This window comes from Rhopalosiphum maidis, chromosome 1 (assembly GCF_003676215.2).
Source record: "Rhopalosiphum maidis isolate BTI-1 chromosome 1, ASM367621v3, whole genome shotgun sequence".
In the NCBI taxonomy this organism is placed as follows: domain Eukaryota; kingdom Metazoa; phylum Arthropoda; class Insecta; order Hemiptera; family Aphididae; genus Rhopalosiphum; species Rhopalosiphum maidis.
Window position 1 is genome coordinate 54427250 of NC_040877.1, and position 288358 is coordinate 54715607.

A 288358-nucleotide genomic window follows, 5' to 3' on the forward strand; every position below is an offset into this window, starting at 1 on the left:
AAAACAAATTAGTTACAGAGACAACTCATGTTTTGAGCAAAATAATGTAATATTGATAATAAAGGTTAGAAAGAAGAAGTATATTATATTGTATACTACAGATCATAGATTAAAATATATATTTGTTCGTACTACACAATTTATATTAAACTTTGTATTAACTTTGTATTACCGTTAGCTTTGCTCCCTTAATGTATTTATACCATAAACATAAACACCAATGAGTCAAAGTTTCTATAATATAATATAGTATGTTACTAATCTATATAACATATATGCATAGTTAACAGTTACTATATATGTAATGGGCAAACCTCAGAAATAGCCGGATAAAACGCGAATTGTCCACGCGAATACTTGGGCAAAATGTCATATCTCGGCTTTTGCGCGATCAAATCTACTTGTGACCGATCTTATTTGGGTAAAACCGTAACATATTAAACAATATAATATTAAGTACAAATAATTATAAAACAAATATTATGATTCAAATACCTATAATAATTAAATTTGATTAAAAACGCACAAATAATAATACAAATTTAATGATATTAGGTAGTTGTAATCTTTTAATAAATTTAATAAGTAAGAAAATTTAGTAATAAAAAAAATACGACAAAAATATATTTTTGAAGCCCTTATATACTACATAAATACATGGTTAATTATTATATACTCCGCCTGTAATATTATACCAATTAGATAAGATATATTCTGTACTTATATATTATAAGGGATAGGTTATAAATGTAGGTTATAAATTGATTTTATGTGGTAATTAATAATCGCAATAAAATCTTATGTCAAAATTCACTACAGTTTTTCCCAAATAATACAACTATATATATCAGGACAAAAACTGAAAAATGAAATTTTGCACAGGTATCATAGGCAATTTGCGTTTTGAGGTCAGTCCTATTTTGACTTTAGTCTGTCACATATTTTTTTATTTTTATTTTTTTTTTTACATGTATTATATATTATGCAGACAAGATTTAATATATAATATATACATAAACAATTTTAGTCCCTGTTGCAATTTAATAATATTTCGGGTACGAATCCGTTCAAGTACAAACATACGTATATATTCGTGCTATTTTGTTGCAGTTTACCATACATAATTATGTAACGTTACGAATATTATTATTTTTACGTCATAATTGTTTATCATCGAATCTATTATTGCAGACGTCTGCGTCCATCGTCCGCAATGGCGAGACTTGCAATTAAAATTTTTATGAAGTACCTACATAATCATGTCTAAAAAAGATTTTTCTTACTAATATAGCAATTTGTGGAGGCTTAAAACAAACTTTTATAAATCTGACACCCATCATGTGTTTACTGTTTAGAAATGTATCGTGTTATTTCATATTTGTATCCATTCCCATCAACTATCAAGGTCACAAACACAGTTATACTTATACAATGAGGTCCTTGGAATCAATTATCATTAGGTTGTTAGGTTGTTACGATATTAATATACAGAACTATTGACTAATACGTAACATTTAACGATGTAGTTGATCGTACTTCGAACAGTAATATAACTGCTAACTTGTTAACTGTTCATAATCGTTCCATTTCCCGATTACTCTTATCGAAACATCTATTTGCAAATTCATCCATTAAACGATTTTTTTCCATCAACCGTTGTTTATATAACCGTAGCTCATAAGTACAAACAATAATATTATATTATATGTAAATATATTTATATATAATAGTATAATGCTATAATATTATAATTAAATAATTTACAATTATTGCTTTTTTTACTTAATCTTTTATACCATGAAACGTAAGCTTTAAAATGTTTATAGTTAACTATATAATACGTAATAAATAAACTTAATTGGTAATTACTTATAACATTGATGTTATTTTATTTCTATTGAGCATTTTAAACATTTTACTAGTTTAAAAATAATTTTGCAAGTATGACTTTTTAAGGAACATTTATGCAAACTAAGTTGCCTATCTTACATGCGTTACGGCTATTTTTTAACAAACATATTTTACTGAGAAACTTCCATAATATATGAATAATATTATTTTATTGTAAGCACTAAATCATATTATCGATATGATTAAATGTCGAAAAACAAATTTCGATTGGAAGAAATATGAGACAGAATATTATACGAATAAAAATGAGAGGAGTGGATTAAAACTTTAAGAACATATTTTCACACCACAGGTGTGATTACAGGATACAAATCATGTAAATGCAGGGAGGAGGTTAATTTAACAAAAGTCAGTTTTTGTTGGTTTCAAAAAGTTGAACAAAATAATGAAACGAATGCTTTGGAAAAAAACAAAGGTGAAACAATACCTATCGCCTATCGGTATACAATACGAATATGATGAACATAGCACAATACCTATAATGTTTATGTTAAAGATGAGTTTAAAAAGTATAGACTAGGATAAAAGAATGAAGACTTCAGATTATACTGGATCTATCGATTTTTAACCGCAGAAATTCAGACACGAAAAACATAATACTTTTGTTTTTGATTCATTTGACACACGAGGAAGTTTCACGTGTAACGAATGCACAACAATTTAAAACAATATACAATATACAATTATATTTTATTGACCTTTGTCAATTTGTATCCTTGTATCCTTTATTTAATTTTAGACAAAAGGTATAACGAAACCATAAAAAGTCTAACTTGATGTATTGTTATACTTATAGTCGATTCTTAATTTAATTTTTGTCCCACTATTTTATCAATTATCATTTGAATTTTTAATGTATACCGTTAACATAATAACACGTACCTATAGATAGTGATAGGTTACTTATGTGAACCTACTTGGCTACTTATTTATTTTATAGTCAAATTTCAAATAGAAAAAAAAATAGTGGCTAATATATTGTCATGAATCATGATTATGTCGTACGTCGACGTATGAACTATGATACATTTATGCATATTTCTCTAGAATTTGTATTATAAAAGTATTTATTCAAATTGTCTCTTAAATTATTCGTTAAGTTAACCCACTATAATATATTTATATATATATATGAATATGAATATATGTAATTAATGAATAATAACAGTTTATCTATTAATTGGAAACTAAATGAAACATCATAATTTTTAATAGTACTAAGATTAATTCTAGGAAAGAGTTTTTAAAAAATATTATTTTAATCGATATAAATATATTTATATTTTAATTATTATAAACATTTTTCAAACAAATTAACATCGAACAAACGGTATCTATATGCATTATTTAAGTTAAAATATTAAGTATTTAGATAGTAATGTAGGAATACAGTTTAAAACGATTTATGAAAATACGAATAAGGCTAGTAATAATTGAGCATTGACATAACCTTGAAATAAAACAGCTAATAATATTTTTAGTATAGATTATGATAATCCTTCATGATTTTGTATATAGTATCTACAGTCTACAGGAGGTAGGTAGTTGGTACTATATGTTTTAAATTAATATTATGTCGTAAGTACTAAGCAGGGTTAGCCCAAATATACTTTTAAAAGTACACATAAATACTTGATATATATACATTTAGGAACACTTCAATTTTCATCAAATAAATATATAAAATACAAAACATATTTGAATAAAAACAAATTTTACATGTATATGAGTAGAATTAATTATTAATATTAATGATACAATTAATTAAAACTTAATAAAATAAAGTTGACATTTTAAGTCTTTTGAATTGAAACTACGTCTGATGAACGGTTGTCTTTCAAAAAAACTAATTTTTCAAAATTATAGTCTGAAAATTTTTGTGGATCCAAGGGGGGTGGCCAAGGAGCTATGTTCCCACCCGTAGATTCTGCCACACAGGTAAATTTTAGGATTTCTACGATACGCACATGGTATTACCCCCCCTCCTCCCATAAATTTAGACTAGATGTGCGCCTGTTATCTGGTCAGAGCATGAATGAAGTCAATTGTTGAAAATATTCGTTCAACTGGAGCTATGAATTAAATAAACTTGTATAAAGTTGAAAAAACATTTCTTTTTTAATAATAATTTGGGTGAATATGAAAAGTATTTAATAAACTTAGATTATTTTTTCAATCAACAAATATATTAAATTCTAAATGCATCAAATATAAATAGTATTTAAAATTTAAAATTTAAAATTACATAATAGTATTATGGAAAACACGTCTTAGTAAATAATAAAAACAAGATATAATTATATTTGATACGAATGTATTTCTAATATACTGAGCTTATCGTAAATAAATTAAAATGGGTAGGACCCGTTTTGCTAAAAAGTAACCCTCACCATTTTGCCCAAATATTAGTATTAGTATTAGTATAATTATATTATAATTTTCGTTTCGCTCAGACTAGTCAAGATCGATTTAAAATTAAGTTGGCAATGGTTAGGTCAAAAATTGTTGTACTTTATTTTTATAATATTTTAACATCATTTGTTAGGTCCCCAAAAGGTAATTAAGATATGATATCGTTTGTGTAAAGAAGTGTCAAATTGTGTTAATAGAATTTAGTGGGCAACAGGTTTTATTATGTTTATACAACACAACAAATTTACGCAAAAAAGAATCAATTTTGTGTCGCTCGTTTTAATATTTCACTATAGTAAATTAACTAAATTTGAAGATAAAACGATTATCTGTGGCTTTTTTTTCGTACTTAATTGATGCTTTAATTTTAAAACAAGTTGAATACGAGTAATATATATTATAAAATATTAAGATATAAAAAAAGCTAATAATTTATATTATAGTATAATTTTAAAAAAAGTCAACGAGAGAATACTCAATATTCTTATTTTTAAATTTGGTAATTAGTAAATTTTCTGTAAATATTTAATAGCTAGGTGGTATTTATTAAAATTAGCATAAAAATTCTCCAATCTTCAACTTTGAGGGTGGCTTTTAGTAGAAAATTGGATATAGTCGAAAATTGTATAATACAAGTCAAAAAACATGAAATTAAGTAGATAAACACAATTTTTTTATAAGCGTTAGAAGTTCAAATTTTGACACAATTCGCTATAATACAATACTTCCAAATGATTTATTTAATTACTTTAAAGACAATATTTCAACTATAGTTTTTATACTTAAATGATCATTATTTTAATAAAATCGCTTAACAAAATAAATTATTACCTATTCAAGACTTATTTTTCTATAAAAAAAAAGTTAATTTTATTGTATTCAGGAACTTCAACGCAAGGCAATTAAATATAAAAAGTTTTAATTTAAAAGCATAAACATGATTGTATAAATTAACTATCTAGTTTCTTAAATAATTATTTTCTATGATACATTAAATTCGATAATACGATAATACTCAGAAATAGATGTGGTATAGTTATTTGTAGTTATTGCTCCAACGTTAAAAGTCATGATTATGTCAGTAGTGTTTAAATTTTATGTCATGGTATAAACAGTTGCAGATAAAAAAAAAGTAATTAGAAAGTTACAATAAATATATAAACATTTATGATTTACACATTAAATGTAATTATTAAATTATATTATAGGTATAAGATTTAAAATATGATAACTATAAATTGTTATTACGTGGAATCGAAAAAAAATATATTAATAAATTATGTATAAATTATATTCATATATATGAATACTGATGTTATAACTGCAGAACATAGGTTAAACAGGGAAAATTTGCTTAGCGAAAATTCAAATTTGGATATTTAATCGTGTAACTTAGAAACACTCACAAATCACAATTATATTATAGTATAGGTGTTGACCAATTATTGCCCTCGATACCACTGTTTTCGGCATTCTAAAAATGTACCAGTTGCCTTTAAATATTATTATATTCATATTCATGATTATAACACCAACCCGTAAAATAAGGAAAATAAATATGTAAGTAATAAATAATTAATATATAATATAAAAAAAAAATATAAAAATTGTATTAATAATAATAGATTACCTGATGCGAAACGAGAATTCATATTAATGATTAATTCATTAATTCATTATATTAATCATCAAATATCTTTATGTACCTATATAATTACAAATATCATAACTTTTTTTATAATTTTATACTATTTTTTTATGATTGATAAATTACATTGTGTACCGCTTATAATTCTTTTATTATTATTATTTATATATTTACCTCCCCTATTTTACGGACTGGTATTAATAATCATATATATATTAATATGTGAGGGTAACTGATAAATTTGGTTGAAGGTGACTGATGCTTTTTTCTCTAGATAGTTTGGGGGAGGGGATTGGTTTAAAAAAAGGTACTTTTAAGCAACTGGTACACGCCCTATGTGATGTACAGCTTCAAACTACAGTCAAGTTATTCAATATTATTTCGTGTGCATTAAGATAATAGTATTTTTATAATATGGGTATACTTTATAAAAGTGAATTTATTTTATGTATTCAATCAATGACGACGTTGTCTTTGAACGTCTTTATTTATCTTGACTGCAATTATGGATTTATTTTTAATTTTTTTCTTTTTTCAATGAATAAAAATACGTGTTGAAAATAAATTATTATCTTCCTTTTTGAATGCACAGTGGTTTAGTTAATTTCTCCTTATAATATAAGCGACCTCGACATCAACGCACGCGTTAAAAATGTCGTTTGATGTCTGTTTTGTGTTGGTTGAAATCTTCGCTTAGTGCATAATCGCTGCGCAGTGTACGCACAATGTAGGTAATCCGGTAATCCGCGTGTCTATACGTACGTATAGCTGGCAAGACCGTTACCTGTATACAGTGTACATGCAAAGAACAAAACGACTGAAAACTATATCACCAACGGGCAACGATCGTTCGATTAACGCAGAGGACTACAATATTTTATCGGATTCTCACATAATTTTGGCATCATGTACATTGTACATTAATATCACAAACTATCAATGTACGTATAATACGTTTATATACGATTATTACTTACTGGAAAAAAGAATTAGGCACGATATATATAAATACTATGAGTTTAGTACTGGTTTTGCCCCATGTCTCAGTAGTTACGGTAGGATATGATGAGACAACGATGATATATCATCAAGCAAAACCGCAAAAGACTACTAAAAAATGCTGAAATTTTTTAAAACTTTCCGACAGTCCTTATTAATTTGTCTTTATTTAATGTGTTTAAGGAAATTATACAAAATATAGTATTATATAGGTACTTAAAGGTATATATATATATTATTATAATATTTTCCTGAGATAACTTAAATTGTTATGTTAAAATTATCGACCACAATCGATAGATACCCATACTCCTATTATAGGCGACAGACATTTTTGAAAACTCGTTCAACCATCAACTACATGACAAAAAGACATTACTGTTTCACTTAAAATCATTATATATCATTACAAGCGAATAAAACTCTATGAGAAGACATAGAAGGTATACTTATATAATTTAGAGCTCATTACACACCGATGATTTTTGCTATGTAGGTTTTTAGTGAATTATCTATATTTATCTATATTATTCTATATTATCGTAACTCACAAAATTGTTAATAAACAAAGTCGATTACATAAAAATAAATAAAAAATCTTATTATATATCATATACAAACAATATACATTTAGACGTATACTATTATTATATATTTATAATAGTATAAACAGCGCGTTATAGTAGCAATATTATTACTTGTAGAATACCTCTCCTATATAATATACACATTCATAATATTCTGTATAATAATATACATTAAATATATATATACACCACGCGAACGCGTATAAATTATTCGCTTATCCTTGACTTACACTATTATATCGTCGTAATTCGTGTTTATAGTTATTCAATGCGTTATAAAATTCACGTACGCGACACAAATACCTTCAGTCGTTGTAACTCGCGTAAGTAAAAAACGTATTCACACGGTAATCGATAGATATATTAAAATACTATATTATCTCTGGGCCCCTGGCCCACAAATGACTGGGTAATAGACCTGTTGTGCAAAAAATAAAAATATCGGTAGATAACTATTTGTACTAGCACGTAAAAGTTTGTATTATATATGTTATATTATATATATTTGAATTTTTAGTTTTTAACGGTAAGTACAACAATTGCATTCATATTCTGTCAGTAACGTGAATAAACTTTTATCGAAATGGGTCGGGTAATCGGGCACGATATACTTTTAAAGTTTTTAATAAATATTTAAAAATAATATACAACTTAAGTAGAGGTATACAACGTTAATAGTTTATATATGTTTGTGAACTTGACTTTTTTCTGCGTTATAGACTACCGCAATATTCAAAATTTATTATATAAACTATTTTTCAAGCAGCTGAGATTCTGCCCAAACCTGCTGAATAGCTCTATCAGCAAATTGATTTCTGTGTTGGCAACCCGCTTGCGACAGATTGTGGATGTGGCATCGGTGCTTGTCCAATGTTTTAATTGTAAGTCAATAAGTGGAAAGTTTAATACTGTCAAAACTTTGAGTGTCTCTAATTATCAGTAAACTACAGCTATGAATACCGATTCTGATTTTTAATGGTTTTCATTTATAAGTAGGTATACTTAAACCGTAAAGACTATATTTAAAAAAAGTTAGATTTCCTATACCTTTTAACTATTTTTCAGGAACGCCCATTTGTATGTTGATACAAACTTGTTTTTCTTAAAAGAAAACTACAACTATTTTCTATAAATTATCAATCACATTTTTGAAAAAGTTGATACATTTAAAGTTTAAATCAAAATTTCTATAAGTAATTTTTGAATTATTAAACTTTATGTACTAAGAATATTAATCCTTATGGACTGACATATACAAATTTAAAATAGATTTACTTAAGATTCAAATAATTCTTAGAAGAATTAACTAAGAATTTCTTACTAACATAAAGTTTCATAATATTAACAATATTGTATTAATATTAATTATTAAAGTTTTCAACTCATCATAGTTCTTCAAAATTATTATTATAAATACTACTCCCTAGTAGGTTAGAGGTTAGATTATTATAAAAAAATGTAATTATTCAAAACTACTTGTTCGAAATTTGATTTATGAAATATATCAACAATTAAAAAATAATACTCTGCATTCTGCTTTACGGCTTAGTTCTAAAAAAGTTTGTACCTATACAGGACAATCCTTATAAATACTATGCTAGTATTTATTATATTTTATAATTATAAATACACGATAAGAAATCAATGATATGTAAGTAATGCACAAACCTATAGGCATACCGCAGGAGACGGTGTCCCGAGCACAATGTCCGACAGTTAAATCCATTCTGAGAACCTCTGATGTAGCAACGACATAACCGCCACTGACAGGACCATCGGTCAGTCGTATGGGTATAATATACGCATAGTCGTCGTCGCGTATTATTATAGTTGTTCGGTTTCAGTTTTGTTTGGTACCGGTCGTAGTAGTTGTAGTCGTCGTCGTCATCCTCCTACTCTACAACCACCGCAGCCACCGCCACCTCGTTGAACACCACCACCATCACCTCGTCATCGGGCAACGCCGAGCCCGTCCGTCCAGTTCGGTGCGCGCACCAGACGACCGCTCGCCGTGGTCGCAGAAACATTAGCTTCTCGCGTTGTATCAGTCATCCGCATCGTTCCGCTCCACCGTCGCCATATTTTGCTGTTTCGCGCCCATTTCCTCTCGATCCCTGTTGTACCCGCCGCCGCCCAATACCCATCAGTGACGACGTTTTCCGAGTTTTTTTACGCCTGACCGATTTATTAATATATAATTATAAATACGCACGTACGAGATTGTAGTGCCGCGTGTTCCGGTTTTTATTTTTGTTTTTCATTTCATTTTTCGTTTTTTGCTCCGACAAGTGCGCGAGAAAACCGTTTTATTGACAAGCACAGTGGTGCGCACCTACCTACCGGTATTCACGTCATTGTCTTGTATGACGTGATAACCGATTGCTGCGATGATGCAGGACGACGACGATGACGATCGCGGTCGACGTCGAAATCATCCCCGTCACTGAAGGACCCACATGAAGGTAAGAATACAATATAGGGCTTGGGGCTGGTCCGAGTGAACCCCCTTTCTTCATTGACTGCGAAGCACAAAAATAAATAAACTGTGTATAATATATATTAGTATATTACATTACACATATACAACTTACGTGTTATATACACGCGTTGTTGTGTTTTCGGTGAACACGCGTACAAACGAGCAGGACGAATTTAATTGACGGAATAACTACGTTTGTCACCGTACGTTTTCTGCATATCATAATATCGTTGTCATGATATTATATAAGTACCTGCGGCCTCAGGAAAACAGACGCGTATTGCGTTTCCAACCTCTTCTTCGAGACTTAAATAAATCTTGTTTTTCAAAAACCGTCTTTTGTACCCGACACTCGAGCGTGCTTATTGTAAGTGATTATTGTGTATGATACATGTATTAATGCGTGTGTTGTGTGTAAGCCTGCAACGAAAACGACGAGACGTACCTAATATAACAAACATACACGACGCCGTTGACATTATAATGGTATTTTTTTTTTCGGTACCTGCGGTATAGGAAACTGGATAGGGTCGATGTCAATGGAATATACACGTACGTCTTCCTATTTCTACGAACTCCGGAAAAATGTTTTGTGTCGTCGGGTATATTATATTGTTGTTAGAAGCAGCATAATAACATAATAATATGACGCTTTTACCGTAGGTAGTACCTATAGTGTTTATACATCATTAATGTTATAGCATTTTTAAAAACGTCGTCAGTCCGAACTAGTAGGCCCATTTGCGAACAAAATGTCAAAATCCATAAAAGAGATAAACTCGTTTCCATACACATACACACACACACACACATATATATATATATATATATAATATCAAACACACGTCGGAATCTCAATAACAAGGTGTCAACTCTCACTTTATATTATACGCACACAAATACAATATCCATTGGCGCCGCGCGTGAGTGTGTGTATAGTAGAAGTGTATATAATGTAGCGCGCGTGTACGAGAATATAAAAATGTGTGTGTGCACGCATGTGGTGTTATTAACAGATATATTTTCTAAAATATTATCATAATATTATTATTATAATATTATATACACGGGAAACGAGCTCGCGGGTTTGAAACTATTTTTGAGAGTATAAATTAATATTATATATTATTATATTGTATGTTTTCTCCGTGACAGTGTAAAGGGTTTGGAATTCAGCGGATAGCGATATCGATTGCCGATATAATACGCGGAGGTACCTCAAGGTATAAGACGTACCTATAACACACTTTAAACCGTATATGCGCCGTACAACTTAGCGAAATCAAAATGTTCATAATAATTATAATAATATTGTTATTATTATTATATATTGTTAATATTATTATACTTCTGCGGACCGACGGGCTTGTAGTGCGTGGCCCGCACCGTCACCCCGTCCGTGCACGCATTGTGTACCTGCATTGCTGCGTACGTCCTACACGCCGTATAAAATATTTTCGAAAGCCTGCAGTTAAAAACACAAGAAAATACCACCGGTAATAAATGGGTTTCGTTTTATAGTTGTTGTAATATAAGAAACGCGTTGGAGACTCCCAAATCCCAAAATTTAACGACCGTCGTCGCGCCTCTCAGAGGTCGTTTCTCGACGGATGCTTCGCGTGGTCCGACGACGGAAAAATAGTTATTCAACACGAATACCTGTTTTGGCAGTAAATTGTGGTAACTCGATCTGATGGAGATTTATGGTCTGCATCTCTCCTTATCGCGAGCTGGTTGTTGCACGCAGTTATGTATGAGCATGTTACCGCCTCCACCACCACCCATTATTGCTGCCCCGTACACCCTGTTGTAACCACGAAAAATGTATAATATACTCACATTTATACGATTCATAATAATTTACAATATATTGTGTATGAATGCGTTAATGGGGTAATGTAAAATCTGTTTTATAATAATAATTTTTTTTCATTCACATCATAATGATAGGTTTATACGATTAATTTAACGATTTGTTTTTCATTATGTATCAAAAAATGAAATCACATGATTCTATCACGAGCTTACAATACAATAATTCAAATGTTATCCTATTGTTTTTTTACGACGAATCTTCGTTCGCTTGAAGTATATCAACTCAAAAACGTAAATATACAAATATATACAGAATCATTGATAATGTAAAACTTGACGAGAGTGGTGGTGACAGGTCTATGTAGTATATAGTCATAATCAGCTACTATAACACTATACACTATACACATAGTACTTACACATTACACACACACTCACATTTCTACGTGTTTTTATATGCACTTAAGATGGATATAACATGTTATGTATATCATATATGATATAAATAAAAAAAAGGAAAACAACGCGTTGTTGTCATCGCGTAGTACGGTAGTCTCATAAATCCGTTTTTGCTCTTCCAGAATAGCTAATTAGCCACGTGCCCTATGGTTTGTTGGTTTTTATATAATGGTAGGTAGTATGTTACAATAGTATAACGCATGCAAACATAACATTATTTTGAGCCTTTTGGCTATACCGAAATTAGCGTCATATTCATATTATGTCACTTTTCGGATTTATTAACCGATTTAACATTGTTATAATGCCCCTCGTTGGATAGCATCGATTTTTCAAGGCCATTCGTACACGATATTTTATATATTATTAGCTATATAGTACATAAAGTAGTATATTATGTTGTTTAATATTATAATGTAAAAGACTGCAAAACCGTTTTTGTCGCTGTTGACAAAAAAAAAAAAAAAATGTGTAATAATTTACCGAGAACCGTATAATGTATACTGTGATTTTTTTCTTTTGCTCATTCGCATAGAAATACCATATTTAATATATATATATTATACATATAAGAGCGAGTGACCCATGGGACATACTGTCTCTAAAAATGGATAGCTGAAAAAAATTGTTTACTTAACATTAACGTCCACAGAATTCGACACACGATACGAGTAATACTTCTGGTGCATGCGCGATTAACAATAAATAAATAAAAAATAAAAAATGAATATAGCCGACGCTGAGTCGCCGCTACAGATTACATCGTCGTACTATAGTAATATTGATCAACTTTTGCGCCGTCGGGATTTTAAACATTTGTTCTGCGGTTCTGTCACCATAATTCATTTTATAAACGCTATTAATACCTATATAGTATTTTAAATTTCATTTACGAAACAATAAAAAATAACATCGGTAAGTGTTAACGACATTAGACAATTGATTGTTTGGCATTATTAGTCTAACGAGAGTTAGCATTTTTAAGATATAATAATGTAATTATATATACATAAATAGTATACTAAATACCTACAATAGTATTATATATATTATTAAAACTAATTAATGACCTATAACGGAACATATATATATAATATAAATTTACATTATACTGAGTACTTGATACCTATAGCGAATACAAATGCTTAAATATACTAGCTATGCTTTTTTTTGGTGGCGTATTTACAACTTATTTTTTTGGGGGGTGGAAGTGAAAAATATATTACATTAAATATTTATATGAATAAATATACTCAAATTATAAAATTAAATCAAGCTTTTTATTTTTATTTACTAAATAATCAATTCCTGAGGGAAAGCGGAAACCCCCAGCACCCCCTTCTCGCCGTAAATTTTTTTTTTGATATCACGATATACCATGTACATGCATATTTAGAATCCTATAGTTTAGACTTTTTAACCAAACCTTGTGTCCTAATGCGCTGGTGTAACGTGTCGCTCCATCAAGCGACTGTAAAAAACAACACTATTTTGAAGTACATATTTTTCTGCACTTAAATATAGCTCATTGAGAAAAAAATTCATCATATGAACTAAAAATTATTTAAGTTATACAACTTCACAAAACATATTTAATTGTAATAGTAATCAATTGGTATTTCAATTTTAAATGTTTATGTCTATATACAATAAGAGTTAAGGTTATTTTTCGTTAGGTAGGTTTAAATGTTTCTTAGTTTGTACCTACCTATGCACGAAATCAAGAATTCTGAGTTTTTAAATATTCTACATTTTTATTGCATTAGCTAACATTTTTCATACAAAATGTATGTTTATTAATAAATTATTAGGTATTTAGGTAACATATTTTGTTTGTATCCGTTCGACATTTTTTCTACGGCATCCACGATTAACGCGTAGACAAATACACAGTTTGTTAAGTTTGGTATATAAAGAATAGCTATTAATGCTTATAGTCATTTATCAGTAAATAATTTAATAAGAGATTCATTAGTAGCGACTATAATATTACGGGATACTTTCATTTAATGACGTTTAATAAAACAAAATAACTGAAAAGTTATCATTTTTTAAGCAGTTCACTTATTACAGTGGGTCATACGTGACAAGAGCAAACTTTTTATGTATTTCTAATGAGCCGAATCCTTTGTATTTTGTAGATTTTTTAAATGTTGAGATAACCTCGGCCAATTAGATGGTGTCCAAATTATTAACGACCGTCGTAATAATCATAGTTGAATATATTTGAGAATTTCAGGAATTTCATCGAGGTGTTTTTTCTTGGTCGAAATAATAAAATTGATATTATTATTATGGGATACTTAAAGTAAGTTTATAAGATTGGAATCCAGTGCATCCTAACAACTGGGTAAAATGGTACTGAAATTTTCAGTTAAAATAAAAACGTTTTTCGTGTTTCGGGAGCGGGAGGATTGTGTTTTCGTTAAGTAGTTATTGCTGTTTTTTTTCTATTTACTTCGGGCAGATAATAAGATACGAACATTATATTATTAAAGTAAACGTTGGAAGATTACTTGTCAAAATGTTGCAGATTTACACACGCGCGACTACGTGAGACAGTGAGACACGACTATAGGTGGTATCAAATGTATAATACTGTACTGCGGATAGATGACAATCTGTAGGTATAATAGCTGTGTACTATACTACGACGGCCTTTACTCGACAGACCGCGGACTTATCAACTTTTTTATATCGTATAATATGACCTGCGAGTATAATGGATCATATTGTAATGTTATTATCCACTATCGTGCACTTAAAATACACCTGTGCGTATAATGCCACCGGGTTGTACCCGCCGCCGTCTCCGAATCGATTTCGGTTTACGTCATCAACACGCGATGCGGCGAATTTTTTCTGCGCTGCGATTTAAACAATTTTTCATATAAAGATTATATTGTACACACACACACACACGCGCGCAGCTTTCGCGTACATCATACATCGCGTTTACGGTGCACACACATACATATTCGCGTTTGAGTGCGTGTATTTACGCGTGTCCGCGTGTGTATGTATAGGTATTGTATAGTCGGCACCTGGTCACGCACCTGGTCTCTGGGGATCCGGCGTGAGTGCAGGCGTGTGTGTGTGTGTATCTGTGTGCGTGTGTAGACGGGCGGGAAAAAGGTCGACCGCATTCCAGGGCCGGATCGCTCCCTCCAAAGCGGCGTAGGAATGTCGTCGGCTCGTGACCCCGCCCCCCTCTACACCCCCGCGACCGCAACCGCCAACCCCTCTCCCCCGCGACGGCCCCACCCGTTCCTCGCTCATACTAAGTCTCTCACTCTCGCACCGTGTGTTTATACACACACACATATTCTGATCAAACAACGCAATCGTCGTCGATCTGATATAAACATATAATAATAATACGCACACACACGCGCGCACGCACGCACGCACGCACGCACATATATATGATACCCGCTGCAGTGGAAGGTACCTACAACTATATAATATAATATATATATATACGTTTTTTTCTTCAGATTTTATTATTAATAATTTTTTTTTTTTGTTTTCCGAACGCGCTCATCTCCTCTCCCGAGGCGATCATTATTATTATTATACCACCGGTGGCTGTTATACGTGTAAGATAGTGTATGCGCTACTAACTATAACCCTCCCCCCACCCTATCCGCGACACACACACACACACACACAAGAGGTTTTTGTATTTTCTTCGGGACTTTACCGGCAGACGCGGCGAGACGAGGGGCAAGAACCGTGGAGACGTGTTTTTTAATTTTTTTTTTACCACAAAAATCACGGTCTATCTACACGCGCGTATACGACGACGAATATAATTGTACGCGTACACATCGTCTACGCACTAGGTTGTTAGGTGCGTAGGCGTAACAATAATATATGAAATCAAAAGACAAAAGTCAAAAAGTCGTGCCAATAATTAATCAAATACACACACACACACACACACACAATAACATTCCACGCGGGGTAGATAAATCGAAGAATGATCGTACACACAACAACAATAATATACGAAAACAACGGCGTTGAATTACATTTTAACCGCGATCGCGCGCGAAGAACCGGTTCGGTCCGGTACGGGGGGGAAATATATACGGGTACGTTCGAGTCGGCCGGAGACGCGTATATTACGCGCGCGCATACTTGGAAAGAACGAATAGGTAACAATAATTTTTATTCAACAGCGGTACGCGCGATGTATATTACTCGTGTATTTGTATATTTTCGTTGTGTATACTCGATAAATAGGTACATGGTACAAGTGCACACAGCGTCCGTTATCTGTACAATAATATAATTTAAAATATCGCGCAAGTATGTATAGTTGTGTTTACAGAAGTTAATGCGATGTAAAAGTATTTTGTAGGCATTTTATTATTGCAGCCGTAAACGAATTTGTCGGAGAAATTCGAAAAGTGTGAACGGTTCCTAAGAGATATTCGACCTACGCCATAGAACTACGATATCATCGTTATAGAAATATATTTTTTTTCGTCCGGTTTGCAAATTAAAACGAGCTTGTATGATGCAAACACCCATACCTTAAACCGGCGCTTGGACGCGTCTAATACGAACTCGCGGGTAAACGAACGGTCCTCCATCATAACATTGAGTTAACGAACGTTTAGTCACTGAAAATATAAAGAGGACGCCGCATATGTCGTCTCCGCCTTACTAAGTGCAGTGTGTTAGTGCAATTAGTACATGGTACAATTTATATTGAGTGAATTCATTTTATGTCGTTACTCGTTAGCTTGAATATTTCAGTTAATTTTCTTATTATCAAACTTAAAAGTAAGAATATCTTAGGACATCGTATAGGCTTTCATTTAAAAGTAAATTATAGCTATGTAACATATATCACTTTTAAATACTCATAATTCGCTTTAAAATTATATATATATATATATACAATCACATAATATACCCTAGTCAATTCTTACATTTAAGTTATTATGGTATAATAACTTTAATATTAAAGTTAACCGCTACAATAATTTAAAATGGATTTTGTTGAACGCGAATTTTCTATATTGTGCACTATTTAGATAGTGACTACACGTATGGGTGAGGCATTCTCAAGATATAGTACATATTTTAGCCTCTGCAGGGTGCCTAGCTATACAAAGTTTGATACTTCAGCAATTAAAATCATTTTAGTATTGGTTCATTTTTTAGTCAATGTCAATTTAGGAAATTATATTTCTAGTTATTAAATTTTTAAAAGAATTTTACGAAAACGACAATACCTAATACAAATAAGATTACAAATAATTAAAAATAAAATAACTCAAATTTTACAATTAACGTCGAATCTTATAATATTATATTAAGTAGTACATTTTTCAAACATTTTATTATTGATTATTTTTTAATAATATTATAAGTATATTTATATTAGGTGTTGTCATTTTTAATATAATAATAAATAATTAGATATTCACCTATAACTGAGAAAAAAACACTAATATTGATCTAATTTCTAAATTGTATATTATTATTTCCTTACTATTCAAATTTTACCGAAGGAATTAATTAGTAAAATAAATGGTTTAATACAACGATGGACCAAACGCGTCTCATGTATAATCAATGTACGTTTATAGTCTGCATTCGATTTACGATCCAAATCTTTTGATTAATAACAAGCCCCGAGGATCAAAATATATCCTATCACAATATTTACGTGGAAGAAACTTCCGTGTAAATTAATTGATTCGATGTGTCGAATCGTGGTCCTATCGATTCAAACACACTATACGGGCCATGGTTATAGATTTAATGTGTCAAATCGGAATGTCGTATGCGACGTGAATATACTAGAAAGTAAATGATATAGGTACATTATGCGTTATATACATCAATAATATTAGTTGGAAATATCCGTCGAGTCGATGGCGCCTTGGTCAAGTGGAAGATACATGCGCGTGTTTATTAAGTATAATATAAATAAATGGTGTAGTCCATACACATTATATATTATAAATTATATGTGAAGGTATATATAGGTATGTTTGAGCGTTTTGCCTTACGCGTAGCCATTAGGCGCAATGATCGCATAACACTTAACGGAGAATCATTATATTATGTATTATATAAGCTGATATTGAAGGCTAATTGCTAATATACATATTTGATTTTAATAATTGCTTTTCCGTTCGTTATACCGCGGATTTCGGTGACATAAAAAATACGATACGTAAGTACAATATCGAAAAGACGAAAAATATGCTTCTCAACACACCAAATAGTCTAAATGATATAGATTATATATATATATATATATTATATGCAGTTATATTACTTTTAAACTATTCAAATTTAAACTGATAAATAGTATAGTAATAATACTATAGTATGTATTAACAAATAATAACCTAATCTGTATATCGGATAGGAAAAAATACTGTGCATTTTGCAATAAGTGATGCATTTCGAATAAATTGGAAACGAGTTAAATCGTACATTAAAAAGTCACTATTTCCATAAAATACAAACGACGAGTTAATGAATAACATAATGAAAGTGTTAATGAATAGTAGCGATCCGAAGTCGTACAAATTTTTTATTAAAGTCAAAAAATTATTTTTCATTTTCGCGTTTACGGTAATGGTAAATATTCGTACAAGTTTGTTATGTATACTGTCTAAGTTTGTATTTTGTACTCGTTTAGAAAACGACACTTTAATAATATTATTATATTGCCACCCAAACGGTTTTTATACACCAATACCAAACAAAAAATATTTACGTTTGAGAGCGTGAGAATTTATTCGTATCACTGATTAAGAATTTGAAACCCGTGTACAGAATTCACATATTTACATTTGTTGTATAAACACAACAGTGTCATTCGTTTCAGCTGTTGAAATTTACAATAAAATATATTAAGGTTCGATTACGTGGCATCGGTGACGTGTCTTGGGACTCACCACGCGCTTTCGAGTTTTTGCAATATAATATACCTGCCCACTTATATCAATAATACTGCTCTGCTGGGAAAGTGGGAACGGTTTCCTTTTAACGATAACGAAACTTAACAGAGGATTGCGTTCGGCTTGGCGTGCTAGTACTTCCTTATAGACTACAATGTAAAATGTAAATATTTATGATAATTTCCTCACGTGTTTTTCGTAGAACTACCGAATCGATACACCCGTTCATGCATGCATGAGTAATGCCCCGTACCAGTGTAAGAGTACAACGAGTTTTTTTTTTGTCAAAACGGTTAATAAATATATTATTATCATTCGCGTAATATATATCATAGAAATACAGCTACTGCAAGTCTAAAGCAATATACAAACCAAATGCATTTATATCAAAAATCAATCGAGTAACTCGATACATTAAGAATAATCGGAAAACGCGAAGAACTGAATATAATAATAATTAATAATATTAAATACAACGTGTATAATGTATATTATATATTATGTTTATTCAAATTAAATGCGCACCACAACGCAATGCGGTTAAGTCTCTCGCATCGAATTACATTATTCCTATTAAAAGGGATCTGTATGAAACTAACAGCTATGCTTACAGCCAATGGATGCTTGCGGGATATTTATCAGCGAAGGGCATCATGATAAAATAAAATCAAAAAACGCATTGAAAAAAATGTTGATTCTTAGTAAGCTACAAAATCAATGCAACAATAAACATTAAAAAATAATTAAGAAGTCAAATATTGATGAAATATTTATTTTAAAAATAATAAATGTTAAAATTTTAAAAATTATACTTGAAGTCCGGGTAGGAGCAAATGTACCGTCTTGCCAACCCCCCAGACGCCCGTGTAATATGGCCTATTTATACATCATCATTTACAAGGGCCAGTGTAATTTATCATATGTGTTATACAGATCTTATAGGCATTAAACATTTCTCTAATAGTCTCCATTATTCGCGTTTAAAAGCTTAAAATACACAGTAAGTGTGTCTTACCGGGGTTGTTTTCGTATACAGTCTATCTATAGCTATGCCCGTCTCATGCCCAAGTTAAAAAAGTTACTGGAAATAGTAAAAATGAATTATTTTATTATCTTAAATTCTTACAATAATATGTATATAGTAAAGTGATAATTGTTTAAATCATACCAACCATGTTAATTATATTATTAAAAAAAATGTACGACAAAAAGCTTTTTTTTCAAAAAAAAAAAAAATCATCGTTTGCATATGATTACTTATGTTGTATTATTATGAATACTAGAATACTAATGATATGTCATCATTATATCCGATCATGGTTGCAAATATATTGTACCTATATAAAATATATGATATTATAATATTTATAATCGAGATTGCGTATGTGTGTGTCGGTTAAACGATGGAATTTGTGAAATGCCGGTGTTTTACTTTCTCCCGAAGTATGTATATAGTTAACTCCACGTGATTAGTATTCAGACACTTCCTGGACACAATAAAAATAATACAAAAAAAAAAAAAAAATAAATAAATAATACAAAATACGAAACAAAACAAAACGTGACAATGGGTTATTATTGATAAACCCGATATCGACGACGAGACGATCATTATTTTTTTTTTTTCTACTACACTCGATCGGCTGAGCGTATACTTATTACATCCATGATCCACCATCGTACTGTATCTATCGCTGCACCGCGGACGGCCACGAAACGCGCTTAAGGTCGGTCGCCAGCGATCGTATTATATTATTATTATAGTCGCGGTATTTTATATATATATATATATGTATATAGGTACTACGGATTCGCGTGTAAAGATGACATGCCCGGAATACTTAATGATAATTTATTGTTGTCGGTCAGCGGTTACAGTGTTTGTGTGTGTGTGTGTGCGTACATATAATATTATAACGTATACGTATAAACCTATCCGGTCGCCTTTTGACGTGTATATATTATAAGCGTGTGTACATATAATAATAATAATAATAATAATAATACGAGCGTTGCATCATCACCGGCCGCCGCGGATAAAAAAAATTAGTTCTAGAATAACGGAATTCCTCGGACCGCGGTGGTACATAAATACATAATATTGAGGTATCTGTGTGCGTTTATATATATATATATATATATATGTATACGTATATTGTATACATGCACAGTGCTCACCGGTTATAACCTATAGGTTATATTATGTAGAGTCGTAGAGACATTATCGATAATATATGTATGTATATACATATTATATTATCACGTTTGTCGTATATACACACGATAATATTATAATATATCGTAACAATGGCGTGCGTACATACATATATACACACATACCTGCAGTGTAATACCTCTTTCGAGTGGATCCTTTAGGGTACATACGCGGTCATTCCAGAGGCGATCGTTTTACATACGGGACAGTAGACGTGCCCCTAGTCAAATTGTTTTTATAGGCGGGAAGAGATGAGGGTTAGTTATTTAAAATCGAAGTAATGCACACACACACACACATACAGACACACATTTATATATTATTATATCCTAAAATGAAGTATTATCGTACTCTAAAAATCACACGTATATAATATAATATATACTACGTCATCGTATTCGTGTGCGCAGGGTGTGTGACGTGTATAATAATACTATAGTACAGTGTAGTGTGGATGAAGCGACGGAGTGAACCAGGAGTACCACGAAAAATATCGTTTGCTATATATTATACAATGAGATGCACGCAGTTCATGTAAACTTAAAAAACTTTTAACTTCCTTATGAACAATACTCGTTTGAAATTTAATTTTTATGTACAGAAATTGTCTACAAAAAAATTCTATCACGGTATATGAAATTATAAATGTATATATTTTAGCTCGAAAGAGTAAAGAACCTTAACAATGCATCATAACATTGATCATTATTAGAATTAGTAAAATATATGATTAAAAAAAATATTTTTTCTTGATGACTACAAATCATGTATTAAGCGTACTTCAAAAACTTTAATACTTCACGATATAATGAGTGTTCACTGCAGTCAAAAGAATCACCCAGACCTAGTATTATATAGTACCTAGTACGACTCGACCGGTTAAGCTCAACGATCTCGAGTGTTCAGCGGCTTAACATTGTGTTATTACACTAGTATCATCATATACGTAAATCATATTATATATATATATATACAGTAAACACCTACATGATACATTCCACAAGTAAACGAACAAAGATCTCGCAGCAATATATTATACGCACGCATTATAATATAATATATAGGTCTCCCGTCGTCCCGACCCTTCGTCCGCGGCGGTCGGTCGTCACATTAATAATAATAATTAGCCGAAAATAATAATAACCACGTTCCTTGACCGGATACGACAGCTAGTGCGTATTTTAACACTATATTATACGCACTATAAACCAAGTATAATAATATTATGTGTGTACCTACCTATAATATAATCTCTATATAATATACACACGTGGACCATTGTACGGACATAAAGACGTCCGTCACTGTGGCGACAACTCGGCGATGTTGTCTAGCTGTGATTTTTTTTTCATTGTCATAGTGTGTATTATACACCACGCATACTCTGAGATAGATAAAAATAAGAAATAAAAACGATTTCGGTTCGAGTAGGAAAAAATGTAACAATTTTTATGGTATTTTAATAACAGCTATTACGGAGCGCGCATTTCGATACTACATAATTGGTCGGCATGAATGCTGTAGCTCACAGTAGCTGCGGTAGCAGTTATACTACGTATAATAGTGGTCGATCACATAATAACATCAACATAATGTAGTCGTGTAAATTAGCCAGTCATATTAGTTTTTTAGTATTTTTTATTAGTTATTAATTATTATTTTATATATATATATATATATATCATATTATACGGGTTTACTTTCGTTTTTATTTAATCGTTTATCATGGGATATATAATTATTATATTAAAATATTTTATGGAAAAACAGTCATTCGCCTACTATATATATATATTATATATAATCGTAATAATCTTACGTAAAATTTCAATTTTTTTTGAAATTTTTAATTGCACGTTTATATATACATTGATGCGTGACACATAACATACTGTGTTTATGAGAAAAAAAAAATTGGTAATTATTGCTTACTATGCGTACGGCGGTGGTCTTGAGCATAGTTCTGATTTCGCATTGCAGGCAAATCACTGTACCTACCATCTGATGCATTCCAAAATGTATCCCGCCGAAGCAGAGTTGTAAAAACCTGCAGTAATGTAAATAAAAAGATAAAGATATTTTTTTTGTACATATCGCAGATAAATATTATGTTGTGTATATGCTGTTTCTAATGATGCATGTGTTTTGTTATAATGAACTGTAATATTGCTAAAATCAAAATAAATTGTCTTTTTCAACGCGATCGAAACGTACGTTATTCATTAATAATGTTACGTATTTAAAAAACAATTTAGGTACTATTATAATACATGTAATAAACGTCAGTTAGGAATTTCAAAAAAAAAGTGTTTGATATAGATGAGTACCTACTGTAGTCTGTAAGCTACGAGCTGTGCAGTATATTATTGCAGGGAATAAAATGTAGTACGTATAAATAATGTAATTAACATAATATTATTACACTGCACCGCAGCGCGGACGACGACGATTCGCCGTGTGGAGAAAAAGCACGGTACGTATGTATATATGTTGAAAATTCCAAGCGGTCATTCATCCAAGAATATTAGCATCGTTTAGCGTGGCTCGAATTCGTGTTAATATCTCTGCGATTAGCGCAAGATCGCTGTCGTGCCACACGTAAATCACCAAATATTCAGGCGGCCATTAACTTAAAGATTCCGCAACGAGTTAAAAAATAAAAAAAAATAAAATAAAAAAAAAAAAACCTGTAATAAATTAATAAAATAATAACATTGTAGGTACCTATAGGCTATTATATAGGTATGTATATTTGTAATGTTTGTAGTGTAGCTATATAATATATAATATAATGTAAAGTCGTTATAATTATATGGTAGTTGGTCAGCGCTGCGTATATATTATAATATTATTATTACTGGACGCCGAGTATTATTATAATACGGCCGTCGCTGTGTGTAATGAAATTTTTTCGGAGATTTGTTGACGACCAGTTTCATTACACACGCGGGTGTAGATATATAATAATGTGCCAGAGAAACGGACGGGTTAGGTGTATGATGCACGTCGTATACACATCGTATTACACAGGTACGTACACAACGCGCGGGTAAACAACGGTTTTTTTTTCCGAGGGAATTCGTAATTTTATTTTATTTTATTTTTTTTTTTTTGGATTTCGTCCGTTTCCAGCGAACACGGCTCGTGCGCTGCGGGTATGCCCGGTGGCTGGACCGCGTATATTATGTGCGTTAGATTATCATTGTGTATATTATGTACGTACAGCGAGTGTAATATCATATTATGTGGGTATGGCGGAGACGCTGCCGTTGTTTGGGGTCCGATGCGTTCATTATAAAAATATTATATTATTATATAGGTGTATCGTGTATTAGCGGGCGCGTTCGACAAGACTGCCGTGCAGCGCTGCCGAGAGCGCGCGCGTTCGGGGGTTTGGTCTCGTTTTCCTGGCAAGATACATCTCCCCGACCTTGAACCGACGAAAACTATACACACTGTGTGTAATTTATTCTATTACACACACACACACACACACATATACATCGAGTAAACTATATAATTAATAAACTAGAATTCATCATGTCGGAAAACATTCGGTTCCGACATATTTTCGTCCCGGGACCCCGTGTATTTGTAGTACATAATATTGTAGGTACCTATACACTTCGTGCACATACCACCGGGTACCGACTACACGTATAAATACCTACGTTTTATTTGATGGAAGCGGCAGTGCGCGTGGAAATAAAAACGCGCTGCCGTGGCAATGTCTGTCTGCCGCGCTTCGTACATCATACCGTTGTGTAATATGCGTACAAATATAATAATATACGATATACCTATCTATCATAACATTCATTTATTGTACACAATAATATGTGCGAATATTATAATAATATTATGTAGTTAACTCCTCATATCATCGTTTGACGCTTTCCAACGCACACACACACACACATATTGCATGATATATTATGTATATTGTGTAAAAGTATAATAACACTGAATAACGATAAAACGATTAATTTTATTTTCGTACACGTGCAGGTTGGTGTAGGTTATCTGCAATCACAAACGGAGTTACGGAGTAATGTACGTAAGCGTCCAAATATTTGTACGTTGCGCATATTATTATAATCTATAATATATATATATGTGTGTGTGTACATTAATGTTTCGCTGTTTGTCCTCTTACACTTAAAAACTACTGGACCGTTTTCAATCAGTTATAATATATTATATATTATATAATAGATTCTTTGAAAATCGTAGGGGGGTGTCATTAGTTTCTTTTCAACCCCTATAGGTTGCTATGCGGTGACATACATATAGGAATTACTATGTTTTGGATCATAAAAATCGAATACTCTTTGTTTATTTAACTGGCTGCATTTAATTGATCACAGATTATATTACAAGTATATAATTAAAAAAAAATAAATAATAAATCTTAAAATCAAATAAGTACTTTGAACGCAATAACAATGATTACTTTTATGATTTCTTTCTTGGTTATCGACATATTTTTGACATAAACACACGAGGACGTGTACCAATATCGGTTTACCGTAAGCATTTAATCATTATATGATGAATATGTTTCCAGTTTTTTGTTCGTATTTAGGTGGGTACATGACGCATAAGAATTAAGAAGTAGAAAATCATTGTAATTATATTTGTATAATATTTATGCATTTCAACTGAAATAAGACGGAAATCGATAGAGGTGGATTAATTATAACACGGCCGAAGTCGGGTAACGTAGCTAGTTTTTTATATAGGCACAGTATCCGCATATTAATATTATCATTTTATTACGCTATATAATGTAAGTACTTGAATATGCGCTACGTGAATGTCGTAGTTATGATGATGTCATACGGACCTTTGTACAAGAGATATTATGTAGTTTATTATTTTTGCTTAACTGTCTATATAATAAGCAATAACTGTTGATGTGTTTATATATTGTTCAAAGTACAACGAAAACTCATGCATTTTTCTTGCCCGCCATACCGACAGTACCGGAGTCGGCGGCGTGTCGATTACGCTCGTGTAATAATGTATGCATGTTAATCAGTTGCAGATATTATGTGGGCGCGCGAAATGTAGGCGTCGGACGAGCTAGCATGCGGAGCGCCAGCACAGTGAGCGGCCCTCTACTGTCTGTTTCAACGCCTGCCAGCCAACAAAACCGGTTCGCTGCCGTCCACCTGCTCACTGGCCAATTATTGTATTTCATTGTCGAGGTGAGTGTAAAATGACGACTACGATGGCAGTGGGGAAGAAGAAGAAGAAAAATAAGAAAAAAAGATTAAATACGAGAGAGAAAGAGAGACAACAGTGTACCGAGTGATATTGTGTGTGATAGAGAGGAGAAAATATTTTTATTTTTCTATACATTGTTTACTGGCCAAATATTATTAAGTCCGCGAATTTCGACTGTGATGATGGTACCTATATAAATATATCATATATGTTTCACACGATTTATGAGGCCGCCACAGTAGGTACATACCGTAAAATATAATATTATTTATACCTATACGCGCGTATAACACTAAAATATATAACAATATGCGTTTTTGTGGTAGACACGTTATAACTGGATCACTGGAAACCAGCATGGAATTCGGATACATCCACGATAGAATAAATAATATTATATTGTCAGAGTGCGTGAATATAAAACAATAAAAAAAACGAAAATATTTTTTTTTTGTAGTATACGACCGACCTACATAATATAAATACTAATGTATAAAAATATAATATTTGGTTGTGGCCGACGTTTGGATTGCTCAAAACATATTTTAACAAATCGATTATATCTTCGCGTGTATAATAAAAATGTGTTTGTGCGTGTATATGTAAGAGAGAGAGAGCGAGTGAGAGAGAAAGAAATTTATACCGAGTGATCCATTTAACGTAAGACACATTATTTTAAAAACTATTAAATTTTTGAAAATATTTTTTAAGTTTTTACCTTTTTCAATGACAACATGCATTTTGAAATCCTTGTTCTAAAGCAGAATAATATTTGGATTAGTTTAATGTGTAAAAAACGAATTTTGAACTTGTAGTTTATGAGATATTATAAAAGTTTAAATGAGCTAAGTGGAATGATATAATAAAATCGATAACCCATAAAAAGTTGGTTCATTCCTTCGCTTATATAAACATAGAACACTTATAACTATAATAAACTACTTGTCCGAAATTGGATTTTATTAGTTCAAAATAAAACTTAAAAATAGTAGAAAATATAACAACTAAAAAATTACATAAAAATAATTTCGTAAACATTAGTATTTCTTGAAATTATTAACTATGAGTGTCTTATATACCTACGTTAAATGGTTCACCTCGTATAAACACAGAGTAAGATAAATCATTTTTTTTTTTTGGTTATACAGTATTCGTTTCTAGTACTATATAATATAATATAAACTTTATATGTAGGTATGTGAACGTTTAATATATTTATAATGTTATTAGGGTAAATCTCGGGTGAAAGAAGTCTTCTCACAGCTGACGACTTACATGATTGCTCAAGGAATGCAGGACGTCGAATTGTTCGCACTGGCATTTATTCTAGGTAAGTCGAGTATTATACACTATATATAGATATTACGTCGATAGTTTAATAGTGCATTGGTACCTACTACCTATATGAAGATATAATATAATTATATTGCAATGTAATTAATGTTTGCATAATTATACTTAACATTTATTTACTACTTAATACAATGTATACTCTATAGTATATAAATTATATATATAAACTATAATATAGTAGTCTATTTAATATTATAAATTTTCTGTTTCTACGACAAGTATTTAATGATATATATATATAACTTACAACCTGCGACCAAATTAAACACTGTAAACACGATCACATTTTACTATACCACTATGAATGATGTATATATGTGTATAATACGCTATTCAAATAATTTTGTAAACATACTTACCATTTAAATAAATAATAATACAAAACTGAAAGGTATAGTAATGGTAATTACTAATTTAAATGCGTTTTTAATAAGATGAATGTAACACGATTTAACGCATGTATTATTATTTATTATTGTATAATTAGATTTCAAAATGTTTGTAATCAAATAAATGATTGATATTAAAATAAAATAAAATATTTTTTTTTTACCCCTATGTCCACAGAACATAATTATTTAATTCCTCTACAGTTGCGATAATATTTTAAATTAATTTTATTATTTCACAAATACCGTTTATGATATACTATATATTATGTACAAATCCGTTATGGATGCCAGTATACGGTAGTCTGTGTATTTTGATTGTATATAAGTGTTTGAATTAATTTATATACATTAATAATAATAATAATAATGTTATTTATCGTTTTAATTATTATACTTAAAAATAAATCTGATCTTATATTTTAATATCCAATAATTACCGGTTTATTAAAAAAAAAATTTAATTAAAGTTTATATGACGTGTTTCTTGTACAGAACTATAAACGTGACCAACGGATATAAATTTTCAAAATATTATGTTATAACGATAATAATATAGTATAGTAATGAAGATCGTTTTTGTTTTGTATATATTTAATATATTAAGCTAAAATAATACAATATGATAAGGCGCATCGTATAGACAATTCAAGCGCATAGTTATCATCGAAGTTGAATGATTATGATGTATTTTGGTTTTTATGTTTTAGACGAAGAATATTTTTTCATTGACCCCGAAAGTAAACTGTCTAAGTATTCGCCAAAAAGTTGGAAATCCTCTTCGACATTTGTAAGTATTTTTTTTTTTTGCTTAATAAAAAGCTATTAAAAACTAATTTATTCATTGCTACTTTACCTTGCGCTCTAGAGTTTACGAAGAAAACTGTAGACCGCCGTGTTAACCGACGTCTTGCGATACGATTGAAATTAATTAAAAACAATTTAATTTGAGATTGCTACAATATACCAAACATAATTAAAGTTGGGCAATGTTAATAATTATTTATAATTTTGTTATTCTATAACACGGATTCGTTAAGTTGGTTAACTTCTTTGTTACTCTTACAAGTGAACTGGACAGAGAGAGAATACTTAAAAGTGGGATTTTATTTTTTAAATATTAATTTGTTGTTCCGTTCAGGCTGCCGCGGCATGTCGGTTAGTATACGCACGTATAATTATGAGTACAACCCGTGCGAGAAGGGAAATTTATTATGTAACTGTCTCAATTTATTCCGGACGAATATATGTATATATATATATATATATGCGCGCATACACAATAATTGGTTTTTAAGTTGTCAAAATGATATGTTGTTTTGATACGTACAACAACAAATACGCATATACATATACAATACATATATATATAGTTTATCGTAATATCTGTAGATTTTCGTCTCAGTCCAAGGTCACGTTAGATTATTGTGTTCCTTCCAGCTAAAGACATAAGTATAGGTACCTGTGCAAGATTGCAAGAAAGTATTACATAATGCCAAATGAAAACGGGTTTAATCCCTTCTTTGTCTTCCTCGTTTATTATTTACATATTATATTTATAACATACACTCGTGTATTTGATTACAAGTCAACATCGGTATTTTAATTTTGTTTTTTTTTTGTTTTATCACGCCTTAGGGTCTCGATCAAAACGGCCAACCTCTACTCCAGTTGCATTTACGCGTCAAGTTCTACGTCGACACTACTAAATCTCTGCGGTAATTACAACGTATACACACATATATACACTCACAAATATATTATATAGAGCGATAGATATATTATATATAATTTTAATTCGTATTTTTTTTTTTTTTTAAATAGCCGCCGAGAATATATGATATGTTTGTGTGTGCACATATTTTATTACATTATACATTTATACTTATTCAAGTCGCCGGACAAAAATGTTTGAATAAATATTAAACGAGTCATTAAGTTATTTAAAAGTCATATTATTCGACTGGTAGCACGAAGCGTTTGCGTGCGTACAGTTTAATGCATTCGTGGAATTTATGTACATATAGTTAGTTATACGAGCGCTTATATACATTTTATATTTGTATACGCGTATATCGTATGTGTACCTATATACATTATTCGTGTACCCGTAGCATATACATAAATAAATACCATGTGATCGACAGTAAATTATGCATTAAAATAATTATAAAAATATTTACGACTTATTAGCTGTCACTGCGCGTAGAATTTTTTCCGACGTCAATTCGGTACGGCGGCGATGGGTGCGGAGAAGAGAATCTCGCGTATATAAGACAATGATAAAAATTCGAACAAATGCGTTCACGGTTCACTGCTATTGCTCGAGAAAAAAAAATTAATAATATTTTCGATAAACAGTAGTGCGTATAATAATGCAATACAGGCTAAAGGTTTTTAAATCGTTTGGAAATCTTCATATAATGCGTATATTATATAGGTTATTATAGAAGCTCGGAATTAATCCTTACCACGTTAACTATTTGTAGATATTGTAGACGATATTTCGCTACCTATGAATAATATAATACGCATGTCGTCGGGCGTGATTTTAACGAACGAGTTAATGTCGGATTGAAAACAAAATCTAAACATAAATACACGTAAATATAGGTATATAGGTACTTCATATTATATACGCTACCTAATTACTATATAAACACATGTACCACATGCCACGTGGGGCGTGGGCCATCAATAGAAAGTGTGATGGCAACGCTACATTTTGTGAAATGGAGATCACGCATACTATTTCATTTCTAACCTAATCAAACGATAATCGCGGCCATTCGGCAGGGTCCCGTGGCTTTTATTGGATCTCCGTAATTATAGATATATTATCGGTGCTACATGCGCCGGACGAGGTTGAACTGCGCACTTATTTTATTTCGACTGCTTTCGGTATTAATATTGAAGTACGTTTGAGTAGGTCCATACATACCTTGTGATAATACTCATTTTACCTCTCATTCATCTCGTATTCGCTAAAAACTCTACTACATTATAATATATTATAATGCACCTAAACGCGGTGTTCGTGTATTGCAACATAAACATTATATGATTAATAATAATCTCCATAAATACCTCAAAATTCAAACATTAAATGTTTAAATCCACGTGACCCAAGTCACTTCATCAAAGAGTTCAAAATAGCTAAGATCCACTAATTAAATATTTCTTTCCACTCACACTATTCCCCAAAATCCTAACAGACTGCTGGCTTATAGAGAATAAATAACTTCTCTAGTCTTGCCCAATTGACTTGTTTAGGGCACTGGGTGCGTACCCATCTAGTATTCTCCTGCTTATATAAATGCGTTATTATCAAAATTACTTATTGTACCTAAAAATGTATAGATCGGGATTATTTTTTAAATAAAAGAAAGGTATAGATTTAATTAATATATGTGAATGCGTAAATTTATCGAATTGTTGTCATATAATATATATTAAACTAGATACGTCTGCTTTGCAGAGATGACATCACCCGGCAACATTATTATCTTCAGCTGCGCAAAAATATTGCGGACAGGGGCGGCACCACGGAAGACGGCGACCAGAACGTACTGCCGCTGGTGGCACTTGGCCTACAGGCAGACCTCGGCGATCACACGGCCGACACAGACATATCGTCCGAGCTGCTCGAACAGTACCTCCCGTCGAAGGTATTGACTAGTAAAAATATGTATCACTCGCGAAACTCGCCGCATTGCCTATATGTTATATACTGCTACGCTGCTACAGTGTATTATAATTTTGTCGACCAATTTTCTCCACTGAATCGTTGAGCTTGAATGTGGGGAGTGTTGTGCCCCTATTTTACCTTTTACCCTTTGAAAACATTTTTTTTTTTTAATGGTTAGGTAATTAATTTTTTCTATGATTAATATAATTGTATAAACTTTGTACGTTTTTCAATGAACATACAACATTTTATCATGATTCGACTTAAATAAATTATAAATTAATACTTTAAACTTAATTTTAACAAGTAGTTTTCAAGTTATTTGACTTAGTGAACTAAGGGCGGGCAATACGTAGGTGTGGCGTAGATACACGGTAATAGGATTGAAACGTATGGGAGCTATGATGATTTAAAATTATAATAGTTATTAATTTTAGTCCATCAGGAAGTATACTTAAAAATTTTCAAGTTAGAATTTGATTAAATTAATTTCTAAAGGGAAAAATGGAGGTGAACGTGTATGACGAATCGCCATGTACATTTATAGCTTATCTTGAGAATTATTTTCAAAAATAATTAATAAAAACATTGAGATACATATGTATAGAATTTTCCCAGGCCTTATAATAATTATTAAAAACATCTATTATGGTTAATATAATCCGCAAAGGTACTTTTGGGTAAGATTTCGAGATCTATAATACTGTAATCATCTCGTCTAAACTATGTTTAATTCATCACTCATCATTGAATGTATACTAATATTATATCATGTACACTTCTTTGTTTCAGGTGTACAAAATTAACGAGCACAAGGTAAAACAGACGTTGTGCACTTTGCACAAAGGCCATAAAGGAATGTCCAAGACTTGCGCGCAGACAATGTTCGTCCAGGAGGCCGGACCGGTGCACAAGTCTCATCTGTACCGGTTGCGGTTGAACAAGTCGCAGCCGAAACAAACACATGGAAGCGCGCTGTCCATATGCAATAGCGTGTGGCTGGCTATTTGTACCAATGGCGTACAGTTGTTCCACGTGAGTTTCATTTAAAAATCTAACAGTAATGATATTTACCAATATATTGCATATTTTATTAATGCAATAATATCCATTACCCATTATAAAGGCAGAAATTAATTTTTATTGGGGAGCTATGAACTAAAAATACCTAAATATGTTGAAAATAAAATGTATTTTGTCTTCTGTTGTTACTGTCCAAGGTAAAATCTTGTTGAATCCGTCCCATTTCCTACGTCCGCTTTCACATAGTGTTCCCGTAGCGGTGGTCTTCTCAATAGCATCTTATCGACAGGGTTCTCCTCTATAATTATTGTTTCATCTATTAAACCTATATTTCACCTCGTATGACCTTCTCACATCAGTTTTCTATTTTTAATCTTTTTTTGTGATATCGGCCCTGTAATAAAATTATTTAAATTCATAGTTATGTCGTTTCTATACTATTTACCATTACGGTTAATTTTATAATAAACAATAATAATTTAATATTTCAAAAATTTTAAGTTTTTATCTGTTAATAGATACTCATATTAATCACAAAAATTTGAAAAATATTTTGTAATTAAAAATTCATAAAATATTAATTAATTTTAACACTTAGACGTTTATGTTTAGGTTCCTATTAATAATTCCTAAATTGAATAACCAAAATATTCAAAAGTTCAAACTTTCCGATAAGTAGTTTGCAACCTTTATGATGATTAGTAGTGATAAGGTTTCATATGTATTTCAATTTATTTTTAGAGTAGATTAGTTAGTGGTTGTGGTTCACACTGATTATTCGTAGAAAATAAGCATTTTTTCCCATTAAAATATTTATTTAATTAGTCAATATAGTTATATTATTTTTATTGTAATTCACTTATAAATACGCTTATTACCATTTTATATAGACAAGATTCGTAAATCTGAAGCACTCAAATTAATTCTAGCCGAACTAAAAAACTTATTTTTGACTAGGGATAACTTCCAATTTCCACCAATAACCTATATTGTGATATGTATTTTAATAATAATTGATCCAATGAATGTTTATAAACAGGAAAGCTTATCGCAAGCGCTCAGTTGTTTGTTCTTGTGGAACAACATCGTCAAGCTGTGTTTCGACGTGAGTATAATAATAATAGTAAATAACAATAATAATCATAATAATAAGCTATATAAATATGGTTTTTAGCCATTATTACGTATACTATGTAGAAAATAGTCAATAATAACGATATACTATATAATAGCATATAATTATGTGCAAATCATAATTGGTTTTTAACGAAATCGTATTGACATTGTAGCGTAAAAAATTCGAACTAAGACCGTCGAACGCTGATCGGCTGGTGTACTACACAAATTCGGACGAAAAGAGCAAGAGGCTGTTGGCACTGTGTCGAGACACGCATCAATTTTGTATGACAGTACACCCGAGGCTTTTGGACACGTTTTTGAACAACAACACATCTGGTGAGTGCGCGAGACGAATCGAGAAAATTAATAAAATTCTAAACTGTCGCCGTGTCTATACACGTTAATGATTACTTATTATTTTTTGATTTTTGTGCTATGCAGATAAGAACGCGTTCGATGGGCTGAAATGGACCAACGAGAAGAAATCAAAATCAATAAAAATAAACGACGATGACGCCATCGAAAAGAAAAAATGTGAGAATGGCGGTTGCTCCGATTCTAGTATTTCGACGGCCGACCCGAAGACCTCTATTTCCAAGGACAAGGTATTTATATTATATAATGGCCAATGGGTACATACGCGTTTTAAGCTTTATCATCATTTCGCAATCTTAAAATTCCTTTTGATATGATGATGTACACTAGTTTTCGAAAAATAAATTTATTCCACTCTTAAAATGTATATTATTTGCACATTTAGTTGTAAAATGTAAGTAGGGTACAATTTTAAATTGTTTTGTAACGGATATTTTACATTTTTATAACCTTTTTATACAACATATAATGCACTCTATTGCATTTCTTAAAATTTTTTTTAATTACCTTAGGTAGTTGTGTTCCATTCCAATCAAATTGGACAGCATTATACATATTATATATTATAAATATATATTTAATTATGAAAATTTAAAGTTAATAAAATGAATATGTTGACTTAATTCAATGAAAATGAATTTTACATTTTTTTTAATTATAACTAAACATTTTGTTTAAAACGCATTAAATTAAGTAATTAATTTAATTAGTTTATGGGTTTGAAATAATTGTTAACGTAGTAAATAAGCAAAAAATAAAAAAAAAGAATAATGATAACTATAATTTGTTTTAACTACTTCAAATATTACCTATAGACACGTATAAACATAAATTTAACTTCATATTATTTTTAAAATTATCTGAAAATAGTCAAATAGTGATTCAATAAATTCTATAATTAACAAGATGTGATACGAAGTAAATTATTAAATTAACCAACTGGTCAAGTTAAACGGTTTAGAGAAATTAACTTTTTAAACGTTCAAATCGATTTACTATAGCCTAGCCTTTGCTTATCATCATACATCACGAATGTGTCGCAGGTGCCGAACGGGAGCATATCGTCCAGCGTGGAACTTGGATACAGCCACACGGCGCAGAACTCGACCGTGTCCGAGTTGGACTACTCGGTGCAGTCGGCGCAGGACAGCAGCGACGCTTACCTGATGTACAGACACCCGAGAGCCAGGGCGGCGTACGTGGACAACAGCAACCAATCGGCGAACACCAGCAGCGGCGTGTACACGTGCGCCAGCTACAGCACAGCGTCTAAGGAAATGGCGTCCGCGTCGTACACCACCGACAACTGTAGCTGCAGCGTGGACTGCAATCACGGCGGCGGTGTCGGCGGTTACAAGACGACCTCTGCGGCCGTCATGCAGAAGTCGTCCATGATGGAGCAGCAACCGGACGCGGACTCGGCGTACAGCGCGTCGCTGCCGCCGGAAACGGTTGCGGCGTCCACGACGTCCGCGGACGAGGACATGACAAGCAGCCGCGGCGGTCAGCAGGTCGCCGCGGTCGACGACTGCGACGGCGGCTGCGGCGGTGGCACCGACGAGCTGTACGATCTGTCGGCCGCGGCCACCAGCGACAGTTCGTACTGCATCGGAGGCGCCACGACCGCGTCCGACGTAGTTCTGTCGTCGGCGTCGTCGTCCAAGTGCGGCGAAACGGGCTGCGGTAACAGATGCGCGCTGGACGGTTACGCGGACGCGAGTGGCGCGGCGACCGGCGGCGGCGGGCGCAGCCGCAGCGGTTCGGTGGTCAGCAACTCGGGCAGCTTCCGCGGCGACGGCAGCGACCCGTCCGAGGGCGGCCGCGGCGCGCTCCTATCCGCCGTCGAACTGTCCGACCTGATCGTCGGCCGCAAATCGCTGCAGACGCCGCGCAAGGGTTTCTACCCGTCCCGGCCGACCACCAGCTCGACACTGGACTCCGACTCGGATTACGTGACGCTACCGCCGCCGATGAACTTCGTTACCGGTGCCCCGTCACTGTCCAACCTGTCGCTGGCGAACTTCGACTGCGGCACCGGCACCGCGGCCGCCCACTGGGACGTCCGTCGGTCATTCGACCTGCTGTCCAACGTGGTCAAGTTCTGCGGCGGCCATCATCATCACCATCACCATCACCAGTGCGTGCAGGTCAACAGCAACAATTACCTGGACGTGCACAAGAGCGGCGCCGCGTTCTACCACCACATCTACCCGGCAGCCGCGGCTGTCGCCTCCGTGGCGCCGCCGATGCTGCACGCCCGACAGCCACCTCCACCCCCGCCGCCGCCGCGACCCAAGCGGTTCGACTTACAGCTGGAGCAATACAAACAGCAGCTCCGATCGGACGTTGACTTCGTCGTGTACCCACTCCAAGACCCCGCGGTCAGCCGCCAAGAGTACGTGGACGCCAAGCTGGCCCGCGGCCGTCGGCACCAGTATCACAGGTACTACGGCCGCGACCCGCCGTCGTACCAGGCCAACGCGCACTTGTACCGGAGCACGCCCAACGTGGCTGCCGCCGTGTCGCCGCCCCCGCCACCGCCGTCGTCGTCGTCCGCGTCTTCGTCGTCGCTGTCCCACCAGCAGTATCACCATCACCACCATCACCATCACCTACTCGGTCAGCAACAGCAACCGCCGCCGCCGTTGCCTCCATTACCACCGCACTTGAAATACGCGTCCAATCAAAACCTGTTGTTCCCGGCCACCGTGGCCGCGGCCGCCGACTACGCGGCGCAACACCATCATCACCGCCACCACCGGTTACAGCCGTTACCGCTGCCACTGCCGGTCCGGACATACTCGCACGACGACTTGCTGGCGGCCACCACTTCGGCGCCAGCCGTGCCACCCAAAGTGCAGATGTTTCGCCGACGACCGCCGCCGCCACCGCCGCCAGTAACGGGACTCCAGAAACCCGCGGCCGTCGTCCACCCTCGTCGTACAGCGGCCGTGGACGCTTCCACCACCACCACCACCAACACTACTGCCGCCGCCGCTGCCACCGCTCCGGCGTCGTCCACGACGGTGTTGGACATCGAGTCGTTGCGGGAAAAAAGTCGTAACTTGGACTTGCCACTCATATCGGCACTGTGCAACGACCAGACGCTGCTCAAACAGACCAACGCCCTCGTCACCGAAAACAAGGCCACGCAAACGGTGGGCACCGCGTCCTCTTCGCTCGCGGCAACCCCGTCGTCTTCGTACCAACCGCCACTGCCTCCGTACCAGCCATCGTCACTGCCCTCGTCCTCCGAACAGACACAGCCGTCGCAAGGCAGCGTCGCGTCTGCCAACAAACCGAATTGCACGAGGTGCACTAATGGTACGTCGTCGTATTCGTCGCCACCGCCACCGAGTTTCATGTCGGTCTCCGCGTCGCCGTCTGCTGTAGCCACCGCCGCCGCCGCGAAGACCGCCAAATCAAAAACCAACCATGTCAAAACCAACACAAACATTATTTAGTATTTATCTAATACAAAAATATCATTACGAAATGTTTTTCTGTTATAATTTATATTTATATATATATTATATACAAGCGGGAAGAAGGGTGCCAAGTATGACGGTTTTAGGGAAAAGAAAGTAACCTTTAATGTATTGCCATTCGTTACAAATAGGGGGGGAGGAAGGATTATTGCAGACATTGTTCTAAAATTATTTCGGTTGAGCTAACCGATTTCAAAAAATTTTTGTTCATATTAGAATTTGACGAAAACTACTTTTGTTTTGACCAACGTAAATATTTTGATACCTATAAATATCTTTGTAATAATTCGGAAATGAGGATTTCATCCAGGATTATATATATTATACGCCATATTTCATTGTCTCGATTCGCCAGTCTTTAAAATATAATATATAATAGTTACTACAGGCGGGGTCAAATGTTTTTACCCGATTTCTTAGATTTTTATTTGGACGCCTTCCGCGCACGTAATTTAGTATCGTTACCTTATAATATTTATTTATTTGTGCCAATTTTATTTTTATATATGTGTACTAAAAATGGTAACATGATTTTTTTTAACACTCGTTACACAACTCGCATTGATTTTGCTAATTTTAAGCATACAATATTTATATACATGTATAATATGAAAAACAATGTGTAATAGGATTTCAGTATCAATTCGGGGCATAAGGCACTTAATATTTTACAATTAGTTTCTCTGGTTATTATGCTCCGGTCAATATTTAATGTTACAGGTAGGTACCTACTCAAAATTAGGATTACCATAAAATATATTATAGTTCAGGCCGAGTTCACAGCCAAGTCGTCTGTAATGAACGATACCACGATTAAAACGGCCATGGAATACGACACGACAAACGATGTAGTTGTGAACCTGCAGGTTTACCTTTTTTTTTGTAATTGTCTTCTGTTTCGTTGTAATAAATGTACTGATTTAACAATATTATGCTGATAAGACATTTTGTAATATTATCATGGCCGATAGACTGTTATTTTAGCACCGCCATAAATATTAGGAACGTTCAATTGTTAGTTTTTAAGAATTTTGATTAACTTTAGACTTGATGTGCCAAAAAATGATTGGCCGTACATAATTGTATTATCCAGTTTTTCTAATGAATAGAAAACATAGTAAATGTACCTATGTCTACAGCCTCGATTGCCTATTATTTTGTTTTAGGGCCTATATTACATATTATTAATATTGTACACACACATTTGTGCTTACTTGTGTTAATTAGTTACCTAAAAAGTGCCTCATCATTTTTTACATTTTTGTATGTTATTATATTAAATACTATCAAAATAATACATTTTCTTTTTTGTACATTAAAGTTACTTTTAAAGTTTTAGTTATTTAAAAATCAGTACAAAATATTGCACAGTATTATTTTGTTTTTTTTTTTTTTTTTTTTTTTTTTTATAAAATGTTTAGATCTAAATGAAAATTGTATATCTGTATTTTTGATTTGAATAAATATTATCTATTGTAACATAATGTTTTTCTTTGTGAACGTGTACCTTCAATTCAAAAAATGTACTCATTTAACCTGAAACCGATTATCACAAATAATAATAACAAACCAAAATAAATCTTGATCATTTTTAAGGTAATACATCGGATGTATTTATCATAGTAGTGGGATAGGTATGTGGCGGATCTGGATATGTTTATTGTGGGTGCTTTTTAGTTAATATAATTCCTCAACCTTTATTCTCCTTTGTATTTATACAGTATACCCATGATGAAATTAGCAAAAAAGTTAATGCTACTTTTTTAACACATTTTAATTTTTATATTATATGATCGTATACTAAAACGAAAAGATATACAAATTAAACATTTTCTTCCTAATAAATATATTATTACAATAAAATGTTAGCATTGGGTTTTAGGAAAATATCTAAGCTTTTGTAATATGAAAACTACTTTTCATTTTGAATATTTTAAATTAGTAATAAAGACGTACCTATTGAAGAAATAGTCCGGACACTGGACAGCATACAATTTTTAATTACATTTATATCAAGTAACTAAAGATTTAACTTTTATCAGTTTTTCTCTTGAATAGTCCTTAAATCTAAACATGAAAGTAAATCCCGGGATTAAAACATTGAAGCATTTAATACGGCAATTGTATCACTATTAACTATACCTACAACCTACCACATCATATTAAGTGGTTTTTCTATAAATGTATAATATAATCTATGTCCTACATCAACATCCATAATGCGAAGAATTCTTTTGTTAAACATCTTAGTAAGTCAGTAGTATAATTAATAGTAAATAATTACATTTTTTCTAATTATGTTTGTGGTTTTCCAATAAATAAAGAATTTCTAAATAACTATTGGGATTTGATTAACACATTTAGGACCCTATACCTCTCTGGAAAATGGATATTGGCTATCCCAAAAAAGATGAGGATTAGACAGATTTTTGATAGCTCATTTCTTGGTGAAATGACTAGCTAAGTAACAAACTTGGAGAATAGAGATAAAGTCTATCAAGTTTGTGCTTTGTTGTCGATCTGAGTGAAGACTAAATAAAAAAATATTAATTTATATGCCCACTATTGGAATAACTGTTTAAATACCAATAAAATAAATCAATTAAAGCATCATCTTGTCATATTATTGATGTCATAAAAGTTCAATACGCGGATCAGTGGGTGCTTAAGTCTCCTAAATCCACTACTCAATGGGTTTATCAGTGATAAATTCCATTCACCAGTTTTTGTCAATAGTCTGTCAATCAGTAGTTTGTCCTTATCCTAAATATATTAAAGGAACATTTTTATTGGATACAAAATAACATATTGGTTTTATTTTCATTTTAATTGATTAAGTATAAAAATTTGTTATTTTCACAGTGACCACCTAGTAAAAAAAAGTGATGCAAATTTTCTTGATTTTTTTATGGGGAATTTAGGACCGTGGAAAAAAAAAAAATTTTTGTTTATAATGTATAAAATATGTTTCTATGCAATTTAATTCAAATAACACACATAATAATATGGTTATAGAACATAATATTATATAATATACAAATAAAGTTTGAAAATGTCAATACAAACAAATGGCATGACATTTTCAAACTCTATATTATAAATAACTGCATATTATATAATATTTATACATAATAAGATAGGTATGAAAAAAAAAATTAAAAATAATAATTCAGTAATAATTAAGCTAATGTTCCCATTGGATCCCAAATAGGAAGTACTTGAGGTTCTTGTTGGAACACAGATAATACCTCTTCAGATAAAAGACTCTTGTCTACAACCACTTCAAACACATATTCCTTAAACCAATCTGTGGTCATCATCAAGTAACCCTTGTCGCCACGTTCTTCACCCCAAGAGTTTTCAACACGCCACTTTGTTGCATTACCATTCTAAACAGATATAAAAAAATCATTGTGTCATATATTTTATTCATACAGTTAATACAATCACTCACTTCTACATTGACTCCAGTTAGTACCATCGCGTGAGTCATGGCAGATTCACCATATAACATACGCTGTGCTTTAGTCATTGGGATTGATACATCAGTTCCAAATACTAGCTGGTAATCATGACTAAAATCATATATACTCATAAATTATGTTTTCAAATATGAGTATATTATAGATTATTTTAAAAAACTTACATTTTCAAATCTTCCAATCCAAGTTTATCAGAAAATCGTTTGCTCACTTGACATCCATACCATACTGGTTCACCTTTATTTACAATGGATTCTTGAGCTGCTTTGATTAATACTTCAATTGGCTGGTTGTTATAGAGAACTTTGCGTCCACCAGCCATATTATTTAACATGTCTAATGTATACAATTTACCATAACGGTTATTTGGTCTTGGATCCGAAATCAAACACACCTAAATAATAACAAAATTGAATACATATACTATTATTAAAGTCTTAGACATGGAAACTGGCCCTTGAACATCAGAAACCTACTGGTCATTTCAACCATAATGGGATTAAATTTATAATTAGCGTTTTTTGAAAATATGTACAATGAATGGTATAGGTTAACAGCCTGTAGCTATCAGATGGGGTAAGCAGTGCGGGTCTCAGTACTCAGAGGGTAGTTTTCACATGACGCAGTTTATAGGTAATTCAAGCACATACTTTTTCTACGACATCAAACACAGGGCGGACATGTGTCAAATAGAAATCCAATGGTGTAATAGGTCCAACAGTGTTGAACACTTTAGATTTATCATAGTATTGCCATTCAAATGTGGTTGGTGGTATACCCATACAAATACCAACAATTCGATAAATGATCTCCATTTGCTCTTCAATTTTAGTTGTAATCTCATTGTCTGTAGCATGATCACTGACAAGTTTATGCAATATTATGGCAAATTCTCGAAGCTTAAAATGAAAAAAATGATCTTGTTATAAAAAAATATATATGTTGTTAATTACGACATATTACCTTGCTGTTCAGTATAACATTAATAGTATTACTAGTTTCACAACTGAACGACTCTGGGAAATTCTTCTTTGGCATCAACCCATACTTGGTTATGATGTTGACCAACATATCCCACTGACCTCCATCTTCAATAGGTTTCTTTATCCAATAAAAATAATTTTGAGTTTTTTTATTTAATAATATAATTATGTTAATTAATTACACTTACAGTGAGTAAACAAGCAGTGGTTCTATCATCAACAGTTTCACCACGCTTAGCGGTTTGTACAATTGCATTTAAAAAATAATTGCTTCTTTCAATCTAAAAATACAATATATCAATTAAAAACTATTTAAAAAAATTAATTTATGTAAACAAACTATTGTTAACTTTAATATAATGAATTTTTTTCTAAATATAAGTAAATTAAAGCTTAAAAATAATTATTACTAATCAGCCCAATTTAGTTATAAATATACTACATTACATTCTGATTCAAATTTTAAAAACGTTTTTTATAGTTTTATAATTTTTTCCTACATTTTGTCATAATACCAATGTTAGATATATTTACATTATCATATTCAAAATGTTAAGCAAACAATATATGATTTCTGTTTCCTCAACATCCCAAAGCTCTGAGGATTGTTTTGTCTTTGGTGTATTGCAGAGCAAATATAGTTACTATTTGCAATAGGTAAGAAATTAAATCATAAGACTATTTAGCTAAATTGGCAAATCAATCCTAACTTTCAAATAGTTGGCAAGCATTACTTTTTAGATGAATAATTATATCCATCCTAAATAAATGTTATAAGAATTAATTAGAGTTTATGACCCTCCTAATAGTATTTCTTCCTACGGGAAAAGGTAATAAATATAATATATTAGATTAACAATCTTTCCCGTTATCTTTATTACAATTTTGAAGAATGCTAAGAATAAATTAAATACCAAAATTATAAAAGTATACTAACTCGACATTTTAGATTTGTAGAAAGGGATTAACGATTTTTCTAAGTTGTTTTCACACAAAAAAAATGTTTGTATAACTAATTACTTTCCATGTCTTACTTAGAATTAAGGTTAAAATGATAACTATGAATATAATTTTTTTTTTGTTTAATAAACAAATTTATAAATTCTACTTTGGTACACTTAATTAATATAATGTAATATTAATCAACTAAAGTAAATAATTTATTTTATTTTATTGGAAGAAAATACCGCTTAAACAATTATATTTTATTCTTTTAATTACGTGTACAACATCATATTTATTGTTATACCTTGACAGCATAGTTTAATTAATAATTATTAATTACAGAATAGTTTTATATCTTCCTATAAAATATTTCATAACTAAATAATGGTTAAACTGAATAAATATAAAACAGATTTTGTGCTGTACAATATTTTGAGCTCATAAACATTTATACTCTCAAATAATAAATGACAACTGCACATGAAAAATGATTGTAGTTTTGAAAAATCTGAACAGCATTCTGTTTATTATACCTAAACCTCCATTGTGTTTGGGTTGAAATTTTAAGCCCCCTTAAAAAAAAAAACCAGTCCTATTGACAGAAGTACAATACAAATCATAAATGAAGAACAGGTGTGTAAAAGGGACCACCTATTGTTAACATCGTCTAACAGGCCAAGGTCATATTATAAGCATACAAGCATATATTTTTCAGGCATGAAGAATAATATCTCTGTACATTTTTATACAAACCATACCTTGTCCCAAAAAAATATATAAGCTTGGCTGAATTCAAATTCTTCTAAGTTGAATTGTTTGATGAATGGAACTCTGATCACATTTAAACATGCAAATATCCAACAACGACCTGAACTCCTTTGGTTAGTTACTGGTTTGCCTTCAGTTTCAATCTATATAAGACAAAAACATATATTAAAAGGTTATTTGGATTTAAAGTCAGAAATCAGCCAAACCTTGTGTGTGTAATAATGATGGGTTTCTTGTACTCTAATTCTTGATGTGCTCACTTCTGTCGGGCTAACACGAGAACAAGCATTTTGGGCCAACACATTTTTGGCATCACTGAAGAATGCGTCACGGAATTTTAATACATTGTTGGGACTGATGACAGCTAAAATATAAAAACCTTATATTCCAGTAAGTGTGTACAACAAAACATTATTATTATTATTTTTAATTTAAAATAAGTATAATACCTTTACAATAATGTTATACAATATATACATATTTTACATGGAAGCTATCTATTGATACTAGTTTAATTAGGCATAGTCATAAATCAAATGCATCAGACTGTTGGATGCCACATAATTAATTATTCATTAGGTATATTCATTTTTTTTTTTTATATGATTTTATCACACTCGATAGTTACCATAATTGTATCTGTATAGCTTATTGGCTATTTAACTATGAAGAAAACAAATTATAAAGAATTCCAAAACATAATTCATTGAAAGGACAATATATGTATAGATGTATAGTGTTTACCTTGAACCCTTGTAAATATAACAAAACAGAATTTATGCGCAGCTAATCCAACAATTTATAAAAGGATGGTATTTTTTGAAACTTTCAACAAAGACGATGAACATTGTCATCCAGTGCATGTCTTTTATTGGTTCACTGTATTCCATTGGACACAGTAACGGTAAATTAGTTTTATTATCAAATGTATTCATCTATTGCTCAATCATAAACTATTATATTAGAAATTTATGAGCAAATATGAATTTCTTATTTTGCCTATGCTATAAAATGGGGATGAAATATGTTATTTCACGTTATTTACATTTAGAAATGTATAAGATATTAAAAAAAGAAATTTAATTAAATTTATTTGTGAAATATGACTTTATTTTTACTACTATAAGATAATTGATTTAGATTATTTTGTTATAGTTATTTTCATAAAAAAATTGCTGTGAATTAAATTACACATCTTGAAATGTAAAAAAAAATATTATCATGGCAGTTACTAAAACATGGATAGTCTGGGCAGCAGTGTCATAATAATCAGTCTTTAATAACAAAAATATACCAATAAAACAATAATTTATAATATTAAAATATAAGTAGGTAAATAAAATAAATAAACCTCTGTAGTCTCATATAAGCATAAAGGATCTTTTAATGGATGTCAGTGAAAATTATCAGTATTTATAGAATTGGCAGTGTAATTAAAGATGATTATTGAGTTTAAGGTTATTCTAAGTGGTATGTATTATTAAAATTAGTATTTCATTAATAGCATTTGTATCAATAAAATTAAAAAAAAAAATTAGGAATAATTTATTAAAATATATGATTTCTATAGGTATAACTATGCTTCCGTAATAATAAAGTAAATATTTATATATAATATGAAATAATTATTTTTGAATTTAATTAGATAAAAATAATAAGAACCAAACTAAATAAACGAGATTTGTGATATAGAAGACTTTTTAAAATAAATAAAAAATTGTTTATAGATGTAACAAATCTTCAAATATATTACCAAGATTGATACAACCTACATAATGGTATCTGTGTAAATAATGTGAATATTATTTTTTATCAAAGACCAATTAATATTATCTGTTAATATTACAGCAACGTTGGAGATTGTTTTATATCAGCATTGTAATATAAAAAAGTTACTTATCAAATAGATAGTATTATTGTCGAGTAAGCAAAAATAAATAAATTCAGATTAAATTGTATCATAATACTATTATTAAAAAAAATGCATGTCATTTGTTGGTACAAGGTTGTCTAGTGTCTATATACGGGTTAATACTGTTATCTATTTAGTGTTCACTATAAACATCTACTATTTTTTTTAGTTTAGACTAATTAAGAAAAGGTATCTAGAAAATTATTTATAAATAAAATTTAAACAGCATAAAAACTAATAACCAATTTTATTTTAAAATAATAAACTGTGATCTTGTCGAGCAATAGCCTATTAATTTTAAAATGTATAAATTTGCCAAGACCAAGGTAATGTACAAAATTGTGAAGTAAAACAGGCAGAGACAACAATCAAAGTACCAATAAAGTAACAATCCGTAGGTAGATTAAAAAAAATGTAAAAGGAACGTTCAACAACAGATCTCAAGCTACGTGACAACAGTTACATTGTTATGTAGTGAATTCTTGTAAGACTATACCGGTGAAATTTAGAAACGGAGAAAACCTCAGTTCGAGTGATCCACTAAAATCCACAGTTTCCACTTAGGTTCGCCGATCGCTCGAAAATATAAAGAAATCCAAAACTATCGAAAACCACAGTTAACGAGTCGGAAAATCGTTTTCGAAAACCGACGGCGTCAAAACACAACAGACAATAATCGACAGCGGTGACAGTAATAATTTAGTGTTATCGCTATGATATTATACTTACACGAGAAGGTTTTCGCCATTTTTTCGGAAGGATCAACGCAACACTACGCGATCGTGATTTCGGACGGGATTCCCTGGTCAGGCGTTATTGATAAACTCGAATCGGCAGCAATGGCAGCTGTGGACGCTGTGGTCAGTAGTCACAGTGGAACGCAAGTGTGTTATTGCAGTGCACACTACAACAGTACCTATAGTAGTGTAAATATACCGTGCGCGAACGCGCGTGCGCGAATAATAATAATAATATCGTTGTTGCCGGCGCGGAGGAGGGGTTGGTACAAACAAAACGGTAAACCGGGAAATCGTACACAAATAAAATCAAATCACGAGACTCGTTCGTTGCAAGGCGGAATAGGACCGGACGAAAACAAGTAAACGACAAATGGTGAACAAATCGTGTAAACACTATAAACCATAAAATGGTGTTATTGTCGAGAGTACGCGTCCGGTGATCGTGCGCGTGCGTGCGTGGCACACTACCGATGCAGCGTTGGCGGCGGTAGGTCGTTGGCCCGACCGGCGGGCGGGGGGGCCGTGGCGTTTACCGTTCGGCGGCGACCTCGTGGAGGCGAAAATAATATCGTGTCGTTCTCGTCCTTTTTTTCTCTCTCCCTTTGTAATATCTCCCAGACATTTTTTCCCCGCCAATTTTCAAACCTAGAAATCGTGCGCCCGCTTTTACAGTACCACTATTGGGTATTGGGAACTCGTGTCATCGAAACGAATTTTGTCGGAAAATCGACGAGGACATAATGTAAACAATCCGTCAGGTCACGTCTTCGGTATTTATTTTTATATACCCATACAGAAATGCCTGCACCGTGGTAATGTGGTATGAGGCAGATGAAAGGCCATTATTGGTTTTCAAAAAATTAACTTGTACTCGAAAATTATACAAATAATTATAGGATATTTCGTTTTTATCAATGAAAATTCTACGGGCCGTATACCCGTCAATCGTCGAACGTTGTAAGAACATTATCTGTTTGGTGTATCTTATAATAGCACCATTAGTACCTACACGTTTTGTAAGATAATATAAACGTTTTTAAATTGCAATAATTTACATACTCACAACTTGCATAAAAGCTGAAATATCGAATATCCCAATTCCACCGTACAAACACAAATAATATTCATGATTTTAAGTTTTATAATACAGTGGAACTTCAATAACTCGAATCGGTTGAGGGCGAAAATAAAATTCGAGTTATCGAAAATTCGACTTATAGAAGTTCGAGTTATCGAGGTTCCACTGTATTATGCTAATTCAACCATTTCAACCTAATACTAAAAAAAAGATCACGATGTCGGTTCTGCTGAACGCAAATTTACTAAACAGTTCTTCAAATCCATTTGGGAAGTACATTTTCATTATTTTATTAAGGAATTCACAATAATTAGGCGATATCAGTTAAAACGCATTACAAAACTGTGTAAGCCAGATATTCTTTATTAAAGCATAGTTTTTTTATTCAGATGTCTCGATTATTAGGATAATATCGGTTATGGAACGAGTGATTTTATAACTTGATACGTTAAGTTATTAACAATTATTCTTAAGATATTTAAATTTTTTCTAAAAAAATGTATCCGTACCTACAAACTCTTTAGTAAAATATCTGGATCTATATCTAGAAAGTATTTATTTTTTGCGCAGTTGATAACGCTATGCGTGTTATTATTTTCTTATCGTATTGTGTATATATTATACACAGTCCATTTTTATTATTCAAAGAATTTTTTAAAATTGTATAGCATTTATTTGATATAAACACAACCGACTTATTATTTATTATTAAAATAATTTATAACACAAAAGTCATTGGGGTGTTGCTGTCATCCATACTTTACGATACGGCTTTTCGGTATACTGCAATAATATAAATTGAAAATAAAGACAAATAATAACAAAATTTAAAAAAAGAAATGTCACTCGAAGACCACTCCCCTAGTCCCCTTGTCCATTCCTCGCCGTCGTAGCAGACTCGGAGTATTGTTACTTATAAGTTATTATAATTATTATGACAGTGACAGTCTATGTTGTTTGTAACAACTTTGAAGGATTTGCACCTGTTAAATATTTTCTTGAAATACATATAAATATTAAACTGTAAAAAATTAAACTTTTGATTAAAAAAATAAAAACACGGAAACAGGCCAGATTGCAGCTGTCTCGTCGAACCCAGGTAACCGAAATCCGGGCATTACCGCGCCCATGCCTAACTACTAGGTTTACTGTTAGAGTGTACGGTGGTCGATGAGTATGCGCAACGAAAGTACACGACGAAAACCGGTACAACGAGACGAGTGTACAAGAATAAGCGTCGTCGCTATGCGGTCCGCCCGTGTGAAGTGCGTGGTACTCGTCGTTAAATCGATAAAGCGATATTTCAAACGTGTGAGACGATGTGTGTTGACCGAAATCGAAATAAATATTATTAAGGGAATGACGAGCAACACATATACATGTAATGTACGTTTAATTGCATATCCACGAGGCCTTGCGATTCTGCAGAGTGAATCCATAATAATATAATATTATTACCAATATAACAGAAGAAAACTAATAAATTAAATAATAATAATTTATTATTAATTACTATTTTTATTTATTTATTTTATATTCTCAGCGGAGCGACGAATGTACCTATTGATTTTACTATAATGTGTTTTTTGTTGTTTATAAGAATATGCGATACGTTGTCGATAAAATGTTTCGATTTTAAAAAATCGAGTGGTTTTGGATATAAAATTGGATCTAGTTAGTACTTCGTTGAAGAGGTAAAACTTAAAAATTCCCAGTATTTATTTTTATAATCGGAAAACAAACAAAAATTTAAAAAACAGGAAATTGTACGCAAATCTAATTTTTAACAAAATCAATTTTGTTTTTTTTTTATGTAACTCGAAAACAAATAACCGTAAATTCTTGAAATGTTCACCAAATATTATTGTTTTTTTTTTTTTTTATTAACAATAAAATGATGACCATATATATGCTATTTATATGCATACAATTATTTTTTATAAATGTCGTTTAAAAATTATTTGCTGTAGAAATGCTTGAAAATGTAATACAAAGCTCCTCGTATGTTAATAATTTCTCAATTAAAAATATCGAAAATGTATAGTAGTCATAATATTTTTTTAAAAACCTTTAAAATTAGAATTTTGACATAGGTCATAAAAACTTATAAATGTACAAATGATTTTGCAGTTAAAGATTTAAAAATGTAATAAAATAGGTTCATTATTAGTTTTCTAACCAATTACTCGTATGAAGAAAAAATTCTACCGGAACGTCAAATTAATTTTTTATGAGTATTTTAATAGTACAAATGTTTACAACATTCGATATTCACCCGTAAAATAATTATTTCTCTTCAGACAATTTTTGATATTTAATTGTATTTAAAAAAAACAAGTAATAATAATAAATACTTAAAATTTTAACCAAACATTTATATTATCATTTTTATTATATGATAAAACTTTAACTTAAATTAATTTCTTTTTTTAGTTTTTTTTATTTAATATCGATAAAAAATTATTTGTTGGGTCAAAATTCTTGAACTTGTAATACATGATCCAACTAAAGTTATTTTTATAGCTGAACAAAAATATTAAAAATAAATAGGCACAGTATTTTTTTATACAATTATAAGTTATTTTGTAGTTTAAAATTTATAAACATTTTTCTTTTTGTATTTAAGTTTTGAAAATTTAATATAAGATAACTCATAAGTTATAATGTAATGCAAGTTCATACTGAAACCATAAAATCTAAAAAATATATATAAATTAAATTTTGTAAGTTCAAATTTGGACGAAACTATAAATAACGATATTAATTATTTGCTATAATTTAAAAACATTCGTAAGAACTAAAAACTCTTACGTACATTATATATAATGCATTTTACTATATTATGCAATGCATTTTTTTAAGATATTATCTATTTATATATTAATTATTATTTATTCATTATTAAGATCTATATATTTTGTTTTTAGAAAATGTTGACGGTAAAAATATTTATTTATGTGGATTTTTTTATTTTTCACAATTTTTTAAGATGTCATTGCTTGTGTGAAATAAATTTTAATGAAGTTAAAGCGATAGAAATGCTTAAAATTTAAAATGTATTAACATTTAATTAACTGCTACGATATTTCACTTGGGTATTTAATAAACAATAATTAATAAGTATACCTTATGAGTTATGTTAACATATAAATCTTGTATTTTTTATAAAAATATGTTGACATTTTAAGTTAATACCCGCTACAACTATTGATTAAATAAATCCTGTGCTCAATACCAGAAATGTATACAATTATTTTTATAATTAATTACTGTGTATTGGGCTCTCTTCTGTTTATTATGAATATTAATGACTTATTAAATATTAACTGTGGTGGATCAATTTTTTGTTTTGCTGATGACATCAATTATTGATTATGATATAAATAAAAATCATATACATAATAAATCTACTCATTTATTAAGTATCATTAAAACATGGTTCGAAAATAATCTTTTAGAACTAAATATTTTTCTAAAATGCAGTATCTACCATAGTAGTAAGTCAATGTCAACATTGCCCGTCACACATACATGATACTAGTAACTAGTTATTCGTATTATATTATAATAGTTGTTAGTAATAAATAATTACATAATTAAAAATCCTACATCAAATATTTAACTATATAATTGTGTATTTAAAGTAGTCCAGTGAAAAAAATTATTTGGCCCACCTTAAATATCGGCACCCCCATTAAAAACCTGAAATGGCGTCCCTGATCATTGAATATCATTGTTTATATTTTATGTGGCATAATGCATAAATATTTATGCATTATTGTATATGTTATTGCGAATTTCCGCAATTGGTGAGCGCTGACAGTCACCGGTTAATGTTGTCATACACCAAAGTCACTGGTGAATATTGGCATGTTGATTAAATTTGTACTGTTTGTAAACATTTACTAGCGAATGTAGACATTAATACAACAATATTGGTGAATGTTGGTAATGCCGATATTATTTAATCTGATCTTATCTAAAATTCCAGTACCTACCTAAACACGGTGTACTCGTAATTGTAAAACAAAGTGCACCACAAAAAAGTGTGGTTGTAGAAATGTTGGCATTTTATGCAGTTCAAAATGTCATGAAAGTTTGTCATGTTGCAATAAGTAGAACAATTTTCGCCGTAAAATAATAATTTTTGTATAGCAAAATAATCATAATTTAAATTAATAATACAGGTATAATATTGTTCAATAATAATAATCATAATTAATAAAAATAATTGTTAATATTTATAACTAAACATATCATTTCTATTTTATATTATTGTCTATGGTCTATACTCTATAGTACTATACTATAATATGATATGCGAATACGTAACCTATGTCGATATTAACCAAAACCGTGTTGTGTGTGTCAACATTGACCAAAATTCCAATGTAAATGTCAACATCCACTAGTATATGTCCATATTATTTTAATTTTTCAACATTCACCAATTTAGTAGGTGTATGTCGACATTAACTAGGTAATTGTCAGCACTTATCAATTGCTGACATTCACAGTAACATACATTTGTACAAATATGTATAATACACATTACACGTAGACATGACGTATAGTATTCAATTTTAATGAAAATAAATTCATATTCACATTATATACGTTTCGTTTTAAATAATTTGTTCAAAAATATAGATATTTCAACATCTTTGAAAAAACTATATTCTATGCATTATCTAGGTGAAGAAATTTAGGAATTAGTTTATTTTTCAAAAAAAAAACATCAACAGGTGACTGTGGGACCTATAAAAAAAACAAAAAATGGGACCTTTTTACGTTTTTATATGCATATATTATTTAGGCAACATATCTATCCGTTTATGCAAAGTTTAAAAAATATGTAAAACTTACTCCTTTACCCAGGTAATACAAATATTGCAGTTTTTTCAAAATAGTTCTATTTCTTTTAAATTAATAGCATTTGTACTTATTTTGCCTATGATGTTCAAGTCCGTATACATGGGTGGGGGTTGTGGACTTGTGGTTCAAACCCTAGTAAAAACAAAAACTAACAAAAAACTGTGTGTTTAATTATTAATTGTACATTTACAGTTCATGTATTAAAAATATTTAAATTTTTTTAAGTTTTTCAAACCGTCATTTTGGGTTTGAATATATTTAAAAACTAAAAATCTCTATCTACGATTATCTGTATCACCTATCGATACTACCTTTTGTTTAACAAGATAGTTGTTCCAAAGTTAATTTGTTTGAATTTAATTAATATCCAACATCGCGAAGTTGAGAAGATAATAGGTGACGTCGATCTTATATCTTTCAATTCTATCTTATATTATTTTATAAGCCTGAACTACATAATTATTTTTTTCGTGGTTTACAAATTTTGTCAATATTTGAATTTGTTAATGTTTGTAAATAAAAATAAATATTAATTTTATGTATTTTTAATATTTTTAAATACCTGCAATGATAGCAACTTATGAGGAATCTATAATATTTACATTGCAAGGTTTTTAACTTAACAAATATTTGTTTGTCAACAGTGATTGAAAAAAAATTTTCTCATGCCTATAATAGCTTAAAAATAATTAGAATATTTTTAAAAATGGATCACATACATGAAATGATAACATAAACATTTGATGAAAATGTTAAGTCTATAGTTTATTGTTTTTTAATTTAAAAAAATATCAAAAGTCGTCTGAGAGGAAATAGTTATTACATGGATGAATATTGAATTTCATACAAATTTTAAATTATACGTTGATAACAAATTAATATGACTTCCGGTAAACTTTTTTTTTATTATATAGATAGAAAAACCTATGAGGAATCCAGAATCTTGTCTTAAAATATAAAATATTAGATATAAAAAGAAAAGTTGATTTCTAACTGCAAAATAATTTGCAAATTTTCGGGATGGACTTCTCTCCTGCTCATAAAGTGCATATTTACAATCTTTATATTTTGTATACTTATGCATGCCGTATCCATTTGTGTTATACTGTTAATTGTTATGACTTATGAGTTGCTTTATGACATGTTTCGTCTTTTGTACATTTGTCGCTGTTAGTGTATGATATTTAAATTATTTAAATTGTTTTGCTTTGCTCTGAAAGTGTGCGGGATGAGAGAAAAACATTTTTTGAAAAAGAAAGTAAGACATTTTTATATGTGCCAATGATATGGGTGCAAAAACGTTGAGCTATATATGCCCGAAGTTGTATATTAAAACTAGTAAAAACAGTTTCACGGACGAGTGTAGATTTAGTAAAAGCGAATATTAAATATAATATTTCGTTCGGGTTTGACGAACGACGACGACGATACAATACAATATATTATTATATCTCAGATTTACGCATATTATGTATGCTGTGAGCGGAGAATCGTATCTTAGGCATATTATATTTGTATAGGTACTTACAACATATACACAATATGTCAAAGTGCCATTCCACTTTATGCGAGTAAATATTAATATAAATATTTAATTTTTATCTCAGGAATAATCGTAGATGTCCTCATACATTAATAATTTTGTAGTCATCGGTAATTTCATTAAATAATAATAATAATAATAAATTATATTCCTTTATTCAACTCGAAAACGTTAATTTTTTTTTATTCAACGGCGTATATATAGTTATGTTGTATAGAAACTTTTAGCTGGCGTCAATTTTTACCACAATATCACATAATTAATAATAATTACGGACGCCGAAGATTTTCGACTATGGTACAGCCGCCGGCTGTAGAGACTTGGTGTCGTCCGGTTCCGGAGACGGCTGGATTGATCTTAATGTAAAGTGTCGGCTGGAAAATCGGTGCTTCCACGTAGTCCTATTCCGTGCAGAGGTTAAAAAAAAATGGTTTTATCGTTTTATGCGGCATATGTGCAAAATTTACGTGCCACTGACGATGTCTTGGGTTATCAAATATTAACGTGTAAATCCGGAAGTTACCGGAAGCTCCGGCTAGTCGCCTAGCCTGTACAAATACCATCAGTGACATGGTGAACGAAATTTGCTAATGCAATTCCTCAGCCCTAGAAATTTATTTTAATGAATTTAAAAATCATATTTGGGCGGATGAACGTATAATTAACTATCATTGTACATTTTAATATTAAATAATTGATGACGTATGTCATATAACACAATTTCTAAATTAGCATATTTTTAAATTATGTATTATTTTGTAGGGGTTAGTGAGTGAGTCATTATTTAAATACTTTACTTAGGGTTTGAAATATTACGCTTGCTATCATAGTTGCCACGTCACTGAATACTGAATACCATGACTTAACGCGATGGTGCCTGTGAGTCTGTGACTATAGTTTCACTTCGACACTTGGTATGGATGAAAAATATTTAAAAATTATTTAACTTAAAAATAAAAAAATTGCTCTTACGCATCGAAACAAAAATCATAAATAGTAAATACTGTTTATATTAATGTATTTTATTATCAACAATAATTGTTAGTAATTAAAATTATCAACTTTTCGATAACAGGAATATAATTCTTATATTTTTTTTTCGTGGCATAATTTATTTGTTTTCGTTTTATTAATTGTTTTTTTTTTTTTTTTGTTAAATAACAAGGTTTTATTTTTATAAATCAATTAAATGGTTGGAGTTGAGATACATTCATATTTTCAGTTTAAGTGTTGCCGACATCTTGAGAATAATAAACAAAAAAAAAAAAAAAATATAACAATACAATGCAGTACGAAAGGGGTAAAGAGCATCGCCATTAGTCTCATTAGAGAAAAGTTCAGATTACGAACAGTAAAAATTACATAAAGTGTAGGTAATGCTATTGCATAACAGTAAAACTAATAAATTACAGTGTTTGATATGGACAATAATAACTAATTAGGTTAACGATTTTTTTTTATCCATTAAGTACACGGAAAATATTATAATTTTATAAGAACTGAATTAAATGTATTAATTACTATTAATAACAAGAGTAAGTTCAATCATATAATGATAAATGCTCTTGTGATATAGATACAACTGAAAACTTTTTTTTCTTTGCCTTGGAATTAAATCAAAACATTATAATAAGTACTCAGATACAAGCTGTCCTAGAAACAATCCTTAAATGAAAAAAAAATACACAACATTTGATTTCTTTTGAATTGTTCTTATTGATATTTATTTATTTTTCATACAAAATATACTATAATATTAACACAAATAATATTTTATTTTATTTTTTAAATTAATATACATTTTCCAACTATGTACGCAATATTAAATTTAATTTTTAATTGAAACAACAATCATCTTTTTTTACAACAGTTATAATTTATAAATTATACAATTACAATTTTGCCTCCACATTTTTCAGTCGTTAGCGAGCACAATAATATAATATTTATATAATAATAATAATAATAATATAATAATAGAGAAATACTTTGTCGAGAAATGGTATCTCGTTTTGTGGTCAACCTTAGTCGCTAACCTACACTAACATTTGCTTTTCAGAGAATATCAGCTTTAAATTGTTATGTATTTTAAGTAATAATAACTATAAAAAAAAAAAAAAACAAAATACAAAATAATAATAAAATAAAATATAAATACAGGAACTTTTACAAATTCAATTATTTCTACAAAAACTTTTTTGTTGATGTCTTTGAAATTTGCTATTGGCAAGAGTCATGAAGAGGCCTTAATTTGTTTATAAAATTACTTTACATTTCATAATAAACATTATACGTTAAAAATAAAACTATTTTACAGTATTATTGTATTTTTTAACATTGTTTTGGAAAAATCAAATTAACCGTGATCAAAAGTTGTGTTAGCAAAATCAAAAAAAAAAGATTAAACATTTTTTTTTTTACATATCATATTTAACATTTGTCATTTGACTAAAAAGTTTTAATTAATTAATACATATTATAAAATATAATATATTAGTTACATAAAGTTTAAATATTATCAATACGTTTGTACAGTTAAAAAATAATGGTATTCAAAGCAAGTATAAAAAAAACAAATTTATTAAAAAATATATTAAAACACACACAAAAGAGTAAAAATTGGACATTCATTAATTGTTGAATTAAAATGCGCATTATCACTGTTTGAAACAAAAATTGAAAAATATCCAATATAAATAATAATATAGTCCTAGAATAAACGAATAATATAATATGAAAGACGCGTAAATTGTAAAATAAAATAGTTGAAAGATCCACTGTGGCAATCAGGAGTTATAATTATTAATCAATTTTTTTCTTTTCGACTATAGATTAAAAAGGGACCATAAATAACATCAACAAGACAATATATAATAATAATATATAGACAACAGGGGTTAATGAAAACAAACATATTTTATACATAATATAAATATACCGCCCACTATGTATTATACAACTATTTTTTTTTTTTAAATTTTTTTTTATCGACAATGACAGTGACGAAATCGAAATTGATTCATTCGTAGAAACATAATATCATCAACATAAATAGATATACAAAAAAAAAAAAATACAACACAATAAAATATACTATCTTAGTACACAACACGTCCAATCCAAAAACCGGCAGCCTTATATCGTATATAATATTTTCAACATTGTGTGCGCAATACGTCGTTACGTAGGTCAGGCCTACACGAGGGGCTATGCGTTCTTCGATTATTTATTAATGTATAAGCATAAAAACTTCGGGAGGAGGTAATCTGTGTATAAACTTTTTTTAACGAAACAAAAACAAACACTGGGTACCTATATCGCGCACAATCACACTACCGACGACGACGGCACCGCGATATAATATATAACACGCTTCAATTCTTTTTTTTTGTAAATTATTTTTATAAAAAACTTTGTGTGGGAAGGACAAAAAATAAAATAAAGAACGAAACGACTATAGCCGCCGAAAAGTATATGGAAAAAAAAAATGTACAACGCCTTATGATGAGTGAACGAACAATAAAAAAAAAAAAAAAAAGAGAGAAAAACGATATTAGCATGTTATCGATACATGTAAACATAATTTATATATATAAGAACAAAATATGAGTACGTATAATAACATATAATATTATACACAGAGACATATTATGTATTATCATCGTGGAAGTACAGAGGATTCGTTCGTGTGGCACGCGCGAGGAGGGGACGGACGGGACCGGACCTTAGACTTCGGTACCGTCCTCGCCTTCGTCCTCGAACAACGGGCCGCCCTTCATTTTGGGCTTTGGAGGCGGTTTGGGTGGCACCTTGCGCTTGACGCTCGTCTGGCTGGCCGGCTTGAGCACGCCCGACTCCGGAGTGCCCACTCGGCTCGGCGCCCAGCTGCTCCGGTTCCTCGCGTCCATCTCCACCAGCGGCGAATAGTTCGGCGGCAGCGGGTTGTGCTGCGGCAGGCCGGACACCTGCGACGGCGGCCCCTTGTCCGGCGACCCGGGCGCCGGCGACGGTACTCTGCGGATGTCCTGCACGTCGTCCGCGTTGAATTTCGGACCGCGATGTCCGCCGCCGTGCAGCTTGGTCTTGTGCGGTAGCGTCTGACTGTACTGCGGCTTGGGCCTGTGCACGGCTGCCCCCGGCGAGTCGGCCACCGCCTTGGTCAACGACAGCACCGAACTGCCGTCGGCCGTGGTCCGCGGGCCCAGGTTGTCGTACACGGGTTCGCACAGCCGGCCCACGCCCAGCGGGTCGTCCAAGTGGCCGGCGGTCGGCGTGGACGCGGACGCGCCTCCGACGCCGGTGCTGCTGGCCCAGCTGGGCACGCGCGGCCGCCGCGGAATGGTCACGTAACCGGCCGGCGGCTGAGCGGGACGCGAGTTGAACGGCGACTGGGACCGATTGTACGGCAGCGTTCCCGAGTAGATGGGACTGTGCAACGGCGACTGGAACGACGGGACGGTGGACACCACGCTGCCGGCCGGCGAACTGTGGCCGCCGCCGCCGCCGCTTCCCCGGGGGAACGCCAACAGGTCCGGTGGGTGCGTGCCCTTCCGGTACGAACGGCCGTTGCCCACGCCGCCGCTTATGCCGCTGCTGTCGATGATGTTGGCCAGCTCGTCGCCCGACTCGCCGTAAAATTGTTCGTCAGCATCGCCTGTACAGAGAAACAAAACAGTTAACGCACATTAGTATCGATATTATTATACGCTTAACTAATAGATTATAAAAATTGTATTTCGTCGTGTAAACTGTATCGGAAACACGAAAATCAAATCTTAAAAAATAGCATTTTACATTTATTATTCTAACCTACTACGTAATATAACTGCGGATTGAATGCATGTGCTCTAAATCGGCGTTAATGCGCACGAACAATACAACATAATAACATTACGCTATACATTATGGTAAACTGTCAGCCCGTGATTTTCTATTCCGTCGAAATTTAAACGAAACAGCCAAGCGAAACGTACGGAAACCAGGCAGACAAAAATAAAAAAATAAAAATCTAAAACTAAAATTGCGCATACAATATAATAAATAAATAATTACGTTCGGTGGCTGCCTCGGGTTCATGCAACAGTCGAAGACGTTCCCAAGTTCCTAGTTTAATTTTATGCGCATATACAAATCCTTAAATATTATATTATAGTGTTCTACTTTCTTTAAAATTTGTTAAATACAAACTCTCCGAGTTTGACTGCTTTAGTAAAGCACTGGAATATATGATTATATGATCTTCTACTATTAAAATGCGTGCGTTTAGAGATTTTTAGTTCGACAAAATAAAATGTCTATAACTTTTATGTAAAGGGATGCTGCCATTTAAATTTTAGTTTTATATACAGTATTTATTCTTGAAATTTATTTATCATGCGCACTTCAAGATTTATTATTTGCTTGAATACTTTATTATGTCCCCGAAAATTCACGCCAAAATAAAAATATTTTGGGTATAAGGTGAGAACTTCAAATGTTAGTTGTTATACTGATTTATTTGACTATATATTTATTAAAGTCAATACTACGACGGAACTATTACACTATAGGTCATTGGTCACCAAATGGCGGCCCCCAGCCGCATACGGTCCACGAACACATTTTATCCGGCCCGCAGACAAATAATAAATAACACATATTACGACAGCATTATATGTGTTATTATTGTAAATTATTATTTTGATGGCCCGTGAAACATTTTCTGATTCCTAATGTGGCCCTTCAAAAATATTAATTGGGGACCCCTGCACTAGGTAATAATTTTATTGTATTTTTATTTTTTAATCTTTTGTGTATTGTATCCGGTAAAACTTTTAAAAATACTTCTTAATAATTAAACTTATTGCGGTTTTAAATATTAACAGTGTTGTGTAATACTTTAATTCCGCAGAGGTTCTTCCTCGGGAATTTTTTTTCACAATATGCCTTGAACAAAAAAAAATGCTACAATAATACGACTGCATTAGGATCGTTGCCGGTATAGTTTTAATCGACAATTTCCGAGAAAAAACTTAATCAATGGTATATTTGATTGTGTTAGTATTTATTACACCTTACCAATATGATAAAAAATAAATATATAATGATTGTTCATTCGAATATTGTGTATTTATAATATTATCTCGATTCAATTATATTACATCGTACGTATATGGGATTTTAAAATTTCGATTTTTTTGTCGTATGAACGTGAAATCATTCATTTTAAATTTCGTGTGAAGCCGTACAAAGATAATTTCTATTCAAAATCACTCCTACGCACGACGAGGAGCCCATTATAAGCATGTGAAAAGAACGGACGAAATGGGGAGAACAATAAATAATACAACAAATCTATACATACACACACACGCACACAACACACACGGTAGTAACGCGTACCGCGTAAACAACTTTGGCGGGTGGTCCCCGGTGACATTTTCGATAAGAAAGACGTGTTTGTTAGAAAACTACGAAATATAAATGCGTGCATTTTTGAATAATAACATCGATGAAGTAGGTTTATAATAATAATAATAATAATAATAATAATAATAATAATAATGTAAGCCCGCGATCGACCGACTGAAGTAGGAAAAAATAAAAAAAAAAAATACTCGAGAACGGGGGTTGCGGGGAATCCAAAGAGAAACTACCTTTATACGTGCGGTGTATAATACAAAACGACACGCCACTGCTGTATTCGGGCTATTCGTTCGTATATTATATTATAAGCTTTTCCACGAAACAGTGGGCACGTCTGTTGGGGATGGTTAGGTATTCGAAATCGATCTCGTAAGGTGAGAGGCGAGGCGGATAAACGATACAACATATGAGTAATATTATTGTGATCTACGACAACGATTATTATATTGTATTATTGTACCATTTATATATTTCATACCCATTATTATGTCACGGCTTACTACAGGAGAACGCAGAGATTTACCTAATACAGGTATTTATATTTTTTTCGCACTCGCACAATGGTTCTGACCTACGCCGAACCACCGCAAATTCTACCTTTTTTTCTCTTTTAGTCTCATTTAACGGAGACTAGTGTCGGAACGGGAATAATATCGAATAAATGATATTCCAAAGCTATATTAGGAGTCTTGAATTAAATTCATAATATTAATAGGTATATTGCGGAAGTGTAGCCAGGAAAAGTGCAGTCTTTCCTGATATATCAGGAAAATTTAAAAATGCTTTCAGTGTTCAGTGAGACTGTGACGTATTACGTCTTACGTAACCACGTATTCAAATTGTAATTTGTGCGAAGTCTAAGATGTTATAATATATCTATGGCATTAGCATAAGAATCCTATGAAAGATCTTAGTGACTTAATTAAATCTCCCCTATATAACAAACTATCAGTCCCGCCCCCGAAGTAAATTCAGACTAAGCCACTTGTGATGCACCTACAGTTTTTTTTTTTATATATCATAAATGTGTAGTATATACGACGTTAACGGAGTTGATAAACAACCGCGTTATCGAGACAAACAATAAATAAGCCTATCGGAAATATTAAAATCGCTCAATTATTATATTTTTGTAATTATAGAATAATAATAGTTGTTGTAGCAGTAGTACAGCAGTTCTGTAAACACACAATTCTTCTACTACCAAGTATGAGATTACCAAAATCTGATAAAACAAAATACAAATATTAGAGATACAGCCAATTCTCGAACTAATTTTACTTGTGTTTTTTGAGTAAATACCTCAATTACAACTTGTAAATATTTCAGGGGGCAAGAAAAAACTTCAGTGAGTATTGTTATTCGCCTCTAATATATGTGTTAAGCTGTACAATATTATGTGGTGTATACAACGAGAGTACGTGTCATTTATACGAAAACCGGAATACAATAATATAATAAATATCGTATTGTTTGTCCTTCTCTACTATTTGGAGTGTGCGTGCAATATTACCACATTAAAAACCATTAGTAAATACCTACCTAAAAAATGTTTTTAATAAAGTCTTTATACATATATACTGATAGTAATAAAAATGAAATTTCGTTTTTTACGTGCGGGAAATTCTTTAAAATATTGCTTAAAATTGTAAAATGAATAAATTTAAATCACACGCAGTTTACCAATAATTATTATAAAAATATATAATATTCGAGGCAATACGTTATTATATTGAAGCGACAAGGCGGCTATATCATTTTTGCGCGTGAACTCGTTCACCACGTGCTTCATGTGCATAAATGCACAATGGTCATAGATTGATTCATCGCAGAACTATAATAATAGTGATTAAATAGTAATATTATTATTGTTATTACTTATTAGTTATTATGAAGAACTAGATCTCGATCTCCGGGTCTGTGTTTCTGGATAATGCGCGCGGCGCGCGTTATCGGCGTTTCTATAATATTGCACTTTGAACGGAAACGGTAAAACAGAAGCGACGGTGGCGAACGCCGAACAGACAATAGAGAAAACAAAACGGAAAACAATAATATCTCGAAACGTATACAGCTGCTATTACAATATTATAATATTATATATAGGAAGGTTACAATAACAATGCTATAGCGCGCAATTGTTTTGGTCCGGTCGTGGGGTAAAAGTTCAGTGAACGGAAAATGTCCGATTCGGAATAAATGTACGTATACATATAGAACAAGTCGGTATAGCTTTTTAAAAAAATAATGATAATCTGTCATGTCCACCATTTCACTCTACCAAATGCCACCTTGGACAAGGGTAATATAAAGGGTAATAGTGAAACGTTGACGGTTTTTTGTTTGAATGTCATAACTTATGTCTAACTTATGTTTAGTAATTAAAATTGCAAATTCTCTAAAACAAATTTCCGAGAATAGCACTCAAAGCTTTTTCATTCATGTGAAATAATATGGCACGAAATTGCCCTACCTATAAACATGTATAATTACTAACTAATTTAAAAACTTTTACAATTACCTAAATAGAACCCAAGGAGAGTTCTTTATTATAAAATTGGCGAGAAAAACATAAAATATAAAAATTGTTCCTAGAAGACTAACTAGACAATTAACTAAAAATATATTTTTATGTTAATTTATATTTTTTGTAAAAATATTTGATAAGTTGAAACAGTTAATTAATTATATATATATATATAAATAATGTTATATTATTCAATTGTATTACACCCCTCCTCCAAATAATAATATACGTAGACGAATAATAGATATTATAATACCACACGGCGCCGTTATATATTATTTACAGACTGCTGACTAGTGTGTTTGTACATGTCGGAAATGTCTTTCGGTTACTACTCTAACTATTACTAAACATGCGTATGTCCAATATTTAATAATGCATACATCAGACATTGCACGGCCCAGGGGTAAGATTATTTACACATAACGCCACATACCTATGACACATAAGTATATTAAGTATATTATGATTTACATCAGGGTTGGACTCTCTGCTATTGTGATATAACATATAAAGCTAGTTTCAAAACGTCTAATCTCGCAGCTTGCTTGTTTCTCCAAAAACACGGTCGCGTTCTTTATGAAAATAGTAGAACTTATAAGATCTAAAATTAAATAATAACTACCACCATTTCTTTGGACAAGCTTAATTTTCGACCTTAAGAAACTTTGGAACACTACTCAACGGGGAATGTAAATATGATGTAATAACAATTAAAATATTTAAAAAATATGTATGTTTGCAAGATTCAGCAAGTACATTACTAATACTCATACATCTTAGATTATATTATATTGTTTCAACACGTTTATAGAACAAGGTAAAATTAAATAAATATTGAAATCCAATCTGCTATATATATATATATTACAATAATGCACATCATAAATGATACATTATCAATTTTTAATCGGCGCAGCCGGCTAGAGACTGTATTTCGCTGGCCTATAATACCTATAATAAAGGTAGTCTATTTTGAAATAAACTGTAGAAAAACATATGCGTCGGATACGGAGAGGGACGGCGAAGGAAACTTAATAAAACAGTGTTAATGATAATCTTATATAAACAAAGATATTATAAAATGGATTGGTCTTTCTGGGCGTTCCCGAATGATAAGCTATGCTATGTGGTTATAAATATTTTTAAACTATAAACAACAGGAATTTTTTTGTACAAAGAATAATACAGTAAACCGGGTTCAAAGCCGGGCCATAACCTGTTATGTTATGTCCAAAAGTTAATATATGCTCTACTATGAAAGTTTCCTTAAATATCGAACGATTGATGCTATATAATTACAACGGCCAATCAGAATACGATAAAAGGTACACGACACCACGACGTAGCTGTGAACCCGGCTTAAGTCGGAATGGTTACCTATTGGTTACCACTTATTACTACTAGATAATAATGATAGTAGTATCGATGAGGCATATACCTAAACTTCGCAAACACGCTACCATATGAGAAATTATAATAGAGATGATCTACATCCATTAAATATATATATATATATATATATATATATTATCTATGTATACAAAAACTAAAAACATAAATACTATTATTGTCTTTAACAATATATATATATATATATATATATATATTATAAGAAAACGTGCACCACGGCTTGCTTTAGACTATAAACAAATATTGCAGAGACGCGACAATGATGGTCGTATTTTGTCTTTACCTATCATCTTCGAAAGTGGGACTTTTTTATCATCACCGTCGCCGCCGCCTCCTCGCCGCGGAGATCCGTCGAAGGTGCAGGGTGGTCGTGTGCCGGCTCACTCTTTGCCGTGGCGATTCACTGCTGCAGCAGGTGGGTGATGCGTACGATACGCCAAACACCGTCGCACCCGGTTGTCGAGCAAACGACAATATTAATTTCATTAATTCTTTTTTAAATTTGGCGTACAATAAGTATACGACACGGGCGTGTGCGTGTGTTTGTGGTAAATGTATATTATATTGTGCGAGCCGACTATGCAACATGAGCACGCGACGAACATTATAATAATATACAGTATTATATTATTATACTGCGATGATAATAATATTATAAATGTTTAAATAGGCGAAACGAATTCGTGTTTGGTTTTGTGAAAAAAAATAAGAAAAATATAGTCGTAAAAGAAAGCGCACACGCACACGCACGCGCCTGACCTGCAATATAGTTGCATAGATTGCGTGTAAACAGCAGCAGCGAAAAATTAAACGGATATTGAATTTCAACGGCTCGCCTAGTATGTGAGTGCATATACCCCTCTGATATAATATAACGACCTACCAACAATATCTACCTACATACTCGAATTTCTTTGCGTCATTATTTTTTCAGAGATTCATTTATAAACTCGATTTCTATACGTATCGATATCATGTGACGCGTGTACATATAGGTAAAAGTATAATACTAATAATATACGCAGGTACTATAATAATATATTATGTCGTTCTCGTGCATTAAATTGCATTTGAATAATCACCGCATCATTGGAAATGCGCCGGAAGGTTGAGGGTCTTCTGTCGCTCGGGATGAAATAGCGAGACAAATACAATTAGAATATTTAGATATGATCCTGCCCGGCCACCTACAATACATATAATATACTCTGAGTGCTGTATTTTGTATAGTTGTGCAAGGCACACTGTTTTGAACTACTTGGCTCTAATTGACTCAAACTGCCACTCGGTATGGTTTTTCGTGGAAAATCGGAAAATAATGTACAAGCCATCATTTAAATACATACTTAAATACGTAATTAGTCGGAAAAATAAAAGCGAATGAAAATAATACTAATTATTATAAATAGATTTCATCGGTAAGTAACTAGGTAGGCAAAAATAAAAATAAAATAGACCTTCTATTCTAAAATAAAAATAACAATAAAAGTATTGTCATTAAAATATAAAATTTGTTTTAATTTAAAATTTCTATTAAAATACAAATATAATTTTGAACTTGTCAACAACTTAACTTTTTTATTAATACCTATTTCCGTTTCTCAAGGCCATTTTTAGAAAATTATATTATAAATTTATAAATGTTGAGTTCATTAACGAAAAAGGGGTCTGTAAGGGAAAATAAATGAATCCTTTTGTTGGATATATACATACTCTATAGTATATACACCTCGGCGCACGCCTATAACATCGAGCCGGCCAGAAAAGAATCGTTTCGAGTATTACTATATCCACACAATAAGCAAACCACGTTGCTGGACATGAACGGTTTGGTTTACCTTTTAGGGTTGAGGCGTATCTACACATGGGACAACGACGTGGCGCGCCGTTAAGACGAAAACACATAACAATTGATAATCAATAGTTTTGTGGAATGATAATAATGACAATGATTACGATAAAGCGAGTGTGATGAAACAATGGTCTGCCTATTTGTTGGTGTGATAATTCACTCCAAAAATACTACGGATGTAAACGTTTTTAAACGAAAATAATTTAATATTTTATAGAAGTATTAAGTACCTAGTTATAATATACTTTACTTCTAAATAATTTTTCTTTAATTTTTAAATAATTTATAATTTGCTATAGTATTTTAAATTTAAATGGGTTTTGTATTGTATTATTGTAGGAATTAAAAAAACCAAATTCTTAAAAACGTTTAAAGTATCGATATGATCGAAAAATAACGATTTTAAAAACATTATACAAATACGATGTTATTGTTTAAATTTATCAACAAAATGAAAAATGAAAAACTATAGGACGTTTTCCATTTTTGTCGAAAACATAATATCTATATTATAATATTATTATAACGCATAAGGGTAGATACTGACCGCTGACGGATGTCTCGTCTAGTAAATTCCTCTTCAGTTCGGTCATTTCGGTGCCGGTAGGTGACGATTCATATCTCCTGGGCGGCTTTTGAACAGGATTTACGACGGCCAAAAGGCTCTTTTGCTGCTCAGATGGCTCGGACACTAGCGACGTGACGTGATTGTGATGGTTGGGCACATCGCCGTTTGAAAAGCCGTTGGCGTGCGATTTTTTCGACAGCACACCACCGCCCGCCGGCCGACGCCGGTAACAGCATAGACAACACACGATTAACAACAGGATGATGATGAAAATTCCAGCTACCAAGCCGATGATGATGGGTAGCGATTCTTTCATACTGACAGAACCACCCAGGATACTTTTGTTACTACTGCCCTGTAATCGGCAAGATTAATAGGTGTTAAATACGCCAAACAATAATAACAGTTATAATATTATTATTTATTAACATCACATAGCTGCGAGTAAAACGTAAAAAATGTCGTGTTACTTTTTATTCTAAAACTCATCTGAGCACGAACACCCTTTTCATGCCCATATATCATTGTATTATAAATAGTTAACGGTAACAGATCACGTATTCAATAACTAATTTGAGAGAACTAAGTTAACTATTTAATTTAGGGAAAAAAAGTTCTATCGTGGATCGAATGAGCCCGATTATATTAAAAGATGTTTAAACTAATTTATAGCCTTCAATTTCTACTAGGTACCATCTATCATATATTTTATATTATACAACGTGTACATTCGTAAAAATCGTTTAGCAGGTATGTTAATACTTTAAACATTTAAATTACTGTCGTTAAAACTTCTTTTGTACATAACTATTAAATTTATGATGGATACAAATCTTGTACTCGTACAAGTATCGATTAATTATATCACGCATAAATAAATATTATGTATTATGTATTACCTACCTTGTGCATAGACATTTAATAGTTTTATTGAAAAACGTTTATAATATCATTACAAGGTCACACGATGAGTAAAGAGCATGACTAATTATTTTTTCTTTAACAAAATAGTTTTTGTCTTATACGGATTAATAAAAAATTAACTCTTAATGAAACAATACAATTCAAGCTCAAATTATTTACAGTTATTTTTAGGTAAAAACCCCCTACCGCTCAAATGGACTAAAAAAAATGAGCTCAAATGATCTATGGCAGTTTAAATATGAAAAAAGTACCCGCATATAAACGGATAATGACCATAGTTTACCTTAGGGCCTTAACACGATTGCGCTCCATTAAATATGTTAGTTGTTTTAAAAATTTTCCAATACGCTATTTAAAAATATAAATATATAGCAACATGAACATTTACGTTTTCTCAATATGTATGAATTAAAGATATAAACATTTCAAAATCGATATTCTACATAAACTATAATTATAATAACCGGGTATTTAATGTTATGAAGTACGTATGTAATAATTATGAAACAATTTTCAACAAATCTAACAATTTATTTTTGTTGTCAGTCCTAAGCCTGTAAAATTGTTAAACATAAAATTCATGGGGCATAATAACGATGAATTTTTTTCACGTAAAAAGGTAAAACATGTGTAATATTGTTGCAGTGTTGCAGTTGTAGTTAGTAATGATTGCAACTATAACGGAAAGGGAGTGGTACCTGTACGATGACGGTGATTTTGCGCTCTTCTAACCCGGCAGGGTTTTGTGCGATACATTTGAATTCGGATTTGCCAATCAGCCGGGACCGGGACACGGTCAGATTTATCCACTTGGCCATAGTGTTGTCCACGCTCTCGTATACAGTGAATTTGTAATCGCCGTGTGAGTAATTCGATATGGGCCGGTTGTTGAACACCCACTGGACGCTGGGCATCGGCTCTCCGTATATCTTGCAACCGATAGTCATTAGCTCGTCGTCATCTAGCTGAAACGTGGAACTCTGGGCGGGATACTGGATGACCGGCTGACATGCAAAGTCGTCAGGTTTAATGTCACCCCACAGCTTGTTCAACAATCTCGGTGGTTCGGCGCATGATGCTGTTTTGAAGTAGAGGTTTTTATTCATAACCTGCAAAAGAAGAAAATAAATCTTTACGGTTACCGTACCTTTAGACTATATATATAATAACTAAAACACCTTTTTCTTAAAGTTTAGATACTTTAAATTTTCTATAATATAAGTAGTAATAGGTATATATTATAATGAATAATATACAAACCAAGTTCATAAAAGGCCTAAGCTTGCAGTCACATCGCCACGGGTTGTTGGTGATTTCCAAGTTTATTAGACTGGGCACGGACTCTAGGACCTCAGACTTAATATTAGTCAACTGGTTGCCGTTCAGCTCTAAGCTGTTGAATTTGGTGACGTTGTAGAACGTTTTGGGCTCAATATCTGTAATCAGGCACGCGTTAAGCTCAACTGTCTGTAGGAATGACATATTGTTGAAAAGGCCGTTCCGTAGTCGCTGTATAAGATTGTGGTTCAGGTAGATCTTGCGTAATCGGAACGGATCCCGGAACGTGGTCGGATGCAGTACGTGAATATTGTTGTCGCTCAGGTCCAGCTCGATGAGTATCTCCAGGCCACGGAATGCGTCCTTGTCGACAAGTTCGATTGAGCAACTGCGGGCGATCAGCTTGTGTAGATTAATCAAGCCCACCTCCCGGAACACATCCTTGTTCATCTCCAATATTTTGTTGTTGGACAGATCGAGCACCTGCATTTCATTGCTCAGGTTCTTCGGTATGCTGGTGAGGCCCGAATTGATGCACTCAGCCGTCTTCTGACCACTGACCCATTTGCACCGGCACGTCTGCTGGTTGCAAACAGTGACCCAATCCAATTCGGATGCCGAGTGTGACACGATGGGCGCCCACAACAGCAGCGTGATCAATGTATAAAGGTAGATCATTGCTTACGCATAACAGCTGGCACCTGTGTATGATGTCGATGACCTGCATCGTTTGCAGACCGGAAAAAAAATGAAATCATATTATTATCATTATTATAAAATTAACAGTATGTTGTATATACATGCTGTAAATTTACAAGTTATCGTTCCGGACTAGCTGGGCTACCTGACCGTGTATGTGGGAATTTAAACGTTTGAATAATTTTTTCAATGATATTAAGGAATGCTTCTCTAGGTGACTCAAAGTTGGAGGGGGGGAGAAAAAAGATATTTTTTTTTTTAGAATTATCAAAAAAAGATTGTATGAACTTGAATAAAAACGATATTCGTTGTTGTCTATAACAAAAATTACGAAGACGTATATTTAAAATACAAGGAATAAGATGTATACGATGCATTTAACGAAATTGACGTGACTACGTGACGACACGAGGTGCGAGTTAGTCACGTGCGGATTTCTTACAATTTTTTAAACCAACCAAAAACATTGAACAATTCCAATACAAAAAAAAAAATAATAAATAATAAATTATGTTCTATCTGTACTTAATATATCTATTTATCCATAAGTACCTACATGATATATATTTAAGTACTTAACTATAAATAAATAAGTACGAGGACACATAGTTATATTATCAATGTGAAGCACTGGATACGATTATTATAGTAAGTTCATCATTAACTGTATCGCTGTTTGCATTTTATTTCAAAAACAAAAAACAAACGTATTTTAAATTGCCATAAGGAAATATTTTAACTTGAAATAGAAATTCTATTCATTTTGTCCGACTTAATATTTATGTAAATTAAATTAATTTCATATTATGACATATTCTACAAGTTTCAAAAGTAAAGTGAACCAAGTTTGGATTGATTGATTAACACAAGGTATAACTTAATGAATGTATTTATTGACTTATTGTATTAACTCAATGTCGGCAAATAAGAAGAATAGTTTGGACGATTAGTATTTTCAGTGTGAGGAAATGTTTAAGTAATATCTTCATGCGCAGGGACGTACGCAGAAAAAAGTTTTGGGGGTGTTTTTGAAAATCAGATAAATCAGTTATAGAAAAGTAGAACTTTTTTTTAATAAACATACAAATTTTTTTTATTAAAACTAGCTATACCTACTTAGGTACAATACCTACTTTTTTTAAAGAAAAAATTACAATACTAAATCTAATTTTCGCGAAGTTTTAGCCATTATATTAAGAATATCTTCACAGTTAACACCTATGTGGCTATATTTCTATGTACATTTAACAATATTAATTCATCTAATCTTTTGTCACCAGTTTTGTTACGTAAATACGTACCCACGTCAATACACTAAAGGTTAATTTTATTTTATTTATAAATCCTGTTTAAGTATTTTTATTTTTATTCAAATTATATTAATTATTTTAATTTGTCAATATTAAATTTGTATTTTGCTTTAACCGGTTTTTCACAGACACAATGTGTTAACACTTTAATGTGCTAGGTAAACTGAGTCCCGAGTAATAACATTTTTCGAAAGAATAATTTATAAATAACAACGATGTACCTACTAAAAAATAAAAAGTCGATACATTCAATGAGTAGTATATAGTGACTAGTCACCAATTAATGATTGTCGATTATCGATTTGCTTACTTAAATACATTCAAATAAATACATATATAAAAATACGTAACAAAGAAGTAATTAAAATGAAAAAAAAATAAAAATAGAACATTTTTTTTTTGAGACAAGAAATGTTGAAATATGAAAATAAAAATATTTCAAGATTTTAATTCGTTAAGAACATATCAAATAAATTTTTACCATGTACATAATAACAATAAATAGTAATAAATAAAAAAAAAATTGACTTGAATTTGTATATTACATATTTAATTAATTGTGATTTGTATGTACAACGTAGTGAATAATATTAGATATTAAAAACAAAAAAAAGCACATTTTAACATAACAGATAGTACTAAACTTGTAAAAGTGAAAATGAAAATATGCTGTTTTGGAAACTAAACCTATTATAATCAGGGACTTAGTTTATCACAAAAACGATATTTCGGACTCAATTTACCTAGCCCCTGTAATATCATACCTGTCTATCAAAGTATAATAATAATTTTAACAATTAACATTAAAATAGAATAAGTAAATAACCATATAAAAACCAAATATTTCGGGGGGTGTTTGAACACGCAAAACATCACCTCCCTGTGTACGTCCCCCCTGTTCACGCGCGGTGTTTATGTTTTTAGATTTATACGTGTCTCAATGTTTGCATATTATGTTGAAAATTCCCAACAGATTATAGTGAATATGGATCATTCATGAATTAAATTTAAATCAAATATCATACAATAAAGTACTTAAACCAAAATTCACATATGTTTATTCGATTTCTAAGTAAATGTGTAGTTTTGAGAGTAAATAATAATAATTTTGAGCTTTAATAAAAAAATTTGTACCTCCACGGAGTACAAATTTTTGTAAACGTAATACAAATAAAATATTTATCATATTCATCTATTATTTTTATTATTTGCGTTTATAAAACGAATATTGATATTGGTAATTTATATTTAATTTGAAATGTGCGATTTTATAAAAACAATACAAAATGTACGAAGAAAAAGAGTAGGTTTGTTTTATTCATGAAAAGTAAACGACATATCAAGTTTCGATAAATACAGAAATATAATTAAAAATCTTATTCGTAGACCAAGCTTATATTTAAATGTATTTAATAAATTACTAATTAAGGTAGGAATGTGTTTTAAATTTATTTTTAAAACAATCATAATATTATATTGTAAATTTGTATATGAAATATATATTTTGTTTGTTATATTTGTATATCACGGTATATAAAACCATGGTGTAGCCTGTAGATAATATAAGAATGATATTACTTTATAATATTGTACTGTCATATACACTCGAACAAAGCATTGCTATAAGTTAAAAAATTGTTTAAAACACTACGTTTTAAACGAATAAAACGTTTGTTTTATATATTTTAAAAAATATTTTTTTTTCTAATCCTGCAAATTATAATAACGATACATTCAAATAGAAGTCATCATCTAGAAAACTTGATTTATGGCTGGCTAAAATGGCTAAATAAATCAAAATACAATTTTAAATACTGTTCTATCTATAGACAATTCGTCTGTAATTTATTTGTTTGAAGTATTAGGTATTTCATTTGCATATTATACATAGTATTATCAATTATAATATACAAAATAGCCTGACCTATCAGGTACGTGGATTTTAAAATTACATTCCACATGATGAAATTTTTAATTATAATATTATGACTCATTTCCCTTCTGTTTAATGAATTTAATTTAATTTAATCATTTCATATTTGTACAAAGAAAATATATTTCTGATGGCATTGATATAATTCTACAATTGTCTGTCAGGATAGCGATTGTCAAATAAATAAAAAGAGTAATAGTTTATGATAAATATTGATTTTATAAAATTTTAATGACTATTATGAAATCAATGATGATTGAAACTAAATTTTTTTTTTTTGAAACTACTTAAATAATTTAAACACTCAAGGTCTACATGTATTAGGAATTGTATGAGGTCATTAAATTATACAAATACACGCGCACTAAAAATGCAATATATATAAATATGTAGTTGCTGGTTATATTGTTCATCGGCATAAAAAATAGAAAAAAAACCATGTAGTACCTTTTTAATATGCACCCTATACAGTTCAATGAATCTTCATTTAAATTTAACAAGGATTTTTTATTAGTGCGTTTATCATAATAATAATAATTATTTAATGTTAATTGTTTTTATTCTAAATCTGCGAAGGATCAGACACACGGTAGAGGTTCGTATTGTATTATAATGTATGAATCATTTTATATTTGCTGGCTAACGACGTTAAAAGTTTTTTGTTTGTTTTTTAGTAATTAATGACGCAGAGATTTAAAATAGAATCGAAAAAAAAATAATTCATTAAAATTATACATTTATGTACCTACGCTGTACATGTTACATGACTATATTGAAACAACAGACACATCAAAATAAGTGCCAAACGAATCCGTTTATTTGTTTTTACCATTTTTTAAAAATAATTAATGATTCTAGTACAGAAGATACATGGGATACATACTGAGGTATTCTCAATATCATGGTATTATTTAATATTTGCGTTCGTAGTAAAATTACTAAATGACAGCAAATCGTATAAACAACGATGAGAAAATTGTTTAATCGGTGGATTTTTTTTAATCTCTTAATAGAGCGTAGGTGCAAAAAAAAATTATTTATGAGTATTATGGTTTAAAGATTGAGAATAAATTAATTAGATATTCTGATGATAAGTTTTCAGTGTCAACAATTTGAAATAATTTCAAAATACTACGTATATAAACGTAGGAAATGAAAAAATATATTTTACAATAACTATTTACATGTTAATTATATTTTATTTAAAATCAGGTGCGATTATATCAGTGAAAAAATATAGTTGATAGAAAAAAATTTAACGGAAAACCGCAACATAAATTCATATGACTAAAAGTTACATGATTTATAAAGCAATATTATATTGTATTATAACATTGTATTCAACTCTAAACGTAACATCGTTACACATACTTATATAATAATATTACAAACATGCCACTGTGTCGTCGGATAAAAATATATAATTTGCAAGCCGTGACATAAACAAAAGAATCGTTTAGACGCAATAATAAATTATGATATCGAGTTCGTACGGATGTTAATTGGAAGTTTAGAAACGGTTCAAATAGAAATATTAAAAAAAAAACCTTGTGGTTTTAAGCACTTACGTCAACAGTCAATACGTCTCAAAGCTGGCGGCTACGATCCGACGGTCTAATAGTTGCTCCCACTCCTTGCCATCCGATATCGTTAAGTTCCATATTCCTGAAACACATAAGAACGAATGACGTCAGTATAACAATTTATTCATTGTATATAACGAATCACATATACGAAGGGAAAAAAACTGCATTATCTTCAGAGGAAAAACGGTTACGTGATACTGATGTTTCAACTTCGCGACACATAAATACATAATAATATAATAATATACGCACATTAATCAATTATCATTACCGTTACTCGCGTAGGGCTTAAAATGTAGACGAGTCTAATTGAGGGACGTGTACATGTGACAAACAACGAAACGAATGCATAATAGAAGTATTTACTGAGTAAGTGCATAGTGTGCCAACTTTTGAGTATAGTATATAGAATGATTAAAAACACAAAATAATGACAACAAAAATTGATTATTCAGATTGTAATGATAAGCAATCAATTTCTAAGATGACGAGACGGGGCGGGAAGGAAATCGGTTTAACGCAAAAGATAATCGTTTATTTATCTATTTATTTTTATTGCAATAACGTGGCACACTGAAGGGCGGAGAGAAGAGAAGACACTCTGAAATTATTTAATAACGAAAGACGTTATTTTTCCCTTCGTTCGTGTCGTAGAAGTGTATTCCTAATTACCGAGGCGTTATACTGATTACTATTTCGAAAGACAGTGCGGTAGACTTTCGGGACTTTTCAGTTTTCGCAGTTCCAGACAAAATCTTCACATCGGAAGTAAAAATTGAACTCTTTGTTTATAGTATAATATTATACACACTATAGATTATAGATAATATTATTTATATACATTGCGTGTCCAGGTAAACTTATATATTTCAGTATTGTAGTTATATTTATATTTAAATAATATACGAGGGTAGGAAGAGGGTTCTATTCTAGATAGGACATGAATATCGCAATGCTAGATATAACGATATTTGGTTTATATTAGAATTGTTGTTTAAGCAATGGTATAGTCGTCGCAGCGGATTCAAAGAAAAAGGCCAAGTCTGGAATAATTACAAAGGGCTCGATAAAATAATTATTTAGTAGTGGGTTTTAGGTATTTTTGTTTTATATTTTGAATTGGATTATTGTAATTATAATTAAATTATAAAACAATTAACTACGAATTAATTAGGGACACCTTTCTGTGAAATTCGTAACATCAAAATTGTAACTAAATAGCTTTATTTCAAGCGAAATATTTCACTCAACATTCATAGAATTTTAAGAAAACAAAATATGAAGATGAATACAACATTTTTTAAATACTATTCGGCAGTAAAGCTTTCTTTAGCTTTCTGTTATTATTGTAAATAATTATATGCATATGATAGATATAATAGATTTTCAATGCACACACGGCACATCATTCTTTCAGGAATTATAAGATTGAATAATTTTTTTTGGTGTTGTTAAAATTTTTTTAAAGGACCGTGCCCAAGAGTGGTGGAGGGGTAATCGGCAAGGACTCAGTTCGCAAATATCTACGTTTGCTCCGTTATATAAATCCACCATTTTAGGGAGGCACGCATTTATACATGACTATTTATAACATATATTACCTATATTTAGTAATGTACGTGTCGTCTACGACCGAGACAGACTTATTTCGAATTCCGCTTGTATGCTCACGCACGTACGAGTTTCCAAAATTCGGCGGACCGCGACGTACGAAATACAACGTTGATATTATTATAAATTATAATAATTTATACGACAATAGGGACGCGGCCGGGCGACGCGCGCGTGCAACCGTCGTGGAAAAATAACGGCGTTCGCTGCGGCGGTTGCCGCACGTTCTCGTCGCTACACCGTCGACCGACGCGCACTGACTGAACAGTGAACCTGTTCTGCACGGTACACGGCCAACAGACGGCGCGCGACGGTACCGGCACACTACACGTTCGTAGAATGCACATCTCGAGTTTGTGCATTGTTACACATATTATATTGCAATAAACGCAAACAACGATGCATTTGAGGCAGCGAGAATTTCAGCGTAGCAGTCCACCACACGATAAAACATTAAATGCAACCGGATCCGGGTGGCTTAGGAATACTTTTAATCAATCAATATTATTATACCAATGTAATTAATAAAAAAACTAATTAAATTCATAAAAAATAACTCTAATTTCTATAAGTAAACCTTCAATTATTCCGGCTGAAAAATAATTTAAAAGACTTTAATGTTTTTAATACACAGAAACAATTTTGAGGAATTCAAGCTAAGAAAACCTATGATAAACGAAAACAAATAATTAAATCATCCCTACAGTTAATACTTAAAACAATCAGACATTGCCAAAGTAGGTTTATATCTAATAGAAAAATCCCAGTTGAACTAAAAAACTGTTAATCTTACATAAAATACAAACAACTATAATTAACAAATGGTTAACTGATTTGCCAGATTAAATCAATATTTCTCAATTATCTTCCTAAAAATATTGTTTGTAAATCTTTAACTTTAGTTTTTCTAGTTTCACCAATACAAGGCATCGCCTTAGTGGTGAATTGATTCAAGCTATTATTTAAAATTTTATGAAATGTTTTCGGCCAATTAATTATATATATATATATATAGAAATAAAATGGTTAGCTATGCGTTACAAGCGTCTTATTCATCTCAAACTAATTTCCGTCGGTTATACCTACTGAATTACACCGCGGAAGAGACCTTTTATTCGTCCATAATCGTGTCATACTATTCAGTGTGACTTATATATTTTATCACCCAACACTTCGTGAAACCAACGTCAATGTTAGTAAGTGCCCAGTAAGTCGGACAAGGTTATAAGTTATGATACATCAAACATAGGCACAGTTTGTGGGCGTATACTGTGTGTCACACACCGTCCGTAACTGAGAAGTCTCATCATTTTATGATATTATTATCTCGTCCCGCACCAGTCGTTGTCGCACTACATAACATCATAATATATGATATACTATAAATATTATTTTATTTATCGATTCACGTTATAAGAAGTAACATTATTAGAGCTTAATAAACTTTTTTCTTGCCGTATGAAATATATTATGCAAGAGTAATTGTTGAGTATTTGATTATACCTTTTAATTTAACTTTAAAAGCAAAAATCACCCGTGTAGCGTTGCTCAACTCGGATATTATTAAATATCAATAATGTTAAGAATTTTACTTTACAGTATAGGGTTCAGTTTTTTGTTGCTGCTTGTTATTTTTGTAAATGACGTACACCTAGTTAATTAGTTTCTTATTATCATCTACCTACCTCGAACGATAAGATCTAGTTATTCTTCTTAAACGAATATTGAAATTATCAGACGTTTTTAGATCTGCTACTAGTTATTAAAGATAATAATAGACTGCAACACGCCAACGCAACTAAAAATATGATTTATAATATACAACTAACGTTCGTGATATTTTTGTAATCCATTGGGACTCTCTCTAGAATTATAGATTTTATATTTGGCTTTACAAGGAGGAAAAACCGATTACTTTTCGAGAGCATATTAAATGATCTCGAAAGAATTCGGGAATTGAATTCACATTCTACCCACACAGCCACCGCCCTTATGTACATATTTAATCCGTTTGTTTTTCCTCGCCACCAACCCAAACCACACAATATAATATAATATACGTAACCGATAAGTTATGTATAACGGGTACTATACAATACATCGATACTCACATGTATAATACATATATATTTTCCTCGTACAAGCCAAGTTGCAGGTGAATGAAAACCAATGCACACCAATACAAAATGATAATAAAACAACATACGGAAAATTCACTTTCAATTAGGTATAGTAGGTATATTAACATACAAATCGGTTTTTGTAACGTATAAATGTAAAATTATTGACATCTGACTCGAAAGACATACATATAAATTACGATCTTAAGTGTCGGGTATAAATTGTGTAGTATATATTAAGATGACCGCAACGTTACTATATAGAATTTATACGCTCGTTTTTAATACCTAAGAATATGCTTAACAAAAGACGACGCGTCGAAACATATAGGACGAAAAAATGTAAAAACCAAATATTCACATTATGGTGTTAATTAAAATCGACGACGTCAACTCTAGACAGCTAAACATACTCGATCGAGATTTATATGTTTTAGTTTTTAGTTGACGCTGTATAAACGGGTGACATTCTGACTTTTTAATCAGTTGTTATCAATCAGGAACGTGGAGAACTCCTCTCATCCCGGTCGCGCTGGTTTGCTAAACGGTTGATGTGCACAATTTATTTTACTATAGCCTTAAAAGTATTTTATATTTGTGTATAATCATATTTTTAAGTAATGTAAATGAAACGGGTCGATAGAAAATATTCGATGATAACGTCATTTTGTATTTACGACTTATTAAGTGGTCATTATTTAAATCTTATTAGTTAGGTATTATATATTTGTTTTATACATATATAATACATAAACAACAAAAATACCATACACAGTGTTTATATATTTATAGATATAAATGTCCATTTTACATTTACAGTTCAGTACGATCAGTAATATTTACACTATAAGGAGTAACCGAGATTATAAACGTATATATACCTCATAATAACGTTCTTAACAACGTATAATAATAAAAGTATTATACACCGTTAACGCATGTTTTAACGTCAAAATACAATTTTAGTAAAACTAAAATTTTAGAAGTCACTTAACAATATAATTTATATCCAGGCCAGTTTAATATAAGTGAATACTAGCTGTCTATGCTAGCCTACAAAAGATGGTGTATGAGTGTACAGCGAGATGACACACAAAACGTGTCGGTCAAAATTTAACCACTGTTTCGGGGTTGCTGAGGAGGGAGGGTGAACTGTCTGTTATCGTTATTACTACGTTATTATTACGTTTCTGAGGATTGCGGGGATATTCATCTAAAAGCCTGGTAGTTGTATAACGGATATAAGATTTTGGTTGCGGTGCGGTATGGCACGTACTCGCGGTACAAACACACCTACAGTTATAATCTATTACATGTTTAGCGGTGAAGATAAAGCGGAAATATCGATTTTGTGCCGAATAATAATTTCCGTACCCGCACGCAGAAACACCACCTGCGCGACACGCTGCAAGTGAGTTATACTGTTTTGTACACAATGAGAGCAATGGCACGTTTGAGCCGGAAACTTTGCGACCCTTGAGCCTGATAAGCTGAATATATTTTTTTATCCGGTAAACCGTCAGCTATGCGGTGTCGAGTTAAGCGGAGTGCTTCGTGCCACAACAGAACGCGCGAACTGGGAAAAGTTAACCTAAACATGCAGGTACTTACTGAAGTTGCACAAATCACTGCAAGTATTAGTGAGTTATGGGTAAATAAAGTTTAATTTTGTGTTAAAATATAATGGGCCTGAGCATAGACAATAAAAAGACATATTTAACATGATAGGTACCTATGTATATTGTACAAGCGCACGTCGCACAGGGGTTGCAATAGGCCATAAAACTTAACGCTTTAATCCACTATATTTTTATAATCACACATATTAAAGCCTAAGAAATAAGTTCTCTACCTAAACAGTATACACGATATTGCATTTTATACAATAGATTACCGAATGTAACTCAAGGGTCTTCTTTAAACTTGCAGTTGAAAATATGTTTTATTGTAAATTAGTTTTTCAATTTTTGAGTCAAAATTATAGTATATGCGATAAAGCAAGTTATGTTTTTAATCTAACATTAAATACGGCATAATTAAAATTCTTGAATCTAAATTTCATAAAAAAATGTGTCTATACTCTAATAGAATAACAACGGGTTGGCAATTATTTGCCAATTAGCGGGTTTCAATATGCGCACTACATCGCAGCCACAACTGCTGGTACACGTACTAACATTTTAGAAACACTCGATAACACACTAATATTTTTAGCCCAGAATAATTACAAAGCGTCATATGTTGACGAAAAATGTATTTTAGAACGATGATTTTTGTAGAAGTTTTGTACATTTTTTACTATTAACGTAGGTCAAAGTTTTGTCGTCATTGGTGGTTAGGTTACTTTTCTTTGGAGAAAAAAGCGGAAAGTTTAAAAAAAAAATGTTTTATGAGCCCCTTTAAGACTTTTATGAACGGAAACTCTGCGAGTATCAAATAAATATCTGGAGTGATTCCAAAATATATAAGACTCATAACAAATTGTTATACATGTATATATGATATGGAAAAATGATTTATGGTCAAAACTCCACACTATATACACACTAGGGGTGACTTTGAAAAAATCATAATCAAAATCATGTCCACCCAAAAAAGTTTTGCAAGAAAAACAATTTCAAATGTATATATATATATACACACATTACTGTGTATAATATAAGTTATATGTCTATATTATGACGTACTATATATATATATAGGTATAATACTACAGCGAATACGCTGTAGTACATTTTATATTGTATTATATTCGTGAGGGTCAAAATAAATTCGTGTATGACGGGTTGTAAGATGTTCAACGACAGATATAATTGGATTGTTGTGAGTGTTTCATGGCGATATTCGATTGATCTAGAAACAAAACCAATAGATCTCTGCCCGACAAGGAATTTTTCACGGATCGTTCTGCAGTGAACGCGCATAATAATATGCATATTATTATAATATAAACACCATCGAAAACATGTCTTTATTTTTTTCGGGAATTTCACACGTAAATAAGCCTCATGAGTAGCATATACACACACATACACGGTGAAAATTATAAGGCCAGATGGTCATAAATAGGTACACAACTGCTGTAAAATACTACATCGGTGTGTGCATTCAAAATATTCAAAAATATACACAGCAAGTTCAAGTCTACCAAGAACCGAGTCGTGGCAATGAATATGACGCAGGCGGCTGACTATAATATTATATAGTCAGAACCGTCTTAGTCTTTTGGGATTATAGGGAAAAATTAATGTGGTCTCCTCAATCATTAACAATACGATATGAAAAAAAAAAACAAATAGAAAAGTTGATCAATTTGATCATCAATCAAGAGCATTCATACCAATATATCTGTGTTAATGTGACTTATACTATAGTATTGAAATAAATCAATCACTATGGCAACTTTATTAGCCATTACGTACGACACTAAGCAATTGAATAAGATAATAATGGTAATATTGAAAATTCACTAACATAATACATGGTTATCGTCCGAATCTACATCACACTGCACAAAATATCATTCAATAAATACAAGATACATTTTAAATGTCTGCAAAAGTAATGTGATAGTTACGTTAACTTAATATACAAAACACATAATTGTCTACATCAACATAATGGTTAATAATGTTTTAAAAAAACATAAGAATAGAATTCAATTCAAATAAAAAAAAACACAATACTATACGTTCAATCTGAACTTATGTACGAAACATTAACAAATCTTCAAATAAATGTTGCAAAAATGTTTTTTTATATACTGAAATATATAGGTATAATGTTAGTGACATTCAATGTGATGTGCATTTTAAAATATATCATCACTTACTTATATTAATGTCATTATGTATTCATAAAATCATAAGTCCCATTAAATAAAATGGGTATCATAGTAATTAATAAAAAATAAGTTAGATACACTTCAATTAAGCATTTATTAATTTATTTGAATACAGCAATACATACGCATAGTTCAATATACATATAGCAGATAAAAAATAAACAAAACTTTTTTGTTAGTTCGTAATACTATGTCACGTAAATACTTGCAATAGGTCACGGATTTTTACTAAGAAATTTGAATTATTTTTATCATTAATCTAAAGAACCGCGAAAATAACAAGACAATTAGAGACAATTATCATAGTTTAGACGTAGCTGCTAGTTTATATAACATAATAATAATTACAGATTGAAAAAACGAAATGAAATCGAATTATTGAAATGTCACAAAGAAAAAGATTTCAGCAACGGGTAACTCCGAATAATCATAATGTATCATCTGACAGACTCATATTAGTCCATCTGGATTTATTTAGGGGGGCCCTAGAAATTGTCCTAAACTAGAGCCTATTGTATACAGCGGTTAAGTCGGTTTATTTTCGAAACTCGCAGACGGCGTCGGCTAAAATGCGATCGAACAGCGTCGGAGATGTTGGCAACAATGTAGTATACGCTAGAGACGAAGACGGTGTGTGTCAATTAGTGGGTGGAAAACGTATATAAATATATAATATACGGCGCGATTTCTTTGGGAGAGCAGCTCACACACGCACACACAAGTCATCGTCGTCGTCGTAGTCGTAGTTGCCGAGGACAAAACAAAGAGCGAATCGTCGGCCGTGAACAAACCGGTTGCCCATTGTTCGGGGCGATCTCAGTGAAAGGTCAAGCATTGTGTGTGTGAAGAGAACATGCGGTGCAGCAGCACAGCATCCATTAAAGATGAATATTACGATTTACGTTTAATCTGAACGCGATTTACCTGTAAGTCTACGACTTACGACAGGTTGAGAAGATGGGCGGAATAAAGTCTTTAAATCGAATTAAAGTTTACTAATTAACAAAATTGTACGATCGCCAATCGATAATATGTCGAGGGCGCTAATATAAATAAATGTAATAATCAGTATAAGAACTAATGATGTATTATATTATATTAGGTATAAAGCGAAAAGAATCAAAATATTATTGTTATGACGTAGTATGCGATCGGCGACGACGACGTATCACGTACGAATCTCCTTGAGCAATATTGTTATCCGGATGTCGGCAAGCGTGTGTTTGTAGCGTACAATGTTTTCTCAGTGAAACCTTGAACTTGATACGCGTATAATAAATTATCTGCACGACTGTATGTCTGTATTAACCATTGGTATCGCGTGTGAAAACGAAAATCATCATAAGTTAAATTAATAATAATAATAAAAAAAAAAAACAAGTAAGTAACAATAAAAACGTGACGTTCAGGTTACTCGAGACCATCACACGGTTCAATGGTTGGTCAAAGAAATCTAGAGCATGCAAACGCCCGAATACTGGATAATATAAATTATAATAATATATTAAAGGTAATAATTGTTTGATAAATAACATTAAACGCATTAAATAAAAAAATGCAATCATTTTCCCGTTTGGAGAAGAAATATTTTTTTTCTTTTATGAAACCAAGTACAACAAAAAGAAAATGTTCAGTACCCATGGAATTAATAATTATACATAAACATTCGATATTTCAAATTACCATAGTACCTAGTACCTATAGCATAATCTGGCTGTGCAAATCGATCATTCAGATGTAGATGGGCAATGAACTTACAGGTATTGTTATTGTATAGAACAGTTCACGGTATTTCAGTACAGGATACACATCATATACAATGTATTACTTACAAGCTGAGATTGAAATTTGCAATCCGAAAATATTTATTCTGATTAAAATACAATTTTATTTCTAAACATATTTTAAATTTTTAACATGTACAAACAATGAAATCATTTAGAACACAAAACAACAGTTAAGAATTGAAACCTTGTCGTCGATTTAATTGCCATTTGGAATTTTTTTTTTTTTAATGATGAATTTAAAATTCAATTGGATCGATAAGCTTCGCTGCGACTTCCACCCACTTGAGTAAGATTTCAAGCAATTAAATTCAAAATAAATTAATTCATCTTTTTGTGCTTTTAAATGCAGACGTAGACGCCCATCAAATTTCTAGTTATACGCAATACGCTAGTGAATTAGTTACGAATGTGGCATGAAATGCCTAAGTAGTACACGTCGTATAGACATACACCAATGTCACGATAATAACGATGTGGAAACGAAAAAATTAAATCGTTCGTAAGCTAAGGCAAGTGCAAGCTAAGTGGTATAAAATATTACAATATAGTGAACGAACGTTGTTTTAGTCTGAATGTCGGACAAATACAATATTATATAGGACGTAATAATAATAAACCATATTGTAGATAACGAACTGGACTGGTTTTGACAATATCACGCTTGCAGTGTCGTGTAAATTCCTCGACCGCTGACAAACATTATCCATCATAATACGCATCCGTCGATATGGATTTTTACTGTTCAATTCCTACAAAATGGTTAGAAAAATAATCTTTTTTCTTCCATTTCTGCTGCAAACAAAAATTACATCAGGTCAATTTTGATTTGTGACATTCATGTCAAGCGTAAAAAAAAAATCGTACGGAAAAAAAAGAAAACCAGTGATTAAAATTATACACTTGTCGGACTAACGCGAAGTATACTAACTGAATTAAACGCCGTCCACACGCCATTAAAGATATTAATGTTCCGTTCTCGGTGACTGCAGTAGCTGTATTATTAATATATACGCAAAGAAAAACTTAAAAAATACGCATAATTTATTTCAATGTATTTGCTGCATCTAAAATTGGCAACTGTACTCAACCACTGTCATTTTTTAGTATAGTATTTGTTTTTATTGTTATTTATTTATCCTTTGGCTTTATAAAATCTCCACATCAGCGCATAAAAACATAAATATAATACGACTCTGATACATATAATAAATATTAAATAATAACCGTGCAGTATCATGTTCGGTTGTATTGCGCAAAACCAAAATATTTCTCCAGTCGTATAATTTCTATGTACAAGTAGGGATCTGACGTATGCAGCATACGTAGTGGTGCATGCGCGCGAATATATTTTCATAAGCATATTATCCCACGTAAGTACTCCATTGCAATCAGTTATATCACGGTCACTAATGATTTTTTTAAAACAGATTTGTTTGCACGCTTACAGATACAAAAAGCGACGCTGTCACAACAACGGTGACGTTAATGTAAATACTATAAATATTCACTACGGTACTTCCACAACCACGAAATATCAAACAAATTAGAGAAAATATATAATATACATATTACATATAGATATAGTTACGAAATACAAATGATATGCAACATTCGAGCAGAAGTAACAGAGTTTACACACGATCTCGACGTATTATGTTTATTACGGTTGAGACCCCTCCACTCAAGCTCTTGAATCCTCTAGAGCACCATAATACTATTATAGGTAGTCTATATTTTCATACGAAAATGTCTACCATAAAAAAAAAAAAAAATAAAATAAAAACCATGGTATATACCTATCTAATTACACCTCCATCGGACAACGTAACTGATAAAAATGATGTACATTAGAGAGTTACGCGAAGGTTTGCGTTTGTGACAGATTTGCGATTTACTAAATGTCAGATGAGAACATTTTTACAAATCGACCGAAAGGGTTTCATAAGGGATTAAACTCGGGGCAATTAGGGAAATATATAATAACTTTTCATTTTTAAACGACAGTCATCATTTTGTCCTAACATTTTAAATTATCGTTGGTTTTTAAAATAATCGTTGCGTGTATAGTAAAGTTTTATAAGTGGTATACAAAAATAAAAATAAACCAACTTAACTTTAATCGGGTTTCTCTGTTATATTTGCATTGTTCATCATAACAATTGTAAAAGAATACAAGATTAATTTTGATGTAAAATTTATTACTACGTATTTTCGTATTTATAAGTTGTGTTATAGACAAAAGAAAGGAGGAATAAGCAATTGTTAAGGAATTATTATAGATTATAATATATTTAATGCGATGAAAATAACTAACAATGAACGTGAAAAATGAAATAAATATTTAACATCTTAAAAATGTACCTATGTATTTTTAATGAAGCTTTTTTTATGCTAATATGGATTATGCAAATTAAACATAATATTATTATAACACGGTATGGTAGGTTGATATTTTTTTTATTTCTTGTAAACGAAATCTTGGAACGCCCGGCTTAAACCTTTTTTGGTGATATTGTAGGTCGGTACAAAGGTTGGCATGTAAGTATGAGAAAAATAGTAACAGTGTATAAAAAAGTGCATGAACGCAACTTTTTGTGTTTAACGAGGCCATCAAAACTTTGTTTTTCACAATAAACGACAGTGTTATGATCCGTTATATTATAGTGAAAGTTTATTCTACCTAATTTATTTTTGACCCAACGTTGTTCTAAAAGTAGGTTTATTATGAAAACTGCAAACAAGCGGAAAATTGCTGACGTCCATAGACTCCCAGCGTTTTGAAATTAATTAAAAGTATTATTATAAAATTCTCGAATGACATGAAACATTGAAAGTGAAAAATATATTTAACGAGAATACTCTTTCTGTTCAATAAAAAGTTGGGTTTACCTTTATACCTTATTGTAGTTTGTAAAGTAAAAAAAAAAAAAAAATTGACAAAGTCACTTTGCTATATAGAAGGTGTCGAATGTACCTTGTCATTGAGTTGGTCACTGTAATTTGTAATGAATGTGTTAAATTTAAATTAAATAGTAAATATATCATTGCATACGAAAAACTAGATAAAGTGTCACCCTATTTTTCCAAGAATATTGTATTATAAATTTTGTTGGTTGTTTATGTTTCTATTACAGTAGTTTCATATAGGTTAATCTAATTTTGGAAAAATATTTCATAATAATATTTTAATATATTATTGTAGTTCATTTTAAGTTGATATTGACTTATCTGTAGAATGGTATGAATAGGTTTGTAGTAATACAATAAGTCAAAATATTTGGAAAATTTCTTTGTGTATAGAAAATAATAATATATAATGTAACATAAAAAAATATCATGTTCATGCTATGGCGAATATTTTTGATTACAAAAATATAATTAAAATCATTCGAGGAAAAATCGTTATATTTCGTTTAAATATCACATTTCTTCGTAATGCTGACGTCTAAAAAAATTGTGCTATTTTTATATTTTCGATATTTTTAAACTGCTTCATGAACTAAAAGCTTGACAAAAAATCTATCTCTTATCTCCCTAGATAACAATTAGATTTTTCTTGATATTTTTGTAAATCACCAATGAAGGAAAGAAGCTCTAAAAACTGCTGAGTTTAATATTAAGAGTCGGGGTCTGGTTTTTAAATTATTTTGAAAATATTTACCAGGAAAACTATTTATAAATAAATTGTTTAATACAACACACAACCTCGACCTATTGTTGTTGCCGTATAACCGAATCGAAGTTTCATGTAAGCCCGCATAAGTTTTCCAACATTATATAATATTGTTTGTTCGTGCACGTAGGACGCAGAGAATTATTTTCACAGGAACACCGTCACAGTGAAAACTTCATACTAATCTACGCGAGCTTAATTAATCTCGGATTATATATTGTAATAATATGACGTTCACAATGATGGCCTGACATATTGTTTTTTATTTATTCATATTATTATCCAAACATATTAATTTTGCACACGTTACATAATTAAGAATAAAAGACAAATTTAACAAACACTTTATTATTAAGGAACATGAACACAACCCTCAGGAGGATACACTGCGTTCCAATGAATTCATCGTTTACATAATTAATGTATATTATTATAATGAGATTAATGTTTTCCAAAAAAAAAAAAAAAAATGAAAATATTTTCTATAAACATTTCTAACGCAATAAATATGGCTTTTATAAAAAATGTATACACCCAGGGTGATTGCCACTCTTCCCTAAATAGGACTGGTTCTAAATTCACAAAACATTTTAGTTATATATTATATATATATATTGTTAGATCCAAGTTACATTTTGGATTTTGTAAAATTATAGTCGAGCACCACGTTGATAGTCTTTAAATTTTAATTTCATTTTGATTATCAAGTACCTAGTATTATGAATTATGACATCATTATTATCCTAGTGCAAGGTGAGTTATTATTAAACATACATAACAAGCTTTTAGTTGTTAACAATGTAGGAACATAAAAAATTATGAAAGTTAAATTTGCAGTAGAGTATAATATATAAGCTGTTACTAGCTAGGTGCTCACTGTCCACGTTTAACATGGACGTATACCATATTAGTTTCGTTTATGATGTCCATTGATATGTTTGTTACGAATTTTTAATTATTACAATATCAAAATTTTTAAAAACCCTAATTTCAAAGCTCCATCGTCTGACTTTGCTGACTTTACACGGAGCAGTGGTCTACAATAATTAAATCCAATACACATGATAGGAAATTAAGTGGAACTTTTGATGTCACGACTACTCTTTCCTACCAACGTAAATACGCATTAATTCTCTCTTCACCCGAGATCTAAAAATAAATATATAAAATATACATATATACTTCTATATATCTATAGGTAATAGGTTATAATTTAACTTACGAATTAAATTATCGTTTGAATTTAGTATGCATAAAGCATAAAATATTGTACAACTTACCATAGAGTATATAAGTAGTATAATATACATATATTATATATCGTATAGGTATATTATTATATGATATTCAATTACCAGTATTCAGTAATATAATTAGTATACGAGGTTCGCAATACTGAGAGCAAATGACGATGACGCAGTCGTCACTCGTCAGTCGTTACACTTCGGGGTGTGTGTGGAGGGAGGAGAAGAACCAGTGAGAGACTTAACGGTACTTTATCTCATTGATATGCACATAACACGCGATCCCCGACATCGTCTTGTACCTATCTGTACGTGCGTATCATAGCAGGTACACATAATAAAGCGTATGTCATACACGTATTGTATTATAGACAACTATTGGGCTTTAGACATTATCGCCGTCTGCGACGCGTATTGAACATTCGTCATTCCTGTCGTCGGCGGAGGTAGTGCAGTAAGTTATTGTAAATTCGACAGGTATATCCTAACCCAAATCGTTTATTGTCAAGTAACACAGTTGAGTCTTGTGCGCCAAAAAAGCTAGTTGTAATTATACGGCGTGTACAACCGCCATGGTGACGACGGGCGTTAAATAGAGTTCAAAAGTCATACGAAACACATAGGTAAATACAACGCTGTTATTTCATCACAATTCAATATTATAACGTACATGGCATGCGAGTGCATAGAACGTGTATTACCTCGCACAAACACGTACATATTATTAGTATACGTATTTATTCCGAACTCGGTTTGAGGCAGCCTTATGCTAATATGTCGGTTACTGCAAACGAGTTTATATAATTAACGTATACACGGACACGTACGCACATGGTGTATACCTCACTAATAACCATCTCTTCCTTTTAACGACGACGACTACCACCATCACCATCAGTACCAAACAACTACCATCGCACAACTATTTTATAATGAGTGTGCTTCCCCGCGGAGTTTAGTACCCCTGCCACACCTCCGGGAGGAACGTAAGAAGATAAGCAGAGAACAACAATAATATAATAATATATTATACACATATGAGCGGGGCGTCAGCAGATTTTCCGAATGCGAATCGCAAAACAGGGACACATGCCACCGTAGATTAAAGACGGATACCTGCATGTGATACTGTATAATACTATATGCTACATAAATAAATTAATCTGTGACAGATTACATATTTTACGAAGCACGAGGAATTTGTTTGGCACAGGAGATTGAGAAAAAAGTTCACAAAGTATTCTGCCCTTGTCACAATTTAACGCGAACGTCGAGAAATAAATCAGCAACTGTATTCTTTTTCCATCCCATTATTATAATTTATAATCAAATATAATAATATCTAATGATGTAATATTATTACTCATATACACATTATAAGTTATAAATCGAAAGTTCGATTTTCATTTCATATTTTCCGCGCTTACACAGTATAAATGTGAACAGTTGACGTCGTGTACTTTGAACTGGGGAACAAATACAAGGTTGAAAAATTATTCATTGGAAATCGCATTTAAGTTGAAAATGTTCAAATGTATTATATCGGGTATGGATTACGGTTTAATATGGATCTGACTAAATAATTTTCCGATATAATACTAAACTGGTAAAATACTATTTAAATACATACGGTTGTAAAATAATATTTGCTAACGGTTTAATTACTAAAAGCATACATTTTCGAGTAAATATTTTCAAATATAATACGATTCTGAGCATAAACTTTTCGGTTAAAATATATTTTAAATCAATAAAGTTCAGGAAAAATATTTTCTGATTCTTTACGTTTTAACTTTTAACCAATTATTTGACAATAAAATAAAATATCTTTTGATGTAAAGTCATCTTAACAGTGACCCGTTTACGTAATTCTGGACCTAAGTACAATCCAGCGCGGTGGGCGAAGCTAAACGAAAATTACGAATCCTACTCCAGCCATGTCCCTACCTGAAAATGCCTGGCCCTACCACTGACCTAATCTTAGATATACGTAATAATATACTCATTTTTAAATGCCTAGGTAGGTATCGTACGTACTACGCGATTACATGTAACTGTACTAGGATCCGGAATTACGCAACCTGTTCGGCAGCTCTCTTATGACTTATTAAACCAAGTGGCGGTACTTGACAAATTCCAAAAGGGGGGAGGTGGCGAAATATATTTCACATTAAATACAATCCTTACAAATAGAAGTCATAAAAAAAAAAAATAATGTAAAACATACATATAATGTTATCAGGTTTTTGTTGTACTATAATATAGGCCTCTCCCGTAGGACCACCACTGGTTAAACCTGAAGCCTAAAAATATAGTTCCAGTGTAAATCACTGTCTCTTTATATTTACATATAAACCTGTGATAATAAGTTGTTGATCTGACGACTACTCGTTAATTGAATCCGCTGTTTTTTCATTCATACCTTGGCTTTTGAGTAAGTATTTGGTATCAGTTCATAGAGCGTCTATGAAATTTAACACTAAACGAAATTTAATATAGAAACCTTCTTGGTAATTTCGGGTCTGATTACAAAATCGATTTGAGAGTATTTTAAAACTTGTGCTTAAAATATTTTATGATGGTCGATCGTCATCACTAGCGGACGGTATTTATGTTTTTCACTGTGATGTATATTTAGTATTTACTATGGCTGGTGGTTAGTATTATATACCACATTATTGAATCGTCGAAAATTGTATACCGATTTGTATTGAACGTAAATAAAAATCATAAATAATAAAGTAAATAAATAATGAATAAGTGATAACACACATGTGTAGTATATTATAAATCAAAACCAATATTGTGAATAAGCAAATAATATGTGTATCAAACGATCCTTATTGTTGTACAAATAAACAAACCTATTCGTGAATGACTATATATAATAACTATACAACTATGTATATTATTATACTTTAACTTATAAGTATTTCAATACAGTACTCGTCAGCTCAATAAGATAAACCGAATAAATACATTCGTCTGTATTTATTATTGTATATAATATACCATCATTAGTAGAGAAGAAAAAGGTCGAGGCGAGAGCTAAAACCGTATTTCAACAAAGGAATAGAGAAAAACACTAGAGTCCCACGCAGTAACGAATGCCACTGGAATGTTGCAATGATCGGTTTATTATTATTATATAGAATGCGGTTCGGCATCGAATAACGCTGAAAATGTAAATTACATTGTTAAATCCTGATGATTTTTTAGGCGCCACCGATACCATTACAGAAAATCACGGAAGTACACAATTATATATACAGTAGGGTTGATCGCGTGTTTCAGCCGTTCATTGCGTTTAGTTCCTTCGAAGATTTCAAACCATAAATTATATATGTAAATGCATACATTCAGTGTTGGGTTAACACGTTTTCCGTTTTGGGGCAGATTTTAAAATTTCACCCTTTACAATCATTGTATCCATCATAAAAAAATTTAATTATATTAAAAATAACACCGTTAAAATTGTTAAGATTTGTTTTAAAAAAAAATGTAAGACATTTGATAGAGTAAAGTTATTATTACATTTGTCGAATAATGCTGATCCATCTTTAAATAAAATAAGCAATATAGAGAAAACGTTTGAAATAAAATCGTAGTCTGAAATATTATAAATTAGGTTTTTTACAATAAGTTTTAAAAAGTATAATTATACTACTATTATTATTTACTATTACACTTTTAAATAATTCTTCCTAATAATTAAAATACATTAGAAAATTTTTGTTATCCTCATCAAACTCAAGCTGTCCTCTTTGCACTCCTCTTAACCTAGTACTTCGTATAAATTACAAACGGGGTAAAATATATTATTGGTTCTCATATCAACGCGTTCAGCAAATGTTATTTTATGTCATACGCTTTTTGAGACATTCGTTGGAATTAAGTTTCGCGTGCAACTACTATAAATAATTAAATAATCTATGATATCTGAAAATATGATAGAATACTAATCTATTTTCCTTGGGGAAAACTGTCACTGAAGTTGTATAATCCTATGCGTATAGTTTGACCGTTTTTCAAGACGCGTGTACGGCGGTGAATACAAATATTACCTACATTCCATACATATACTATTTAGTATATAAATTAGGTCTATATCTAGAGGATATTAATTATTTACAGTAGATATGTTAATTAGTCTCTGAGAATTAATTAGATTCGTATGGCCAATGGCTATTATGTGAAATATAATTATTATAATGTTTTATGACAAATGACGAGTTAAATAAAGAATTTTAACTAAAAACTAAACCTACATCTGTCAAATCGCTATACGATATTTGTATATTTGTAATCGGATGAAGACAAATGAAACACCCTGTATAATACCATATTACTTTGTTAATTTTTTATTTACTTAATGTGATTTTTTTTTTTTGTTTGATACTTGATGCCAATTCGTTGATATTTGGTTTATAAATTTATTTTAATTTTTCGCGTGTCATAGATTTGCCATCCCTGATCTATACGATAGTCTCTGACTGGTATATTTGGGTTCGGGTAACAATTAGTGACTCTATGACGATAAAAAAAAATTAAAAAAATCAATTAAGATCTTTAATGATAAGATAGGCTATTACTACGTCTTGGGTTGTTTGTTTTATGAATCTGTAGTCAATATCGTGACTACTTGGCGTGGCAGACATAGACATTATTTGCAGGGCATAGTGATTTTCGAGAAGCATATACGGTATACTCAGTCCCCCTACTTTTAATGGCAGTTAAAAAGCGTCCCCTTTAACAAATTATTAGTAAGGTTGCTCATCGAACGCTCCAATTAACTCAGAATTTCGTTAAGATTAAATCTTGGTTTTTATTTTTATAAATATCTCTTCATTAAATAATATAAAATTGAGCTTCATTTATTCATATATATATATATATTGTATAATAGGTAGTGTGAATGTATGATTTTTTTGAGCATGTTCATTGTTCACGCTATCATGCGTAGAATTTTAATTTTATTTGTACAATTTAAAGCCATTAAAAACATTTTTACGATATAAATATATTTTGTCTGGGTGATTTCTTTAGTTTTCTTAGAAGACAACCAATACTTACAACTTAATGTTATGAGAAAAAATATTCTCTTTCAAAATATTAAATTTGTATAAACATTAGTTATTCTTAAAAATGTAGTATTATTTGTAATTTAAAGTTTTCATGAAATAAATTACAAATTTGAACATTATTCAGGGATAAAAGTGGGATGAGTATTGAGTATTCACAACTAATTGTTTATACATTATTATATTTACATATTATATTATATGCATAAATGCATTAGATATACAATTATATATGGAACGCTTAAGACTATATGGAGACATTTTCCACTTTAAGCCTTGCAAATACATGATTAAACATAATGTATAAGTAATAGTTTTAAGACATTTATAATATCAACAAAAATATAGAACGCGTCAAACAATGCGAATGGATACCGAAATACGCACATACAACAGATTTATAAGTACCAAAAATAAAATACCAGATACATATTATATTAAAATAATACTGATAGTTACTGGTATATATCAGACAATACTCCCAGGTAACAGCCAATTTGCTATCGATTTAAGTCAGAAACGGAGAGGTAAATGGTACTAATATGATAATATTATGTTTATCGAACAGGAAACCCTGCGAGGAACAAACAAACACCGTCCGTAGTGTCTCTTTCTACGTCACACATCCAGATACGACTATAATAATAATGATACTAGAACACGATAATATTATTTTATTAATAATAGTAAAAGACCCATCCTGTTGTCTCCAATAATACGCCTTCGTTTGAGGCGTGCGCGATTTCATGAATTGCTCGTCTCGAATTAAACGAATGACGCTGTGCACCAGCTGTAGAGTCCATGTTTTATAGCCATCATAAATTACACACGACCCCAGCTATCGTATTTACAAACACACACATATATATATATAAGACAAGTACAAATGACCGCACGTACACCATTCGACTCAATTTTGAGACCGTAATAATATAATATAGCCGTTAGCATTATTGATTGACAACCGATTTTGTGGTCGTTATAACTTGTAGAATTCATCCCCAAGACTGTATATAATAAATCTCAACTGTTTAGTATATATATAGTGTGGTGGCTCAAAGTTTATTGAAGGGGAGGCTTGAGTGCGGTGCTCGAAAAAATATTTTATTCACCAATCGACATTGAGATTCACCAACCCAATAAATAGCATCGATGCATAGTATCTATTGAATAAACCATGTTGAGTTAGTTATAAATACAAGCAGCGGTTTCTAGTTTAATATAGTCCCTTTCTCTTATATATACACAACGCCTACCTATATTATGTTGCACGGATGTCAAATCCGCGGTACAAAATACATAATATATAATATGTTAAAAATTTCAATTGTCAGACGGTGTATGCTTGCTAGCGTCTCATTTCCAAGTTCACTTCACAGCAAATTTATTTTGATCCTTTTACTATTTACTTTCCATTAAATTATTTCAGTATTAACACTGAAGAAAGCTGAAAAATGTATTCACCATAGCTAAGATCTTATGATATTTTTTCTAGTAATTGCATAGTAATTTTTTCAAAAAGTATAACTTGATTTTTTTGTTGGTAATGAACTAATCACACATAAAACAAATAATAATAATAACAATAAATTATCGGACGATTTTTAACTTATACGATGGATTAAAATATCATTTCAGAGTAAAACGTAATTTTATAATATTGTTATCATTAAAAGAATGTTTAATTTTTAAACATTATTATATTAGCTATGTAAAGATTAGTGAACATTATTCATTTGTAAATAATAAAATCAATAATATCCAGAGGACTAGAATAAAATAGTTTAAAATGAAGTATTCGATATTCAAGCCAGTAATTGATTACAAACATCTATATCACTTTATATCACTATAACACACCAACTTTTAACTCAGAAATTGAAAACTCGATTAAATAACTTTAAAATTCATATATATATATGGATTTTATTAAAATCTTAAAATTTTAGCGCTTTATAATCTAATAGAAATCATCAAGTTTTGGTTACTTACCTAATTTTTTTGCGCGCGGACTAAGGTATAAATCTATACAACATCAACATAAAGTAACACATTCTTGAATAATTCAATATTTTAAAGCTAAACTGGCACAAACCTAAAACAATTTGTCCGATAGATGGCAGAACTTGTTTATTTATTTTGATATTGCTATTAAATAATTCAGAAATTGTTTGAAATTTATTTTAGAATCGAGCATCTAGCTCGCCCAACTCTATGATAATTGTTTTTTGCAATTATTTTCACAAAGTATAAATAAATATCAAAATGAAAAATAACGGTCCATAGTCATAATTCATTTCCTACTTACTTTCTCGTATAAGGATATATAAGGCATATTAGAACATCTCAACTAAAATGTATAAACTTATTTGCTAAGTTTCTTTTTAAAAATACACTTGCTTATAAATAGACAAATCGTGTTCAAAACCATATATTTATTAAATTTTAAAATATAAAGTGCTAATTTAAATTTAAAAAAAAGTATAATTTGTAATATAAAATAGTTCTATCAAGAGTAGAATATTACCATGTTTGAGTGAAATGTAAGTATTTGATCCATATTAGCACAAGGCTGTGTCGCGTAAAATTGTTTTAAATTTGAATTTAATAAAATTTACTTCAAAAAACTTTTTTTATAAAACTTCATTATTTTAGACTTTAGTTACTAAATTATATAAAGTTAATAATTTATCATACAAATCTAAAATTTAAAATTATAATTTACCAAATTATGTCCGTTACATATATATAAATATATTTTTATTTTTATTATTCTTATATTATATTTAAATAATATTATGTGTTTATTATATTATATGATTAATATTAATTTAGGCACCCTTAACAAAAGTGTCCGGAGAAAGTGCCACAACGTTATGCACGTTGAATACCTATATGTTCAAAATCAATGTACCTATAGTAGATAATAATTATTGAATAATATATTATATTATAAAGGCGATATCGATACACACATGCTTGATTATTTATCCTATTGTTCTTGAAGTCCAAACAATTGATCATTTTTTCAATTTTTTTTTTTTTTTTTTTGAAAACATAATTTACGTAATGGCGAATGTAGGTCATTATAGACAAAAACGTTATAAATAAAAACGAATACAATACGAAATGTTTAACAAAACCCGATTGTTATTTCAGAAATTGCATTGAAACGAACAAGGATAATATTCAAATAGACCGTACAGATTTCTGGCTTTTTGTACAAAATACATCCAAACTCGTCTCGAATGACGTTACAGCCCCCCTTTACTAACGGCAGCCGTTTGGAAAGCGCAGTACAATAGTTTCTGTAATAATGGGATACAATAACTGTGGTCCTCCGTGTAACAGACCCACCTATTACTGTAGAGTTAAAAATAACCGATTCTTCTATTATAATAATACAAACTTGTTATTTGGTTTGTAGCACTTTTCACATATTTTACACAGTAATATAATATTATGTGGAGAGTGAAAAAAACATGGACAATTGATATTATAATAACAAACACGTAATAAACACTAACAATTATATTAGATAGGTATATAATAATATTATATTTATTTTATATAAGAGAATATAAATGCGCTGACGAATATGTTCTAGACATCCACGACGACGCAGTATGAGTGATGTTTACAGGAAAATTACACGCAGAAATAATATTACACGAACATGACATATCATAATATTAGTCGATCTACTTTAATGAGTCTTACTTTAATGTTTTGTAGGAAATCGATAACAAAAGGCAATCCGTATATTGTATTTTATTATCTCTTTTAAACAAGGTTAAAGGCTTAAAAATTTTCGTACATGGGAATATTGTTGTCGAACAACACCTACGCTGATACCAAAATGACATCTTGCAATGCAGGTATATATTATAAAACATAATTAACTTATTAAGATCGGTACGACTACCTTACGTTGACTGTTAAAACGGACAAAGCCGCTAATATAGACACGACCTTCCTTGTAGAATAGTATTATATACAAAACAGTGCGTCTTGTCGTCGATATAGTTGACAAAGAATTGTAATGTTATAGAATATAGATATATATATAATACATTAATAACTATGCAAAATTATAAATAAAAAATATTAATAATAAAAAATAATTAATAACCAGGTTGTTTCCTGTGGTTCTCACAATTTATGATTTAATACCCATATTAAACGACTACTTACCTTATTAAAATTGCTATTTAATCATCAATATGAAAAAAGAGAAAAACAAATGATCCCAGATAAATGCTAATAATAATAATAATGAAATAGATTATTTTAAGTTATTTCTACTCAATACTGATTTCACAATAGTAGGGGCCGTGCATCTAGACTTGAGGTTTATTTTCGATAGATATTGTTTAGTATTTTGTATAATATACGATAGTACGGCATACAATGCGTAGTACACACACAGACTTTCGTTTGGTCACATATAACAATAATAAATATAATAATGAATGAACCATGTCCTCGACGAGAACGACACTGAACACGAGCTTATCATAACGAGTAATAAACTACATGCCGTCAGGCATTTCAATAAGCGTATAATAAACATAATCTCACAACCGTACAATTGTACAGCAATTACTATTTGAATAATCAACAGAAGAGATGAATAAAAAACAAAAAAAAATTAAATCCTATTATCTCTATATATCCGAGGATAGTCCGCCCTTTATTTGGTAATTTATTTTTACTCCTAACTTACGGCTTTTTATTTTTGATTTCATACTTTGTTTTTTAGTGATACATAATATACAGTTGTGATAGATGCTGGTATACATTAGATATTCTATATAACACAAAAACATATTTACGTGTATAATATATAATAAATAGCTTCACCATTAGCAGAGGAATTGCTTTTATTGAATAATACATACACGGAATGGTAAATTTTAGAGACTTTTTAGAAAAAAATTATTATCAACAGAACGGATTACTATTGACTTTGTGTTTTTTTAGTCAACTATGATTTTTCGTTGCAAAATGTTAAAAGTATAAGATCTAATTAAAAAAAAAAAAAAAAATGATAGAAAATCTAAAATTACGGTGTGGTATGGCCACGATGGTTCCTCTCCTCAAAATCAAAAATGTTTTATCTAACTTGATATAAATGAAAATTTAAAAGTGAACACTATATCGGTTAAAAATATCCTAAACTAAAACTATGTCGTTGCGAGTAAACAAATCTTTACACACAATAAATTACAAGTAATTTAACATTTTGACCAACCATGCACAACTATATTATTATACTCAGGTAGGTGTAAATTATTCTTAACTTTCGAATAATAATTTATATGATTTAACTGATTAGTATATAATAAAAATTATATATTAATCGTCTCTTACGGAAATTGCTATAATCACCACGTACTGATGATTCATCTACTTACTTTACGCATGGCTTGGATTAAATGTATCATGATTTTTACTGCCTCGTTCGTATCGTTAAGTTTTTGCGTTACTACACAAAAAAAAAGAAGATAATACAAGCCCAATAAATAAAGCGGCGTGTAGACGAAAAATACTGATTGAAAATGAGATAATGTGAAGGATTTGAGAAATATTATTGACGTTTAAGGAGATGGTTTGTAAGTCGTTAAAACGTAATTTGTGGGGAGTTTAAAGTTTCCGGTAATAGAAACTCACGGTGACGGTTTTTATTTTATTTTTTACTCGTTTCTTCAATAACACGTGCCCAGTAAAAGCCATGTGGTATTTTCCTAATGAAATCTGTTGCCCTCCGGTTCATTTCCATTTAAACCTATTCTCAAAAAGTTCACAACGAAATTCTTTACCGGTGATTGTAGAATGTTTTTTTCCAAATAACTTTAAGGCAATCTATGTATGTAGCCCCCCTTCCCAGAGGAACATTTTGACCATACATCTGGTGGGCACAGGATATTGCGGTCGGTTTAATGATTTCGCCTTACTATACACAAGCAATGATTTCTATTTCTCCTGCAATACAAGGCGTATATCTATGGCAAGCGACACCGTTTTTCACCGATGTATCGAGTGTATTAAACTTTGTTATAGATCTACCATCCAAGAATTTCATTAAATACAAGAAACCGTCGTAAGTAGGGGGGGGGGGGGTGACTAAACGTTTTTTCGTTTTTCAGTCTTCTTTTTTACTTACGTAAGACGTAGGCGATTTGTCATTATTGATTAACGGCCAGCACAAAAGGGTATAGAAACATTTTAAGAAAAAACATTAATAACCTAAATAATTTAACGTCTTCCGGAGGCGCGACACTATTCAATCATTATACATAAATATTAAATATACAATATATATTATAGCTATCAATTTACATATATAATACAATAAATACTTTATATAGAGGAACAAATTATAGGCCTCGGGTGACATTTTTTTTTTTTATAAATGTAATTTGGAAAATAGTTTTGGTCTTAATGATATATAATCGTAGGATAATAGTAGAATACAATTATTTTCATCGTATATATTTCATTTCAATAACAATAATAATAGTGCGGACATAAATGACAAAATGTATGTGACTCGTCATTGCGACCTACCTATATTATACGTATTATATGGGAGTAGGATATTTTAAAACAAAATTGTTTTTCACGATCTTCAATTATTACTATCCTATATTAGAGTATATTTTCCAGTCTACATGCGTGTAGTTGACACCCCGTATACATCAAACACAAATATTTAACATGAATGTTTTGTAGACATTATATTGACATGAGGGAGCTATAGCCTACATAGGTATACTATGTATTAAAATATGACAATTGTGGTATCACACAATATTATAGGTGGTATATACATTGTGCACAAATATAAAAAGTCTGATGAGATTTTTTTTTATATACTAATGATAAATGTATTTTGTTTCAAGGACGTTTTTTTTTTATATTAACGCTCATTTTTCGTGGAGATCACTGATCAATATAATCGAAAGTTTAACAATGAATTAGAAATTAGAATTGAAATTTGATTCAAATTATCTGGATGCAGTAAAAATTCTTGGCAAAATTATAATCAAATTTAATGAACTAGTCATTTTTAATAACAAAAAGTGATCAGTTAAAAGTATAGATAAAAATGGAATATTAAATTAAATTAATCAAGTTTGAACAACAATTTTGTGGTACAATATAATATGAAAAAGTAGGTCGATAAGAATACTTTTTTCAATAAGTTTAAGTAGAAACAGTGAATGTATTGTGTTTGTGATATATAAATCATTTCTGTAGAAAAAAATTTTAAATACTATTTACAAAATAAAATTTGATAAGCTCTATATTATGTACATTTACAAACCTTAAGTTTGAAATTGTCTATAATATTTGAATTCATATTATAGGTATAGTATTTAACATGTATTATACACTTGAAAGTAGCCAGTTACTATAGTATTCTTGGTAGTATAATAGTTTAATATAAATATGTATACAAACTCTAATACTTCGTCTAACTATTATGATTACTATTATTTATTAATATTCATATTTAACTATTTAAATAAATTATAATATCTAATTGAATAGGTATAAATGAATTAATTTAAATTTTTAACTTTACACGAAAAAAAATATTCGAATGAACAATTAGTTTATCAATGGAATGAAAAACAATTAACTATTTCAAATAGGTGCATATGAACAATTTATAAAATACTATTAGCTCGCTCAGTTACAGTGTAAAAAAACAACGAATAGGTATTAATTATAAATAAGTTCTTTGAGTGACAAATTGTGTTTGGATGATATGCATTGCATGATGTCATTTGCTATCTGAGAGAATTTATTTATTTGTTTGTACTAAAAATCGAGGATTCAATTTAGTTTTAATTCAGAATATATAATTGTTTTCAATCATGCAGTAGTAAACTGCACCCTGTCGATTTATTAGACCGTGAAACGTTCATCACAAGTATTGATATCCATAATATCAGTATGATATTATAAATATTATTATACATAATAATTTATAAAGTCAGAATTATAAATTGTGTTGTTTTACATTTCCTGTGAAGTTAAAACATAGTTTTAAATTGGTGTATGGAATTTCGTAATGATAGGTTAGAATAAATAAAATATTTGAAAACAAAAATAATTAACACGTAAATAGAATATACTATTTATTGTTGTGTAAGTATAATAAATTAACATTGATGTTCGAAAGAATTGTAAAATAGAAAAAATCTTAACAGAAAAATATATTTCTATACATTGTAAATCAATGTTGTATACTTCATATCCTAAAAGTATAGTTTGTTTAGAAAATCATTATTACTTTAATGCTTGCGAAGATTTTTTAAATGTACGTTGTAATAAGCTTTCACTCTAAGGTAGTAAATGAACTCAATTTTGAATGAACCATACCTAGCAAATTAAATTATTTTAATGAATTTAAATGTAATACTTGGAAACATAATTCTTTATTTAATATATTACTACAACCAAAATAAACAATTTTTATAATACATTTATACAAAAAATATAGTTTTATACCAATATATACATATTTATGTTTTATTCGTATTGAAATAACTGAGTTTGTTAACCAACAAGCAGTGATTTTATGGATCGAGTACAGATTTTATACGATTCCATTATGATGATACAGAAATTACTTCAATGAGAAAGTTATAAAAAATTTCAATTATTTGTACTCAGAACGCATGAATAGTAATATATATATATATACTCATAAAGATATATCTACTAATATCTGATGTACATGGTTTACATCGTTTCATGAATTTCAAATAAGATATTATAATTCAAACGTATTGGTTAGTGGTATAAGATTTATTTTATGCATGACAAGTAGAACAATAAAATTTGTAAACAATTTTTCATTTATCAGTGTCGTATAGTCTATAGTTAATCGAGCCAAGGAAAAGTCGCTTAACCGGTTTTATACTAAATAGCATAAGTTGCAAGTATAAATATTTTATTTTTAAAGTAGAATTTGGTTTGTGTAGTGTATCAATCATTTAACTTAGTAAAAATAATAAATCCAGATTTAATTTTAAATTGTGTGCCGGGACTGACACAAAAAGTCAAGTCGACGTTTAAATTATAAAAAAAAATAAGTTCAATGACCCCAATGAATGTAAAATAAACACATCGTAGAGACAGACACCCCACAACCAACGACCACACTTCAAGCAAAACTCAAAGTATATTTAAGCACAATGGTATGTGTCTTAAAAGAGCTAAACATAATTTTAGCATGCTACTTTTTTAAACTAGCGTTTAATAATAAAATAAAAATAATGTTATACTAGATATTGTAATTATCGTGCACTCATTGGTACACCGAAACAACTGCGTATATACCTATGTATTTATGATTAACGTTAATTTACCATGTAATTTTTAAATCGTACCCAAAGTTTAAACAGTTGTAATTCAATTAAGTATAAAATGTACCTATTGATAAAATGAAAGTAATAATACTTTGAGTTTCGAACAGCATTAATATACCTAAAAATTAACTTGGTAGGTATACAGTTAACATATATAGGTAACACACTATAATCTGTAAAAAAAAAATTTATATTTTAAGACTTTAATTTTCTAACTGAATTCTATACTGTGCGCACAATTTTAAACATTGGCATAATTTTCATAGTTTATCTGTATAATATTATATTAAATTAATGTAAATGTTAATCCGGATTAAAATTATGACCCAAAATTGGTGAGGATTATATTACAAGTAGGCATGAACATTTTGGGAGTGAAAAGCGGAAAGTGGCGGTGACTGACGACGTCAAGACGAGGGAAATGTGTTTACGATAATAAAACTATAGGTATGTAATAAATATTAGGAGTCAGGTAGGATGATATTATATAAAATATCAGTGAAATTGTAACACAGAAAAGCTGATGTAATCAATTTTATTATATTATTATTAAATATCCTTATCGATTCGCATTGTCATAGTGGTCGATGATAAATTAAATAATTTATATGATTACATGGTATTGTGTTCATATATATATATATATAATAGACACGTTTCAAGTTGATCCCTTTAGATATTCGAGCATCCTTACTATTTTGTAGGTGCAATTTGACAAGTCAGGAGTTTTTTTTTAATTTGCTAGTTTAAATGTTGAAAATAACACGTTTAGGACAATAAATATTTATAACTATTTAGATTTGGGTTTTCTCAATATTCCCGAGCAGATGTTTAATGTCAAAACACAATTTTGTTGGAATCGTTCCATACATTCACAAGATTTTTTTTCGGTGTATTATTTATATATTTTTTTTTTTTTTTGTTCACTATTGGTGATATAACACGGATATAGAAAATACATAATCAAATATACATTAAACTGTTATAAGATACCTGAAAAAAAAATGTTAACACCTATACCTTATCTATAAATTTTAGTACAAACATATACAATATTATGAAATTATCGCCTATGTAGTTAAATGATATTAAAATCACCAAATATTTTTATAATAATTTAAATTCAATTACCTATAGATATGGTAAGATTTCACTTTTAATGGAAAAATAATAGTTTGATGATTTTTTAAACACATTTAACTTAAATAAGTGTATTATATTGAATACTATTTTGTTTTTGTAAAATATATATGCATTTTTTTTTAACCGAAAATAAAAGGCATATTGTACAAATAATTACATTTTCATTAAAACAGTTTTAAATAAAGAAACACTATAAAATACCTATTACTATCCAACAGGGTAGAAAGGTTCTCCAGTTTTCTACTACAGGTTTCAAAAACAGTAATTAACAGTCTCTGTGCGATTATTTCCTCTCGCTGTATAGCTCCAGTTGTTTCTGCAGAACGACATTCTAGAATACATGTTACTAAAATGAAATCGTTTTATATATTAATGAATTATCATGACGTCCAGGCTGTACACGCAACGAATACTAATTTCACGATATTGGCTCTTGTTAAACGAGAATTAATTACGAGCATATTGCAAGTCAAAATGCTTAAGAAAAATTACAGCTTTAAAATAAATTACAGCTCATAATATATTAATTTGTGATGAACTATTGCACAGACCGCAATAGCCGCGTGTTATATTACAGTAGTGTTATACTGGTTAAATATTGTTTTGTATTAAGTAGGTATAATATTATACTCTTAAATAGATTATCACCGGGTCTTAAAGCACCTCATTGCATACGAGACAATAATATATATAGTTTTATATTTAAAAACAAAATAGTTTTTCTTTATTTTATTATTATTCTTTCTTTTAACCTCGGATACGAATAATTGTGCGTTGGCAATAAAATTCGCCATCACCATAAATATCTATTATTTACGGTACTGGAAGCCGGTGCAACTCCCTCTCGTGCACGAGGGCTTAGTTCGTTATTGTTATGATTATATAATATTATATATATATATTTTTTTTTTAATAACGAAAATACATAGTGACACGATTTTTTTGTTATTACAGTGCACAGGATTGAAAACAAAGCACATTTTTTTATTGTTATAATGTTCTTACAACTGAAATTAGTTATTAAATAAAATAAGAATAATTACCACAATTATAACATATTATAATATATAGGTACCTGTAGAATTATCAAGATAGTATCAAAAAAGTAAGGACATTTATGAATATTAACAAAATAAATAAAATGGCAAAAGGTCATAATAATCACTCAAACGAATTAATTAAAAATATAAGATATTGTCACACAAAAAAAAAAAACCTAATGTATACCTACGCGTAGCTCGTAGGTATACATCATCGACACCTTAACGTAAATGTTAAGTGATATTACGTCGGGATGCGTGTGTGTTTTTGGCATCACGATGTCAGTGACATACATTTTTATGTTGAAAAATATATTTTCTAAATATTTGTATTTCAAGATGAGTTATTAACAAGTTATAGCATTTATAGTTAATTTAAGACTAAAACAATTATTAAAATAATAGTATAGGTAAAGTTTCCGTTTTTATTAAAACACACGTGCTCCATACACATATTCATTAATTTATATACATTATTTTTTTTTATATAAAAAAAGCTTGATTATTTCAATATTGATAGTTGGTAGGTATGATTACTATGTAATAGTAATAAAAAGTAAATAAAATGTAGGCACTTTAAGGTTATCCTTATCAGTATAGTAGAATTTTGGTAACTATATATAGCTTTACATAAATTTTCACAGCTTTTTTTGTTTCGTATAAATATACAGAACATAATAAAAATTACAATTAATAAATAAAACCCACGCTTAATAATTTACAGTAAACAGGAAAATTCTCATTTAAAAAAAAAATCTGTATTTCTTTAGAACACTCCTTATGTAGTATACACAAATCTAAGTATTTGAAAATATAATCTTTATTAAGCATACTTAAAAATGCCAAACATCAGAATTTTAATAAATGCATAACTAAGGAAAAATGCTTAGTGAATCACACTGTATAAATTATGATATCAACGCGTATCACTTAGCTGACATTAACGACATTCGAGTACCGATGAGTGGCACAAGGATAATTCCGACAATTAATACTGAAGTGAAAACTGACATTTCTGATTATTCTTATCTTGCATCTTGAACTCAGTATAAAGTTATTAGACCAAAAGAAAAAAGATACAATACAATTATATTAAAGAATAAAATAACAAATTCACGGTGAAATAATGCTCAACTCGTAAATATAAAAAACTTAACACTGTTTTCATATTTATACATTTTACATATTATATTATGTACCTCTGTTAACGTATCGGCCTGTTTACTGTTGTACATTAATAGCCGGCACGACCGCAATAAACGTTTTTATACGCATCGAAGTTGTAGATTGAGTAACCTTCTGGTTTTATCGTTCCGTACAATTTTGATTTTGGTCTCGGTCTTCAGTGAAACGAAAAATAAGAATTATAGAAACCCGTTACTTATTACGGTACAAAGAAAAAAATAAATACGATGTGAATGAAAAATAATTTCAGTTGGCAGCAAATATCACAGTAATAAAATTATGTTGGAAATAAGTGAGAGTAAAAAAGTATTCCCGAAATTAATGTGGACAATTTAGGAAACAAGTTTTTAATATACATAAGTATTTGGTGAGTAATATATTTATTGATTTCGTCTTCAGATATTAGAATTAAGGGGATTCGATACCGTGATTTTCTGTTTTTGTCTAATGCACGCGCGACATAGGATTTTAGACGGATCCTTTACCAATCATACCAATTGATCCAATGAATCGATAATAATTCTGAAAACAGATTTGAATTTGTCGTCAAGTCTATTAAAACGACTTTTTCACAGATTTGATATTTTCCTTCAAATTCCTAAAAAAATTATGTGAAAAAGAGTAATTAAAAATTGTCGTATTTCAATTTCAAGTAGACTCAACGACATATTTAAATCTGTTTTTAGAATTCTTATCGCTTGGTCACGCGTGCGTTAGACAAAAACAAAAAATCACGGTATCGAATCCCCTTAAGGGAACATATTACTAATACTATTAATAATTATTATTGTTATTATGATTATTTTAATTATTAATAAGAATAACCATACGTAAATAAATATATTATATATTATAATTAGGTATATACATATTATGTTAGACTGCACTGTGAGAATTTGTACATTATTTATTTTGTATTTATTTATTACAATTTGCATTATTTTTTCTGTATAAAACAACATTCCCCTACAAAGAGGACATTTTAACCTATAGGTACCTAAACAATTTATATAATGATATTTTGATTCATCATCTGACTAAGCACAGATTTTACATAACGAGTGACGATGGCGTCCTTGGAATGGTTATGTTAATAATATAGGCACACTTAGTGGTAGATTATCGATTTAATAATTCTATAATATGTATAATAATATTTACGCTCTAAATAACTAGAATATTAATACTTCGACCTCTAGTAAATTTCACGCATTAACATTAACTTTTTCAAAGCATATACTATGTTAATTCAAAATATACATGAAATGAAAGAAAATGTGTTAAAAAATATAAACATTTTTTTCTCATAAAAAAACAATAAGCTTTTAAATATATCAAATATTTAAATAATACAAATATATTGTCATTAGCAAATATCTTATATAGTCATAATTCTCCATTATGACTATATAATATTTAAAATCAGTGGCGTACCAACGGGTGGGGGATTTAAGGATTTAACTCCTCCATAAGTAAAACATGTATAATGATTTCTTTTATGGAATATTGCATTAACATTTGGAATAAACATTTATATACATATAAATGGTAACCCCACATCAACGAATTCTACGTACGCCGCTGTTTAGAATACAAATTAATTTAATTATAGAATACAAGTTAAGTATGTATTAGAATTGAATTAAAATATTGTTTAAGTATTAATTTATTGATAGTAATTACTAATTTGTGATGAGTATTTTTGTTTTGCTTGTTATAAAAATAATATATTTTAATAAGAAGAAGAAATATCTTTATTTTTTTAAATCTTAGTAGAAATGTAGAAAATTTAATTTTAAAATACAAAATTGTATAGTTACAATTTGAATATGTTACTTTTTTGGAATAATATTTAGAATGGAAAGGTTAGGTGTACAATTATGGGATTTTGAAATGGTGTCTTACGAGTGATGGAGCGTGGAAATGTTCCTGGTATAGAGATTAAAGAATAGATTTATTTATAGTATTTTTAGAAGTACTTTGACAGTAAGTATTTTCGCAGAAACTACAATATTACCAAATGACCAAGTGTGAGAAAAGACATCAGCAGTTATTGAAATTCTCTATAGAACCATTTCGAATTCTTATTATGGTTATCGTACTCATTTAATAAAACAACACGATTTTTCAATTGGATTTTCGTAATTTTTATATATAAATAAGACCTAACATATTCACAATTAACTATTTCCAAAAGTATATAAAGACTTTTTAATTTAATGTAGTGAAATTATCATACAAAAAAATACTTACATTAATTTATATTGGATCTTGGGATCGACTATAAAAGCAAGTCACACGTACAAGACATAAATAGTGATCTAAATCTATTTAACAGTAAAATACTTTACCCTAATTTATTTATGAAATGGTAAAGTTATGTATATAAGAAATAGTAAATATTGACATCTGAGAATAAATTTTACAACCTTTTTATTCAGTTACCTATGTAATAAATCTTTTACTAAAATAAACAAATATCAAATGTATTGCTACATTAAACATAGAAGAAGACCACTTACACAAATATTTGTTAAAAATCTGTAACAAAAATCTACAATTGCCAAAAAAAAAGAACTATTTATCATGAGGAGATCGCACAGCACCTATATAAATCCTGAAAGATTTTATATATATATTATATGTACGGTAAGGTAACTAAAACTTAATTTAAGAAGTATAATCCTAAAAATTAAATTGGCGGTAGTTTAAACCTTTTAAATACAAGATGATATGTCTTATGAAACCACAAGTAGAATATCATCATGAATGGAAAAATAAATAGTATCAGATATTACACTTAGCCTATTATGAATGTGATTATAGTAGTGCCGTTTAGATTTAACGTATTCAATATTTAAATTTAAAATCATATGTGTATTATTTGAATTGGTAATTATTTTGTAATAATGTAAGAGATTGTATATTTTTTGTTTTTTTATAAAGTTTAATAACTACCTATACTATTTTAAATCAATTAAATGAATATTGTTATATTTTAGTATGAAACAGTTGACTGAAAGATAACTTACTAGTTACTACCATAGTAGGTACCATATAAATTATATCTAGTAATAAGAACAACAATAATATCGATACTAAAAATTATAATAAAATATTAAGCTAGATATAGTGACAAATGTCAATGACTCATGTCTTATATAATATTAACATTAGAAGAAAAATATGACGATACATACACTATATTATGTATTATGTTTATATTTACATAGATGAAAAATCAACAAAGATCACTAATAAATTAGTATTCGTTATTTCAAAACATCAAACTGATTTGGACATAATATATAGCTGTAAATATTATAACCATAATAACGAAGGTCACATAAAAATTATATCAATTTAAGAGGATATTGAAAGCAGCATGACTGGTTGTATAAACCAATGCATAACGTATATAAATATAATGTACATATTAAAATGTTATGAATTTGTAATAAGTAATAACATTCTATGAACTTACTAAAAAATTAAAAAATCGAAAAAGCCAAAATGGAAATTGTAGGATCCTAAGTCATATCCTTTAATTTAAATTTGATGATAATCAATTCATTCTGCTATTAAAAATAAAAATAAAAGTTAAAATAGGTGATATTGAACGATAATACACTATGTCAGTAAAACGGAGTCTTATAATTAAAATTATTTTAAGTTAATTAAAAATGGAGATTTGTTTATCTCTAGAGTATTTTGAAGTCTCCAAATATAACACAAAGTGATAAATAATTTTGAAGGATCGCATTGCAATATTCGTGTTCTGATACTTATTTTTACTCTAGTCGAACGGGAATTACAATTATACAGAAGTATAGTGCATTATAAACATAAAACAAGCTATACAGTAGCGTTCGTTAAAATCTTCTTTTATAATGTTCACCGTAACTGATTTAAATCAAACGAACGATAGAATAGTTACAGAAGAGTTGTTTTAAAATTAAGAAGTAATATTATGTTGAATCATTAAAAACAAATTAATAAAATCATTGATATATGACTTAGTTATCCGATTGGTTTTTGTTTATTTTACATTAATATTATATTAACTATTTTAATTTATGTATTTTTCTGTTGCTTATATATTTTAGTATTTTAATTTGTTCATGATTATTCTTTAAAATATAATAATTTATCATACAATCTTACATACACATAATTGATAATTTACATTATCAAAGGTTTATTTACTTAAAATATAAAATTCATATTTACGACTTGTAAACACTTATGGAAATATTAGTCTTAAGTACTAATTGTGTTAATACGTACCTAATACGTTCATATTCGCAAACATGGTGGGGCTTTGACCCCAAATTTCAAACACTATTTGCTTCTATGAATACGTTATTACAATATGTATAATACCAAAAGGTAAAAATAAAAATAAAAATAAAATAATGCTCACGCACTTTGTTATTATATTGATGTGGTAAAGACGGATGTGAATTTATGTGAATAAAACAATTTTGCAAACATATTTCTTATTTGGACTCCTATAATGACATAGGTCAGTATCATAAAATAAAACGGCCACTGAAAATTATTTTTTCATCGTTTGTCACGTAATCTTGCAATCAATTTTGCACGGTTTAATAGGTGTCCCGACTAAGTTCACGATTATAATATTAACAAGTTATGCGAAACTACTTTAGAGAAATGTGTTACTAAAACCTGTAAATTTGGTATGGAAGAGAAAATATATTTTATTAAAAAATTTTTTCCAACAACTATGCTTTGTAAAAAATGTTCATTATTTTTAAAATAATTCTATAATTATTGTGATAAAGTTAATATTTTGCTTTCATTAATGTTCTAAAAAGAGAATTCCTGGTAATCAAGCTGTACAAACTAAAAATTTTCCCACGAGTCACAGCTTTTGAATTTGACTATTAATTTTCAGAATATTATTTAACTTTATATTTACTGAAGATATATATTTTAATGAAGTAATACTAAAGGGATAAGTATAAATTTATTATTGTACCCAAATAAAAAAAAAAACATAAATGTATTGTGCGGTAAATTCATCAATGATAGTCAAAAAAGATAACAAGTACTATTATAATGAAATGTTGACTATAATATTTTTTTATAGATTTTAATTTTAAGTCTATGTAGCTTTAACTATTTTAAATAATATGTTTAACTATAATAGAAATCTTAATATACAGTAAAAAATAAAAATCAAAAGCAATTTTTTAAGAAAACCACCATTTTTACTTGGTTGATTATCTATTGTTAGCATTTTTTATTTTTTAGCAAAGGTTGACTGATAATAAGACAATCTAATTTCGATACTACTTCAAGAATCTTAGTTTACAGATTGCTGCTTGTAAATCAAACTTTGTATAACCCACACGGTTGTTAATCAAATATATATATATATGCTTTTTACGATTTAAATTTTATTAATAATTTTCTTTTTCGAATCATAATGCTAATCAATATTACATGGCTATTAATACAATAAACGAATAAAATAATTTTTCATGTAAAAATAAATCCTCTTAATATATTATGTAATGAATGGTTTATACAATAATTAGTCATTGGCACTTCGCTCCGTCAGCGGAGGCAAATATATATATTTTTTAAATTCCAATTATGCCAATTGGTTGGAAAATGAGTAAAATAAGAAGAGAGAAAACTTACCAATTACATTTTATTAAAGCATGTATAGAGTGCACAGCGGTTTCCTTGAATTCAAATTAATCTGAAACACAAAGAAAAGCGAAACGTCAATTTAGTTGTCGTATATGATATACATAACAGCAGAGGGGTGCAGTTGGTACAACATTGATGTAACTTATAATATAATAATATTTATAGAGCAAGGAATTCATAAATTATCGAACGCAAAAGTGCATACGTGTTCAATAGCATTTTAGGGTTCAATATAATACGTAAAACGATTTTTAAAAGACAATATACGTAGGTAGTATACGAACGAATATCAGTGGCGGCTCTAGCGGGGGGCTCAGGGGGTCATGCCCCCCCCCCAAAAAAAAACAGGCGAATTTAATAATAATATAATATGTATAATATGATACGTTTATATTATTACAGTTTATAATATTAAATTATATTAGTTTACTATATATCATTTAATTGTAAATTCTCGTTAGTCGTTATCTTATATTTTCGCGTAGAACACTAGTATGTAGTATTGTAGTATGAAAAAGGTTTTCCGATAGGGACTCTCGGATTTTCTATATAGTATATTTCTAATTTGGTTGATTTCTTATTGTTAATAAATATGTTTGACTGTTTGACGAATGTCGTGTTTAGCGTTCAGATTAATATCGTTTTAAATGTTTTAATTTTTGTAGCTTTATTTTACTATAGCCATTTTACGCAAGCAGACGATCAAAATATTTACCATTGTAAAAAATTTAACCTCTGGCTTGTAATTTACATTGTAATGATACGTATTATTTCAGTATATTAAATTAAAAATTATTTGATCAATTTCTTTACTCTAAACTCTTTATTTCATTTCAATAAATGTTCACTATACTATAACTTTAGAATTTAGATTAATTAAAAAAAAAAAAAAATTATATAATAAATGTTTTCAATGATTACACTAAACGACTAAACCATATAAGTTATATACAATGAATTATTGTATACAATAAAAAACGATTGTGAATGGTTGAACGGAGACGGAATTAAATTTCTATTATTAGTATGGAATTTTGACAAATTTTATAATAATTCTAACTTCAAATGCTAAAAAAATATAGTGCATATTATGTATTTTAAAGTTTTTTAAACTACTGTAGGCCATATTTTTACCTGCGTTATACAATAATTTTATATGGTAATATAATCAATTAAATATATTTTTATTTTTAACATTAGGCATAATATAATTATATAGATATAAATTTAAGTAAAATACCAATAACTGTAAATGTTTTTGATCTCACTTTAATGAACAATTTTAAAATAGCATCCCAATTCCCAAAAGGTATTTTTATATTTTTGGAAGTTTTAGTCAAATTGAAATTATATCAAACATAATATGGTCATATGAAAATCATTAATAGCAGTAATAACATAAAATCATTAACCATTAAAAAAAAAATCATAATATATGATTTCAATTTAGAAAAAATGTTAAAAGCAATAGATAATTATAACCTAACCTAACCTCGCTCTCATGCACATTCATCGAGACAATCTATAGATATAGATAAAGTTATAGATAGATTTGCTAAAAATAAAAATCGAAAATAAGAATTCGTTTTAAAAAATGGAATTATTAGGTATATATATATTTTGCACTAATGATTAATGTGGGTAATATATAGCACTAATTTGAATAAATATATTATAAAATATTTTTAAAAAAATTGTGTGATGTTTTTGCCACTCTCCCAGAATCAAACTCTAAAGCCGCCACTGACGAATATCTATATAATATGCTTGTACATAATATATACGTAATACGTATACGTTATAGCGGTATACATCATACACGATAATAATAATATTAATCGTATACACTAATTATTTGGCGTAATATACTTAGTGACATAAATACTTATATTTATTTATTGATATAGGTTGGTTGTGCATACACTAAACAGGATATAAAAAAATTGTTTCATTGCATTTGTTCTTACTTATTATCCGTTATTCCATTTTTAATTTGGTTTTTTCATAAAATAATAATGTAAAATGTTTTGTAGTTTACTATACATTTTTAAAGTGTTTAATTTTAATAGCTAAGGTTTGAAAATGAAGTATCAGGTTCCACATAAGTTGCCTTACTGTGATTAAAAAAATAAAAAATATCAAAAATACATAGACACAATTTTTTTTTTTATACATATTTTAAGGTTAAATTTTAAGATAGTTTAATATTTAGACGAAAAATAACTATTTTACTTACTTTGATGCAACTTAAAATATATATTAATTGTAAAAAATTTAAATTTTTTGCATTACGTAAGTATATTATTTTTTTATATACACAAAATAATATTTAAAAAAATATTTAGCTTAATTTTAACACCACTGTTCACATCATTCTATATAGGCTTATAAATTATAAGGTTACAAGTATCTAATATGTGTATAATATAATATTTATTTGTTTTTGCTTTAATTTGGTTTGGTACAACGACTAGGCAGCTGTAACAAAGTACATACATAAGTCGTGTATTTAGATTAGTGATTAATGATTAATATTGTCACAGTATTTTTTGCGAGAATATGACAGGTGCACGTAGTTGAATGGCTAATATTTTATACTCCGCAAGTAATTTTGTATTATGCTTGTTGGATAAAAGGTCTACGTGTTGGGTGTTTCTCGAGCCATCAGCGGCAGTAGAAAGGGGCATCGGCCGAACAGAGCAGTATGTTGCGTGTGATTTATACCCTGAATTGTATGGAAATAAATCTAGTAATTTTATTTAAAAAAAATAGTAAATAAATTAATTTAAATATACACAAATATATATATTGTTAAAAAAAGGCCGATATAATCATAGAAAATAAACAACCTTGAACTTAACTCTAAGCTGAACTAAAATAAAAACCTAAAAAGTACAGCAAATGCGTTATTATATCTCCTTTTCTTAATTGCAACAATTAAAATGGACGCAACTTATATATTATTATAATTTTCAATTATTATTTTAAATACATCAGATTTATATTAATCACTTTTCATAATACAGGCAAATAAGTAAATACATAATAATACAATTGTCATCAATATTTAAAAATTTAAATGTAAACAAAAGAAGATTAAAATATAAATATTATTTCGGACGGCGAATTCAAAAATACATACACGATAATTGACTAAGAATAAGCATACTTCAATAAATAATTTATTCATATTGTTATCTTTGGGATTTTTAAACATAATAAAGAGTCTCCTATAACGATATCAATTCTTTTTTTCAAGTTAATACTCTCTTTTTTTCTGTAAATTGTTAATGGAATGAGTTTTTGAAAATTCTGATATAGGTAGGTATTTAAATATAAAATATAGGTAGGTATATTAAATTATGATAGTAGGTTACTTGACTCTGTGTATTAAGAATAAGAATCTTATGGTCTATGTATGATAATAGGTTTTAAATTCATATGTTAAACGATGTGTAATAGCTACAATAAAGAAGGTTAGTTCTAATTTTAAAAACAGAAGTTTGTATCATCATAATACCAATGGTATAAAATTTAAACAATTTAAAATATAGTTCTTGGGGATATTTAAAAATGTCAAACCTAGGAATATGAATGAATTCAGCATTAAAGGGAAAAAATGGGAAAGAGCGCATTACCCTGTATTTATACTATTATACGAGTTAATTGGAAAATACGTACTATAAATCAATTTTCTTCACCATTTAATTTTTAAGAGAATTATTTTAGTTCTAATTTTAATGTCATAAACGTAATGGTTAATGTCATTAATTTTTCAATTAGTACAACAAATAATAACCTATTTCGACTGTTAACTATATTACAAACAACATAATTTTTAATTTTTTAATCAAACATAGAAACGTATATAGGTAATATTGTAGTTAATACAGTAATATAACGATTGATAATTAAAATAAAAAACACATTTTGAATTATGAACTATATTAAACTATTTTCACAGAATAGATTATAATATAATGAATATTCTGTAGGTACAGAAATTGTATACAAATAAAAAAAAATATGTACAACTGATATTAAGTGAAAGATATTGTGGTCTTAGCCTCTTAGGTATGATCTGTACAATGATCATTCGCCGTGTACATTAATCAGTTAATGTTTCCTAGAATGTTCCGCTGATGTGGGCAAAAACGGCATGTGACTGTTTTGAAAAGGTATAGCTTCAAAGAGAGTAGGTGCGCGTAGATGTCTTATAGAATATTTTACGATGATATATCATTTTTCTTTTAACTCATTTTTTCACGCGAACACAAAAAAACCATACGATCAGAATATAATAATATATCTTGCAGCAACAATATACACACGGATCAATCCGTAATAATGTATTTTCTTTAAGGTCCGAAATTCAAGAAAGACTTTTTTGTTTAGGTACGCTGAAACATTGCATGCTACAATATATTATACTCAATGCATAGAAAGGTAACATAAAAATATAAAATGTAGGCACTATACATACTGCGGTATACTGATGTGCGGCAAAAAATATACGAGTATTTTTTTTTTATTAATAATTTTGTCAATTACAATTATTTTTTCCATTACTCGCTATCTACATGCACGGCGTGTTAATATATTATTTAAAACATTCTACCCCTTTCAAACCGAGTAAACATTTTTTTTGCACGTTGGTTTAATCAGCCGATCCAATTAATTTTAAATTGGTGAAAAATCATAACATCGTATAACACAATAAATAAATCACATCGCTGTACAAAATAATAATGAGTGTGACACGCCTATGGTTGCTCTTTAATAATAATAAAAATATAACATATTATTAAGTTGTCTATAGAGACTGGATACACGAATAATATTAATAAATTAGTATTTGATAATTTAAAATACAATTGATAAATCATCTGAACATGCAATGACTAAAGGGCAGGAAATCCCAAAAATATTGTTATCGGTTTACTTATTATTACTTATTTAAAATTTCAGATATTCAAGATATATAAAGGTCGTAAAGTTAAAAATATAATAAATATATATTTATCCTATGGGTAGTCAATGGGGAACCTATCAACGAGCATTATAGTTAAAAAAATATTTGTTTCCCCAAGATACAATTTATGGTTTATGTGTAAAAAATCTATTGTCATTATACAGAGTATTATTGTTATAATGTTTTATCAACTGTTCATATAAAATTGAATAAGTTGGCAACATAAAACGTATCTTGAAATAAAAATATAATTATTATTATATATATATGACAGTTATTTGAATGTGTGTTTATAGACCTTTAGGGCAAAAGTGACATTTACCTGTATTGTGTTTTTTATTTACTTATTTTTATAACAAATTTTGTACAATGGGACGTGTTAGTAAACTTTCATTGCAATTTACATAAAAAAACATCGCTCAATTACATTTGTACCTAATTAATTTTTAGTTGCTAATTACAACATTTCTTCGCAAGTTACTTCGTTCTTTGACCTACTTAAAAAGAGTTTAATAACAGACTCGTAAGTCATAACTTACTCTTACTTAAAATAATTGAACAGTATACAACCTCTTTATATATTATTTTAATATTTAATATATTATTATGTACGATGTCGTGCCTGCCTACGAAATAATATTTTTCATAAGCCATATGTTTGTAAGTAATTTATTCTTCATAATACCAAAAAAGTAATATGATGTACCTAAGTGTTTTTTCAGTAGATAAGGGTATAAATATTAATAGAAAAATATTAAAAGAAAATTCCTATGTTGTACGCACTATTCATAAAAGATAAAATATAGTTAATGTGCAATATGTAAACATTCTAGCATACAGAGTAACTACCTACCCATTGACTTGCAAAGTTGTTTTGATTGAGTATCATGCGTAGATATAATGCATAATTTAAGCATGGAGACATATTATACGTAATTTTTGTACCTAATAGTTGCATTTTAAAGATAATAATATATACATTTTTCAACAAAATTAAATAGCGTAAAAGCTTCTGAATTCAATAAAAATAATTGTTTATGAAAAAAAATACCAAGTGAAAAAGTCGGCTAATTAAATATAGCTTATCTACAAGACATGTTAAAACAATTCCAACGTAAAATTGAAAAGTTATGTTCAACAATATATCATAGGTAGATTTAAACGATTTATAAATATTAATATATTGATATATAGAGTGGCCCTTTTGTCACAATACACGATAGCAGTTAGGTATATACCTATTAAACGACTAAATACATTTGATACTATGCGCACTGCGTATATTATAATATGTAGATTGACCACGAATATATATACGTATAAATAGCCCGATGTATAGACGATAATAAACGATGTTATCAAAGTCTGACGGCTGTCAGTTGTCTGGTATTGGTGTTAGTAGTATTTTCCCACATTTCGATACACTGTATACACGTATCAGTGAATTTGGCGACAGCTGGGTCAGGTCAAAAATGTGCATTTTTACCCTATTATAATGATAATGGAACGACTCTAGACAGTGCGTAACAATAACACCGAAGCTTCGCATTAACAAGAACCCTGTCGTACGTTAGCCTTAGGGTTTTACAAAATTCCAAAGAAAAATGTCTTAGAAGGCAGGAGAAAAACCGCGAAAAATCACGGAATTGAAATAATAGTAAAACCTTCAACGCAAATGATGGTCCCGATGGAAGTGAGGAGGTAGTCAACCACCGCCGATATTTTGACATGAAATTCGAACGCGTATACGAATTGTATTGTTTTGAAACACTCAAACTCCGAACAGCGCGTGGTATTTTGTAAAATGCATATTTTTTTATAAGATGCGTTGTGCCAAAATTATTATTATTATTTTATTGATGTTAATTGTTATAGTTGTACCTTATATAGAACTTTTTAAACAATAATTTAAACACTTTATAAGGGTATACGAGGCGATATAATTTTATTTATAAATGATGGACAGTAATATTGTTTTAAGTTTTACAAAAAGGATTTTATTCGTTGTTGACCAGACGACCATCAATCAAATGTACTGTTATAATAACATAACTTTTCTATAGAAATTAACTCATTGAAATTGAACAATGGTTATAATATCAATTTAATTCAATATTATTAACTTATAAAATAATAAAATATATGCATAACCGTAGCTTCAAATAAGTTCAATGAATATCTTACAGGTTTATACAATATTAAATAAATATTATATTAAAACAAAAACAAATTTAATTAATTGTTAAAAAGTTAATATTGAAGACATTTCGAATTTTTAATAGACATCTAATTATGAAATAAATTGGACATGGATATATTAAGTTTTTGTATGAATTTATATAAAAATAAAATATATTATTGGGTAATAATCGTAATAATTTGGTTTATCAATATGTTATGAACCACAAAACCGCAATGAAAAGTATTGTTTACATACTTTGGTCACGTTAGTAATTTAAGCACATATATAAAGCTTATTTATTTTTTTAAACTCGAGAACTGAAGTTTGAATGCGTTTGGGCATTAGAAACACTATAAGAAGTACATTATAAGTACAACTAATTAACACGATATCAGTTTTAATGAGCTTAATAAATTCTGATTGCTTAAATAAATATGCTTAACTCACAATTTAATTAAGTATTAAAAAACAACAACATTATTTTGCAACAAAATATATTTTTTATAAATGTTCAGAGAAAATATACTTTTAATATTTTTGATAACGAATAATTTAGATTATTTTCACTTTTTTATAGTTTGCAAAAATAAAAAGTGAGCTAGAGTGGTTTTTATAATGCTAAAATAAAAAAAAAATCATAAAAAATAGTAGAACTGGGAATTAATAAACAAAATAATTAATGCGTATTTTTATTTTTATTTTTATTTTAATGAAATAAATTTCCAGATAAGTACTGTATATACAAACATATAAATATAGCTATTATAAATAATATAATACCTACATTAGATATACATTAAAGTTTCAGGGACACAGTTATTTTAATAGTACCAAAAATACTAGCCTTTTTTTATTGTTTGAAGGTAACTTGGTAGGTAAAAAGTTATACAACAGCAAGTAGGATAAGCCTGAGGATAAACCCTTCACCAAAAATGTAAAAAAAATTTTTTAATGCTTATAGTAAATGGACACAGGAAATCAGTATATTTAAATAGCATCACTACAAAAACACAGTGATCGTAAATCGAACATAATCATCATTGAGATGTATAATGAAACTAATAAAATTTTAATATACAACCTATCAAAATACAAAAGTAATTCGACATTTTAATATTTTATAATATACATAATATTATGCGGATATGCACTTATATTATGTTTATTTAATGTACGATAAGCATAAGTGATAATAATTTAATTTTAATAATATCATATTCGGGTAAGAAAAAAGCAGTTACCCACTGATGAAACCACGATAATATTATATTTTATAATAAGATATTATTTAATGGCTTAAAAAAAACTACATAGAATATAAACTATAAATTTACGCCGTAGAATCTGTAATACAAATATATAATACAGTTTCGTGAAATTTTACAAATCCGATGTTATTCGGTTCATTTAACAATGGTTTTTCTCCTGTTTCTGGATGATTCGAATCTAATCGAATGCTGTTTCCATCTGTCTCTTTTACTTCATTTTTCTGTTTTTCATTCACAACGAATTACCTACGCATACGTAAACTCATACTAGATATTTAACACAAATTTAATTTACTTGATATTCACCGCGGATCTTCTACGCTTCTATCGAAGCATAACTTAATCGGTAGGTACATATACCTACCTATTGGTTTTGGAAGATAAAACCAAACTTAATTTCATGGTTACTAGTTCGGCTTATAAGGGAATTTCAAAGGTTATATCAGTTAAAAAGTTAAGGATTTAAAAATAATATTTGATATACAGCAGTGATTACTGTAAGGTAGTAATTTTTATGATCGATAAGTATTATTATTAATGATGTATTTACTAAACACAACATTACACTAATTTAGATTTTAGTCGTATATAGAAGACATTTCTAATAAAATATCTGTAAATACGATAATCATAATTCATAACATACATCATAAATACATTAGATGTATAAGTTTGAATATGTTATGAGTAAGGCCAACACTTAAATGTATTATCAAAAAAATAGCTAGTTTATACCAAAATTTGTTTTATAACTTAACGATGCTGTATATGAAATTTTATTTTGCATATTTTTGAATATTATGGTATTTTTACAGTTTCAGGACATATTTTAGGATTTTTAAGACTCAACGAATCGAGAATCACTAATTATTTATTTCACTCATAAAAGTTATTATGGATAATTAAACTTATTAATAAAAATAGGTAAGATAAGTTATCTTAGATAACTAATCTTAATCGATAACCGGAAATGTCCAATTGGTATTGCATAACAATATCACATAAATGATAAATACGTAATATTATATTTTATCGTACCTATCGTATTCGTCAGTCATGGTTCATATTTGTGCGGTGCGTTATTATATCGATAATTTTAAAATGACAAAAGTAAAAATTCTAACACTTTTTCAGATCATATTTTAGTAATTTTTAGGGCATAACTGCTTACATATTTTATAGATTTTAAGGTAAGAATATTATCTAGACAATAACATATGTATTTATTGATATTAATATTTTAAAGTGAGTAATAGCTATGTAACATATTACAACTTTAAAATGATAATATCAATAAAAGCATGTCATTGTCTAGATAATATTCTTACCTTTAAATTTGATAATAGGTAAATTTACTCTAATATTAAAGCTAACATTACAAAATGTATTCTGCTAAACGAAAATTTGTTATGACGTACGTTAGTAAGACAGAGATAACACATGCGGGTATGGCATGCCCTCTTAAGTAAAATATGGAATAAAATGATCAAACGTCAGATTCGTATTATACCAACGAAGTCGAAACTAACTGAATAATATTTTGTCTGTTTCGACTGTAAGTAGTATTGTCTATTAGTATTTATTTGTAGGGCAATTAAGTTAGAACCGTTAACTAGTAGTCATTATTATTATTTTATCTTATTTTTACTATATTGTACAAAAAATACATAATATATTAGTAGTTTTTAATCTCTTAATAAAATGAATAGTTTTATACACTTAAGGATGACGTTTACGGAGATTAAGTGTTTTGTTCTCTGATGTTGTATTGCTATCCACATATATGATCAAACAGATGTTTTCGAATGAAAATTGAGTCAACTTAATCGCACGTGAAAAATAAATTTAATCGACCATCCCTGGTTTGACACTACAGTAAAAAGTCCTCAATAGTTCGTGGATATACTCAGTATTCTATAAAAATTATTGTTATATATATAATATATATACACAGAATATGTAACTCAAAAATAATTATTATTTGATAACAGTAAACTACATAATATGAATGGTTATTATAACTAAAATAATAAAAATTAATAAATATACAATATAGATTATAAGGACTTATGAAAACATTTTCTACTAATATTTAATTGATTTATTTAATTTTAAAACTAATTTGAACGACAGTGTACGTACTTCTTTTTACTTCCAGGCTCAGAAGAAAGATGTTTTATTGATTTAATTTTCTTTATAATTTATCAATTCAAAAGGTAATCTTACTATCACGTAATTAAAATTAATGTTTCTCTTTATCTTTATCACATATATTTATTGTAAATGTATCTGTATCGATCATATATAATTCTTATCAAAATAAAAACTAAGAAATTTTAATCTTATCTTATTAATCTTATACACGTGCAAATTTCGACTTTTACTGAATTCTATAACCTCAATTGTACATACAATGGAACCTATTATAAAGCATGTAAAAAAAATGCGTTAACAATAAACAAAGTGATATCTAAAAAATAGAAACGCTAATATCTTTTATATATCCAATAATTGTAACTGATAACATAATGTAGTTGAACGAAACGAATGTGTATTCGACAATAACACATTTATTTTTACGTCACTTCAAACGAAATGTTCACAAATCAAATTTGTTCATGTTGTTACGTTTCTATCTTCAAATAAAATGTTGCTCTAGAATTCACCAGAAATATGTACAAATGTAACAAATAACGGCAATTTAATAATTTGATAACCAAAACAGGTTTACTGGAGAAATACAATTATACTTGACAATAATATGTAATTTAATTTCAATATGAACTTATGATATTGTTTTAGTTTTAAACGTAAGTACCTACAACAATTAAGTTTGTTTGTTTCATTATAAATGATGATTAAATTTTATTGTATTTATTTTATTTTATTGAAAGTTGAAGTGAAAAAGTGAACGGCATTATAAATTCGTTGAATATTGTTTTTGAGAAACAGTTAAGACTATGGGAGATTCGTTTCTTCGGTGTAAGTTAGTTAATTTTTTTTTTATATAATCTAATCTACATAATATTATTCAAAGTAAAATTGTACTAAGAACTTTTCAAGCAATGCCATAGTGAAAGGCATTTAAAGATCGGCTACAAGCTCTTTTATCAAAACTTAACGTGAGTGGGCAACTTGACTTAGATAAATAGAGAAATTAATAACCTAATAATGATAATAATAATAATAATAAAATAATAAAAATGTTGTTGTTAATAATATTTATATGGTATTAGCTTGTGATTAAAATACATAATGGCTAAGTAAATCGATATTAAGTAAATATAATTGTTCAATACAATTTTAACCTTATATCAATATGTAATTAAATAATTCTGATAATTGATATGCAAAATAAGAAAAAATACGCTTACTGCAACTGTTGGAAATTATTATTAATTCAAACCTTTAGCAGAATTTTCAAGTTCATATTATTTATTCAAACAAAAACGTACATTTTTGGATAAAGACGTGTTATTTTGACGAATTAATTTTACTTAATTTATAACATAATTACAAAATAACTTAAATAAGTGTCATACTTTTGTATGGTAATTCATATAAAACACATATTAAATAAATTAGGTGAGGTTATTTTTTTTGTCATAGCTATTATGAGTATTAATTGGGAAATTAATGTTATGCGAATATATAAACACAAACGTTGATACAGTGAATTAAACTAATGAATAGCAATGTAACACGGAACTTATTTAGATATAAACAATAAAAATAGTTGAATTTATTTTATAAATTTTTAATAATTTATAGATTATGAAAGAATAATCAATTTTTGATTTGGGTCTGCATAAAAATATATAATATTTAATCACAGTAAATCATTATATATTTTACCATTTAAAATATCATACAAAACAATGTTTATTTGTCATTCATTAAATACTAATAATATCCATAACATATATAATTCATCTATACAACGATTAATGACAATGATGTCTAGACTATAATAAGGACTCTAATGTTCAATACATATTAAGTCGTAATATAATCAAGGTCACGTGTTGATTAGTTAAAAACACGTCTAAACTATACTATTGGTAAACATTTAATCAAATTATTATTATTGATAGTTTATAATTCATATAATGTTAAATTGTATACATAACGATCGTATTTATTAGACTGTAATCAACAAAATATATTCATTTAATTACCTATAACATAATCGCCATTGCATTATTATATGAAAAAAATAATAAATAAAAATAAAGATCTAAAACATTATTGTTTAATATAAATGATATTTGTCAGAGCAAATTAACAATTATTTAAATTTAGCTCTAGTTAATATGATTTATTAGGATATTTACCAATTCCCTATATAATCTCACTATAATTTAGAGATAATTATTATTTGACAAATTATATACCTAAATACACATTGCAGAATCAGCTAACATAAATATCAAATATTTTTGTTAGAAACGAGTCAAAAGCTCTAAACCAACACCTGGAACAACATGTTCGTAATTTTGAAATTCCACATAAACACTATACAAGTTTTCGACATGATATTATCTTTGGAGAAGTGAACCAAAGTTATTGTTCGACTTTCTCAAACATCATTTAAATCGAGTTAATTATGAAATGTACATTTTCGGTATACCCACGTCATGCCATGAACAAATAAACTATAGGTTAGTTGGGAATAAATATTTCAACAATTCAGTTTGACCATTACCACCCCTTCTAAGTCAAGTTGATAAAATATTATGGCTGTATTTCTTTTCATTGTTTCGCAGTTTAAAATTGTTTACCTCATCACTTCGCGTAACTTGTATATCGTGAACCGTGTACGTGCCTTTGGTGAACAATGGTTATCAAAAGAATTAACATAGATTACGTCATATGGTTTTGTTCACCGCGATTTATGTTTTCTAGAGTTTACCATTGCCGCATTGCAGAAGTCTTGATCAGTGTAAGATGGTTAATAATATTAAAGTTGGCAATATGCCTTAGTTTTAAATAAAAATGTTTATGATTTAAATATGAATGATATTTAATTTAATGTATAACACTATGTATGAATTATATCAGAAATATTTGGTATATTGTATACATAAGAAATTACAGAATAATATAAATAAATACAACCAGTCTTGTTGTAAAAGGGAGAGAGAGGCAACTGATTCATTTGATTTATAAAATGTATTAAGATTTTAGCAGCCATTTATGAAGACATAAAGAAATTTATCGATGTTCGATGTAAGATACCTAAATCGATAAAAAACTATAATCTAATAACACATGTATTTATGCTATAATTTACTTATTTTATGCTTATTCCGTTACAATTTTATATAAAATCCGTAAGCAATAAGACATCTACAGTTTTTCCAAGTATTGAGAAAAGAAGTATTATATTGTGTTATTTAAATAGTACCTATATAATATATACTAAAAAAGCTATTTTAAAAAGTTCATATGAAATTTACAAAATATTATTTATCAGAACTAAAAATAGTAATCTATGTTACCCCATTGAAATTATATCTTGACAAGGTGACAACATTGATAATTTCACAAAAATGATTTGTTAAACATAAAATAATGAATATTAAGAACTCAATAAACCACTGAAGATTTTCGATACAAAAAATTACAAGATAATCTACTTAGTAGCTATAAGGGAAAATAGTAGGATAAATATTCAGACTTGCATGCATTTTGCACCAATTACTATGCGAATAGGGGCGTACTCTGAGGAGGGGCGAATGGAACAGTCGCCCTTCCCATGGCCTTTTTTATCCAGATGTATGTAATTATCACTATATGTTATCACTACCTAGTAATTTGTGTGTATAATTATGCATATAATGTATGAAGTTCACCCTTCCCCCCCCCATAAAAGAGTCAACGGATGCCACTGGATGTGAATAATATTATGTTCCATCAAATTTCGATTAAACAGTGACAATTGTGTGTGTGAGGGGAAATTTAATCGATTTTGAAAACTGTGTTATTCCATTATATAATTTCGGCGAATTTTTCCTCGATCCTGGCACAATGTCCACGTGCGTATAACATTCGCTACCGCGGTCGTTATACACTGCTGCAACGACCCCAGAGGAAATCAATTTCACAAAACACCCTCAGCAAGCGTGTGCGACGTACGTACACGCATTCGTAGTCGAAATACGGGTATATTTTCCTACTAATATTCCGCCGCTGCTGCCTCATCGGCGCCCGTTGTTGGTTTTTCGACAACCCTTCGTATAGACCGCGTACACACACACACACAAAATCCCACAATCATGTGTACATACATTAACCCCGTGCATCGTCGCGACCGGGTGTACGAAACTACTATAACTATAATAATATATAGGTACTAGGGAGGTCAAGGTCAGCGATAGCGGTAACCGTACGTGACCACAATAGTACATATATATGACTCGGTATTAAATATACTCACTATGATATGCATTGTACATGCAAACTATAACAACTACGACGGGTGACGACGAATAAAAATGTATATAAATATTAAACAACAACGAAATCGATAATTCTATAGATAGATCAATTACATATTATATTTACATTGGTAAATATTATGGTGCAGTGTAAAGGTGCCTTTACACTTTATATCTTGTCCATAATACGCTACGTTGAAATTCCAATTGTTTAATTGGTTAAACGCCGTGATAATCTTTTTAATTTACCATGTTACCTAAAGGTTCTACCGTAAAATTTAAATGTATTCAATTTGTCTATGACTACGGTTACAGTGGTCAAATGGTTATCAAACAGTACTACTGATAAAATGTTGAAAATATGATAGGTTACATTGGCTAACCTTTAACCAGATTTTAAATATTTTTACTAAGATAATGTGACCAAATAAAATAACACAATAAATCGTGGACGATAGCACGATGTACTGTGAACACTACGGTTATAATATGTATCACAACTACGTAGATACAGAACATGCGGTGTGCGACGAATCAAACTATTGAATTAAAAGCATGAGGTATTGCGTTTGGCTTTAGGAAAATTAATGAATTTGAATCGGATTTGACGGGTTTTATTTAAATTATTAGGTTTGCAGTGTTATATTGCTACTCCGGTTATATTGTATACACACGGTGTTAAACCAGCAGGACTTAACGAAAATATGATCCACGTAGCGTGTTGTCTATACAGCGGATATGCTGGTTTTATAGTATAGGTAGAGATTAATTGTATTCGCTTTTGTTGAATTAGTTTTTCTTTTATACTCGATTTATTTTAAAATACAGCTACAGCTATTATTATATTTCAGTTCACCTTAAAATGAAATGATGTTAATGAATTAATTTGTCTACCTATACGGTTTGCTACAGTTAAATTAGTGTTGGCTAATGGGTATTTAGTGTACAGATTTTTACTTTTTAGTGATCAAACGTTTTTAGTGTTCCCTAATTGCGGACAAAACCTAAATATGTGACTAACGAATGAATTGTGGACAAATTTTTAATCATTATTATTAATACAATGATTGCGGACGTCGGGCAATTTGTGTTTGATTTTCATTTTTCTTATCCTGAAAAAGTGGTGAAGGTAAAATTATAAATATTGTTATTAATATTTAATATTTGTATCCGCAAATCACGTGGTTTTATTAATTTATGTCCGCCATTAGTATTTTAATAACAAAACCTGTGTGTATACAATTATTACGTATAATAATATTGGCCTGAACAATTCATACGCAATCATTATGCAACCACTGTATTTTAAACATTACACTACCTATATCCTAAATTTAATACTTAGACCTCGACTGGTAGGGAAAAATCTGAAGCCAAGTAGAAAATAAACAGAAAACCTTAGTTTAGATTATTTTTATTCCTATACAAATACTTAATACTACCTGTTTAATTTATATTATTATATTGTACCTATCCCATTTTACTATTTGTATCCCATACGTAAATAAAATTAGGCTGTGAAATGTAAGTAATTTATAATATAAGCATTAGTTTTATTCTATTATATTCTTAGATTAACAAACGATAACGGGACCAAAAAACTCATGCTATCCTCAATTCTGAACATGGTTAGGACCAATAGCTTTTACACGTGACCCTATATTCAATGTCCCCTCACTAAAAATGTTCTCAGAGTACGGTTCATTGACATATTTTATAGCATTTTATTTTATTTTCATTATAAATATTGAAATTATAATTAAATAAATAAATTATCAATGGTAAATATTAATTATAATAATCAAATAAGATTAAAGGATTACACCGTTTATAAAATTTAAAATTTTAATTTTTAAATTATATTTGGTATAGGTAAGCAGTAAAAATATACAATATCTCTTCAATTTCATATTCAATATTAAAATATATTATTTATTATATTATTTTTTTTCTCGTTCTTTAATTTTAACTATCTTGAATCATAACTTATGATAAACTAATTAAAATAATGGATCACCTTAAGCATAAAACTAGAATTCTAGTCTATATGGCGTTATGCATATATATTATATCAAATGTAGTTGTATTGAACTGAGGTCATATATTGAGAAACTAGACTTAATATTTTAGAAATAATGTTCAAGCAAACGATGCAAACAAATATTTGCATACAACTAGCTTAGCATGCGATATAAACAACTGTTAGGCTAAACAAACATGAATACATACCGAATTCACATTAAAAAAAATGGACTAAGCCGACATTAAATTATTTAATGTTTTCCAAATTTATATTAGTCATGTAATTTTTATAAAAAGTGTTTTTAAAAAGATATTTTAAAAACAATATATATGGTTCAGTGAATCGACGGAAATAAAAATAAGAAAAATGTATACTTTAAAATATATGTATAATATAATATATATTATATTATAACAGAATAAAAATATACTATAACGTTTATAACCAAGATGAAATAGTAGAATAGTGAATAGTAGTAGCTGTAGCTCATAAATGCAAAATATGACCCAAACACAACCCAAAAGCGCAAAAATAAATATTCCATAAGCGCATATTTTATCAAAATCGTATAGTTGTTAATTAAGTTTTTATAGTAATGGTATTAAAATAAGTAAAAATAATTAAAAATTAAAATTACATATTAGTAATTCTTAAAAATTAAGTTTGAACTTTGAAGTCCTTTTAAGCTTTTAAATAGTCCCACCGGGAAATTTTTTTTCTATATACAAGTTCCAAAATAATTGACTTTATAACTGCGATTTGTAGTTTTTCATCCATTTGATTGAATTTTTTAGTAAACATCTGCCTAGTGTTTTTTAAGCACTTCGATAAAATTATAAATTGATGAGTGTGAAACTTGTAATGTAACAAGTACAATATTGTATCAGGTAATATAATTTATTTTTGCGCTTTAATCGCACTACTAAAGTACAAAAGCGCAAAACAAAATTGCGCTTTTGGTCTATCGAAAAAAATAGACGATTTACGCTTTTGAGTTTCACTAATATTATGATGATTAATAAATAAAGATAAGATAAAAATATTGAAAAAATAAAAACGAATAAGTAATGTACAATGTTAAACATATTATAAGAAATAAAAGCCATAGCTGATCATGTCAATCAAATGTTATTACTTTAAATTTTACTTTAAGTACACTGAAACTTCTTTATATCGGACACCATAGAAAAAATAAAATGTATCTGTTACTAAGAAGTATCACTTATTAGAAGAATTATTTTTCCTTAAAAGATGAAACACCATTTACCAATTTAACTGTTTAAATTATAAGATCAATATTGAATTTTAATTTACAAAAATGTATACAGTATAATATACTATATAACACATCTACATATAATTAAGATCGTGAGAAGTGTTAAAATGTAGTTTTTAGAAGTTCAATATAAAACTTAACATGCTTAACAGTACCTATGTACACGATAAGTCCTAAAACGGAAAATGAAGATTAGTCACTTAATTAAGTGATTTTAAAAACAGAAATTAACCAATAAAATAACTTACAGAAGAATTCATAACCAATTATTGAAACATAATCGCCTATGTATAAAATAATATTAACCATTAAAGGTTACCTAGAAATATTAAAATAGGGTTAGAGAAAAATGTTAAAAAATAATTTTTGAATATTAACATTAAAAATACTAAAAGCTTATTTTAATTTTAACTTTTAATCTCTATACAACATTCAACTAATGATACTTTGAGACCATAAAGACAAATAATATAAAAAGTGTGATTACAATATTTAACGATATTTACAATATTTAAGTTATAGGTTGATAAAATGTTTGTTCATAATTTAAAATTATGATTATTTACAGGTATTTATGTACAAAGTTTTGAAACTTTCATTCTATGATTATTCATGAATCTATAAAAAAAATTGTAAAAACTAAAACTAAAATAGACCAATATACATTTTATTCTTAGTACGCCCGACTTAACTAAGCTAAACTACTGCATTTAATTTATACCATTTTACAACATGAAAACTAGGTTTAAAACCTTTTCAGGGCTTCCGGTTATTTGAAGATCCAACCGAACAGATATGCTTAAATATTGCGTGGTGGTCAGCAATATTAAAATACACCTACAAGTAATTTTAAACATGTTAGAATATTTTTTTACAATATTACGTGATAATGGCCGAAAGAAAACATAAGACCTTGATTATATTAACTTGTATGTTTTTTATAAGACAGTTGCTTTAAGTTCTAACCATACAAGTATTTTGTAATGTAATTATATTACTATCACCAAAAACAACATTTTTAAAGAATTAACTTTTAAGTATTTGAAAAAGAAATGAAATCGTTATTTTGACGTAATGACTGTGGATTCTTGATTCTTACACATTATGGTATGAAATAAAAAATAAAATACACATTTTTCTTACCTACTTTAAATTAAAAACAAATGCCGTTCTTTATTTATTAAAATATGTATATTAGTAACAAAATATAATAATTTAAGTGAATTATAACTTAATGTTTTGGTACTAAAAAAAAAATACATGAGTTTTTACATAGTAAATCATTTAATTTTTTTTTCACTTATCTGTCAATTGTATTTTAATTTTAGTTAGAAACCTAAAATTACAGTACGGGTGTATTAGTCAAGGATTACCGTATGGTCAATGTAATCAGCAACGCGCATTAGTGACAAAGGCAAGATTTACAACAACATTCCACGTCTTGTATACCTTGAAGGGAATAAATTCGAAAGCACTTTTTAATTTCACGGTTTGGCTACAATATTTCAATAATAATATACACGAGTAATTTTTTCTTTAAAGCGAGAATACGATGAATAATACAAAAATTCTTTGAGTTTCAGTGGAGCGGTGGCGACTATAATCTTTATTGTATACTGATGCAAATTAGATTGTTTTTTTTTATTTATGTATACTATATTCGGTAATACCATTTAATTTTTAGTTTGTTGAGAACTTTTTTTTAAGGGTCAAGAAAAACGTAAAACATACCAAAATATTAATTTAACGAATGCTAACAATAATTATTATGCTCCATTTCTTTTATTATATTTCAATAACTAAATTTAAATACAAATTCTAAGTTATAATTAAATCATAAGACAATTTATGAATTTTGGAAACCGTTTTGATAAATTATAATAATAAAACATATGTACGAATAAAATATATATTTCATCATAATGTATTTATTATTACTATTTTATTTTATTAAAAAAAATCTACAAGTGTGATAAATTACAAATTATGTGTTTTTTCTGTAGAAAGCTATAATAATTCAACTTACAAGGCATATTGATGTATGTATAACAAAAGTCCACTATTTGAAAATAAATAGGCTGCACATATAAAAACCTATAGCTTTATAATATTTTGATATTTCATGTTATTGTTGAAATAAAATTTTCCTTTACAGAAATGTATTTTTCATAAATGATTTTAAACCCTTATTTTTAAAGTTAAATTTATGGATTATAATCATAGACCACATCTTATTTTATTCTGGGTTAAATATCTTTAACCTATTTTTTTAGTTACCTATTTAATAATCCAATAAAATATAACAATAATGCAAACGATAACTTTCATATTTAATGTCCCGCAGAGTCTTTGTGTGCTTTATGTAAAAAGGTATACAACCAACGACAACTATGAAATGTTTTATGTTAAATAAGTTAGAAGTTAATGATTAATTAAACAGACGGATGCGACATCTTACATTTCTTAAAATTGTTAATTTTAAATGCTTTAAGTCATTGAAGATATATCATAAATCGTTATATTCTCGAAGGTTCCTATATGAAGTTATATACATATTATATTTTAAGTAAATTTTTTATATATTATGTACCATATATTTTATTATTTTGTAATACAAAAGTATAAGAGAATCAAATATTTAAACTTAATAAGTAATACGTAGTTAAATAAATGTTTGTAATCATGTTTGAACTTGTCAGCCAATAAGAAACATAATGTACACCCACCACCCACATATGGTTATAAATAATTGTATTTTTACTTAAACTTTTAAAAGTTGTTTAAAAGTAAATAAATCTCTTATTATTTATTAATGAGTAAACCTACTTATAAGAGTTTTAAATCATTATTATCTATAATATAGACCTCAGCTGTCTGTAGCTAATACTACTATTTTCTTTAACTATTGTCGAATTAAAACTGTTAAGAATAATTAAATTAAAAAATTATTTTGTAAGTAAAATAATACAATACATTTTTAGATTTTTAATACGTTTCAAACTAACAATAAACAAAAGATACTAAGAAAACAACTCGGATTCTGCTATTATTATATGGAAGGGTTTTATTTTGCTTTATTTTCAAAGTTCTAAACCTTATGATGGCGTGGTGGCTAACTACCCATGTCCAGTAGTTTTGGTCACTTTAAAAAACGACCTTATGAGAAAAAAGAGGTAAAACTAGTTAGGGAGATACAATAGGGTTAAAATTATTTATTTGAAGAATAGTTGTAGGTGAGAGAAGGGCTCTAAACACAATCAACCACTATATTTCATTATTCTAGGTGGCCGTAGCGTTCCCACCATTGTCTGAATAAATCAAACTTTCATTTTCTTAATGGTTTTGTTTTGTCTAAACTCCAAAAACTTAAAACCGTCTTCGATCCTGACGCCAAAGAGGCAACAAATCAACCAGACAGCTATAAAGTGAATAGAAACGGATTTTTTCCCCTATATTTCTGGTGTCGACAATAATCATTCCTCAATGAGCAGAAGATAAATTGTAGTCAAATCGATTGATCGCCTAGGTTAAAAAAGTATTTATCCAACAAATATGTACCAAAACTTAATTATATTCATTTCAATTATCAGATCAAATATAATAGAATATTTTAAAATTACATAGAAAGTAGATATCTATTAAATTAATTTTTTTTTTGTTAATCTACTTTAGCACCGTATGATATTTTGTGTTTTTAAAAGTATCAAAAAAATGTTTTAATGTTTTTAAAAATGAATAATTTTTAAGAACTGAACAATAATAATATTAATTCAAAACACGTATCATAAAATCTTCAAGCACTAGTCAATAAATTATGGTCCAACAACGTTATCGTTCTTTCATCTAGGCTTGAGCATATAAATACTGAACATAAACATTTTAATAGTAGGTTTTTATTATTGACATACAGAAATACTAATTTTTTTCATCAGAAAATAATACTTATTTTAAATTCACGATCTTAATCTTAATCAGCACAGCAAAATGGTTTCTACAATAAAAGGAAGTTAGTAAGATTACAAATCGTTTGTTTCGTAAGACAATCCCCTTATAATAATATAACTGATGGATTTGTGTATTGGTTCATTTCTCTGTTAGGTCTTATCGGTACTCTGCAAATGACTGTGTGCAATAAGTCAACGGAAAACACAAAAGAAACTGACTGAGAAGTCGTATTATTATGGCCTCAGGATTAATGTGTGCATCACCCCCTCGACGCATACGGGAAATGACCACTGGGGAGGGGACTTATGAGTCACAACTGAACTTTGGAGGGTATATCGAATATAAAGGGTCTACTCTGGGGTCTATCGTCGTTGTCTTGGTTTTATAGATGGAAATAAAATGTTCAAAGTATTATAAAAATGATGGCAAACAAATTCAAACAAAAAAATAATATTAAATACTGATTAAAATTGAAAATCCTGTATATATTTACATAGGTATAATATAATATTAAACATTGTATAGTTTTAAACTATCCACCATTTATTTTTCTCTAAATATTTAGTTGAACTTTATGTAAATTGTATTGCTCGCAAAATCGACAATTTTGTTTGTACCGGGGTATTAACAATATTGTTACATAAAAAAAAAAGTGGACCATAAAAATATTTAAAAAATATTATGTTTATTGCTTGCTGTTTTTTTTTATGACGGTCACGTTTAACATGGTAATGTGCTCGTTGGTATGACTTTGCATGATCTGTTAACTTCGCACTAACACGTACAATCATTGTCGGGTAGTACCATTCCCGTTTGAATAATAACATTATTAACCATACAATTTGTCAAGACCCCCCGCGTAGGACCGATAGTTGACAAATAACAATAAGGGGCTTACTATATAGTATCAAGTATTTTGTTGTATAAAAAAATGTTCCAGAAGAACAAGTCAATAAAACTATACAATCATTGAAATATTATAATTTTAGATTCATATATTATGATCATGGTCTACAAAGTTATAAATTTATCAATGTATTTAAAATTTTAAAATTTACATACAAAATGAGGTTAAATTCAAGAAATTAAATCCATCGATATTAATTATAGATTATATATACCTACATTTTACACAGTTAAATAAAAACAAAGACCACGATTAAACTTTGTTCATGTCAGAAAAGAAATACGTGTAAGTGATTGATAAAATAATTATTATACCTACCTAGTTTTTACAAACAAAAAATATTTCTAACGATTATCATGAGTACGTTTTTTTTTTTTTGTTACTTTGAAATAAATTAATATATTCATATCAACGAATAATGAAAATAAAATTTAAAAAAACATCCAATATTTTAAGTAAAAATATATATTTGTTGTGTATAATTATTACAATAAATTTTAATCCAAATACTAAATAAACCACATCAACCACATAAAAGTATAATATTAAAACCTTAGTTTTAAGTTGATCTGCAAACTTTAAAATATTAAATTTACATTTTATATACTGTTATTCAACACTAAATTTAAACATATAATATTGTAAGAATAAATGTTTCGATTCAATTACGGTTAGGTTAGGTTAGGTTACAATTATATCTTTTTAAACGTATTTAATGTTATTTATATACATACTTATATAAATATAATGTATACTATTCAATTTTCATTTTGTGTATTTATTATAGCTAAAACGTTATTATAGACAGGAGATAACAATATCGATTGTATATTTATTATTTTGTCTGTAGTGCGCTAAAATTATTTTCCCCTAGATAGTGCACCGGTAGTTCACCTACATGTAAGGTTATTAGGTATTATCACATCGGACATCGGTGGCGGGTCCGATTTGAATCCGGGCAAAGCATAAAGAACATGTTTTTATGTGCGTTGTCCGCGCGTTATCCGCTGGCTTTACGACCACGGCTACCTCTAGTTCTTCCGGCATACACACAACAATAAACGAACAGAGTAGATAAGGAGTACCGAATATTGTATACAATGATACATACCCGTATTATATGTAGCAAGTAAAGCATTGAAATATTATATTAGAGGAAAAACCTCCTACGGTACAGCTATATAATGCGCTGTCGATTTATCTAATCAAATTCAATACACATAAACAGTACGCGTATGTTGTTTTTCTATTCTTTATTCGATTAAGTGATTTTCGCTTTAGTGTTCCTCCGCACAGCAATATTTGACGACTCGCGTATTCACGTTGTACCTATACAGTATGCACGTGAGAAGAACGGTTTAGTAGTAGGTCGGAAATGGAATCACGTATCCGCAGATATGGACACCGTTATAGCTACCGAAATTGATAAATCATTTACCTAGGTCATAGATTAATAATATTTAGCGATTTTCTCAAGATATTACATTTTAGTTTATACAGCTAACAATCTTCTATACATTTTTAGTTATTTACCAACGAAGGAAATTAAACACGGCGTTGTTTATGAGTAAACAACCTTAACAACCTAACAACAGCAATTTAAACATATAAATATACGCGACGCACGCAATGTTATCATCTAAAAACACACTACACACGCATATCAATGTTGTTGGCTGAACTTTCGTTATTATCTTAAGAGGACGCCACACCCGCATGTTGTCTGTCTTACTAACGTAAAATATTGAAAATTTCACATTCACAATAATTTTATTCTATTATTTTTTTAAATTTATTTGAATTGATCATTTATAAAATTTGAAATTAAGATAATTATTTTATTGGGAAGTTTTTACTGATATTTTAATTATGAAGCAAGTAATGAAAATTTTAGAATTGTTTGTAAATTTTAAAATAATCATAATTTATTGCTTCAAAATTAAAATATCAATATAAGTCTTTGAATTGCTCTTGATAGTAGATACTAATCTTACCTATAAATTGAGTTCATTTAAGGTCAATTCACTTAAATTTTAAAAATAATAGAGTAAAATGAATCATTGTTAACGTAAAATTCGATAGATATATTGTACGTTTGTAAGAATCTTAAAAGGCCACAATATGTGTTATCTCTATGATATAAATGCAACAGATACATAAAAATATTACTTACCGATATGTTTCAAATATTGAATTATGCTTGAATTCCGCAATAATTTCTAAATATATACACAAAGAAAAATAATAGTTATTATAAAATAATGATAAAACACGAAATCTACATAAAATTTTGATATATCTGTAAATATAAATAATCAATTCCATTAATTGACAAACACTCATAGATGAACACACTAAAAAGTGGAGTAGCATAATATTATAATGGTATAGAGAAAAACAAAACTTAAGTGAATAATAATTATTTAAATTGTTCGTAATTTTATTTTAATTTGTACTTGCACTTTTATCTTTAAACGTAACTATATGGTTTATTATACAGATTAAGATAATATATCTGTACTCTGTACAGAATCTCAGGTGGAACACTAACATTTAAAACTATTGGTATTTATTCTCAAAGTTTAACTTAACGCTTGATTAACAACTAAATTTTAATAAAAAAAAAAAAAAGGTTAAATAGTTTAAAAGTTACAAAATGTCATAACTATATATCAATATTAATATATCCAATTAGTAAGGTCAATGTTCAAAACTGTATTTTTTCAAAAAACTGCATGCGTATATTATTAATTTTGGATGACATGTGTTCTTGTATAGCAGCGTTTCTCAACCTGTGGTACGCGTACCTCTGGAAGTACGTGAAAAAACTTATCTCATAATATCTTATTTGTATTGTGTGTGAATATACGATAAATTGTTATTTGGGGGTACGTAAAACAGTGGTAATAGGTCAGGAGTACGTACATGAAAAAAGGTTGAGAAACGCTGTTGTATAAGTATATATTATGAAAGAAACTAGCAATTTTATATTTTATTTTATTTATTTCGTTTATTACTAAAAATCTTTTTATTTACCTACGTACTAAGTAATAAAAAAAGCGAAAAATAGAGTTATGAAAAATGACACATAATATACTCGTATTTGCCACCTATGTTTAAAACTTCTGCATAGATAATCAATTGTTTTAGTTATTTAATAATACATTCAGTTTGACTTGTAGATATTTGAACACGATTTAAAACATTTATCGTAATAAATAAATTACAATCATGTCAAAAAATCTCTTATTATTTTTATTTTACTTTATTAGTTTTGTTGATTATAGTATAAATAAAAGTATATATTGTCAAGAGAAACGAAAAACACGTTAACTAGGGATACCTAAATGGCGTTGACAAACATTCCCATGAGAGTCGAATTCATATGGTCACAAATATATAAAAGAAAATACTGTTATTAAAAATAAAAAAAAAACCCGGTCATATTTCATCGCGTCCACTTGGTGTTTGCAGTGACCATTATATGTGGCTATGATGATAATGCTTCTTGTGGGGATTTACGATCCTCCTCGCGTAAGGGGTTTAATGGACCCCTCGACCCGTTAACTCCCTTGCCTAGTCCTGTGTGCAACAACCCCAAAAACCGTTTAAATTAGGGAAAGCATAGTAAAATTGTTGCATGGGTTTTAAGAGTATGCTTTTGGTTTCGACGTCCGTACCCTTAAATATGGTCCAACTGGGTATATATAAAAATACATATATAGTAGTTTGTTCACCGATTCAACGTGCTTGGGATTAATGTTTTTACAACGTTCCTATTAATTAGATGATGAACCCTATCTATAAACTAAACAAGTATAGATTTCAATAATTTTTTGAATGATGACATTTTCATATTATTGACTTATTGTAAAATGTTGACATTCACATTAATAATATAAAATATAAGTATAATATAATAGGTACTGTACAATGATATTGAAGATATAGATAATATAGCGAAGAACGATGATAGAATTTCTTTATTTTTCTAGTAAATTTCGAAACAAAAATACAAAGCATTTGTTACAATTCATACCTCAATGATTTTGGAAATTTAAAATTAAAAACAAGTTAGCTTATAAAAAAAAATCTGTTACTAAGAGTTTTTTGAAGACTTTTATAAGTTTGTTTTTTATTTATTCAATACAAGTTACAAATAGTTATTTTTAACATTAAAACTAAATATTTTAACCAGAGGTTTTAAATTAGGTGCATTTTTCTTCTAGAGTATTTCGAAAACTGTCAAAAAATATTTATTAACTTTTAAATCCGCTTCCAAAGTTGTTAAATACAGAATAAGATTAATTCATTAGTAAATGACCTTTTTTTTGTCCAACTATTACCCAGCCATAAGCGAACTAGTTTTGATAGCATAGTGATGCGGGTTGCGCAGAATCGGCGCACTCTCTAACTGAACAAACTATAGGTACATAAAATAAAATAAAAAAATGAAAACCTTATTTAAATTTTATATTCTATAAGTAAGTATTATTATGTATTTATAACTTTAACTTTATAAAACATATATATGGACTGTCAAAAATGACAAATGCAGAAAATAAATAATAATATTATTTAAAAAATTGAATGTATAAGTTAGCACATCACAAACATTGCATAATATAGTTAAACAAAAACAGAGTACTCTACATAGGTTATAATAAAATAATTGAATAGCAAATAAACTGTAGAAACCAGTAAGAATTCATTAAATATATTATTTTCAATGTTACACGTTAATGATATTGCAGAGAGGGACATACATAGAAACGATGTCCTCTTATACATGAATTACCTTTCCTATCATAAATAAATGTATTTTTTGCTTAAAGAAACAAAAATAATAATAATATCTTTTTAAATATTCCTAAATTAAGAATTATCCAATAATAAACAACCCAATGGTTTTTATAATGGAATTGTGATAGACTAGCAGTAAAAGAATAAACATTTTTGATTTTGCAGCGATAATTTTCTGTTTTTGTCTAACGCGCACACCATAGGATTATAAACGCATTCTATTTCCAATGTACCGATTGATAAAATGAAGCGATAAGAATTTTGAAAACAGATTTGAATTTGTCTTCAAGTCTATTTAAGATAATTGCCTACATTTTTGAATTTTTGATTTTAATTTCTCCAAAAATTTTAATTTAACTTTATTATTACATTTTTTAATTTAATGTTTTTAGATATTAGGGTGTAATATCAAAAATGTGTCGAATGAATCGATCTCAAGTAAACGTAACGACAAATTCAAATCTGTTTACAGAATTCAGACTTATCTTTATACCTGGAAAGCAGAGCGGTGAAATTGGAGTACATATATCTATTGAGTTAGTAACACTTTAAATAAAAATTGAATTTAAAGTAAAACTACAGCAAAACTAAGCTATACAATTATGTAAACAAGCAACAAAAAAATTTTTTAGAAAAAAAATTGATGTTTAACCAATTGACTTACGATAGAGGTTATGCTAAAATGAGTTCTTAATTTGTGTTTAGTAGACATTTCGGGATAGGAAATAATCTTTCATCGTTATCTTGGCAAATACTGTTACACAAGGAGAAAGAAACTTTCTACAAAGCTGTTCTCCTGTAAGCGTGAATTATTACCAAAGTTTCATAAGTACAGAACTTGAGTGAATATTTTTTAGTGTTATAAAGGCCATTTACAAAAGGATGGGCCGTTTTCTTACATTCAATGAAGATATATATAAGTTTTTTATGCAACCAAAAATCGTTGAAAAATGACAAAAAAACTTTCCATTTGATACATTACACAAACAAGTTTCCGATCACAATCCAATAAGATTGTTACACTTCAAGAGAAGCAATTTTTAATTGTCTATTATGTAAATTTCAAATTTCAAGAAGGTTTCTACAAATATTAAATCTCCAATAAAAATGTAAATAAAAAGTTATAAGAAAATTAATTTAATAGATAATATTGCATTGAACAAATTATATTTTTCTTTAAAATGTATTTTCTCGGTATAATACTCGTATATTAAACATAGCTATATAAATAACTAGACGGACATAAAATGGAATAAAACTATATTTAACTATAGTACCTAGTTATAGATTAGGTTAGATTATAGCCTTGAATATCGAGTAAGTGCCAACCTTTAACGTAATTCGTATAACGTACACGTTAGACACTATCGCATGAATATGTATAACATTATATAATAACTATAATGGGTAAATAATATATTGATATTATATGTATATCCAAGTTATAGTTATACTGCACACGGCATACCTACGTACTTATTCACATTTAATTTTAACAAAATTTTTAGAAAATTCGATAGTATTTCAATTTTCAATGATACAATAAAGTCGTATATTTACTATTTAGGCATGTTTTAAAGTGGATAATTTAAAATTGAAACATACAGATGGCGAATTTAGATAATAAATAATACTTGTTGTACACTGTTTTATGGAGGATTATCTCATGTCGCTTCTCACCTTACTTATGCTTTAGAAACAAGAAAAACCATTGGTTAGTTTAATATTTGATATTGATACGTTAACATTAAAGAACCTAAAAACTTGTGAAATGTCACTATAATAAAAAAAATAGATATTATTTATCAAAATAGTGTCAAAAAAAATTTTAAAATTGAAATTGTATATTGAATAAATGTGTTCTAAAGCATTAAGCTAATCATGTATCCTATATAAATATGTACGCGCGAGGATGATTTTTTAATCAAAGAACATTTTTTTTAAAACGTTTTTGGAAATATTTTTAATTTAGATATAAAAATTTAAGTCGTTAAAAAAAATTATTAAATGACAATATACATTTTAGATTCTGCAGAGAGGAGCGAGGAATGTGTTAACATTACAAAGATGCGTGTTCTTCAGTTTATCATCAGTAATTCACCTGTACGTATCACCTTTGGAGATAATAAAAATGATTCGATTTTCAAAAATAGGGGTGGCAGATATTAAATTGTTGGTATAATTTAAAGGGTCAAAAGTAAAAATTTCCTAAAAGTAAATTGTATAACCGTGAGAAAAAAAATTAAGGAAAAATGAGGATTTTTGCGGAAATTCAATCTAACAAATTCGATTTTTTTTTTTTTTTTTAGTAACTCAAAAATAGAATTTGTTAGATTGAATTTCCGTAAAAATCCTCATTTTTTCTTAAAATGTTTATATTATTATCATTTTCATTGTATGATTGAGTTTTTAACACTTTTTAAGCAGGATAGGAATAACAAATTTTATATAAATTACTCTCGTCTTACGGTATTTACAAAAACTTTTTATCAAATGTTGAGCTATAAAGGTTTATATAATATTATGGTCAAATATATATAATTATTATCATAATAAATAATAGCTTAATAAATTCTATAGTTTTGAAAAAAATTATATCAACCTATCGTAATATTAAAACTAAAATAAATTACTTTAAACTGCTTTATGATATACTATATAGGTTGACAGACCATTTTCGCTCCAAATCACTTCGTATACAACAATGCATCATTAAATTAAAATTAAACAAATACATAATAGTGACCCACTCAACTTCTTATGTATAGCAGAGCGATACTCACTCGTCTATCTTTTATTTTACTCTAAAGCAGAAATTTTTTGAAATATCTATATTGATATATTACTACAAATTGAATTTTGAACGAGTTGTTTATAAGTTATAAGCGGGTATATATTATAATATTAACACTTTTTAAATAAACTATATATATAGGTATACGTTATAAACAACAGTTTATCATGTATAATATTTGTGGCGGAAAAACGAAAAAATAACCCCCTGCCTGGTCATTAAAAGAGTTTAGTCCGGATTTCATTAGAGACGCGTGGTATTTTTTTTACTACACTTCGTTCTTTCGATTCGAGTACATGACAAAGCCAGTTGATTGAACGACTCACGTGCATCTTGGACGACCGGCGGTGACGACAATGGATGCGGAATTAAAACCTACAGGAACATCCAACCGTTTCGATTAATTGAACTCGTAGCCTTAGGGGGCGAAAAATAGACGAATAAAAAAAAAATAATCCCATGCGAACCGAGACAAATATATTAATTAGCCTATCGGTTGACAAATCGATTGTTCAATTTCTCTCATCACTTCGTATAATTTTATTATTGATATAATAGTATGAAAAATTCACTAGGCAATTCGCTCCTATAGACATTGAATAATTTTCAGACTGCAATGGATACAATGAATGCATTGTGTACTGCAGTTTACCGTTTCGGGGGCGAATATTTTATTTCTCACTATATTGTGTTGATGTGCTTCGTTGGTCGATAACGGACGTGAGAAAACATAATATTTGCATTATTTACATACTCTATTGGATATGTAGCATTTGTTACACTGAAAAGTCCTCTCACATCCCTCTTATTTATTTGTAAATTAGTAAATAATAAAACGGGTAACTCGACACCATAAAATTATATCGAATATCATAAAACATCATATAATATTTTGAATATGAAAATATTGTACACCTTCCAATATTTTTTACGAACATATAGTAAATATACGACGTAAAACCGTAGGAAAAGAAGGTATACGGAATAAAAGGAGTACGTTACTGTTAAGTGACGCATATCAACATCTGCGGGACACGGCGTAGGAACTTCGTTAGTGTTACTAAGCGGCTTTTAAAAATGTAATCATACATTTTTAAGGTGCATTGCAATATTAATCACTATACTTAACACACCAATTATATTATACACTATTTGATTAATAAATGTTCAATTGCAAAATAAAATTGTAGGTAACTACTTTTAAAGTCGTCAATTTAGTCAAACTTACTTAACATAAACTTACAGAAATATTACAAACGGGATAATACAAATATTATTATTATTTTAATCACTAACATTGTAGATATTATAAGAATTATATCTTCAATATATATATATTAATAGTTTACTATTTGTGAGTTTTATATGAGTTTTCAGACATAAAGAGTACCTATTAAATTTTAATGATCCTTGAGAGTCACAATATTGAAATTCAAATTGACATTCTGAAAGTTAAAGACTAAAAATTAAAAGAAATGTCTATGTATTTTATGCACGATCTAGGTAAAATGATTAAATCAATTTAAATCTTTAAACTATCTCTGAAATTGATATAGATATGGGATAAATTCTTGAATAAATTATAAATACACCCAATGGAGTTATTTCAAGTAAGCAATTTAAGAGTACATATCTAATTACATCTTAACGTAAGCTGTAAAAAAATATAATAATTTAACAGCAAAAGTTAGTAAAAATCAGAACAAAAATATAGCTAGGTATGATGAAATTTTTATGAATTGTACGTATTTTCTATGTTTTTATTAGGTATACCTAACTTTATAGACACAATAATATTTTGCTTATATTAAGTATTTTTTATAGTCTTGAGTATAAAATGGTTACATATATATATATAACCAGTTAAAGTCTAGTTTATATGTACTGACTATAATACATTACAATAGCGAACCGAGTAGTGAACCATCAGCTCAACAGAGAACACGCAATATAATCGGTACAAATACTTTTAAATACATAATTTAAGTACTTTGAAATATTTATAGAAATATTAAATAATACTCAATCCTCGCTTATATATTTATAATTAAGACATTAATTTAGAACAATTTATTATACGAATATTTTAATCAACAATCAGATTTAGAACTAAATGTTAAAATTATTCTTTTTATAATCCACTAATAAAACATAGAATAGCATATGTTACCATATATAGCTATTAAATATATCAAATAATAATTAGTAGATAAATCATTACTCATACCTACTTGCTTAAAAATAATAACTATAAACAATTTACTGAAGAACTTGTTTTTTTATAGATACGTATTCTGTTATAAAAAAATATATTTTTTAATTTTTTACCTACCCATATATTAATGTTCTACGAGATGTTTTATATTTTCTTCGGAGTGCTCGCTAAGGTAGGTACTTACTTTTTACACAAAATGTCGAGATTAACTACTTAAGGTAATCTACACTCGAGGAATTTTCACTTTCACTATATTTTAAATGATATGTTATAATATTTAATATAATTATATTGCCTTAAATCTATTATATATCTGGTTATACCTATAATATTATGTTTTCATTTTACGATGGAGACAATTGATAATAAATAACAATACATCAAAAGACTCCCCCCCCCAAATAATATTTGCCAAGACTTGAACAAATATCTTTTGATTAGGTTCAAAAACCAAAACGTGTTTTTTGATTATTTACTTAGAATAGGTAGGTACGATGTATGCATTTTTTTACATTGTCCTTTGCCAGACCTTCGAAAATAAATTTTCACACAAACAAATGACAAGGGGAATATATCCCCTTCACTAGCTAGAGATTAAACAAGGTAAAAAACGGTTAATATGATTTTTTATATCGATTTAAATAGGTACATACCCAAAGAATATTCAAATAATATAGAAAAATTGATAAAATAAAATTTGGGTTAATTAATTTATTACGTTACAGATTCCGAAATAAATCATACTATTACACAATTAAGTTATTTTAGTCTAAAAGATTGTATGTTTAAAATCCACAAGTCAGTTGTTTTCAAAAAATAGATATATACATAAACATGTGTTCTTATATAGGTACACAAAAACACGTAACGTATTTCTATAGCCGACTGATTGTGTTTTGATTAACATCACGCAAACGCCTAATAAGCAATATCATAAACAGTGTGAAAACGTTTACAAACCAGCTAGGTCAGCTATTCTTATGGACAGATTTTACAATATCTCACGAAATACACTGTGCATGTAACAGAACCAAAACATAAGTATTTTTTTTTGTTTTTTTGGTAAATGTTATTACAGCATCGACTTTTAAGGTTATTAACTCAACACAAATAAAATGTATATACTGGATATGGATTATAGGAGTTGAATGCGGTTTGGATACAATACTAGTGTAGTAATAAATACTTAAAATAATAAATAAAATATATATTAAACTAAAAGCTATACAATTATGACTTAAATTTTAAAGATTCATTTTCGAAAAAATAACATCATGTCATCATACAATATTATTAAGCTATAGCCGCTATAGACAAATCGAAAAAATATTATATAACATGATTTTTCACTTTTAAAAGTAGTTTAAAAAATATTTGCGATTATCTAATGGAAAAAAATAAACAGTCTTTTACCTAACTAAATTTTGACAATTTTTGAGTAAGTTCCACTCAGAATAAATGATGTATCGTTACGTTCAAAATTCAAATATAAAAGTATATCCAAGCGCATATCCTATCTCCAGAGACCACCCGTCAGTATCAGCCACATTTTATAAGTACTTATTATTTGTTCATGCACCACAATATAAGATACAAGATACCTACTGAAATAATTGAGAATATCAAAGCAAACCAAATATAATGTGAGTACCAACCTAATATGGTCAAAAATATGATATTTTGAGTATAAAGCAAAAAAAGTTAGAAAAAAAGTTTAACAAAATATAGCGTACAGAACAACAAATAATCTAGAAATTAATCTCTATTAAGTTAGTTTATGAAATACAAATTTATTTCTAAATAAATGTAAAAGATAATTGTGCATTTGTGATTTGCGTCTTTCTTTACTTATAGTATGACAACAATATTTTTAAAAAACACCTCTAAAATTATGCGAGTCCACACAACAGCATAAAGCACAGTACAATATGATATTACTTTCTTAATTTATTATATTAATTTGTTTAAGGATCTTTTTTTTAGTTACGTCCTTATTTAAAGATGATGTTTCAACATACTTTCTATCAGTATAAAGGTTTTTATAACGATAAGTTAAAGTTTTATATCAGAAGATCATACAAACAGAAGTAAAAAAAGATGATAATACGAGTGATAATACAGGGTTAATACCAATGTAATTTATGTACCTAGGTATGTGCTACATGTATAACGTATTGCGTAATCAAATGTTAAAACGGTTGGCATGTAAAACAATAATAATAATAGATAAGACAGATGATACAATATTATTAAGCCACGCAAAACCATCATATTAAATAGTGAACACTACATTATTATAATGCCACTCCGAGATTGTTCATAACTTGAATAAAGTATAGATAGGTAGGTAGGTGCATTGAATGTTCATAACAATCCAAAAATAACGACTTTTCTGTTCAAAAATTAAATACCTCATTTATATTTTACGTCTACGATCAATTACTATTTGTAATATTATCTATCACTGAATACGAACAATAAAGAAATAAAACAATATTATATTTAATACTTTATGATATTATACAAATTGAAATGACTTGCCTACAAAATATTGGCAAGACGATCACTATTAAAACTGTTATTTATCTTACAGATGGTATAATTTTTGTGTGTTATGCCTTCATATTATTTAAGCAATAGAATTATACTAATATACTATTATATAATAGAATAGAAGTATCTGTAATCCCATAAATACTAAACTCAACGTCGCTGAACCTCATCAATTCAAAATAGCAACGCGTACGCGATACGACATAACGTTCGCTCCAAATGCGCGTGCATGACATTATTTTATGATTCTATTGCTATTAATAAACGATAGATTTAATTTTAGTGCGACGCGCAGACGGAATAACTATTAAAGAGAAATATTAGTATGTTTCAATGTCATAAAACATAGTCGATTAGGCGTATAATCAAGACTTATCAAATTCTTCAGTAAGCGGGTATCTAGATCCGAGAAAACAGGATTGTTTTTAGAAAATCCTGATAACAGACGACACAAATAATAATAATAATTAATGTAAAAATTTATCCTAAAATAATAAACTACTCAATATTAATTTTAAGGTACAAAGAGACTTGTAGCCTACTGCACAGCCACTTCCTAAAAAATGTATACATTTTTCAATTAAAAAAAAAACCAAACAAATATTTTGTTAACAGTTTTTGGAAATTATAGAGTATCGAAGTCTAATGGCGACGATCGTCGACACAATATAAAATCGATTCCGCCATAGGTACCCAGTGCCAGTATAATTATAAGCAAAAACACAATAATATAAATATTATATCTATAACGTGCATCCACGTTTGTTGTTAATAACCGACGTCAATAAATATAAGCTATTTTCGTTTTAGGTAATACCAAAAATTCTTTTTTTTTTATTTATCAAGCAATAGGCTGGGTTTTTAACGGTTTTTTAAGAACTCAGCAAAACGAATTATTCATATATTACATACTTTTCAGGTGCACATAACATTTGTGTCGACTGCACATTTTGTATTGCCTACTGCACAATTAGTGCACTGCTGTACCTAAAGCCTGACGTGACAATAACGATGAATAATATTCGTCAAAAACAAAAACCATCGGACATCAACTACGATAATGTTCAATAATAACAATAATATTATTGTACGTTCCAGGGCAAAGACCAGACTCCGGATGGAAAACGGCGGTTTGACGGTTGGTGTCTTTTTACCGTCCCCTCGCGCATAGCGAACTGGCCGGTACCGATCCAATTGCCGCGGCGACGATACACGGGGGACAGGTGTTCGGATCGTTGCTAGTTACCGTAGCAAGCGCACAATAATATCATCAACGTCGTTACATTTAAAATTTAAATTATGAACGTTAGTTAGGGCAGTCGTTCAAGTCTCAAAACGTAAAACAGTTTTTTTCGAATTCGGTATGATAATAAAATTACAAACGGTAGGTGGTAACGGCGAAGCACGTCGGTAAAGCGAGCCGTCGACACGGACGTGGTGGCGTGACGACGGCACCGATTCACGGCGTAAGATAAAACTCGCGCCTGTTCGAGACCAAGGTTACCCCGTCACCGGTATGAGACGACCTTAATAATAATACTCGCGGAGTAAAAGTGAGCAAGCGAGTGAGCGTAACGATAGCGAGCAAGTCCGCGTTTCGGCTACGAAATCGTAACGGTTGGCCGATATTAACGGGACGTACTGCTGACGTCGCGTCAAACACGACGTCGTACCGTGAAAAACGACAATATTTGAAAATATAATAATCCGACGGTACTCACCGGCTTTGGCGGGAAATTCGTCGGTAGAGTCGAGACACTCGGGGAGGGGGGGCTTGTCGTATCCGTTGTGCGGCGAGTGTCGCGATTTCCACAGCGACGGCTTTTCGAGAAAACAAAAATAATTCCAAAAAAAAAAAAAAAACAACTAAACCGACGAGAAAATATATTTACACGAACCGCACTCCACAACGATGCGCGGCGACGAATCAGACGCACATGGACTCGATGAAAACGAAAAACGATCGCACGCACGGACGGACGAACAGACGCACAGTGGCACACGGAACACGGCGATAACCGTTGACGACGGTGATGCCGGACGAACTGCCGCCGCGCGCTCACGAACCGTCTCGGCGCGGTTGAAACCGGCCGGCCGGTGTCGTGTCGGTCGCCGTCGACGACGGCGTTTATTGCCTGTGGGTGGCATCGGCGGCGGTCGCAGTGGGTGCGCGGCGGTTGGCATCGGCGCTCTCGCTCACTCTCTCTCTCTCGGCTGACGCTCGCACAACAGTTGCACTCGGTCGGTCTCTGTCGCTCCACCGCGCCGCAGTCGTGCCACAACACGCACGCGCACGTGCGCCGGCCGTACGTCGCCGCCGAAAAGACGGTTTTTTCAAAGTCTTCCCAACGCCGCCGGCATACGACTCTTCCTTCGGCCCGTTTCGTCTCATCTGATTTAATAACATTATTAGTATATGTCGTGTATAAAATATGCAAGGGCAGTTCGAGAGTTTCCCTATAATAACAACTATCATTCCTCAACTCTTTCGATATAACCAAAATTTTAAGTTATGTAAATTAATGTAAGTCATAACAAAGTGGTCTATGGCATTATATAATATATCGGGTGTTGTTCGCCTTTGTGTGATGAGATTGAAATGTTATGATAACAAATTATGTATTAATACAATGAATAATTTTTCCGAATACGAGAGCGATCACATTACATGTTGTATAAAGAAATGTATATTTATAATTGCATTGGTAGATGACGTTTTAGACATTTGTATTAAAACCAAAAATAGAAGCTTAGATTTTGTAGTGTGAAATGTTTTTTTTTTTTTGTTAGTTTTTGCATTGTCACCCAACCCCCATACACCACATCGGACCGAAAAAAAATATGTCCCTTGAGCCACGCCTGGTTTGGTTAGTATAGTGTATTATAATGATTTGAATTTTTATTTTCACAGGGTCCTCGGTCGTGTCACACAATTCGATACAATCGTTGATAGTATTATTATCATTGTCTGCGTCTAATAACACTATCTGTCTATACCTATCTGCGTATGAAATTTACAATATTGTATTATTTTTACTGCAAAAACGGGGTCGTGGTATGTAGGTTTTTTAACCACTATTATTATACACATAGGACATACCTACCGCCCGATACCGGGCTCAAAACCGAACGGTATTTGAGCGTCTTGAATTATTATGAGCTGCGAAAAGAAACTCCAATGGAATTTAATAAAACTGTCAAATTGTCAGCTGATAGGAAATAGCTACAAAAAAAACCTATAGGTACTTATGGAAACATTGTTAGGATTTATAAAATCCTTTATTATTACACATCGTATCTTAAAATTATACGTTAATATACTATATTAAATTGAGATTTTATATTTTCTATTTCATATACATTATTTAATATTTATGTGCAAAATTTCATTCCCTCAGACATTCGAAAGTCATAATAATCAATTTATTAATTTAATTTTAAAGCCTGCCGTTGGCTAAATTATGCTGGAATCTGAATTGTTTGACAACATAATATCCCCATTTACACTTCAAACCTTAAAATCACAAATAAATATATTAGAAATTGAATATCTATTTAAATTAATTAGGCGTATAAAACAAAATAATGTGTCCTCCGACAGTTAGATCTTAATGAAAAATGATCAAACAAATTATATTGATATTTTATAATCGAATATAACGAAATGAACAATGCTATCGTCTAAATTATTATTATCAATAAGTCTCAAATAAAATAATTTTATAAATCTATTATAGATCCATATGGATCCAATAATATTTATTATATTGTTTTGAATGTATTTATGTATCACACAAATCTATATAATTTTATATAGTACCCACGTGGACATGTGGTATGATTGTATAAACAATCTACGATAAACAAGATAATGAATTGAGTATTGACAACCGTCAATTATTATGTACACTAAAAATAAAATAGCACAACGCAAAAATGTTTATAAGTGTTATATACACGTCGTAGGTTATGTTTATATTAATAATATTATAGTACCTTCACCAGTGGCGGTTTTGGTTGTATTTTTTTAGTGAGGCGAATTATGTATAACCCCCCCCCCTCCCCCACTATCATAACAAACATTAAACAGTAAGAATGGAATTCAAAAATATAAAAATTGCTATAATATAATATAATTTTAATTATATATAGTGACATACACATATGTATTACAACAATAACAATTGATTGTTTATTTTTTTGTTGAACGTGCCGCACTGCCGCAGTACCATTAGCCGTGGCTGCGGGTTGACACTGACTATAATAGTAAATCTATTTTCAGTACGCAGAGGCGATGACAAAACGTGCCTCACTATGATTATTGCGCATGCGTAGTTCTACTTAATTAACCAGTCGCGTGCATTCGCGTACATACGCGTTGTGTGTGTAATTTGTGTACGCAAGTACAAAATCAGAGGCGACGTAAAACGGTTCCTCTCTGACGTAATTTGAAATACGCTGAAATACCGTCGTTCGTTTACGACGTTTACGTACTAATTGTTTCGTGCATTTCTTATCGGCTTATCGATATTTTTGATAATATACACGGAATGATAGGTACAATAAAATAATAAATAATAATTCAAATTAAAGTGAAACGAAGAAGCATTTTTTCTCAAACAAAGTCATAAATACGTTAAAAATTATTAACGAAATATGTTCTATTAGTGAACCAAGAAGTTCACATTTTGAGTATTATTTTATATTTACCACAAAATTTTAGATGAGGCGCCGCCTTCAGGTCCTTCACAATTTATTACATAGAAGTTTAATTCATACATTAAACGTATCGATAAAATTAAACAATGAAAAAAGTAGATAATTATATATTCATAATATAATTTAAATCGTTAATTGGTTAATTACCGTTACCTTTTTAATTTCGTTTAATTTGTTGAAAATAAGTACTTTTTATATTAATTTACGATAAATTAGAAAAAATATATAATATACAACAATAATTTAGTTATATTTAGTTAGTCACGTTACATAAATAGGTACATAATATTATACGTATATCTAGTATTTTTAGTCTGCCAAGTATTAATATTTTATGAAATACTAATAATACCAAATTCAACTTATTTTATAAATAGGTATATTACAAATGAAAACATTTATACAAATATAAATAATTGGATGAAGATTAAATACGAATAATATTTAACTCAAACGTAATCTATGAATATGTCCACATTAACAATTAAAATAGCCATGAATAGTGTAGAAAATAGGATGGAAAATGCGACTGGGTATATATTTCCCCTGAAAAAATAATAATCACCGATAATCAATGGACACTAGACATTATTAGAGTGTAGGTAGTTGGAGAGTTGTCGAAGTTGAATTAGTATATTTCTATAGAAAAAGATGAGTAATATCAAAAATCAAGAATAAAACTGTCCGTGAACAGTGAAATGCCAATACTTGGAGTGTGGGCCTTAAATAAAAATATGTTTCACGTAAGTACAATATTCAAATATAAACATAATATAATGCTTATAGCCTTATAGGTATATTAAAAAAAAAAAATCGAAAAATAAGGGCGGAAATACATCATAATATTTTTTCAATGGAAATAAAATATCAAAACATTTTATATATTATCTCATCATACCCTTGAGGCCTAAAATATGAAACTTTCCCACGATATATACTTCTTAATAATAATTATAACATTCTTTGTATATATTTGGTCTCTATGGGTCTATTCATGTCTACCGTTGTATGTAAATATATTATATTTTGATTTTATTGAAATTATATATCACAGTCAAAGGAAAAATGTATAAATCAGTTTTATTTGTATGCATTCATATAGAATTTAAATCCAGTTTAATATTTGTATAGAATCGCATAGGCTATAGGCACATGACTAAAAACAAATATTATCAATATATTAAACATGCATATATTGGTAATAATAATAATAATAATATGTGCATTAAAAAATTTACAAAGTATATACATATTATGACCTATATTTTAAAAGAATAAAAAATAAAAATTATTTAAAAAATACGAGTACATTTAAATATATTCAATGAAATAAAATCAAACCTAAAAGTCCATTCAGACATGAATATATGATGTGTTATTCAATTAATGATTAAATATACGATATATACAACATATTACGATAATAAAATCTGTAAAGATAGTAAATATAATTTATTAAGCAAACATTTTATTCATAACTGATTGTGGTTCGTGAATGCATATAATATATATAAGATAAGTGTAATTTCTGGCGTTTATTCAATATCCTAAAAATCCTAAAAAGTGCTTAGGGACACAAAAAAGACGAATTTACGATAATTTCAATAGGTTTTTTTTTACGTATAGGTTTTTGATTTTCTCGCACAAAATAATGGGAATTTCGCAATTTTTATTTAACCAAAGTACAATCTAGATACAATTTCCAATTGATTTCATACACTACATGGGACTTTTGTAGCACGTTTATTGTACACTAAAAGTGTTTTACTAAAAAAAATATAATGCACCATTGTAAAGTCGATAGCTTTTTTCGCTCTGCCTGGAATATAAAATGGTTATAAAAGTGAGCGACCAAAATAAAAGAGATAAAAAATTTAAAATTTAAAAATTCAGAGAATTAAACTCTTTATATAGGAATGATAGCTGATAGATAAATCGTTTTATATAATTAATATATTTAATAAACACGCATGATAAGATTATTGTAAAAATATATCTATCTATATAATAAATAAATCTCATAACAATATTTTGAATATTTATTTTAGTTTTAATCAAATATTTGATTAAATATTTCTAAATGTTATGTTGTAAGAGTCTAAAATTAAGAAATCCTTTTGTTTTTATTCAAATTTAAACCATTTTTGAATAAACATAATACCACCTTGCACTTCAATTATAGTAATTATTATACATAATAAATTATAATTATTGTTTTAAAAGTTTAAGATATTAAGACACTCGGTCACATTTCAGTTACATTCACTCAAGTCCTATAATATTATAAATACATTTTTTTATCATTAAAATTATTTAAATCGTATTAATTATTTTGAATATTATATTATTATATATATGTATGTGTATAATATATATAAACTTTTAATATTATTTGCATTTTGTTAAGATAAGTTTTAATGAAATTATAAATAATTATTTATAGTAAAATAAATTTCTAAACAAAAATTTAAATACACAAATTATACAGAGAGGAGAGACAACATTGTCTACTAAATCACACTATATACACTTAAGCACATTATAAAATTAGATTATATTTGTCCAAACTGTTGTTTTATATAAAATGTTTAATTCAAGGATATATTAAATTTCAGCTCTTAAACTTTTAATTTGTTTATAAAACATAATTTAAGTATATACTTAATTACTTTTAATAGCGCTTATAATTTAAATTTAAAACAATATATTCAACAGTAATTTTCTGTTTGTTTAGTAAAGTACAATTATTTTATCAACAATCAATCAATCAATGTATTTAAAATAGTTTTATTTTTATTTTTTTTTAATCAAATATTTCATTGTTTAATATTTAAAACTATTTTTAAAATACTTGCTAATAATTCATTGAACTCTACTGTTCCTTTGTTTCTGTTAGCAGTGTTAGCTGTTAGAAAATAATATAATATTATTAATAGAAATTGACAATTAAAATATTTGTAAGTAAATTGATAGTAACGAATTTTATGGTGGCGCTGATGGTTCGGGGTCTTGATTGAGGAGCGATTCAACCAATAATTCCCAGAACTTTGAATTTTTTCTATCCAAAGCTTATGTCCCTGTAATCTTAAGAAAATCTCATACCCGCTTGTGTTATCTCTGTCTTACGAACGTAAGACATAGCAAATTTGCGTTCAGCTGATTCAATTTTATGCTGTTAGCTTTAATATTAGAGTCAATTTACCTATTATCAAACTTAAAGGTTATAATATTGATAATATTATCTAGGGTATCTCATAGACTTTTATTTATATTTTAATTTTCAAGCGAGTTACGGGTGTTTTAAAGTTTTAATATTTTACATAACTACAACTCACTTAAAAATTAAGATATCAAAAAAATCCTATGAGATATTCTAGATAATATTATTACCTTTAAGTTTGATAATAGGTACATTTACTCTAATATTAAAGCTAACAGTATAAAATGGATTCTACTGAACGCAAATTTGGTATGTTTTACATTCGTAAGACGGAGATAACGTCCTCTTAAATCGTACAGCAATCTGTGAAAATATGATTGATAAATATGTTTGATGATGATCTTATTTTAATTTCATTGATAATATTATCACTTATGTATAAGTATAGCTGAAACATTCATAAATAATAACCACGTACTAAGATGTACAGGACTGGAAACTAATGTTGATAACGGGTCCACGCTCACCTTAATATTATGATTGAGCGGGGATGAAAGGGAGAATTTGAGATGTAATCAACACTAGTACTCGACGTAACAAATACAAATATTATTTATTAATCTAAATTATAAATTAGGAATTTTATACAGTATACATAAAATAAAATATATGACTAATTATATAATTTATAAATTATAATGTTGTTAAGTTGTTACAAGTTTTAATAATTTTTTTTTCATATAACTTTTCTTTTTTAATTGTTTATTTAGTGATAATGTGAATTGCTTCATTATTACAGTGATGTAGTATTGAAAAATATTTGTCATTATTTTTGGTATAGTGAATAATGAAACATTTTTATTTTTTTCAGAATGTGATAGATAATTTATTACATAACACCTCCGCATAATTGTGTGTATTTTCAGTACGAACGCCACGAACTAAGATATAAGTATTTGTAAGATATAACTATATAAGTATAATATTTTAGTTCGTGTTGTTCGTGATTTTCAAATAAATATAGACTCGAATTAAAATTAGTATGCCGATTTATTAATTGCTTTTAATGTATACCTAGATAAGTGCTAATGTTGACAAAAGCTCGAAGCTCTCCGTTTTCCGCTTATTCTGTACATTAAGGAAGGCGCAGTTCTTATACCCTCCAAGTTGGAGGCTCCGTCCATATCATATATCCAGTCCTGTATATCTTAGTCCGAGGTAATAACTATTTATTATTATATTAATTTATTTATTAATTTATAATTGTATTCACTATAATTGTTATATTACATAGTGGACTTTATCCGTAATAAATAAATATATAAATAATATGAATCCTATATAGAAAGTGCTAGACCTTATACTTAGAAGAAGGTTTATGCTATTTGACGAAATAAATTGTCAAATGATACAGTAAAGAAAATAATAAATAAATTAAAGATGAATGTTTGAATAATAAGCATTTAATATTTTCCATTTCAAATGGTACTGAATGGTTATACTCTTATACATAGAAAAATATTATCGCCGCGTAAACAGATATTATTTTTCCAAGCATAAAAACTAATGATAAGTTATTATTTATTTAGTCTATTTGGTAGTATATGAAATATATTTGTGCAATATTATTTTAATGTTTGCACTCTCTGATTTAAAGGTATAAATGTAAGTATAATACGTAAATATCTAGTTGGAATTTTTCAAAATAAAAACGACATTCAAAAATGCATGCAAGTCATGAAAGTTTCCATAGTCATTGATTAAATTATACTTTAATCGACGCCTTGGTTAAGCCATAATGTACGTGACCTACAATTAAATTACCATTATCCGTTATTTTATGTTCATAATAATGTAAACATTGTAACTCGGCATAAGATGAAGATAAGGAACTTATTTATTTCACAATCAGTAACAGTTAATAAAATATAAATAAAAATATTAACAAAAACATAGGAAACCATGGTTCAAGAAAAATTATTGAAAAATTATAGTGTGAAGATTTCCATTATTGTTTTTGGAAATGAAGAACCTTTTGTTCAAGTTTGAAAGATAACATTACCGAGAAGGAATCTACACGAGTTTTAATTTATTAAAAGTAAAAGTACTTTTTATAATTAAATACCAAATAAAAAGTGTAGATATACCAAAAACTTGTTTTTTTTTTTAACTCAAACGAATTATTTGAATGTTACTTTTCTAGATTTTTCCGAGGTTTGTAGAATATTACGAAAATTATCGTATATAGATTCAAAATTATGCAACACGTGTTGTATACTATTTAAAGGATCGTTAAAATGAAATTTATATTAAAAACTACAACTGCAGCAGTTTAAAATACTTAAAACCTTGCCTATAAGCATACGTACCTCTATTATTTGCTGTTGTTATTATTACATTTTTAAGCGTTATTATTTCGGCTGGACTGTATAATATGATATATCTAAGCATTGATATGAATAAAAAATAATGACGAAAACATTTGTTTTAAACAGTTTCGTGGCCAAACAATAATACAATGCATCTAATTATAGTCGTATAAGTAGTTTCTATAGCATCAAATATAAAATATTGAAATATATGTATATTAGTTGAATTTCATTGTTAATAATTTATACATTTTAATAATCTATATTAATTAAAATGAAGCTATATAGAGGACTAATTGAGGTTGTTAACTGCGAGTACGACATATTTTCTCACCTAACAATATAATAATTTGACTTAACTCCGTTAACTATACATTGCATTATAAATTTAAAATGTTTTTATTTTAATTGAAGCCGAGAGCCATCAACTTATAATCATTCAAATAATAATACTATTGTTATTAGTTCGGTACTAACAATAGTTGCAGGTATACCCATTAATATCTATGACATAGATGGGCGCGCGTAGTCTCAATTCGATGCCGTTACGCACCTGCAGCAGCAGTAGCGTATACAAGTGTTTTTATTTTTTATTATTATTAAAAAGTACTATATTATACTATTTGTGTTCACAGGGTCTCGGCTGTTAACACTCGACTACTTAATACACACCAACTCAAAATCATTTTCAAAGGAAACAATAGGCGTAGTTTCCAGACAAAAACACTATTGGCCAGTTATTTTGTTTTGTTGTTGACGTATTATAAAGTTTTATTATGAGATTTCGACAATCGGAAATTGGCGAAAATTATCTCACACACGTACACTGGTCGATATACCTACTCTGGATTAGTTACACGCGATTATCATTTATCAGGACTGGTAACCGTAAAACCTTTATAATTATTTTGTCAAAAGTACTTGGTACAGGATGTGATTATTATTAAAGTAATAACGGTTTTAATTTTTATATAAAGTATATATATATATATATTTTTAAGAAATGGGTTATCCAAACGGAACAATGTATTTAAAAATCAGATTGTATTGAATGAATCGAATTAAACTGTACCTACCTATATTATTATATAATATACGCATGCGCACGTGTGTTTGTGTATGATTGTGTGTCTGTGTGTATTATGTTTATGAACATTTTTTTGGCTAAATAACAGGTACATAATATAGACACTTAAATTAATTTGAAAATATGAGTTTTTATTAATTTTAGAAGTTTATTAGTACGTGAAAAAACGATAATTTTATTACTGTTATTTGTTGTTACTAAATATTAATATATTTTAGAATAATAAATAATTTATAATATATAATTACAATTTTTAACCACACCATTTATACAGATGACAGTCCTCAGTCTGTAAAAGTGGGAAGAAAAATTTGTATATTATTAATCAATTAAACAATTATTAACCAGGACGCAACTCGTACATGTCACGAGAAAATCGCGGACGCAACTAGGATATCGCGATGTATATTTTTGTATTTTGGGACGCAATTTGTATGCAGCTGGAACAATATAATAGTTATTGTTAAGTAATTGTTTACTATTGCTGTACTTAACAGATTACAGAATATTTGATACAATATTTGCAAATATATTAGAAGCTATAAATATAATATTATTAATTATTATGTTATATCAATGGTTATATATAGGTACATTAATGATTCTTTCATAATTTAACGTTTCGACCCTTGATAAAAAAAAAAAAAAAATAAGACGTACTTCGGGGTAATCATTTAAAGAATAAGGTCAAATTGAAAATTTTTGTTTGATAAGATTTTATATTTTATGTTATATACCTATTAGCAATTAAAATGTATATAATTGTATGATGTTGTTAGATACACTCAATGCGCTTATAAATCGTGATATACGTATTTGATTCTATAAACTATAAAGTATATAAAAACAATTTATTTTTAGATATAATATTTTATTTTGTTTATATTAAAACAATAAAAAACATACATGTTAATACATGGGGATATTCATCAATCAAGTTAAGTGCTCACTCCCTTTTTCCTTAATTATGCATTTATTCATTTTCTGATTTTTAGAATTGTTAAGTATACTTAAAGATCAGTCTTCAAGTACTTATTAGTTATTAATACTAAGGATAATAGTGCATAATAATTAAGTTTCACTGATTTTAGGACTCCGATGATTTAAAATTCATGGTAATTAATATCAATATATATTGACATTTATTAATAATTTATAACTCATGAAAATATAAGTAGGTATTCTAGACTAAATATCACAAATCTTTGATATTATATTTAAAAATATTATTATATACATTAATACACATCCTTATTATTACATAAAGTGTAATATTTCAGAAACTACTTGTTGGAATTTAAATTTAAATAAGTCAAAAAATCATTTGCTTAACAATTACAGAAAATTAGTGGTTCTCATTGAAAAAAAGAAACATTTTGGCAGAGGACACTCATTAAATGGCATAAGAAATCCAAGTATTTGAAAATACATGGTCTTTACGTAACTACTTTCACTTAAAAGTTCCAAAAATTATAATTTAAATACATTGTTAATAAATAGGAAAAAATGTTGGTGAAAATGTTTAGTGAATTATTTGTACATGATAACATAATTACAAACAAATTAATTTTTATACCATTTTATTATATTTATTATGGCTTAGAAATCTAAGTCTTTAGAAACAATTAACTATAGGTGTTGTAGTCGAAAATATTATTTACTGAATGTAATAAACATAGTAAAAAAAGGTATTTGAAAATAATATGGTCTTGAACCTTGGTTGATAACATTTATAAGTAGGTATAAGTACAACAAGTACATAAAGAATTGTAAATTTGAATTTATTTACAAATGCGTAGGTTAGTTATACATATTGAGTATTGACATAAAATATAACAAGTTTATATAATGCTAAATAACTAAACATATCTATTTTATATATCTTTTTAAATCATTATTATAAACTATAATATGCTTGCCCCTTGGTAGATAAATTTTATTCATGTGTATAAGTAGATTATATGTATATGAACCGTTTAATTTTATATAATATTATCTTTAACTGGATTTTAGAACATATGTATAAACACACTTCTAAAAACTCATGTGCTTTATAGTGCTTTGAATATATTTTTAGGATGCTTACATTGTTTCCATATATTTTCCGAAGTAATATCATATTTAAATAAAATAATTGATAATTATTAATTAATAATGTATAAACTAAATATAGGCAATAATTAGGTATGCAATTTGGTAGATATTTTAAATAATATATGTTATTAAAATATTACGACTAGCGAGTATAAAAAAAATAAAAAATAAATTTCTCTATATGATGTTCGTTTTTTAAAAATAGATTTTAACATAATAATTAACAAATATAAATTATTAATTTACAACACTGTAAAAAACATTTTATTACATTTTTAATTAAAAATACAAAATATATAAAAACAATTATACACACAAACACACACACACACACATATATATATGTATATATACATTTTTTTTAAATTTAGAATTTGTACAATCAGTAAATATTATTTTACATTGAGCACGAAATATGTTTAAAGGTTAATAAAATAAGATAAAATAAATTAGCTACATTTTAATTATATATAACATATATAATATGTATATATTATTTATACATATAAACATAACTGGTGACGTTTAATCAAGATTTCTATATTATGTTAATATTTAAGAGTTAAATATTTCATCATATAAAAATTTAAAAATCGAAATCTATTGCTTTCGTATAATTTAATATATTATAAAAATTATATTTATCATAATATATTAAACATTTACCATATCTATACCTTAAATAAAACTAATAAAGAAACAACACATTTGAATTTAAAATTTGAAAGACTTTCAAAAATAAATCAAAACATTGTATGAATACGATTTTTTTATTAACATTGATAGTGTATTATATAGGTACTCACGAGTATTTTAAACGTATTTTGTTTACAGTTTTTAATAATTGAATTAGGATTTAAAAATGGCCTTGAAAATACTTTTAAGAAAAAAAAAGGTGAGCAAGTGGGTATATTGCTCTGCTGTATAGTAGAGATGGAGAGTAAGTCACTGGTCACTATAATGGATGTGTTACATTTGAATGCAATTACAGGTATCATTGTATATGAAAAACGATCATGAACGGAGATTATTTGACAGTCAATGATAATTAGTAGGATATATTACATTATTACTTATATTTAAATTGTAATATATTGTTATTTTACGCGATTTCGTAAAAAATTAAATTTCATACGCTTATAAAATTTTTTATATATTGACGCTGGAATTTTTTTTTACAGTTACTTGAAGGAAAACGTATAGATAACCTTGTATTGGGTTTTTTAACCTTAGGTATAAATCACAAAAATTTTTATGAATTTTCAATTTCAAAGTTCCTTGAAAATTTTCGCGATTTTTATTTATTTCGTAAACATTTGAACTTTCAACGCTTATAAACAAAAATTGTGACTAACGATTTTTGATTTTTTTTTACTACAATAAGTACAACTTATAATAAAAATTGTATTAAATTTTAAAGATTTTTTGGATTGCCAACATTTTTATATTCATGTCAAAAAAAAAAACTTAGAAAAGTCGAAAATTTCAATTGTCTGTAAGTAGCTTAAAAATGGTCAAAATATTTTGAAAATTTAATCGTAAATACATAACGCTAATAAAAACATTTGGTGAAATTTCAAGTATTACAATGATTTGTTTTTGAGTTACAGCAAAATTAATAAATTCGATTTTGTCGAAAAGTGGTTGTGTGTAAAAATTCCCGTTTTTCCGTTATTTTGTCAAGGTTTTTCCTGGTGCTTTTGAAAACTACTGGAAACTTTTTACTTTTGACCCCCTCCAAGTAACAACTAGATGAATTTTCCTTTTCAAAAAGGGGCTGAAATCAAAAATCAAAGCATTATTACTACTCCAAAACGTGATGACAGACACAAAAATAAAAAAAAACACACATCGTTATAAAATCAATATATTCATCACACCGTTCAGAATCTAAAATATTTTGTTTTGGTACACTTGCCGTTAATATATATGCGTACAATTATATTTATAAATTTACACTTCATTATGTATTTTTAATAAGATTTATTACTTCAGTTCTACGATTGTTTATGTTTTTTCCTCTTTTATCCGCACAGTCAACTCGGAATTCCTGACCAAACAATGTGCCTTTAATTTCAACAGTATATTCTTTACTTTATTTATGTTTTTTACATTGTATTTCATTTCTCGGACATACTACAAAGTGCACACACAGTTAAAACTTTTTTTTTTGCCTCGAACGCTTCTTGATTTTCCACTTTCCCGTTGTTTGCACTATCGCTTGGAAATCGCGCACAAAGCTCGTCGTCAGTCAGTTTTAAAAAATTAAATTTCTCTCCATTTTTCCCGTTGTCCGCGCAAACAACACGATTCGTTTGTCCCTCTAATCACCGCGGTCGTTGCTGCGATGGCATACAGATTAATGTAATATAGTGGTGAGTTTTGACGATTTTGAGAGAAACGAAAGCCGGTTTGATAATAATAATAATAATAATAATAAATATTATGTCTTTGTCATCGCGTAGTAAATAGAGATATATCGAACAACAGATGTTTATATATTTATGAGTTTATGAGTATACAAGTACATATATATATATATACATAATGTATATTTTTTTTAAAAAAATTATTAAAATCTCCGAAGACGCGCAAACTCCAACAAACGACTGTGTTGACGTTATGGAGTATAATACGACTACATAATCATATACAACCGTATTATTATAATACTGCTGCAGCAGTACAGCGAGGCTATATAACAGGTACCCCTACTGCTTTCTCAGCGGGTTTAATAATTCTCTCGCATCGCGTTGAAATAAATATGAACGTACAAACAGCAGAAACAAAATGTAAAAAATAAAATGAAAATAAATATGGGACCAGAGGAACAGCGACAACATTGCAAAGTCGGAACGAGTGAAATGCCGTCTTGAAGATTAATCGAGCACCAAAAATTGACATTGGGAAAAATACGTTTCCGTCTGTTAAAACGTACTGCGAGTGTTGTATAAAATGACGCACACAGTTAACTGCAACAAAATTATTATTACACATCCGTGTACGCGGCGCATTGTCTGTGACAAATATGCGATTCAGCACGCAAATAGATGTTTACCGTCGCGCTGTATTATGTGTATTTGCAGGACGAAACGTCTCGAAATCGCGCAGGTATAATACAGGCAACGTAAATTGTACGCACCTATATGTATCATATGTGTTATTAGTTATATCACATTTCATGCAGCATATAGCAAGGGGATTCTTGACGATGTGCGTTATAATAATATTATGTGGATAACATCACGATATAATGAATACTATTATTTACGATATAGGTGGGTAATGTTATATTTGTATAAAAATGTTATCAGGCAATTTTATTGACTGAATAGATGTGCAGAATGAAGATAAAGACGCACAAAGAAAAATTAATTTTAATAGTTATAGTACAGGAAAATATAATTTGTCTGTTTAGCTTTAACATATTTTGAATTGGGTTCAACATTTATTTTATACATATAAATAAATAATACTAGAAGCTTATTATGTAAGAACAAAAGCCCCAATTTCGACTTTCACTTTTTTTCCCTGGAGGCAGAGAAAACTTTTGTAAACAACTAAATATTTTGATTGGGTATACATTTTTTTTTTTGGACAAACCAAAATTTGTAATAAAAAAACACATTTAGTATTTTTGAAACAGTATTAAATGTGTTGTGTTTTTCAAATAATGAAATTATTTTCTTTATAAGATGAGTCATCTCTATTGTATAAGACGATTCCACTTACGTTATACTTATCTACACATACCTATAATTGAAGATAGTTGTAAAAGTTAATTTTGTTGATCCCGAAACCATATCATTTTAGTTTTCTCGAGCTTAAGACAAACAAAAAAATTTTAAAAATAACTTGAACAGTTCATATATTTGTCATTTTTTGACGATAACAAATAATCCACTATTGTCGAAACTGCTCGAGTGCTTGGAATGCATCGACGTGTTTGTATAAAGATAAAAGTAAATTAAGTGGTATTATGCGTAACTGAAATGAGTAGGTATATAGTTCCGCAGAGTTCTATCGAGCAGTTATTAATTCATTAAATAATTGACATTGAGTGATACACTAACGCATTTTTAGTTTAAAATTTTAAAACTTAAAGGAAATATACCCTTGAAATAATTCAGAGTGAATATTTTAAATAATATAACAATATAATACTCAAGACGATGTCCAACGTATAGATAGATATTATTATTACTGCGTCCAGGTGTCCTACAGTCAAGCATTTTATTTTATGTACAACGATATAGTATTATATCTTACGTTTAACATTTCTTAGTCCATCACATTTAAAATTGCTCTCACACATTTGCGTGTTCATTTTACGACTAAATATAGGCTTCATAATGCGTTTATGTGTACATGTGTATATAATATAATATGTACAATGTACGTGTAGGGTTTCAAGTCAATTTCGCACGTATGACCATTCTATTGCGTCATAGTTATTGTTGGTATCGATTTTTATATTGTACATCATAGTGCATAGGAATTCATTATAAGTATATATGTATGTGATGTGTATATGTACAACTGTACAAGCAGTAAGTACGTTTTTAACGGGTGTGATTGAAAAAAATATTTTTTACCCTTTCAGCTATCACTCCAACTCTCTATAATGCTAATGCAGTATGTAATGTATTATTATATTGAATTATATTTTCTATTTAATCGACATTAATAGTATTCCATAATGTTGTTCTTTCGTTACATTTTTTTTTGTTACTACCGTTCTTGAAAAAAAAAAAAATGTACATAAACACACACAAAATGTCAGTGACCGATTTTATCGTTATATTTTATTGCAAATGAGAAGGCACATTAAAGCGGCAGTCTTAAGTTTACAAGGACAAGACATAAACCTAAATGGTGTTTTTCCGATTTCCAAAACGGAAGTTTTGCATAACAGTAGGTACATTTCATACTACTAATATTCTATGTATTTGTGTTGTATTTTGTATATTGTATGTATGCATTTTAGTGATTATAAGTCTATAGCTTTTAAGCAAGATGTGATCAAGCTACCGAGTCTATAGCCATTAGGTAGGTTTTAACATTCCTGATAATTTGCTATAGCCTTTTAATTCTATGTAAGAATTGACCCATATATCATTTTAATTTATGAAATATATACATTTTTCGGTCATTAAACGAATTTTTGTTTCTCTGTGTCTACTTCAATTATTATGTATAGTACAGCTATATTTGCCATAACATGGTTGACATTTTGTTCATCGATTTTTTTACTTCCTCAGCATTTGTTAATACCTCATAAACAGTTTTTTGTTTACCCAGCCGTTTCTCTTCGTATGTCTCCCACATCATATTTAAAAGGAGATTTTTTTTCTAGGTATTTAATTAATCATTCATATTTCTTTATCATATAAAGCTACATTTCACTGTAAGTTCTTAAAATATTTGCCTTGCTGCTATAATAATTTTCTCGATGAAAAAACTTTCTTTTTCTTAATCAATGCTGATTTAGTTAGTTCAAGTCTTTGTCTTATCTTCTCTATTGTGCTTCTCTTTGATATTATTAAACTTTTAAATTATTTAGATTTGTTTACTTGAATCAAAAGTTAGTTGACTAAATAAATACTATTCTGGCTTTTAGAATTTTAGAATTTGTGTTACATATTATGTGCTACTTCAAGTGTTATTTAATAAAAATAATTGGAAATAAAATAGAAAAATTAAGAAATCGTTCTCAAGTACTTAAAAACATCATGACGAATTAAAATGGCTATTCAGCATTTTTAACGCTTCATTAGGTGTAACGGTAGTCGGTACTCTATCCATTGAAACTAAAACAACCAGTTTCTACGCGATTTATATGTAAATCAATTAATGACGTATGAAACAGTTTAGCCATGACCGCTGACTTGTTATTGTGTGGGCAAGTGTAAAGCACAGATTAAATAATCTGCAGTCTTAGTTCACGCGTGAGAGTTCGACAGTGGTACACACCGGATCTGAAAACATCTCTCATAGTTACATTGAAAATGATAATTAACTTATAAAAAACATTACCACGATATATTGTCAATTAGTCGACAATTATTATGAATTACAAAATACTATGTTCACTAACGAAACAAAATAATCACGTTTTTATGCGAATTTATCACTCAATTTCTCGATTTAATTACCGATGACCGATATAGCTTTAGTAAAAATAAATGTCAGCTTCTTATTCTTATCAAATTAGTCAGATATTTAATTTATAAGAATTTAATAATTAAATTAATTTACAAAAGTAAAGAATTATAAATCTATAACGAAAAAAATAATTCAACATATGTATAATCAAGCATACCTGTAAAATGATAACGAATAATATCTTATACTAATTTAGTATTCCATTATTTCGTTAATAATAACTGCTGTGTAGCTGCTGAGATATTGGTTGTATGTTCATAATATTAAAATTAACATAATCATGTATTCACGCGCGAGTACTGCTGTAAAATTTAAGAATCTTTCATGTACTATATAATACATACTACTTATACTTATTTGGTATCCGTCAAAAATAACAAAAAATAACAGCTAATGTAATACCATGAATTAATAACGGTGAAAATAAAAATAGTAAAATTACATACTAGCGAAAACATAGTAATTTATTAAGTATTTTAAATAAGGTCATTAAAATCACAACGTCGTTGAATTCATTAGGTGTTTATTGATTTAGTAATAATAATTATAATAATTATAATTATTATTATTATTATTACTATTATTTATTATAATAATTTAAAAAAACCAATTAGGTATTTAGCGATATCAAAGTTCTTAATATCATTAATGTTTTAATTTGTAATCAACAAATTAATTCTTTCCTTTGTGTGTGTGTGTGTGTGTGGTTGTTCTCTGGTTTATACTGTTTTTGTTTCAATTCTTCTAAGTTTTTATTTTTTTTTTATTTCATTGATCAATTTCTATATAGTAGGGTGGGTTGCTCTACGATGTGTATTCTAATATATAAGTATTCTTAATTATTATTAAAAAAACTTGTATACATAATATAATGTATACTGACAAATATCGATAACATTAGTATTGACATAAAAAAACTGAAAATAATATAGTTATTGTGTATTATATTGATTATATTAGTAAAATAATAATATATATTAAGTATTATGTAGGAAGACAAAAATGTTCAAATTACATGTCTGCTGCACAAAACCCGCATGAAACCAACAAACTCTATTACCTCCAAGAAAAAAAAAATAGGTAACAAAAGTTTAGTTGAATCCAAACAAATAACCCTGAAACTCGTTCTTATATACAGAAACCACACACTGTTAACCGCAGCCAACCACATAACACATTACACACTCTACAGACTTATAGACATACATCCGCTCGACATTATAGAATAGTATAACTATATTCTACCGAATTTTTTCTAATAAATACTCAATTCAAATAGCAGTAATCGTGGTAATTTTTTGTACCATATGTAAACCTGACCTAACCTAACCTAACCTAAACCACGAATGTAAAAATGGCATAATCGATTTCTCCTATGATGAACTTTTCGTATTAAACCGTGTCAAACGATTATCATTTAACACAATCGGACTGCACGGCGTAAGGTTTGTTGTTTGTATATAAAATATTGTAGCTACCTAGGTATACAATTGAGTATAATACCGACATTTTACACAAAACACGAATATATAGTGTGGTAAGTTTTTCATAACATAATACTATGTCTAATATTAGGCCTATTTTATTACGACGGTCTACACTCTTGGAAGACCAACAATTTTATTTATGTTTCGTAAACTATATTGGTATAGTATATTTGTATTATTTGGACCCAATCCATTTGAAATATCTATAGATAATTCTGATAAAATGTAATGAAAGTAAACATTAACGGTTTATTGTGATTGAGATAAACAAACTTGTTTATTCTACAATAAATACATAATTACAACAGGACGAAACCGAATATATATTAACCACAGCTCATAAGCGTAAGAGCGTAACCTACAATTTACAAAAATGTTGCGAAGAAAACCAGATCGATGTTAAATTAAAAGTACGTTATACGTTTATACAAAAAATAATAAATAGGGCGGACTCATATAACGTTTTCTAGACTTGAAATTTCTTTTCAGCTTGAGTTTGAACAATGTAAATGTTGGTTTTAAAGATAAAATACGCACCTTGCGTAATGTATTATGTAAAAATAATATTGTAAGGTATTAGATTGTAAGTAGATTTTCATTAGGCATTGTTTACTTTAAACATGATTGATTCAAATCATTTAAAAAATACTTTTAAAAGTCGTATATAGGCTATGTGATGCTTGTATATGAATAATTTAAGTTCAGCCATTTAGATGATATTATAAGGTACGATACCAAAACATTTGAAACGGTAAATTCTAATGCTTAATTTAATCAATTTGTACTTATTTATATCGTAGATTTGATACATAATATTTTATGAAGGTTATTAAGGCTATACTGAAACTCATTATAACAAGAATGTAATTTAAATTTTTATTAAATTTTTACACCTCAAAGGTCGACACGATACAACAGTTAGAAAACATTATTATTTATTACGAGCAACTTGTATACAATAATGGTGGACAGGATGTATTTTTTTTAACATATAATATTTTAATAATCACGGGTGTTTTGTGATCGTGTATTTGCGCACCTACACCGCATATCGTTTGATTATTTTTCTTGACGTGTGACTCAAAAAATATTTACAAAAAAAACCTAAATCAACATAAATGAAAAAAACTGCTGAAACGTGGCACCAACATATTATTATTAAATCGTTATCTTCAATGTACACTTTACTTAGCGAATGCTCGTATGTTTGCTCGTATACATACTAACAAGTACTTATACTACATTTTGTTTTTTTAAATAGTTAATAATGTTTTGTTTAAAATATTAAAAAGTAAAAAAATCGTAATTTTTTATAAAAATACAAAATGATAATTTAATATGTAAATTACATTTAACTATTAAATTTTCATTGGTAACTAATAAGTTATAGATTTTATTTTAAATCCAAATAAATTATTTTGAACGTTTATACCTATATAAAACGTTTTAAATACTATCCGATTCTGTCCAATATCGTGGGCAATGTATGAATGTAAGTAATATGTTGCTTATGGAGTAAAGACTATAGACTATAAGTACGTAATTTAAATTTGAGTACAGCTTTAGTTTTTTTTGGAACAATGTTGGTAACTTTCAAACAAATTTCGAAACATTTTCAACGGAATGGGTAGTTGAATGTGATTAAATAGCTCACATTAGAGAGAATTGTATCGTTTTTGAAATATGCAGGGTTCTTCATTTTAATGAGGAACTGTTATGCTAGTTAAACTGTTATGCCGCTATTATGCTACATTCGCAAAAATCAAAAATATTTTTTTTTTTTTTTTATGATTTTAGTTAGTTATGAAATTGATACCATTAAGTCATTGAGCCATTGACCACTATAAATACTCAATCGTTCATGATGTACGTTAAGTATTAAAATTCAAAATATTATGTTACATTAAATTAAATATTAAAATTATATAATGCCTGGTAAAATTAATTAGCACAGTAATTAAGTGGTAGTTATTCAAGCGTTTCATAATTGTATCCGATAGGTACCTATTTCTTAAAAAAATTCAGAAAGAGGGACACACTTTTGAACAGGTAGAATTATAGTCACGCGTATTAGGTTGTTTGGTAGAAATATTCATAATATTCCGTTACAAGGATTGTTTTTAGTTTTTATTACTGTATACAATCATATTATATTAATTTGTCCTTAATTTTTGCTCTGCGCATGGTCTTTTGGGACGGACGTGTTTTTGTTTTCATCTTTAATTTCGGAAGTCAGCGTTGTAGATACTCGTACTTTTACAATCCAGGCCGACGAAAAATGGCATTTCCCACCTGTCAAAATAGTCAGCAAACAAAATACTATGGCCTGCCGACGGTAATTAGACTCATAAATTCTCAGGATACTTAAGACGCCCACGGGAAAACAACAAACGTCGAAACGGCTACCTCTTATTTATTCTGGTACACAGTTCTTGTTTTATATATATATATATATTTGTTTTGGTTATTTTGGGCGTCTCTCCGAGGGCTTTTGAAAAATTAAGAATACACTCCTATATCAATGATGAGTAGATTGGTAAGTTGACGAAACACGCGTTTACGTAAATGAGTATTTCCATCAGAAGACTTAATTGACAAAATACAAGAAAGACATTACCTATTAACGCACACTAATGTGTTCAGTATGTACTTATTCTATTTTCAAAAACCGCCTTCAACCGGCAATTGGAATGCACAAAAAATGCGGTCGACGATCACTGAAAAATGGTGAGATATTTTTAAACGAGCTTATATTGCGTTTTGCTACACTTTTCTTATTATTATCTTTGATGTTCGTTATTACTAAAGACCGGATTTACACGCAATCACAACTTTTATAGAAACAAGTTATAAATTCGAATAAAGTGAGTTAGATTTAAAACACTAAGAAATGTACATGGAGGTAAATGTTAGTAAATTATGTTTGTAAAATAGCTTAAATTTACGATGTTAGCTTCGCAAAAATCTGGTTTTTTTAGTTATAGCCAAGCTTGTGAATTTAATGCATTTGTATGTTTTTTTTTTTTTGCTTCAACGTATTATAAAATTAATTCAGCTAAAATTTGTTTTGATTTATTTATAGTTCAAAATAACAAATCTTGTTTTACATATTTTTGTATATTTCATGGACTAGGGCATATAAATGCATGTTTTAATGATTTTTTGCACTATTCTATTTTTAGTCAGATATTTAACGTTTATTATTGACTATATTGTACTATTGAAGTCGAGATTAAATTAATTTACTGATATCAACTCGTACATAAGGGATGACAAAAATCGTTAGACAATTGTTTTTAGTTTGGTGCGATCTGTTAACCAAACTGCGTCGCGCCTGTGTTCGAGAATTAATCTTATTCGTGTTGATTTCTTTGTTTAATTGTAAAATTAATAAAAAATATTAATGAAAAAATAAGCATAAAAGTTAAATTTTAATAGTTTTTTTTCGCATATTTTTGAAAAATGAGAGAATATTTTTAAATATATTTTGTCAGTTTTTAAGTGCATTAAATTCATAGCCTTGGTTATAACTAAATATAGTACATTCGTCGCAATAATAAAAACAAATTCTCACAGTTTAATTTAAAACAGTATTCTACTTTGATAAACAAATATTTTTAAGAAAGAACATTTTTATTCATACTTAGAAATTTAAGTATATCAATAACAAATAACTAACAATATATTATAGTTACATTTTGTATATTGCTGTATGCTACTATTACTAATATTGCTATTTTTAAACAATGTGTCGAAGAATTGTTTGACTGTAATTTTTAAACAGATTTAGTATTTGCTGGCTTTGAGAAAGTATTAGATACAGTGAATCACAATTTCCTGATATACATATTAGAAAATATCATTGATATTATGTCATCAATTTTAAAATATAAGAATTTTCGATTAAATGATATTAAAGTAACTTAAAACGTATCTCAAGGTGACCATTTACTTTTCTGTTATTTAAAAATTATTTCATACATTTTATAAAATACTCAAAAATATTACTTTTAGCTGATAATGCAAAATTATTTAAATCTATTTAAACGTATATAAGTTATACCTGTAGTCTTCAATCCGAATTGATAGTTTCGTTAAATGACGTATACCTACTAGTAGTGGTATGAAATTAAATATTAATAAAAAGTTCATTGATGACTTTTACGTTAAAAAAAAACACACAGTTAACAACTACCTATTCAATAAATCATTGTAGTCTTCAGCGAATGAACATTGTAAAAGTTTTGGGTGTGATATTTGACTCAGAGCTTACTTTTGGTATACATATACAGTATACAGAAACAGCATATTTAAAACAAAGTTTTATTAAATTGACGTATATTTCTTGAAAAGAAACTGTTCCGAATTTTACTGACAAAATGTTTTAAAAACAGTTGACTTCTCTTTAGTATGATATTATCTTGAATATGCTTCTCTCATCTGGTGAACGTTTTGTGTCCTAGAATCAAAAATTAGTTTGTACAAAATATTGTTTTCTTTTATTTGTCTTTTAATAAGTACCATTTTCAGAAGCCTGCATCCTCCGTTTTTATTAGAATAGATACATTAAAACTTAAAAGAAACATTAACATTTTTATATAGTCTTATCAATAATAGCTTAGACTGCCTAGAATATCTTCAAAAAAAAATCCATTTAAAATATATTGTTTAGTAAATATTGAATGAAAGATACATTTAAATTTTAAATAAATAAAAAAAAAAACTAATAAAAAACTCATATACTATTATACTAATATTTTTATGTCTAGGGTAAACAATTTAAAATAAGTTAAAAAACAATTACATTTTAATATTATCATTGTTGTGCGACGTTCATAACTTACTACAAACATTAATTATTATTATTATTATTATTACTATTATTCTATTATAATTACTTATTTTATTTATTTTCTAAAACTTATACTAACATTTATATAATTTTAATTGTTATTTATTATTTATGCATGACTATATAATATAAAAATTGATTATACGCCCAATAATTGTTTATTCACAACGCATATAGATAAATATTAAATATTGATCAGTCATACAGAATTAATAATGTTCAATCTATATTTATTATTTATTTTAAAATATATGTATATTAAATATAGTAAGCAGTAAACGCAAAAATAAAATAATATTTCATTTTGAAGAAAAGCCAAAGCCAAAATCGTAAGAACAATGTATTGGAAAACGTTAGGATTAGGTTGTTCGTTGCTTTGATTATTATTTATTTATTTATTGAAAGTTTCTATTTATTTTAAAGTATTATAGGATTTGTACTGACTACACTAACAAAAAAACGTCGATAAAGTGGATTTTAACTTGGACGTAGAACAGAACCATTTAGCATGACTGCTTGAGACTTGGCTCTTGCCACAAATATTTGCAGTTAGTTCAACTCTAAAATGTATGCATATGTTTTATGTGAACATTTTTAATAACGTATTTTTATAACGAAGTACAATTGAATACTTTACTGACTACTTTCCTAAAAATTTAAAAATATGATTTGATGTATTAAAAATATTATACACATATATTATTAAGTATTGACAGCAATACAGTATAGTAATATATTAACTGAAATAATTCTATGATATATATATATATATATAATGTACAATATTTGAATTTTATTATTGTGTTTTATTTATTTTAGTTGAAATGATTTTACTGTTTACTTCATATAAGCTATAAACTGATTAAAAACTATTTGAAATGTCAAAGTTATCTGCTCTATTTGATATAATATAATATAATAATATATTTTATCGACTTTATACTTTCGAGATCGCGCGTGCAATGTGCACATCATATTTACGCATTAATTTATATCACCACTCTAAAAATATTAACATTTTTAAATTCTAAACATAATAAATAACTTTTTATTGTAACGTTTATATAGTCTTAACACCTAAATCGTAAGTCGTTACGTACCTATAATAAACTCTTATACGCAACTTATATTCTACTTTATGTCTTTATGACACTTAATTTGCATGGCCTTATCTGCAAATTAATAATGTAAATAATATAATAATGATTAATAATACCTATCATATATTTTTATATTTTAATAACATAAAAATGGCAATAATTATTAAAATAGTTTCAACTTTTCAAAATATATTATATGAATAAAATATAATATTTGTATTTTTTTTATGAAGGTAATTGAAAATCAAAGGTACTTTTTAATTATTTTTATATGAAAAAAATCGTAAGCAAATATTATGTAATACAGTATAGTTGTTAGTAGTTACCTACTATCCACGCATGGAATTAATAAAAAAAATGTTAACAAAATTAAATTTCACTTTTAACACGTTTACATTTAATGATTTTTAATGTATTCTTTTTTAAAATATATTATTCAATATATTATATTGATTATTTTTGTCTTATAATTAAAACTTTTTATAACATTTTAACTAAAACTACAAAATACAATTTATAAAAATAAATATAGTGTATAGGTATAATATATTTTTTCTTTTAAGAAATGGTTGTACACTGTACCTATTATATTATTTATAGTGTTTTTTTTTATTAATAATTAGTCTTTGGTCTATTATTATATTTTTGCGCCTCGCTTTATTTAATTTATGACTCAAAATTCCATAAATGAAATCGAAATTGTTTGAATAATGAGGATTCGTGAATATTGAAATAATACAAAAAAAATTAAATTAAATTTATAAAATAATAATTTATCTAAAATTACCATAATATATATAATATGGTAAATAGGTAATATAATAGGTATTATATATTATAATGTAATATAACATTTTTATTTTAGGCCATTGGCCAACAATTATGTTTACTTACTACATATTAAAATTTTTTGTTTTGCATAAATAATAATAAAATAAATGGAAGTAGTGTGTTGTTATTATTGCTTGTCTTATTATAATATATCTAATATTTCCGGTATAGGTACCTATAATAATTAATATCAATAGGAATATTTTCTCTACTTATATCACTTTTGATGCATATTATTTAATAAAATTAACTTTGCATCATATTGTATAAATTGTAAATATTTCTAGAAGAAAAATAAAATAAATATATAACCCCAGTGATAGATGAGACACGTGTAAATGGATGGCAAAGATCAATGATTAAGGTTGGAGTGAACAAAACAAATAGCGTAAAGGAGGAATAGCGTACATTTACAATTTGATGAAGAGAATATTGTGTTGTAAATTTGATCAAAGCATTTAGAAATACCAAACAAAACTGCTGAGCAGTATAATTTTCTAGCAAAGCGTCAATGGTTAGGATATGCAAATATTTTAAGAAACAACCTTTGAATAACTATACATGGTGGATTACTTCTAAAGATATTGGAACGAGGCTAATACGCACATTTAATAACTATAACTTATGAGTATATAGTTCTGTGAAAGGTGGAAAAATCAGAGCTTATATTTATAACGAGTTTATAAATGATAAGTACATAAAATTAATTTATATATGCCTTTGACACAAATCTACGTTCTTGCGTTTCCACGCTGTTACCCCAATATAAGTGTATACTTTTAAACGGGAGATTTTTATTCTACTCAATTTATTGATTAGAAAAACAAATACTATTATGAAATATTATGCTTTTATGTGTTTTACATCATTACATGTAACTAAGAACAATTTATTAATGACATATTTTTAAGTACGTATATCTATATATTATACAAAATATTTTTGAATTATTTTCATTTTGTCAAGTTGATGTAAATACATTTTATTATTATATTACGGTTGTAACTTGTAGGTAATTATTACATTATATACCTACTGATATACTATAGCAGGCCCGGTTCAAATATTTAAACACACCTAGGCTAACTTGAGTTTTGCCGCCCCTTACATGTAAATACTACATCAATTATATGAAACAAAAATGTTAAAATTCCGCCCTAGGCGTGGGCCTATTTCGCCTACCCTTCGAGTCAGGCTTGTGCTGTATTAAAAAAATATATTTTTTTTGCGCTGTTCGAACTACAGCTATCGTTACTTATTATTTTATAATATAATACATTAATACCTACGAGTTTATTTCAAATTATGTTAAGCAGTGAGTGTACGACGTGTGTAGAAAATCAAATTTAATTGAATACCACTTACATGAACATTTAATTCTCGCGCACTAAAGCCACTAATGCACAATAATAAAGAACGTTCTCACTTAACATGTAACGGAAAACTATACTTCGATATTGGAAGGCAATATTTCGACCGTATTATTAGCACAATTATAGGGGAGGGCGGTTAGTGTTTACTAGTGTTCAGAATCGTTACTAAATGCACTGTTAACAATATAACAGAGCAGCATATTAAGTAAAAATAAAGTAAAATAAAGAAACATTTTTTCGATCTCCTCTTTTTTTTTTGTAAATATTTCGTGACATTATTCACATTTTGTCGTACACTATTACAAATTATTAATAAATGTATAATTACTATTTATAAAACACGTGTTTCAAATATACGAATTTCTCACGGCCAAAACACAAAATAATTATAGTGATATGATAACCTTTTTATATATTTTTATATTTTGCACTCAAAGCAACAAATTTATGAAAACAATAATTGAGTATATGCATTTATGAATGTATCGATATCGAATCTCGATAAATACAATTAATTATCCATTGTGGCATACAATTACGCAACTTTACAGTTCTTTAAGCCATTAAATATATAATAAGCCATATACTATAAAAAGTATGAACTATGGTTTTCAAATATTTTTATAATATATTTTATAGTATAATACTATGTTATCTATAATCTATAACTGACAAATAAAACCATTCATAAACTATACGTTATTATCTTTTAAATTTAAAACTACTTGATATTATTCATTTGTTATCAATTTTATTACACCAATAACATTTATGATGTACAATAATATTATAATTCATTCATTATTCCGGGAAAAATATCAAACTATGATGATGTCGAATAATTTTTTGATTCGAATAACTTTGATTTTTATAAAAAAAACATTTTAACGTATTGTGATTTTTTTATTTTATAAACAGTGAAATAGATACTGAGGTGCTTAATGACTGTTTTTATGTATGTGACGTTGTGTATGTGCTCGGTCTGTAAATAATTACAATAATGGAGAACGACGTCTAATTGTCGAGAAGTCCCCTTCCACCCTTCCACACAAAAGAGTTCATACGGCACAATATGCATTGTAATTATGATTCGATTACATATAAGTTCTTATCGGTATTTTTGTTCTAGGAAAAAAAGGTCATTATCAGCTCACGGTCAACCCGTTAATTGAGAAATGCGTCGTAATAAATGTATCTAGCAGATGGTACAGATTGTAAAAAAAAAAATATTTATATGTACTTTTTTACAACACGTTTTGTCATTATAAAATGTGTCTTTTCACTGTAAAAAATCGATTTTACCGTACGACCACAACAAGAAAAATCACGGTTAGGTTCTTGCGACATGAAATTAAATACGTAATACTGAATTACGAGGTATTATAATTATTTAAAACTAAGGACTAAGACTAATGACTGTATTTATACACGTAAAAGTTACCATCAAAATTCAATAATAATTCTATAATTTTATAATCAATTTATACTTTTTCGGTATGTGTGAGATAATGACCACGCGGTGTTTTACCAGTCTGTAAGCAACTGTAGAGCACTGTTTACAAATATTTATTCAATAAGTTTTCGTTACGTCGAATTTGAATTTTTGAACGAATTACAAGTGTACAATTATTACAGTGTTATGGTCATAGCAAAAAATAAAAAATCGTTATAAATTTTAGTGCATTTCCAACCTTTCCGTGTAATAAAAAATTCATGGTTGGTGGAATTATCACTACAGTCGCTTTATAGTTTATAAATTATAAAATTATATAAGTATACACATATTATGTTCGTAAATTCATGATTTTCATACTAGTATAATGTTATGTGAAAACCATATTTTTCAAGTAATTTTTATTCGCGAGAAAGGTCGTATAAGGAAATATGGAAATATTATACTTCAAAATATAAAAAACTATGATTCTAGATGATTCTGCATGTCAATATTTTTTTACTATAGTAAAAAAAAAATTAAAACAATGGGGGTGCTTTTTAAGTATTTTAACTCTATTGTTTAATCTTAAAAATGTATAATTTTATTGCTAATTGTTATAAATACATTTTTATAAGTTAATAACTTTTAAGAAATTTGGCATGTAGGTAATACTAAATTGCGTTGTTATTAAAAATAATATTTAAGGAAATAACGTTTTGTAAATTGTAATACATATCACAGTATAATATTTAATTTTATAATTATCTATAAATAGAAAATTTGTTTCAATAAGTTTTTTTTTATTATTATTACATAATAACAATATAAATTGGTATGAATTAATTTGAAACTCGTAATATTATATTATTTATATTATAATTTTGTAATATAACAATATTTTTGTACTTAAAAAAATATTTTTATTCTTAAATATTTATAAAACTAATAATTGATTGGATAAGAAGCAAATTTGAAATTAGTTTGTTATATAAAACACTGAATATAACGCGTATAAGTTTCCGAATGTTTGCGCAGAATTGCTTAAATTTGCGAACAAACTATGCTTGTTAAAGTCGTGTATAGAAAATATAGGAGGTAGTAACTGTTGTGGGTTCTTTTCGGCAATACAATAATTTTAAGCAAGTTTTGTTTTGTTTTCTCGTCTACTCGATTTCGTTGAAATGTTTACTTACGGAAGCTAGTCGATAAATTGTGTAAAATTAATTTCGTGTTCACACTGCTGTGCTTGAATAAATTTGATATTATGTAAAAAATGACAGTACAACCTTTGCTTAAAGTAATATTACTATAACCTTTTGTAAACATGTAATCTTTGTTTAGTTGAGCTCGTAAAATATTTTATAACACTAAATGCGTTCTATCGTAAAAAAGAAATAGTTTAAAAAGATTGTAAAATGTTATAACGTCATTAATGTATACAAATTATTAAATATAAGCTAGTACACTACAGTTTAATTTTTTTTTTAATTGTACATATTGTGTAGGTACATTAAGTATGTATTTTTACCTTTTTGTCTCTTTGAATTTTACTCAAAATAGTATTTGATATCTATCGACTATCGGTTTAATCTTATACAAGGAAAAAATCAAAATATAACTGTTCAGTTTATTATTAGACAATAGTACACTGCGAGAATACTAGATCAACAAACACTATTAATTACAAAATGTGTAGGTACACTGACTACACTGTTGTCTATAATTATTGACCACAAAATTTTAAACTTTAGAAAAGATCATAAGTAACGGTGATTACTGATGTATTTAGGATGCTGAGGGGTGAGACAATTATCCTGGGAGCCAAATTCTTAGTTCCATCAAAGAATTTACCGGTGTTTGAGGTTCAAAAAGCGTAATACCAACGATGATTTTTTTATTTTTACTATACATGACGTTACCATCATACAACAATTTAATATTTTAATGTTTTATTAATCTACAGTGTTCGTGAAAATAAAATAATATAATAAAAAAAATGAGTGTTAAAAGTAAATTTTGGCTACAAAATTATAGTTGCATTCCAAAGATAACTATTAATTAGCCAAAAATGTTAAGTCTCAGTAGCAACCCAAGTATTTGTACGTTATATCCTAGACACAAACCGACTTTTTTAGGTTTTAATTGAGGTTTTGCTTGAATAATATTTATAATTCTAAGATGTATCTATCATATATTCATTCCTATATTATTAAAATGTATTATCAATGCTAATGACAGATGAAATTCTACAATCCTAACATAAGTTTATAATATATTATAATATTAACGTTTTCATGTTCACAATAATCTTAAGACATATCTATATAGTATTATTTTAAATTATTATTGACTATTTAATAAATAATAAAAGCAGTCGCAACAAATTTAAATTTAAAAAGAAAATATGATAATAATTTAAACCTTAAAATAATATTTTTAACCTGCCTGTAGTAGTATGCCTTATTGAAAGCCCCCATAAAAAATTAAAAATGGGTATAAAAATTAAGTATTTTTAATTAGATTTAAAGTATAACTGTCGTCCCATTTATCCGATTTTTTTAAAATGTGCTTGTAATAAAAGTTACATTTATAAGAAATGTGTTATAGGTACTGATGAACAATAAAAAATAGTTTTCAATCTATAAAATACAATATAAAATTGCATACATATTATAAATAACTATTATAAAATTACAAATAAAAACAATAAAAAATAAAATACAAGTCAATTATTATTAGAGTATTAGGTGCATAATTATAATTTATGATATTTCAAATTTTATAAACGTATAATTATTAGCACTTAAAAGAGTTGTTTGAAATGTTTGACTATTGTCAAAACTAATTACGTTTGTACTTCATGTCAAACTATATTGTAACAGCGAAAAAAAAATTATTATTATCGTTATACAAAATTGCATTTATTGTGTGATGTGGGTATTATGTACGTAGGTAGACCACGATATTTTATTATATAATATATTTTTCATTATACATAAGTCAATAATCGATAACTTTTTAATTTATTGTTCTAATTATTATGAATGAACGTGATTAAGAATATACTATATATTTTCGATCACATTTAAAGTATGAACTTGTTGGCATGATGCGTTGGGCGTGGAGTCTATACGCTGTGCCTTCCACGCAGCTATAAAAAATTTATAAGATTGGTGAAATGTTATTTAAAAGTCTATTAATAATATATTTACGTTCAACGTAAAATTGATTATACCGTTTTTAGTACTGTTTGGTAACTTAAAACTCCTTTAAATATAACAGTTACTATTAAAGTGAAATGGGTTATTCTAACTGAATCTATACGCACACCGATGTAATAGTACGAAGGGACATTCGAAAAATTATGGTTTTTAGTTTGTCATTTGGTACTTGGAAAGACGTACTATTTAAAATTTGAAATCGTTTATAGTTGTAATAAAAAAAGGTTTCAGAACTGGGTTAATTTTGCGCTTACCAATGAATAAACAATATATACATTGGGTGTAAAATATAAAAAAAATAATTTTCTTTTCAGAAATTAATTACTTATTCATTTAATGTTTATTTGCTTAAGACTTAACTTAACAAAATATTCTAAACTTTAAGTGTTTATACATAAATAATCAATTATTGAGTAGACACGAATGTATGTAAATTTCATAGATTCATTAATAGTCTGATACTTAATTATTTTCTTGCAATATTTTTTTTAAAAGTAATAGGGCAATTAAAATGTTCAATGTGTCTATGTTACTAATTACTGCAGCACTGAGTTAGTTTATTTTGTAGTAAGTACACTTTGTACCAGTGTATCTGAAAATATTTACAACTAATGACTTTATTTACGAGATTACATATGTGCACATATTACATTCAGTGCACTTTCGATGCTTTATAATTTTATATTATCAGTGCAGCGTCGAATTCCTATCCTAAGTAGGAGACTACCTTTAAAAATAGTATTTACCTACAATGCGTTGCGGGTCACAATATTGTAATTTAATAATGAACAATGAAGACAATAATGTACATTAATATTTATTGATTTAATCTTATTGTTATGTTACTTAATAATATGTCAAGCAATTATTTATTATTAAGTTTTTAAATGGATTTCCAAGCCTATATAATAAGAATAATAAGAATTATTCGTAAGTACATTAAAATATTTAAAGTAAAGTTCGATATACAAGGGGCCTGCAGTGGATAATACAGACACGAATCCTCGAGAAACGACGAGGGGCGTGTTTCACTTGGCTAGAATTGATACGGAGGCTTGTTTTGTCGAAATGTCGTCACACACTGCATAATACATCACTATAAAGTGCACTCACGGAAGCGTTTTGTTTGAATTAGACGGCGAAAACGGTCGGTGGTGATGAATGTTCACACGAAATTAAGGGGCAATGACCAACGGAAATTAGCAAAGTTACCATACCGCGGTTACCGCAGTGGTTTGTACACGGAGAATTCGGGTTTAAGAAAGTTAGACCCGCATCGTCCGTTCACTGTAATAAACATTAAGCATATTGTACAACTTGGGAGATCGTTGACCATGCGATTGTTTACGTCATAGATCACTAGTTAATAATATTTGCACTTGCTGTAATATGCAATTACAATATATTTACTTCTTATAAAACGATATCACTTGTATATATTATGCATACTATTATTAAAATTTAAATAAAACTAAATAAATACTTATAGGCAAATTGAATATTGGCAAATTAGATGTCAGCAACCGTTGGCTAATCTTAAAAGGCTTTATGAAATTATCGTTGCAGGTGCCTTATCCTATACGCGTCTGTCTTGACTGTTCGATTTTCAGTCGTATGTCATCTTATCGTTTTCATTTCATTTTTTAATTTTGCCTCACGAGTGGTGTATAAATTCTGTACAATGTGACTAAATTCCGGCAGTAAATATCGATTTAAATTTTAAACCAACCGTTTTTGCGTCTCAGTTTATGAGGTTGTATTATATAATACTAGTATTTAATACGACTTAGCAAGATTGACATCGAATATATTATGAACCTGGCGAGCAATACTAATATTGTTATTATTATTCGCATAGCTCGTTTATCTGTCGAAAAACTAACCAACAGATTATTAGTATAACGTATATATTAACAAATATATGTCGTTAGTAAAATAAATATTAATAGACATACCTATGGTTTTTTTTTTTTTTTTTTTAACATAATAATAAAAAAGTTAGGAAACAGGGTATGGTTCTGCTGTACAGTAGGTGATGTCGAATGATCACTATTATGGGTGTGTTAAATTTGAATTCAATGTACATCATTGTATACAAAAAAAAAAAAAAAAACGATTCCGAGCGGATTCTGTCAGCCTAATTTATACCACTATAGGCACTAAGTATATTTCGTGATATGTTTTTTTTTTTATATAGCTATTAAAGCCATTTATTTTACTTTTAGTATCACGGTAGGTTGACATTTTTTTCTTTTTATTTAATTATTATAATAATATAAATTTATACTATATTATAAACAATTACACTACTCGTAATTTAATTTTATCTTTCTGTAAGTACCGTAAAACAGCAATAAGATTCATAATATAAATAGATATTATTTTAAAATAAATCAAAAATTTTATTGTGCATAGTAAAATTCATGATAATATAATATACGTAGAAGTTTTAAGTTTCCACGAATAATGTTTTTAAATCATAACAAAATAATTAAAACCGTTACATTTCATTTAAATAAGTAATTTTGTCAAAATTTGAACTTATAATGTCTCTAAAAAATAATTGCCTTTATTTATTTATTAGATTTTATGGTTTCAGTATGAATTACTTATAAGGAACCTTGTATTAAATTTTCAAGCATTTTTATCCCTTTATACATTTTTTATTGATATTTAAAAAAAAAAACTTAAAATCAAGAATTTCAATTGTCTATAAATAGCTAAAAAAAGTCAAAATATTTGAAAATTTTACCATGTATAGAATATGATTATATAATATTTTGTGACAAATTTAAAGTTACTGTAGGTATTTGTTTTCAAATTATAACAAAATAAAGAAATAAACTTAGTCAAAATCTAATTTAGCATAAAAATTCCCGTTTTTCCTTAATTTTTTGTTTGTTTTTCCTGAAGATTACAAACAAAAATACTGGTAATTTTTAGTTTTTACAACTCCAAAATACTAACTAGATCCAATTTTCTATCCAAAACCATCTTCAAAGCTGAAAATCGAAAATTTATCATATACCTATTCATACATAAAAAAAAGAATACGTAGCTACGTTATTATAAAATAAATACATTCATTGCTCTGCTCAGAGTCTAAAATAAATAAATAAATGAATAGCTATAGGTATAGTTTGTAAGTTTATTTTTATTTTATCATGTTATATAATACATAGCTACATGATCAGTCATACGAAGGTTTCAAACAACCAATTATTTTGTGTGTAGTAGCCCACATTGTAGCACGATGAATATGCATTTTAAATTGTAATAAAAAGTTCAATCCATAATAAAAACTGCAATTATTTCTTATATTTTAGATAAAGTGTGCCACAGTGATGAAACTAAATCTTTATCACTGGTACCCATTAATCTATGTATTATTAAGATTCTTTTAACAACTTGTGTTTGGAAATTATAATTAATTATATATATTATTATATTTATGATATGGATTTATATCGGATGTCCGAGAACAACCTCGATAATATGAACCGCTTAATGTGTAACGCGTTGTTGGTATATGACACAATTATACCTTATATTTTGTTTTTTTTATCGAATCGAATGAAATTGTTTTTTTAAATTTTATTTTATTTCGAGTCGTTAATATTTTAATATTATGGTAATTTATGTAAAAGCTAATAAGCAATGTAAATATTTTATTATTATTAATATTATATTATACAATATTTTATTTTATTTGTTTTTTTTTTTTTTTTTTTTTTTTTTTAAAAGAATTATGGAATTTATGTCTTAGGGGTTTTGGCACTATATATCTATGTGATAACTAAAGGATTTTTTTCAATGAATAATGTGAAGGAAGAAACTTGTTAATTTTATTTATGAAGAACATTTATACATCAGTTCCTTCACAGACGTCCCGGGTTATTCCCTGCAGTTTCCTGGAAATGTGTACGAGTGGCTACATTTGATAAGGTGGTTGGGAAGGGATGGGTCTATTATGAAATTGTTTAGAAAATGTTATTGCTTTTCACGAACTATTTTAATTTTTAAATATTCTTATAAAATAAAATTAAAATACAACCTAGGTGAGACATTGATGATATTTTTTATAGGATTTTATTTTGATTGAAATTGAATTTTTTTTTTAGCATTGCCCTGTAGTTGGAAGCCTCAAGGCTTAATTAAAAGCCTTATGACATACCGTTTTTCAGATGATACTTTGGAATAGGGAGGAAGGTGAAGAATGAAGTGGTGTATAAAGATTTAGATGGATTGCATTTAACTCGACATTACCTAATGGACATTAGCTTAAGTATAAGCAATATTAAAAAACAATTAAGAATACATGTATTTATCTATGAATATAAGGAAGTAGTGAGAGAGAGAGAGAAGAGGTTGTAGTTGTATGTATTTCCTTCTACACATACAACTACAACACGATTGGAAAATATACATGAAACAGTGAATGTATATAATAGTTTACCTACTTGTATAGATGTATGTCTTTAAACATAATATTATGTTATGTACTTATACGTTTAAATATATTGATATTTTAGTTCAATTTCAAACAAAATAGCTCGATATACTATTTAATGTATGAATATATTTTATTTGGGCTCGTTGAATATGCTCATGATATTAGTTACCGAATTAAGTTTAAGATAGCACTTGGGATAATGTTTTTATTAAATAATGTCGATTATTTGTACAGTCATGTTTACTAATATTATTGAAGTAATTTATTAGATATACATAATACATATGTTTCGGGAACTTCTACTATCAGCAAAATCTGTATGTTTATTGGTCATTATATAGTACTATTGTATATTATTATAGAGTTATTTGGTTAAGACCTATAATTTGGCCAATTCAATTGTTATGCAAACATAATGCAATATGTGGCCACATCCCACAAGGCTTTGTAATATTATTTAGTATTTTAGTCTATATATATATATTATATGCCACATATAAGGTACTCAAGAAGGAGGATAAATATTACTATTTTCCCCTTCGGGAGCTAAGTAAAATCATAGTGTGTTATCTACTAACATATAGTCACTAGTTTAATTTTCCTGACAATTAAGCGTGTTCAGCATGTTATTTCATCCATGTTAATTTATTATGAATTTGTATTATAGGTACACATACACACTGTACCAATTACTAGTAATTATATCATATTCAGTGGCGTAATTGAGTGCCCTTAGACTCCGCGATGCGGGGGGGGGGGTTACGGTACTTTGGAGCCTTTGGTTAAAGAAAATTTTATCCCGTGAAAAAAAAATTGAATAATTGCTTTTTTCAAATTAAATTAGTACTAATCTATGTTTATAATAATCTATTATTGATATAATATTTATATTGACATCGCCTTTAAAATAATAAAATAATTCAATAAAATTTAGTTATTTATATATAAAATAATAATTGTGTAATAGTAAATAAATATTGTTATTTTTTATCATATTATAACAAAGTTTTAATTAAAATAAGTGATTTGTGAATATGATTCATATTACTGTAATACTTACAATTTATAACAACTTATTAATGCTTAATAATTGACATATCATTTCTATTAATTTGTTGTTAAATTATCAACGCGTTTTCAAAAACAACTAAACATATTTTTGTCTTCTATGAGCTTCGCCAATAATTATTTCGGCTCAGTGATTACAACTAATCGTTACACGGTAATTTTCCAATTAATCGTATAAAATATACTTCAAAACCAAGTGCTTTTATTTTTTATGCTAACTATGTAAAACATTATCGAATAATAATAACTTATACATATATCTTGTGTAATACTATAATATTAGAAAAATAATTTAAAAGTACAAGCGTAAACTATAATGCATTTTTATTAATACATTTTGAATAACGTATAACTAAAACATAATAATTCATACATAAATAAAATAAAACAGACGTCTATCACATTGAACGAATAAATATGTGTATTTTCAAAAAAACGAATAATCTTCGTATATCATAATGCAATTTGTGAAAAAAAAATAATAACGATATTATTTTTTTTCGGCAATTCTTGCAATATAATTTTAAAATTACAAAATATTCCCCTAACAGGTAAATACTATATTTTTTCAAGGTACCTACAGAAAATACTCGCCGGGGAATTAATTTTTAAAAAACTTGTGCCTTTTTGAATACATTAAATTTAAAAACTTTTATACATTTGCATTTTGCATATATTGTTATTATGTTAGAAAGGTCACGCGACTACGCGAGTTACAACAATAATATAAAATAATAATAATAATAATAATAAACTTAAGTTCAAAAAAAAAAAATAGTAATAATAATAAATAACTTTGTTTATTGTTGAGCTATAATAGTTACACTATAAGCTAATAAAAATTTAAGAATATATATTATATCTTTGTAAATATTATATCCATTTACCTATTCTACCTATTGTAATTACTCCAACTGCCAAAATAATCATGATTAAAAATTTTCAAAAAAATATTTTATGTTTTATTTGTTGTATTATATTATAACATATTATACGTCTTATAATCACTTTATATCTCCATTGATTAATTTTAAGAAGAATAACTTTTCTAATTTACGATGGAACATATATGGCTTTTGAGTATATTATTTATTTATATTCAGGAGATAAATACTAATGATAATATTTTAATAATAACAGATGACTGAAGTGGTTAAACATGTTCGCACGCTTAGGTAATAGTATAGGCGCTATACGCACTATAGGCACTGGCACACAGTGGCGGTGTATAAGTTTACATAATTTATGTTAGGCTTAGGGATGGATGTTACTGATCAAAAGTAACAGCTTTACCTATTGGCTATTATTATACCTTGTATTATGTTTAGTACTTATGCGACCAATAATATTATATTCTAAAGTTATATACAATGTATCGGCTGTAAAATATAAACATTATCTTGGAAAATAGATCCTATAAAGCCGATTGCTTTAATAATGCACAGTCTGACGACGTAGTCGACCATATTATACAGTAATAATAATGGATCATTCTACACATCAGTTTGGCCAAACGGAATATCATGTACGTGACTTAATCAATTGCACACAGATTTTGTGCACATAAACGGCAGTCCGAACTGAGTAGATTACGTGACGCGTTTTTCCGTGGAAATTAATATCGCACACGATGTTGAAGGACATGTTTGGCGTTGTTTTTATTCGTTCTTTTGACGATAAACGCGCGTTAGACTGGCCGGATGTAAGTGTACAGGGTGCGTAACAGGACTGTTTAGCAAATATAGTAACATTGGCAACGGGAGTTTGTCAAATAGTCTTGTTACACCTTCTATACTATCTAGAGACCCATGTTTACGGGAAATCGGTAACACTTTTAAATCGAAACACTGTATAGGTTTTATTATTTTACCATTATCGGCGTTTACATTGTTGTGACCCGTGGCGCAATACCTATAAAAATGCGTGGGAAATTGTGCTGGCGAAATATTAATCACCATTCAATGGCACTAGATCGTTATTGCTTAATAGTCATGGTAATCGTAAATGAGAGGTAAATACACAATATAATACATAACATAAATGGTACAATAATATTATTACGGTGTACGATATTATCGAGTGAAGTTTCGTGAAACGAACCTTAATGAACGTTTAATTTTTCTCCAACAAACCGTGACCGATAAACACAGCGTTTATATACTTTATCGTTTATTTTGATATAGCAATTTCACAGCGGATTCAAGTGTCGGAAATACAATTTTACGCAGAGTTATACGACTGAGAGAAATGATACGGCTTTAATTCGAAGGTATTTTATTATGTTATGCATACACGCAAGACAGGAAATCACGTCTTATTCTCGCTCGAGAATCTTAGAACTTTACAATAAAGATTTAGTGAAACAAAAATACATATATGCGGTAAACAAGGAATACAGTTATATATCATATAGATTAAGAACAAAAGTTTTACTTAATTTTTTATCAAATCTGCGCATTATACTTATATACAACTATAGAATTCTATTTATAACTACATAAATATAAAATATATAGTATATATATACGTACTGTTCATGATGTATCCAATACATGATAAAAAATTATAATAAAGCTTTGTGTTTTTAATTGTATGTGTCAAATTATTAATAAGTTTAATGAGTTGTTTATTTCTTATAAGTTACAAGACCAAAGAACAGATTTGCTACTGATAAGTTTTTTGACGAATTTTCAAAATTCTAATGTTTTCCTCGTTACAATAGTAAGTATATTATAAACAAATTACATTTTATAATAATTAAATTTTTAATAAATATGGTTTTATGTCAAGACTTGAAATCATTAAAGACATTACTATCAAAGTGGGAAAAATTCATATTTTATTTGAAGTTTAATACATCGAATATAATCATTTGTATGTATAAGTTATTTGAAGAGGTCCCACATGACTCTTACCTATACTCAGCGAATTTTCGCAAATAATTATTGTACTTTATGATCCATTTAAAAGTATTTGATTGTAAAGCACGACATGTATTATTGTCACATCTTGTGATTTATCATCGGTTGTCAATAAAATCGGCACGAGTTAAAGAAACTAAAAATAATCACTTTCAAATTAGAATCGTCAAGTCAAGACACTGATTAAGCATCTGCAATTACGATGATCACCAATTAAGTAAACTTCGTACTTTATAATCTCAAAAAAAAAAAAAAAAAATGAAGAAGGTTATTTATAATATAAAAGTAGAATTTCGAGATCGGTTACTGATCTTCTCAGAGTAATTTGAATTTTATAGGGTAAGGGGTTTCGACGTTTCATGCATCATATTCCCAAAAAAAAACTAATTTTTACTATCGAAGTGGGCTGTTGAGACCTGTTGCTAGTGTTTTATATTTTGCGGGGAAAGGAGTGACTTGTGAATTATGAATGACTTGTTGATAACTTAAAAAAGGATTTTTTTTATAGAATTACAGTTTAAAAATTTAATGATATGTCAAATCGAACAAATCTTAATAATTCTAAAATATATAAGTAGGTATTAGAAATTATTAATTTCGTGAATATTTGATTGTATACTACGATATGTTATAGCAATAAAAAATAAAAATTCAAAATACTTACCTATAAGTAGGAATATAACATTAGTATAGTAATGACCTTTATTGAATTGAGAATAAAGAAAATATTTTTATAAAAGGTTAAATAACTTGATCTGTTATATATATATATAGTAATATGTTATATTATGTACAAAAGTTTTTTATAACTACGTGTATATATAAGCAATGATGTCGATGAGTCTACAAACGATAAGCTCTCGCGGTGATATAAATAATTTTCTTCAGGGGTTTTTATAAAGAAGTCGTGTGTATTGTGTATGAAGAAATACGTACTTATAAACATCTGTCAGCTTCTCACACCGACTGAGTTTCGGTATTCGTAACATTCGAATATCGTGTAATTTATGATAACCACGAAATGTGTGGTACCTATTATGTGATACATTATACTTATATCCATATAAGCATATTCTTTGGTAGAAATTTGTAACTGATGGCTTGAAATTGTTTAAATACTTTAAATGTACCTAACGTAATACTAAACTTATTTACAAAATTACACATTTTCATTGTATCATGCTATCATACGCGTACAATGAACCGACGGCATTAAAAAATAAAATAAAAGGTATTATAGTACCAACTAAACAATAGCCACTCGTTATTTCATTGATGCTAGTATATTATGATGAAACGAACAATTAGTGGAATTAATTCAGATTAAAGTACATTGGTCACATTGTAATATTATGGTATACTGCAGTCTACATATGAGGGGGGTTGAATGGGTGACTGTTTTTACCAAATCGTAAATCCAAAACGAGAAAATTTAGAAAATTAGAAAACACGGCGGTTCCAGTATTAAAACTATAGAAATATGAGTTATAGAGGTATATAATATAATGACATTTAAACTAATAAAGCGTTTTACGTCTTTTTGTTCTACCATATTCACTTAGGTAACTTTTCATTATTATACGGGTTTTCCGAAAAAATTAAATAATATTATATAATACATTTTGTAATTAACAGATATTTTAAAATAATATTATACGTTTAAAACTTCAAAACAATAATAATCTAATTTCTAAATGCCAAATAAATGTCAATTTAATCATCAAATTATTGTTCAAAAACAACTTCGTAATAGCCGCTATTTATATAATATAAATATATTACATATTAATATTATATTGCTATTCACTAATCACTAATTATAGTAATTATACAAGTCTAATAATAGGATATGCGTAGTAGGCAATGTACAAATATAAATGTTAGTTAAAAACAAATTAAATTATTATTTATACCTCTTTTGAATGTACATCCAATGAAATAAGCTTAAACAGAATAATGTTAGAAAACAATATTAGTACCGATGTTTAACTACTAAATTATTAATAAATTACGTTAAGCTACTATACACGTCATAATATATTTAACAGCTTTGTAGACAAATTGTTTCATAAAACAATAGAAAATGTTTATACTTTTATTAAACAAAAGATATACAAAAAAATTGCTGTAACATGGCCGTAATATAATATATGTATCTATATTATTATATTTTAACTATAGAGGTAAGTGCCTTAACACTTTTTGAAAAAAAAAATTGTTCTCGAGTTGATTTAAGTGTTAGATACGTACACTACAAGAATACAACTCAATTCTTATTTCTTAGACGTAATAATAGTATAATACGTGCTTTCATGTTTTATATTATGTGTCAGTGGGTATACCTGTTGTATACACATACGTATGTGAACAATGTATATACATAGCTGTGATGTATAACGTATTTCTTCTTTTGAAGTAAGCAATGTTTATAAAGAAAGTAACATAATATTCAGGCAAAATGAAAAATTTAGCTTATGCTTTCTAAAAACAGGGTAGAATTACTAAGGAATTGTAAGGGACATAAAATTACATTTCCTTTTTTTTTTATATTTTATAAAATTGTGCTATGTAAGAGCAACGTTTTGTAAGTCAATCATAAGCTTCAAAAGCATATAACAGTACAAACATAAACGAAATAAATAGTCAGTTTTACATGATCAATTTCAGCTAAACAATAATTATAATACATCAAAATTCAAAATAAGTTATGGATATTAACGGATAGATATACAACACCGCTGTCTGTTACGTAAATGTATAGTTTTAATAATTTCATGCATCAAAAAATAATAAAGCATTTGAAAGTATCATGAACAATAGAGAAATAACAATTATTCACAAGTCTTACCATTTAAGATTAAACAAAAAAAAAAAATCAATTCATGTTTTGCGATATGCATATAAAAAATTACATCACTTATTGGTCCGCAGATGCAACAATTCCGGACCACTTTAATCTGTTGAGTTTGGGGACTTTTCTGTAAGGCTTATTGCTGAGATAGATAAATATATAGGTGCTTATATTATTATATTGTAATATATCAATATTTATATATGTATATCGATATCAGCTATTTCATTAAAGAAAGTAATAAAGTGTATGGTTTTTTTGATTATATGCTTTTCACATATTGTGAATATAAAAAAACAATAATTTACGACAATTTATTATTAAAAAAATTGTTAACAAAGTATCAACGTTTTAACTTTTTATTACACATGAAAAAATAACTGTTCTGTGACTGGATTTCAAATTTAATATAATTTATTCAATTAGTGATGTATCACATTAAAGTATTAAACAATGGCAGAATCGATGCAAAAAGTTAAGAGTTAAATAATTAATGCTTGAACAATGTTGTAACAAATTTAATTTCAAAACCAATATAAGCTTAAACACGATCGCTTCAAAAACACGCCATCATGAAATTTTCTTGGTTTGATAATCCGGTTATTGTGAAAAATGCAATCCTACGGCGTAAGCATATTATTTACTTGGGTCATACTCATTTTGTTTTTAAAAAATGAACACAGAACTAAACAGTAATATAAATAAAACATATTATTGTTATTTTTTTTCAGCATATAAATGGATTTAAAAACAAAAGTATAATATTATGTCGAATTATCGTAAACATTATTTAAAAATTATGATCATCATCGTTTTTATCAAATCGGAAATGTAAAAAAGTATATATTTTATAAAAACCTACAATGTATTTAAAGACAATTCAACAACAATATTTACGTTTCATATTCCAGTATTACTACGGCATAAAAATAAAATCATTCATGTTCAATATTATTACAATGTAATGTGAATAAGGTGGCTGTAAGGCATGGAAGCTTTTTCAGAGAAAATGTGTAATATGTAAATTTATATTGTTAAATAAATTCTCCAGAAAATATACTATAACTATAATATATAAATACGCATGTGCAAAAGAAGACTTTTTATTTCAAATAGTAAAGAAATATACTTTTTATATTAAATAATTACTTATTGTTTTGGTTTCACCTCGGTATAAATTTTGTTAATGGGATTTTTCTTGTCCATATAAAATATGTCTTCATTCACAAACTAAATTACTAAAGTCATTAAGACATTTTTTTAAAATATTTTAAAGCAGTGTGTTATAAATTGTATGTACATATAAATATGTGTGTGTTTCTGGTTTATATTGTTATGATACACGTTTTTTATTATTATTTTTTAACCTAATATTTGATTGTATAAAACTTGTGTTGTATAAAAAAGTTTTGAGCCAGATTTTAATGGTTTTAAACTAAATTAAAAAAATAATAATTATAATAATCATAAATGAAATTAGTTGCGTTGTGTTTAATTTTTAAAAATATCGCATTATATAATACTTATATTAAATATTTAAATTAAAAAAAATTTCTTCTTCGTAAAATTAAATGTAATATAATATTTTTTTTAGAAATTGTTGTTAATTTGTCTAGCTCAAAAAAAAAGTGTAAAAACGTATTAAATAATCCACTAATACATTAAAGATTAAATTTTTCATAGTAAAATAGTAGAATTAAATGTTTTTAAAGTCTATTCTTATCAAATTATTAAGTATTATTTCAAATAGTCATATAAACAAAATTACATTCGTGATGAATAAGGTCAGTCTTATTAAATATTAAAACGAACTGATTGGCAATTGCCGATCGAACTTCATACAAAGCGTGCACTTAATTAGGATTTATGGGAATTGGGTCAAATTTGATAAAATAGTTTATACAATTATCCATTATCGCAACGTTTGAACAAGCTAAACGTATCATATTATATTTGTGTAATTAAATGATTAAAATCGATTTTCTAAAATAAAATATAACATGTAATTTTGTTTTTAAATGTTTTTATTAAACATAAAATATTTTATGAATAGAACATATGTATTAAAATACCGAAATGGAATTTAAATAAATCAACAAGTTAAACATAATAATATTATTAAAATTTATTCAGCTTTCGTAAATATTGCGCAATTACTACACCTAATCTTTATTATATTAATATAATCTTGTTGATAAATTAAAATGTAACAAATTCTGATTTATTTTATATTTTAGAATATTGTTCTACGGGATTTACATTTTAGTGAAATGTAATACGATCTAAAAAGTTGATTATTTACTTGTGTATGCGTTATTATTATTATTATTATTTTTTTTTAATATTAATAATTTAAATTATAAATTAAGTTTATATTTTAATTAAAAAAAAAAAAAAATCTGAATTTATATTCTAAACACATTAGTACTAATTTATGAGATTACGCCACTATAGCATCTTTTGAGGTCAATGTAAATGGTTGATTATAATACTTATTAGTAAGAGTACGTAATGATAAACTAAATATTAGAGGGTTTAGATGAAGTTGGTGTTTTAAATATAATTTATTTTATTAAATATTAATTAGTTTGGTGCATAGTATTAATTTTTAAATATTAATTTAAAGAGTCATTAATTACGTACTAAGGGTTCAATGCTATAAGCAAAGAGTGATGAACTAGAAGGCTTTGATGGTGTAAGTTTGATATGGTTTGCGTACATCCATATTTGAATGGTATATGCCCAAATGAGTCTCTGAATAGGTTGAATCCGAATATAAGATGAAGCAAATGAAGATAGCTATTGAATATTTTGTTTTCGGACTCTTTTTAAACTATTTTTACATCATTTTGACCCTATTTGTAAGTTAAAGATTGACGTCGAGTAATGAATATAATATAACATTTATAAATTAATTTTTATTACTATTATATATTTTTAAGTTATATTTGACAGAAGTGGCATAAAGATATAAATAACTTATTAGTAACGGTAAGCAATGATTTTTTTTATTGATTTTTCAAAACTTTGAGGAAGTTACCTATAGGTTACAGTTTTCTTCATAACAAGTATATTAATTTTGATTATTTATTTTTTTTTTGTCAAAAAATAATACGATTTTAAACTACATAATAGCCTAATATAAAGAGAAATTCTTAAGTAGTTTATCCGTCAACATAAGAACGAACCAACTGGAAAATGCTTTCGAGAATATTATATGTATAAGAGTGGCATGTGCGCGACTGAATTCCAGTTCAATGGCGTCCAGTCACAAATTCGTGAAGTTCTTTTTTGGATCAAAGTCTTTTTAGTACCCGTGCGTGTTTTGGAGGGTATGCCAGAAACGAAATTCCACGAATTTGCAAGTTTCCGTTTGATCGTTTTTAGAACGCTTTTAATGGAATAGTTTAGATGAGTTAAGGACCCACAATACCCTTGACTAATTCCTGTAGTTTTTACTTTTACGTGTAAAGAGCCTGTCTAGTTTCCCCGTGGTACATTATGAATGTTTCTCTCCGTTGCGATTTAAAATTACAAACAGTCAAAGAGCTTGTAAACAATCATTATAAACGATTTCATTCAAATCATCAATCTACATCAACTTTCTCATTTAAAACATGTCTTCGCTTAAATTACCATGAAATGCGTACCGGTGGACATCGATTACTACAAATTGATCCAGAGATCTAGTATAGTAAAATCATTTGGTGAGTTACATATATTTCAGACGTCCTGTTATTGAATGGTTTCCTTTTCATTTCATATTACTGTACTAAGTTTTTAATGATAGTTTTCACTAAATAATTATTAGCGCATTTTAATATATTTAAAAATAATTTCCTACGTATATATCCCAATCTTCTACAATTATCGTTTATACTCGTAAATCGGACTCCATGAAGTAACCCTCCCCCCAAAAAAATTATAGTTGCTTCACTGATTAATGATTATGTTAGTAATGAACTTCGAAAAATAGTATCACTAATATACTTTTTTAAATTAATTTATATGTAGATGTAACGTGAAAACAATTATCAGCTACCATTACACAAAATATTTTGAAATCAAATTTTTTGATTTGTATATATAATAAAAGTATTCTAATACATTTATATCATATCGATTTTTAGTTTGTAATTTAATAAGCGTTAGAAACTCGTTAAAAATTAATAATATTTATATTAATAATTACATTTTATTATGCTTAGGATTTTGATCAAAATTGAATATAACAAACAATAAAATAGAACTAATATAGGCAAGAAATATTAATTATAATGATTTGAAAATAATAACTTGCCTTTTAAAATACACTTATTATTATTTTTTTTTTATCAGAAAATAATTAAATATTTAAAGTAAACATTTTATTTTTAAATGTAAAATATATTCAGCGTAACGTTTACATCGTTTCGAAAATTGTAGGTATATAATCGATTCTAATAATATGGAAAAAAAACATGAAATGTGATCAATAATAGTTATTATTTATAAATATAATCATTATATTTTATAACATTTGAAACTATCAGTTTATTATATAATTAAAAGGTAAAAATAACAATACAACGAGGATAATAAATCAAGATGACTATATTTTATTTAATCTTATACACATTATAGGATAACAGCAGTAAGTGCAATCAATATATCGTAAACATATTTTTATTGTGATCACAACACCCATGTTTTTATATCTACCTATGGTACTAGATGTCTATATGGTAAGTTTCCGTTGATACTATTTTTTTATTGCATCGATAACCTTTTTTCAAGTGGTTAGGTATCTACTTTTTTCGTATCATAATATTCATATACAATTGAGTTATAAGTAATCGATCCACAGATAAAAGAAAAATATTTTACATTATCGGCTGACTGGTATGTCTATTGATTTTATATTACATATTAATGTATTCAACACACGCGGTACAATAAATGGTACAGTACTACAGTTTATAATAATTATTGTAATGAGGCAATATTACATTTGAAAATATAACTGTTGGAAGTAAAAAAAAAAAAAACGAAATGTGTTGTACACTTCAATGAAATAGTGTTACATAAAACTAGCTCGGTGAAATTTGACTTTTATATCACCGAAAACCGCCGAACATCGCACGAATGTATACAAGTTCGGAGCTTTCGGGCCACGCGAGATCTTCTACAGCGAAAACAGATAACAAGAAAAAATGGTAAATTTATTAAATTAATACCTGTCGTAACTTTCAAAGGTATTCGCAAAATATTTCACGTCTCCCGAAACAGTGGAGCGGCGTTTTGTTCGTATGCATACGTGACGTATGCAAATCCCGTTGTACAATCGGGGATTACCTAAACGTCTGTAGCGGTCCTAAAACTCCACGCGATTAACGTAACTCGCGTTCTGCTTGCGGGGTGGCGAGAACGACGAGTTTCTGATGTTTCCCCGAACAAAGTTCGAGCATTTACCCACGACGCGCCTTTACGCGCGGCGCCTACTTTTTCATGCGTCTTCTCGTCGTCCGCCCGCTGTCGTGCCGAACATTCGGTCGGGTTAGGTCGTACACGCATTAGTTACACCGATACCACTGCACGACGACGAGTTTTTCTCGTTTGCGGATTTTCAGCGCTACTTTTTGTTTTGTTTTACTGTTGTTCCGTTCGTCGTTGAAAAATCGTCATCCGATGACAAGCGAGCGGAGCGGGGCCGCATAGTGGTATAGCTGCTCGTGTGCGATGGCGTGTTCTATGAAAGGTCCCCCACACTTACTCTACGCGAGTGCGTGTGTGGGTGTGAGCGAGAGAGACAAACACGAACGTACGGGACCACCTCCGTCTCGCACACTCACCCCTACGCACTCGAAATGCATCACATGGTTATTTGGTTCTTCATCGCTGCTAACGAGCATTTGCCGGCAGGCATCATCAAATTAAACGCAGCACGTCGGAAACAGTTAAATCCTTCGCGTATAAACATACTCCACGCGCACGCGCGCGCGAGAGGGTGAAAATAGAAGCGTGTACTACTGTATTAGTAGGTATTAGTATTAAGTAGAAATAATAGTACTAATTATAATTAGAAGTATAGTAGTAGAAGTAGTACCTACTAGTAGTAGTAGTAGTAGTAGTAGTAGTAGTAGTAGTAGTAGTAGTAGTAGTAGTAGTAGAGTAGTAGTATAATAGGTGACATTCGACACCTGATACCACACGCACCGTTGAGTAGGTAATATTTTAGACTTCACCGTTAGAGTAAATTAATTATTACCGTCATCATCGCTGCCACTGCGATTTCTCCAGATTCTCCACCCGAAATAGAACCGTCTCCGAGGACTCCGGTAGTTTAAAATATATTATCCCTATACATATATATAACAAACCGCGTGCACCGACCACGTGTAGTTTCATTATTATAATAATACCCTTACCATTATAACGTCCCATCATAGTATAATAACATGTGCATTCAAGTAAAAACTTAATTATTTTTAAGTGGAATGAAATTAGATTGAATGTCTTAGACTTACGTATATAATAATGTTTTTTTTTTTCGTAATCGTATTTTTTTTTCTTAATTTTTTTTTAAACCTTAATATAGATAGGTATTTCCCCCTCAAACATAATATTTTCAGTATGTTCTTTATTTTAAATTTTAAGCAGAGTGATGAATATATTGATTTTCCACTAATATGTGTGCTTTTTTTATTTTTCCGTCTAAACATACTTTTTCTGCTAGAAAAAAAAATGGTCCGTTCATAAACTTCGATTTAGGTTTTTGATAGAAAATTGGATCTAGTATTGTAGTTGGCACTTTTTGCAAGGTCTAAATTTAAAATATTCAGTATTTTTTAAAATAATCAACTTAACTTACAATATTACACTACCAACCTTATTAGTACACAATGTCTTCCCCTTGTTTTTTTATGATTTATAATACTATTGTCATTGTCAATAAAATTAAAAATGGTATTACGAGTCTAAACTGTAAAATAGTTAATTTTTCTAAAAGAACAACAATTTTTACATTTTACATTTTTCTTATATTTTAAATGAAAATAAGTTATTTTATTTTATTCATACGGTTTATGATATTTGCTAGACATTATATTGTGAATGATATTATAATAATATTATTATTTATAAAAGTTCTAATTATTTTGCATTTTATATCACCCAAGTTCTGTGTGATGTGTCCATTTTAAATAAATTGTTTTTGCACTCAGTTATATACTTTTATCATTATAACTTAATAATTTATTATATTAGTAGATTTAGATATTTGAAAAAATTGACTGACTTAAACTTTTCCGTTTAATTATTTTAAATCTCATCGAAATCAAATAATAGACTACAATTTCTAACAATTATTATAATATTATATTTTCCATAATTTTTTTTTTTATTAAATCTAATAATAGACCATTATACCGCGCAAGCTCTACGTGTCTTGGGATATAACCCGATATTGTAAAAGAGACCATATTTTTTTAATTAGGGATTTTGTATGATTACGAGTTTATGCTGTAAAAACATGTTGTTTTTAATTTAAACATGTATGTTATATTTTAGAAGATTTAAATCTCATTAATTATTTGAATTTTTCCACAATTTTGCACTCGGTATGTTTATATTAGTTTTTGTAGAGTTTTGTACACATTAAAATGTTTGATCCCTGTGGAGGTGTATTTGTTATTGTATAATATAGTTTTGAGCGTGCGTAGGTGATTTATTTAGAGCGCTAGTAGGTATTTTAGTTCTCATATGGTGGACCCAAGTTAGTGTTTGATCAACTGTTAGACTAAAATATTTAGCAGTAGGCGAGTAAGGAATGAGGATATCATGTAGAAACACATTGGGACTTATGACAAGAGTAAAGATAAACGTCTAATAACTCTGATATGAACTGCGGATTTATTATTTGAGTTTACTTCAAAACGCCATTTGTTAGTAAACCAATAATCCGTACACCCGTGGTGATTTTGCAGATATGTCGAGGCCGCAGGGAGAGAATCATTGTTATTGGAGATTATCGCTTTTTCATCGACGTAATCAACTACTGGTGTATTTTAAAAGTGGTCGGTTGAGCAGAAATAAAACTGTTGTACATAAAAGGGGATACAATTCCGCTTTGACGAACACCGGCGTGTGCATAGCTACTATGTCGGTGTGTGCATGCAGTTCCACGTAGAATTTTAAAGTGAGCTGTTTACGAAAAAAAAAGAGGAGAAATTCAAATCGACTGGTAGAAATAACTAAACGTACGACGGAACGGTAATTATTTGAATACGTTGAGCTAACAAATTGAATTCCGTTTTTATTAGTTTTAGCCACGAAATTGTGAAACCCAAACAATAACGATATAAACGGTGTTGTGGGTCGTCGACAGGCAGCTCGTTTGAACTACACACATATTGTACTATAGCAGTCCGAAACAATAATATGCGCTACATATACATTATTTCGTGGACATTTATCGTTTCATTCCGTCTATCCCTATGTAAATTGAACAGCTGAACGCATATAGGTCTACACAGATAGGTACGCGCGTGCGCGCGTGTATACACATTATAATATGTATATGCGTACAATATGTGTGTACACTGTGGACTGTATTAATAATTTGTTTGCCTTATAATATACAACACGAGATAGCTAGGTATACAGTCTTTTCTTCTTTTATTTTCCCGAAAACTCAAGCCCTCGTTCTTATAGCACACCGCGTCGTCGGTTCGAGCATAACATTCGACTTGTACACGCCTAACGCGTTACCGACATTTCGTTATCTATACATTAAATATTAAACGAAATATACGACGCGCCACTTCTTTATATTATACACACAACGTATGGCCATACCGTCTCCGAAAAACACAATAGTATTCTACCTGCGTGGTAGTGATAGGTATCGTACGTTGGTATACCGCTGTTTGACGGTGTGCTAGTCGTCGACATACTTTATAGTCTTATGGGCATCTACACGTCATCATGGTGAATATTAATTAATACATCAACCCATTGTCATGTACTGTTTATATATTTGTATATTGTACATACACAAAGGTTGTACTGCGAACGCATTAGTGTTTCTAGACCGTCGGACATGAGCGAAAACCCTCGGCGAAGGTGGCGGTGGTGAGGGGGTGTGTGGCACACTGCAGTCGGTCGAGAGTGCGTTATGAAAAATGTCAGTGTATACGGAAATGATCAATGCCTTTGAAAGTAATAGGAAGACATTTTTTTTTTTTGTTTAAAGGAAAGAGGGGACCCTTTTGAAAAAGTAGTGCGGATTAAATCCAGTCGAATGCAAAAGACGTCCGTCGTGCACACATAAATTGTACGGGGGGGGACCCTCTCTGCTGCAGTTCCTGCAGTGTAATACAACCCACTCCTGCGGTACGTTTGTAATGCGCACTTATTTAATCCTCAGTCCGACCACTCAGAAGTCATTGATTCGGATTTTCGACAAGCTGTGTTATGGAGTAGGTAAGTGTACTGAGACTGGCGTGCGTGTTTGCATACAACTCAGGACTTGCCGCTATTTATTGTGTCGAGACCGTGCGTATTATAATACCACCATACACCGCATTCACCGTGTACGCCGTGACTCGCGCAAGCCACACATAGGAAAATAAAATGGGGAAAAAAAGAAGGGATACACGAATAAAGGACCAGCAGGACGTCGACCTCGGTCATTTTTACCCCTTCCAATCGCGTAGCTGTCCCACGACCAAACGTTGAACTGTGCAGCAGAGTGTTAATTTGCCTTCGTTAATTTATTGTCGAACACTATACATACACGATATACCTACGTACTCATGCGCCGTGCAGGGTTGAGAATACGACGTGAGTACTTATTTTTATGATGGACACGACGCATTATTATCTGTCACGACTCGCGATGTAAGACGCGATCCTGCAGTTTATTCACGCATAATAATGTGTAGACTTTGTTAGCACTCGTTATAAGGCTATAATACAGTGAGAGCTTGTTATTCTGAGATATCGAGAGAAAGCCGTGTCTTGAGATTTGACGAGTGGGTGACATACAGTACGCGAACAAAGATAAAAGTAGAGCGAAAGTTTAAAAATTAGAATTTCACAAATTTGTACGAAATATAATTATATTAGAATATAATATATATATATATATATATATATACTGCACAGTACACAAGTTTAAAAAATAACACTGGTTTGCAATATTATGTATACCTTACATTGTTTTTTATCTTGAATTATACTATAATAGTTAAAACATTTGTTAAACAATATGTTTAAGATGAAAACATTTCCAATAAAAATAATATGCCTATACTTTCATTTCAAACTATAAATAATAACAACATCTAACAGTGGCAAGGCAATTTATTTTGCCTATTTATTTATTTAGTACTCAGGTAGTTTGTACATAAAAAAAAGATTACATTACATTTAAAATGTAATTAACTAGACTTTATGTACGGTTGTTGGGAGTTAAATGTGAAAATGATTATCCAGTTAGTTTACATAGTTTATCTTATATGTGCATAGATTACAGAGTGCTTTTGTAACACCTCTATATAAGCGTTATAAGCACATTGTGTCATATTATTATAATGTATTACACTTCACATAATATTGTGTATTAAATGTTATGTTCACTTAGAAATAATATTTCAATGTAGTCGACTTAAAAGTGGATCTTTAGCTATATATCTATCACATTACAGTCATTACTTTTTATTCGTTCTATCTTTTGTTAGTATTGGACATAATATAATATTTAACAATATATTATTGTATATATAGGCACCTGTATTATTTAGTATGTTCCGCTACTCTTACCGATAAAACTAAGTAATATGTCTAATGCAATTTTTTAGAATTATAATTTAAAAATATACGAACACTACGAACGGATCACAGCCGATGTATTGATTAAAACATTTTCATCGTTCTTCACGATATAATACGACGTTACGATCAAATAGTTGTTTATTGCTTAAGCTGAGCTAAATTTTATATCAAGATAAATTAGAACTTGTGTAACGTCATCATGGTCATTTAAATTGAGATGTAAAAGTACTGGACTATTTATGCCTTATAATTTAAGATGATAAAGATAGGTATTTGGTTTCATAACACTAGCATGAAAAGTTATTATATTACTGTATAATAATATAAACGTTAATAAATTAAACTTATTATTGGTACCTATAATGGCCATTTTTAATTAATATAAGTGATTCAAAAATCTCATTCTTGAGAAAAGATTTTATTCACTGGTTTTTATTAATATATTATTATTTCAATGGTATTTAATACGATATTTCTTATTTATCGTGCGTTTAATTATGTAAGTATTTTACTCAGAATACCAATGTGATAGGGTAAATAATAATAATAATAATAATTATTATTATTATTATTTTATAACATACAATGGTAAATATAAATAATGTGTACAAAGTAAACAAATGTTAAAGACTTTTATCAGAAGACAATTTAAAAAAAAAAAATAGGCAAGAATACATACTTCAAAGATCTGAGATTTGCTCAATAAAATGAAACAGGAGCTAAGAATAAAACTACAAACATTACCAAAATATAAGAAAAGTATAAAACTTTGATATTTAAATTTTTTTTTATTAACATATTGAATATATTTTTAATAGTGTAGCAAACATAAGCTTATTTTATCAAAATAATATTAAGTACTATTTACTATGCTATTAAAATACATTTATTATAGCTATACATAGCGCTGTTTAGATTTTTAAAGTTTTTTTAGTATAATTGATAATATATATATATATATTTAATACATTGTATTCAGTACCTTTATAGCATTGTATTTTTTTTAAAGTAAAAAACCAAGATGTATAAAAAAAAATGAAAGAAAAATGAAACCAGGACTTATAATTTACAAACTTAATTTATGTCATTTATAATTATGACTGTAAAAAAAGTACATATCAAATCCATTTCTTTTTGTGATCAAAAATATAAAGTAGAAAGTAGAACATATCTTCAGTCTTTTTTAATTTGGTTTTAGATTTAATTCTGAAATATAAAATGTATTAATGTATACAAAAAAAATAAAAATGAACTGTTTTATAATAAACTCAAGAGATAAACCGAAAATATTGTATCGTTACTTTTAAATTATTATATCTTATCTTATTTTAATATGAATTAGTGGGTCATATAGTCATAATAAGGCATAAAATAAATATTTATTTATGAAATTACAATAAATAGAGGGTAAATAATTGGCATACAGCAAGTGTTGAAAAACAATTAGTTACGGAAATGAATGTCTTTGGTGAGTGGTTTTCACCAAAAACATCAGAATTATACCACCACTTTAATCGATTTATTATACTCAAAATTTACAATTTTTCAAACACATCAAGTTTTATTGCAATTTGTAACTGACTTATGTATTAGTAATCAAGCGTGGTTTATGTCATTTGTATTGCGTATCCAGTGGTATACGACTAAAAGTCAATATACCACAGAATAGATAAAATCAGAATGAAAGTTTAGTCCGCAATATTGAGAGTGCTTATCACTGAGTCTACTCTGTGATGATTTGTTTTATTTTGTAAACAAATGGATAAATGTAATGGTTACAACCCTTAGAGTCAACTCCCTCTCGAACTAACTAGCGGCGCCGAACTCATATGTGATATGTCATGTGAAGCTGATTAGTTCCATTAATTGGAACTAGCCGTCTTTAATGTTTGTTGGTTAGCATCATCGAATGACGAAAGACGTATTTTATTAACTTGTGATTTTTATGGTTATTTAAATGTTTTTTTTTATTGAATTTTAGGTCAATACAGCAGAACTGATAAGCCTTTTAAATATGACCGACCATATTTTGGGCGGCCGTAAAAGCCGTGTATTTCCATTCTTATTTAATCTATTCTGTGTCAATAGTCAATACTATCGCAAGATTTTGTCATGATGTCCAGCGTAGGAACTCGTTTGACATTTAGGTTAGAAAAATTTATTTTAATATTGCCCCTTCATTTTGACAAATAGACTACTTTTTTTCTATTAAAATTTTTTTTAGAACTGATTTTTATTATAAAATACAATTGTCGAACTAAGTAGTTGAGTATACAAAAGTATAATTTAATATTATATGCCTAGTTAATCTTTATAATAAAAAAATTAATGTAATAAAATTGCATTATGGTAAACCATTATAATTTAAAATTAAGTGCAATAAAGTAAACAATTTATCTGACTATCTGTGTAATAGATATTTCTATATTATATTATATTATCTATTTTTAAATTACATTGCAGTATTATATGAACAACCAGGTAGGCATAACTTAATAATGTTTAACAAGTGTTTATTTAATATAAAATATTCGTAAATGATAGAAGAGACTGAAAGTATTCCAGACCTGTGTCTTAACCATATGTGTTCCATAAAAAATGTAGATATTTTACTAGTAAAGAATGCATTTCAGTATTTTACCGCACATAAATAATAACCTATCTTCTAATTAAAGTTTATACGTCATGCACACAAATATTTGATGTTTGCTAAAACATGAAATTATGAACAGTGCTTTAAAATTTTATTTTATTTACGTAAAATTATGTCAACACTAAAAACTATTCAACATACACCAGAATACAACTAAGAATTCGATAACAAGAAAAGCTTACGTTAGAATAAAAATAATATGTTCAAATTGTTAATAAGTAATAATTTATTATTGTATATAATATAATAGGTTATATGTTTACTAGTTTATTACATTGTATAAGCATTGAAAATAATTGATAAACAAACAAAATCATCGTCTGACAGTTTAACATTATAAATAGGTTTGACTTTGATTAGTTATAACATTGAATAAATAAACAATATTAGTATATAAGTATACTTAAATACTTAATCAATGGTATTATCTAATATTTGAGTGTGTTAAAATAATATATAATATATTAGTTAGACTTTAGACGATTAAAAATAAATGTATTTTTCAAAAGTTTTACTCAAAACAAATTGTGAGAATTTAAATAATTATGTAGTACAATATTTTATTTAAATGTTTATTATTATAATATAATATTGTTTTTATTCGTTGTTGTTATTTGTATGCTCTGAATACATATTGTATGTGTATCATAAACTTGCATTATATATTTTACGTTCAATTATAAACTTTTCTATAAATTGTGTACACACCTTTTTTTTTTTGTACAATAATTCTTAAAATTCCGATTGTTGTATAATTGGTAATTCTATAATAGTTGAAGAAACATATAAATGTATACCTAGTCAAAATATTTAAGTTTTAAATTTTGTTTTTTTTCCAAGTTAAAAATAATATCTTATGTAGGTACTTAATACTTATTAAAGTTGTTATAGCTACTGCTACTCTAACTATAAGCTCTTGTGTCGTTTATTTTTACGACTATATCTCCTAAATTTAATTATTTTGAATTTATATCTGAAGTAATAATAATTGATACGATAAAAAAAATTAATATTTTCACGGTATTCGTTTTAAAAATCCAGCGTTTATGTTACTGTTGTCGGTAAATGAAACGATAAAAAAATATTATGAAAGTACATTGAAATTATGAAACGTATTATAAATTAATGGAACTAAAAGTATTCAAGGAGAAAAAAGTATTAGATTATTTAAGCTTTTATAGATAAAATTAATTTTTAATTTTTGAATAACTAATTTGTAACATCAGTCTATTAAATAATGCAATACTGATAGCAGAAAAAACAAACGATAAGTTTTTAAAAATTTGATTTCTTAGGTACGGTTAAATACTTATATAATATGTTCCGTTTATTATTAGATACAATATATATATATATATTAGTTTTGAGTATTATGACTTATGAGCGAATTAATTGTAGTCTGCCTAACAAGCAAAGATCTATTGAGAAATATGGGTTTTAGTATGTAACATAACAATGTGGAGCTTACAATACGTAAGTAAGTCACTAAAACATGATAAATAAAATATTTGTATGTAATGTACAACTTTAATTTTAAAACTGATAAAATGTAATGAAAAAAAAAACTCAAATATGCCTAGTACTGCCTACTTATACGTTTTGCTTCATTAGTTTATTTTTGAAATTGAAACAAATCATCATCAACGTTTTCAAAATATTTATTGTAACTATAATTTTATATTTATTTTTTATATGGTATATATAATCTGTTCCTTTAGAAACAATAAGAATATGTGATAATAGAAAATATAATACATGAATACTTGATGGAAGGAGTCACCCAGTGGTAACACTACCCTTACCAACTATATATTTTAAATAAAAAATTCGATTAAAACTTAAAGAAAATCACGTATAATGTTTTCATCATTGAACTTTATAAGTTAGTTAATAAAAACGTATTTAAACTAAATAAACTAAACATATACATATTTTAGTTGACGAATGAAAATTTGCTGTGTTTCGCGTTTGTAAGACAGAGATATTAAAATACGAGTGTGGTGTATTGGCGTCCATATAGCGTCTAGACATGGATATAAATTGTAAGTACTTAAATAATATCGTAGTTTGTTATTATACTACTGTCAATATAGTTTAAATTTGAGAATATTATTTAAATAATGAATGAATTAGTGCCAAATATTACTTGTTACCTGTTGGTTATATTTGAAATTTGAATGTGAAAGGGAATAATTTTTTTTTTTACATTATTATTATTAGATTATGTTTATTATTGTACAGTTTATTATTTTGATTTAAAAAAGAAATAATAGTGAATAGTGTGACGGAAAAGGGGGAATCCTTTGGGTTTTCCTTTTTACATAAATCCAGTACGCTATCAAATTCTATCAGTTAGTGTTTATTTTATCTTTATCCTAACGGAAAGTATCTACATTCTCCCTTTTTTATACCTCCGGTTCGCCTAAACCGTCCCAAAGACATAGTGGCACTATGTGTCAAAGGCACGTGCATCAAGAGATGTAAGAGAAAACAGGGACTAGATGAATGCGGATTGGTAAGGGTAGAATAATTCATGTTTTAATTACTGAATATTTACTTTAATAGTATTATAATACTAACATTGACTCGACTTAATTATTTAAAATATAACTATAAATCGTTAAAAACTATTTTTATATTTTTCTTAAATAGTAATTTATCATATTATTTAATATTTATTTGTAATTCATCTAAAAATGTAATTAAAAATTAATATATTATTTTCCTTAGGTGTCATAAAAGTTTTAATTTTATCGATTTTGGATTATATAGTTAAATCTTAAATAATTTTTTTTTGTTTTTTAAAAATATCACAATTTATTTTAAAAATACGTATACGTATATCGTGATATAATATTATATTATGATTGCATTTTTAATAACATGTCAAGTTTCAGAAAAATTACAAATATTTGTGAACAATGCACTAAAAGAGAGATCAATATCACAACGCAAAGATAAAATTCGTTTATTGTCTACGTATATATGCATAATTTTGACTCCAGGCGTGTTTACCAAATTCCAGATCTAAAATGTATGTGTAATATCGGCGTGGCTGAATATCGGTGTGCTTGGCACACATAATGCTGACGAAAATTTGATCACAAATTCACGTAACTATGAATTATATTATTATTTACCCATGGATATCAAACAGAATAGCAGCTACTAGCGAAATAAATCAATAAATTCTATATTAGGTAGCTGGCATGAGGCTGAGTGCCGAGAAATGAATTGCTTAAACATAGCTGTCGACCTCAGCACTTACAAATAAAGTCTCAACACTTGATAAATTAAATTACTGTACTTATAATAACTTCTCGGGGGTGTGTCTGTAACAGGTCAAGTAGGAAATCGAATAGTGCACAACAATGCTCGATTTTGGTGATAGAAAAAAGTCTACGTAATAATGATCAAATGTTGGAGAAGTAAATATTAATCTTAAATTTAAAAAAAATTTATTAAGCAGCGTAGTATTTAATTTCAAATAACAAAAAAAAAATTATATTATTATTATTATTATTTTTTTTTTTTTTATATTACCCACTATTACAACTATATTGAAACGGACAGTAAACTTTAAAGTACAAACATTATTAAAATTAGTGATTATAAACGAAATATGATTGAACACATTGTACAAAATACGGTTAAATATTAGTAATGTATAATAATATATATTTTTTTTTTTAGATAGGCAACTCAATGTTTTTATAATGTCGATTTTTTTGAAAGTGAAAATATAACGGGCTAGTGAACATAGAAAGAAAAAAATAAGGTCAATACAATTAACGATAAATTGACATTTATAGTTCAATACTAAATAAGAATTCATATCTACGTTTTAAAATAATAATTATGTCGGTTTTAAAATAAAATAAAATACAGAAAAATCCTAACATTTTATATTTGTATAAAGTTATTTTTAACGTAGCACGGCCTACCGAATCAGTTAAAAATGGTACGCGGGCCGATAGTTGCCCATCCCTGTTTTATACGATCGATTACTAAAGCTGTCAATAAGCTTAAAATATTAATTTGATCAAACACATTAAACAAGATAACTAATTATTATTATTTCGCTTGTTTTTACATGAACAACTATTATTATGGTGGCACTTTTATTATTATTATTTTTTTATTAAAAATATATAAGGTGTGTACAATAATGAATAAATACAATAAGTTTTTTTTAACTAAGCTTGAGGTAAGGGAGTGTTTATTGACATTCTTCCAATATAAACTCAGTTTATTTAGGATTAGTGATAAAATCACGTAGCCATTTTGTTTGAGGCGACGGGGAGGGTTGCCAGGTAGCGTAGTGGATGCTAGGCTGACGATGAGAAGATTAGAGTGGTTTAAGACGTTTTTATTACAGCACTTAGAGAAGCTAAGTTGAATTTTTGCAATCATATGCTTGTATGTTTTACACAACGTCTTACATGTACACCGATCATTTATTTATCATTATTTATTTATCCACTCAAATTGGATATGTCCACAGTATAATTGTAATAAAATACTGTCTAACGTGCAGGAAAGTTTGTTTGTTTGTATTTTTTGTTTATATCAATCATCATTTGATTCAATTTTCATTGCCAACAGTATTCTGGACATTGTATAAAATGTCCAAAAATTCTAATTTGTTCATAACTAAAGAGAAAAATTACGTCATTTTCATACGCATATAAAATTCCCCGTGTTTTTTAATGCAACGTTGCCATAACATCACTTTGTTCTCGTTACTATAAATTAATATTTAGTATAATAATATATATAAATATCAGAATTAAATTATTATACGAGTATATTAAATTATTATATTTTTTTCTAAAATAACTTAATGGTGCCACTGTGACTCAATATATTTTACTTAGCTATTTATACTTAGGAATATTTTGGTATGCTAATAATTTTACCGTAGTACCTACAATAGAATATTGTATGTAATGTTTTTAATTATAGCTTTATAGGGGTGTTTGTATGATGTTTCAATCGCAATTCAGTAAGAATATTAAATACGACAACTCTAAAAAGTGTTAAGTATAAATTAAAATCGCATTTTTCCGAAAGTTTTGTTTTTAGGAGTTACATAATATATCGTGTTTTTTGTATGTCGGTAGAATCAAATGGTCTATTGCGGGGGTCTCCAAACTACGGTCCGCAAGCAAGTTTTAATCGGTCTCTTAAAGGACGGTAAGAAATCTAAAAATATGTGTAGTACCCATAGTCGTTATCGCGCACATGTGTCAATAATCACCTGTATCGGGTAAAAACATCATTTTTATACTTTTCATTAATAAAAAATATTATTTAAACTAATACTAAGTATACATAAGTATATACTATATTATAAGAATTATTTTTTTAATATTTATAAGTATGTATATTTCTATAAAATTAAATAATATTTGTTTCGTGTTTTTCGTTATCACGTTATTTAAAGCCGCACAGTATCTTAAATAAGACTTAAATTTGCGATAATGGTGTGGCCGCCACGGCAAATCACACATCGAATATTACCGAAAGATTCACGGTGACGTTGAAATCATTACTTTTCATCGATTTTCAAGAGATATTAGATATTACTATATAGGTATTATTCGAGGAATCTTTTTATATATATATATGTATAAAAACCGATATCGTATTTTACTTTATCGGTAATGAACTATTTCAAATATCACCATCTCCCAGGGACGATAATTGCTTTTGAGAACTCTATTCGGGTTGCGAAATGAAGGTAAACACAAAAAAAACACTGTATAATAGATGGGCGCGACGTGTGTTGTGCATCCGAAGCGTTTTTAATTCGTTTCGTCGCATCCAAAACTAACGACGAGATAAAAATCACGATATTTTATACGCAAAATCGTATCCGAACAGTTTGTCGTTCACGTCCTCTCGGCCGTTACCGCGCCTGGTCCTAACCATGAGAGACTCTGCACAGGCGTGGATTCAATGGGGGGGGGGCAAGGGGCCATACCCTCCCGTAAATATGTTCCGGATCCGCGCCTGACTGTGCACCACAGGTATAGGTGGTATCCACCATTATACCATACCGCCGAAATCGTACTATATTATATTATGGCGTACAATATATTATTATTATTATTATTATTATAGCCTACAGAGCACGACTTCGGTTCGAATAATAGCGGCGAGCAGACCGCGAGCGTGACAGATCGTACGTCTCTCGTCGTTTCCACTCCCCCCCCCTCACCCATCGCCAACACCGCGGAACACGGCTGCCGCAGTCGGGACGGGCGAGCTTATATATACGTTGCTGTGGCGCTGTCGTTGCGGTGACCGAAAGACGAGAGACGAGACTCGCGTAAATAATAAAATAACGTGTGAATAAGCAATATATCTGCGCGCGCCGCTATGGTATTGCGTGCGTGTGCCGGTGCAGTTTTATCGGGGTGACCCGCGAGGGGAGGGCCAGGTCCACCGGTCCATAATAAGAATACGAACGTTATAGGCGTTTCACCGGCTGTTATCATTACCTACATAACAATAACAGGCGTACGCGTACAGTGTGGGTGCCCGACCTACGTGCGATAGGCCGCCGCCGCCGCCGTAAACATTAACGCACACGCATGTGTGCGCTGTTGCACTATCAGCGCTTGTTCAGGCGCGCGCGTTTCTCCTGCCGTTTAATAACTCTGACGCCGAATGAGTGTGGGTGTTTTGGCGAAGCGACGACGGTACGATTATCACGTATTATCGCGTCCGTTTCTCGATTCGCCGAAAACGATATAGCGAAGATCACGCCGATTGTTTGTTGAGAAAAAAAATTTTTTAATAAATTATAACTTCGTTTTACGCGCCATCATCGACAGCGGCTTACGACATTCTTTTGGTTTTCAAATATTGTGTTCTCGAAAGCGACGTTTTTAATTCATAAAATCTGTAGTACGATATTATATATTATTTTGAGTGGTTGATAAGTGCACCGTGTTCGGTGTACAAAAATAGCCTTCAGTAGAAAACCTCAATGGTTTCAGTGCTCTGCTTATAATACTGAAATTTAATTATCATTCACATGCATATGCTGAAATCATAATTACAGCAACATCTCGGTATTGAAATAATGAAATGTTATGATATTTATGTGACGATACAGAAAATAAAAAGCGAAGATTAAATTGTTATTATTCTACACCACGCTCGTACTACTTCAACATAATATTTATACATCAGTAAATATAACGTGGAGAGCGCATGTCCAATTGCAAGACCAACCATAAGGGTTGAATACGAGAAGAAGAAGAAGAAATACGATAAAACATCATATTGAGTTGAATAAAAAACTATTTTTTCAATAAACGGTGTGCATGCTGATTATGATATGACATTGATACAAATAAAGTTATAAATATAATGAATAATTTTAGAATATGTGTAAAACGAAGATATTGTTCTTAATAATGAGGTAAAACATAATATTATCTATACTTATTATCTCTAAGCATCAACTACAAAAACGATAAATTATAACCTCATAAATAAATTTAAATTTGATTATGTTAAGCATATTGCATATTATTATACGATAGACGATATAATTCAACCATAGAGTGTCTATTAACCAAAAATAACAATTATTCACTACATCGTAGACGTGAACACAATAAACAATTTAATTTCAAAATAATGGAAATTTTAAAATATTACACAGGTTTTAATTTTTTATAATATTTAACTCATACGGTGACAAATTAATTAATTTATCAATATTTTATATTCCTTTTCCCTTAATATTTTTTAGATTAATTACCTTATAAAGAACCCGATAACACTATTGACGAATTAAATCTGATTTATAATATACTATTTGATAGAATTTTCATAACATATTTAGACAATAAATGGCAAATCTTCATTCGTTATTTCTGTTTTGATTTTATATAAAAATACACAGAAAAGTTTAGTAATTGAATAATAGTGGCGTGAATTAATTTTTATGAGCTTATGTACTGTCGTACAACACAGGATTTCGTTTCCTTAAGGGAAAATCTGAGAAAAGCCATTATCAATTAAACAACATAGTATTTTCCGGTTTGATAATTTTTCTACGCACAAAAACTATTTTCAACGATTTCCAAAAGTTAAGTGCAAACTTCTAAACTTTTGGGTTTTCTCCAAATTTTTCAATATAATAGTTCGATTGTACCATTGCAAAGTCTTATGTGACTGAAGAAATTAATTGGATGAAATACATTTTCTTAGTATTTATTCTTTATTTATCGGTCTAGGTTTTAATCTAGTTGTTAAATGATGATAAAATATTTTGATACAAAATCAATAATGTTTGACTTATATAATATAGTATATTTTTAAATGTTATAATACTTGGTATAATATATGCTAAAATATTTTCATATTACTAAAGATACCTGTAATTGTGTGAGTAGGTAATTCATAATAAATTCATAAAAGATACCTATATGTACATTTTTCTAAGAATATTTTTTTTAAACAGTAAACCTTATAACAAATGTTTATTGGATTGATATAAAAGTCTATTATTGAGAAATAATATAACGTCGATATATTTGTTCAAGGGTCAAAAGCAAGAAAGGTAGACTTTCAAGATATTTTCGAAGAAAAGTTTTCAAATATGAAGTATTCAACATATACAGGTATCGTTGTGTATATTTTATATATATGGCTGGCAATAAGATACCGTGTATTATTGTATATCAAATTTCCCTTTTATTTTCTTAACATCGTTAAATATAACATTAATATTGCAATAATGTATCAATGTAAAAATTGAAAAATTGTTTCGCAATTTTGAAAGTTTAATACGATAAATTAGATATATTTTGTTTAAAAATGTATTGTAATGGCTGTGCAATATTATTATTATTATATTAATGTATAATATTATAACAGCATTATACTGTTAGTCATGTAATTTAAATATACAAAGTTCACGGATAAAAACAAATTAATTATTTTAATTCAATTATATGGGTATTATATTAACATAGGTATTTATTACTGTGCAATTTGTAAAATATAATTAATATTATACTGTCATATTTTTTGTACAAATTAAAAAAAAAAACAGGATTAATTTATTGTACATATTTCAATAAGTTATTTATTATTTAAATTATTATATAAAATGTATATTTTAATTAATTAAATATTTATACGTTTTTGTGGCATTTATTTGGTTTGTTTTATAAAAATATAATACTAATAGATAATGGCATATAATACGATTAAATATTAACCAATATAATATTATTGTATAAGGTATAACTGGTGGAATGATACTAACAGTCAAATACATATTATAATAACGTAAATTCTACAGTACTCCAAATATCCCTCACTAACCTCAACTTACCTCATAACTTTGATGTAATGGCGCAGCATTAGGACTAAAGCCAAAGCCAAATTATAAATCTTCTAAAAATCTAAACTAGATAAAATGGATAAGTAATTTAAAAAAAAGAAAATAGGTAAGTACCTCACTGCTTGCCGTACAGGAGTTGTCAAGTGTACCTCGTCGATGAATAAGTCACTGTAAGATACCTACATGTTAAATTTGAATTCAATAGATAGTTTGTTAGTCTAAGTAAATTATGATATGTTTTTTGATAGGTATTGCTATTAAAATAATTTATTTTACTACTATTAGTACTACGGAAGTTTTATTTCATTAAAAAAAAAAAAAAAATTGTAAAACATTTATAATAGTATATAATATCTATTTTATTAACAATTGTCATTACTAATAAGTTATTAAGTTTTGAGTTAATACCACATTAGCGTAAAATGGTATGAATAACTTCCGTGGTATAAATAGATAACAGCTTAAAATTAATCTAAATGATTTGAAAATATTGCATTTATAGAATACGCTTAAATACGTGAAAGTTTTAAATCCTTAAAAATAATATTTATAAATTACAAAATAATTTATTAAAACTGTTATTCTTAGTTCAAAAATTATATTATATTTTGTCTGAATTTGAACTTAAAATGTGAATACAATGACTGTGTACTTTCGACATTTTTTAATCGTCATATATGAAACTTATAACGCGTATAAGTTATGAGGAACCTTACATTAAATCTTAAAGTTTTTTGATTAACCAACAATTTTTATATCAACAGTTATACAAGAAAAAAAATTATAATTTAAAATTTAACATGTCTATACATTAATTAACCAAAATATTAAAATAAAAATATTATTATAAATATTATAATAAATATATTATTCATCAAAATATTTTGAATATGATATCATATGTGAATAAAATAATAATATTATAAACATTTGATGAAAATTTCATGTTTTGTTTTTTTAATTATTAAAAAATGTTAACCCCAAGGTACTAACTAGATTCACTTTCTTATCAAAAAAAATATCGAAGATTAAATTCTAAGAGTTTTTACTGTCCAATATGGTTCTTACAGACACAAAAAACATGTAAAATCAATACATTTATTGTTTTCTTCAGAATTTTAAACAACAATCAAAATTAAGAAAACCATTTTATTAATTTTTCAATATAAATACATACGTAATATAATTAGGTAATGACTTTGAAGTCAAGGCGGAATAATAATAACAACTTGATACTGTTTTTACTTTATTTATATCAACAAGGTTAAAATAAATTCAATTTTTTTAAGATTTGAGAATCAAAGATTGGTAGGCGTATAGTACTAATGTTGTAGCTATTCTGTGTTTTATTACAAATAAAATTTTAAATATTATGATACTCAGTTATTTTTTATCTGTATAAAGCTGTGATTGAAGATTAATGAAAAAAATAATATTGTGCATCCATTTTTACAGTATTACATTAATTTCGTTGGAAAAAAAAACAATAAACATTTCCTCAAGAAGTCATTTATATTAATATTTTATTTAATTTTATAAAAATAATAAATTTTAACAGCATCGAACGATGTGTTAAAACATTTTGTAACTACTAAAATATAAAAATGAATACAAAAATATTATATTTGCAATAACTAAACTTATGTAAATCATAATATACATTTTAAATACAAATTCACAATATTTTATGTCCGACACTTTTTAGGTACACTACTGGGACACATTACTAATTAATAATTATACATAGCTTTTGTTTCGATTTTTAAAAATAAGCTATAATAGGTAAACAAGTATTGTTGGATATGGATAACAAATAGGTATTCGGGATACATTATTCAAATCAAATTTGTTGTGATTTCACACTATGTAGCATTATTTAAAAATGTGTAGCTATATAGACACAGTATGCGTCGAATTACACGATGTACGTGAAGCATTATAAATCATTATTACTTCTCATACCAGTCACTTGACAGACATTGTAAAGTGTAAATAAATAAAACAATCGAAAAACTGTGATTAATATTTAAATAACGATAAAACCACAGTATCGAAATGGAAGATTGTACAAAAATCAAGGTTTGTCTTTATTTTAGATGTGTGCATAAAATATTTGTAAAGGAAATATTAATTCCGTTGATGGGCGGAAATGTAGAACACTCTTGAAAATATGATTCAACTGTAGAATGTTTATATGTGTACCTAAAATTAAATTTTACTTAAGGTGTTTGAACAATATGATGATTAATATATGCGTGTATTATTATTAAAATATCAACCAATGCGGATAATTGATGAACTCGGGACTGTGAAAGTGTGAAACAAAATGATTACATCTTGGTTTGAGTATATGATTATTCATCCAACGAAAACGCGTATAATATAGTCTGAAGATTTCGTTCGAAAACTCTATGAAGCACCAGTCATACTCCAAGTTACCTTTTAAATCAGTTTATCGAGAACGATAATGTAGTTGCAGTATATATTATACTATGCAAATTATATTCAGTTAGAGAATGATTTTTTTTTATAGGTACTTACCTTCTTCCACAACACTACAGCAGTTATATACTTACTTTGTATTTGAACATTCCTATTTTCTGAACTTGAGTATTTTTTAGTTTTGAAAAAATTACAGTAAATGAAAAATATCTCTATATCACAATTTATTACTACAATAATTTGATATTATTTTCTTGAAAAATATTGACAATTTTACAAATAAAATCTGAACCCGATCACCTATAACTTTCCTTGATTAAAGAATGTATTTTTTTTATAGTTTTAAACAAAAAAAAGTAAAATTACAGAAATATTAGACGAATTATAAACGTATTGTATAGGTAACTTACTAACTTATATAAGAATCTTGTGTGCACTCTGGGAATCGGTAACTAGTAATATAAAATATTTTTTGATAATCAAGGAACGAATTTATTAAGATTTGTATACGTTTTTACAATGAACAATAAATAAACATAGAGCAAGTTCAAAATGTGTCAACGAAGCAAATGAGAATTGTTTTCGTTATTTTTCATACATTTTTTAATTCAAAACTATAAAAAAATTATATTTTATAAACTAAAATCACCTATTATTTTAATGGTAACAATTGATGATAATGCCGTAAACATTTTGGCGATTGAACACTAACTATCTTAGGAAAAATAGAGTTATACAACGCTAATGAATAATATAAGATTTTTGTGTATTAATCCAACTCGTTACTATGTAATAAATTAAACATTAATCAAAATGTCGCACTACACTCATTGTACAAGTTAAAAGTCATACTCCAAGTTTAAAACTAGATATAGGTATAGAAAATACGACTGTAAGTCTGTAACTTTGTACGTATTGTAATATTGGATTTATCGATGTTTATTATTTGAAATCGCCAACAAATGGCATTATGTATTACGCGTATATACTATAATATATCTATACTTTAGATTAAATCAGGTGGAATATTAAACCTATTTCGATAGGAAACAACAAAAGTGATTAATAACCGAATATTGCAGTGAACCAAATGAATGATGAATAATTCATAAGACTGTGTAGATTAATGCATTATGAACATGTTACAGCAATTTTCAAACATCGACCATTGCTGATAATAATTAATAGAATTACCTACAAATTATAATATATTATAATATAAATATTATTTTATTTCTTGTGATTATTTTTGCTTACGTTTAAGTATAATGATATATTATATAACATTAGAAAAAATGATCAAGTTTCACATCAGTCTCAATAAAACATTTTATATAAACTACTTATATTAGGGTAATTAAAACAAAATTAACACTTCATCATTACATTTATAATATTAAAATATTCATTGAGCGAAATTAATTTAACACAATGTGCGCAATAAATATTCTACGCCTATCAGTAATAAGTGACGTAGCTTAAACAGTAAAATAGTATTGAACTAAGATAAAATAATATAATAAGTACGTCTTATTTTCAGCATATTACAAATTTTTGCGAACCGTTCAATATATTATGTGTATTTATAGTTCACAAAAAATATATAAAATATTGTTTAATATACTATTACAGCTATTTAGTGTTAAAACCATAACTAAATAATTTTACTATGAAATTTATATTTGTTTTTATCTCTCATAGAAAACTCTTATCTTGACCATGTTTGAGCTAACTGAAATGAAAAATAATAGCATTTCATGTTTTATTATTTTTTTATATCACGATAAAAATATTGTTTTTACCCTTCAGATATTATTTCATAAAATGAGTTGTTTAAACCACGAAGTATGAGATATATATATTTTTAAATAATTACATTTTATTATAATAATGTTATAAAACTTTAATCGATTATTAAATTGATTGTATAATTACTAATTATGTTTATATAAAATATTTTTGTTTAGATTAGTAAATTCTTACCATAAGCAATACTATAATGTATTATGAATTTTATTAATTAATGGTTATTAAGGAATGCTATTTTTAAATATGAAGAGAGCAATGCAATATTGCCGGGCAATGGCGTAATTATTTCAAGAAAACTACATTTATTAGATTTGTATTGATTGGCATAATTCATTAATTTAGTTTTTTCAGTTTTTAAAAAGAAAACAATATTTCCATTAATCTAAACGTCTTGCTACGGCTTATGCAAATCATTCATAATGATTATGTATTCTAAAGCTAAGCTGCTTCTTTCATTCACTGATTACCTATTCTACGACACGCAATAAAAATAATCGCTTCAAAAAAAAAAAAAACAGTCGAAATTACTCCCTCGCATCTAAGATGAAATCAACTGATCTCATTTTTACATGTAATGACCATTTATGTAACTATATTTGTAACGCAATTAAATTTTTTAATAGAAAATGTTTATTAAAAATAATTACAATATTCTCTGTTACAGTAAATTGTTAATCAGGTTACTTACATAATATCATATTATTATTCTCTTAACTGAACAAATACTGGCCAAGTGAAGAGGCAATCAATTAGTGTTGGATGTTGGCCGGAAATAAATGTAACAAAATAAACGAAAAAAATATTAAAATAAGGAATGAAAAATATAACTCGATTTATCGGTGGCGCCACATAAAAAACAATTGGCGAGAAATCATTACTAAAGGACAGGTTTCTTTTTTATTATTTTTTTCATTGCTACAAGATTCCAGTGATCTGTACGGCAAGGCAGAGCAAGCAGGCGACTAAATGTCTTAAAATATTTATCGTCCTTTTTTGGGTGACGCTCGGAGAGGGTCGAGTGATTTATGCGAGCATTGCGTATAATCACGTCTGTAAAACTGCAATTGGTTTTAAAAACGGAACGGTAGCGATGGCAGATAGAAAGAAATGAGACTAGAATACGGTGAATAATAAAAGATAGTATAAATATGTATATTTTACTTGACTAAATTACTCTTCGTAAAATCAGAAATTTTAAACTTGTATTAAAAAACGATAAACAGTTTGATTGATTTTATATTATTAAAAAAATAAAATCTTACAATACTTCCGACGTTTTATAGACTTCTATAAAATAATTTGGTTGTTATAATTTATTATGCATAATATTATTGTTTAATTTATGCATAGTTAAAACAAGGCCGTTTTAATATTGCCGGCAGCAGGTAGAGTTTTCGTATTAATATTTTGTGTTTTACTTGAGAACTTTGTTGTAGATTCTCAACATTTCTGCTGTAGATATTCAAAACGAACTAATATTTAAAACATAATACCATAATATATTTTATTATTTTTATGGCGGAAAATGTACGTGGTTTTATTAGATTCTTTAATATCTGGAGGAAAATGGAATCCAATTTTTAGAAAAAAAATGTCTACGGCCGTAAATCATTATATTAAACGTTTACATCGTATTATTATTTATTGGTTTCGTGAAGAAAAAAAACAGCTATAATTTATGTGATGTTTTTCTACTTTATTTATTAAAAATAAATTATTTAAGAATAAAATATATACCTTATAATGAAGACGTGTTAACGGTAACTAATATTAGCGATTATTATGAATTTACTGGAAAAAGGGTTTACCATTTTTATTTTTTACCTTAAATTATAATTATGGGTATTGGGTAGTGTAACCAACTTAAATCACATTGGTTAAAGAAAAATATTTACATATACATTAAACGGCAAAAAGAGAGTAATAAAATGTATAACGCCGATAATAATATTACTATGCCCCATAGAATCTGTGTGTGTGTCGGACCTAATTGCCACAATCTAATACGTTTCGTACGTGCATATTATGCGAGTCTATCGCAGAAAAAACGATGCCGTCGCAAAACGCTGGTTCACGTTTACCCGACGCGGTCACGTGAAAGGAATGTAGTCTCCTATATAATATATTATATACGCGTGGCGTATATATGAAATTAGTTTTCCGTCGAGTAAGTGCGGCAATTTGTCTCCGAGCCTCGCGCACCCTGCGCCGCACCTGCTGCTCACGTATACACATAGGTACCATCAGCCAACTAGGTACGCGATTTGGTCGCGTCCCGTGCGTTTTTATTTTTCCCGGTTACTCGCTAACCTACGCGTTTTCGTTAAATTTTTAATCACTCGGAGCGGCGTTCGGGGCCAGATCGTCGTAAAAACGGCTTTCGTGAGATCGCGAGCGTCGGACGTGACGAAAAAGCGAGATTTACCGCTCTTCCGCCGTAACAGTAACTATAGTAATTACAGTAAAACTGATATCTTACATTCAACCTTGGAAGTTTCACGAGGTAGGCACAACTGAATAATCTATAAGCGTTTGAATGGCACATTTTTTGGTGGATTTTCGGTCATTTCGTAGATACGAATACGGTTATGGAGTTTTATAGGAAAAACCCTACATAGAGTAGATGATCTAAGAAATAGGGGTAACTCTGGTGGACTAGCCACCCGCGAAAGGAGGAAGGTTCGTTTATACGCATGATGATGCATTGTGGTACTTCAGAAGGTAATACAATAATAGGATTACCAAGGTTAAGACGGGAAAACCAGGTTAAAAAGACGTGGAACAGTTTAAACCGGCTGCAGATCGGTGAGAAAGATGGAATAGGTAATCCGTGTTTGTCAGTATATAGTCTTGTAGGCTGACTTCTACAAACGAGAAGAACATACCTACATTAATTTTTTTTTTTTTATATCAATATACTATCTACCACGCCCATACACATATTATAACATCCTTTAACACATACGATTGGGCGAATTACATACAATTTAACCGGATGTTGTGAATTTGTTTGGATAGGTACTGATTCACCACTCGTATGACTGCAGCTATAAATTCAATTTAAATGGGTTTGTAGTGAGCCGGATAAATTATCTGAATCATTTATAGCATGCTGCGTCGTCCGCATATGTGGTATAATTGTATTAGTTTTTTTAGATATACCTATTTGAAGGTTTATTGTGTTAATATTTAATATGTTTGTAGAGAGGTCACTTCCTTGGGTAAATTAGTTTTAATGAATAATTTTGATTAATAGAAACTTATAATAGGAGCTTCGTGTCGCGGAGTTTATTTGAGCGGTTTTCAAGAAATTAACGAATAATATAATAATACCGTAATATATAGCCATGGTAGAAATAGCTTACGGACATTTATTGTCACACTTGATCTAAGGCCTGTGCACTACGTCTAAAACGATGCACGGATAACATAGAAAAGGAGGATATGGTATAATATGTGGTAGTTGGTACACACTGTAATGTTTAGCAGTTTGATGACAAATTTAAAATTTGAGATTATGTTGTGAATTTACAATTTAGATTTTATTTTTTTAGCAGGTATACTATTTTTGTTTATTGGAACGCGATCGAGGGTGAACATAAAACTACCGTTAAAGTAGGTCTGGCGTGATAACATTTTATAATAAGATATGTATTAATTAGCATAAACACTATAAATCATAAATGCATTTTCAATATGGATAATATAAAAACCCAATTTTAAGGCGGCTAAATAAATTCTAGTCCAAAATCGCGTTTGTTAATCGGAAAACAGCTTGTTGATCAAAATTACATGCAATATGATAAAGTCTCGAAAAACTATTTTTTTTTTTATATATATCATATCTACTCACGCCCATACACTAGATGCATACTATACACATGAAAAGTTTATACGTTGCTGCAAAACGTCATAATAATACAGTAGATCAGCGTTTACTATATTATGTAAATAATATTATGAGTAATTAATATTGACATTTTTAAAATTGTTTTATAAATTTCTCGCGGGCTTGGAATACACTTTCTTATTAGTTAATGTACCAACCGTAAAAAATCAGAAAAAAATTGGTGGATGGTTTGCTGTCAACATTAATTCACAGTCCGTCATACTTTCATCCGCTGATACATCATCAATATTACACTCGGAGTATGAACAAAGTAGATAAATATTGATTTATACGATGTCCAATTTTTTCTAGTTTTTTATTTTTTTTTTTTTTTTAAACAGTACCAAACTTTACAACTTCAATCACGAATAATTATTACTATACAAGTAAAAACTTTCTTGAATGTAATTCCGCACAGATTGAGTAAATATAACTTTTTTTTATAATCAATATAATTTGATTTTGAAGAAACGGGGACTTACTATTTTGATTAGATACTTTAATCTCTAAGACACCTCCTATATTATTAGCAAGTCGAAATCAATACAAAATAATTACATAAATAACTGGTATCTGTAAGATATATTTTGAAATGGGAACATTTGACGAGATGCGTATTATATAATATACCTACCAACCTAATTACGCGCTTCGTTGTAGTAAACTGTATTTATGTTGTACAATAAAACTAGTAAATTACAAGACAATTTTAGATACTCGATACCAATTTCTTCAAAAGGACCATAAAACGGAGACGTGATTCGAAGTAAAAATAACTTAATTTTTTCTCAGTAATGTCCCGTAATAATTAATAAAGTATACAATAATAATTGGGGCGGATTCGCGTTTTTGTTATTATTGCATGCAACCGAGCATTGTATTATTAAAGGATTTCGTAATCACTATATTATAGGTACTTTTATATTACTGGCCTATCTATACAGATTACTCAATATTTTTAAGGTTATTAATTGATTGAATTTGTGTTTATTGAAAAAAAACTTAATTATGTGATATATATTATATTTTACGAACTCATTTTGAACTTATAGTGTACTTAAAATTGTTTATAAAATACACGAATGAAATACAAAAATGGTTTCCTGATTGTAGAAGAGTACGTTAAAAGTATTTCTAAAAATAAATCGTCATTATTTTATGTAATATAAACAATTTTGTAAATGCTAAGCTATAATTATTATAGTTTAGGTTTGTATAGAATATATTTGAATTACTTTTTCAGGACGAAATGGTAAGAATTACATTTTATTTGTTTATGATAATAAATTTAAAATAAAACACACAATTCTTTAATTAACTATAATTAAAACATTTTAATTTCATTCGAATATTTAATTATTATAGTGAATTCGGTTTTTTATGTTAACATTGGATATATATTACTACTGATATATTATTTAAAACAGTAAAAGTTAATTATAATATATATAATAAATAAATAAAGATTAACTGTGGGATTTCAACTATTAATTAACAATAAGTTACAATAGGTACCAATTATTAGTCTATTTACACTGATGAGAGGGGAATCTCGAAGTTTACTTATCATATCCATTAAACATAAACTTGTAACATATTGAAATTGTAGTTAGGTATGTAGTAATGTAGCTATATCACAAAATGTCAATTATCTACTTTATCTCATTAGACAGTTTAATTTATATCTAACCATCTAGTTGTAATATATAACAAGATGATGGTTATTATAAAAAAAAAAAAAAATAGAATAATTTTTGTGGTCTAAAAATTGTTGTTAGACAATTTCTTCCGTTTAAAATATAAGTCACATTTTATGCGTGACGACATAAAATCACTTTGTCCAACGGGCTGTATCTAAAATACACGTGTGATATTTATTTCACGTTATTTAAATTACTGTAGAGAAATATTGATGTAAGATATACGTTATTTAAGTACATTTATAAAAAGATACATTTCCTTAGATACTCATAATGTTTTTATAGTATTAAAATCAGTTTTAGGATACCTTATAGAAATGACAAAAATTAAAAATATATAAAGTAGCAAACATGACCGCCATAGAGGTATTCAATATTTTTTCTGAACCCAACACTCTGAAATAAATCATGAGTTTGATATATGGCACCTGTCAAAGAGTCTTATAAGAAGGACGAAGACATTAGAGAAAAAATATCTCAATGAATATTTATGGAAATCAAGTATTAATAATCACTTATGGAGGTCAGCACAGACATGCGAAGAAAATTCTGATTTATTAGTAGATAAATTTCTTTCTATTTTTTTTTCATATTGCTAATATTCATGAATGGACTGACGAAAACGGCATAAAAATACAACGTGAACATGAAAAACTGATGAATGAACACGTAAAAAGTAAGCTTTGAGCAAATACGAGAATAGTTCAAATGATATTTAAAATTCTATTATTAATATATTATATTTTATGTTTGCTATTTTATATATTTTTAATTTTTGTCATTCCTATAAACTACCCCAAAACAAATTTTATTAAACTATATAAAAATAATATGAGCACCTACAAAAAATGTCTAACCATTTTATGAGTGTACTTCAATAACTCAAATCTTAAATCAATTTTTTTCTATAGTTATTTAAATCGCTCGAAATAAATACTATTTAAGGTACGGCCTGTCGGATTGTATAATTTTGACGTACGCGTAGAACTTGACTTATATATAAACACGGAAGCAATTGTCCGACAAAAATTTTTAGACCACCAAAACCGTTCTTTTTCAAAGCACTATATTTTCACATAATAAAAAAACATCTAATTTTTTAGTTGTATAACTAATTTATAAGATTACTGATTGCAGAACATGTAATTGTGTGTACCTATACAGTCCTACAATCTACAATGTATGTGTTGAAAACTTGAAAGCCACATAGGTTCCTATCATTTCGCTTTATACAGAACTCGAAAGGCAGTCTCATAATTACGCCATTGGTTGTGCACGCTATCAAGTTGTTTATAAATTATAAGTATGCGCTTCAAATATAAGATGCTATTAAAATGTACACTCATCAGTCATCATAATAATTCATTGTAAGAGTTCTAACTTTTTAGATTTTATTCGTTTTTGTACGCAGTGCTTTGCAGGTACCTATATAGGATCACTATGCAGTATATTTTACAAAATAAACGAGTATATTAAATACGTTTAGTTATTTTAGATTGGAAACATGAGATAACATCGATATGTTTTTACATTATGAAATAATTAAATAACATTAAATTAAACAATTTATCGTTAAATTGAATTCAACCATTTCTATCAATTAATTTTCTCGATTTTTACTAACTTTAAAAATTGTAATCTTTTATACAGTCTTATAACAGAGCTCTATTATTTATTTTGAAATTCTTTGAATCAAAATAATTCTTTAGATACAGCTTGACTTCTTATTTAAGTATACAAACAAAAATTTGTTTTATTTATCTTTAATTTAATTGAATTACAATGTATTCATTTTTCTTTTGAAAAGTACCATAATCGTGCGCATAGCGTTATTAAAAACGCAAAAACGTATACACGTTTAAGACGTATATCGCACTATTTACTTGTGCCTTACTAATCTGTATTAATTTTTTTGTGCTCATACCTATGTAATAATATTATGAAAAATGTAATTTAATTTATAGTCCATAGACAAGATTAAATAATATTGGATAATTGTATTAAATAATATACTATAAAATTATGATTTTTTTTTAATTTCTTAAGCATGATACTATTCAAATTTTTTATATTAAAGATTATATTATAAGAGTTGTATGATTAAATTAATAATGTATTTTAGATTTTTAGTGTAACGATAAATGTATTGATTTTAAAATTACGTTCGTGTGCGTATGTTATAACATTTATATCTGGTTTTGTCATCAACTTTTAAAGTAGTTCAATTGTACAAATGCTTCAAACTTTAAACTTTGCGAATGGTGGTGGAAAATTGAATCTAGTTTGTACTCTATGAAAAGTTGAATGAAAAAAAAAATAAAAAATTAGGTGAAAACTAGAATTTTTACGCAAAACCAGTTTTTGTCAAAATCGATTTTGATTTTTGTTGTAATTTAAAAATTAATAATTGTAGATTGAAAATATGTTCACTAAGTATATATTAACATTTACTACTAACAATAAAATTACATAAATATTTTCGAGTATTTTGAATCTTTTTGTTAAATTTATAGATACATATCATTTTTGACTTTTTAAAATTTTTTTAATGTATGATAATATTTTTGTTTGTAAGTAAAAGAAGATTGAAAATGTATTTCACAACTTCTTTTTGTAAGCGCCTTACAAGTTCAAATTAATAAACATATTATTTCTCAGTAAAAAATTCATAAAAATTTAATACAAGATTCTTCATAAGTCATGAGTACTTTTTACCGGGAATGACAAAGTTTTGCGGAAAGCCACAGAGCGTCTTTTAAAACAATTTTTCAAATTTTGTTTATTATTTAAAAAATATTAACTTTAGAAATTTTCATCGTTCTACTATTATTTAAATTATCATTTATTAATACAGAATGAAATTTTTAAAAGATTTAAATTCATTTTTAATTATTTATATAACAAACCTATTCATAGCACTATTCTGTGAAACATTGATATTGACTTCACTGTTTGAAAAACGACTATGTATTGGTATACGGTTTATTTTTGTTAAACCTTAAAAAAAAATATAATAATAATAATAATAATAAAAATAATATCCTTAAAAATATTGGCCATCTGATTATCAAATTACTCAAAAGAATTTTCCTTGTGCACGATTTACCTATCATTTAATTATTTTAATTGATGAAGTACACTCGATACCTGCAACCATATAACAGAGTGATTTCACCAGGTTTTTTATGATTTATAATACTATTGTCATTGTTATTAAAATTAAGAATGCTATTATAATTTATTAATGTTGTTCTTATTATAAAATGAGTAATGAATTGTTCTTCAGCTGTCATTCATAAACGATGAATTGTATTTTACAAAATTGTAAAGTGTAGTTTAATTTTATGCAAATGTTTGATGAATTCATATATTTAGAATTTATTTTGTATGGTATGATTAGATTTTTAAATGTATAATGAATTTGGGAAGAAATTAATTTTAAAGTCAACTTGAGATGTATGGATATAACCGATCGAGTGTGTTTAAGAAAGTAAGCATTATTGAACTTATGAATAATGAGCATTACAAAACGTGATTCAGACGTTAAAAGCTATTTTGATTATTCGTAATATGTCAATACCTTTTTCACCCTTACTCATCCACGTAGAAAATGGAAAGCGCATAAATCAATTGTCAAATTGAATAAGAGATTTAAATTTAAAATATTTTGCATATAATTTATGTATTTTAAATTTATTAAAACATTGTGGCGTATACCTGCTGTTCGTTTATTTTAATTATTGTACATTTATTTTTTCTGCGAATCTTATCATGATAAATTAATCAATAATTGAAATAGATGCGATATTTTTCAAAGAAGAGAAACAATACGATACTTGAAACATTAAAAACGTGTGTATACGATATTAATTTTATTATTTTACAACACGGGCTAGGTGAGTACATTGTTTAATATAATATTAAACGCGCAAATGCATAATGAGAAATATATACGAATAATTAATCAATATTACAAGTCTACATCGAATTACAAAATATAGTGAAAAACGATTTAATTTCATCTTCTCCAAAGTTAAAAAAAGAAAAATTCAAAAGTTTTTAAATCATTAAAGAGGTTTAAAATTCGATAAAAGGTATTCCTTATTAGATCCAAATATTTAACACGAGGTTCGGTATGGAAGTATGGAGAGCAAATGTTGACTTGGACTACATTAATTTATATCTTTTGAAATAAACTCGGAAAGTCAATTTATCTATTCAAAAGTTTATATACAAAATATACATATCAATAAAAGTACCCCTAGAATTCAATGGAACCATATTACACTGGCGTTCAACCTCGTAAATAGGATTATCTACCAAATCGTATACACTACATAATACGTATTTTTCAATTTTATCCATTAGCCCTACCTGTCTATAGATCCAAAAAACGAAAATGCATTCAAGTGCAGACCGAACCATTTCATAGAACAAATAATTAATGAGAAATTTAGGTTATTAAATCGTGTACGGATAATTGGAATCTTCATTTTTTTTACATAACAATATCATTTTTATTGCAAATCAAATGGATTCCAGAATGAAATATAATGCATTTATATCAAAATATGGTATGTGCATTGTTATATATAAACAGACTTAAGAATATTATCTAGGCAATAGCTCAGAGTATATTCCGACTTAAGTATATCGTCTTAAATAAATCGTAAACCACAGTAATTTCATCGTACGCATTACTTATATTGTTTGTACTTGGACGATATATTTTTTTTTCGATTTCAAAATAAATTAATTGTTTACGTTGTTTGCATCATATGTGTCTATTACGACACTTTTTAACTGTGTTTTACACTATCGGTAAACACAATATTGAACATATTATTCTGTGCTCATAAACGTAAATATTAATAATCTCGACTGTGCCAACAGTAAATGTTAAAAAGAAGAAACAATACGGCGTGTTAAATAGAAGAAACAGATCGCATGTGTACAACAATGATGTACCATATTTGATAATATCATTATGGTGTGTGATGCTGGGTGTAGGTTTATTATAATTTAATATGTCATTTTGCTGTGAGCTACGACAGATCAAATATTGTTCTCTCGTGATGAGTTTTAGTAAAAAACTCTATACTCTATCGTGTAATATTTTAAAATTAAATATTTTTATTAAAAAATCTTATAAAAACATGCGTTTTAACGATTTTGTATAATGTTTTTGAAACGTCGATAATATATACCTATATATCATGCGTGATGTTACTCCGTCTCACCGAGATTTTTCACAGTTTACAGGATCAGCCACGGGTAGCGCATAGGGGCTTTCATTAATAAGAAAAACTCAGAACGTATATCATGATTTAAATCAACTTTATTGTTTTCGATGTGCAGCTTATCATAATATGACAAGGAAATTAATTATCTTGTTCGGGAAATCACTTTGCGGGAGACGTTGCCCTGAAAATCTGAAATACATGTTTGCAGGCACTCCCTAAAGCTGCAAACTGCGTTATCCAGCATCTGCTGCGGAATTTGGTTAACTTTATTGTATTCAATAACTTCCTTCAAATGCTGTAAGATGCGTGGCATGTTGACGTACACGAGTGATTTTAGATATCCCTATCAAAAAATGACACATCTACAATTCAGAGGAGCGGGGCGGACTGTCAGATAACCAATTTTGATACAACACCTCACGACGAACACATCTAGTGTATTATTCTCCCTCCAACACCACGTAATGTCGAAAATTGATGGTATGATCGTTTCAAACGTGGAATACTAGTACGATCATTATTACAAATCAAGGTCTGTTAAACTATAAAAATATTTCAAGTAAATAACGTTCTGTTACTAATGTTCTGTTGTACATTGGGTGACTACTATAATACTGTCTAGTGTACCCTGTTGTTGAATAGATTATTGTAATGGACGAGTTAAATAATCTGAGTTCAATAATAAATCATTGTATACAACGAAGAACGATTTCGAGTAAAGACGACCCAAGTTTATGGTATTCGAGGTTACCAAAAAAATATTATTTTAATACCAATATTAAAATTTTAATAGATTATATTGTAAATATGAAATTCTTGATTATTTTTTAAAATTACTGACGTTTTTTTATGTCTGACCTGTAAAGTGTACAAAATAGATCCTATTTGGTACCATACACTTCCTTTGAAGTTATCTGATCATCTTTTCTATTAGAAAAGTGTTGTTATACACAAAAATAAATAAAAATATACATCTTTGTAAAAAAACACATTTTTTGTTTAACTCAAAATTAAAAATAATAACTTTCCATTATGAAATTTATTTATAACAGTCAACAGATAGGTACAATGTTTTCAAATTCCATGTTATGTAAAAACAAGATGTAACCCATAACTTATCTTTATGTTTTTTTTTTCAGTTCATTCAACAGGATAAATGAACAATGCTAATTGAAAGAATAGGACATGCATCTGATATGCATGATAATTGAATGCCTAGAAAAAACGAAGTATTTGTTTTATTTAAAAACGAACTTTATCAAATTATTAGTTATTACTTACTAGTAAATTAAATAAAGAAATAACGCAATTTTTTTAAACACTTTTGAACAACTATTACATTTATTTGTAATTTTTTTTTATTATTATTATTATTCTATATCGAGATTTTTTTTTAAATTTTATTTGTTCGTCTTTATCATTGTCGTTATTATTCAAGTTCATTATATTATTAGGTCATTTTTTTTTTATACCACTAAAAATACCACGGAAAGTACCAATATTCCGCCCATTTCATTTTATTCGTTTAATGCACAATAGATCACGCTAATTTCACGTTTACCCACACTATGGTAGCGATTGATTATCAATGACAACCGAACACGACGGTCTAATAACTCCTTTTTCCGACACCCCATAACCCGAGTAATGTATAATTGAATATCGTGCGTCTCCCGCGGCGAACCCCACACAAAAATGTACGGTGTGTCGGTGTTGACCAGATAAACGGACACTCGTCTAATAAACATAACAATAGTATAATAATTAAACACACTGCGTGTCCATTCCACATGTGTTGGCGCATTGGAAACGCATAAATTGTTTAATATTATAACGATATAATATGATTATTATATTACTGCTGTATTTTAATACATGACATGTTTATCGTCTCAAACCTTTTTCGTGGGTATTTACAAATTATTTCAAAAACGAAAAACCGAGTTTACTGAACAATATCGTATTATATTATAATACACATTGTGTTGCGGTTCGCGCGGAGAATAACGGTTATCCATCCGTCTTAATAGATCGAAACGGCGTTTTTCCGTGGGATTGTCTGCCGCCGCGAAGAAGGCATATACTAATATATTATGGTAACGAACAAAAAGCCAACGTCCGTGTGTGCGTGTTGGGGTTTATACTATTGCGCGCGTGTACAATAACATATACTCACACGCTGTATATGGTCTAATAGGATAAAATCAATCTCACCCGTAAACCGGAAATAGCCGCGCGGCGGAATGGAAGATTTTGTTCGTCATAACAACGAGAATAAAGAAGATATAGACAAGGCCATAACACTTTATCACGAGCTCCAACGGCTAAGAGCGGTGTGGGACCGTAATATCGTTATTGTCTCCCGTGTTCGGGGGTTAGGTTGTATCATCCCTATATTTTATCATATATACGTTCGACCTGACGACCCCATGTGCAGCGCAGCACTCTCTCGTTGTTACTCCGACGCGGTTGTTTACGGCCATGTCTTTATTATTATTATTATTATGTATACACGTGAAACTGCAGCAGCGGCACCCTCCCCCCGCGGCAGACAAAACGCTCATGATTTATCATAAATCACGTTCGGGGGTTTGTAGGGTACATCACATGGGTTACCGTGCGCCGCGCGGCCGGCGATCGGTTAATGGAATTTCTGAATGCAGTGTTATAAGATTAGAGCGGTGTTGTCGCCGATGTGTACGGGAAATCAATTACATTTTATTCGAAATCGTTCAACAGTGAAGGTACGCACGGTCGCGTTGTACGTAATGTACGTGTATTATTAATAATATTGTGTTTACGTGGTGCGTATATTATTTCGTTTGTATCGTCCACGTAATTATTGCAGTCTCGTCAAGTCGTTACGCGCAATGATATATAATAGCATTCATTAAAAACAAATGCACGCTTGTACGACGACACCGACAGTGGTCATCTCATCTCAATCCATTAAACTAGACGGATTCGCAAAAAATATCCATTATACTGACCTTTCTCTCTCATATTTTCCAGAAAACCATCGCCACTATAGTCTACAAGAATCGGCCATATATCAATTTGCACAGAGTTTCTTTATTGCCAAAGTAGTCGCCCCTGTATGGACTACTTGTGGGATCCGCATCAATATTATAAATATTTTATCATATTAAATCGAAAAGTATGATTGCGAGACTATTTTTTTAATACGAGGTTATCCATAAGTTTTTTTTTTATATAAATTACAATTTTTTAAAAATATATTATTCATTTTTTTAAGTGTTTGAAGTTTAAATTCTGGCAATATTCGCCAAAATCACGAACAATTGTAAAGTATTATGTACTTAGTCAAAAATTAATAAAATTTTTAATTTTGATAGTATGATACATTTTTCCTGATAAATCGCTTTGATAAAAACATGCTGTGTACAATTATTTTTTGTTTTAGTTAATTCAAGTTTAAATTTTGATGCGATCGCAACATATTTAAACGAAAAATAACGGTTTTAGTTTTTATTGCTATTATTCGTAGGAAATTGAAACTGTTTGTTAATACATATAGGTATTATATATTTTTTTGCACATAATGATATTTTCCAAATATTTATATTCATTTTAAACTGTTTACTGTTTAGTATGACTAACCAATTAATTTCAGAATAATTTTTATCATATACAATGATAAATCATTGTATTCAAATTTAATACATCCATTACGGCGACCTAGTCAATGACGAGTTAGGTACACAAGTAAACGTTTAATGTACAGTGTAGCGAATTCACCGGAGTTTTTTTTTATAGCCAATCACTAACGGAAAAACTATAGACAAATTTGACCTCGAAATAAGATTATTTTGATACTAAAAAGTTATTATCCTTTAATAAACGTAAAAATAAAATGCTAATAGTGATTGTCAAAAAGTTACTATAAAATAGTAAGAGAAAAAAAATAAGTTTCAACTCTTTTATGTTTGGAAACACTGTTATCGGATATGCTTTTAAACTTTAAATCTCCAACGCCACGTTTTCAGTATTAATATTTTCGGTGTTTTTAATACTAGTATGGTAATATGGTAATACGAATATTATCTATAAAATAACCTAAATTATTTTTTATACCAGTTTAAATTCTTGTATCAATATAATTTCTGATACGTATAAAATGTAATATATAAAACTATATAACTTAGGAATTTTACTATCAATGATGCAAATTATTTTTTCATCAAGAAATGTAAGCTTTATTCACCGTGTCATGCTTTGTACTGTCTTACCTTGTAAGGTCGTTACGAAACTTGGTCGTACTTTATTATTTATATTGAACGTCTAATAATATATTACATATAACTTAGTTTTGAGTTAGGTAACCGGTCCACATGTCTAGAGATTTAAATGTCTTTCTACTCTGTAGTCCAGCGATTTTCGCATAATATTTACTTGTAGAACGGAATCGCCAAATCGTATAAACATTATATACCTGCACGGTGTTGTAAACTCAGTTTAAACTTTTGAGTGCATTTTACGTTCCTATGAGGCATATTTTTGTAAATTGTACGATAAAATATGCTGTTGAGATGTGGGTTTCTCGGTTGGACATTTTATTTCTGAATACAGCTTAAAAACTACTTTAGCAATACCCCTAAAGAATACAAATTATTTCGACTATACATGAACGTGTGCAGGCTATAACTCGCAGCATTATATATAACCCCAAAAAACGTATATTTCAATATTGTAAGTTGTAACATTCGTTTTCAAAGTTACAATGTAAAAACAATTGTTTTTATTTTCATTATTATCGTAATAAATGATTGACATTGATACGGAAACATGCCACCGAAAAAGCAAAACGTGTTCGATAATTATTTTTAAAGCAGAAATCGAAAAAAAAATGGTATAAGTATTATCAACGTTTTAAAATCAAGGAGCACTGTTTTCCCTTCCGGAATGACATGTATGTAATATCGTGGAAATTATTCAAACGCGTGTAATGTGTTAATGTGCATATAGTGTGTACAAAACGTGCGCTTTGTAACACATGCAGATATACAGCAAACAAAAATAACAAACGAGCAAAACGCTGCTTTGGGCTATAACACCATTATAGAACATATCATTAATTAAACGTTACCGTAAATGCGTATATTTTCGACACACGCAAAATAATGAGTATCAAATCAACAATCGCGTTTATTACGTATGATAATATTATAATAACATTTAGGTAGAAGTAGAAAACCATTCGTTGACATTATGACATTCGTTCGGCCGTGCGGCGCGTGGCTTATGCACGACAACATCACTTTAAAATAATTGGCGTGGGCGTACGTGCTCCCTCAAATCATATATATATTGTTTTTTTTTTATTTAAATCGAAAATCCATCGTAAGTTGTTTTGCGTTGAATACGATCGTATCAGCGTATCTACTACGAAGTGCTTTTCGACACGATTAACAATGCGGACAGCGTCACACAGGTCGGACCCTCGTCGCACGCCCACAACGCTCTATCGGTTACGAATTCCAATTAATCGTAATATCTTGTAATTTGTAGTTCACGCGGAAAAGACGACTGCCGTCATCGCTATGCACAATTATATCATAATATTATTCTCGCGAGAAAATCGAAACTATTGTTATGGATTATAATGTTTAATGCTATTAAAAATTATACGACTTCGGTATCGGTTAAAGATGGGTATGTATTATAAAATCGCTCGTTTAGCGGCGGTAAATCGCACGTTAGTCGAACGACTTCGCATGCTTTGCGTACAAACACTCGGGAAAAATAGAACGTTTTTCGAGTTCCATATTTTTGTTTTTAGTATTTCGTAAATATCTGTATAACGGTCATTGGTGTTATTTCGCCTCACGTTTGAAGACAATACGTAAATGCCTTAATGCGTTTTTCGGAGGATTTTGCTTACGTTTAAAGATTTGAGTTTGTTAGACGAGCGGGCAAAACGCTTTCCGCCAAAAATCCCTGTGAAATATAATACGCCCGATAATGACAACGAAACTGTATAATGAACGCTGTCATCTCTGACCGCGTTCTCGGTGTTCCGACCTCCGCCTACCGCGCGCCAACCGTCACCTGACGGACAGCAACCGCAACGTCGACGACGCTACGGACTAAGCAATTAGCGCGATCAGTATACCTACCCACTTCGCGGTGGCTCTTAAAACTTTTTGATGTGCGCGTTCGTGTACACGTCTTGTGTATACTGAGCATAAATTTCTGTAGAACGCCGCTTATATAGTACCTGCCTCTACACGCCGCAGTCGGGTAACCCCGAATGTTATGCATAATATTTATAGTATACCTATCCTAACCGTGTTTCGGGTTGTCGGGTACGGTAAGTTGGAAGATCCGTGTATAGTACAGAGTTGGCTGCGATATATTTTTCGCGTTTAACCCCACGGGAAACCGGAAAAAGCGAAGGTTCATCCTGTATTAGTGCGTATAATATATTAATATACATTTCACGTTATTGTGCAATCAATGCATTTATTATTGTAAATACAATATAATAATATTATACATATTGTAAAATTACATTAATATTTTATTGATTGATAGATTTTTCAATCGACGAACGCAACGATTGACTTAACCTTACGATGTTACGACACATATTTTTAATTCCATTTATTATTATTTTTTATTTTTTCTAGAGTGACACGTTCGGCGCTTTATAGACCCATATGTCTCTGAATAAACGGTGAAACAATTGCAAATAGAACAATCGAGTTTCTTCCGACGACACGAATCAGTGGTCACAATATATATTTTTGTCCAGTATATTATGTGCGTAAGGTATATATTATATTATACAGCTGTATGTTGTATATAGCATGTGTTCATATTACCAGTACATAGGAATCTGATACTAGACCGAAGCACTTCACGACGGTCGCGCGTCCAATATCCGTTACTGGCGGCATCTCTCGCGTTTCCGGCGGAAATTAAACGTTTAAGCGTTTACTCTAGACAACTCAGCCTCCACTTTCACCACGACGGCGTCTACGCGTCAAACAGTATTCGTCTATCGGTCGCGCGTTTATAAGGATGGTTTCGGTGAACACTAGCCGGCATACTTATACACAAAAATCCATTGAAAATTGCGCGAAAAAAAAGGTTCAATATGATTTGTCTTTTGCGTGACATAACGATTTTATATATTAATTGAAATTCAGTATTTATAGTCGGTAGCGGATAGGGTATTAGTTATAATAACTCGTCACACTGCTAGTCGACTACTAAACAGCTGAGCAAGTTCAATAGTTCAAAATCGTGTTATAACCATACTATTATGTAGACTCGTCATCGGATGATATTTTCACTGGTTAACGACGAGTCTATTGTTTGTTCGGACGCGGTCTGCGAGATTTCTGAGCAAAGAAACTGGTACAAGTTCACAGCCCCCCAGCACTCCCACACACACTGTATAGATACGTAGCAGCTATATCGTCTAAATGGACTGCGCTTTCCCGAGACATTTATCAGCCCCGACAGAGTGATAAGATTGTACTCTTTACTGGCGCTCGAGTTGGAAAGATTATAATATTATACTCTTTCCGAGAAATATTTCACATCATCAAGTTACCAACGCGATTAATGCCGTAGACCTATTAACCGAAATCAGTGTCTTGTGCTAAAATGCCGCGCGCTTGGCGCCTTTCAACGTCTTGTACGCGTATTATGTGGAATAATAAATATCGATATTAATTTTCTCTTCACGCTTCAGTTCAGACCTCATCACCGCCGCCACGGGACTTGATATTTTATGCATGCCGGTGATAAATTTACGCGCGGTCCATGCATTTAATTAAATAATAATTGTAAATCTGTGGGTTTATGGTTCGGTGGCCGAGATGTTTTGAGAGAGTAATCTCGAAACGGGATTCGTTCGTTGAATATGATACAGTAGGTAATATCACACTGTCGCTGCAAGTCGTCGTGAAGAGGTAAACCAATGTATATCAACTAATTCACAGTTGTAGACTTGTAGTTATCGTCGTCCAACGATTGCACATCTTTCTTATTTTTTTGCGTGTATCCGATTCGCCGTAAAACTAAATATAAATTTAACATATATTTTCATTGAAAGTCAATAATACAACTGGTACATGATGTATCATTTTTATATTTTTTTGTATAATTGAAAAAAAATGTTTAAACATTGATGGAATAAATCAAAGAAAAATAAGTAACTATTTACTATTGTTAATGTAAATATAAGTATTTAACGGTATATTTTTTTTTATGTTTTTAAACAATTACCATAATCATGGTATTGATAAATTTAAAATTTAATATTTTATCACCAAACAACATAGTATTACATATCAATCGTTTAGCTGGCAATCAGTTTACAGATCAGATGCATTTGTATGATCACAATATTAATCGACGCGGCGCCGCTTATAACAACGCTCAATATTCTATTCTATAATATTAATTCCATAGCACCACGTTAAACTATTATCAGTTGTAATGCTTATAGGTGGAAATCCGATTAAAAAGTAAATTTTTTTTTTTTGGTTCCGTGAAAGTCACATCGCTACTGCGATGTTTAAGCCGACTACTGCGATGTCTAATAGTATTATTCGAAGATAATTATCGAAAAATATTTTCACAACCAGTGATTGACATATTTAATATTTTATAAATAAAAGCCATACTTAATACTTTATTCTCTGAAGAGAGCTTTAATAGGTTTTATTGTTTACTGATTTTTCATGAACTTGTTACTATAAGAATGTATAACATTTACTGGGTCAGCTATAAAATATAAACATTTTTTATTAGTAAAATAACGTTTGTTAGGTAAACTGTTTACATACAGTGTGTAGTACCATCAAGTACTGACAAATGAAATAACTTGTATGACAAAAAAAATATTTTTCAATAATTTATTTTTATAAAATTAATAGATGCTTGTGCTACACGTTAAGTATAAACTTTTTTTATTTTTATTTTTGTACAGAACATAAAAAAATTTAATTTTGATTTAAATTATTTTGAAAAAACTCAAAATAACCAATACATTCATTGAAAAAAGTATTTATAACGTATACAGTATTTGATTTGAGTAATCTGTTTTCGACTTATGAATAATTAAATATTTGTTCAAATTGTTGCTACTGAATTGTTAATCAAAACCAAAAGTAAAAACCAGTAGTCAAAACAAATACGATATCCATATTATAATTCTTTATTATCCATGAATTTCTGCTCTATCGCAAGGTATTTCATTTGTCAAAACATTTGTATAGCCTGTATACAAATAGGTTTAATAATAATATTAACATGAATATATTTTACAAGCCAATTAGTTTTGTCTAAAAGTAGTGGGTAAGTGTTAATTTTTATTCATTATTGTCCCTTTACTACCAGTTTAATATACTTCAACGGTATTAAAACTTTTATAGGTATTCACAATTAATTTTTTTTCATACTCAAAATTGTATGCTTGTAAGTTCAACGATGCATTAAAACTAAAAATCGTCAAGACATAGGATTTATACACAAACGCACCTAAGATATAGTACTTTCTAAGAAAAATCTGTCACGTTAAACTGCAATCATATAAAAACAGCTTTACTTATTTTTTTAATGCATAAAATATCCATTCGAACGCATTTTGTCACGTTATGATGAGCGGTAGAAATTAGTTTTACATCGTATAAATTATTTAAAAAATATAATATATATATATAAGACACACAATAAGCACTTTTCTAATGCAACTCGACAAGTTAAAAATCAATATTTTTTTTTCAACTTAACATCATATAAAAAGATTTAGTGCCAAACCAAATTTTATGTCTATCCGTTTTATCATAAAATCAAAATAAATAACCACCACCAAAAAGTACATAAATATGTCGTTTTACTCTATATAAATAATCATTTTGTCGAATTAAATTCGCGTTAAATATAAAAAGTTGCGTGCTATAATGTCAAACCATATTCCAATGAAACGGAAATAGTTAAATTTATTACGTTTGTTCGTATACATCATACAGTTATACACGGAGTAAAGATATTTTTTATTTAAAATTATATAATACTACTATTATAATATGTTTAATGTTATTACCTACCTAATAAAAAATTATATTATATATTAAAATAAATGATACATAAAACTTAATATAGTACTTACCATGTACTTATCTGTTCCTATATTTTTGTGGTAAATATTTATTATTTTAAATGATTTATCAAACTGTATATTATAGACTAGAGATTGTAATTTTATCACGACGATATATTACAATTCGTGTACACGTGTACAAAAAAAAACATGTCACATATATGGTATGAAATATTTTGATTTGTTGGATGCATACTTATAACTTTAAAGCACACCGCATGATATTTTGTATCGTCAAATGTTGTATTTTACATTTGATTATTTATTTTATAAAAGATATTCTCCAACCATTGTTTTACGCTTTTCCGGGTTTGCATTTTTGACATTTTACCTACCGTCATTGCGTTGGAGCGTAATATATTTTTGAAAACTTTAGTTTTAAACAATCTCTTAGAATGGCTAAGTTTGCCCAGTAAAATTTTAGAAAACTTGCAAAACAGATTTTCATGTCCAGTATGATTGATTTATGGGCTGTTGCGAAGTTTAACGTATATTATTTAAAAAAAGAAACAATAACAATTATGAAGAGTAGCGTTAAATTAATAATTTCGTTTAATAATGATATTATTTACAATAATAAATAATTCAAAATTAATTATATACATATTTAATAAATATCATATCTGGAAAAGAAATCAATAGTTTTGAATTTTAGTACAAGTGAAAAAAAATTTATAATATTTAAAAGTTAAAAATAACTCTATAAAAGGTTTAATAATTTTTTTTTCAGTTGTAGTTTATATAGAACCACTATCTATTAAATGAATTATGAAGTATAAATATTTTAAATTAATAAAAATATAAAAAAAATGCTTTTGAAACTATATTTTGATTGTACGTAAATTATATTTTTTATTGATTTATTCATAAAGTATAATGGCATATTATATTTAAAATAAATGTAGTTGCTATTTTGTATATTTAAGTAGGTATAATATTTAGGTTTGATACTTTTTATTAAATAAAAAAAAAATGTTTGTGTAAATAATAATATTATAAATCAGTATTAATTGACAATTGTATTCATCATTATTATATTATGAAAAAACTTATTTTATTCTTTGGTCAATATTTAAACGTACGGCAAAAGGTTTATTTTATCTGTAAAAGCCTTATGATATGCCATGTAAATTTTAATCAATATGCAATTCACATTTTTCATGCAATCGATCTTTGCAGGTAAATGAAAATCTTTATCATATAACTTTAGACTCATTTATCAAAAATTCAAGTTTTAAAATAGTGCTCACCTAGTTCGTTAGTTCATTGATCATTATATTTCTAACTGAAATCAAATCGCTTGGTATTATTTCGCATTTATATTTAATAAAAAGCCATAACTCACCATTTACGTTAATTGTTTAATAAAATTGTTTTATTATTGTTTTTTATAATATTGTTTAAATAATCGTTTATAATAAAGGTCATTATTACTACAGCTTTTATATTCAGCATACCAACATGAGGTTTATATTATTACACTGTTGTAAACCATATCAAACAAAACAATACGATTATATTATGTAAAATGATTTGTTGGGGTTATAAAGGAATTGTCCATGGTACACTTTAATAATGAATATACTTAACACTGAATACAGAGAGTATTATAGGTAGGTGCCGCACGTAAAATATACGTTGGGTCGTGCGAATTTGGAGAGAATTAAAAAAAAAACCCACTTAATAGAGACCTTTGTTAATAAACTCAATGATTATTTAGGACTTATATTATACGAAAGAGATTTTGTAAACACAGCGATTTTTTAAAATTTATTAGCTGTTTTACTTACGAATACAAACTGAAAACAGTAAAGTGGTTTATATAGTAATAAGTATGGTATTTTATTATTATTATTCTAAACAATAATAATAAAAACGTGACATTCAGTACTCGGCGAACATAACAGGCGACTTTCTTTTTTTGCTCTTAATTACTCGAGTTTAGTTTACTTAGCATAGTCATAATCCATAAACAATCGTGCAGCGGTCTTGGAAATGCATACAACTAGTTTTTAGACGGGTTTTATAATGCATGTCGAGAATAAATTATGAAACATTATTTTTGACGGTATTAGTTTTCAGTTTTATATGAATATTACGTAAAGGTCAGTCAAAAGCTACGAAGTTTGTCGATTTTCTTCGAAGACATTGTAACTACTGTGTATACACTCATAATATTATTATAATATACAAGATAGTATATGCGGTGTCACTGGCATATTTTATTTTGGTGATCATTAGTGATTTTTTGATAATAAAGCTCATTCGTCTATCTAAAATTTTACAATATATTTAAGAGCTATCGTAACTCAAAAACCTTGATTTTGAAGTTTCACATTTTAATTTGAAGAAAAATAAAACACATTACATCAGATTTTTTAACTATTCTCCCAATAGATGTTGAAATTCAACGAAATAATAAGCCTGAGCTCAACATTTTGATAATAAATAATAAATTGTTTCTTTATTGTTTTGTAAATATTATAATAATTGAATAATGATATGGATGTCAACAAATTATTTTTTTAAATATATTTATATAAATATTAATTTAATTATAAAAAATAAAAATTATTACTGAAATGTCAAACTATTCCTTAACTTATTACTCTAATTTCTCTTTAAAATTAATTGATATAATAATAATACGGAGTTACGAGTGATAAAAATTGCAAATTGGCCGACCCTGACTAATTAATTATAATAAATTACTTCAGTTATTTGAATTTGAGTAGTGAATAAAATATAAATTGAAACTTAATAGAAAATGTTTTTTTATTCTTTAAATCTTTCAACGTACAACAGTTGTTGTAACTGCCATTTAACAATTTATTATTCATGTACAAATCGATTTATATCCTAAAATAGAACAGACTGTTTAATTTATAATACTTATAAGCTCCGGTGTATAACACAGTATTTCAGCCATTTTTAAATTAATTACTGCGTTATAATTTATAATATTGTGCAATAAAATTGTTTTTTCTTGTCCAGATAATTTTTTTTGTAATGTAAAATTTATGTAAACAATTTTTCTAAACAAACACAGCGTAGATTTGGGAGGATACAATATTTTACACTAGCTTATCGTTGTATGTATTTTGTATGATTCTCTTCTGTTTAATGCTTAGGTCTAGTTTTTATATACAATTTATTACTATGATTTTTGTTTACTTAAATAATTTTAAAAATAACTAATATTAAAATACAAGCAATGCAACCATATTATATTCAAAACTTTAATAGTTCAATATAAAAATACGCACGATAAATTCAAAAAAAGTTAAACATTTCAATAATAATAATATATGTAGTTATTGTGTTTTTAATTTTATTATTTTATTTTAATCATTCGGTTTTTAATATTTATCTTTTTTTTTTGTTATTACGTTTTATAACATAAAAATTGTTCAATCTTCCACTTTGAGGGTAGTTTTAGATATAAAATAGGATATAGTTCGTAATACATGAATCGAAAATACATAAACATAACTTTTTTACACATTTGAAGTTTAATTTTGCAAATTAAATATATTTGACATTACTCATGTCATTCATTTCTATACCCGATGATGTTTTCAAAATGTTTAGACTAGAATATTGACATATAAGTTAATAAAAATAATATTTGATAAAATATTATCGTACCGTTTTATTTATAAAACAATTCTATTACTAATTAAAATAAAAATAATTTATAAAACATTCGCAGAAATAGATAATGGCATCGTGGTTTAGAATTGTTTTTCATACATTGTTTTCAATAAATTTATTATTGAAATAAAATTTACAATAATATCCATTATTATCGGGACTTACCCAATGACGAGGTACATTCAAAACTATTAGGTAGTAATGAACCGTCCCTCATTTTTTGTTATTAGTTTTGCTTCATAAATTAAGAACGATGCATAATATACAGTACAGTATGTACTCTGTGACACTATCTAAATTTTTTTAACAAATTCCAATTGTATATTTAGGAATTTTCATATTATTACTTATCATCAAAACATAATATTTCCTTCATTTTTGTATAATCTATAAATCGTCTGTTATCTGCGGTGTATATGTGACGCATTATAATATAGTATAATATAAATAAATGAAATAAAATGTGAGATTTGGTTTGAATCAAGTATGTTTATCTCAAAAAATAAATTGCCATCATGACACATAACAAAGTGACCTTTCAAGGTGACCAATTTAAAAATTGTGCCGAGTGTCAACTAATATATATATAATATAGTAGTAAAACTAAATTTGTGGAAATAATAAATTATATAGAATATAAAAATTAGATGTCGTTAGTATTATTATAATAATTCAACCGATAAAATGTTTTTTTTAAACGTTAAGTTTATGTATACATATTTTTTTTATCAAACTATAATTTATTTTTACAATTTCTTAAATTTATCTTACTTAGATAGGTGCTTATTTATTTTTGAATGCGCTCGTTTACCATTGAGATAGAGATAAAAAAAAACCATACTCAGACAGGAATAACTACATATTTCATCACACCTAAATAACACAAGGTTCCTTTTTGTTTTTTAATATAATTATTATTTTTTGTATTCTTATATTGTTTTATTTTCAAGTCTCGTCATTTTATTTTATTGTTTTCATAAACCTTAAATTGTATCTCAAATGGAATGGCATAGCCCAATTTAAACTTATCAGCAAGACTGTGGAATTAGAAAACATTGGTTTCGTTAGTTTTTAATCATAAAAAACGCATTTCTTATTGAACGTACCTTACCTTTATTTCATTTTATAGGGTTTGATTTTTAAATTAATGCAACTAAAAACTAAATTCTTTACGAGTTAAATATAATATTACGTTATCACATTCGTATAATTAATATTGTAGTGATAACTTTAAAGTCTACATAAAATAAAATAATATGTTTATTAAAAATGATTATTATGGTAGAATTCAAATATTGTTTTTGAAGCATGTATGTATGAAAGCTAGTTTATATTATTAATTAAAATAAGTACAATTTGTAGTTTAGCAAATTAACGTGTAATATTATTATCATCACGACATTTTATTACACTTGTACAGTGCAGTCCAGTATAGTATTTTTTTTTATTTACGCTAAAAATGTACGCGTGAGGGTCAAATAATATTTCACGATGTAGCAAAATTGCCTGCTTAGAACGCCGTGTTACTTTTATTGTTATAAAAAAAATGTTATTATTATAAGAATGAAATATCTGGAAAATAGAACCAATGCTACCTAATGGTACTAAATACAATTTAAATTCAATAATTTTTTTTTTTAACAAAATACTCACTTTTAATTTTGATTTAAATTGAATCTATATTTTGTCCACGGATAATATTTCATCGTGTTTTGGATTGATTTAAAAAGTCGAGAAGTAAAATATTAAATGAAACAGTTTTTCATGTATGTCATTGAGTATTTTTCACATTTTTAACAAAACGCAGTTTGCTGCATTTATCGTAATATTTTTCAAAGAATTAATTTTGGTTTTAATCGTCCACTCAGAATGGGGAAAAACATAATATAATATAATAATAATACTTTTGGCTAGGCGGAAAAGCCATGACGTTTTCAAGTTGTGTTTTCCTCTTTATTCGATTCTATGTTACCATAACTGCCACACGATGATGATAATAACGTATATGCACGGTATACAACAGCAATTTATATGCTAATATACGTACGCAGTACTGTTGTAACCGCCAAAAGTTTTCGAGTAATTATGTATTATTTACTTTTTAGTCTCTCTGCACGAGTCACCGAAAAACAAGTAATAAAAATCATTTTCAGCGACAAAACTGTATTGTTCGTAGTCAAAGACATTCGCTACGCCATAAATATTATGAAATATGTTTCAAAATCCCGTTCAACAACATTTTTGACGATTGTAATATTTATTTATAACCACGACGAAATAGGACCATTGAAAGCTACTGTCGCACGTACCTATTTAACTACAAAACTCATAAGGTAAAGTCTGAAATGTATTTATTCGACCGATTGTTTACCATATTTTACATTTTTACTAATGATTTCATTCGTGCACTGCAGATAATCTATAGTTGTACGCGTATTGAAATGCATTTATCGTGTTTTCTGTATACTATCTACTACGGAAATTATTATCAAAATGTATAGTTTAATATAAATGTATATTGTGTACCCGCGATATTTAATATTTGATAAAAAAAATACATGTATATATATATATTGTTGTACGTATTATTGATAGATTTAAATGATTTCATTTGTCTTATTTGTGAAATGTTATTGAATCATGTTATCATCTATGTCGTATACCTGATTTTAGTATTATATATATTATTTCAATTTCGTTTTATTACGACCTACAGTGAATTGTCTGTAATATATTAAATGTTTGATGTGAAATAATACAATTATCGATTTTATAAAAATATTAGTTACAAATATTTTCAATATTGTGCTTTCTATATTCATGTTCTGCTTAATAATATGATTACACGTGGGTAGAGATAGTATTGTTAGGTTTTCACTTGACTAAATGTTCATTTTTGTTTTACGCGTGTAAAAACAAGGTCAATCGACGATAATATCATGGGATAATGTAAAAAAATCTTAAAGGTAACTCTTTATTGTTTTCAATATATTTACGAAACGCTATTTTCTTAAGTTGTACAACATTTATTTTGGATTCTTACCTGAAATCGGTCCCTTTATCAGCATCATATCCAAGAATACGAGTAAAACGATATGTTTAAAAAGCGAAAAAGCCGTCATATTGGAAAAAAATATTTTATAAAACCCACTCAGATGTGTTGGGCCAAGCGTAACACTGTATAATAAAAAACGTGTTCGGTTTCAGTTGCATTATCCCTTATTTCCACTTGCCTGACAAACAACGTATTTTACTGTTACATACGTAACTAAATGTTTATTAAAACTGTATTAGCTCTTTTATACAGATTATATAAATATATAATAGTACCTTTAGTTATTATGTTTTTTGTATTAAAATATAATGTATTTATAAAAATGTGATTACTTGTAATATTAAGTATGGACTAATATAATAATATAAACATTTTAAAACTTATTATGTTGTGGTTGTAAAAGTAAAATTTTATGAACATAATATTTTTGTTTGTTTTGTTTTAATAACTACCATAAACAATTATTTTAGGTTAAAAATGTTTATACATACAAATTAACAATATAACTAAAAAATCTAAAAAATCGAAAGTTTTTTAATCGAAGTTTAATATTTACTCTTTTTGTAGGTTATAAAAAAATTGCAGTGACTTGGTTTTTTTAATTGTAACACATATGCATTATCTCATAAAATTTATTAAAATTAAATGTTTTTTTTTCATTGTTATTATTATTGCTGCATTGCAATATCGAATACTGATCACTTAGTTATTTTATAAAGGTTATTAATTGTGTTAAGTAGATATACTGTTTCTGTAAACTCCAAATTAAATCGCTCGAAAGGTTGACATAATTTAATTAAAAGAGCCAGTACTGGCAATATGAAATTATTGTGCGTCAAATTTCAGTAGACAAATATTATGATTAATTATTCGAAGTAATGTACTGTGAAATTTGTCAATCAGATGCTGATCTACTTTTCATATTGATGGTGGACGATAATAAAAAAAAAAACCAATAAGATATAAGAACTATCATGAACAAAAACAAATATAATTTTATGCAGACGAATAAAAAAGAAAAAGAAAAAACTATATATATATCAAATATTCTATAAAATATTAATACAAAGTTTGAATAACAATAGAATATTAAATATAAAAAAAAATATACAAATATAATTTGTATTTTTCAAACATAGTTTATAATTTTTATTACCCAATAGTTAAATAATTACTCATTGTGGTATCATACTCCAAATTACGTGATCAAACATAAATAATTGAATTAAGCCAATATTGGGTTTATATTAATAAACTAATAAAAAATTATATCAAAAGCATTCTGTTAACAAGCGAGAATATTTAAAACCACGATTTTATTAAATCGTATTCATCTACGACTCAACTGGACCAATAGAACTAATGGTGTTCCGGTCAGGGACAAGTCGACAACAATATTATTTACAGAAAAAATTATATATTTTAAATAATTTTAAGTCATCACAAATCAATATATCGAACAGAATTTTTATAGTAATACTTTTCAAATTTTACTTTTTCGAGCACCAACATATCTACATTTTTAAAGTATTATTCCTAAACAGAAAATTTTTCCAAGAATATTAATATATTATAATTTAATTTAAAACCATTAGATGATTTGTTATGATTATTTTAAATTCATATAAAATTCATCGTATAAAATGCAAGGGGAATCTTAAATAATATTGATCACTGTTCATCTAAACTCTAAAATACACAACAGACTTCTTTTCACTCGAGATTCGAATTTTAAATACTCAGAAAAATAACATTATTCTGTTTTAGAATAAGAAATTAATAATACATGCTGGAGTTTAAAAATAAAATGTTAAATAAAAAGAGTTATTCTATAATTACTTAAAATATAAGTCATTACAGAAAATTTCAAATTATATTAAAAAAAATGTTATGCTTTTAAAAAATAATAGACTTTATCAATACAAGTTTTATAATATCATCGGTTATATATAAAACGAGTAATGATCTAATTTTATGATTATTTTAAAAATATGTATTGAGAAATCCAATGAAAACAGAAAAATGTTCGTTTCAAATAATGAGAAGTAAAATAATAATATATGATATTATTGTAAGTTGTCATAGCGGTACGAGACTTTTTAACTCTGTATAATACAGCTAAGCATTAAATGCGTATGATACTACAGTCTAAAAAGTTTTTATTGAATTCGTAAAATATAACAGACGCATTTATTTGTACAGGTGGCATTGTAGTGTGTCATTTGAACGAAACTAAACAATCGATTTATGTTTGATGATTTTTCGTTCGAATTAATAACAGATTTGGAGAGTTCATTTTTTTTTCATCGTTATGCTCATCAGTCATCATATATTTTGAACAAGTCTGGATTAAATTTTATCAACCTGGTATTCTCTCGCATACAGTGTTGAAATGGGCCTCGTTGAATGTGCGTTGTTAAATCGTAGACGTCATTGCTCTTATGCTATAATTTCATTGATTTTTTTTTTAAATAAACATATTTTTGTAGAAACAAGTGAGTATATATACTTCAAAATAAATCGTTAAAAGTTCTTCTATTGAAACACAACTCTAAAAGCTGCCAAGTACACATTCTATTATTTTAAGAAATGAAACATATAATAATATAACGTCCTTATATTTTGTATTAGTCGGTGATCGTGATTCCAATGTTTTTGGATCATTTGCACATTTTATCCTTACGATATATAGTTCTGCACTTATATGTATAAAATCTATTGGGATTTTTTTAAATAAATATTCCTACATAACGGTCATTTTTATAAAAGTCTATGACTCATATTATATCGTGTTTTTCTATTCATACAAACAGTATACAACTGTTATGTATCTATAAATATTATGAAAATACTGTTTTGAACTTACCTATATATGAAATTAAGTTATAAATTATAGTATAATAATTGTAAACTGAAGTCTGAAAGTGCTTGTAATATTTATTTTTTATAACAACATTTTAAGAATTTTATTAATAAAGATATTTTGGAAATAAATAAAATCGTAAATAACAATTAAAATTTTAAAGATAACGTTTACCACTGATTTTCAATGTTTAATTGATGTCTAAATTTTAAATATATAGTGGGCCATAGAAATGTTGTGATGCTGAATTGGTACGGTTTTATTTTGTGTCATTTTTTATAATATATATAGGTAAGTAGAACTTAAAAACATATATTGTATACTTTTAATATGAAAATGACAATAGGTGTGTTTGTTTAAAGGGTATGCGTCGAGTAATAAAGTCTATATCACGACGTGTAATAAAAGTTCGATTATTTTTAAATGTAAATACAACAAACAATAATATTATGTTGAATGATTAATGTATTTTAAATATTTAATTTCTTCATTTAATAGATAAATATTAAACAGAAATATCGTATTGTGATAAGCTATACAAACTGTGTATGAATTGGTGAAGCCTTTTTCATAGATAATTTGGTGCACATAAAATACTAACAAATATTTTGGATTCAATAAACAAAAAAAACAATGTTTCCAAATCGTTATGTTATAAAATATATACATACGTATATATTTATAAATTAGTCAAAATATGTTTTTGTATTATAATATTCTTAGCCATGTTCGTGAACTGAAGGTGCCAGTCGCCAGACGTGACGAGTTAATCCAGTAAACATACAAATTTATTATAGAAATAAATATATAAGACGATACAATATTTGTGATTTTCTGTCAGTTATTATTGTGTAAAGGGAAAATTAAGAAACGGATGATGGTTACTAATAATACGTTATGATATATGTCACACAGTTTATATTTGTATTCTATTTTATTTTTAAGTAATCGTTGACGTTGACTGCCGAAAACTTAACTGAAAATGTATGGGTGTGAAGTTAGTCTAAATATCAATATCAATATCAGTAATAATGTTATTATGGATTATTTTAACGTCTTTCCGACTCATGTCTTGTCACTGGAACTTAGGCACATGCGTATTCGAAGTGACACTATTCGATCAAGTGACCTACATATTGTATTCAAGTATAGAAAAAAAAAACAAAATGAACTCAAAAAGAAATATATAAGGCACATTGGTCTAACGTGTATTGTACTTAAATGCATTTTAACATTTGTGAAATGAACCATTGTAAACATCGCCTGTGAAAATAATTGTTATTGTTTGCTATACACCCATAGCATATATATTGAAAACATTAGTGTAAGCACGTAAGTTAATTTAGTTGCTTAAATTTTTTCAAAATAGAAAAATCTTGGTACTTAATAATTAAAAATAATTAACTACATATTTTTATAAATTTAATTAATTATATTGATATTATAATTAAATAATGGATAATTATAATGAATATTATTTAACAGTATTAGTTACGTTACGTGAAATGTGTTTGTATTTATTTATTAAATTTAAAGAAATAAAACGATGTACAGTTGAATAATGAATACGCTGTAAAGTGTGTATTTATTATAATTTAAAATAATACATTTTATGAATATATGAATATTATACTTTATACAATTTTAAATTTTATTAGAGTTATTAAAAAATTATTCTACAACATATTTTCGTTTTTTTGTTGTCTTAGTAATGTTAAGGAGCAATCGTTATTCGTCACAACTTATGTTATACAATTTAAAAAACATATTATTTCAACAAGATAAAACTTAAATTAATATTTTGTCTATATTCCAACTGAAATTTGTATTTGAACTGTGCGGAATAAATTTTGAGCTGTTGAAACTTATTAAAGTTTTTTTCCGATTTTAAAAGTAAAAGTTAAAAATGCTATCAATTTGTTTTTTTTTATCTCGATAATATTGAGAAATGTAATATATGTAAATTTGTTTTCCTTTTTGTTTGTCTGTGCGAATTTTCAAGTTAAGTTTACTTATATATTTGGCGTTTTTGTCCTTTTATCAAAAACATCTCAGTAATAGTTCTAGAAAAATTATTAGAAATATGAAATATTATTTGTAATACTTATTTCAAATAATAATATTTGATACGTTATTTTTAATTATAAATGCCCCTTTAAATTACAATTATTTGAGCATGAATCAATAGTGACAGCCATGTTACGCGTGAAATTTGTTATTTGTTATAGAATTTCCTAAACACCAAAAGGACGCTACTCATCATACGTCATTTTTTTTAGAAATATCGTTTCAAGGGGATAGAGTTATATTGGATTATAGTCTTAAAACAAAGTAATTTAAATACAATTATACTATTGTGTTATAAAAACGGACACAATTTTGTTTTGGTCTATCGTTAGAATATTATTCACGTTTTGTAAACTTATTTAATTTCCGATTTTTAGCGATTTGCAAATATATTAGTGTACAATTAAACAATTAATTAGTGACTGTACATTATATATTAAAAATTAGATCAGCTGAAACTTAAGTTACACAAAATAGTTTTTCTGTAAATGTATTAGTTATACAACTAACTAGCTATAATGCTACTAACATAATAGGATAATTACTATTTTAAGGTTTAGAAAATGAAAAACCAATGCTGAACATTTACGAGTTCACGAGTTAATCAATTCAAGTTAATTTCTATTAATTTCTATTTTTACCTCATTTTTTTTTTATTAGTATTAACAAAATAGATAAAATTATAAAAAGTTACATTCAATTTAATTGAAATACTTATAATAATTAATTAAATTATGAATATAAAAAAATTGATCATAAATGATAGATAATGAAAAATTTAATTTTAAAATTTACTTCTCGTTGCCACCAGCCAGAATATTTTAATAAAAAAAAAACTTATTTTTGATATCTATGAGCATTTGTTTTGAATTATCTATTTGCTATTTAAATATCATTTAATACAAAATAAAGTAAACTAATAATAATATTAAACCTGTTTTGTGTATTTTCTAATAGTTTAATTCATTAATTCGGTTAAAAAATATCGTAAATTCACTCAGCCACGAGGAAATTTGAATCATTAAACACGATCAACGTCGTTACATATTTTGTCATACATATCGCCCGCGACAACCTTCACGGAAACCGCCCCGACGACCGAGTCCATAAAAATCCGGCGCGTAATTAATATCGCACCCCCCCTCCCATCCATAACCAGCAGTCATATTATGTCATTATTTCCCATTACAAGTTCGTCGTACAGAACAAATTATGAATATTACGTTTAAACGGAATAACTATAGTTCGGTTCTACAGCACTAGCGTACACGACCGCGCGTAGGTACGCCGGACAGTACGGAAGTAATTGGAAACCATTATGCCGGGAAATACTGGGAAAACAGTCGCGCGCGCGTGTGCGTGCTGTCGTCGGGTCGATGTAGAGAGAGAAAATCGAGTGTGTACACGGGAAAAAATGCCTTTTCGGAAAAGTCTATTCTCGCCCGAAACGCGCTCCACCCACACGCACACAGTAATATTATTATACGCAGGTAAGATATACGTTGTGTCGGAGTAACTGTGTTGCACGAGAGTGTGTTCGCGTCGTGTCAAATTTCTGCTTACCGTTGTGTGTGTCCACCATTATTTACTTACACGCGCGCATATATATATACCATGTTATGTGGGGGAATAAAAAGAAAAAAAATTAACTTCAACCCCACCGATAGCACCCGCAAACGTCGCGTTGAAAAGCACGTGAAATCAAACACGTCTACGCGTACACATTTTACCGCTTTGCCGTAGTCCTCTGTGTGTGTGTGTGTGTGCGACGCCGTTCGTTAAAGGTCGTACCTACGTCTCTTTGAGCTTTGTTGTGCGTGCCCCGCGCCTCGGCATCAGCGTAATTACGCCGGTGCCGCGCCAACGTCACGTTCTCCCGCTAAACGAACTTCTCCCCGTCCACGCGCTGCGTGCCCATAACACTGTATGCGCCGCCGTCGTACGCAATGCCGTATAATGTCGTTGTTATTATTACGGGAATTGTACGGATTTTTTTTTTCCACCGTCGTCCGCTCGCGATCGTCCTAATTATTCGTGTGTTTGGCGTTATATTTTATGACGGGCGACGCCGCGGCCGGCACACCGCGCGGCTGGAACAACACAGTTGCAGTAGATGAAAAACTTGCGAAAATAATTTACCTTTTGTCCTGTACTCCACTGTACTCGATAAACATAAAATATTTGATTAAGTTTCGTTTTGTTGTTTTGTTTTTTTTTTTTTAAATTTTCGATTTTATATAGGTAATTATTTCATATTTTGGTTTTTTTTACTATAAATTAGTAAATTACTATAAAATACTTCACCCAGTTATTATCACCTCTAGCGTGTTAATGTATACTATATTATTAAATGTCTGCACCTAAGTCCTAAGTACAGAGTGAAAAAATAAAACGAGAGAGACAATTATTTTACTAATCAAACTAACAATGGCGTAAGTATATTAAGACATCGTAAGATCAGCGCGTCAAAAACAAGACGATATTCAACACGATAATGCGCACAGCTTTTATTTTATCGTAAAAACAAATCAATATATTATTATTATTATTGAACATTTTTTGTGTGTACATATACCTAATACCTATATATATATAAATATTATTTAAGCCACCCTCTCGAAGACGACTCATTCCCGCCTGATCACCGCTGTTGTTGACGGTTTGACGTCAGAGTCGTTGATTCGGTCATTAAATTCTGGTCACACGCCGCTCCGATGCGCCCAGACGCGCGCCCGATTGTTCATCGAGATTCCGCGAAGAAACAATGTAGGCAGGAGGAAGTGACTACGCCGTTTATATATACGTTTGGCGTTCCGGCGCGTGCGTTACCGAATCGTCGACTTTGCGGATGAGATTATAATATTATATAAGACTGTCGCGATATTTATCATAATGACATTGTGCGGCGGGAGAGATCGAGCGTAGGAAAAATAAAAAAAAAAAAAAATAATACCGATCGCATATTTAGAACGTCGCTCTGGCCGCGAAGAATGCGTGTGCACCGTATCGAACGGATTTACTTATATTGTTGTCAAAAGGAAGTCGCACGAAAGAAAAATTAAATAAGATATTATGTATATCGTATTATAATAATATATACATATACATGCCATATGTCTGAAATGGTATGGGCACGCTATTTCAGATGGTACGTGACTGGTTTTCATAAAGTCGCGTTCGAACGTTGCGTCCCAGGGTATATGGGCAACCCCGACCCCCCGCTACCCCGCGAGTATGTTAATCGGGGCCCAGAAAGGATAACGATACACACGCAATTCCCGAGATTTACATTTCAAAATAGTAGTTCGACGATGTTATTATAGCGTCGCCCATAACATCGGTTTTTTTTCCATCATCGACGGTGTGATAATATTATATTAATTTATTACTTACTACTGCCCAGCGAAACCATATTATTTTAACCAACCTATGTAGTAGCCATAATATTTGCTATGATTGTTAATATGAGTGTTGGCAATTAGTAATAATTAAAAAACTATAGTTGTTTCGTCTCTATTATATATATATATATATATATATATATATATTATAAATATATTATATTATTTGTATTGCATTATTGCATTATACAATATAGGCTTACGTTATTTTTGTATTCAATAAGCATAATATTAAATTCATAAAAATTAAATCGCAGGCATGATATTACAATATTGCCAAAAATAAAAAATAAAAATTACGAGTATTCAAAATAGTATAAAAAGTATTTGAGATAAAACTTCAAATGTGGGTTGGAAAAGTTGCGACTCGGGAGGAGGTTGATGAGCATAATATACAGGGACCGGGAGGTGACCTATTCTAGTGGCCTAGTATAAACTATTGTATATATATATTTTATTCATGACTGTGAAGCATAATGAAAAGAAAATTGAAAATTATGCAGAATTAAATCTATTGATTTTGTAAAATATAAAAATGCTAAGAACTTGAATAAAGTATAGAGAGATACGTCTCTATACTTATATAAAGTGATCACTACAACAGTGGAGTCTTAAGAGGTTTGAGAAAGATTTTCTTAACCACACTAAATTTTATCCATTGAAATAATGTATATATTTTATTCATAAGAAATCATTCCAATATATTATGATAAATAGAAAAATGTGTTTAGTTATTAAATATAAATGTAAGTACCTACCTATTTAATTAAAATGGAAATGAGAAAATATAACAAATATAGTTAAAAATGTATGTCAAAATAAAAACACTACCTATAGTGAGTAATGAAAATATAATTAAAAATATTTTCTTTGACTATAATAATATTAGGTTGTATCAAATATCGTATAATTTTAACTAGTTAAATAGGATAGGACTGTGCAATACATCGAAAGTACATAAATGTTAAGTTTATATTTTGTTGAAGTGATTATAATTATTATTTATTTTATTGGAACTTTTTTTTAGAACTTGAAGAGGTAAATATTATTTGATGAAAAAATAAGTATGAAAACCAGAACATGTTTTTAATATAATGAAAGGAGCTTGCAGAAAGAATGTTATTTCTCAAGAAACCGTAGAATGTAAAATAAAGAATTCTTCTCAGAGTTCCTGGCTATTATTATGCGTATTGTTAACCCCCGTCTAGTATAACGTTTTGCAGATCTTGGCAATAATTTCTGATTGTCTAAAAACTATATTTTCCAATTCCACATAATAAAAATACGATTTATTACTCAAGTTTAATAATATGTTTTCAAATGCAAGAATCTCATATTGAAACAATTGACCGTACTATGTAAGTTTTTCATATTTAGATAATTTATAGTATACTACCCATAAAATGTCATATGAATAAAATCTATTTCGTTTTTGTTTTCAAGGTCTTTGTCTTCGGAACGCTTTAGATTCTTAGTATAATATTTTACTCATAATCGTAAAACTATTTTGAAATAGTTTATTCGTTAGTTGTTATTGATTATTTACTTGTAATATTATATATATTAATATATATATATAATTACAGTATAATACAGTATGTATTTTTACAAGTACCTATTTATTATTTAGTATTTATTTAATTTTAAAATTGTAAACATGTCAAATTACGGAAATTTGGATTTATTTCCGTATGATATTTTAATACTAACAAATCAAAGCTTTCATAATCAAAACACAATTTGGTATGGGTTTTTTTTTACTTGTATGCGGGAATTATTTAGTTTATAATTTATTGTGTTTTCATGTGGGTGTGTGTGTTTTTTCATTTGAAGTGCTGACCGCGATGACCCTTCTGCCTGTCTACCCGTCGACGCTGAAGGGGATGTTTTTGATACGCAGGACTACCATGGGTAAGGTTATTATAATCCTCACTGGAAAACTTTTGTGTTTGAAAAAGTAATATCTTGACGCAGAGTTTTGTTGTTTGTTTTGTGCCCTGTAGTGTACAAAACTTTCAGTCTTACAATTGATTTTCTTTCCAATGGATTTAAAATGTATGTTTGTAATTGCTTTTATACCTAATAATATATATACATATACATATATATATATATGAAATAGTGTGTGTATATTAGTATAATTAAATATTTACCTTTTTCAGAAGTAATATATAATATTATGGAGATAGTATAATGATTGATTTGTTGTGGAATGTAATTCTTTACTTTATTAATACATTATGAATTTAGTTAGGTAGTTTAGTTTCTAAGACGCGTAAATTAACCATTTGGGATGAATAAATTAATTTCATAAAACAATTATTTATCAATTTAATTTAATCGAGGGAAATTTTATTAGGTACTGGGTCACATACCTACTCAATATACATTTAATTTTTTATGATCATTATTCTACATTTAAATTAATTATATAATTTTAAAATTATTACCAGTTTTAATTGATGGTTTTACGCATGTAAATACTATACAAAATATTCATTAAATAATTTTATTAAACCGGTATATTATTTTTTTTGGTCTGTTGAATCATAAAAATTAAATATTGCATAAAGTAACTTGAAAAATAGCATTCGTACGGGTTTACAAAAAAAAACCCAAGAGGGTTATTAAAATAAAAAAGATATTTTTTAATACCTTATCATATTTTTCTTCAATTTCTATGTTATTATAATTATAAATTCAATAATTTAAAATATTTTAGTGTTTCATAAAAGTTTGCGTGAAATGTGAATAATTCAACTCTCAAGGCCTTTGACGTTCTTAGAATACCAAGAAAACTCACTTCAGTGTAATCAAGCAGAAACCAAGATATTTTTTTTCTTGTTTTTCCTCATAAACATTTCACATGAAAAAAATATCATATTTCTTGTTTTTGTATGAAATTCGTTATCATGAAAAAAACATAAAGAACTGGACAATTATTCAACAAAATCACTTTCCATTATTCAAAAAGTTATTTCATTCGGAAAGGTGTTAAAAAAATCATAAGCTCATCCGCTCACATTTTAATATTTTTAATCTAGACTTTTTTTTTTTATAAATACATTCCCTAAAAACAATATACATCTTACAATATTGACATAATATAATATGATAAATATACCGAAAAATTAAAAATATAATTACCTACTAACCTGCAACAACTGTTATGCCATTTTTTATCATAGAAACGTACTATTAATTTCGTTGAAACCATACTTTAGCACATAAATTGAAATATAATATTACGATAATAATCATTTTATAATAAAAAAGGATTATTTATATATTTATTAACAAAAATATATTCATAAGGTAATATTGTTTATCTTTAAATTTGGGGTACTTAATGCCAAAATCACATATCAAAAAAATTAAATTTAAAATAAATATGTTTATTAATTAAAAACACTATTTTCCTTAATAGTATCACCAATGCCTCGAAATAGACATATATCTAATCATATGGTTCATAAAATATCAAAAATTAATACCGTAAATGAAGGGAAAGCATTTACTTTTTCTAGTTATCATCCCGACCATCCTTATATAAAATTTAATTACACTAACAATTCTTCCTAAAAATATAAAATTATATTAAAGAAATTGATGTAGTGATTTTCTAAACGGTTGAAATATAAAAAATAAAAAGGAAGTGTCATCACCGAGTACTTTCATCCATCGATCATTTTACTGTTATATTTTTTTTCTATATGTTTATCAGTTATTAGTTTATTACTAATCAGTTACTTACCTAATATATTCTGTCTTCTATTTTGATAAAATACGATTAAAAAACATAATTATTACACCAGATTTACATAAGACTAGATAATAAATATTATACATTTTATTGGAATTAAAATGTAGGTTAATCGGTCCAGAAATCGAAAGTATAAAGTGTAAACACGGTTTAAATGAAAAACCTTGTAAGCTCACGGCGTGGTTTAGCCTGGCCGATAAGGAAGACTCGTGAGAGTATCTTTTATGAAATAACATAGAAATATTGATTTTTTTTTTCGTCGAATATAGAACTATGTAATTGATACGATTTTATTAAGTCGGCGTAGCTATGAGCAAAAAGTCAACCTCAAGCACTCGTAAAATATCAACATTTAAAATAATAATATTTAATACTCCTTGCTATAGTTATATATAACTGAGTGTGGCACGAAATGAATTTCAATTCCATTTTTTACGATTATATATATTATATATTAGATAATATCATGGTGAAGTTATAACGCAATGTGTATGTGTCTGTTTTGAAGAGGAAATATACAAGTATAAATATCTAAAAATTGTTTGTATTATTATTGTTACGATATACTAAAGGTACGTGTAGCTTAAACTTAGCGTTGTAGGTAAGTGTATGGACGAACAGAAAAAGATTTACATACACCCACATAAATTTACGCACGATTTTCAATTCGTGTACACACAAAATGTCCGCACGTGGTGCATTGTCGACATTGTACTGGTGAAACCTAATAATAGTATGGAAATCGACAGAGAGACGCGCGTTGGATTTATTTATTTATTTTTAAAAAAATGTACACAAAATACAAAAAAAAAAAATCGTTTCATGCAGTCTAAAAATAGGCCATTACTTACGAAGGCACAGGTAGACACATATTAAAATACTTCAATATGATAATAATATCATAATAACGGTATGTTCATGTTTTGTTTTAATTTCACTAAATACATTAGAAATGTGTACGATATAAAATATATATTAAACAGTTTATACCAATGGTATATATATACAATATATACCTATAATGACGTTAGGTCTCCTATACGCAGTATATACTGTACAGATAAAACCAAAAACCGACCTTCATAAGAAAACAGATATTTATTTATTAACATTTTATTTGGATATCATAATACATTACGCTTGTATTTATAAAATAGCATTTTTAAATATTATATATACTTTACTGTGCAAGTTAACATTTTTACACTCGTAAATGCGTGTGTTTTAAATACAATTATTCATGGCTAGTTATAAAGAATAATGAACAATACACGTTCTACGAAATAAATTAAATAAACACATAAAATAGAATCGGATAAAGCATGTATAGGTAAAGGCTTAGACAATTTAATATCTCAAAACAAGAAAAAGTTCAAATAACCATTTTATTTAAATAAAAAAAATAGATAATAATAGATGCGATTTTGCCTCCGAACACATTTGCGTCTACTCGGTTAAAGGTATGCGTTATGTATTAAATACATATTAAAGTCATTACATAGAATAATGTTTGATATGTAAATTATTGTACAACGTATATTATGATTATTGTATTATACCCGCGGGCTACGAATTTATAATAATATAGGTAGTGACGTCAAGTCTCGCCAGTATAATACGGTTTCATGCATAAGTCACTGATCTCATATTACTACAATACTACGGTTGTAATTTCTACCTCGTCCAAAAAGTATCGAAACCGACGGTTGGTTAGTGTATAAATACCTAAATTTCGCGAGGATTTTACTTGAAGGTATCTCACAACTGTGCGCATACGTCCGCGTAACACATTATAAATTAATTTATTATTATCATATGGGGTACACGCGACGGGTACCTATGTATTAAAAAGGGTTCTCGCGGCGATTGATTAATGTTTCACCCCCTCCCCGCACGCGTCTCATTATAGGGCACGCGTTTGTTACTCTGTTGTCGCGGGACGCATGTATGGTGGCTATACGGCCGTGCACATGGCAGTCGGAGGTTACTGCTGTTTATCGGAGTTTCCCGAGCGAATCGTATCATACATGCACATACGCGGCATCGGACCGGACCTGTCCCACCGGTAATTTACCATTTTGCATATAATTGCCCAATCCAAGTGTGCGGGAAATTAAATTACGCACACGCCATGTATCAAAGACACGGGACAAATATTTACAACCCGCGACTGTGTCGACCCGCATGCATCATGTACGTTGTACTACATTGTACACCGTGTGCGTGCAGTGTCCGTTGGGGGTCCGTGCCATACACACGCGCGTCATGATATTATTATTATTATTCACGTACCTGTACAATATTTTACATCATAATACATTATACACACAATATAATAATATATTGTATTCAGTATGCGAGTTGTCATGTTTGCAGGTTACGCACTGCACACACACACACACACACACAATTTATCCCAAGGGACTGGCGGAAAAGTCAAACATACATCTCGATTGTGTGTGCTATTTCGGCAGTGTCAAAATGACCTCACCGCATATGCTACACATGGTATTGTTTTAATTACGATAACTATATTTGTATTTAGTAATTTATATACTTTGTCGTGTAAGAAAAACAAAATAATACAACAACTGTATGATAGTGCAGTATGTATTGGGTATAATATAATAAGACCGGATGGTAACAGTGCTTAAGATTTTGATTCCGGAAATATATCGTTTAGTATAATAGGCCAACAGTGTGTGCAGGACATGCATTCTGTAGGACAAATCGATATTCTGATCATCTAGAAAATAATCAAAGCGCAAGAACAGTACCATCGGCCCATAATGGGAGGTGCTAAAAATAGTTGTTTAAAATAATGATTGAATAATACGACTATAATATAAAATATGCAAACGGTATTTGAATTAATTACCCAACTTCGGTATTTTCGTTAACGACGGTAATTATTACTGAATCACTAATATCCTTAAATATTGACAATATCGGATAACGGTAATTATCCGATATCCCAACGGACACCTCGCATAGGATACAAAAAAACACCCCCTATATCTCACGGTGGTTTATGCCTCTTCTCGAGTTTGTACGTGAAGGCATGAAACAATGAAAGGAGGGTACAACCCTGAACGAATAAACTGTTTATACGATTTATTGTGATAAACAAACGGAATCGCTACGATTTTAATTTGTATGACACGTCTACAATATACGTTTACAAATATCATGAGGATGGAAATTTATATAAATTTACTTGTACATTAAATACGGGCAAAGAGAATAATTATTTACATTTAACACGTGGGGAAGTGTATTATTATGCATCTATTATTCTTACTCGACTCGATATGTGGTTATACTTATGTAATAAATCATATTGTATAATAATATGAGACTGTCGCATTATTAATTTGGTTAATTAATAGTCTCAAATTTCAACGGAATCAACGGTAATCTATAATAGAATTCGCCGGGTTCGGGTGGTGTCTGATGAGATAAAACGAGCTTGTTTATTTTGTTTGGGATTTTTCGAGTTTTAAAGTAACGGTGGTTTTGGTGAATCGTTCGAAGTGACGTTTGCACCACGCGTATACGCCTTATAATAATATCAACAAAGGGAGTTGTACTGTGAATTGTAATACTTTTGAACGCACTCTTACCCGATCGAACTGCGAATGACTATTGGGTGTGATGATAATAATAATAATATATTATATATCATAATATTATATTGTCAGAATTCGCAAAACCGGAGTCGGGCATTCGGTGTATAGGGTTCGGAGTATATATTATATATACCCCTAGGTACAAATGTTATCGATTTCGTGGAGACGACATTTTTAAGAAGGCTATATGATATGACAGCTGTCTCCGTATTTGTATGCCACATGTAAAAATGGGCTTTACGTGGCGAGTTTGCCGAGAAATATAAAGGTCGATTCGAATACGTCCAGTTTTTTGACGTCAAAGTGTGAGTATAGTGTAATATTATAGCATGTTTATGTGTACGTTGCAGCATATACTCGAATGGATCGTTATATTATGTGTCTTATATATGTATTGAATACTATACGTTTTACGATCGGTAAAATCGCCCATTATGTCTTATTATAATGAATAGTATACCACGGTTAATGATGAAATATGTATATTCTATTACCGGCATTACGCGCATAGCGTATCATTGAAACCATAATAAAAAATAAACATTAAACAAAATTAAAACAATAAACAGTATTTTATACTATAGTATAATACGAGTATAACGAATATATCGGTCACGTTTACTGTACACAAATACGCTTTCGATTTTTATTCAACAATTTTGACGCACGACTATAAGGTGAACGGCGAACCTACTCCGTTTGTAAAAACGAATTGCAGCATTACTTCTATCGTTGACTTAGTATAATTGTTCAGTTATTTTTTTTATCATACAGGATCAAATAAAATACCTCGTCTCCTATGGTTTAAATGTAGTCACTCTTATCATTTCCTCACGTGCCAATGACGCGCGGTGCCAACTAATTAAAACCTTTATTAATTGCATTAATTTAATTTTAGGCTTTACAATTTAACGTATGCGGTCTTTGCAGTCTTGCACAATGTGCTATTTACTTGAAACGTGATGGTGTTTGTATAGACATGCTACACATTGTGCGAAGAAAAATCTCAATACCTCATTCAAATACCAAACATTAATTATTTATGGCAACACAATCAGATCGTACGGGTTTTTACTCATATTTTTCCATCTGAATTCGCCCAGTTGGCTTTTTTGATCAATGCCCCCCCCCCCCCCCGATTGCGATATAGTATGACGAATGACTGCATTCATTGCGTGCTGATAAAAACGGTGATGTGTATAAAAGCTTTCCGTGCAGAATTACTGTCGTCGTCATACGTATAAAGGGTAGATACCTCCGGTAAAACGTTCAGGTGCGCTCGTCATCGATCACGCGCCGCGCTGAGGTGCGATCGCGGCATGGACGCGTTGCCGTGTAGCCGTTCCATCTTAATCGCGAGGATGACTCGGGACAAAATCGTGATCGTAATAATACGCAAGCGCGGCGTAAACACCTACGTTATATTGGTATTGTCCCATTATTACTATGGCAGAGGAGATATTTTTTTATTTCATTTTTTTTTCCGTCGAACGAATAGAATTATTGATAAGTCAACGAGAAGCGTCACACTGCAATTCGAATCTACGATTGGGGTTGGTTCAACAAGGGCAGCGACATTGTCGAACTAAAGTCGAAATTGTATCTAGCTAGTAAAAATAATGATTGTAACTCGTATTATTATTGTCGTTATATTATCATGATATTACAATATTACAATATAAAATATACTGTTTATTATTGATTATCGCAGTTTTTAACAATACAAGTAGAATATTCGCCGATTTTAAAAACATAAATATTACATCATTAGGCAAGCTCATGTCCCTCGCACCGCTCCTCATCTATTGGTTCACAATACGTAAATAATATTGTAGTAGGTACAGTGTTCTCATGTTATATGCATGTCAACGTTATTATCACGGGATTGATTATCTTATCCTAAAAGTTTTCTCCGTAAACCCCAGTATATTGTACTCTATTATGTGATACATTTTACACAGACACTATAATATTAATAATATCCATTGTACGCAATTAACTGAATTATTGAAATCTGACGCAGGCCCGTTGTAGTTTTGTACCGGGCTCGGACTTCTAAAGTTCACGGATTGGACTACACTAATATACGTCCATAACTTGAAGTGACCCGGTGAGATCCGAAAACCATTTTCCGGACACTGCTAAATTGGAATTTACAAAAAAAATATAAATGTAATATATTTCATTCGGTTTTGCTATGTTAGTGCTGCTTGTTTTACTGTTTTCAACATTCTAAGCTGTTATTAATATTATTATTATTATAAGGCAGTATACAGACATAATTTCAAACGATTCTGTGGGACTTCTCGTCACTTTAAAAATAGAAAAATCATAATCGAAAGAAAAACAGACATAACAACGGGGTCATCAAACGATGTTATTATTATAGTGTATAATTGTGCTATTATTATGATTATTTTAACCGCAGTCCGCAACATACGGTAGATATAAGAACAACGCTCATTACCCGTAGACAGATAGTGTTATAAAATGTTGTTCTCCGTTTTGCATATAATATAACCGTAGGGTTTCGTTGCGTAACGTGGTATTTGCAAATCGCAATAATACTGTTTCAAAAGACGACCATCATCTAGACTTTGATGAATTTCAATTGAAGCGCGGTGCACACGCACGACGCGGAAACAAGCTCGTGGAAATGTAGTTTTCCAAATTAACTCGTTACCTATTGTATAATTATTAATAAAATTGTCGAGTTTCGGATGGAATTTTCACTCATATAACTATATTACACAACGGTATTCGATCCTGGGCCTTTGTGGCATTTGACTGTTAAAATAATATTATACAAAACAATTATTATTGTCCTCGACAGTAATTTAGTCGCACGTCTGTAGTATATATATATATATGTTAACAGCGGCGGGCGTAAGTAGATAACTCGCGTCCCAATTGAATTTTGCTAGATACTTACCTATTACCTCCGGTTGCAATAATACAAAATATAGTACACCGCGGCGATGATAACAATATATACGCTTACAATGTGTAGATGTACCAAGTGTTGTGCTTTACCTAGATAAAAATATTAGGTTCTGGGCGGAGCGACAGTTTATTGATTTTACAATTCATTTATTTTTTTTATTTTTGCGTCCGTAGACGTCTTATCTAGTTGTTGATTCTAGGTACGTTTCTGGTAACAAATCGGATATAGTCGGTATTTTTGAGAGGTCGACACTGAAAATTCTCAGTACTTTTTAAAATTATCGGAAAAAATAAATAATGTGGATGAGCGGATACCATTCTGCTGTACAGTGTACAATAGTCGTCGAGTAGATCACTGTAATGGATGTTTACTGGTAATTTGAATACAATCGTATACGAAAAACGATTATGAGTGTATACGGTCTGTTAGCATAAAGAATAAAATGTTATATTTATATCGTTGCATGAGTAATCTATTTTACTATTAGTAATATGATGTAGGCTTATTTGATTTTTATCAAAATAATTTCATTTATTATATCACTAAAATAAATAGGTATAACAATAATTGTTATAAAAAAAAAAAATTGTTTATTTCAAATTTTTATAAATAGTTCTAAAAAACCCTAAAGATTTCAGAAATTCAAACATACAAATTTGTTGATTATCTGTGGATTATTTGTTTTATTTAGTAAAATATTAAATAAGAAAATCTATTATGACAAAAAAAACTGATTTCGAATTAAAATCCTCATTTTTTCATATATTTTTTCTTTTGTTTTTCCAAGCTATTATGAAACATACCGGTAGACTTGGTTATCAACATATAAGAGAGCGTCTTCGCTCAGTTTCATTTTTCATTATAATTAAACGGTTTATTATTGAATTTAAATTTAATATATTATCCATAATAGAGTCAATTCAAAGATAACAACTACTATATAGAAAAGTGGTTACCTACCTGACAGATTTTTAACTTTTTATTTTATATAAAAATAATTTATAGCATTTTCGTATCTATCTATTTAAATAAAATATTTATCTGAAACAAATGATCTAAATGATTATTTTTTTGACAAAATGATTAATTATATTTTTACTTATTTATATACGTATATATGAATATAGTATACATACATATTATATATTTTTGGTTTTAATTTTTCTTTATTTTTCTTAGTTATTTTAAGTTTATTTACTTGTTTAATTTTATGACCAAATTTGTTTAGTTATTTTATGTGAACTTATTACTCGTACCTGTTATATTTTTTACTCTCTGGAAACACCAAAATTATGTAGATAATCTTATTTAATATCACTCATCGTGTTTACGAGTGGACAATTTCAAACTTTTATAATATTCGTTATTATATTCATAGAAAATTGTATATTACAGACGTAAATGATATATATTCTGTTATGTAAATATAATTTTAATGAATTATCTGTTATCTTGGCTGGAAATCTTTTGAGATGTCTTTGTAAAACACTATCTATAACATTAATACGTTTCACTATAAGAAAAATTGCGTCCGCGTGTGGTTATTGCGCACATTATATAATTTTTAATATATTGCGTACACAAAAAGCTAAGCAAGCGCACCGACAAAAAATGCTGCCGTGCAGAGTTATGGTGGCTTATAAATATTTATACATCGCACAGAAATCGGGCCATGGCGAAAAACGTGTGGCTCATCGTCCAAATCATACAATATTCACTGCGGACCCGCGGAAAAATATACGCAAGGAGCAAGCGCCCGAGCCCCCAAGCGGTCCGGCTGATGAATGGAAGTTTTCGCTCCCCCCTCCCTCCAAGACCATTGGTTTGGTCTCTTGCGTGGCGATAAAAAAAAAAAAAAAAACAAAAAAAATAATAATAAAAAAAGAACTACCGTTTGCCCGACCCTAAATCTGTAGGGAAATAAAGTTATACGGTAATAACACTGCTTGTGTGTGTGTGTGTGTGTGTGTGAGAGAGAGGAAGTTGCCGACGAGAGAAACAATGCAACTCCCTCGGTTTTGGTGGCGTCACAGTGGGCGAAAAATAATCCAGAAGCAAAAGAAAAAAAAAACACTTTTTATTTATACTGCTCCGAATAGATTCGCCGTTACAGGACTGCAGAAAAATATTGGACGGTACGTAGTAATACGAAAGAAAGAGACGCAAAACGGATTCGATAACGATATCTGGAATTAATATTGTCCAGGTCACATATTATTAATATGATACGTTTCAAGTGCACCGCAGTAAATAATACGTTATCGTGCATATTATGTTATGGACCATAATATAATTTTATTTTGCATTTTTTTTTTCAGCATTTTACGAATTTTTCAGACATTTTCTATACCTTGACTACATTTTTCACATATTTTATAAGACCGAAAACCAATTTACAACAAATTACCATAAAAATAGGTGTTATTAATTTTGCTTGGTCATATTGTTGTTATTCTACCTATTTATACCAGACAAAAGCAGTGACGGTAAAAATAGATATAGAATATCTAAGTCATTTTTGACTTGTATCAATTACGTTACATACATTTCAATTATTATGCTAAAAATATTTCTTAAAGTTTTACATTATTATTATAGTGCATTAAGTCATATTTTTCACGGTATTTTTCGCTTTTACGAAATCTTAATTCATGCCCTAAATGCCCTAATTATAGCATATTGTTTTGCTGCAATAATTATAATAATATTATTATTGATATAGGTAAGCCAATCGAATTGATAATATAACAATAATATTATGCATAGATTAACATTCCGCCCTATATTTTCGATCGTTAATCGATCTTGTTGAGTACCTATATATTTCGAACAATATTTTAGTGCAATCAACAATTTGCTATACATACTAATTAATTTTGAAGCCAAATTATAATTTATTTAATTTTTTAGAAAATAAAACAGTGGTTTTTGGGTGTACATAGATTTAGATAAAATAATTTATTTTACATAATAGGAGATGTGTTGAATTTAAACTAGTTTTTTTTGTATTATTTTTATTATTTTTATTATTTTTATAATTTTTGAGTAATTAATTAGTTTTTATAAATAATATTTTAAAATACTATTCATTGTCCGTTTGTAGAATATTTTTAACTTCACGCTGTTTTAAATATTTTTAATAGTTTTGAACCTTAGTTCAAACTATTATATTCGTCGTTTTTATTTTCCAGACTTAATTAGTGTATAAAAAAGTTCCTAAGATTGACAAGATAATCTGGATCCTTCTAACATTTCTAAATCCAATTGGGCTTAGTAATAGACACCGGTAGGCACCGGTACATAAAGTAGAAACGTTGATGAAAATAAGAGCTTGTGTCGCTGAGATGTGTACCACTCTACAGGCCTGTAAACGGGTTTTATACGTCTTACCCAGTGTATAATAAACTGAAATTGAATTAAACTACAATTATCAATAGGGAAGTGAAATTATTGCATTAAAAAACTCACTAAATTGATTACATAATTGTATATATCATTTGAATTGAATAATTATATTATTTTTTTTTTTCTACAAAATGTTTACAATAGTAAGGTTGATCGGGTTATTATGGACTGAAAAGTTAAATTTTAATACCTGTAGCTTAATCTTCTTTAAACAATAAAATATGGTAAATCGCCTTTAAAAATATTAATTGTTTTACTTTAGCGATAAATTAATCAATTTTTAGATAATGACTTCTAATGTTTTCTGCAACTTTATGAATACCGTGAGCAAAACAAGTCATGTGAACCATTTTTAGTACAAAACTTAAAAATCGTGAAAGCTGCTTTAACTGTATATAAAGAACTGTATCAGAAAAAAAACAATAAGAAGTCATCATGGCGTATTTAATTTGGCCATAAAATAAACATGGAATTGTCAATAACTTTAGCTATTTCAAAGTGGTTTGTTTTTTCATAAATATTGGTGTGAGTGAAAATATCTTACCTGGTTGATCAAATTTTAAGGTTCTAATATTAACATTAGCTATGAAATCTATATTTGTGTGTTGTGTTTGTTAAAACTCATCAATGAATACCCATATTTTTTACCAATTTCAAATAATTTTTAATAACGTCTTCATAGCAACCATAAACATAAAATGTTGGGTGTAAATTAGAAAAGTTAGAATTTCTTCAAAAAATGGCCATCGAAGCGTAAACTACCTACTAATTTTCGATAACGGAATATTTCTTGACATTGGACGCTTTACATAGATCAAATGAAAAAAAATTGTTCACTTTTGAATTTGTGTAATTGATTTCCTTATTTATTGACTTAACATTTTTATTGGTTTTAAGATGTTGTGTTACAATGTATCATCTATCGGTATTCGACACATACTTGCACTCCACATATCATGTAAAAAAGAATTTTTCTTACTGAAGAAAAAACTAGTATCGTCAAATTCAGACACATTATTTTTTAATAAACCTGATTTACTTGGTTTCATTTTCGACATTTTAACGGACAAATAGACGCGAAAACGTAAATTGATTACAAATTAATAATTACAACGATATCAATACCTTTAAACATAAATGATTGACGATGATTATAATATGATAATATATTTTATTGAAGGAAACATTTTTATCTTAACGACTAAAATGTGATAGGTATAATATAAAAAATAGCTCAACAAATAAAATATAAAGTTTTTCATTGTTACATTGACTTAATTTTTACTTTTATACATCAACAAATTAAACAATCTTGAAATTATATGAAAATGAAGAAAAATAGGTAAAATTGCACTAAAATAAAAAATTCGCCAAAATTGTATTTATTGCTGTATACATTTTTTTTGTTTAACTCAACAGATAAAAGAGACACATTTTAAGGTAGCAATTAATATTGAATATCTAAAAAAAATATATAGATGCAACAACTTAACTGACATAGTCATCATAATGCATAATTATAAAACTGTATCTATACATCATTATACTGTAAGACTGAGCCGTCATAATATTTGTTTGGATTTTTCAAAATATGCACCCACTTTATTGGTATAGGTAAAACAATATTTCTTTTGATTATTTGAGCCTTTATTATTTTTATTTTTTATTAGGTTAAAAGGCTTTGACAACTGAGGTCATTAGCTTGAAGGTTTTACATAAATAATCATACAATTTTACCATAGTTTTTACAGTAATCTGAATTCTTTGAGCCTTAATTGATTTGGGCAAAATATTCTATTTTTATGTGAATAAATAAGTATTAATATTATATTAATTTTTCATGACATATTTACCATTAGAACTCTTTTGGGCCGTAGTGCTCGTACAATGTATTGATTTTACAATGATGTGTGTATATTTATTTGTATGCCTGTATACACGATAAAAAGTCGAAATAATGCTTCGATTTTCAAGTTTGAGAGTGGTTTTGGATATATAACAAAGTTGATCTAGTTTATATCGGTGCATATTAATCGTCTCCCAAGGTATAAGGATTGCTTCCCATCTTTATTGTAAATAAAAAGGTCATTGCAATATACACTAGTTGTCTCCGATGGTTGGTTAGATCATAATTTTACACTAAAAATGTTTACACTAGTTGCCTACCTCATAGGATTTTAGTAGTATAGTTCATATAAACTTTACTATAATACATCACGTAAATAGATGATATATGGAAGCACATATATGACACATATGTATTATAGTTATAAAAATTATAAATTATATAGGTAATAAATATTAGATTAACATCATACTCAAATTATTAAGAACAATGATATTAATAAACACATTTTTTTTAGATATTATGTAGAATTATTAAAATATATCCGTCTTAAATCTAATTAATAATACAATTTGTCAAAATAAAGAAATAATTTGATAATGTTAATATATAATATATTGATATACAATTGATGTATAATAGTTCATTCATAATTATGTGGTTCATAAACTATAATAAAATATACCACATTATATAAATACATAAAAATATATTTATATATTTAATTATTATACATTACGTCTTTGAAATAACAAACTTATTTTAATAAAATATGTTTGAAAATGTTTGGAAACACTTATATTATATTATATTTATTATCTGTCCATTGGGAGGCAACTGTAGTACTGGAGCATTTTAGTTTACGATAAAATTTAGGGTACGTCGCAAGGCAACTCGTGTAGAGTCGGAAGACAATTCTTATACAAATTATCGACCTTTTCAAGTTCAGGAGGCAACTAATGTGCATTCATTTGTATTTTGAAGATGTTAAAATAAGAACTCAGTATTTTTTCAAATAACTTATTGTCTAGCAGAGCGATTTTTTTTTTAGTTTTTTGTATATCTACGCTCGATATGTCTTAAGCTATACATTACATTATAGTATAGATTGTAATTACTAAATATAACTTGCCATAATAATATGATACTAAAATAAAAATCGTACTTCACGAAGATCATAATATTTTTTATTGAGTAGGTGGTGTATCTATTGTTAGTTAGGTTTATTAGGGTTTTACTTGGAAATCAGTGAAGGGAACTCTCGATCATAATAATATTAATAATAATACCTACTGCGTTGTACAGTCCACTGAATCGGGTAGGTACCCTAAATTTTGAAAATGAACCATAAATCCCTAGGGGGTTTTTACCTCGTTGATTAATCATATTGTTCTCAAAGGGTTTTCCCGAACACTCGGACGATGGTTGTTTACCTGATTAAAATTAATTTCACGTATTTAGGATCCCGTATTGCATTTTTAAACTGATAAATACCTTGCACCATCGAAATGCGTAGTTAAATAATCATTATTATTTCAAGAAAATTATCCTCAAGTGAAAATTCTGTTTACCTGCAAAGTATAGATCATATAATATAGACATAACAATATCTCTAACTTCAAAAATATATAGTTTAATATCTTAAACCTAATGTAAGCGAATAACTTTGTACTTGATATTCAATATTATATAATATATAGTTTATATTATAAACATAATTAACCCACAAGATATAAAACATCATCAAATTCTGAAAGTCAATGAACTCCGCCAAGTAAATTCTGAAGCTTATAGCTGTTACTGTAAATTAATTTTACCTTAAACATTTGTTCGTTGTTATTGTGTTAATTGAATATAATGCCGAAATGAGTGTTCTGGAAAATTGTACAGTTAAAAAAACGTCTGAGCAGTAACATTTTTATTTTCAGTTTTTATTATGTTTTTGTTATTTTGAACACAGGAATTGTAAAAAAAAAAACCTTACTCGAGTATAGGTTTGGTTAAAAGTACCTTTAGGTACCTGTATAATGAATATAATAGAACCTTCCTAGACATTCGGGTATATCGACCATGTTAAATGTATACAATGTACATTTAAGTGTTTGGGTGTGCGTGTGTATGTATTTTTTGTGTAATGCGTAATATGTATTTTTATTATTATAATGGTAAATATTTGTAAAATTAAAAAAGTTTCGATCGTATTACAATTTATTTTAGTACCTATAGAGAGTTATTAAAAATAGAAATAAAATAGATACTTAGAATATTAAATCAATAAATAGTGAAAATTATAATATAGTGAGTATTTGCGTTTTGAGCAATCAGATAATACGCTTAGGGCCGTTTTTACCAAGTGAGAGTTAATTTTTTTAACCTGATGGTTACCCTAACCTATAGGTTGGGTCAACTAGAGTATAAACCTACTACTTAAACTAATATCTTTCTCACAAACTTTTTAAACCTTCATGTTTGGGCAACCTCTAGATTAACACTGACATTTTAGTATTGATGTTAGTAACTATGTTTGTTATCACTTTTTTCGTTGTTATCATTTATTTAATTATTTATTCATTTCGAGTATTTCTTAGATATCCGAGGATACTTAAATACTATAAAATACTGTTTTATGGTATTTAATAGTTTATTAATATTTAATATTTATAGTTTTATAGTGTTTTGTATTCTATTTTACTTTTATAATTCCACTACATTATATTATATTATTACTCCTTAAACAATAATTCATAATTTATTTATTAACTGATTATTATTTTTTTTTTACCTGAGGTTTTTATAAATTATGAAAATAAAATAATAATTCTAATTTCTAAATATTTATATTTTATATTTATTTGTTATCCGACGTATTTTAGCGGGATATTTTTGGTACTGGTTCTTTTTGAACCGGATCAAATATTGCGGATCAACTGTCACTGGATATAATTTACCGGACGAAATGACGTGCAACTGTCAGAACTATCGGTTGAAAAAATAAGGTTGACAATATTTTGAATTTCCATGTTCATTTTAAGAAAGTTTGTAGGTAAACGAATATACAACACAACAAAAAATGTGAAAACAAAATGTGATTACCTATACAATACTTATTAAAATAGTTATAATAATAATTAACCACATAGTTTGCGAATAAACGGTAGGAACAACTAGCTGTTAAAATAGCCTGGAGGATTAGACAAAAAACCTATAGGTTACTATTAAAAACTGTTTGGTAAGAAATGTATATTCTAAACCTATAGGTTTATTATACATTAACCTTAGGGTATATTTTAACCGTGAGATAGTAAGAACGGCCCTAAATCAATACTTGTGTATTAATATGTGTGTAGGTAACATGTGTAGGTCGTGTTCCCACAAGTTATCTCGTTATCTGCCGCTTGATCGGCATATTGAAAATTAACGAAATCGACCTATTTCAAAACAGTTGTGCTGTAGTTTATTATTTTATTAATATTTATTTTTACTATCAACCATAGATTTAACTTTTTAATCAAAAGTCTAGATGTACATTATTTATGTATATAAATATATACGAGTTATATAAAATCCTTTAGTTGCAAGGTAAGATCAACAAAATATTGTGAGTACAAGTGTCAGCTTGACTTAATTATAATAGGTATAAATGCAAATTAACTTATATATTATATTTAAGTAATATGGGAACAAAAAGTATAATATTATTAAAATATATCGAATCATAATTATAGGTAATAATAATACCTAATAGCATAAAATAAAATAGAACGGTAGTATAAAGAAATAACAATTAATAGCAACAACAGTAATTGTAACGAGGAAAGATAAACTATAGATAGTTCATGAAATAACTATTCTTATTATTTAAAGCATTATAAACATTATATTCGAAACAAAATGTGACCTAAAAAAAAAATCTACATCATCCGATATAGGGTTCACTAATGATAGAGCTCTGGGGAAAAATAAAGCAGAAGAATAATTGTGTTTCGTAAGCAGTGATTGATTATATTGTAACCAATCAAAGATAGAAATTCTGGAAAATCAATATGGTCATTTAATAAGTCACAAATGAACATAATATCCACAACATTCCTCCTAAATTCACAAGACCTAAGTCCCAATGGGTAATCTATAAGTTTTATAAATCTCTTGTAATGGGCATGTTTAATTTAAAACATATAATAATAGATACATTTTATAGCAGTGTTTCCCAAGTTGTTAACATTCTTTTCTATAAAATAATCATACACTTCCTCTCATCAATTTAAAAAAGTTGATGACATTTTTTTTGGTTATCATCAAAAACAGTAAAAAATTAGATAGGGCGCCATTATATTAACGTCAGTATTCAAACTATCTGTGTATCACCTACGGATAGGGCCATATTTGTATGATTATAATTGTATTGTTTTTTTTTTTTTATTAGACAAAAACAAAGTCCGCGGCTTCTATGGCCATTGGACAAACATTATACTACACAGTATTATACACGATTAGGCATTTGTATGTATAAATACAACAAAGATTAGAGAGAAAAGACTATTTTACTATAGATTAAATAATAACTATTTTCTTCAAATTTACATATTGTTACTGTAGAAATTGTAAATTTATTCGTTTTATGTTATATTCTTATAATTTCATCATCATTTTATTACCTCCGTGTAATATTTAAATTCCTCCCAAGTGAGGAATTCCTCTCTTCGTTATAGGGAACAGTGCATTAAAAATATTTTTATATCTTATTTTGACTTAATTTAATTTAACTAATTTAGGAATTTTCGTACATAATATTTTACAAATAAATACATTTGATATGTTAATATAATATTTTGATGTCGTTGCCTAATGATTTAAGAAAGTAATGTATATTGCGATATGGTGGGTGTTTCTTTCTAAAATGTTTCTACTCTAATGGGTTTGGGTGGTTTAAGACTAAATCGTAACTTGACGTAGATAATTTTAGACAATGTAGAACAATGCGTTTGATCGCGAGAAGTTTGTTGCATTGACTATATAGTAAGTTGGGTTAATCTTCGTGGTTAATTAGTTGCTGGAACGTGGTTGAGGTTAGTTTGTACGATTATTTCTTCGACGGTGGTAATGCTATATGTACGGTTAAGTAAATATTCCCATTTTGTTTTTTACTCGTACGAAGTAGACTAGTAATTATAATGTATTAACTATAAATGTATAATAATGTCAAAGCACTGTTATCTAGTAAAGCATTTATTTTATAAAATATTCGAATCATTTTAACAGATACATATAATATATTATATTATTTAACATCAAGGCAATGAATCTACAAATATAGTTTTTAATTTCGACGATTTATTATGCCGATATATCAGTCTAGTGTAGATTATATCACCTATCGATTATTGATGTATATTGTTGTAATTTTGAATTTTAAAATTGACACCAGGATAAAAGATAATATCCATAGGTAGTTGGTAAAAAAAGAAAATAATAATAATTTCTAATAATAACAGAATAAAATATAATAAATAAATACGAAAAATACTCGGTCACGTTTTTCGTAAATGGACCGCTGCACTGCTCTGGACTCTAATGTAATGGCAAACTGCGAAATGGGATGAATGGAAAAATTCGCTTTATTTTCTAAGGTTATTGGAAAGCCATCCGAGAAAACCACTTAGGTATCAGTATCTTCGTTGATAATGCCGCCGTCGTACACTGCGTACCTGTTATACTATACGTATTATTGTACATACATGTGTGAGACGTATATTATACACTATAATCATATAATTGAGAAGCAATTTATCCGAAGTTAGACAATGGGGCCCATGGTTGGTCCCGGTCTCATATTATATTAAGATACCTACCTACCATATCGAGTGTATTACTTACATATGAAACGAGAACAAATTTATCGAACATGATCTGAAACTTCTTATAAGTTCACAACAGTGATATAATATTAAGATAAGTGGTGATATCTGTTTGCGATGTAAAAGTAATCAGATCTGTTGATACATATTAATAACATTATAATATCGGAGACAATAGTATGTACAATTATACGTACGACGCTAAATTATTATCGTAATATATTAAAGTAATAATGTATTATAACTCTATAAGTGTAGATAATATATTATAACCTTTACGGGCTGAGATCCAACTTCTGTGGTTCGGATAGAAATTTAGTGTATGATCCTATTAGTATGATTATAAAACAGTTTTTTTGTTCAATACTAACTCTTTGAAATGGATAAATAAATTAAAGTCCTTTTACGTGGATATCGGGCAGATTATTGAAATTATATATCGTTAAATAACCTGCAGAACTTTTATGTAGGTGCAATGTAGTCGATATAAACGGATAATTTATTGAAAACATCGCATATGAAAAATATAACGCAAACTATTTCTAACTAGGCAGATGCACAGTGCACACACATAATCGATATAGGCCTTTGTTAACCGAAACTGATCTCGTCTTGTTGAGTGAACATCGTTGTATTTCAAACCACAAGGAGTACCCTTAATATTACTATCGGGTAACCGAAAAATGATAACCGTTACTCCAATAACGTGAATTATAAGAACGTCGTGGAAAAAATGTTTAATACACGAATGTACTTTTTCCAGTTTCCACTGTTTTAGACGCAACCGCTACCTATTATAAAACTCGAATAAATATACTGATATCATTATCCGTTGTAGAAGGTTGCTAATTGTTATGTAATAATACACTTAAATCATTTACTACCGATTCACTTCCGGACGTGGTCTAACGCGGTATTTTCCTGTCCCGTGTTCGGGTCCAAGAATATCGAAACACGATCGAATTTCAGAAGGGTAGTCGAAAAGTTAAATACGTTTCGCACCAACTCGGAGACCCGACTAAAAGTGTATAAAGTATCAAGATTGCGGAGAGGTCTGCAAAGAGGTGGAGATAAAGTCACGGTAAACTTATATTTGATAAAGTTGAAGGCGGCCGAACAGAATCTAAAACTTTGGTGTCGTTATACGAACCTGCAGAGATCAATTTATTATTACTTGCGAAGCTAGCAACAAATACGTATTACTACAGTGGATGGATAATTTTCAAACAAAACATGGGTAAAGTAGCTGGCACGAATATCAAAATCGTTTTATTAGTATAAAATTTCACGAAAACTTGGAGTTGAACTGTACTGTATTATTGTTTCATGATGCTAATAATATTGTCTTTCGCATATTATTATAGACGCGTTTTCAAATAGTATGATATTATATAAAATGGAACTTCTAGACTTACTCCAGTATTGTTCGTTTGTCGTTATTTATATTTTAAAAATGTAATTTAAACTAGTACCAAAACACAAAACTAGTTGGTTTACCTTTTTTTTTTTAATTTTTTTTTTTTCAAAGTAGTTATGTGAAAACCGCTGTGTTGTACAATTTATTTCGTTTAAGTCACTGTAATAGTTGTGTTAAATTTCAATTTAACGATATTATTATAGTATTGTATATGAAAAATAATTTTAAGTGGAGACGGTTTATCAATATCACTAATTATATTTCACGTTTTTTAATACTTCTATTAAAGTATTTTACTTTTACGTAGTACTATGAGGTAGGATGATTTAATGTTTTTCCGAAAACATTTCATTTATTATTTAGATTAATATTTGATTATTTTAATAGTATATATGAATATACCATTTTGTATTATTTTTATTAACTTCTAAGTGAATACCATCTTAGCGTATGGCTGTGTGAATTGTATAAATAAGCAGTGAATGATGGTTTTGAATTTTAACAAAAATAATAACATTGTTAACTTCATTTTTTTTTTAAATTCCAACAATAAAAATTTACGAGAAACCTCGTGTTAAATCCTCAAACTTTTTGATACAGCAAAAATATGATGCCCTGGGGATAGCTGGGTTGAGCAGCTACAACAGTAGGAGAAATGACAAACTGAATTCAACTTGAAACCTAATCAGTTTCACGGGACAGGGGAACATCGCTGAATGCCTGTACCTATGCTAGATCGATAGTGCCCTTCAAGGTTGTGGAGCCTATCATGGCTGCAACTTGGTTAAAATAAAATAGACCTAATACGGAAGCTAGTATAATTTTTAAAAAGTATAAATAATGTCAGATTATTATTATTTACTATAATTTTACACAACAATTATTATGAAATGTTCTCAATCGAAATGAGTAATCTTCAGTATTATAGTTAGAACTTAAAATAGTTCTAAGAAAACTCAACACAAAAATAAATATTGTTTCTAAACAAAACAGTATGGTGTTATGTTAATATTTCCGATTCGTATTTTATTCTGACATATTGTTTTTACCCATACAATTTATTTATCACAATTAAATGTGTTCTGTATAATATTTTTTAGGCATTTACGCCCTGTTTTTAGTACCACATGTTTGTGATCAGCACTTTCGTAGTCAGTTGCTACTACATCTTTGTGGCCTTGGTGTAAAAATTAACTATTTTTTAAATGGATATTAAAATACAAATAATGAATTATTTTGTAGACATTGAATACATTTTGTGTTCGTGACATCGTCCATCGGATTACCGATTAAGTGTACGAAAATATAAGAAATCGCATTAAAGATAGTATATAAAAAAATAGTTCTAGTGAGTGAAATTAATGAAATTATTTCAATTTTGAACTATTAATTTATTAAGCTTTAGAGGCTGTTGTAACCGACAAATTAGCGAAATACCAAAATCGATGATTCCATCAAGTCATCAATCCATTAAATAATATAGTCGTTACCGTTCAAAAAATAAAGTTGATTTTATTGTTGATATACAAATGTATGCATACAAATGTTGACAAAATAATGATACGAGTAAAACTGCCATTTAAAAATAAAGATGCACGTATTTTTTTCGAAATTCCATAACACCATCAATCCATCATAATCATCGAATAACCTGCTCGCGTACAACGACATAACATACAGCCTATACATATATATATATATACTGTTTTACGGGTAAACGTGTCTAAACGTTATGAATATGTCAGTCAAGGGCGCGGGGAGAAAATCGAATTTTAAATACAATATAAATAGACGGTCAAGAAAACGGTAAACGGTCCGCGGAGTTGCCCAAACGAGGGGGTGACGGGCGAGGGGACGTCGCGGTATGCATACGGTGCGAGTTGTCGGGGGGGGGGGGTTAGTGAGGACGCTAAATGTTTTAATACGTTCTAGCGCATATCACTCCCTTTGTACACAAGACATGTCCACTTGCACACATCGTCTGCGGGTCAGCGTTCACTTAATGCTGCCGCGGACCGCGTGTTACGTGCGCGTCACGTTAATGAATTAAGAAGAACGTATGTTTCGCAGTGCACGTCTCTAATTCCGAATTCGTACATAAATATATATTTACACGCCCATAATACAACGCGGGTAACGTAAGAAATTAAATAAATCTGTGGCGCGAGCCGCACACACACGGACGGCTATAACAATACTGTACTTACCTCGATAGATCGGTGTGCCGTGTATGTATATATATATGTGTGTGTGTGTGTGTGGTATACCTGCGGAATGCGCGCAATTATATAATACTGTATATACATTATGTACACGCCGCGCGTTTCTATATTGCCGGTGTTCCGGCGTCGTCGAACGGACGTGAAATCGTACAAAAACCACATCCGACTCCATTAAACCCGGGCAATAAGTAAATTGCGATTTAATGCCATTAAATTGTTTTAGCTGTGTAATTTCTGGTGGTTTACGGTCGCTCGCTCGAAATTTACACACGACTTTCAAAGGACCGCGGTTGGAAACGGAGATTTCGCCGACCGTAATAAAACGGCAGCCCGGAAAACTCGACTGATGCGCTGGCAAGGTAAACATACAACGCACCGACCGGAACAGTTTATGTGTATAAAAAAAAAAAAAAAGAATAAAATAAAATAATGACAATCCCCGCACGCTTGATAATTCCGTTTATTTCGTCTGTTAATTTTTTTGTAATCAAGTGCGCCAACTAAGTTCACAATTCAAAAACCGTCATTGTCATGATATCCGCGTGTAACTGATGATCACTATCGCGGTCTGAGAACGGATTCATCATAATATTATACATATGTGCGTCACCGCAGACCATGGGAGATTGAAATCGACATAATTAAATTTTTCGATTTCGCGTAATATAATATTATTATTGGTAATTTTTTTCTAATTTCAATTTGAAATAAAAGTATTGATTTTATAATTGTATTATATTTGTTGCACTATATCGATTTAATTACTATTCAATTAATTATTTGTATAATTTTTATAGATTTAAATTTCTTAGAAGATTTTTATTGATATTTGAAGTCGTACAAAACAGACCTATTCGTATGTCACCAAGAAGCACGAGGAGAAGTATGGGGTAAAATACGAACAACTACGTATATTTCTTTTATCTGCTGGTTGAAATTGTTTACCTACAACCACGATTAGAATCATTCGTCCTAAATGTGTAATAATATGCAAACACCGTGGAGTAGTCAGCGGCAACGGAACAACATCACTACGATACTTACCACTTTGGTATGTACAGGTTAACGATGCCGTGGTATCCGACTCGTTGTTGTTGTTATATTTTTATTATTATTATTATTATTACATGGTGGAAATAATAAACAACCAGCGGGAGTATATAACGGAGCTTTACACTTCGCCAAAAGCTTCGCCCTACGGGCGCGCTATCGCTGCAGCGTCAGAGCTTCACGAGCGACAACTTCTGTCCCCGGCCGTAAAATATAATGAATCCGCCCCCATTCACTCCACCTTACCTGCGCCCCGAACAGCCGACACCATAAATTATTCAGGAAAACTATTTGATAAGCACTCGACCTGCGGCGCAAAATAAATTCAAACGATCACACTTAAACTGCGCATATGAACTTTATCGCGTGTCCTAAATCCTTAAAATTTAAAAACACGAAATCAAAAGTCCTCTTTACGCACAATCTACCCTTTCAAAGCGATCCGAATCTTTTGTATCCAATTACGGTGGGTTCAAAAAAACAAAATCAAACACGTAAATTTCAAATACTCTACTTCAAAGTCCTTTGTTGTCTTATCATCAATATACCTACCTCTTTTTGTCGCGTACCTCAATCCATAATACTAAAGAGTTACGTAACATTACGCTGATTATATGTACAGTTATGGATTCAGCAATAAGCACAATATCACCATCATACCGAGTACAAACACTACAAACGCTTTTAAAGTTACTTGAAAAAAAGTATAATATTATTTCGAGTAAAATAAAATCATTTTAGTATTTAAACATTTTAAACGCCTTTGATTTTTTTTGTTTACAAATTAATTTTATAACAGAATCTGAAGTTCAAATTACAAATTATAATAAAATCAAAACATTTTAATTTCAAATGCTATTTACGTCAATAGCCGATACAAATAAATTATTTTCGTCATGAACGTATCACTTATTTATTCTGTAAGTGATTATCCGACTGAATCATGTTCATTGTAAAATGAACATTTCGAATTCAAAATCGATTAAACTATCTTTGCTATTTGTACGTGCCATCGCCAATCTGTTACACCATAGTCTCAAACTTCTGATTAGTGCCCATCAGTATGAATACCCTCAAAGGATCAGAAGGAACATTATTAATGAACAATAGCAACCCAGAAACTCTACTCGAGACAATAAACTTTGACTACAGTAACTATGAGCAAACCACCAATTTGATAAGGTTTACGGACTGGTTGTCTACTAAATATCGTCGACCAACGTTTAACTATCTGTATACCTACACAAAGAGAAAAATACGGACCATTTATTCGCAGACAATAGCAACTGTTACAAAGTTCCGTGAAACATCCTCTACGGAATAAATAGTACATTTTGACATTTATACACATCAAATACAGGTATACCGAATGATACGCTATACATAGAGTATAAAATATATAATGAACCATCATGTATATAATCAAATGGCAAGAGGTAGGGGGGAGCAATTTTTAGTAATGATATGTTTTTTTCGATTTTTATTCATTTATTTAATTATTTTTGACAGTGTCTATTAAACGTTATCATCATTAATAGCAGTAAAATGGTCATTTTAAATTTGTAGTAAGATGAGAATAACATCGTCTTGTTCATACGACCGAGCATTATAAATTCAGTTAATGACAAAAATTGTCCCATTAAAAAAGAAAAAAAAAACTATAAAAGAATTTATATATTAATAAAATAAAGTCTCAACTTATAACTTTTATTTTAAAATAAAAACTGCACGTTATAATAATATAATTTGACCAACGAAATTATTTTAAAAGTTATAATAATGGCCTGAATGTTACCCGAAAATGCTGAAATCTAAAGATCCCTGGAGTATATATTTTTTAAAAAAGAATAAGTTTTTCCTATGTCTATATTACTACCACGCAATAGTATTATTATTTGTATACAAACAAGTGCTGATTTACATTTTATTGTAATTTTTAAGGTGCAACAATTCAGTTTCTCACGACCTCGGTAGACCGCGTGTGCGCAGAAGTTTTGAACTCGTCAAACGATACATCGCAAAGCATGTCATATTTTATAATGTAAATAATTGTACATACGAGTATAAAATTATTACTACGAGTATTATAATGATTATAAAGTTTTTTTTTTTTTTTTGGAGCTTTCTGTTGACAACCAATTATATAGCTTGACAGATGGCAATTATAAAATACTTCTAAGTCCGATTAGGTATATATGTATAGTAACGAAAGCGAAAAAAAGCAAAACCATACATTTGTACGAAATTAATTAGCGGTTCTAATCGTTATTTCGGCAATTTCGACAAGAACGTGTTTAAAAGATATGTTAAGCGCGTCGTCATTAACGGAACGATGATGTTTTCGAAAAACTCCGAGAACGTTATGGCGGTCGCTATACGTCTGACTGGTCCGACGGGATACATATATATATATATATAATGTGTTCTGATTGGCGTATATTATTCGCGACACTAAACTTTGGTCTAGTTGGTTCGACCGAAACGGTCTCCGTATATGTGCGTATAAACGCAATTATTGCGTATTGTCGAGACTTGGACGCGGCGGCGGCGAGGTCAATAATAACGAGCACATATACGCGCGCGATGACCGCGTCACCGGTCGTAAACTTGCGCGCAGTTAAAATTTTTTAAAACGTCGCTTGCGAATTGTAATAACAGCGGACGGTCGTGTGCGCGACGCAGTGATTGTGCTCCGAGTCGTATAACGTCTAGACGTCCCGTCCGTATTAAAGTGTAACTCCGACTATAGGACCGGTCGTTTTAGTTTCTATTAGAGTTTGAAACAATGATAATAAGTGTATCGTAAACGATTCAAACTATGGAATATTATTCCATTAGTGACGAAATTGAAAGAAAAAAAAAAAAAAAACTATCGAACATCGTATTGTACTTAATATGTTGCGCTCTGTGTGGTGTTTCGCGTAATCACGTGTATATCGTACAGAGTCGTGAGGGATAATGAAAATACGGGTCTTATACTTCCCACGGCAACACGCGCGGACGAGATGCAGTTACTGTAAATGTTTAATAGTGTAGTCACTCGTACGTCATGCGATGTAATAATATTTACGATTATTGTAGTTCATTTTAATCAAAATTTAATTCAAAAATTCCGTCGATACGCCTTTTTTGGTTCCCATACCATCTCGTATTACGTAATATTGTTAAATTAATAATACACGGAATGCATTTCACCGAATACTGATATTTGGTATATTTTGAGTGGGATTTTAAATTCATAAAATTAAAAATATGCTTGTTTTACAGTACATTATTAAATAGTTGTTAATAGCGTCACGACTTAAAATTTAGTTTTATTTTTCAGTCGTAAAATTAGATTATATTTTTTTTTCGATAAGCCAAAAATACAATAAACGCAAAAAGTCGTTAAGTGGATAAATCTACGTATATTTCATTAAATGAGCGCATACTTTTGTTGGAAATTATATAAAAATTAAATTAAAAATGTTTTTATTATATACTTTTTTTTAATATTTCATTATATGAATAAAATACCTACTCTCGAGATTAATGTACGTACCTACATTCATAACTGTATAAATGCACATATGTGCTATATCTGTGATATAACAGCACTAAGCTATTAGCTCCTTAGAAACATTTTGTGGGCATGGTGAAAAATACATTTTCATAAAATAGATTATACGACTTGTAATAAGATTAAAATGAAAGGGTCTTACGAGGCTTAATAGCAAAATTATTTTTAAATTTATTTACTGTAGTTTTAAATATGTTAATGCATTTAATAGTTGCGTGGGAACTTCCAAATTCGTTACATATTTGACGTTCCAAAAATGTAATCAATCAAAAAAATATCGTTGCAAAAATAAAAACTAAACAAATATCAACAAAAAATAAATACATACAAAACTGTCATAGATAAGTCGTACAATCCCTGAAATTCTATACATATCTACGAGTAAACAAAATAGCTTAATACAATGAATTCAAAACGAACCAAACTAATAAAAAGCACATTTTATTAATATATCGAGAACGACAAAAAATCGAGATCCTTTTTACAAGGGATTTTTTATTTTAACCATCATTTCCATTTTCCACTCAACTATTTACATATAAAAGCGCAAAAACTATCAATGACTTAATGATGTTTCATAATCCGTTCTGCTACATCATTGTAATATTACAATATGTCTATAATTCCGCATAGTCCATAATATGTATAATAATAATATTATGTGCATTATTGTGACCATTAAAAATACATTTTTTTTTCACTACAACTGTAACAAATATTAATTTTTACATTTTTTTTCCCGTACACCTTTTAATCCTTCATTTTATCGATTTTTATAATCTCGTTTTTTTTTTTTTCATTCGAGCAATCGTTTGTTGCAGCCGGTTGGCGGCGGTCACATCTGACCAAAAAGCTTTCATGTAAAATACACGTGATACGAAGAAATCTTTTGACGGATCAAAGGCAGGCGTGGTACAGTTGGCTTTTTCACTTTAACAATCAGCAGTGTAGCTGTAGACCATCCATGAAGTTTTCAGACGTCAAATGCATACCGAATACGAATTTGTGCTGACATGGAGAATACGAGTAATATATTATATTTCAGTATAGAATGTTGATGAATATATTATATGATTTGGTTATTTTTACGAACGTCGAGTCGAACGTGCGTTTGTTGGATCGTCTATAGTATATATATATATATATATACACACACATCATAATATAGTATAATTGTAATACTAAAGAAGATAGTTTGGTTTTGGGGTTTATTTTAAATCAATTTTCTTTGTCAAAACAAATTCATCAAGCACACCGAGGTCTACGATTAGACCATAAAGCATCCGCAGCAATAGACCAAACGGTAAACTATTATTGTATTTTCTTTGTATCTCATTTCGACGACATCGATTTGATATAATACGGGCTATATCGATCGATTGAGAACGTTTTACCTTTTTGGCTAAACGTTATTAAAATTCACTAAGAATTCGTCAATTACCCAAAAAACTAATATGGCTGAAAAATAATTTATGTGCAACCATGCTATATCTGTATATATAAAAACATTTTTTGTTGTACCTAATATAAAATGTAATATTTACACTATGATTTAAAAAAAGTAAAAATCTTTAAGAAAAATTATAACGATAAAAAATAATAAAAATAAAAATTCTCCAATAATACAGTGTTTTAAAAAAAACATTTCAAGCACTTTTCGAAAAAATTAGCGTTAACTTTTGAACGAAATACCTCGTACATTATTTTTTATATACCGCAGTATACCTAATAGCTGTGACCACATTGCATAAGTACACGGAACACACGCCATGGTATATTGTTTTGATTCCAAACTAGATTACTGATTAGTCCCAAAATAATATATTACCGAAGCCCGACGAAACCTTTTAAATTAATGGCCGATACATATAATTTGATGATATTAATAATTTGTAATATGGAAAATGCGTATTATACAAACGTTGCGTGTGTATGTGGTGAACAGATTGACAGCCGAACGTGACGTTTGTTCGTACACAACAGCGACAGTATAATACTTGTACACCTGTACTAAAATATTATTGCATTACGTTTGATCCGTTGATTGTCATCGCGTACAATATATTATTTTAGGTGTTATTATGATTTCGCGTATTGTATTGTACTACAAAATGTAATATCGCAATATTACTTATGGAATCGTCATTCTCCCGCGAGTGTCGAATGATAACGTACAATGTAGAATTTTACTGTGGGTGTGACAACATCCGTATCGCCAACATATTTTCGTAAAAGAACTTTGCGAGTCACGTTACGTACTA

General features: G+C 28.9%; 3 protein-coding genes across 5 annotated transcripts; 1 reads left to right on the forward strand and 2 right to left on the reverse strand.

The window, feature by feature from the left end:
- Positions 1 to 9498: 9498 nt before the first annotated feature.
- On the forward strand, positions 9499 to 39487 carry LOC113554717 (protein expanded). Its single transcript, XM_026958683.1, has 11 exons — positions 9499 to 10019; positions 26502 to 26670; positions 27920 to 28019; positions 29142 to 29221; positions 30070 to 30149; positions 31910 to 32099; positions 32912 to 33154; positions 34182 to 34247; positions 34432 to 34597; positions 34703 to 34866; positions 35680 to 39487. The coding sequence occupies exons 2-11, from the start codon at positions 26551 to 26553 to the stop codon at positions 38098 to 38100; spliced, it is 3630 nt and encodes a 1209-aa protein (XP_026814484.1). The 5' UTR covers positions 9499 to 10019; positions 26502 to 26550; the 3' UTR covers positions 38101 to 39487.
- A 1693-nt stretch (positions 39488 to 41180) lies between these two features.
- LOC113560407 (bleomycin hydrolase) lies at positions 41181 to 47144 on the reverse strand. Its single transcript, XM_026966265.1, has 9 exons — positions 46944 to 47144; positions 44509 to 44666; positions 44293 to 44445; positions 42778 to 42870; positions 42570 to 42707; positions 42257 to 42505; positions 41771 to 42000; positions 41579 to 41699; positions 41181 to 41513 (listed from the first exon to the last, which is right to left on the reverse strand). Exons 1-9 carry the CDS (start codon positions 46960 to 46962, stop codon positions 41304 to 41306), a joined length of 1371 nt encoding a protein of 456 aa, XP_026822066.1. The 5' UTR covers positions 46963 to 47144; the 3' UTR covers positions 41181 to 41303.
- A 9866-nt stretch (positions 47145 to 57010) lies between these two features.
- On the reverse strand, positions 57011 to 150149 carry LOC113560762 (leucine-rich repeat-containing protein 24). 3 transcript variants are annotated; one of them, XM_026966818.1, is made up of 8 exons: positions 149841 to 150149; positions 137928 to 137973; positions 112730 to 112790; positions 74928 to 75024; positions 69400 to 70138; positions 68838 to 69248; positions 67195 to 67570; positions 57011 to 59104 (listed from the first exon to the last, which is right to left on the reverse strand). In XM_026966818.1, the coding sequence occupies exons 5-8, from the start codon at positions 70093 to 70095 to the stop codon at positions 58176 to 58178; spliced, it is 2412 nt and encodes an 803-aa protein (XP_026822619.1). In that variant the 5' UTR covers positions 70096 to 70138; positions 74928 to 75024; positions 112730 to 112790; positions 137928 to 137973; positions 149841 to 150149; the 3' UTR covers positions 57011 to 58175. The 3 variants fall into 3 exon arrangements, with proteins under 3 accessions (XP_026822619.1, XP_026822620.1, XP_026822621.1); XM_026966819.1 differs by lacking the exon at positions 137928 to 137973; XM_026966820.1 differs by lacking the exons at positions 112730 to 112790; positions 137928 to 137973; positions 149841 to 150149 and adding an exon at positions 76547 to 76802.
- Between the last annotated feature and the right edge of the window lie 138209 nt (positions 150150 to 288358).

Excerpts from the sequence above, each read along its gene's own strand:
- LOC113554717 (XM_026958683.1), top strand. The coding sequence starts at position 26,551 with ATGCGGAGCGCCAGCACAGTGAGCGGCCCTCTACTGTCTGTTTCAACG. Across the intron at positions 34,598-34,702 it reads TTTGAACAACAACACATCTG|ATAAGAACGCGTTCGATGGG; the intron begins GTGAGTGCGCGA and ends TGTGCTATGCAG. Across the intron at positions 34,867-35,679 it reads CCTCTATTTCCAAGGACAAG|GTGCCGAACGGGAGCATATC; the intron begins GTATTTATATTA and ends AATGTGTCGCAG.
- LOC113560407 (XM_026966265.1), bottom strand. Across the intron at positions 42,708-42,777 it reads CCACTGCTTGTTTACTCACT|AAACCTATTGAAGATGGAGG; the intron begins GTAAGTGTAATT and ends TATTGGATAAAG. Across the intron at positions 42,506-42,569 it reads ATGTTATACTGAACAGCAAG|CTTCGAGAATTTGCCATAAT; the intron begins GTAATATGTCGT and ends TTTCATTTTAAG.
- LOC113560762 (XM_026966819.1), bottom strand. The coding sequence starts at position 70,095 with ATGATCTACCTTTATACATTGATCACGCTGCTGTTGTGGGCGCCCATC. Across the intron at positions 69,249-69,399 it reads TTAGGCCTTTTATGAACTTG|GTTATGAATAAAAACCTCTA; the intron begins GTTTGTATATTA and ends CTTCTTTTGCAG. Across the intron at positions 67,571-68,837 it reads AAATCACCGTCATCGTACAG|GGCAGTAGTAACAAAAGTAT; the intron begins GTACCACTCCCT and ends TGCCGATTACAG.